The sequence below is a fragment of the Petromyzon marinus genome, chromosome 17 (genome assembly GCF_048934315.1).
Source record: "Petromyzon marinus isolate PM22_M1 ecotype Great Lakes invasive population chromosome 17, UKy_Petmar_22M1.pri1.0, whole genome shotgun sequence".
Taxonomy (NCBI): Eukaryota; Metazoa; Chordata; class Hyperoartia; order Petromyzontiformes; family Petromyzontidae; genus Petromyzon; species Petromyzon marinus.
In genome coordinates, this window is record NC_133683.1 from 23,212,061 (window position 1) to 23,500,418 (window position 288,358).

The 288,358-nt window shown below is 44.4% G+C and overlaps 2 protein-coding genes and 1 long non-coding RNA gene across 4 annotated transcripts; all 3 read left to right on the plus strand.

Annotated features, from left to right (window-relative positions):
* Positions 1 to 14,621: 14,621 nt before the first annotated feature.
* Positions 14,622 to 141,290, plus strand: LOC116943137 (protein jagged-1b-like). 2 transcript variants are annotated; one of them, XM_032955716.1, is made up of 26 exons: positions 14,622 to 15,082; positions 16,060 to 16,374; positions 50,914 to 50,974; positions 67,385 to 67,681; positions 69,725 to 69,785; positions 82,125 to 82,255; positions 83,999 to 84,118; positions 85,113 to 85,211; positions 94,063 to 94,176; positions 95,293 to 95,406; positions 97,969 to 98,015; positions 99,161 to 99,334; positions 102,900 to 103,053; positions 109,954 to 110,118; positions 113,972 to 114,085; positions 116,436 to 116,552; positions 117,965 to 118,078; positions 119,187 to 119,303; positions 124,660 to 124,687; positions 127,158 to 127,243; positions 128,809 to 128,922; positions 130,092 to 130,207; positions 131,307 to 131,555; positions 132,394 to 132,525; positions 134,400 to 134,547; positions 136,660 to 141,290. In XM_032955716.1, exons 1-26 carry the CDS (start codon positions 15,005 to 15,007, stop codon positions 137,085 to 137,087), a joined length of 3,693 nt encoding a protein of 1,230 aa, XP_032811607.1. In that variant the 5' UTR covers positions 14,622 to 15,004; the 3' UTR covers positions 137,088 to 141,290. The 2 variants fall into 2 exon arrangements, with proteins under 2 accessions (XP_032811607.1, XP_032811608.1); XM_032955717.1 differs by having other exon boundaries at positions 136,663 to 141,290.
* An 8,519-nt stretch (positions 141,291 to 149,809) lies between these two features.
* LOC142924846 (uncharacterized) lies at positions 149,810 to 153,774 on the plus strand. The gene is made up of 2 exons (XM_076067738.1): positions 149,810 to 151,726; positions 151,940 to 153,774. Exon 1 carries the CDS (start codon positions 150,509 to 150,511, stop codon positions 151,565 to 151,567), a length of 1,059 nt encoding a protein of 352 aa, XP_075923853.1. The 5' UTR covers positions 149,810 to 150,508; the 3' UTR covers positions 151,568 to 151,726; positions 151,940 to 153,774.
* A 45,966-nt stretch (positions 153,775 to 199,740) lies between these two features.
* Positions 199,741 to 202,897, plus strand: LOC142924847 (uncharacterized). Its single transcript, XR_012941954.1, has 3 exons — positions 199,741 to 200,331; positions 201,327 to 201,396; positions 201,546 to 202,897. It is a non-coding gene; the product is annotated as an uncharacterized LOC142924847 (long non-coding RNA).
* Positions 202,898 to 288,358: the final 85,461 nt, after the last annotated feature.

Sequence of the window (288,358 nt, forward strand, 5' to 3'; positions counted from 1 at the left end):
ATAAGGGCTGATTTTAATTTGGCTTAGATATGCCTTTGCTCACAAGCATATATCAATATGATAGTGATTACGCTATTACAGGGACTGTATTCAATGGACATGTGAACTGTCATGTAATATGCTGTCAATGTTCGGTACTCTTCCTGGCCTATGTACACACTAGAGAGATCACCTTACATCGGTGCCCTTATTTGATAAACAGATTTTCATTACTCCGCATCCCTCGCGCAACAAAGGGCATCGACAGCACAGAAGCGTTTAGGTTCACGTTACTCGTAAGTAGGACAGAAAATTATTAATATTTAATGAAAAGGTCCGCTGAGCTTGTTGAAGTCACAATTGCCGAACAATAATGGCCATATACGCTTACGGCAACATCTGGCCCAGTTCGGGACCTGCAGGTCTGACCAGCTGGTGCATCGAGCGTTCGTAATGCAAAGCGAGGGGCACACCCCACACTCCGCTGGAATTTGGCTGAGCGGTTCTTTCACCTGTCGCCTTTGTGCTCGCACGGCGATCGGGATAGGGTGCCGCGGCGGCTTGACAGGTGGCAGGTGTGTGGGAAGGGAGAGGCAGCCGTGCTCTGTGGCTGCTGTGTGGGGGGGGGGGGTAGCGGCTGGTGGCTGGGAGGACTCGGGTGGAGTGATGTGGAGGCTTTCATCTGCCGGTGTAGCCCACTCACCATTCGTGTGAGTTCTCGAACTTTGGTTGCACTCACAGGACGTCTAGAGGGACAGGCTTGATGAGGTGCCACTGCTGCAAACCTCTAAGGGGGAAGTTTGCTCCCAAACACTCTCGTCTGCTGGATGTGTCTGTCTTCTTCAGCTATGTAGAAGGACTGGTTTCGACATTGAGATTTGGACATTCACTGTCTCATCAGCAGCAGAGCCAGGCTCTGCTTGAAACAATAATGGTGAACTGCTCAGATGTTTATTAAAGAAGGTAGAAAGGTCCAGGAGATGATCACGTCATCCACCATCTGCCAAACTTATTAAATTGATGATTTGGAGGCTGTTGGCAGCAGGAAAAAAGCATAACTGCTCATGCTGTATGCCAGTGTCAGAGAACAAGTTCTCCTTCCGACCTTCCGAATGTGTGCCCCCCCCCCTTTATTTTCTGTAACAAACTAAGCGTTGTTTATTTGAAAGGCTATAGCTATGCATTTTGAACCCAAACCATGATTTCGAATCGATGGCTTTCCAAATGTATTTGTGGTAAGCTAGTTTTCAATAGAGTATAGTTTAACTTCCCATCACCATCCATCAAAGAAGAATTCCCTCATAAAAACTCTAATCCATAGAGCTCGATGTATTTCCGACCATCATCACCTCGGCAGTGAACTGGAACACGTACACCAAACTCTCAAGATGAATGGATATTCAGACTACACAATCTGTAAAGCTATCACCCCAACCGTTCGGAAAGAACCATCTGAGGAACCAATCAAAACCATCACCATGCCATACATACAGTGAGGAAAAAAGTATTTGATCCCCTGCTGATTTTGTACGTTTGCCCACTGACAAAGAAATGATCAGTCTATAATTTTAATGGTAGGTTTATTTGAACAGTGAGAGACAGAATAACAACAAATAAATCCAGAAAAAACGCATGTCAAAAATGTTATAAATTAATTTGCATTTTAATGATGGAAATAAGTATTTGACCCCCTCTCAATCAGAAAGATTTCTGGCTCCCAAGTGTCTTTTATACAGGTAACAAGCTGAGATTAGGAGTACTCCCTTTAAGAGTGCACTCCCTTTAAGAGTGTGCTCCTAATCTCAGCACGTTACCTGTATAAAAGACACCTGTCCACAGAATCAATCAATCAATCAATCAGATTCCAAACTCTCCACCATGGCTAAGACCAAAGAGCTCTCCAAGGATGTCAGGGACAAGATTGTAGACCTACACAAGGCTGAAATGGGCTACAAGACCATTGCCAAGCAGCTTGGTGAGAAGGTGACAACAGTTGGTGCGATTATTCGCAAATGGAAGAAACACAAAAGAACTGTCAATATCCCTCGGCCTGGGGCTCCATGCAAGATCTCACCTCGTGGAGTTGCAATGATCATGAGAATGGTGAGGAATCAGCCCAGAACTACACGGGAGGATATTGTCAATGATCTCAAGGCAGCTGGGACCATAGTCACCAAGAAAACAAATGGTAACACACTATGCCGTGAAGGACTAAAATCCTGCAGCGCCCGCAAGATCCCCCTGCTCAATAAAGCACATATACATGTCTGTCTGAAGTTTGCCAATGAAAATCTGAATGATTCAGAGGACAACTGGGTGAAAGTGTTGTGGTCAGATGAGACCAAAATGGAGCTCTTTGGCATCAACTCAACTCGCCGTGTTTGGAGGAGGAGGAATGCTGCCTATGACCCCAGGAACACCATCCCCACCGTCAAACATGGAGGTGGAAACATTATGCTTTTGGGGTGTTTTTCTGCTAAGGGGACAGGACAACTTGACCGCATCAAAGGGACGATGGACGGGGCCATGTACCGTCAAATCTTTGGTGAGAACCTCCTTCCCTCAGCCAGGGCATTAAAAATGGGTCGTGGATGGGTATTCCAGCATGACAATGACCCAAAACACACAGCCAAGGCAATAAAGGAGTGGCTCAAGAAGAAGCACATGAAGGTCCTGGAGTGGCCTAGCCAGTCTCCAGACCTTAATCCCATAAAAAATCTGTGGAGGGAGCTGAAGGTTCGAGTTGCCAAACGTCAGCCTCGAAACCTAAATGACTTGGAGAAGATCTGCAAAGAGGAGTGGGACAAAATCCCTCCTGAGATGTGTGTAAACCTGGTGGCCAACTACAAGAAACGTCTGACCTCTGTGATTCCCAACAAGGGTTTTTCCACCAAGTACTGAGTCGTGTTTTGCAGAGGGGTCAAATACTTATTTCCCTCATTAAAATGCAAATCAATTTATTAAATTTTTGACATGCGTTTTACTGGATTTTGTTGTTGTTATTCTGTCTCTCACTGTTCAAATAAATCTACCATTAAAATTATAGACTGATCATTTCATTGTCAGTGGGCAAACGTACAAAATCAACAGGGGATCAAATACTTTTTTTCCCTCACTGTAGCAGGGGTCACCAAAAATAATTCCAAAATCATGAGCAAACACAAGATCCAGGTTCGATTTAACACAGTATGTAAAATTTGTGATCTGATCCCATCTGTGAAGGATGTGATCCCTGGCATACAGTAACCCGGCGTCTACAATGTAAGTTGTGTCTGCGGCAGTAGTTACATTGGGGAAACTAAGTGACATGTCTCGGATCGTGTTCGTGAACATAATGCAGATCTGAAACATGGTAGGACCAATACCTCGGCCCTGGCTGATCATTGTTTTAATGCGGTGGGTTCACGCAAAATGTATTTCTCTAAGACGAAGGTACTTTGCAAACCCACTGGCTATCAAGACGAATTCGTTCATGAAGCCATCCATATATACAGACACAATTTCAACCGAGAAGATGGGTAAAAACTGAGCAATCAGTGGAAGTACGTTATCAACCAGTTTAAGTCAAAATTGGCTGTGATCTTCCCATCCTACCACCTTCCGATGTTAGTTGTTATTTTCGGCTCTCCGATTTTACATTAACAGGTTAAATTTCTCACACTAACACAGCCACCTTCGTGCGCCGACCTAGAGGTTACGGCTCTGCGATCTTACATTAACATGCTAATCTCTCACATTAACATGCTAATCTCTCACATTAACATGCTAATCTCTCACATTAACATGCTAATCTCTCACATTAACATGCTAATCTCTCACATTAACATAGCCACCTCAGCGCGCTCGCCGTGGAGGCCGCTCACCGATTTTACATTAACATGCTATTTTTTACCTGGCTGCCCTTTAATTGGTGGAAAATCCACCACCGTCGCGGTCGCCGTCCACCACTCACATTAACATTAGCTGCCCCGCCCATGCTGCTGACAATTGGGCTAAGCCCATTTTAAACCTTTTTAACAGTTTGCCTTTAGAAGCTAACCCCCTTTTCCTGATAATGACTGCTTGTGTTTTTAACATTTTCTTTTAACCTATCTACGTGACTTTACCGAAAGACCCAAAGAATATAGTTTAACTTTTTAATACCATTTGTTCGATTCTGACTGTGCCCTACACCTTAACCCTCACTCGAAGAGTCCGCATAAATATGGGAAATAAATATCCACTTTTAATTCATATTTTAAGAGGAAAAATTACAGTATTTGGTGACAAATGTGTTGTTTTTTAAGGGAACAATATTTGTTTAAATTGTGCCCTTGTTTATACTTACCCAGGTGTGCGTGCATGTGTAAATAGTTGCTACAAACGCAATGCAATTTTGTACGATGTTTCCAACTTAGCACAACAATAAAAATTCATAAATCTGCAGCAGGTAGTGCATCACCCTGTGTGAGAAAATGACCCCAGTTTTTGAAACCAAAGTTGCAAATTGATATCCCGTTTAATGTGTCCCATTAGGTAATCTGGGATAAATGGAAATGAATTGCACTTTGTGGAAAGTCAGCAGTGGTTGTTCTTATGGAGAGGCTGTCCCTACCATATGAATGTGGAATTGTCACCGCTTTACTCAAACGTTGCCAAAGGCGATCAGGGCCACCGAAAAGACATTTCAGCACACAGACATTTTTATACTTGACATGTTTTTTTCAATACCATGGGGTTTATCGCTTAAACCAATTGAGTGTCTGGCAAAAGGGTTTGGTAACAATAAGGCATTAATAGTTATCAAAGGACTGCACATTATTACTTATTATTTTACTTGCATTAGTTCATGCATTCATAACTCTAGATACATCTTACAGCACTTTACTTGTAACACCAATGGAGTTACATAATGTTTAGTACATACTGATGTACCTCAAAAATAAGCCCAACATCGGGTAATTGTCGTTTTTCACTGTTTTACATTTTTGTCTACCATCACTCATAGCTCAGCAGCATCAATACTTTAGCTAACGGCCGTTCCTTATATCCACAACAGCAAGCCATCAGCCAAACGTACACTTTTGTTCACGTGCACTGACATGTACTTTGTTTTGTTTTTTGTTCGGTCATATATAATAATCATAACAATAATATTAACAACAAGATAACAATTGTCAGCCTTTGTCAATTCACTGCTGTATGGAAGGCCTCGCCAAACAATGTCAGTCATACGGCTTGTCTAACCATACTTAATCACTGGCCAGTGTGCATTGGTCAAAGGGCGGGAGATCCCAGGACTGATTCAAATATCGCTCACTGCTGATGTTAGCCATGGCTGGGAATCAAATTCGGGAAGCGATTGCTTCTGTCATTTTACATGTATGTGTATATACCGTATATACACACACATAGTCTAAATCAGTTGTCTTTTAATGGACTATAGAATCACTAGATGAAAACCCACAGAGATCCATTATCATATTTGCAGTGGGATCTAGGCAGAAATATATACTTGGTAATGCGTACAGGAATTGTTCTTATAATATTTACGTTGCAAATATTGAATGGGGTGGAGCAGTGGCTCATTATTGGCATTAATTCCCACGACTCAGAGAGCCAGGCAAAGGCTCGTCTTGGATTGTAAGGGTTCAATGGTAATACCCGACGTTCACACAGAGAACAGAGTAGCCGCGGGGATCAACCCAGCAGACACACAAGAGGGGTCCTGTGTTTCGAAATGTAATAGGCGGGGTCTAATTCCAGCTGTCGGTGTGCACTCCCACCCATTAACCGTATGTCCATGCCTTTGCTCGCTCGGTGTCTTTATATGCACAAGGAACGAGGGAACTCGGGGCAGCAGAGTGAGAGAGCGGGCGTGGGGTGGTGGGACAGCCTCCTCCAACTGTATGTAAATTAGGCTTTTGTGGATGGCGAATGGCAGCTGTATGTTGCCTTGCTAATGGAGCGCCTTACGTGGTAGGGTAGTGGGGAGATGGAGCCGTGAAATAAGCGAATGTGCAAGTGATGGGCGGATTGCTACATCGCAGCATCACCTGGGTAGGCCTTCAACCAGCAGTGGATTAACCATGGCTGATGATGATGTAATGATTCACATCTTCCAAAATTCCATCAATTTTCACCATTCTGTGGTTGAAATGTAACAGTTGATTATTTTTTGTCTAAATTGATCGTGTCGTTTGGATTTTTGTCAAATGTTCTTACATCTCAGTTCTGCTCACTCCAACAGCTTGATTGCAGCGTGAGCATCACACTTATTTTCAGCGCTTTGTAAATCCAATGATGAAAAAGGGTCTTCCCATGCTGTGACAGTCGTTTTTTACCTTCTTTCACCACGCTGGTCAGTAAGAATTAGTGAACATTATTACTCAGTACTGTTTCCGATATCACTCGCAACTGATATCTCTTGCCAGGAATCGAACTCAGGAAATGGAATTCATAACAATGTGTAAAAGACTATGTCACTGGTCCACCCCAAATGATCTTTTTCATTTCCATATGATTTACCTAAATAGTAAATGTTCAATCCTTACATGGACTGCATGTCCCGTGAGTGCAATAAGGGTTTCTAACAGGTGAATTGCTCCATGCCTTTTAGAGTGCACGCAGGAGAGTGAGTGGTGAGAGAGGTACAGTTCTCATTCCAGTGGACCTCTGATATTTGAAAGATTATGTTAATGAGGGTGAACTTTTACATTTATATCATGAAACGATTCATTCTAATCGGTCTTAAAACTGCAAGCTAATTATCTTCTGCATAAATACTTCATCGTTCTAAGTCGGAAAATGTCACAATGTGTACAATTGTGCACATGTGAAAATTATACATCTGCTATATAATAGGCGACTGCAAAAGGGCCTCTCTACACACACCTGCACAATGCAACGTGTTGGCCACGGTTTACTGCAATATGTCGATACTTATACGGCAATGGAAACATTGTAAATTCTTCCTACGTTGCTCATTATTCCGGTTTTGTGGCTTGTTAAATGGCACCGCCGTCCTGTCATCCCGCCTTGTTAGGGTCCCGTAATGGCTTTGCTCTTTCGCCCTGGGCTTCGCCATTGTAACTTAAGAGCCTTGGACAACAGTAGCCCATCTCAAAATGGTCAACACTGCGCTTGGTGCTCACACCACAGCGTCATGGGGGATCCTCTGCTATCGAGGGACATTTTCTCTACCAATTTACTGTGATTTTTTGCAGCGGTGGCATTCCCACACTTCACCACCCACTTACGAGTGATCTTTAATTTACTGCTTGGGTAGGCAGAGACAACATCAAATGGAGAAACCTCCTGAAGGCTCCGCTCGTCTCGTACGGGAGTTGCGCGTCTGTGCTGGACAGCTCAGCGGCGTGTTTTTGGGTTTGGACTGTGTGTGTTGTTTGGCACGGTGTCGGAAGTGGCGCGCAGCGTGCTGGGAGCTTCTTAAGTTGCTAAATAAGCCTCCTGAAATAGCTCCCAGCACGCGGAGCAAAACGGTGGACATCATGCCGAACAACACACACAGTACAACCCGAAAAGGCATCTATGAGCTCTGGTACAATATAGTTTGTGAGGCCAGCTTGCCAATCTCTAGGCCACGGCCGTGAAATCTGCCTGCATTACCTATTTGCTCAGATTTTTTAAAATAAAAAAATAGGTGATGTTGGTAGTGGGGCACACGCACAAATACATTTATATATGGAAAAAACAATCGCAACGTATTAGTCAATAACGCTTCCTTCAAAATCAAAGTGTGTAATAGGCGACATTTTGGCAATGATCCCTCTTCACAGCACGAGAGGGAGGTTGAGATTTTTTTTTAATTAGGTGAAGCACCCCAATAATTGAATGCTTCGAAGGCATAATTGGTGGATCATGGAGATATTATCATATGGCCAACCATATAAGTTGCTCAGTTGAGAGCAGTCGAGCAAATAGGTTGCAGAGTTGTGCGTGTGGATTTTTGAGTGTTATTTCCTTGTACTGGGAGTGGTGGGGCATTGGATTGCACACGGTGCTTTGAGCGTGGCGACATGAGTTAGATTTCCGGCCATGGCTAACAAAAGTGATGAGTGGTATCCGAACCGGTTCTAGATCCCAGCCTCCATCGACCCGTGCTGACGAGTGTGGAGAAGAATATTCAAACAACCCCCATGACCCACTTGACGTGAAGAGAGCCTTCATCCAGAAGTAGATTAACAGAGGACTGCAAATATTATTTTGTATTATCATTCCCTCATAGGCTTGGGTTTTGTTCACACATTTTGATTCTATCCCACAAGAAAAAAAAAACTACTTATCAAGGAGGAAGCCAAACATAACGAGGCAGGATCCTTCTTACAAAATATCTTAAGGTTGAGTGACACTTTCCTGGTTAAAGGATTGTTGAGTTTAAAATAATTAACAATTTACAGATTTACGTAATTCCACTGCTGGATGAAGACCTCCCAATACCATGTTGGTCATGGAGGTTATTTGACCAAACTTCACCACGCTGAACAGTGTGATCTGGTAAAGGGGGCAACCAGGTCCAGTTGTGATTTGTCACTGATGTTAGCCGTGGCTAGGAATCAAACTGAGGCCACCAGGTACAGTGTTGTGCACTATCCACTGCACAACCATTCTAAGGATGACTGTAATATCTCATTCCAATATTTTGTTTGAATGCATATTCCAATTACTTCTAAATAAATGATGTAATTCTCTCAAATATGACTCTCATCTTCGTATGAAGCCATTTAGGTCGCCATTGAAATCTGTGTTTGGAACTTTTAGCATTGAAAATTAAAGAATAAAACGGACAATGCTCATTGATTTATCATAGCAGGTCGCCTCACCATGTGGCTTTTGAAGTCTGAGGCTGTAAAGTATCTATTGTAAATCATGAAAGGCAACAAGCACAGTGCATGTGCTGTCCTGCACACGCCTGCCACACGCGATGTTTGCACGGCAGTAAAAGAAAAAAACACAAGAAAAATAACCTGGAAGGAGTGGCCGACAGTTGGCAAACAAAAAAGAGGGATCAGTTTTACTCCGGCGTGAAACTGAGTGTATTGTAAATGGCTAGAGCTGTCATGTGCTGAACTCAGAATTACGCAGACAGTAAAAAAACATCACTAGACTGACGATGTCAGTGTCAATGACATTTGTGAGGTAAAGAGTTATGATGATGATAATATTTCAGTACAAAGGGTAACTCAGTGATAATGCATAGAGATCGCTCTCAAAGTGCCCATGCATTGTTTCAGCAAATATTGCTTGTTTATGGTGAGTGGTTACCGGCCGTGACCCTGACATGGAGTGTACACAATATCGCTCGACTGTTACCGAAGCAGGCAGGACAGCAGTCCGAGACACCGGGTGTTTTTCAAACATAACAGCGCCCTTCGGTTTCGTTATTCTATTTGGCGGCCAGGTGGCTCAGCGGCAGGGCAATCGAAAAGTTTGAGAGTTCAACTCCTGGTTGGGGGTTGACTCGGCCCATCATTCCTTCGTGGTGGATACAATGAGTTCCACTTTGTGGGGGAAGTCAACAGTGGTTCTCCTATGGATAGACTCGCCCCCAGCATAGGAATGTGGACTTTCTACCACTGGTCTAGGGCTGTAAAGGGCAGATTAGCATCACCTCAATGCTCATTGGAGCAGGAAATCACTTTGACTTTTTGTTGTTGTACTATTCCCTATCACATATGAAAGCTGAGCCGATGCTAGGCAAAGTAGACATGAGTCAGCTGACTTTAGGTTGGCCATCTGTCCCCAGTTATAATTCAAAGAGCTTTAGTTGATACTGATCTGCCCAAATTCCGAGTCTGTTAAATCAAGCAGCTGTTAACTTAAAAAATATATGGTTATTCATAAAATAGCCAAGTCAAACCGTTTCTCTACTGATGAGTATGATGATGCTGTGCTCCTCACTGTTGGCGTTAATCTTTGGAGATGTGTACATTCCCCATTCCTATGACAGGCCAAATCTCAATAGGGGACAATCACCGTCAACGTTGTATAAAGTAGTACTCATTTCAGTGACCTGATTGGATAACGACCCATGTAAAGTGTGATGTAAATTTAATTGATGCTGTGCCCAAATAATGAGTGTGCAGAGTCAATCACTTGTTACCTGTAAAAATGGAATGATGATTGATAATAAACAAAATGCTGGAAATTTCTCCAACTTGGGTTAGTCGATTTTATTTCATTGAAAAAAGCACACCTCCGCACATGATGCACCATCACATGATGCTTTGTGCAAACACTGCCCACTTTCTTTGCTGTAAATATCAGCTGTTGTCTGCAGCAGCACACGTTCATGTTGCGGACAATAACCACGTTTCAAAAGAAAGCAAAAGTTATAATGCAATACTAACTCAATCAAATTAATGTTTAGTGCTCACGGAGACACTTATGAGACGCCTACCATTGCACAAAGACTCGCGCACATTGTCCAAAGCTGAAGTATATTTCACTTTTCGGGGTTTGGTGAAGTTACTGGCTGGGAGGTGCCGTGTGGAAGAACACCCACCCCTGAGTTTTAAGATTTAGAGTTGTAATCCTTGTGGGGTTCAACTCATCATCTCCACCAGGTCAATAAAATGAGCACCAGTTTTTAGGAAGTCGGCTTGTAATGACGTGTCGATTCATCAATTAAAATTGATCCTGACGCTCACGATACTTTCATCAAACGATGCATGCTTTAATGGAATGGAATTTAAACATATTAGTCACGTGACTCCAGTAGCCACTAGAGGCTATGCATTTAGGCATACAAAACTAATATACACTTGAATTGAATCGTGATCCTTAATTGTGAAAATTAATTGAATCGCGGGTAGGGAGTCAATCAATGGTCGTCCTATGAAGAAAGTGGATAAACTGGCTACTGACAAAAGAATGTGAAATTTCCACCCCAGCTCAGAGCCACTAAAGCAGGTGAGCTTTACCCATCACTTGTGGGGTAGCGTGCTTAGTATGGGCTCCTGGTGCAAGGAATGAAATCTCACATTTCTCCCACTCTTCGTAGCCCAGTGCCAGGGTCCCTATGCACAGCACAGCGGTGCTGCCTGCACATTCGAGGCGACGCCACTGCCCGTCGCTCGTCTGGACAGGGAAGACACTTGTCGCCAATTTTGACTTGCGGTGACACATCTGTGCACTCCCTCCTGTCGGAAGGGTGCAAAGGTCTCTCGCCGCACGTGCCGGTAAAAGCGTGAGGATTTGCGGCACTGGTCCAAAGAGACAGAACCAAAGGGGGAGGAGGAGCAGAAGGATGAGGAGGGGGTAGACTTGGGTGAGAGGGCGAGAGGGGTGATGTAAGAGGCTACGGTGCAGGTCAGGAGACTCGTCGTGAATTATTTACTGGGGCATTGTGGCAGCGTCTCCTTTCACTTGTTTGGAATTCGGGGGTGTCTCTCTAAGTAGATCAATGCATGGGGAGTTTGCTCAAAGGGACCCATGGTCGACTGCGACTTTTTGCACACAACCTGCACCTCGACACGCCTAAACTCTTTGAGAAATTTGCATTCCCGTATTCAAAGCCTTTATCTCGTCTGACACACACATGTCGACGCTTCACGTGAAAGCATAACGTGTGTGATGATGATGACGATAAAAGATAAAAGTATTACGTGTCCTGAAAGCTGTGCTTGACATCAACACGCATTTCACAAACGGGTTTTTCGTGTACACAGACTTGTTCCCCAACAGAATTATTGTTGCCGAACGTATTTGTTAAATCTTTTAAGAATCTTCTGTTGTGTTTTTGTAAAGCATGCATTCTTGTTTTATTTTCGTTTGGTTGCTGTGTAAAACACTCATCAATGCTGTGCACAAAATACACCAGTGCGTGTTGATGTAATGTAATCAGTGTGCACTTACATAAGTTTGACGTTCGATTAGAAGTGATAATACGTATAGCTTTTTGTAAGTCCACTGCTGGATGGTCTCCCCCATGCCGTGCCAGTGTACGGGGATTGTTTAACCACATTCGTTGGTGGGGGTCGGTGAATGAGGCAGACCAGCATCGGCTCAAATATCACTTTCCACTCACGTTAGCCATGACCAGGAAGCAAGCTCAGGACACTGGGTTCTCATTGCATTGCGCTAACCACTACCGAATGAATGAATACGTGTATATCAATCATAACATGTCAAAAGCACTGGCATTCCACGTACTTTACTGTGTTGATAACTGCCTTGTTATGATTGTGATTAGACAAGTTGTCGCAATCCAATTCAAGAACCGATATTTTTTCTAGTGAATATTGTGGTGAATGCAGTTGCCACTAGTGGCTGCAAGGGGAGCAGGTGGGGGGGGGGTGAGAGGGGGGCAGTCACATGTACCCATTGAAATGATGAAATGCATTTTAGCACCCAACTCCTCTTAACCATTATTTTTAAAGCGGCACCGCAATGACTATGGGAGAAAATAAATCGTGAATAATTGGAAGAATAGGACTGCTGATAACGGGAGCTTTTTTCCTACCCAACAGCTCACGCAGATAATAAGAGTCGAAGATGATAGGCGAAGGGATGTACTGAGTCTTGTCATTTGCATATTCTCCGGCTCTTCTCAACACATGCAAAACACCATCTAAGTGTCGGTCCCCATACCTGTTTCGCATACACAAATTGCAACCAAAAAGTATCTCATACAGGCCCCGGTGCACGATTTGATGAATGTATCCCCGTGGAGCTGAAAGAGTAAACACTTAATGGAGGTAATCTTTTCTTTCGAAATTCACATTTTCACTGTTGGAGTAAGTGTTGTTAGCGAACACCCATGAAGGCCGACACGACACACGATGGGGTGGATGGCCAGCATCACGCCCGGCCGCCTTTGTCTCCCTATGGTGGCGAGATGTTAACTACCTCGCCTGGTATGAAGGAGGTCGTGGGTTCAATCCCGACCCTGACGCCTGCTGTATATTTGGAGTTTGCGTGTTCTGTCCGTGGTCGTGTAAATTATTCTCCGAGCCCTCCGGTGTTTCCCTCCGAATTTAGAATCAACATCACGCGTTTAGAGTATTTGACTGCTCTAAATGTCCACACGATAAGCCGCTTAGTTGACCTATCATTTGTGACCAGATCGCTTCTTGAAAAAAGAGGTACATAGCTCAGTGGGCCTTACCTGGTAAAATATATTTTTGTTAAAGTTCATAGTTGAGTTTGTGTGACGATGCACTGCGGCTCATATCACCAGTAGGGGGAAGACGTGCACCACAACCCTGAGCCGCGTTCCCTGCAATCACCAGCCAGGGACAAACATTACCCCCTCTTCTTTGTCCACGCTGGACACAATCCCTGCTCTAGTTACACCACCCGCCCGCCTGCCGCTTGTTTGGTACGTTGGGGTACGTCATTTATTCCCACACCACCGTTTTGTTAATTCACTGCTGGATGAGAGCCCACTCACGCCGCCGCGTCAGTCACGAGGCCTGTTTGACCATACTTTTTTCGCGATTGTCAGTGCGGATTTAGCGAAAGGGAGGGATCAAGACTCGGTTGCAGATAGCAACTCGACACTGGTTGTATTCATCCGTGGCCGGGAATTGAACTCGGTTCAACGGGTTCACGACGCCGTCGCGCTCATCACTGCACCCTGGCACTCTCTCCGTATTAGACGTGGATATTCGTTGATTGCAAAAAAAATGATGCCTCTATTATTCGTGCGAAAGGCAACCTGATTCGGCAAAAAATGTGATTCCACCTTTAAACCCCAGAAATCGACCACGAACGGCGATATTCTATCTGTATACAAAATAGCAGCGCGCTCTTGGAAAAAAAAAGCAGGTGACTTGCATCGATACAGCATTTAAACTCCACGTGGACAAATGTTGTAAAGTGGGATGTTGCAATACTTAGTTAATGTCATGCAATACTGTACCGAGCACCCGTCAAAATAACGACAATTGGCCAAGCGATTAAGTATTCTGACATCTGGCACCAACTACATCATTGCGGGTCACCGTCACTTCAGTGATTTAAAATAAATAAATAAAACACCCAAACCCATACAATCCACAAACTGCGTGTGAGGAGCGGTGGCACAGTGGTTAGCGCACCGGTGGGTCCTGTGCGATTCTACAGAGCCTTGAATGAGCAGGCCACTTGGTGGTGGTGGTGGGTGTAAACATCGCCATTTGAGGAGACAAAGGCGGCCGGGCGGTGTTCTGGCCACCCCACCCCCTCTCGTGTGTCACCCAGCCGGCCTTTGATAGGTGCTCGCTAACGGCGCTTGTGCCCCAACAGTCTGTTCAGGCTACACAGGGGGGGGGGGGTCTTTTTATGTCTTAAATACGCACGCGTACAACAATTACAGTAATAAATCACAGCCCTTTGTCACTCCACTGCTGGACGAAGGAAGCCCTTCCCACAACGCGCCAGCTGTGGGGGAATGGTGATGTTATTTGACCATACTTCACCGCGCTGGTTAGTGAGTGGCGTGGCGCCGATTGAAACGAACGTGGTGGGCACTTTACACAGCAACGTTACAATTACATTACAACGTAGAGGTCGTGCAGCAGGAAGTGTGTGTGTGTGTGTTTGTGATGGCAAGGAGGGGAGGAGGAAGGGAGGGAGGCGATGAGTGGGTTGGAGGATCGTGAAGCGAGGGGGAGGGGAGAAGAGGGAGGTAGAGAGGAGAGAGAGCGAGGGGGGTCGGTGGTGGTGGGAGGGAGATTGGCGGGCGGCAGGGGAGGTGTGCGCGTGTGGTGACAGCGAGCCCTGACAGCTCGCTCACACTGCGCGAGTCGCCACCATTCAATGAGGTCGCTTCGGAATACCGCCCGATGATGATGATGGTGGTTCCCTTCTTCTATTCACTCGGTCCAGCCAGGCTGCGCTGACGACGTCTAGCAGCTGCGAGGGAGCCGCCTCCATCCCCGACTGCGTTAATTTCCGTCCGCTTCTCTGCGTGTGTGTGTTTTGGACGAGAACATTAAAAAAATAAAGATAGATTATATTAAAAGGAGACAAACCCCTGCGTACCAACAAGAACGGAAGAAATCGAGAAGCGATACCAACATCCCCGCAGCGTGCCGCGACAATGGATTACGGACAACACCGCCACCGCCGCTCTTCCACTGTGATCCTCACCGCCTTCCTCGTTATGTCTTTAGCAAAGGTAAGGCAATGGGTGTTGATTGCCAGATATTGTTGAATGTTTTTGTGTATCACTGCTTGTCTGCTCTTGTTGCTCGCTTGACGGTGGGTTTGCGTTTAACGCTACACAGGGCTGAAGCATTCATAGCTACCTCGCTGATTTATAATTGGCGCTCCTTGACTTCTCAACAGTTAATTGCACTGCAGTTATTATTGAGCGCATAAAGGTTTCCCAATATCTTACGGCGTCTACCGATATGCATAACACGCGTGTTAAATTGATGTTGGTGGGAAGATGTTGGAGAGGCTTTGAAGATACATGTTTTCCTTCTCTGTGTCAATTCTAGTGGAGGGGGGGGGGGGTAGCAAATGAGTAATCACCGAGCTCGCTTGCACATCACACGGCTGTGTCAGTTCGCGGAACGAGAGGCACACGACGAAAAATGCCCGGACGGGCTTATTGCGCATCACACCGTCAAATGAGATGGATGAGTCAAGCGTGCACGCTCCCCACGATCGCTGATGGCAAAAGTATAATCGGAGCTTCATTTAAACGCGCGATATTTACCCACCCCACCATCTCCCCTCCACCGGAATGCTCTTAAGAGGGTTGGCATGGAGTAGGGGAGATCGATTGGCGTAAGGCACTACCACTAGAGTACAATAGCGATCGTGCGTTATTGCACCCTTTCGTCATAGAATCCTGGTAACCTGTTAAATGACGACAGGCGAGATAAATGACCACGATTCCGGCATTCCCGATTGTTCCGATTTCAAGTAAGCACCTGGTCGTATAAACATGACGTGGTCAGCGTTACCTACGCTGCTAGTTATAAATGATGTATTTATATATATAACAGTGCTGTGGCATTCTCGATTCGATATCAACAGCGTGTGTGAACAACCTGGGGGATGTCTTTACAAGACAATCCATTCGTTCACGCGTCCGCCTTTGTCTCTCCCCTCTCTCTCTCCATCCTCTCATTGTGCCCGCTTCAGGTGGCGCTGTGCACGGGATACGTCGAGTTCCAACTCGTGTCGCTCGTCAACGCGCACGGGGAACTCCAAAGCGGGGAATGTTGCGACGGCGAGAGGCCCCGAGCCGGCGCGGCTTGCCCGCAGCAGTGCCGCACGTTCGTGGCGCTGTGCCTGCGCCAGTACCAGCAGGCGTCCAGCCTGCTCAGCAAGAGCAGCCCCTGCGTGCTGGGCAATGGCTCGACCCCCGTTATCGGAGGGAATAACTTCACCCTGCGCAGCAACGTCAGGGGCGAGAGCGCAGGGCGAATCTCCATCCCCTTCAAGTTTGCGTGGCCGGTGAGTTCGTGCGTGTGATTGTGTGCGTGTGTTAGGCACGCGTTTAGACTGAGCCACAAGTGAGTTATTTGTGTGATGTATATACATCTTCGAAGGAGGTTGGTCATAGTTTCGGCCTTCATAGGTGCACGCGAACAGTATTTATTTACCCCGACAGTCTGTGTAGACTTCCCCCCGAGATTGACTCAGCCTTAAACGAGTACACGGTGGTCCAGCGTAGTTAATGGCCTTAATAGGTACTCGCTAACAGCACTGGCCCCAAACAGCCTATGTAAGCTGCACGGGGATAAGATGTCCGTGTGTGTTAACTGAGCCATACGTAAGCACTGTACCTGGTCTGACGTGTAAACATCATCACCGGGGAGACAAAGGCGCTCGGGCATTGTTCCAACCTTCATCGGTGATCAAGAACAAACATTTACCCCGGCAGTCTGTGTCGGCTACACGGATGAGGCTGGTATGTTAACAACAGTGGCGTATCTCTGAATCGGTTCGGACCACCCTTAGGTCGACTCAGCCTTAAATTAGAATATCACCGACATATCGTGTGCGTTGCACTCGCGTTAGGGCAGCAACGCACTCACTGTTTTACAATCCACAGCCCGTGTGTTCGTGTGTGTGGGGCTTGGGAGGAGTGGTGGCGCAGTGGTGAGCACACTGAGCTGCGAACCCCTGACACCTGACGACAATTCTCAGTCACGGCCAATCAGAGTCGGTCCAGGACCTCGCCTGGGTCTACTCGGCCATACATGAGTGCGTGGCGCGGTGTGTAAAAATCGTCATCGGCAGTGGGGAGACAAAGGCGTCCGGGGGTGGTTCCCGCTGGCTTACACCATGCCCAAGCTGTATGATGCACGCCACGCTTCAGGGGTATTTTTTTGTTTCTAAGAGTTACGAGATCTGTGAGTCTTTGGGCACTATATCATGACCCCCCCCTCCGCCACCGCGATAGGAAGGACGGTGTAATGCATTGCTTCGACTCTGTTGTAACTTGTTGGCCTCCTCCCCATCTCCCCACTCCACCACCCCATACTGGAACATCTGCGAGATAAAAAAGAGCTTCGCAGCTCATACGTTCCCCCCCCCCCCCAGTCGAAATAAGGATCGGGACTCGCGGATGAGTCGCACGAACGAGCGAACAGGTTTTGTCCACCTCCTTCCACCACCCCACCGCCACCACCACCAGCACCCCCCTCTCCATCAGAATAAATAATAAACCCACGACTCCCATCCATCCTCTTTGCGAGCACACTCGACTCACAGGCGCGCACCTGTCCGCACAGTAACACTACCCCGATGGAACCGCTTTGGGCTATTGCATTTGAGAGCCTAATTATGGCAGCGGTGGCGAGTGTTGCCAGCCTATAGAGCCCCCATTCTTTTTTTAGCCGCGGTTCCTTTTGCGACCGAAAAAACGAGAATCAACCTCTTGGCAGGACAGTGTTGTCCTGTGCAGTCTCTCCGTACGCCTTCTGCAGAGCGAGGCCGATCGCGACACGCGGCTGTGCGGCGACGCTCGTGATGATGCTTTGCCGAGCGTGATACACCACGAGTCTGCGTGCCGTGGTGTGCGTTCTGTCTTCACGTTGTTAGCGCGACGCTGCGCTACGAAGCCGGCGTGCCGAGTTCGATTCCCGCCCGCGGTGAACACCGGTGACGGTTGTGTGAACCGGTCCCGGGGCCTCCCCTAGGTCGACTCAGCCTCAAATGCGCACCTGGCGCGGTGTGCAAACATTGTCACCGGGGAGACAAAGGCGGCCGGGCGTGGTGCTGGCCACCCAGCACCCGCGTGTGCCATTCCGGCCTTCAAAGGTGTGACTCGTGAACAGCGCCTGCCCCAAAAGTCTGTTGAAGGCTATACGGGTGGCTGGTGGGGATATTTGTGTTTGCTCACCGAGAGAAGCGAAGTGTACCGCAGCGGACGTCTCTCTCGAGCGTGCGTCACGGGGTGTTTGCGTGCTCCACGGCCTCACAAGACAGTGCACCGTATCATCATCATCGCGATCATCGTGATCATCGGCAGCCGTGCACGATCCCCAGCTGGATGAAAAGCCTCGCCGAGCCATTCCCGTCTTTCGCGATTCCGTGATGTAATAACCCACCTGAGAAAGGAAGGGGGTCGCTCATCCATTCATTCCCTTCTACCTTTTGGAAATCGGCACCGGTGCGTTGCGCCTCTGCGCAACAAGAGTTTCCACGGTATCACCACTCCTTGTTGCCAGGGCACTGATGCCGAATCTACCACGATATCCACTGCAGCTGTGTGTGCCTGTGTGTGTCTGTGTGTGTCTACGCTGCGGGGCGGTGGCGCAGTGGTCGGCCCGCTGCGCTTACGAACAATAGCCGACTGCCTAAGTTCGATTTCCAACTGACCCATCAGTAGTGGGCGCGGGTGATATCTGAACCGGTACTACGGTTTTGTTTTTGTTTTACCCCCGGTTGACTCGGCCTTAAACGAGCACAGAACCTGGTGCGGTGTATGTAAATCATGGTAGTCATTGACTGGGGAGACAAAGGCGGTCAGGGCTTGTTTCTGTGTGTATTGCAGAGGGGCGGTGGCGCAACGGTTAGTGCGTTGCGCTATGAATCCGGCGAACCGAGTTCGACTCCTGCTCACGATCATTAACAGTGGCGAATATTTGAGCTGGTTCTGGGCCTCCCCCAGGTCGACTCAGCCTCAAAAGAGTACCTGGTGCGGTGTGCTAACATCGCTACGAGGGAGACAAAGGCGGCCGGGCGTGGTGCTGGTCACCCACCCCCGCGTGTGCCGTGCCGGCCTTAATAGGTGCTCGCTAACTGCACTTACCCCAACAGTCTCTTGAGGCTATACGGGGAGGGATCGTTGTCTGTGTGTATTGCAGTAGCTTCCCACATACCCGCCCATCTTTCTGCCCATTCTTTATGCTACACTGAGCGCTTTGAGGACAGGCAAGAGCGGGGAGGGCATCATGAGTGGGATGCGAGGAAGTGTGTCTGCCCCGTGCGCGCTCAATGCGTCCACCCACCAATAATCAGCCTCGCGAAATTAAAGGGGACACGGCTATTGCATGATCTGGGAGGATCCCACTCCCGATCCTGTTAGGACTTTTAGGAATTTTCGAGTGTGTTGTTGGGTTGTTGGTGGCTGGTTGTTACCGTGGCTTCTTCCTGTTTTTTTTACTGCATTGGCTCAGGGACAGTCTAATTCTCGTAATTTGGGTCAACCAATGCGAATATTTTTCGAAAATGTGCCAGAATTTTCGACATTTTCGCCCAAAGCAGTGCCGCGTATTGGCCAGGGCAAATGCGTCTTGAGTCTGTGTTTCATTGAGGGAGCCTATAAACAATTGTTTGGTGTTGTGTTTGTCCCAGATGCGGCAAACGTGTATGAAGTAGTCTGCTCACGATAAACTCACGTGCATGGATGTGTGTCATTGTGTGTGTCAATGTGCGTGTTATTATGTTGCAGTGTGTCTGCCAGCGTGTCGCTGTGTTCTTTATTTAGTGCGGTACTTAATGTAATTGTGTACATCATTGTGTGACAGTGTGCACGTCACCGTGTCAGTGTTCGTGTCACTATTATCAGTCGTGTCCATGTCACTGTCTCAATGTGCCTGTCATTGTATCTTTCAGCGTGCGTGTCGGTGTGTCAGTGTGCGTGTCACTGCATCACTGTGTCTCAGTGTGCGTGTTATTGTATCTATCTGCGTGCGTGTCAATGTGTCAGTGTGCGTGTCACTGCATCACTGTGTCTCAGTGTGTGTGTTATTGTATCTATCTGCGTGCGTGTCAATGTGTCAGTGCGCGTGTCGCTGCGTCGGTGCCAATTGCGTATCTCGACCGGTGTGCGGAGCAAGCGAAGCAAAGTGCAACCAACACTCGATCATGTGAAAGCAGTGGTAGCAGTGGTAGCAGTGGCGGTAACAACAGGTGGGTGGCTTCGCGCTCAATAAACAGAAAGTCAGGGAATGGATCCGGGGGGGGGGGGGGGGGTCTCCGCGCATCAGCTGCGCTCGCTTTTTGCTCGCAGAGGAATTGTCTGCGAATGCTTTGCAAATCGTGGGGGGGGGGGGGGGGGGGTAGCGGACTTGGCAGCTGCCAACGTTGTAGGCACCTCCGAATATCACGGTTGGCGATACGTACGGTGCGAAAGGAGTTCTAAAGAGTACGTAAGTGGTCGCTTCTCTCGCGCTGCTGGTGCTTAATAGGGCACCAGATATGACCGATACGGATGCGAATTGTTACTGTTGTTATTATTTTCTGTCCATATGCGGAACGAGGTATCGGACCATCATCAAATCCGTGGTCGATAAAAGTAATACGTGCGACAGCGGTTGTCCTATCGATAGGACAACCGCTGTCGCACGTTCTAAGGGTATCCCCCTCCCCCCCCAGCTCCTCGCCTCATCCATCGGAGATTGTCATCTGGTGGACGTATTAATTAACGACTGGCTACTGTGGATGATGCTCGTGCCTGCTCAAACGCTACGAACCTGGCGACCCCAGTTCGATTCCTGCTCACGGCCAACACCAACCAGTGACGATTGTCTGAACTGGGCCTCCGCTAGGTCTACTCAGCCTCAACGGAGTACCTTGTGCGGTGTGTAAACATCGCCACTGGGGAGCCAAAGGCGGTCGGGCGTGGGGCTGGCCACCCAACCCTCTTCGTGTGCCGTGCCGGCCTTCATGGGTGCTCACAAACAGCACTTGCCCCAACAGTCTGTTCACTCCGTGTGGGTGATCTTTGCCTTTGTTTCTCTGGGAGGGAAGGGATTTTGCCCTGGCATCAGCCACATGCCTGTGTAGTGTTGTTGAGGTAGCTCTGAGACTTTCCTTCAAGCGCATGTGTGTGGGTGGGAAGGCAGGCCTACGGTTTGCCATTGAAATATTATCCAAGGTGGGGGTCTCTCGACAAAGACCAGGGGCCATCCCTCCGAAACGTTTCTGCGACTCGCCCAGTGGTGGTCGCGCCCCATAACCATGATGCGTGACAGGTCTTCTTATAGGTCGCAGGGCTACGCTGCGGTGTGAGTGGCGCAAAAACAAACAAACCTGGTGTTGTAATGTACCAACGACGCTTCCGTGACTTGCATTCATCAACCAGCAGCGCGGTGAAGTGGACTCACATAGCCACCCCACCCCCCGCTACGACCCGCATGACGTGAGGAGGCCCTCATCCAGCAGTAGATTTTGACAAAAGGTCTGCACATCATGTACTACACGTGCCACAACATCGAGTTCTATCGTGCTCACAACGCCTCCACCCCCCTCCCCCCACCAGAAACAGTCAACGTTCCACCTTGTTACGCCCGCTATACTGCTATGCCAATACAGTACATACTTTTGAATAAGAAATGAGTGGGAAGCTTGTTTGTATGTATGTATGCCATGTGCACTATGCATAGCAGTAATTAGTGTACAGAAACAGTCCGAAGAAGAGGCTTTATACCTCGCAAAATCGAACCTGGAATTGAATAACCCTTTGCATGGAACGCACCAGCAGACAAATAATATTGGAGAATAAAACATCAGCCTTTCTTTGGCGTAATTAACTTCCCAGACACCAATCGCCCTTGTTTGCCTTCACAGCCTCTGACATATATCGGTACATAACTTCCATTCACGCAGTTCTACCTTGAGGATGGATCACCATTGCAAGCTTTCAGATAAACTCGCTTAATTGTATTTTGCCAGCCACGGCGAGGTATGAAAGAAGAGGCATTGAGTGGCAATTCACTGTTGAGGGTTGCTGCTGTGGTTGTAAATGGTTATACATTGCCAAGGTCGCCGGTAAAATTCTCCTCCTGGCGCCGCAGTTGAAATAACGGGAAGATGCCTGAAATGCCACCACCTCTGTTTACGCAGAAGTGTGAATGTGCACACCGCAGACGATCGGCAGGCCGCGTGTGGTGGGGTAATGTGTGGGTGCTCTCTTCCAAGATATCTGTCCCCCTGTGAACATATTGGCAAATACCCTATTGAGTGGCCCTGTAGACTCTAAGAGGGTAATTGTAAGGCCCTTCCACCAGCAGTAACTGTTGTGTGAGCAAGTAATATCAGGACAGCGCCTTTATCTTTGTGTTGAACCTTTGTCAGCATGATTCTGTTGAGTTGATGTCTGCGTGATCCACGGTTGTCGCAATCGAAGCTGTTTCTCGAAAGTTTTGGCGTGGGTGTGTGACTGTGAATCCATGGTGTAATAGGGCGGTGTGATGAATTTCCAACTTCCTCCTGAGATAGTCTTTGAATAAAGAGGCCAGGAGTGGTCGCGAAACAGGAGGCACCAATACTCCTGTCGTTATATAAATGAAATAGCGTACAGTCATAGCAACCGGGGGTGTGGAAGAAATCGCTCAAACCATGCACACGTGAGCACGTGTTCGTGAGCGCGTGATGAGCCGGCGTTTATTTATTTAGTTACCACTCATTATTTGCCCAGCATTTCTAACGCGAATGTGGAAGCCGTTCGGAACGGGGGGAGTGGGGGAGGAGGGGATTGTAATTGGACTTGCTTTAAAATAATACATACCACATGTTTGAATGTGGCCGGAATTATTGGTCCTGTTAATTACTATAAGCATCAGAGAAAAGTGGCGTTTTAAAGGATAGTCAAAGAGTGGTGTGCCTAAGCACGGATGTTTTTGTATGGTTAAAAAGTTAAATTCAGTGCCATGCCGAGAGTAAGCAATTTTGTGCTGTATCAGGGCCAAATCTGGATGATAATTGTTTTATATCCCAGGTGTTGTCTTATTGTTAAAGCGTTGAAAAGTGCAGTTTGGCATGACTTGTCCTCTCCTTGAACTTCGTTTTGGTCTTAAAGCATCCATTGACAGTGACACAGTATGAAGATAATCTATGTAATGTATAACTTATAACTGCATACGCAACTATATTGGATTTGAGAACTGGTCAGCACCCTTACAAAACTCGCCACTGAATCACCTGTTATTTTGTCTGGCGCCGTTCGTAACTATAATTTTTACAAGGAATTGCCGAAGCGTGCCGAAGCGGGTTGTAAAGTGTGCGCCAATAAAGATCAGGTGAGATCATTCAGAAGGGCACGTTATGGGCGGGGTGGGGATATTGGGGGATGGGCGCTTTATTTCAAATCCAAATGGTAATTCCAGGATCGGTATGAAGATGTACAGGGCGGTCCAAATGTCGTGTGACCCCCAAAACTATTTCATTTGCGTATTCATTTATGTTTTTACACCCACTGGTATCCAAACATAAGTTTTTGAGACTTCAATGGGGGTCACAAGACATCTGGACCACCTTGTACATTTAACCTCATCGACGGTTAATCCAAGAATCTTGATCAAAGACAACACGTCTCTCACATGTCGTCTGACATACAGCACATGTGCTGTATAAGTGTGTATGCTTAATGCGGCGTATTCCACACTATGTATTTATAAGGGAGTTTGCACGTGCACTAAACACTTCTACACTATGTACTGCACGTACTATGCAGTGCAGTAATTTACATTATTGTGGCTCTTACAATATGTTGCGTGTATGTCACACGTACTATGCAGTGTAGTATTTTAACTGTTTTCATTAATTATTATGTCATATACCTATGCTATGTCACGCCTGTAGTAGGTTCACAGTTCAATGTGTTTCCTGAAAGCAAAAATATACTCTTACTAATGATAGTAAATTCGTTTTTCTATAGCGCTATAAATGTCCACATGAAAAGACACTTTGTTGAGCTATAATTTGTGGCCAGGTCGCTTCTGAAAAAGATGGTAATAGCTGAATGGGCTTTACCTGGTAAAATAAATAATAAAATAATTGTTTCGTTTATGGTTTAGTATAGGGCATGTGTTATGAGACCCAAGGCAGTGCAGCCCCATTCTTTAAAGGTCAAACAGTTCAAATGTCATTGTCTATCAATCAGTGCTATATTATGGGCAATACTCTATGCAAAACACACTCAATATATGTGGAAATTGGAATGTGCTGACCACAGAGCTTGATAAATGACTATAATGGTGATTTGGACATGATTGGTGATATGTTCAGTTCAATTACGTCATCATACTTAAGCACAAATGACAATTATCCATATCTCGCCACACGTTATAGTGTACAGTATTCTACAGCTGTGCTACACTGTATTTTAACCCCTTGTTTGCACATTGCCAATGCTTTGCATGCCCCCCCCAGAGAGAGTACAGGCTCAGTTCTATAGTTCCATAGGTAGACGAGGAAGATATCATATATCATAGGTGGATGAGGAAGAGATTATATATTATAGTTGGCAAAAATATTATATATTATAGGTGGCAAATCCGTATGTGAGCAATCAATGAAATGAACATAAAAAATGGGAGGAGTGGGGTGTCGATATTTAGACAAAACGATGGTGACACAGTAATACTTAATACAGTAATAATTAAGTGGAGTTTGGCCTGTAAATACAGAGTGCAGAGAAGGTGCAATGCCTAGCCAGCCTCACTCCACGCCTTATCACCATCGCCTCCCCCGTGGATCTTGCTCCCGTGCGGTCCCTTGAGCGCGGCGCCCTGGAGACGAGGGGTCCGCGCTCGTCTCCGTGGCGACAGCAGCAGCTCAGAGAGCTCGTGGCTCTGCAATTAGCGGCAAGGGCGCGTGGCTCCTTGAGCGTTCGCAAGGGCGCGTGGCGCAGTCGTAGCAGTGGAGACGGCGGTGGTCGTGCTGCTGCTGCTGCAGGCATTATCAGGCGGTGGTTGTGCTGCTGCAGGCATTATCAGGCGGTGGTCGTGCTGCTACTGCTGCAGGCATTTTCAGGCGGTGGTTGTGCTGCTACTGCTGCAGGCATTATCAGGCGGTGGTCGTGCTGCTACTGCTGCAGGCATTATCAGGCGGTGGTCGTGCTGCTGCTGCTGCAGGCATTATCAGGCGGTGGTCGTGCTGCTGCTGCTGCTGCTGCAGGCATTATCAGGCGGTGGTCGTGCTGCTGCTGCTGCAGGCATTATCAGGCGGTGGTCGTGCTGCTGCTGCTGCAGGCATTATCAGGCGGTGGTTGTGCTGCTGCAGGCATTATCAGGCGGTTTGGGTTGTCGAAGGCACACGTTTGTCGTTCGTTTATTTTGTTCGCGAAGATGATTGACGGTGATTGTGACGCACAGGTGATGTGACGGTGATTATTAATTCATCTAGGCACTGTTTAAAGAGAAGGGTTATATTTGCCATGAATGAAAGATGATTAATTTAGCTCAGTGGTGCTGCTTAAACAATTATGATTGGAAGGTCACAATTTATCTCAAAGATGCTCGTTTACAAATTAGTTAATGACGACGATGATGATAATAACAGTCACTGCCATCATTTAGTCATACATTAAACAACGCAAGCATGCTGAAAACTTATCTTAAAATTTTGACAGAGTGGTGGGGGAAATGCAAGTTGCAAATCACATTTCTTTTCAGAATCAGAATATTTATTCACATGGAGGGAGTCCGATGAGCTATAAAACTCTTTTTCACAGTTGTAATGGTTAACCAGAACCACTCAACATCAGGACCCCACCTACACACCATTGTGTGTACATATATATGTAACTTATCACGTTTAAATGTAGTTTGTCAAACTATGATATTTAGCACCACAACAGAAAAATGTTTTTTTTCTCAGAATAGTGCCCTGGTTCATGAAAGATGCAAATTGAACAAGAAAAACCACTGCTTCCAATCCGTCTCTTGTATTGTCCTCCGATTGTAAGGCCCAACTAAAGTGAGCCTCACGACTGAATGCAGAGTAATAAACAATGATAATTTGGAGCAGATGCAAGAACAAACCGTATTAATTGACAAAACAAAAATGCAATTGCAACGAATGATGGTAGGGGTGCTCTTTATTCCTGAGAAAGAACAAGACAAAGATTATATGTATAGTCTTAACAGACTCATCTTCTTTGGTTCTTTCGGTAAAGTCACGTAGAATGAGAATAAAATAATAAATTGATAAAATAAAATAACACAATAATATATTATTGTGTTATGTTATTTTATTTTATCAATAATATATTATTGTGTTATGTTATTTTATTTTATCAATTTATTATTTTATTCTCATTCTACGTGACTTTACCGAAAGAACCAAAGAAGATGAATCATTGCAGTCACGAAAGCTTTAAATCGAAATCTTAACAGACTGTAGGAGTAAGTGCTGTTGGTGAGCAATTATGAAGGCCGGCACGGCATACAACGGGGTGGGTTGGCTAGCACCATGCCTGACCGCCTTTGTCTCCCTAGTAGTGATGTTTACACACCGCACCATTTGAGACTGAGTCAACCTAGGGCAGGCCCAGGACCATTTGAGATAATCGTCACTCGTGTTGACAGTGAGCGGTAATCGAAGCCGGATCGCCGGGTTCGTAGCGCAGCACGCTAATCGCTGCATTACCGCTCCCACGTGCCTGAGATAGACCCATCAATGACAGACAGCTCCCTGCTGAATTTTAACAAAACACACGTTCAAATTATGAACGTATGTTTTTTTCTATTACGTTGTAACCACTGAGATGTTCTGTTTGCCTGGCAAGACATAACGATACTGAATATGGAATTGGTCAAACATTCCAGGCAAGACCCTCCTAAAATACTTCTCAACAAGGCTCTTTCTGGACCAATACAAGTTAATGTTTTGTTGTAAGTGACAATGTGATAATATAGTATGATCATTGGTGAGTATATCTGAACCAGTCCTGCCATCTTTCTTCACTAACCTGGACTGACCAGCGTGGTGAAGTATAAACAACCCCTACCACAGAAAAGACCTGGGGAGGCCTTCATGCAGCAGTTGATTGACTAAGGGCTGTTGCTGCTGCTGCCGCCGATGATGATGATAATGTTAATACTTTATGTTAGGCCTCGGTTGCGAGCATAAAGTCCCTGTACAAATTGCCTAATTTGTTAACTTATTTATTCAATTGTGTAAATAATCTTTCAGGTTACCATTGTAAATGTTTAGAAATGTTGGCTCATGACACTAAGATGGTGTGCCAAAACGTCCATTTCCTTTGGGTTGGCATGATGGGTGATGAGGGAGGACTTTAAATGGGAGAGAGGGAGGAGGTAGGAATGAAGGTGTGGGTGGCTGGATTCAAAGAATAAAGGGTTTGACAAATGCGGATGCTTTCAAGGAAAAAAAAGAGGCATTTCTTTTTTTCACGAAGGGACTATGGGCTAGAGTTTTGATTGACATACAAAAAAACGTTGCTTCTTCGGTGCCATTGTGCTATTGTTTTGTCTTTATGCTGTAAATAGGGTAACTATTTTCTTGTATTCTTTAGTTTGGGTGTGGAAGATAAAGTCCTGTCTTAAGTCTTCCGGACATCCGTCAAAAAAAATCTCATCAAAGAAGTGTTTTTCAAAATGACATTTCCACTGTACTGCAAGTAAAGTGTGCTATCCTTTTATGAGACCGATTATGCTAGCCGTCGCTAGGAATCAAACGCCGATAGACAATAAGTAACCAGGTAGGCAGCACACTAAGACAACTTTCTGCCACCTCCAGGATGACAGGAATCTGGTGTTTAATGCAGGAGATGAAACAGGCACTTCCCCCCTCCATCCCCCCCAAAGCATGCATGCATGCCAAGCCCAGGTGTATACAGTGAACACATCCCAGGACATCCAATTCAAATTTACGCAACGCTTCTGCTTTCTCGCAAAGAGCAGTGCTCCAGAACTACAACGGCCGCCACTCCTCCGCCGCACTCAGGGCCCTCGCGAGCGCGAGTCTTACGTCCGGCCCTGAAATACGACGGGTGGTGGTCGGTCCCGCATGCTGCTCATAATTGCATGGGTGTCCTGCGCAGGCTTGATTTTTTTCTGCCGCGGAAATAACCACCCACCCGAACCGCTGTGGATTGTATTCACTCAGAGAGACGCGGGGATGTTCTCAGCACGCAGAGATGAAGAAAAAGTTAGTCATACTGCGATACGACGAATTTTGAGATTAACATCAATCACACCTGTCTTTTTTGGCGTCGGACGCATTGGGACTCGCTCATTATCGAACCCCTGCTTGGATATCAACTATGTATAACTTTACGGGGGTTATTCTTCTTTGAAAACCATAGGCCAGGATTTTCACATTGTCCAAATTCTAATGCATTTGGTGACAAGTCTGCAGGCTATTGTACAAACTGCGCTTCAAAAACAGCGACGTGTAGCCAGCCCCTACTGGATCCACTGCACGTGCAGCACAAAAGGTAATAATGTCGGGAGAGAAAAAAAACATCTAAAAATTTCCCGCCAGCAAATTGCAGTTAATGCTTTCAGGTTTCGGCGTGAGTCTCCTGGCAATTCTCAGATTCTAGAGTTACACCTCATAAACACTCTCTCCTTTTTCAGCAGCAACCGCGGGAGTCAGGAACGGACCATGGGGACATAATTGCCGTCTACTGATTGTGCATTATGCAGGTGCAAGTGCCGATTTGAGTTTTTTTTTGCGGAGATGGGACAGCTGGCGGTAATTAGGTGACCGACCGCGCGGTGGGCACTGTTGGCTTTGTGGGTGGCACATCTCAAGGCACACACGTGTTTGCAGCATGCTCTACTCACAAACTGCTACTTTTTCGCCAGTATTGGTCTCTGGCGAATACGAATAAGGAAACGCAGCACTGCATTTGTGTCTGTGTGGTGTGGTGTGTATGTAGTGTCTTTGTTTTGTATTTGTGTGTGTGGGGAGCGGTAGTGTCGTGGTTAACGCTCTGCGCTACGGACCCGGCGACCTCAGTTTGATTCCTGCTCGCGGCCAACACCAGTGACAATAATCTGAACCCGTCCTGGGCCTGCCCTAGGTAAACTCAGGCTCAAATGAGTACCTGGTGCGGTGTGTAAACATCACTGGGGAGACAAAGGCGGCCAAGCGTAGTACTGGCCACACCACCCCCTTGTGCGTTGTGCTGGCCTTAATAGGTGCTCGCTAACATCACTTGCCCAATAACCTCTGTATGCTATATAGGGAATCTTTGTCTCTTTTTTTTCTCTCGTAACTTTTGTTATTTCGACGGACTTGATGTGCGATCGGAGGAGCAGTGGCAAAATGATTAGCATACTGCGTTATGAACCCAACGGGTTCGATTCCCGGCCACGGCTAACATGAGTAGCGAGTAATATCCTGGGCACTCCCTTTCGCAAACCTACACTGACTAGTGTGGGGAAGTATGGTCAAACAACCCGCAGTGACTGACAGTGGTGTGAGGCCTTCATCAGTCATTTAACAATGGCTCAATCATCATTGTTATTCATACGTGATTCCCGCAATTTAAATCACACCAAATTATATAAAGCTTTCTGCTGCATGTCCACAGGAAGTCTGAGATGAACTTATCAGAGCTGTTGCCGTAATAATCCTCTAGTCACGGACGTTTAAGTCTAATACCCACTTTCCTTGAATGTTTAAGTTGCAAGTAAATAGTTAATTTGAGTTTACACACATTAGCATTTGTACATGTAATTTACATATCATTTTCAAAACATTTACACTGAAATATCACCCGCATGATTTGACGCATCTGTCACGAGTGTAACAATCGATGGGTTGTTGCCTGCATACAGTCAAAATCCTGGCCAAATCACTCCCAAGCTTTCATAAAAGGTGGTAAAGGTGTAGCCATGCAATTGCTACCTTGTGCCACTGCTGGCAGAAGTGTTTCCACTGAAGGCAGCTCAAGAGAGTCACTCTGAGGGTGTTTTGGTCTACTCTTGCACGCTGGCGGGATATCCTGGAAGAGGTGGGGGTACCCACACTTTACCCTGACAACTGTGGTGTCATCATTGCTACTGCAGAATGGACAGAGGTGGAAGCGTGGAGGGATAAAAATTTTAACTTGCACCATCGTTTCAAATGCCACAACGGGAGATCCCAAGCTTCAGGGAATAGGTTTTACCCTTTTAACTGGCACGAAAACTGACACCTTTATTCAAGGTATCATGTTTGCAATAACCACAACACAAGCAGTCAAAATGCAAACAAAAAAGACAACTCTGATAATAATATGCACTGTCCTTGAATTTGATTGGTCCACACCCGAGACGGCTTTTCTTAGAGCCTAGTCTCCATTGGTGTTGGACCAGAAGATGCCAAAAGGCGTACAACTCAAAAACAGCGCACTATCAGAGTATTGAGGGCTCGGGGTGAGCATTTACATTATGAGACCTCCTTTGCCAGTAACAAGATATAGGAATAGGTTTTACCCTTTTAAAAAGTTACACCCGGCATTGGGTGCCGCTCACAGTCCAAACATAGCACGTGGCTCGATGTTAACTACCCCAGTCGTGGGTTCGATCCCGACCCTGACGTCTGTTGTATATTTCGAGTTTGCATGCTCTCCCCGTGGTTGCATGGATTTTTATCCGTGTCCTCCGGTTTTTCCCTCTACATTTAGAAACGTGTGCTTAGAGTATTTGGCTGCTATAAATTTTGCACGTGGTAAGCCACTTCGTTGAGCTATCATTTGTGGCCAGGTCACTACTGAAAAAGAGCTATACAGCTCATTGAGGGTTAGTTTATTGTTTAGTATAGGGCATTTGTTATGAAACCTTCAAGGCTGTGCATCATCATTCTTTAAAGATAAAACAACAGCTAACATTTAATTGAGTACCAATCAGTACCAATACACGTTGTGAAACGTGTATTGGCACAGATCACAGGGCTGGTGGGTCTATGCTTTGAGGTCTGGAGTTGTACAATTCTGCATAATAGAGCATCAAATTCCAGATCATTAATCGTTTGTTCCCTGCTGATGCATGCTTATCTGCATAACAAGCAGCTAATCTTATTGTCTATGCTGTATGTTTGTTCAGGGATCTCAAACCGATTTTAATGAATGAGAAGTCATTTGAAAGCTCATGAGATGAAGGTTACATATTTTGCTTATCGCCCCTGACAGTGCTTATCCATTCTATGATTTATAATAAACCGGCATACGATTGAAGCCCCGTTTAAAAACTGTACAACGAATAAGAAATGTGTATTGGGGTCAGGGGGTTCTTACAGGGTTCGGGTACGTGGAGGGTGAGGTTCCGAGATAAACTTTTAATTCATATATTTAAAACACCGAGATCATGGTTGGAATTCCCTATTTTTTTAATCATAACCGTTGAATCTCAGCGGGCTTACTTTAAAACAACGTCGTATAATAACGTATTTAATTTCCACATGCACACAGTTATTGATGATGGACCAAGATAGTCTATACCTGACGGTCACATCAGACAAGGAACTCACCCTCTACTGTCACCACCCACATTCATACTTCATTTCTGCATCTACATCACACCTGTCACGGACTCGAATGTAAACCGATACGTATTTTGGTAAGTTGAAATTCGACGTTTTCCTTTTCTCTCTTTTAAAATGTTATGAAAGGGCAAATACCATTTCACACAATGCATACACATCATATTTGTTTTCTAAGAAATACATTCTTCGTGACATATTCAGTCGATTATTTTGTTGTGCTTGCATAACAATTATAAATATTTTTTTATTTAAAGCTTTCGTGACTGCAGGGATTCATATTCTTGGTTCTTTCGGTAAAGTCACGTAGAAGGGAAACAATAACATAATAAAAATACAAAACAATAAAATTCTCACGACGTTTCGACTGCAACACAAGCAATCATCATCAGGTGTGAAAACCACGGCAATAAAATTTGAAAAAAGTGGCTCTTAAGGCTAATGGTTACTCCGACTACACAATCCGCAAAGCTATCACTCCAACCATGAAAAAAGACCCTCTTGAGGAGACTTTCAAAACCATCACTTTACCCTACATTGCGGGGATCACAAAAAAGATCTCCAAAATCTTGAATAAACACAAGATCCAGGTCCGATTCAACACATTACATAAAATCCGTGATCTGGTTCCGTCTGTAAAAGATGTGATTCCGGACATACAGTACCCTGGCGTCTACAAAATAAGTTGCCTCTGTGGTAGTAGTTACATTGGAGAAATCAAACGACATGTCTCGGACCGCATTCGTAAACACAAAGCAGACCTAAAACACGGTAGGACCAACACCTCGGCCGTGGCACATCACTGTTATAATTCAGTAGGCTCACATGACATTGACTTCTCGAAGACAGAGGTTCTTTGCAAGCCATCTGGCTACCATGAGAGATTCGTTCATGAGGCCATCCACATATACAAACACAGAGACAATTTCAGCCGAGAAGATGGATTCTGACTTAGCAATCAATGGAAGGATTTGATAAACCATTTTGGGTCTTAATTGATTGTTCACGCTTACGGTGGCTTTCAGACCGCATTCATTATTTTCGTCTCCCCCCTCCTCTTATGAAAGATGCATCGATTATTCAATAAATATCTGTGCTCCTCATCCAGCAAGTTGAGTTGTATTATTGGCCACAGTTAACATGAGTGGTGAGTGACAGCTTAACCAGCTTCACACCTCCCCCTCTACCCCAACTCACCACCGAGCTGAATGATGGGAGGCCTTCATCCAGCAGTGGATTGCCAGAGTTCTGAAAAATAGAATTACTGAGTAACGTCAAAATGATGGCAATGGGCATTGGAATCACATCGTGCTCTTAATTATCACTGCGCTTGTCAGTAATTGGACTTTCAAAAACCAAGTGCTATAACGACTTTACGTAAAGCAACCGCCATATCACAATTTTTCGCCGTACAAACTATAGCTCCCCCTGCGTGCTGCAGGGTCTCTGTATGTGCAACATTGGAGATGAATAGCAATGATATCCAACCGAAAACAAGAATTACGCTCACACAGAACAATTCTGCGGGAACCAAAAATGGCCAATTACTTGCAGTGCTCTTAATTGTCGGAGGGATAATTCCAAGCAGGGCAAAAAAAAGGGGAGGAAGAAAAAAACATTTCCTGCGGGCAATTTGTAGCTGTGTTCTGCACGTGTACGAGCTGGAAAGCCGGCTGCTACCGCGATTGGCCCTTAATCGGAGAGAACAAAATGCTTGATCCACCACCAAAACACAGAGAGAGAGGAGGGCCTTTCTATTCAAGGACACGGCAGCGTAATGGCTGCCAATAGATTACCCCCAGAGTGCGAATTTCAGCTTTGTGGCAGGTGTTGCTTTGTTCAGCGAGGCATTTAATTGTATTATTTACCACCCACTGCATCTCCGCTCATGTGTGAGCACCGATGACCAGTTTTTCTTCTTGTTTTTTTGTTGTTGTCTTTGGGGTGGGGGCGGAGAGGAGTGGTTGATGTGAGGATTGTATTTAAATGTGTAACGCTTGCATCGGTTGTTCGGCGTTGCATTACTGGCTTTTTTAACATACATATACCTATTCGTACGGTGAAACAACAGTGTATCACAACTGACATTGTTTCACTTATGTAGTATTTATACGCATTTTTGTGGACATTAAAACCTTCTTATCTATACAAAAAGTTCAATGTTGACTGCAGTTATATGCTTTTAATTGATATCCCCGTAATGCTTTTAATTTGAAAAAAGACATTGAAATTCAAATTAGTAAGTAGGATTGGACAGGGAACGTCACTCATAGGGATGATGGCCGATGGTCAAGACAAATAACAGAGTGGCAATCAAGGAATGAATGCATGCATCTGAGAAGTCGTCCACTGAAGAGAATGATGAATCAGCTCGTGTGCAGACACTAGGTGGACTATTACTAAAAACGAAACTATCATTTTTTATCTTACCAGGTAAGGCCCACTGAGCTATATAGCTCTTTTTGAGAAGCGACCTGGCGACAAATGATAGCTCGACGAAGTTGCTTATCACGTGGACCTTTATAGCAGCCAGACACGACCATGGGGAGAACACGCAAACTCCAAATATACAGGCGTCAGGGTCGGGATTAAACCCACGACCTCCTGCACACCAGGCGAGGTAGTTAACATCTTGCCACCACAGGATCGTGGGACGTAGCGACGGCTTGGGGAGACCTTCATTTAGTTGTGTATTGATCATGGCCAGTGATGATCATGATGATGAGTATATATAGCCTCTTCAATCGATGAGAGAGACTATCAACACAAAATGTATGGTGCAAGAGAAACCGCAGGATATGAAGGGATGAGTGTGGATACAGAGGAATAGTTGTGACATTGACGCTCACAGAATACGCGGAGGTGCGCTCTTGGCAGTCGCCCAGGGGTTAATAAATGGCTCCGTTTGAGCATACGCCTGCTGCCAAACATCACGTGACGCTCAGCTTGTGACCATCAGTGGTGTGTTTACAAAATGTAAACATTTTGTTTACATTTTGTAAACACACTCTCAATGTATTCTAGATTTGAAGCTTTCGTGACTGCAAGGATTTATACTCTGTTTTTTTCGGTAAAGTCACGTAGGTAAAAAATGTTAGTTGTTTTCATTTATTTTTTTACCTACGTGACTTTACCGAAAAAAACAAAGAGTATACTGTCAATGTACTTGTTGATGTATGGTAGCATACATCAACAAGTACATTGATTCACTCCGCTCGCAATTCGATTAAGAGTCATGGCCCGGGGTCACGATTCGTTCCAGGAATTGATTTTTGATTCTCATTTGCAGTTTGATTCTACTGCCTCTAGTTGGCTGTAGGATTCACATAAAATCATGATTAATCCTTACACACACGATCGGGACATTTTGTATCATAGACATAAGAATCAGTTTTAAATCAATGCATTGTCACATACCTGGAGTCATTTGCATACAACTTCATTTCCTTAGCGCCTATTTATATCGATCTCAATTAAGGGACATTTTCACTTGAGGTGTTTGCATATGTATTTTATGAACACATAAATAATGCGTTTGTAAAAAAATATAAAACACTGGCAGGAAAACTATTTCTGGGAAGAAAATTCGGAGCTTATTTGCATTGCTAAAAAACATTGCAGTAGCATGTGCTGCTTTGGGAGAGATGGATTGTCCTTGTCTCATTCTCTATCGCGCGCTTTCCATATGTATATGTAAAACAGGATGGGCCATAGCGATATCTCTCTGTGGGCAGAAACTGGCATATCTTTGTGATATACAGTGTGCAAATGAAAGAATATTGTGTAAGCAAAACACCTTATCTAAGCAGTCAACGCAGGCAGGGCGCATTGAATTGGGGTGTGGGGAGGAACGTGCAGGGTATGCCGTGTGGAATGGGGGAAAGTGGGGGGGGGGACACCCCTATAAGAAGTGGTACATCCCACGGCTAATTGTCTGCATGGGTGGTCCCATAAAGTCAGATGCTTGACTTAACTATGGAACAGTCCTCATGTTTGCAGGTGTTCTTTGAAATCTGATTTATTGACATTAATTATGTTAATGTTTGTACGCCTATTATTTAAAATGATACATTTATTTATATTTTTGAAATCATATATCTTATATAGTTATTGCTATGCGTTTCTTGATGTTGAATGTGAAATATAAACAGCATTAAATGATCCTTATGGCGGTACCCCAAGGTAATAAATAATACAAAATGATCGAGGCAATTAAATATTTTATTTCTGCGACACTATTTTTTGCAGGGGTGTACTTCACTCCGTGACTGGGGTACCAATCAATCCGAAATCGGTGCTACTCCGCGATGTCGGAACGCCAAACAGCATAAAAAAATCCGCTATCGAAAATTTCAACTTTGAATAGTGCATCGTGTACAGCTCGTCGAGATGAGTCGATTGCTGCATCAACGACCATCAACAGACTAGAAATGAGTGTGGTACCCCACGGTGCCGCGGGGTACCACACTCAATGCTTATTTGAGCAAGAATTCACTTTGACTGCACTTTCATATTTAATTCTTATTTACACTTCAAGGTGGCATTGCTTTCGTTTGCCGATGTTTGTATATTCTGGAAAAAAATACTCCTTCATCAACATGCAATGCTATGCAGTCATTTCTCTGTTTACAAAACATTGAGTACCTGTGCCACCAAAATAAAATGTAAATACTGCCTTTGTGTCTCAGCCTTCACAATGCACGTCTTCTTTTTTTACCAAGATCTCAATGAGATATCCCCGGCGCCATATACGGTTTCCACCTCAGAATGTTTTATTTTATTTTTTATAACAATACCAGATCAGGCAGATGCGAATGGTAGCCCTAACAGCTAACCGTTTTATTATTATTATATTTAATTAGAGAAGAAAAGAATCGAATAAACATGCTTAAATCAAAGTGTCAAAATTAATACATTACTTGGTGATGCTTCATTGGCAGTGGTACAGATGACACAAGTCAAACTGTCTCCATATTCAAACGCGCATCATCAGGTGGTCTTCAACTCGATCGTATGTATGTATGTTGAACTTCTTTTTCACCGTACGTAGCCAACCATGCTAATTGGAGGTGTGGTGAAGGACAACAAACTAAATACAAAAGCAATTCTAAAAAAAAAAATGTTTTAAATCTCGATTTAAAAGTGCATAGCTTCAGTGGCTTCCTAATATCAGAAGGATAAGTATTCCGGACAGCCGCAGAAGCGCATCTAAAAGCGTGTGATTCAGCCAAAAGCTACTGCTAGGATGACCAGAGTTCGTGTGATGGTTTAAGCTCCTTGACGAGATCAGCAAGGTATTGCGGTTCATTTGTGGCAAGCACTTTGTGTGCAATGAGTGCGACCTTATAATGTATCAATTCGGCAACTGAAAGCTAATGCAGCTCGGCGAGCACTGGACGTACATGGTTGGACGTTGCATTGGGGCCCTAAACCACTGGTGGAAATCCCAGGCACTGGAAATCCCTACTCTTACCCACGCCCACGTCGCCGTCCACTGGCAGAAGTTATTCCTCACTCGCAAATTCCCTTCGGGGCACGGATCGTGGTGCAGAAAGATACTTTTGAGGTGGGCATATGCATCCTATTATCTGCACCTGTTGGTCAAAATAACTTCCCCAGCCACGGTTTTTAACATCAGTGGAACATGATATCAGAACTGATTCTGCCTTCCTAATCCCCTTCACCGAACCGCACTGACCAGTGTGGTGAATTATAGTAGAATAAAACCTCCATGACTGACACAATGTGGGGTGCCTTAATGCATTTGTGGATTGAGGATGGCTGGAAATATTCATTTTTAATATGTGCCATCATGGGCGAGTAATTGCATGGATGTTGCAGCTCTGGTAGACTGCTACTAGGTGACTTAGCCACGGATAAATGCATATAATAGAATGCATTTGCCTTCTTTCTTGGGTTACTCAAATTATCCGTAAAACAATGCAAATAGACCACTTCTGAATGACATATCCATGGATGAATGGGAATTTTAGAATGCAATTTCTGAAAATTTCTAGATCATGTCTCTTATCCATTAATTATGACTTGTCTGGGTGCTAAAGCTGTAGATAATGTAGATAATTCCCATGGTTGGAAGGCTGTCTATAGCATGACAACTGTTGAAAGGTTTCCCCACAATGTAATAATAATTTGATTAATCCTGGAGGGATGATGGGCCAATTCCTCCCAGGGTTGGATGACACGAATTGGGCAGCTGGAAATTGGCCTTTTAAGCCAGTCGTGGCAGAGTTGGGTCACCACACATATACACATTCGGTCTACCTATTCTCTATTTTCCTAAGTTCTTATAACCTTGTTCAATTTAAGAAACATATGGACTCTTATCTATTGTGGAGGCTTATCATTCCGGACCTGTAGGGCTGAAAATAGAAAAAGGAAAACATCCTTAGCAATACTTACCAACTTATTATAAAGATCATAAATTGCATACAACCCCTCCCCTCTCCCCCTCCTTCCACTGCCCCCCCCTCCCCCGATTTCCTACACCCAAACAGGCTTGTATGTATGTTGAACTTCTTTCACACCGTACGTAGCTAACTGCGCTAATCATTAGCGTGGGGGAAGGACAACAAGCTAAACACAACAAGGCAGTTCTGAAGAAATGAGTTTGAAATCTAGATTTGAACGTGCATAGCCCCACTAATATATGTATCCACCAGCCAACCAATTATTAAGCCTTCAACGGTGCTACTTGTCACTGGGCGCTTGTCGTTTTGGGCCTGCGCTCAGCAACTGTGATAATCGCAGCAAATAAAAATGAAATAAAAATATGCGAGTCAGGCGCTCGTGCCACAGCGCCACCCTGCCCTTTCCCACAACCCACACGAGTCAGGCTGTCAGGCAGCCGCGGTTGGCACGGGGACTGGCATTCGTCTGTTGCAGTGGTGTGGCAGTGGGAGCCCATGTTGCCGGCGCCCCAAGCCCAGGCTTGTTCCCTCTGGGGCACTCAAATGAGTTTCTCACAACACTCACAGTCGGCTTGCTCTCATTTGCCAGGAAGCTTTTCGTGAGATCCTGAGCTCGGCCATGCTCCAGCAAAAAAATTATAAATTCATTTCTCTGTTGATCTCTCACCAACTACGCCCTCATACCCCTGTGCTGCGCCTGTCAAAATATATATTTATATTTAAAGAAATAAAATCTGTGCAATCTTACACCGTGTTCTTTTTGATGCAGACGTTGGAGATTCTATCCCTGATATTCATTTGTTTTTCCTTCTTGCGTTGAGCTTCTGTTTTTATAAATTTAAAACGTTGGTACATCTTTGCCCTTTGGCAACAGAAAGCAGACCTCTTCGACCAGCTGGTGTTGTGTGATGTGCAGTCTGCTTGTGAGCAGCACCTAATCACCTCTTTAAATCTCGCTTTTCAAGTTTCATCCCAAAATATTCATGCGAATTAAAATAAAAATTCTTGACAATCCCTTGTTAAATTCACTGATATTCACTGCTGGACGTAGGCCATGTCATACATACTTCACCATGCTTGTCAGTGCGGGTTGGTGAAGGATGGTGGCCAGAACTAGTTCTGATATCACTCGCCACTGATTTAGCACTTGCCGGGAATCAAACTCAGGTTGCTGGGGTTCATAGGGTCGTGAGCTCGCCACTGCACAATCATTTCCCCATTTTATTCTCATGGGAACTGTAATAAACCACTAATAATTATCAAACTCTCTTGTAATTTCAAGTTTGGCTGCTATACCTGCTGGGCACTTTGCCCATCCTAATAAAAATTTTGAGCCATTATTCATTGCCACGATGACATGAAACCACAGCTGTGTGTCCTTGGAGGCATAATGACAAATGAAGCATTCCATTCTTTGCATCCATTACCAAGATATCATTAGTCTCCATTCGTATTACGAAATCGTATATTTTTTTACAAACATACTATATTCATAAATATGTGACCTGCTACAAGGCAAGGCTTAGGAGTTGAGGCTGAATTAGATTGAACTGATCCACGATTTTTATCCTGAAGTTTAAAGGCATGCATCGCTCATGGTTATATATGTACCATAAGTGATGTTGCAGTAACTAATAGAGGCTGATGGTAGAGCAATGTCACAGTAATTAACGTGTTGCACTATAAACCCAGAGTTGGATTCCCAGCCATGGCTGATATCAGTGGTGAATAATATCCGAACTGGTCTGACCAGCACTGACCAGTGTGGTGAAGTATGGTCAAACAACCCCCAGTGACCGACACGGCGTGGGGAGGCCTTCATCCCGTTGGTGGATTGAGAATGGTTGGAATCTATTTTAATATAGGTGGACGTTTAACTTTGCAATATATTGTTATGGACCAATCACTGGGTTAAAATTTATAAGCGGTAAAATTGGAGTGGCGGCAGACTGAGGGGCAGCCTGCCATTACAGTATTGTATTGCCATACTAAACAAAAAGGCCATTTAGAGCTGAAGGATAATGAATGATTTAATGACTATGCAGTCACAATCACAGTTTTACATGGATTTATGTGTTTGCACGTGAACAGTTGCTCTTTGGAGGTAGCGGAGATGGCAAGAGAGCGAGAGAGGAGGGAGGTCCCTCAGGGCACATACATATGCGTATCAATAGGAACGAGCGCTCTCGCGGGCCTTGCCACATTCCCCAGCGCTCATACGAGAATCATCACAAACTGCGACACGCGTTCGCGTGTGTACAGATCAGAGGCTGCACACGTCGACAGATGCTGTTGATGGCAGACGACTGAAACAGTTAGATTTGGCTCGTCAATCACACACGGTGCAGTTACAAATGAAAAGGAATGCGATGAAAATTAATTATTTTTGATGGGCAGTATTATAATGCGAGATAATAACAATTATTAAAATTGTTAATAATTGTTCCCACGATAGTTGAGCTGTCATTTGATGCGTGATCTAGCTCCTGCGGAGCATTCAACTTCATCGTTCGACTCCCGGTTTAGGTCATCTTAGCCCATCATCCCTCCAGAGTAAATAAAAGGAGTACCGCTTTGTTGGAAGTCACCAGTGGCTGTGCTTATAGATGGACTGGTCCCCACGATATGAATTCTGAATTTTAAGCCCCAGCATTTGCAGGGGATCAATTACCCAGTGGTGTGTGCACTGTGCTAAGATCCCAGTGATCTGAGTGATTTCCAGTGACCACGGCTAACATCTATTGCAAGTGGTATCTGAACCCCCAACCCCCTGCCATTCACCAATCCATGAACTGACCAGCTTGATAACGTGTGGTCCAACAATCCCTGTGAACAAACACGGCATGGGGGGGGGGGCTTCATCCAGCAATGTATTTACACAGGGCTCTATTATTATAGTTTAGGGTTGCTAGAGAATGTGATCAGAGATCAAGTCAGGCGATCCTTTAACCTCTGCGTATATATTTGCTGTTATTTTTGTTGAGATTACTGCCATGCTAACATACAAGGGAGTGCGCTGTGGGGAGATTTCGTTGCCGGTTTATCTGTGGACAATCGCCGCTCTCTCGGTCAGTCTTAGGCACTTTGTTGCCGCATGAGTCTGGCTGCCTGGGATCAGCACGAGGCAGGTTCTGGCTGGCGTGAGCTCATTCTTGCGTGGCTGGAGAGCTGATAGTGCCTTCGCTTGGCTTCGATTTGTGCTTACGTGCAGCCTCCTCGGAGCAGAACGAACGCTAGGCAATCAAAACCCAACCTGATGAAAGTTCCTTTAAAATATATATTTTTGAAAGTGAAATGCAAAGATAAATAATTTAGAAACAGTACGGGTATGCATGCAGGAGCCCAGGTGAATTGTTATGCCCCAGAACCATGAGGGATGGCCACAGGCATAGAGGAGCCTTCATCCAGCAGTGGATTTATATTTCGCTGATAATGACAATGATGATAGATAAATATATAAACAAAAGATACCCAACTTTAAACCCATTGAAATTTCGACAGCAAAATGTATCCCTGCTTTATTTCTTGAGTGATTGTTGTTTTAGTATTGTTGTTTTACCATTGTCATTTATTCTAAGAATTGTAAAATGTCAGACAATATTTGAACCTTATGGTGGGACCCCGGGGTCCCACCAAAATGAATTACGAAGTCAAAATCGTAATTAATTTATTTCTTTTTGGCGACTCCGTCCCACCGCGCACACAAACGCCACGACCCACCTGGCGCGGATCATTCTGTTGTCGTGTCGTCCAAGCGCAGCGAGGACGAATGCACAGAAGAAACAAAACTTTGATTAGCACATCGTGTAGAGCTCGTGGAGAGGAATAGATTGCCGTATCGTTCGCCTTCAACAGACAAAAAATGACGTCACAACGCAGTTTATGCGAGAGCCGGGGGCTTATGGGGCCCCAGGGCCCCGCCATAAGGTTCAGTTGTTTGTGCTTAAACCTGAATCCGGGAAAGCTGGCTATGCTTAATCCCAGGTCTCCCTTTAAAAAAAAAAAACACTCCCGAGATCTCAAAGGACTCTTTTCTGATTGTAAATAAATAAAGGTTGTACGTCTGATATCAATCTAAGCAGAGGTTGCCGATCAATTTATTTCACTTGCTCAGACCTGACTCCGTGGCTCTGAACTGCGGATAACTCCTTGTCTCTCTGCGTCATTGAGCGCTGTGTTCATGTGAAGGGGACCCACTCAATAACCCAGGGCACGCATGAGCTGTTTAAAATATTGGGGCTTGTGAAGTCTCCCGCTGTATGTTGGCACAGGTACGGCACTACTGGCGCAGACAGAAGAGAGAGTTTTTATTTCCGCCGTGTTGATCGCTTTGTCTCTTGGAGAAATCCGAAGCACTCCGAGTACTCTTCAAGTAAACCTCAGGAGAGGCCCGGTCCTCGATTGTACGCAGCACACTCTGCATGGCCGCACACTTTCTGAGCACATCCAACATTTTAAACTCGACTGGTCCCAAAGGTTGGGTGAGGGCCAGTTGATGATTTTCACTTTATTTAGAAAATTATGATAAACAAACGGTTTGTTCATAATGCTTGCTCTTTGTTACGAGCCCGCCCTTAATATAGCGCGATTGTGCTGCGTTGCTCAGAGCAATAGCACTCATCAATAATGGAGCAGCGATGTCCTCCTCTGCTCTGGCATTGTTAGAAATATTAAAAAAAACAATAATAATGAAACATACCGTATTCTTTGCATTTTAAGACGCTCCGGAAAGTAAAACACACCACAATCGTGTATTTGTGTATGTATGTTGAACTTCTTTCGCACCGTACACAGCCAACCATGCGAAAATTATTGACACCGTACCCAATGTCAATAACTTTATGACAATCTGGTCGCCACACACACATGCACACACTCATCGGATTAAATAAGCATCCCCCAACTGCTTTAAAATACACGGGGAGGGCATCACAACCCGAAGAATATAGTTCATGCATATAGCTAACATGTCTATAGCTAACCGGTCAGACGCATACACACACCCTAACACAAGACAAAGAACCCCCGTATATCCTTAACATACTGTTGGGGCAAGTGCTGTAAGCGAGCACCTGTGAAGGCTCGCATGACACACAAAGAGGTGGGTGGCCAGCACCACACTTGACTGCCTTTGTCTTCCCAGCGGCGATGACTTTTACACACCGGACCAAGTATTAGGAGAGGCCCAGGACCGATTCCGATAATCGTCACTGTTGGCCATGAGCAGGAATCGAACTGAGACCGCCGGGGTTCGTTGCGTAGCGTGCTAACCGCTACACCACCGCTCTCCATACCCGAGCACACATACACGCACACACCCCCATGTGCGTGCACATGTACAACATATACATGCACGGACACCCACATGCAAACAAAGAGGGACTGTGGTTGGTCCCAACCAGCTTGCATAACCGGACGGCTCTGGTTGGACCAGTCACCCTTGGCTTGGGCCAACCCAGCCATGCCGTTGAGCTACCAGCAGCCTTCTCCCACAGCGGATTGTTTCGTCTCGTCGTGATGGAGAATATTAAGGGGGAGGGGGGGAAAAGTAAAAACGGAGCCTCCTGACATTCGCGGAATTGATAACTTTCAGACGGGGGAGCAAAACATAAATAAGACATCTGCGCATCATCAGCCCGAGCTTATCTACCCACAGCATTCCTCAGTGACATCCCGCTTCTGAAAGCTTCAGCTGCTCACGCCCCATGTAAGATTCATCCTTGTCACGTATTCATCGGATTCTCTTGTGCGTGTCAGCTCGCTTCATTGCCATCGTATAAAATAATTAAATAAGCCCATTACCGAAAGTTTTAAAGGGACGCTGCCTCGGTGTGTCATGGTTGGCACGCTGCACCTGCAATCTCCCTGCGTGGTAATTAAAACTCAAAGCAATCGGTGTCTTAAATCTGCCTGCCTGCTGTTCATACAGCAGTGTATATATATTTGTTATGTATATATCGTTAGTCGATCAGCAGGTGATGTATGGTGGGGTGAAGTGCGGGTAATCTCCCCTCTACCAAGATGTTTGGCTAGCATGGAAGAGCAGGCCAGAAATAGCCTCCATATGTGCATTACCGGAGGCCTTTTCGCCAGCAGTGGCACGAGTAAGCAGTTGCAGGACTGCGCCTTTCCATCTTGCCTACGAATGGTTAACATCTTTGCTGGCTGGTGATTCAAACGTCGGGTGTCAGGGAGATGGGCAGCGTTTGGCTTCATAACATGGTTACAGAGACTTTCTTTCCCCCTCGTCTCGGTCTCTTAAGCAAGCATTTCATATCGGAAACATTTCAGACATTCTGCGAATGAATGCTTTACGTGGCACTGAATAGAGCGTTTGGCCCACGAAATTTAACCCATAAAAGTGCCGTCGAAGTACATACGTTGTGCCACCTCCTTAAATTTCCTGTCACCTTGTGCTCCGAGTAAACCGAAGTTTGCGTCTTTAAAAAATGCGTCAGAATGCGCTGTGGTTTTAAGGGGCACCACCACATTAAAAGGGTGTGCAGTTTGTGTGTTGTTTTTAATGCAACTGGATTTACGCGCAGGAATTTCTGCAACTCGCTTTTGGTTGTCATCTCAAGTAACCTTTAGAAGTGAAGAAACCGGTTGTATTATGATCGCTAACCACAGTTTACATCCGGTCTGATTTAACAAACCAGAAGATAAAATTAGCAGTTTAAATAGTCACAGTGACGCATCTTCCGAAAATGTTACGCAAATACATTTTCTTAACAGCAGTTGAGTCGCTTATTGGTGATACTGCATTTCCATGATTTCGCACGCACATTACGAAAGTTGTAGTCATTAGTATTAGCATGGCATGACATAATTACCCTCAAAACGGCACCTCATGTGTATTACTAGGATGATTTGGAAAGTTTTGGAAATGCTCAATAACATTGCTAAGTGATATATGGTTACTGTACTTATCGTATATTCAGAAATGTATTTTATGAAGATGAAAAGTGTTGCTAACCAATGTTTGTGAAAGTAATGATTCGCGGAAATGAACCATGTGGAAGTATTGCCACGGTATTACTAAAAGCCTCACAGAACAGTGCAAAGAGAAATATAAATCATGCAAAGCAGGTTGTTAAAATATCACCATGTTCTCTGGCTTATAAGACCCTCTGGAATATAAGACATACCCCAAACTTGTGCTCGGTGTCAATAAAGTTATTAAAGATGTGGTCTCACAAAGACAGATATACACAAAGCTACTGGATTATAAGATGCACCCCCCATTTTTTCGTTAAAATACGTCTTATCGTTCAGAGAATTACATTAACAATACAGGTATGTATGTGTGTTAAACTTCTTTCGTATCGTATGTAGCCAACCATGCTAATCGGAAGTGCGGGGAAGGACAACAAAAGTAATACAAAAAGCATATTTAAATAAATTAGTTTTCAATTGCGAGGTGATGAGTTCTTTATTTATCCAGGAAAGTCTTGACAAATAAAGTCTCAAGGACTCTTTCTTTCATAAGGGGCTTACTCGGGGGGTAATTGGCCAATTCCGTATTGAGTATTTTTGGGCACGGGGAGGAAATTGAGTCAGAAAAAAATATTGGAGGTCCTGCCCTAGTTGCCAACTAATGTAATATTAACACTTGGCCTTGTGGCATTAGCGCTGAGTGGTTGACCCTCTGCCGCTGTGGAGCGAGCTCGTTATAATAATATTACTGCACTTTCTACTCCCACTGGACAGGAGATGATGGGCTTTTGCCACGCGCGGTGAATTAGTAAATTTATTACACGAACCAGTGGCACCAGGTGACCGCGTCGGCTGAAAACCTGGGGCACGAAATCCACCCCGCAGCTTTTGAAGGTTACCGCGGCCGCTGTGCGCCATGCCAGGGTGGCATTGCAATTCATACTTTGGGTGACCCTACGTCCCCGACGGTTTCGCGGAACTACTTAGCAACGCGAATGCCTCTTCGAGTTTCCAGATGTCAAGTTGAGTTTCATTGCCCCGAATAAAAAAGGGGCACGGTCTAAATGTTTATACCTGGCGCAGCACTTGCACTGTACGAGCGCATTCTCATTGACGTTCGTTTTAAAATATATTTTCATGCTTTTCAGTCGGTGAACTTCACATCTATACTTCAGCATTGGCTTTCTTTCACTTGTTGCTATGCAGAATTCCCGTTTGTAATTATGTTGTGATTATTGTTATTTACAGCCCGTGGTCAAATCCACTGCTGGATGAAGTGCTGTCCCCCCACGCCGTGTCAGTCACAGAGGTTGTTTGACCATACTTCACCACGTTGGTCGGTGCTTGTTTGTGAGGGGGTAGGTTCCAGGACTGCAGGGTTCAGATTAATTACTCGCCGTGGACGTTAACCGTGGTCGGGAATCCAACTCGGGTCGCCGGGTTCAAGCTACGCTCGTCAGCTGCAGTCTTTAGTCTTCTTCACATAAAGACATCGTTCTTGGAAGATGTCAGAGGAGCAGCGTATTACTCCGAGCAGTTTCCAATTAAGTGTCACCCACCCAGTCCCAGAGTGTGGTGTAACTATGCCTATTAATGACGCATCTAATACTTCTGCTTATGTTTGATCTAATGAACTATATATAATGATACAATTCTCTTGACTGGAATCCCTTCGGGGCAGGTTAGAACATGCCTGGTTTTGTTGCCATACCAGAGGAATGTTTCCTGTATGTTATGGGAGAGAGCTCGTACGAGAATTGGCCCTTTGGCTGTGTAGAAATAAAGCTTGATAATGATTAACGTGAGCTGTGCCCCCCTCCCCATACCTCTGATAGTTTTACCAAACGCCAACACTCATTTAACTTGTTTCTGTTGGCAACTGGAATAAAAAATGTTGAAAGGCATTTATACAACGACTAATTGCATAACTGCTTGGCTTTTATCGAACTCATATTTGTACGCACGTTTATTTTACCGTGCTTCTGACGCCTCCTGATGTTTTATATCATTTCCGTCGCTATATATGCAAAAATTATGTTTACAGCAGTTTATCATTATTCTTGACAGACAGTGCTGTCCTATGAATAAGCCGATGCCGTCAGTGTTGTCCTATTTAATAATTGCCTCTTAATGCCATCATAACCAAATCACCATCATCATCATCGTCATCGCTTTTGACCATCGTCATCTCATGTCTTATTTCCACGCTCACACTGCCACCAGCATTATTATTATTGTGTGGGGTGAGCCCCAAGGTGCAGCATGTGCGTGTGTGTGGGGAGCGGTTCTTGCAGCAGTGAGCGCACTGCTCGACGAACCCGGCGACACAACTCATTTGTCCGCACGGAGCCTCCCTTAGGTCGTTTCAGCCTCCAGTTAGTCCTTGGTGCGGTGTGTAAACATCACCACTTAGGGAGACAAAGGCGGGCCGGGCGTGGTGCTGGCCACCCACCCCCTCGTGTGCTGTGTTGGCCCTCATAGGCACTCGCGAAGAGCTCATACCCCAAAAGTCTATGAAGGCTCTATGGGAGATTTTTGTCCTTGTGATGCGATTGTTGGCAAGCGCATGTCGTATGTGTACGAGCAGACACTAATGACGTTTGTTTTCTGCAAATGACCACAATGGTTATAAATAATTGTACCAGCAAGCTATGGCTGTGAATAATGAGGTGTGTCACTGGCTGAGGAGGAAACAGATTAAAGAAAAACCCACCCGACAAGAATGTACTGCACGCATGAGATGCTGAAGACCAAGTAAAAATCCCTCCATACCGTAGCTGTCGTAAGATAAACACCGGCAAAGTATAACCCACAGGCCAAGCAAGCTCGACCTGACTACAGCTTGGCGTCTCCATGAAACTTTTTCTTTCCCGAAAGCAGCTTTTGTGTAACCTATCTGCCCTTGAGTCATGCGAACATTAGAGTGGTTTTGAAATGAGTTACTCATTTTCTGTTTGCGTGTTTGCATTAATTTGATGTAATTATTGCTGCTCCCCGTACAGAATAAGTAATGTTTTAATCATACATTAAGAATGCTCGACATTCATTAAGGTCTAAGAGGCATGCAGCACAAAATATGGGGCGAATTGGAGTGTTGCAGCAGAATTTTGTAAAAAAAAATTGAATTTGACACCACGAACAAAAATAACGAGGAAAAGAAAATCGACCCTTCGACCTGCAACCAAGAATATTCTGAGGCAGAGGATGTTGAAATTTCACACAGCTCGCAGTAACAGACGATACGCACAGTTAGACAACCATCATTTTCACTTACGCATACCATACAGTAATTTATTTACTTTATTTTTTTATTCAAGAACCCAAAACACAGACATCAAAGAGGGAAATCCAGTGTCACGAGCGCGTCACAAACCCGGAGTGAGATACCCTCCAATGTGGGACCAATTGGAGGCGCTTGTAATTACAATATTTTATTAATGTGAAGGTGACGGGATACAATTGTGGGCTGTGAAGACAGTAGTATATAAGCAGCAATGTAATGTGTATCTGGTCCAGTGTTTGAGAGGAAATATTTATACTTGGACACTCAAAATGAGCATCACGTCTGGTCGAAGGTATTTCATAAATCCATTCACGTTTTGTCAGTGACCCGTGAAAATACTGCAATTTGGCTGATGCACATGAATATTCATAATTTAAACTGGCATATTTGATGGAGTTTTTGCGCGGCGGTTAGCTTTCTCTGGACGATGAACGCAGCAGCTGCATTCGATTCCCAGCCATGGCTAACATCAATGGCGTGTGATATCTGAACCAGTCCTGGGCCTGACTGCTACCCCCACCGTTAATACAAAGACAGAGATCCCCAATAGAGCCGTTTTAGACTGTTGGGGCAAGTGTTATTTGCAAACATCTATGAAGACCGGCACAGCACATGATGGTGGCTGTCCACCAACACCGTTCCCGGCTGCCTTTGTCTCCCTAATAGGGTGTTTACAAATCACACCAAGTACTCATTTGAGGCTGAGTTGACCATATCCGAAACAGTCTTGGTCCAACCCACTCCCCTCTTATCAGCAATCCACAGTGATCACGTTGGTAAAGTGTGGCCACACATCCCCCATGACTGTCACGACACCGCCGGGCTAGGCCTCTATCCAGCGGTGGATTGAGAAAAGGACTGTAAATATTAATTCTCACAAAGTGGAGAGCAGGCTTTTGGATGGGAGGATTATTTTTCAAGAGCGCTCGGCACACACTGTCCTCTGCGAGCACACAGGAGAGAGGCTGTGAGTGTTGTTTGTATTTTACGCAACGCTGGCGTTATGGCGTATTGGGAAGGACCGGTTTGGCCATATCACTCCACGTGATGAAGCTCGCACTGCAGGATTCCGTGCTTACATTGCATGCACACGCGGACTCGGTCTGATGCTCCGATAGCATCGCTGCTTGCTTGTGCTTTTTTTACTTTTCATAAAGTAAACCAAAATATTTTTCCCGCAAAATGTTGTATTGTTTTTAACAAAGGCATTTATATGTCGAAGCGAATGTTTGCGCGAATATTATTTTTTTACATGTGCCCCTTACACGCTGAAAGATGAAATATATGAAAGTAGCTTTTAGAGGTGTATCTTTTGCATCTCAATGTCTCTCGTAAACACTGTCATATATAATGGATCTAAACACGACGAACTTGTATTTGCATCCACCAAACCATGATGTCCCCAAATCCAAAAAATCCACTTCGAATGTGCAGATGTGGGGAAAGAAAAAAACGTTCCACTCTGCGTTTTTTTTCTGGGTAAGGCAAAGTTATGGTCATCACGGGTTAAGTTGTCATTCATGGTCCCCTTTGCATTTGCATCATTTTTGGTTCAATTCCATCTCTCTGTATGGCACTTGAAACAATGGGACAATTTATATTCTTGGTTATTTCGGTAAAGTCACGTAGAAGGGAAACAATAAAATAAAAAATAAAATATGAAACAATAAAAATTCTTCATAATAAAGGTTTTTGGGTTAGATCGCGTCATTTATAAATGTGTCGTAACCCTCCACCACCCGACACGGCCAATCAGCAAAAAAGTGTCACGTTGACAAAAGACAAATAAGTCACTACTTTAGCCCACCGGTGTGTTGAAGAGTGAATCCACAACATTTACAGTTTGAGTACGACGTTTCGCTGGTAATTACATCCAGCGAATTGCCCGATGATGCTGGATGTATTTACCAGCGAAACGTCGTACTCAAACTGTAAATGTTGTGGATTCACTCTTCAACACACCGGTGGGCTAAAGTAGTGAATTATTTGTCTTTTGTCAACGTGACAATTTTTTGCTGATTGGCCGTGTCGGGTGGTGGAGGGTTACGACACATTTATAAATAACGCGATCTAACCCAAAAATCTTTATTATGAAGAATATTGGTCGCGGAAGCCTAAGTGTTAAACCAAATAAAAATTCTCACGACGTTTCGACCACAGCAAGAACATTTTCTTGCCACAGCAAGAACATTTTCTTGCTGTGGTTTTCACACCTGATGATGATTGCTTGTGTTGCAGTCGAAAGGTCGTGAGAATTTTATTGTTTTATATTTTATTTTTATTTTTTATTTTATTGTTTCCCTTCTATGTGACTTTACCAAAAGAACCAAGAATAGGAATCCCTGCAGTCAAAGCTTTAAATCAGAATGGGACAATTTGTGAATTTCCCCTGCTTGCTTCTGCTCACCCAGCAGTATAAATGGCCACTCTGCAGTGAATCAATGGGCAAGCCGCATGGCAGTTGGACAAAGCGTGCCTCTAATACCATCTCTACCCAGGACGTCCATCCCGCATGGAAGAGTAAGACCCCGGCTCCGTCCAAAGCGGTCCGTCGGCACCACAGAGGCCCTCCCCGCCAGCTCCGTTTTAAACCGTGCCTTGACGTCGCAATGCCGGGTCGGGGGGTCCTCGCTCGAGCGCGTGTAAGTTTTTTTCTTTGCTCTCGTCTCGCAGAGGGCGTACACGCTGATCCTGGAGGCGTTCGACAAGGACACCCAAGCTGCCGCGGCGGCAGGTGAATGCATGGCGCCAACATCCACCGGCGCGCGCGGTGTCGCTCGCTCTGCATTACCTTGAAATCGCCGCGAAGGAGCGTGCACGCGTTCGGGTCAACATGCCCGCCACGTGGACATTAGCATTCAAATTGCGTTTTTGAATGGACGCGACATCTATTAGAGTAATTTTACATTAACTTGTTGCTAAAACTGGCACCTTGGGCTAAATGGCACTCGGGGGGCCAATGGAGCCTTGAGAAAGCGTGGCAGAGTGTCACCGCACTCTTTGAGCGCTCGATTCACCCGCCAATGGCATGATGTCGTGTGACCGAAACGCTGGGTAGTGCGTCATTAAATATGTAAATAATCAAGCGTGGACAACCGCGTGTAGTCAAAGATCCCCCTCCGTTTAGCAGTAAATTGGCTGTTAGGGCAAGTGCTGTTAGCGAGCACCTATTGAGGCGGGCCCTGCACATGAGCGAGAAACGATAGTGTGGTCAGCACTACAAACTGTTCCCTTTGTCTTCTTTGGTTCTTTCGGTAAAGTCACGTAGAATGATAATAAAATAATAAAATGATAAAATAAAATAACACAATAATATTCTCACGACGTTTCGGCCACAACACAAGCGGCCTTCATCAGGTGAAGGGGGCGAGACTGTCTGTCCTACCAATTTATTATTTTATTATCATTCTACGTGACTTTACCGAAAGAACCAAAGAAGATGAATCATTGCAGTCACGAAAGCTTTAAATCGAAATGTTCCCTTTGTCTCCCGAGTGCCAATGTTCACACACACTCGACCAGATACTCAATTTAAGGCCGAGTCGACTTAGAGGTGATCCAAGCCACATTAAGTTCGGTTGCCATGGGTGTTCTGCATGACAGGGAAGGGTAGCAAGCGTAGCACAGTATTGTAAACCACTATACTGCTGCTGCTCAAACAACATAGCATCGTTTACAATTCGACAAACAACTTTTATTCGGCTATATTTCGAGAAAAACAAAAACAATAATTTGAAGTTGTCTGACGTTCGCAGAGTTAACCGAGGTTTGAGGTGTAAACACATCCGAGTATACAATTGTGGCAAAAACCTACATTCACCAAGTTGTTCCCCACCCCTTGTCGCGACGATGCATTGCCACACACGGGTCTGGCGTGGGCGCTGCACCAGGCGAGGGGTGTTCACTGTTTACTTTCGAGAGTTTCCTTGAGCTGTGGGGGCGGGCGAGCGGGGGGGAGGGTCAAGTGGGGGGGGGGGGGACTCCACTGTCGGTTACGAAACTGCCCTCGGCAGCTCACGACTCCACTGCACCATTGGGGTAACCGACGCCTGATGGTCCCCCTTTGCCCGCAAGCTCTCCAGCTCATGCCCCGCTGCCCCTTAACCCGCTGCAACCTCGCCAGCCTGTCCACTCAACAACTCAACAATGTTTTGTTATTTCCCAGGTACGGCCCACTGAGCTACGTAGCTCTTTTTCAGAAGCGACCTGGCTTCTGAAAAATGGTTGCTCAGCCATGTGGCTTATCATCATCATCATCATGTGGACATTTACAGCGACCAAATACTCTAAATGCCTGATTCTAAATGTGGATGGAAAAACCGGAGGATCTAGAGAACATGCAAACTCCAAATATACAGGTGTCAGGGTCGGGATCGAACCCACGACCTCCTCCATACCAGGCAAGCGAGATAACATCTCGCCACCACGGCGCCTTCACTCTCCGTCCCAACCTCTTTGCTCAATTCCCCTGCCACGAGTGAGCTCTAAAACTCACTCGTGCTGCCCCTTCTCCCACCCCTGACTGCAGCCCAGCCTTGCCAAAGCTGATCTCTCAAGGTGCCACTTTGCCATCAGTCATCAGGCCCTGAGCAAACAACATGTGGCCAAGTCACTCTGTGGCCCCCAAAAAGGGGGGGGGGGTCTTAGATACGCCTGCAGTTTGGCAGCACACTTGAAACAGTGGAGGCCTCGTGGTGAGCTCGTGTGTGGCTACCTATCTACCTACCTCCACGTGCATGTGTGTGCATGCAGTAAGGGCCGGATTAAATGCACCACCAGGAGCATAGTTACGAGAGCAGAGCTGTACAACAATGGATTTTGGTGCACTGGCTTCTGCATCCCATCATGTAGCCCAGCAGCGCATACAACCCTGCTGTGCATGGCAGGTCGACCCCGATTAGATTTTATAATTTTTGTAAATGCATTTAATTATCTTAACTGTTTCACTACGAATCAACGCGCGATGCCGAACACTCCATTGTTTTTTACCTTGGCCATTTGAGTTCTCGTATTTATGGTGCGATACATGAATCGTAAAGCCAATGAAAATATAAAACATAGACAGCTGTTTTAATTTCAGGACACATAACTAACAGTAATACACGCATTAATGCCAGGTGCTGTAATTACCAAATTACCTATAGGATTTATCCCAGTGCAACAGGATTGCGTTTCAACCATTATAAATCTGTACGTATATTTTTGGGGGGACCCCTGAAAATCCAAGATCCCGGACTGCAGCCCCTAAAGCCCCCTGCCTTAATCCAAGTACTGCGTGCAGTGCTGCTTTGCCAAACCGTCGATCTGCACATAGACATAATTAGCTCACAAGTGTATTGGAAGAAGTGAACGCACACAATGTGAACTGTATACAATCAGCAGCAATTCCAAGTGGCTGCACGCTCGGAAGAGCAAGGGGTACTGGTGCTTATCTATATTGTCTGGTGGAAATTCCACATTCCTATGGCAGAGCCCCCCGTTTATCCATGGGAAAAAATAACTGTACATAGCCTCTGCTGTATATTGAGTATATACGTGTAAAATATGCATATAAATAACAGACCTCGCACACTTAACTTAATGAAAAAAAGGATTAAATTTGCAAACGTCTCATTATAGGACGGTTTGTTTTGACATGCGAATATATACAAACTAAAATGTACCGAACCGAGTCAACCGCTTAATCGATGGCGACAAACCGGCGCGCTTACAAAGAGGTGAGCTCGACGCCAGACTCACAAAACACACACACGCGCACACGCACGCGCACACGCGCGCACACACGCGCGCACACACACACGCACACGTGCACACGCGCATGCCCGCTTGGCAGTTGTCGCTAAGGAAGAAAGCGTCTTGATCCCACTCGCCGGGGCCCCGTCGCCGAACAACGTGCACCGGGGTTGGGGGGGGTGCGTTGCGTGCAGCGCTGGAAACAAGGCCCAGGAATCTTCGGAGAGGCAGAGGGGGCAGGGGCACCGGGCACACACTCCTCTTGAGTTTTCCCCACGGTCGGAAGCTTTAGCTATTTATACGAGGCTCGTGCGGCCCCCCCCAACCCCGATTCTGCGCAGGCAGCAGTAATCGTTGACGTTCGAGGCCAGGGATGTGTTCGCTCTCAAAGCCAGGGCAACACCTGCCGCTGGGGCCTCGCTGGGGGTCTGGGGGCACACCGCTGGTTTTCGCTATGCCCCGTTTAGAGGCAAGGCAGCAGAGTTAGGCGCTAGAAGTGGCCACTTTAGTTGGGACAAAATGTGTTGTCTGCGCATTGATACATCTGAGCCATTTGTTCCCCCCTGATCAACGGTGAAACTGATATTTTGTCTCCACTTGCCGTCTTACGTTTTGTACCTTTTGCCCTGTCTACAAATGTGTAACCACTAACGTACACAACACCTGTAGGTGTAAACACTCTTCTGTTGCTACCACCATGGTTACTGTTCTCATGAACTTCACTCTTCACTCATTGATTCATCCTCCAACCGTGTTGAGAACTCGGTCTACCAGACACCACGCCCGGCTCTTTCATTTGAGGCTGAGATGACCTAGGGGAGACCCAGGACCAGTTCAGATAATCGTCACTGGTGTTGGTGACCGTGATCGAGAATCGAACTCGGGTCGCCGGGGACATAGCGCAGCAGGCGAGCCACTCCACTACTGCTCCCTGTAGCATACAGCAACAACACTCAACCCACTCGCCTACCCAGCCACTCACTCGCACTCTCACCCGCCACACTGCAGGTCACAGCACTTCTCTTTTTGTTTCTTTTGTCGCACTGCTCGACATTGGAATTCCCTCCCATGGTCTCTTTTATCAAAGTTCTCACAACCTTGCTCAATTCAAGAAACTTATATTACATTTTCAACGATTGCACCTTCAAAAGTGCTGTTTGTTGCTGGCCATTTGGCATTTTAGATCCCTGTGGGCCTATTGCTCTTTGGAAAAAAAAATATTGTACTTCATAATGATAGAATAACATTTCAAAATACCTGAATATATAATAATATAGTATATGATCTCAAAATGTTAGTCAACATAAATTTACCTTATGGCAGGATCCTGGGGTCCCATAAGCCCCCGGCTCTCGCATAAACTGCGTTGCGACGTCATTTTATGTCTGTTGAAGGCAAACGACACGACAATCTATTCCTCTCGGCGAGCTCTACACGATGCGCTAATCAAAGTTTCAAAATTTGGTGAATGTTCCATGCAAGGTGTGTCGCGGCGTTTGTGTATGCGGTGGCACGGAGTCGCCAAAATAATTAATTACTATTTTGACTTCCGTTTATTCAGGACCCTGGGGTCCCGCCATGAGGTTCATATCTCCACCCCCCCCTCCATCAATCTCCCAATAGTGCTGCACCGATGGTGGAAATTCCACATTTCTATGGTTGGGACAAGTTTATTCATAGATGAATAGATTGTGCCACGGATGAATAGAATGTGCCACCTTAACCTCGATCGCAGCCATCTTGCATTCTCCCTGGTTTAGCAGGGCAAGTCCCGAGCCCCGTGTAGCGACACAGAAGTGAACCTGCGCGCACTGAATTAGAATCACCAATGGCAGGTGTGGCCACAATGTGCAATATTTTAAAACGTTTCCGAAATGACTTACTGAAAATGTCGGCTTGTACTGCACTGTAGCGTTTTGCTCGTTACATCACGGCTTAAGTTTGAACGTAAAAGGTGTTCAGCCTGCACGAGGATGTGTTGTCAGTTGAGTGCAAAGTAGGTCTTCTTCCCTCGTGTCTCAGAATCAAAATATTTATTTATACTGGACGAATCCGATGAGCTATAAAGCTCTTTTTTCACATATGTCGAGTAGGGGAGCCAGGTCAGAAATTTACAACAAACCATACAAAAACACGGTAGGAGTGCAAAGTATAGGAAAGGTAAACAAATCCCTGAAAAATATACAAATAAACTGAGCGACCTCGCGCATGTATCTTACCAGGTAAAGCCAACTGAGGTGCTAACTATTGGTCTCTTGGTTAGCACATGGGAGTTACCATCCAGAGGTCGCAGGTTTCATTTCATCTCCCGGCACGGCATTTGAAATAATGGTGACGTTTTTTTCAGTCCCCCTCCCCCCCACCGCCTCTGTCCACCCAGCCATTGTTAATGGGTTGAGGGCAGTTAGTTGATCAGCAGCAGGTCGCCGTCCGGTGGTGTCTGACAGCGTGGAAGAGTCGGTCAAATACTCCCGAGAGAGGCTTTCTCAAACACCCAATTGTAGAGCTGCACCCTTAACCTTTTACCTCTGGATTTTTCAAACAATTATAATGCTTGCCAATATCTGCACGTCGGGCGAGCAATGCAGATGTTGGAAATCGAAATAAATCACCCGCCCGGTTTTAACCGTTGCCGTGGCTGTTTGATCGCATTTTTGTTCGCCCGCTTCTTTAAAAAAAACCCAGCTGTTTTAGCCTGGGAAATAAACATCGACAATGTAAAATCTCTCCCCAGCACAGATAAAGCAGAGGGGGGGGGGGAAATGAAGAATAAGTAAAAAAATAGAACTGGTTGCTTGCATCTAAGGTTTAAAGGTCTCTGGGCTGAGTCAACTGACTGGCTGGAGCACATATTTATCCAACCTCAAATGAAGTCATAAGCCCCGGCGAGATGCCACAGTAAAGGGTGGCGCACCTGAGCGACCTCGCGCATGCACAAGCAGCGCGATTGATGTTTCGCTTACATCACCGCATGCCGGCGTGACGCCACGAGCACCTGCCTCTAGGGTAGTAGAGGGAGCAGGGGAGGGGGGACGACTCTGTATCTGGGACAGAAGCAGAAGGCAGTGAAGGTGCTTAACATCTAGTTTTTTCGCAGGCCAATATTATGATTGGTAAATTGGCGTGAATCAAAATATTAATGATAAAGCGATGCGGCCGTGGTGGTTATGTGGGATAAGTGAGCGAGCAGAGGGAGGTAGGTGAGGGTGTATGGACGATAGCTACGTGGAGAGGAGGCGGAAGAGAAGCGTCTGCGCGGAGCACTGAATGCAGACTCAGCCCGGTGCTCAGTTGATTTGGCCCGCGGCGAAAATCTCCGGTGGTCATGTCATTGTGATGCGTTTGTGCCAACATCGCCGAGACTCAAAGCGGTTCCGACATTCTTCCATCGGGCGGACTGCATTGCTCCGACGCTAATGTTCTTTTGGGGGTGAACACCCGTCACCTGCCACCACCACCGCCAGCCTCTCCCACCGCCACCACCACACCACCACCACCGAGTTTACGTGCTCTTTTCCAAATCGGTGCTGCCATGTAGTTGCTAATTAATATGAATTATATCACTATTGATATAATGCGTGAAGTGCAGCTTTCTTTATAACGAACACCTGCCTCCCTCCAGGGAGGGGAGGGGGGGACTGTATCTGGGACAGAAGCAGCAGGCAGTGAAGGCGCTTTGGTTTATAAATGTGATGTCCACCTTGAGCCTCTAGAGAGGATGTCTTACATACCACTTTTGTTCTATATTTTGCTTATTTATATATTCGTGCGTTATATAACTCAGGAAAAGTTGTTATTCGTTCAACAAATCGACGTGTTTATAATCTTTATATATTTTTGTATCAATGTGCTAAAAAAAACTGGTCAAAATATTTGCGTTACAATGTCCAAACCACTTTGGTAAAATGTATGAATATATTTTATTTCCCAGGTTCATGTTATTTCCCTCGTGTTTGTGCTTGTATCACAAATGTGAAAACACAACAGTAAGTACATGTGGGGGGGGGGGCGGAGGGGAGTGGTGGCACAGTGGTTAGCACACTGGGCGACAATCCCGCTGACCTGAGCTTGATTACGGGACACGGTTAACATCCGTGGCGAGTTATATCTGAAACGGTACTGCCGCTTTCACTAATCCGCACTGGCCAGTGTGGTGAAATATGATCAAAACAATGATTGCATTTTGTTTGTATAAATATAATTACAATACAACATATAGTAACATTTATACACGTGTGTGTATACGGTAAATAAGTATGTTTTTAAGCTGGCAAATTATATACATATGGGTTCCAACAAATGAAGCATGCATTTGTCCTTCAGAATTGATCATTTTTACTAAATTTGAACATACCAATCATGTAGCTATAATACCTTGGGAATCCTAATGACATTTAGGAACAGTAGAAGAATTTATGTACGTATTTTTTATGATATATTGTTTTATTATATTTTTCTAACTTTGCTCAAATCATCAATGCCATATCGAGTTGGCGACATAAGCAGCATTGTGAATACTCAGATCCTGTACGATGACTTCGAACTAATCAAGGTATAATATTCTGCACCTATCCTTCGTATGCGTCACAGCAAATCGTAAATAAAACAATGCTGTCCGTAGTCTGGTTTACAACAGCAGACCAGTCACGATGTGCCACTGCCATGGTGACGTTTGAATTATTAAACCGCAGTTACTCAATTGCCTCGTTACAAGCGCATGTTAAGACGCGATGTCCTTACACTGCTGAGCCGAAGGGAATCGGGAACTATTACACTGGAGTATTTATTTATTTATGTTCCTGGGTCGTAAGTGTTATTTCCTAATTGCTTATGCCTCAAAGTACAGAAAATGGCTATTATTCCCCACAAACTTTGCTTTTGTCACCAGGATATTGATATTTAGAAATTTACCTATTTTCAATGAGAAAACAGGCGAATTTGTGTCTTTTCATTCACGTAAAGTCAGAAAACAACATATAAATCAAAATTAACAAGTATTTATACTAAAGTAATACAAAAATTACTACAAAAGATTGAGACACCAAGGCGCACTACCACAGGCGGGACTGGCCACAGCGGACCGAGTTCTCTGTGGGGAGGAACAACGTCAAGTGGGAGCCACTGGTGGACCCCCGCAAGGTGCTAATGCCACCATTGCACATCAAATTGGGCCTCATGAAACAATTTGTCAGAGCTGTAGATAAGGTATCGGCAGCCTTCAAGTACCTTCAAGGCTTCTTCCCTAAGCTGTCTGAGTCAAAGGTCAAAGCCGGTGTCTTCGTTGGACCACAAATAAAGAAGATCCTAAAAGGGTAAAAAAAACAATTATCATATTTTGTTACTGGCAAATGAGGTTTCCAATGGTGTAAATGCTTACCCCGAGCTCTCATACTCTGATGCTGCATTGTCTTTGAGTTGTGCGCCTTTTGGCATCTTTTGGTCCAACACCATGTGAGACGAGGCTCTAAAGAAAGCTGTCTCGGGTGTGGACCAATCAATTTCAAGAACAGTGCATACATTATCAGAGTTGTTGTTTTTTGTTTGCGTTCCGACTGCAGGTATTGTGGTCAATGTAAACATGACTCCTTGTAAAAAAAGGTGTCAGTTTTGTTGCCAGATAAAAGGGTAAAAAAACAATTATCAAGATCCTGGAGTGCAATGAATTCCCCAAGAAGCTCACTAGTAAGGAGAAAGCGGCTTGGAACAGCTTTGTCGCAGTGGTTCGTGGCTTCCTGGGCAATCACAAGGCCGAAAACGATGTGGAGCTGGTTGAGACTGGTGAAGAACTACAACACAATGGGCTGTAGGATGTCCCTCAAAGTCCATATCCTTGATGCTCATCTTTATAAATTCAAGGAGAAAATGGGAGTGTACTCGGAGGAGCAAGGTGAGCACTTCCACCAGGATATACTGGACTTTGAACGCCGCTACCAAGAACAGTATAACGAGAACATGATGGGAGACTACATTTGGGGGCTGATTCGTGAAAGTGATTTACCGTATAATCGTAAATCTCTAAAAACTACTCACTTCGAAATCTTTTGTAGTATTTTTTGTATTACTTTGATATAAATACATGTTCATTTTGATTCATGTATTTTTTTTCTGACTTTATGTGAACCAAAAGACAGAAAGTCGTCCCTTTTATCATTGATAATAGGTACATTTCAAAATATCACTATCTTGGTCACAATAGGAAAGTTTGTGGGGAATAATAGCCATTTTCTATACTTTTTAGGCATCAGCAATTACGAAATAACACTTACTACCCAGGAACAAAAATTGTGTTACATAGTATTATCCGCTACAGGAACGGAAATATCGACGCATTTTCACTGGATCACTTTCATCTGGTTCATGTTTCAGTCATTCATTTATATGTTTAATAGATTATCTTGACACGTAGGCTTTCACGACCAATATAATTCATAAGAGGTTTTTTTTTCTGGCTGTCGCTTAATGAAGCTAGTTGTAATTACTGGCGAAACGTCGAACTCAGATTGTAAATGTTGCGGCTTGGCTTTACAACACACCGGTCTGCTGTACCAGTGACGAATTGGCACGTTCTGTTTACGTGACAACCGTTACTAGTTGGCTGTGTCGGGTGGTGCCGGGTTTTAAAGACACATTTATATATTTACGCAATCTAACCCAAAGAAAACCTCTATTATTAGTGTATCTTGAATTGGCATTCTGCCCTGGCTGAATGGTTATGATGCGGGAATTGTTCGATATGATCTCCGGGTAGTGGCATTTGAAACAACGGTGCACGTTTCTTAAATCGCACCCCCCGCCGCTTGCCCACCCAGCGGTATGAATGGGGTACTCCACAAAGTAGTCAATTGGAAAGTCGCGTCTGGTGGGCTAAAGTGTGCCAACTCCCACCCCTTCCAAGACATAATGGAAGAGTAGGTCAAAACACCATTGACAAAGGGCCCTCTAGAGCTCCCGCGAGTGGAGGCCTTTTCGCCAGAAGTGGTGTGAGCAAAGAATTGCAGGGCTCCACCTTTACCTTTTTTTACAAAGAGCGTTTCGAATTGAGGGAATTCATTGGAATTGACAGTCTTAAACTGAGTGAATACCAAAGCTCAGCCAAATTAAACTCACTGACATAACAGTGGCTATATTTTCTACCTAGGCTATGGGCATCATTTATTAGAATTTTTTTCAAAGTTTTTATTTAAAACAGGTGACAATGTGAATGCCCATACATGTCTAGGAACCAGTCAGTGCCAGCATGAATGAATAATCACGTCAGTTATTTTACACAGGGAATGCCTCGCTGAGTTTCGTGAATCTTTTTTCCGGAGAGTGCGACGTGATATTTGACCATATTCATTAAAGAGTGTTTGACGAATGGGTAAGAAACTGGAGTACCCAGAGAATACCTGCACACTTAAGGGGACAGCATTCAGCGCTGCCATCTTTTGGCCACCTCGCAGCCCCGCGGCTAAAACACATGCCAAGCCTTCGGTGGTCACCCAATGCGACTGCCAACCAGGCTCGACGCCTGCTTAGATCTCACGAGATTCCTGTGCACTCAGGGTGGCTTTGGTCATCGGCAAATTGAGTAAAGGCAACAAGCATTGGTCCTGGCTTTTGCTTTGTTGTCGCCAAAACAAGGTGAGCAATCTGCAAGGGCAGGGCATGCCCTAGCACCCAGAACAGTGACTTTGGCATGAGCCTGCTAAGCTGATCAGCCACCTCTCTACCAGTGGCACTCTCATTATAACCGCCCTGGTGCTGCTTGCTATTAAATCTCCGCACTTAGCTCATTGGAGTTTTCTCCCCAAAGTGCTGATCGTGTCACTCCGTGTTTGTGAACTTTTCGGAGGCGTGTCTCTGTGTAGAGATTAAGGTGGGATTCACCTGCCAGCGACCTGACATAGGACACAAGTGCTTAACTGGCAGTATCCTGACGTTCTCCTTGTCAGTCTGCCACGCGATGCATACATTTTAACCTTAGGGTGCATTGTCAAAAGGTGCAGCTGCAGGCCCGCAATTGCTTGAGGGAGCTCTCGAGAGGCTCCTCTCGAGGGTATTCGGTCTACTCTTCCATGCTGGCTGGCCAGATGTCTCGCAAGAGGTGTGAGTACCCATACTTTACCCTCCTCAATAAGAGTCATGCGACTCATTGAGGCTTTCCCTGTGTAAATAATTGACGTGAGCATTATTTCGTGCTGGCTCTCGGGTTGCTTCCTAGACATGCATGGGCATTGACATAGCCACCTGTTTTGAATCAAAATATTGGTAATTAAAAAAAGGCCAATAGCCAGAGTAGAACATATAGCCACTGTTGGTGAGTTCACCTGGCTGAGCTTTGGTATTTATTCGGTTTAAGACTGTCATTTCCAATGAATTCCCTCAATTCAAGATGCTTTATATATTAAAAAAATATATTGGTTTTTTCGGTAATTTAAATTAAAAATAAATTAAAAATAAAAGCAAAAAACCTACGACGTTTTGATCGCAACACACGCGGTCTTCTCTCCACCTGATGAAGACCGCTTGTGTTGTGATGAAAAATTCGTGTTTTTTGCTTTATTTTTTCATTTATTTTTTCTTTATTTTATTTTCTATCTACGTGACATTGCCGAAAGAACCAAGAATATGAATTCCTGCAGTCACGAAAGTTTTAAATAAAAAAAATATGTAAAGGTGCAGTCCTGTAATTTCTTGCTCACTCCACTGTTGGCAGAAAGGCCTCCACTCGATGGAGCCCTAGAGAGGTCCTCTGTTGAGGGTTTTTCGCCATTCTTCCAGGTTGGCCAAATGTCTTGAAAGAGGGGGGAGCGGGAACATTTACCCCACCAGGCACGGCCTGCCAATTGACCAGCTGTCTTTTTTACCACTTGGTGGACATAGCCTGGGGGCAGCGAGGTGGTTTTTTTTTTTTACCAGGTAAGCCCCACTGAGCTATGTATCTCTTTTTCAGATTGCAACCTGACCACAAATGATAGCTCAACGAAGTGGCTTATCACGTGTAAATGTATAGCAGTCCAATACTCTAAACGCACGTTCTTAAACTTGGAGGGAAAAACCGGTGGACCCGGAATAAAATCCACGTGACCATTGGGACAGAGAACATGCAGGATCAGGATCGAACCTACAAACCTCTTGCATACCCGGCGAGGTAGTTAACCACTGTTTCAACTGCCGTGCCGAGAGGTTGAATCGAACCGGCGACCTCTGGCTCGCAAGTCGTCTGCTTTGCACCCATCACACCATGGCAGCGTCCCTGTATTGTGGTGGCAAATAAAATAAAATAAAAAAAAAACTCATCAAGCACTTGCGGGAGAGTTATTATTATGTATTCATTGTTCTTCATTTATAATCAAATTGCCCAAATATGAGATGATGTCATTGTTGGCATTTATCTTTCTATGTTCTCTACTCATACGATAAGTGAGTGCTAACATTCTTAATCATAAATGTGTGTGTGTGGTGTGTACGTGTGATTCAAAGAACTTCACCGCGTAGGTAATATATATTATTTTTTGTTTCTTGTCACGAATGGAATGTTTAGTTCCGCTGGTGCGCATACTTTATAAGATGAAATAAAATAAATTTTGTTTCGGCTTGTCGTTTGAACGCAGTGCTAGAAGGGATTTTGGGTAGCATTTCCTCGGTAAAGGTCACGTTCTAACGCACGTTGTCGTAACAACGTTGGCTAAAGTGCCTTGTGGCATTTTGCGGAATAACTTTTTGAAGACTAGGTGAATATACCAAATATTAACATAAATGAAAGCAATTATACTAACGTTAGCGTTTGTGCAATAAATTATGAATATTCATTAAATATCATCCAACACTATTTTAAAAAAATGCTTCTATATACATAGGTCAGGTAGCATCTGAAAGCATTTCTTCGAAAGTATTAATTTTCTATGTAAGTGTGAGTGCCCACGTCAGTCCTATCAAGTATCCTCTGCGTGTATTTCCCATGGTAACGACTGAGAAGAGTCCACCAAAGGGGACAGGTCTCCCGTGGACTTGGCTGGAATGTGCCAGTGTAAAGTGGCAGTGGTTACCCAGAAGTCTCATTCACCTCTCCGCACCAGCCGTGCAGCAGCAGAAGAGCGCTGAATCCCTTAGTTTAGTGAGTTTTTCTAGTTATTTTTGGGCACTGGAAGTTGTCACGTGCATTGCTAATTACTCACTGCGATTAACGACCAGCAACGGACATTGAAACTTCAGTAACGGAAGAACACGATGCCTTGTGTAAATGACGTGTAGCTCAAGCAATAGTTCTACACTGGTGCATTTTTAGAATAAAGTAGCACTAAATATATATTTACTTGTGAAATAGTGATACATTATGGAGTTTTTTGGTTTCCACGTGAATATAAGTTATATCTTTTTTTAATGCACAGTTGACCGTCCCTTGTGTCTTTCGAGAAGTGTTCCTTAAAATAAATAAGGACTTGATTTGTTAAAGGCCATTACAGGCTATATTTGCAATACCCTGTTAGGAAGTATAGCTGAAGGTTGCTAAATACTCTAGGGTTTGAGCAATAATGCACGTTTTTACGACTTCCTCTTTAGTCCACAGTTTACGATATCGTCAATGTGATTTTCAAGTGATGTTCAAACACTTGCTTTCACAAGTCTAAAACTGAAAGCAAAAATAATGAAATACAGTTTTAAATGGGCAGAATAACCGATGAACATCAGCTAAAGTGCATTTTAGATTATTGTTTTTTTTATTAATGAACACGTTTACTGCCTTTTTGTTGCATAGTTTTGTACATAGTTTATAAATTAGCTTCAAAACTGCAAAAGCATGCCAAGTGAATTAAATTGTTTATAAGTACTGCGAAACCAAGGAGGGCTGGTGGATCAGGGATCAAAGCACGAAGCTGGCAATGTTGAAATTCAGAATTCAGGGCTCAGCCACCGATGATTAAACCAACTTCTCAATATTAGTGAGTTGATGGAAAAAAACGAAAGTATAACATTTAATTTGTCCCTTACTTTGGCAAAAAGTACACTAACCTATTGTTCATTGACCTAACAGTTTATGAGTGGACTCGTGGGTGTTAGCAGCAATGTCCTCAATAAGAAGATCGCCACGAGTATGCTGCAATTTTTAGTGACCCTCAGGGAATCTGATGGGGGGGGGGGTTCCTTTTACATCATCCAGCAGTCCCATGCACTGCTAGATGTAAGTGGCAGCAGTGTTCTGTAGTATGTTAACGGCGCTGTCAGAGCACACAGCACTGCAGTGTTCTTTAATTAATCGGGGCCGATCCCTGGCTCTCAAACATTTCGCTCAAGATTTTCCGTAACAGCTGCACAGGCCTCTTCAAGGCTGCTTGCCTCTGCGCTCTGCATCTCCCATCCATCCTGTCTCCACCCTGTTATCTCCTGCCAGTGGCTCCAGCTAATTCCTCCTCTCGCAGGGATTCCTTGCTCACGTCTCCCGGTGTCATGCGCAACGGGTGTGAGTTTAACGGACACTGGTTAGACTTGCTTGCCAAGCTCGGGACTGTGCCCGCGTTTTGTGCCTGCCCCCATCAGCCTTCTCGAAAATCTACTCGCTCTTGGGCAGTTCCACAAACTAGGCAATTTCACGGCGAAAATGTCGAAAAATGTTCTAATGGCACACATTTAAGGTGATTATAGTTTCAGAATAGATAGCTTATTTATGGAATCTGCGTACGGCATGTTAATGTGATGTGCAGGTTTGAAATTAATGGTTTGATACACACACACGAAATGGAATGCGCCATCACCATCTCAGTTTGGATTTTTTTTTTAAGTCAGTTCGTCTGAGTATGTCCGACACCACGGTATTTCTCCCTCATGAAAAAAAAAGTGGCCAACCATTTTTTTGTTCATCCCAATTACAGTCCTAATTGGTTGAAATATTATGCCCAAGTAACAGACAGAAAACCTTCATGATCATACGAACGATTACCCACGCATTTAAGGTGTAGGATAAATGTACGTCCAAAATCGTGCAGCTGTCCTGTCGCCAGCAGTTTGAAACCGGTTTATGTGTGGAGGTGCCTCTTGCTTGCGCATGTTACAGACGCTGGAATGCACTTTGTTGGGAGTGCAATTGTGGGTCTGTTAATGAGAAAATGGAACGGGTCCTTTTTGCGACAGTGCAGGTAATTTACTACTACCCTGGAAGTCATGTGATGGGCAGACTTCACGCCTCTCGAGTCACTGATTTACACCCTGTAAAACATTTCGTTTATGTGCTTTTGGCAAGCGCACATTTTTTTCTTGAAGCAGGTGCGGGTAGGCAAATACCTTATTATTTTACTTTGTTCCAAAATTCCACTGCACAAATTATTGTGCGCACTAGAACAATAAAGTCAGGTTGTTTTCTGAAAAAAAACTGTATACGCATGAAAATACAAATAAAACTTTATCAGGTATGTTGTTTTAATGTTTCTCATATCACGCATTATTGAATTTGGTGTCAATATTTTATTGACTAGCACTTGAAACGTGGCATATTTTTGGTGTTTGTGGACTTTAGTGCAGGTTTTATTCACATATTAATCGATTGGAGTAATTTAATAATTATCCAGGCAGCTACCTTTGAAACATCCATATCTATCAAGGGTTTTGTAGATGTATCAAGACTCATGGGCCCACATGATCTAAATATGAATTTGAGTGGGTTTCAGGTCCCCTTGGTCATCACCTAAAGTCTGTTTTATAGGTGGAGCAGTGCAGCGCCAGGCACATGCATGGTGTGGGTTTTTGTCATCTCTCAGCAGAATATTTCATGAGAAAAAAGTCACTCCGTAATGAAATAAGTGATCTGAGGCCACATTATCAGAACTCATGTGCAAATCCGACCACAGAATTAAATTGCATGCGTGGGTACACATAGCCATTTAACTCACACGCTCTTTTGAGCCCTGAGACTCTTCTAGCCAGGTAGGTAATCTTTATTTATAACCAGGTGAGAACCAGGTTAGCTTGGGCAAAAGCCATTGCTTGAAGGGGTTGATCGCCGATGGTATAGAATAATGACGGAGTGGCCCTTAAGCGATGGAACCCATCCAAAAGGACATCGACTGTACAGACGGACTGATGAAATCAGCTCTTGTGCAGGTGTTAAGCGGATTATTTACATCACAGGTTCATGAAAAGTGGCAGCAATTTTGGGAGGCTATGATGCAGCAGTGGATTGACTATGGCTGTTGATGATAAAAGGCCATTGAGACTTTTTGTGACCCAGGACTCGGTGATCATAATTTTCCAGCCCGTTCATAATCCACTGCTCGCTTAGGGCCTCCCCACATGCCATTTCGCATCATGGGGCCTTATTGACCGTACTTGACCAAGCCACTTCAGTTCGGTGTGGCCCAGCGCACCGCTCGCCTTCCCCGACCGCCGAATTAAACCCGTTGTCGTCGTCGCTGTTCTGTCCGTTTTCCTCCGGAAGCTGGTGGCGCCAGCGGCAGCAGCGGCGGCAACACGGGGTCCGGCACGCAGCTGATCACGCGGGTCACCTACTCGGGCATGATCAACCCAGGCGACCAGTGGCACAACCACTCAGCGGTGGGCGCGCGCGCCGTCACAGTGGACTACCGTCTGCGGGTGATGTGCGACGAGCACTACTTCAGCACCAACTGCACCAAGCTGTGCAAGCCGCGCGACGACTACTTCGGCCACTACGCGTGTGACTCCAACGGCAACAAGGTCTGCCTCGACGGCTGGACCGGCGGCGACTGCAAGAAAGGTTGGTCCTGTTCGTCGTTGCCGTGCTATTATCGTCGTCGGTTATCGTCTCTCCTCCTTTGTTAAAGAACAGAAGCCCGATTATTGCATGCGGTCGGTCGGCTACTCAATGTTGTTTCTACTATGTATGTGTGCTTCTATTCCGTGCCTCTTCTGTAGTCACGCCCGCTGTCCTTGCATAGGGACCCACAGACTTATGTAGAGACCTACAGACTTACAGAGAGACCCATAGACTTGCATGGAGTTGGTTGCTCACATTTTATTTCTCCACATGCTTCTATTCCGCGCATCTTCTCCAGTTACACCCACTATCCTTGAATCTGGTTCCACCACACCCCTCCCATCTCACCCTCGTTATTCCGTCTACCCCTAATCCCTGCTCCAGTGGCATCTCCGTCGCCCTTCTTGTTGCCTCTTCAGCGGCGTTCTTGGTTTTAGAGTAACGCATCAAGTGAGCAGTGTCCTGGAAGAGACCCGAGCCTCCTCCCAATGTGAGACAAACCTCCTTCACGGTCTCCAATGAGGGTGTGCCCGCGTGTCACTCATTCGGCATATTTATAGACGTTTATCATGCGAGTCGGGCTAGGCCAGGTTTATTGAAATATTTATTTACGTGATGGGTTTCGATTTTTCTTGTTGTCTGTCATTGGTGACTAAGTGCCGAGGCATGACAAATACACGTCCGCTTAATCACACACAGGTGTATCTGCCTATAGTAGCTAATGCCAATATTGACCAACTAGCCCTTTGCCCGTCTTTGGACGGGCAACCTGAAACTTGCAAGTGAAAAGCACATCGCGACGTGATATTCATTGCATTAATGCGTGTGCAATTTGTAAGGGCGCGGTGACACAGACCTATTTCATTTTAAGATTTTAATCCCTTGTTCATCATGATGTCCTTTTTACTTTGATGTCTCAACAGCATCACGGAGATGGCATGATGTGAGGGTTCTACCTTTGTAGTGAGGGTTGTAAGTTGACGCCGAGGAGGGGGAAGGAGGCGCCTCGCCCCCCATGTGGAGTGACGTCAGCCGCTAATTATTATGAATGGGGGGGTGTCCATTTGGAGGACGTCACCTTATGATTATTAATGAGGGGGGCTGGTTAACGTGGGGTGACGTCACGAGCGTTGCACACAGACATTCTTGGCTCATTATAGTAGGTAATAATGGGGGGGGGGTCCATTTGGAGGATGGCACCTGCTCATGAATATATATGAGGGGGGCTAGTCGATGTGGAGTGACGTCACAAGCGTTAAGGACAGACATTCCTGGGTGATTATAGTCAGTATGAGGTATTCGCCTATCATGCCCACAGTCTATTGTGGAAGGTTAATTTGAGGGCATGCAGTTTGAATGCCACACTGGGATTTTTTTTTACATCTGCAAGGGAGCGTTCACAAGGCACGTCTGCTTATAATGTGCTTGGAAACACCTGGATTCGCTCTGACTTGTACAGCCTCTGGTGGGGCTCTTGATAATGAAAGCCGATGGTATTGTGAAGACATCTTAGTGCTTCACTCGATATAGTTTCACATTTACTGTATACGAATAATGAACGAAAGGGTTAGATGTGCCTGCTGTTGCATTAGCGTTTTAATAGATAAAAAATAAATCGGCCCATAATTAAACTCAAGTTTGCTGGGATCATAGTGGCAATGCGCTCATCCCTGCTGCAACTGATCTCCAACAGTAGACTGTTCTCTACCCAATTAAAACGCCCACAATATGTGTTGTTCACAATAGCCATGCTTATGAACGTGTAAATTAAGAAATGAGCCTGCCATTGATACAAAGAAACCCATAAAAAAAACTTTGTATCAAAACAATCTACACACGTTCGCGCATGTGCACACACGCACGTGCGCACGGTGTTTAGTTTACACATTCATCTCCCGCTCTGACTAGCATATGAGAGTAAAAGCCTCCCAACTCAGTGCACTGTTTGCCCTGTCCAGTGACATTGTTAATGTCTGCTTAGTTTAGTCTTGTGTGTGTGAACACAGTCGAACCTCTGCCTTTGTGTCCGTTTTCTTTTTTCAGCCATTTGCAGACAAGGATGCAGCACCGAGCACGGGCAGTGTGACAATCCAGGGGAATGCAAGTGAGTCGAGCGTCTTGTAACTTTTCCGAGATGGATAAATAAATTAAATTATTAAATTATGAAGTACGTTCTCGAGTAAATGCCATTGCTTTAGACAAAAGTGAGCGACTTCCTGCACCTTTTTTCGCGGTTGAGCCACCGTGGCGCCCTCCGATGCATTTCCGGGTTGTCCCGCATGTTGTTCATATGTACGTACGTATGTATGTTGAATTTCTTTCGCCCCGTACATAGCCAACCATACGAAGCCAACTGTACGTAGCTAACTGTGCTAATTAGAGGTGCTGCGTTCGGCACGGCGTCTAACGTTTCGCGCCACGTTGCTTGCCCAGAAAAAAACTCCGTCATGTGTGGATGCGACACGCTGGGCGTCATGCAGAACAGCGCGCGGCGCCACTCGGAAACGCGTCAGAGGGCGTCCTGCGCTTACCAACAGAAAACCCTGATGCCAGTTTCAAAGCAGATACTGGAATATTATTTGCAAGTGAGATGCAAAGATCACCGTGTATACTGAGAATCCATGCCATTACCCTTATGCCCAAGTGGGAAGAGTATTAGCGACTTGGCTTCCCACTCCAAGGGCTATCAAGCTTGGTGTGTTCTTTCCATCAAACTTGATTTGAAGCTTTCATGATTGCAGGGATTACTCTTTGGTTCTTTCGGTAAAGTCACATAGAAATAAAATAAATTAAATAATAGAATTCGCCGTTTCGATTGCAACACAAGCAGTCGTCATCAGGTGGAACTAAATTTGAGAGAGAGACAAAACACAGACACAGAGACACACAAACAGACACACAAGCAGAGAGAGACAACACAGAGACACAGAGAGACACAACAGACACACAGAGACCCAATGCCTCTGTGTCGAGGCCTTAAATAGAGAGGTCCATTCGCTCTTTCTCTCCCCCGACCGCTTCGGGGTGGATTTCCACACATCTCTCCGTCTCTGTCAAATTTCACACTTAACTTCTAATTTTAGCAATTTTTGGAGATCGTAATCAACCAGGCTATGCATTAACTGTGTGTTAGCACACTCTCTGTGTTGCATTGCATTACATTTCCAAAAAAAATGCTGAATTTTGTTTTCTCAAACTGCCGATTTCTCTCTCTAAAATTTACCAGGCTCTCATAGGTCCATTCGCTCTTTCTCTCCCTTGGTCGCCTCGGGTTGGATTTCCACACAACTCTCTCTAAAATGTACCACTCTTGTTGGGTCTTTCAGTGACATGCTAATTTCTCTGCTGCAGCAGACCCACCTCTCTCTCTGTCCCCCTCCCTCTCTCTCTATTTAAGGCCTCGACACAGAGGCATGGGGTCTCTGTGTGTCTATGTGGTGTGTCTCTCTCTGTGTCTCTGTGTTGTCTCTCTCTGCTTGTGTGTCTGTTTGTGTGTCTCCGTGTCTCTGTGTTTTGTCTCTCAAATTTAGCTCTACCTGATGGCGACTGCTTGTGTTGAAATCGAAACGTCAAATTCTATTATTTAATTTATTTTCTTTTTATGTGACTTTACCGAAAGAACCAAAGAGTCATTCTTTCCATCAGTTTCACTGCGATCATAATAACCAATATAATGAATTAATACGATGACCATCGCCGTAATTTATTGTAAGTGAGCACAGCTATTGGAGCATGCAAAACAATAATAATTTACAGCTCTTTTGCCATGGGGATTGTTTGACCATGCTTCACCACTTTGGTCAGTGTGGGTTCAGATATCACTTGCCACTGATGTCAGCTGTCTGGGAATTGAACTCAGGTCGCCTGGATCATAGCGCACTGCGCTCAGCACTGTGTCATCACACAGCCCATCGGAATATGCACAAAGTGCAAAAAGTCAGCCAAAGCTTCAAGATGAGAAGCAATATTTTACCTTCATGAGGGCTCCACGGCATTCACCAGCATACTATGTCTTTAGTTTAAAATGGTGTCAACATAACAATTTAAGAGAGCTAAATCAACATAAAAAAATTATAGAATGAATATGTACAAATGCAACATTTATTTCACAACTCTGTGTCTGTTTTGCACAAATAATGACAATATTGTAACGCACGCACGGACAGAACAAATATCGTAAACTATTACACCCGTGCTGCCTTGAAATAATTATACACGCCCCGTGTAAAAGTATGAAAATTAATGCACCGTAATGTATGCTTCGCTCGGTGCAGTAACAGGCATAAATATTTAAGAGCCAATGAAGCTAAGTGAAACCGACTTGCGAGTAGGTAGGTACAGAACCCCAGTAATCCGATCGACTGTGGCCAAGACGCTAATGGCCTTGTGAGAGGAGGGTTCGGTCAAATGAGATGGTATTGTTTCTTAGCCCGACTCGCTTCTTTCACTTTGCCGACTCTCCCCCCACCGGCTCCCCGCCCCGCTCCCTCCCCCGCCGCCCCCCCCACTCCCCCCCGCCCCCCCCGCCCCCCCCGCCTTCCCCCCCGCCTTCCCCCCCGCCCCCCCCGCCCCCCCCCGCCCCCCCCGCCCCCCCCCCCGCCCCCCCCCGCCCCCCCCCCGCCTTCCCCCCGCTCCCCCCCGCCTTCTCCCCCCCACCTTCCCCCCCCCGCTCCCCCCCGCCTTCCCCCCGCCCCCCCCGCCTTCCCCCCGCCCCCCCCGCCTTCCCCCCGCCCCCCCCGCCTTCCCCCCCGCTTCGTGTGCTCTGTTGCGTGCTACTCGCACAGCGTGTTTGTAACCGGGCACCCGTTGACAACATACGGTTGGTGGGGGGAGGGTTTTCAACGAGACTCAGATTTTGCTACTGTGGATTATTGGTGAGGAGGTACATTTAATGGTAATACAAATGCATCCAACACCTTGTGTTCGGACATAATTATCCAATGAGTTTCAACATTTAGGGGGGGTTTTAAATTCGGCAACAAAAAAATGTCGGCGTAAATATCGCGTGCTTTCATCAGCATCATCATTATCAACCATTGTCAATTCACTGCTGGATGAGGGCCTTCAAAGTCCGCCGCCGCCATCTCTCGTGATCCTGCGATATAATAGTTCACTTCGCAGCTGTGCATTAACTAATTAAAAAACATTTCACAAAAGGACACAGCCACACTGAAGACTAAATGAAGAAAAGACTGAACCAACATACATTGAAAAGCAAAGTCAGCCAAGGTGACATGCTTTCTCCAAAGTTATTCTTTGCGACTTGATTTGATATTTTCCACAAATTGGTTTGGAGAAGCATGGACAAACTTATATAATGGAGAAAGCATTATCTGTTTCGTCAAATAATATATATATACACACACACGCACATATGAACCTTATGGCGGCACCCCGGGGTTCCGAATAAACGGAAGTCAAAATCGTAATTAATTAATGTATTTTTGGCGACTCCGTCCCACAGTGCACACAAACGCCACGACCCACCTGGCGCGGATCATTCTGTTGTCGTGTCGTCCAAGCGCAGCGAGGACGAATGCGCAGAAGAAACAAAACTTTGAAACTTTGATTAGCGCATCGTGTAAAGCTCGTCGAGAGGAATAGATCGCCTTGTCGTTCACCTTTAACAGGCAAAAAATGACGTCGCAACGCAGTTTATGCGAGAGCCGGGGGCTTATGGGACCCCGGGGTCCCGCCATAAGGTTCATATATCGCCTGATTAAATATCACCAGTCTGTTAAACGTTCAGTGACCTCAGGCTACCTTCAACTGATTCGACCAATCTCATGGGAAATCCCGTGTTGAATAGATAGTATCAGCACAAATATTCTCATTTCTCTGTGACTGCAAACAGGCGACTGTTTATAGTTCACACAAATTTGGACACTCCAGCGATTTCGCACGTGCGATTGTTCGGCCTGTCAATTTGGCAACCTGGCCAATCCTAAACGTGACGTTGCGTTTGAACTTTTATTGAGCACGCCCTTTGACATTGGTATTTTTATAACAATGCCAAGTGTGAGCGTTTAGGAGGCCTGGGGTTTAATGGATTACACGGAGATCATATGCACAGGAAGGATCACCTGTGGTGAGGGTGGAGACGAGGGGAGCAGTTCAGAAAATAGGTTTCCGGCCCACCTGTGTAGCAGTTTCAGTGTTATTCTCTCCTGTGTGTGGGGGTCGGGGGGGTCACTGTACAATTCTATAACCTCCTACATGTAAAATTATCTTGGGGAAAATTGGCCCAAACATCCTTTGGCAGGACCCAACTGAAAGGAGTCGTGAGACTTCTTCTTTGGTTCTTTCGGTAAAGTTACGTGACTTTACCGAAAGGACCAAAGAAGATGAATCCTTGCAGTCACGAAAGCTTTAAATCGAGAGTCGTGAGACTCAGTAGAACATTTTAAATTATATGAGTGCATTGCATTTTTACGTAATATCGTGAAAATATGTACGGGTCATGCTTGCAAGGTGGTTGCTAGCATACACAACAATAGTTGTCTAGTGAATAATTCCCCAGAAATTTAATGAATTGTCACAATTTGGGGTCATGATTTTAACTTCGAAAATGAATAATTCTTTGTCCAGTTTGACCTTTGTATAGTTCCTCTTTTGTTCTTGTTTTCACATTTTTGGTACTTCCATTAACTTAAATGTAACTTGAATACACAACTTGTATGTGCTGTATGACAAGTTACCAGTTCTTTAACGCACAATTCGATGCACGCATTGCGATTGTAAGAATCAATTTAAATTGATAACTTATCGCATCGTTTAGAACCCTAGATGAACGAGCTCAGCATAAAAAATATATACGTTCACTTTGAGCTATGACTTATCCGCTGCTGGATAAAGGCCTTCCACAAATCAGTCATCGCCATCTCTCACAGGCGTCACGACACAGTGGCGAGATGTTAACTACCTCGCCTGGAATAGAGTAGATTGTGGGCTCATTCCCGACCCTGATGCCTGTTGTATATTTGGAGTTTGCGTGTTCTCCCCGTGGCCGCGTGGATTTTTCTGCAAGTCCTCCGGTTTTTCCCTCCACATTTAAAATCAACATGCATTGAAAGTAATTGGCTGCGATAAATTTCTACGTGATAAGCCACTTAGTTGAGCAATAATTTGTGGCCAGGTCGCTTCTGAAAAAGAGCTGTTTAGCTGTGGGCCTTACCTGGTAAAATAAAATAAAACAAATAGTTTGGCAGCCCATCAAAGCTGAAAAGCATTATTTTAACAACGCCCCCAAAAATTGCCACGGCATGCAATTTTAATGAAATCGATGAATTTTAAAAGCGCCTGCTCGTTTTACAGGTTTTTAGGTTGAGTTAGTCGCCGCGTTGTTAGCGCCCGCCCTGGTTGAAGAGTTGACCGCAAGCCTGGGCACGATGCTCTGCGAGTGGCCCTATTTACTCAAGATGCGGCTTTTCCCACAGTTATTATGCATAGCTCCATCATTACGGAGCGTAGCAGCTGTTGCACTTGGGGTGGGAGGGGCCCGAGGGGGGGGGGGGGCACCTGTCGGCCCCGGCAGAGCTTTCTGCGGCGCCGCCCGCCGACTCCGTGAGAGGCCCCCATTCATTCAAATCCCCTGCGCGGGTTCGATGGCGTCCGCTTAATTGCCCCCCCCCCCCCCTGGTTGAGGCCGAACGAAACTTTCACACGAATTCCGGTCATCCTCGCAGCAGCGGCTTTTGGCTGACCGTCGAACAAAGACAGGTCACCATAATCGCATGCTTTCAGACACGCTTCTGCGGCCGTCTGGATCGCTCTTCCTTCCGATATTAGCAAGCCACTGCAGCCATGCACTTTTAAATCTCGATTGAAAACTCATTTCTTTAGAACTGCTTTTTGTGTTTAGTTTGGTTGTCCCTGCGACTATTAGCAAGGTCGGCTACCTACCTTGCGAAAGAAGTCCAACATACATGTTAAAGTCTCCTTTGCCATTCTATTGTCACAGTGTAAAATTTAGGATTTTCCTACAACCCCTATGTATACACAATCGTTTTGCTTGATCATATGCTAATTCTTGCCCTGAAGCAATTTTTGAACAAATGGGGAACCTTGCCTGGCCTGCCTACTTTGTGGGGAGGGTGGGGGGCATTTGACTCTTTACCCTGATAAGTATGTTATGAGAGAACCATCATGGTATATAATAGGTGACGAGGTTAATTATAAGATATGATATACATATATACATGATGGAAACCTAATTATAACCAGCCCTTTACCAATACAGTGTTGGATAAAGGCGTTCCCATGTCATGTCAGCTATGCAGGGTGTTTGACCATACTTCACCGTACCAGTCATTGCGGGTTGGTCGAAGAGAGGGTGCTCAGCATCTGTTCAGAGTTGACTCAATATTATCCCATCTCAGGACACAAAAGATTATTATATTTATTGATTTATCACATAGGGTTATTTAATATTTTTTTACAAATGTTCAAACCGAATGCATGCATGAATTCATTTTTTAATTAATTTAGGACTTTTTTGTAAGATGGCCAGTGTAATCTTGCGACATCCATCGATTGTGTTTCATCTCAGTTCCCTCAAAACTCTTTGTTGAGTTTTGTAACTGATGAATTCGAGGTGACCTCCCACAGGAAGAATAAGAATAGATATTCATGATTATAATGGATAAAATATTAACTTAAATAATAAACAATTAAAATAGTTTAAAGGCAGCGTTGAAATAAATTAAATAACCTAACGTGTCCTGACTTTTGTGCCACCTACTTTTGTACATATATACAGCTACACAACATGTGTCCGCACATTTGTGGTACATATTAGTTATGAACATGTGGAATGTTGTTTTGAATACCATGGAATGACTGTGGTTTGATACCCCTTCACTCACAGCATCAGTTTGCAATTGGTATCTGAACCTGGACCAGGCAGTGCCTAGGTCAACTTAAAATAAGACGAGTGCTGGGCCCAGTGTGTCGGCATTAGACGTGAAGAGACACAAAGGTGGTCAGACTGGGTGGTGCTCGCCATGCTCCCCCCTCGTGTGCCTTGTTGGCTTTAATTACCATTCATTAACAGGATTTGCCCCTTTCAGTGTATAAGGCTAAAGAGGGGATATTTGCATTTCTTACGATTGTTTTAGCCAATACACTTTTCTCATGGCAAGTGTGAGAACATTACATTGTATTCATCAATGGCTATGCAACTGTGTTAATTTGTCACACACACACATTGTCCTCACAGTTGGATGCCAACTGCTCCAGTCAACCTCTTCATTATACCCCTCCAGTTTATCCTTTCCACTCTACCCTACAGACTAAGTTTTTAATACCCCATTTTCGTTGGCATTCGGGAATTTATAGATTAGTTACTTCCCCATTAGGCGCGATTCCTGCCCTTGTCATCATCTCTGCAATGCTGCTAAAGCGTCGTACATAAAATCACGTTATACATTTTATCTTGCATTTTTAGGTGTGATAGCCATCGTTGTCACACCAGAAAAGATGGTTGAGGATAAAACTTTGAGCTTATCATTCCTCGATGGTTTTAATAGTGGAGCCTCTTATAATGTGTTCCTTTAAAATTTGATATTCCTCAAAGTAACACTCAATGGCATATTCCTTGTATAAGCTTACATGTCAGTTGGCTGTTATTTACGACACAGTATTTGAGCAATTTTAATTAATCCATGCTTGATATATATATTTTTATACCGAATCAATACCAAGTTGGGTGTATTGTATTGCAAGCCGAGTTGTTGGACAAACATGTAACGGAATTCGCCCCCCCCCACCCATCATAACCTGACACCGCGCAATGCCGCTCGTTGTGCCGCGCGGCCAACAGCGGATTAATTTACGATAACGGCAGCGATCGGGGTGAAATGCCAACAGGCACGTCGAGAAAGCTATCGGTTGGGGCCGCAATAACAAAAAAACACATGTGCGGTGGGCGGGCTTGGACGGAGTTGCAGTTGGTGGTCAGAGCTGAGGGCTGTCTGTCGAGAGCAACTCTATTTCCTGATGCGTCTCTGCACCGAAAATAAAACAGCTGCTTTTCGGTGGCTTTATGGGCCCTCCTGAACGCGTGGCAGCGGTGGTGTTTGGGGGGGGGGGGTAGTGACGCAGCTCACGTGCCCTCTTTCATCAGCAGATGCGCAGCTGCTGCGAATAATGGGGGCCCTGCCACCGCCACTTGTAGCCTGATGTCACTTTTGTCCCCGCCGTCTGCCGGCCGCCTGCCTGCTTGCGCCAAGGCTTTCCCTCCGCTCGTCACTGACATCGGCTTAATTAGCAAACGAGCTTCATTTCATTCCGTCTCCACCTCCAGCATATTTCGCGTCACGTGGATGCCCTCATATAAAATTGTCACGTGCGTGCGAGGCCCACGTAACTGGCGTGTTCTAAAAACGAGTCGGGAGTGCGGTCAACAAATAATGAAATCCCTTGTGTGACCGTGTGGCCATTACCGCCGCGATGATGTGGATGGTGCAGAAAGCACGCACACTGTGCAGCAGTCACCAGACAGAGCTGTCTCCCACCTGCTGCCTTCACTCACGCGAGCACGCTCGCTGCCCACATACCTACCTTTGCCTAGCCATTATGCTGCTATTTCTAACTTTGGAAGACGTCCCAGGTCATTGTTTTCCAAGGCGCGGGGCTATATTCCGTTGGGCACGCGTTACAGCAGTTTTAGAAGTGTACAGGCGGCTATAACGAAGCTGTAAAACTATACGACGATGAAGGTGTACACTTTATAATTGTAAATATTAATAATTAAGCTTAATTTTACAACACCTAACTGTGAGGCACTGTGGCAGAGAGCTCAGCTCATGGTTATAACATTGCGAGTTCAAATATTTTTTGCCTATTGACTCAGCCAATCATTTATAAGAGGTGTAATAGAGGAGTACCACTTTGTGTAGAGTCCAAGAGCAGTTGTGCCTGCTGTAGAAATTTGGAATTTCCACCACTAGCTCAATGCTGTCAATGGAAATGAGCACCAACTCAAACTGTTTTAAAGAAAATAGATACATATTTTATATACATATATAACTTATTGGTTTACATATCTTTTCAAATAAAATTTCATTTTAAAGACGTTGAAGAAAAAACAACTCCGGTTGCCTGTGAGAGGGGAAAGAAATGCCAGAATATTTTTTTTTAAAATTAATCTATGCCAGGGTGCGAAGGAAATTGATCCTGTTGAAATGGCAAAATCTCTTTTTACACCGCTGGTCTGCCATCGTACCCGGGCGCCTTCCCTGGTGCACGGACCACCTATCACGAGAGCACGCAGCTGATGGGGTGAAGACAGATTTCTTGACGTTGGGGCCATTTTATTATTTTTAGTTGAGCTCTTGCGATTTGCTGACCTTTGACAGCCGCCTCTCGCTGCCTCCTCTCGTCATCGCGGTGCTCGCGGAGGGCACGCTGAATTCTACCCCACAGCCACGCAGCGTCGGGCTTAGCGCTGGGAATTCGAGGGCTAAGGTTAAACAGATTATTTTGGCTGGGCATTGTGGTTGCTTGCGCTCACACGATTAGGGGACCCTGGTGCCAAGGCAGCACCTGCTCTGGCTGCTGTCTGTCGCATGCCTTTGTTTTAGCGAGAGTAAAGAAATCCCACACGACCTAAAAGTTTACCTTACGTAACGACGTGATTGGCAATTACCTGCCGTGCTTTCCCTTCGAGATGCGGGGGTTAGGTTGAATTGGCGGCAGAAGGCCGATTAGATTGTGCGCCGTGAAAGCTATCGTTGAAGTGGTCAATTCATAGGGGATGTAACAACGCGCCGATTAATATCGATTGTTAAGCTCGCATTGCATGCATCGAATTCCATGTGTAAGAATCAACTGTTTTAGATTAATGTACGTTCTATGTAATCGCTCAATGTGACCCTCCTCAATCCACTCGAGGCTGCCACATTTGATCAGATATTAAATAAAATTGTGACCCCAAATCTTGTATGTTGCGAAGAGTATTACATTGCTACACCCATCGTGATTTCCAACAGTTTTGATATTTAAATGCTCGAGTAAAGTGGTAATTGATTTATGTTTTAACAAATATTGTTTAAGAGATAATCATTCTTGATTTGAAGCTTTCGTGACTGCAGGAATCCATTCTCTTTGGTTCTTTCGGTAAAGTCACATAGGTATAAAATAAAATAAATCACGACGTTTCGGGCGCAGCACAAGCGTCCGTCATTAGGTGGGAAAGCATGGCCTGCTGCTGAGGCAGACTGTTTTAAAAGGTTTGAAATGGGTGTAGCCCAAGGGTCATCAAGACGTGGGCGGGGCTAGTGATGTTAATGTGAGAAATTAGCATGCAAATGTAAGATAGAAGGAGAGTGGCCTCCTAGACGAGGGCACGGAAGTGGCTATGTTACTGTGAGAGATTAGCATGTTAATGTGAAATCGAAGAGTGGTACAATCCAAAGGCATGAGAGTGCAACCCAAAGGGTGCAATCCATTGTTACTTTGTTTATAAATGTGTGAGAGCCCATTAGTCTATTTTGTAAGGATGGCCTGAATATGATGACCGTATGTATAAGAAGGCAATATGCGAGGGCGCAAGACATTCTCAATGTGTCTGCAAGGAAAGCGTAATGAAACAAAGTTTATGGTGTGAGAACAGACTTAACTAAAACATTATTGCTTCAAATAATTCCCCTATTTTGTTGTAGTTTCTCTTCTGGATCCATCGCTGAGAAGCCATGTTTTTTGTTCATCGAGAGTCGAGCAGAGAAAATATTTTTTACAAATTAGCCGTTGAAGCGTTTGTAGATTTCTTTATGATTATATAATTTACAAAAGAATGTACGCCCCTTAAAATATTAAAAGGCTGTGTAAAATACTCCCCTCCATTGTCATTGAATTAACCCCCCAATGTATGTACGTTGAACTTCCTTCGCTCCGTACGTAGCCAACCCTGCTAATCGGAGGTGCGGGACCTTGATTACAAGCACAACAAGCACAACTTGTAATCAAGTTGTGCTTTTTTTGGTCCCTGTTGTCAGTATTATTGTTCACTGCACACAAGGTGGCAGAAGGCCCCCCTGGAGTGAAATGGTCTAAATGACTGCTTTGCGTTTCTCCTCCCCGCTCCACCCGGCGGAGTCTCTCTGTGCTCACGCGCGCATCCGTAAGCGTGCATTGGTGTCCGCGCAAGCACGCGTTCGTGGGCGACCACGCATCGGACCAACACGTGCGAGAGATTCGCTTTCCCTCTCTGTTGTCCACAAGAATCGCCCGTCTCGATTATAACAAATGAACAACATTCGGCAAGCTTAGAACGCTCTACACGTGCGTCTCCTTGCGGCGTTCGCAGCAATTGTTTTTGTTCATCAATAAAGTTGCCAAAGCAATAAAATAAAAACATATTGAGTAAAATAAACAAAAAATTGCGATTTTACAGCAAAAATGATATTGTACAGCCACCGGGGAGAAAGGGTAGGGGAGTGGGGAACGCTGTTTGTTTGGTGTGTGTTTGTAGTTGTACGTGTGTATGTACATGTGCCTTTCCGATAACAAAATGAATGTGATGCCAGGCCTTACTCAATACCACTGAGAATTGGGATCTGAACTTGACCTGAAACTCACCAAGGTCAACAGAGCTTTAAATTATCACTGCTACAGTGTTGGTTACGAAAGTACTGGAAGGGCAAAACCAAAGTGGGTGTGTCCCATGCCAGCCTTAACAGTATTAAAATTGGTAATTAGGCTCATGGTAGCTGCATCAAATCATCCGTGTAAGATTCAATGTTTTGGCAATTTAAACATGTTGTTTATAATTGGTTCATGTGTTATCTGCAGATACTTGAGGTCACTATATTGACCATCATTTGTTGGCAAATCATCCAAAGATAGGACCACAGAGCTTGGGAAATTTCTGACGCCGGTTCTGTCTGCCGTCATTCCCGTTTGTGGTTTCCCGCTCCTCGGTGCAACAGCTGTGCGGCGTTACGAGTTCTACGGTGGTTTGAAGTTGAATGGTGATGCTGTATAACATACATTAGTAATTAACATTTATATTGTTAATTCAAAAACATAAATCATGAATTCTTTCATAAAATAGCGTCCTTAAATTTCAATTTTCCCTGTGGTTGTTTGACACTAGATGCGGTGTGATCTGTGCTTTTGTGAGTGTTTGTGTGTGCGTGTATGTGGAGAGCGGTAGTGTAGCGGTTAGTGCGTTCAATTCCCACTCATGGCCAACACCAGTGATGATTATTTGATCCGGTCCTGGACCTCCCCTAGATCGACTCAGCCTCAAATTAGTGCCTGGTGCAATGTGTAAACAGCGCCAGACGGGAGAAAAATGTGGCCGGGCATGGTATTGGCCACCCACCCCCCTCGTGTGCTGTGCCGGCCTTCATTGGTGGTACTCGCTTAAAGTGCTTGCCCCAACAATCTTTTAAGGCTAAACGGGCGGTCTTTGTCTTTTTGTGTGTGTGTGTGCCTGTAGGTGCCAGTATGGCTGGCAGGGCCATTTCTGTGACCAGTGCATCCCATATCCTGGCTGTGTACACGGCGGCTGCAGCAAGCCCTGGGAGTGTCGATGCGACACCAACTGGGGTGGCCTGCTCTGCGACAAAGGTTAGTAGCACGCCCCCCCCCCCTCCCCTTCGTGTTCATCAATTTTGCTGAACGAACAATTCACAAAGGTGCGTTGAAATTTTACGGGTTGAAATTTTATTCCAGCCGTCTCCCAGAACCTAGGAGCACTGAGTTCGGACTTCGATCTGCAGAATTTCCGTAACCCCCCCCCCTCCCTTATTACGGTTGGTATCTTTTACCAGGCTCTTGTAAAAAAAAAAAATACAGCCATTCTCAAGCCACCAAAGGGTGAAGGCCCCCACCGTGCCAGTTATGGGGGCTCTTTTTTTTACCATACTTCACAACACTGGTCAGTGCTGATTGTTGGTGAGAGGAGGGGATCCGCTTCGTATATTAATGACCGTCAAAATTGTATATCAATCGATGTCATGAGCATTGCCGTCACGTTATCGGAAGTGAGCACAGCTGTTGGAACATGCAAAATAATAATAATTTACAGCCCTTTTGTCACGGGGAGTTGTGTCACCATACTTCACCACGCCCGGTCACTGTGGATTGGCGAGGAGGGAAGGACCAGTTCTGTATATCAGTCACCAGAGATGTTAACCATGGCTGGGAATCGAAGCAGGGTTGCTGGTTTCCTATCTTGTTTTATTCGAATATTGCATCCAGAAAAAACACTCGAGAACATCTCTTTTGTAACATGGCTCGAGATAGAACATCTCTTTTGTAACATCTCTCGAGATAGAACATCTCTTTTGTAACATGGCTCGAGATAGAACATCTCTTTTGTAACATCTCTCGAGATAGAACATCTCTTTTGTAACATCTCTCGAGATAGAACATCTCTTTTGTAACATCTCTCGAGATAGAACATCTCTTTTGTAACATCTCTCGAGATAGAACATATCCTTTGTTAAGGTGGTTATGATTCAGTGCACAGGGTGCCAACCGCTGCAACGCCGATCAGGAGCCATTCGATAATTATCCAGGAAGGTCTCTACTATTCCTTGTGGCTGTTGTATTAGGGAGAGGAAATGGAAGAACCTGCAGAAAATACGTACACTCACGGTTGGATAAAACACTCAGCACTCTGTACAGATATGTAAGCAACTGACCTACTTGCTTTGTTGCCTTCTAATAGCTGCCGTAGTTGGGACTTTCATGCACTCCATGAATTCTGCATGATTCACCAACCATGGCTCCCAAAGTGCGGGATTACTTGTGTGCGACGAATGTAGATGTTTGGGATTGAATTTCTTGCTTCTGCTCGTGCCATTGTGAATAAATGAATAACCTTAATGTCTGCTGCATATTTCAAAAGCTGGCTAAACTTTCCACAAATACAGCTTCCTCGTCTTTCTCGCTGTTCACTTAATTTCTGTGTCTAACACAGTCTGTGTGTGTGTCTATATATACACACACACAGATCCCTTCAATAGCCTTAACAGACTTTTGGGGAAAGTGCTGTTAGTGAGCACCTATTAATGCCAGCACCACACCCGGCCACCTTTGTCTCCCTAGTGGCAATATTTATACACCGCACCAGGTACTCATTTGATGAACAGTGACCTACACACAAAAAGCAGTGGCTAGGATTGCTGATAATGATACTTGCTCAACAAACCGTGACTTAGAATTCATTACAAACCGGTCTCCCAAATCCGTTAGCATCGCTGCTCTTTGCAATCACTGGCAGTGCATTTTCATTTCATTGCACACCCGCGGGTAATTAAGCGTGGACAACTGGTCTCATCGTGCGCAAATCTCCCTGCCTCCCAGACCTCAACTACTGTGGCAACCACCAGCCGTGCCGCAATGGCGGCAGCTGCTCCAACGCGCAGCCGGACAGCTACAAGTGCGACTGCCAGAAGGGCTACCACGGCGTGAACTGCGAGATCGGTGAGTTTTGGTGGAAACCGTCGGGCGGAACTCTGCGCGCTCTCGCGGCGTGCGGCGTGTGCTCACGCCAGCCTGGCAGCGCTCCCCCCGTGTCGCCCCTCAAAAAACAACCCTGGCACCCGGAGCGGACCGCGGCTGACCGTTTTGATAGCCGCGTGCGCGTGGTGGGTTTTTATCAATGCGCACCTGTTGGCACGCTGGCGAATTGTGCTTCAGTTCGGATCCCCCCACACCCAACCCCCCACTGTGCAATCTCGGGCCAATCCGGTCAGCCAGTCAGTGGTCGTGTGACTGGTGCACGGTGGCGGCTGTTTTTTTGTTTTATTGTTGGCCACGTGACCAGCAACTGTCAATGTGAAATTTGTCATTGCGGAACACCGGCCATCACCTCCACCTTTCTGTGACCACTCTCCCACCTCCGATTAGCACGGTTGGCTACGTACGGTGCAAAAGAAGTTCAACGTACATACATACAGATAAAGGCCCTACATTGTCACCAACCGACCAGTTATCATCATTCATTTCTGAAATTTACTATAAGGCAAAGTAATGGTGGGATTGATACCTGTGATATATAATGTCTGAACCAGTCCTGGAATACCTACCGTCACCAACCTCGTGAAAGTATGCTCACTTACACCAACATGTAATGGTGACGAACTTCATCCAGCAGTGAATTGACAGAGGGGTTGTGAAATGGCGTGATAATCTTGCAACAGGGATGCGATACAGTTCCTGCTCCTTTGGAGTATCGTCAGACCTGTTGCTTACACACTATGTGCAGCACATCACACGTACAGTTGTGCCCCGTCTATGGATAATAAATATGTTTTGAGCACTGCTGCTTGCGCTGGAGAGGCCTCATTAATTTCCAGGTGCCTTGAAATCGTATCCGGGAATTTATGCGTGAATTAAAATTTGCTTCGAGCGGGATGCCCACCGGCGTTGTGTTTGTTCGCCGAGCCGTGACATCCTCCTCGTCTGTTCTTTCCAGTTAACAACACGTGCGCCAACGGCGGCTCCAGTGTGGGGTCACCGTCGGGCTACAAGTGCCTCTGTGCCCCAGGATGGACCGGAGCCAACTGCACTGAAGGTAGGCACAGAGTGCATGCACGTATGTATATTGTATGTATGTTGAACCTCTTTCGCGCACCGTACGTAGCCAACCGTGGTAATCGCAGGTGTGGGGGAAGGACGACAAACTATGGGTCTCAGTATGAGTCTATGGTCTCTGAGTCAGTCTATGGGTCTCTGTGTGAGTCTATAGGTCTCTGTGTGAATCTATGTATGTTTAACTTTTTTCGCACCGTATGTAGACAACTGTGCTAATCGGAGGTGCGGGGCAAGGACAACAAACTGAACACTAAAAACAGTTCTAAAGAAATGAGTTTAATAAAAGTTCATAGCTCCAGTAGCTTCCTAATATCGGAAGGAAGACCGTTCCAGACAATCGCAGAAGCGCATCTGAAAGGACGTGATGCAGTGATCGTCTTTGTTCGATGGTTAGCCAATAGCTACTGCTGCGAGGATGATCAGACTTTGCGTAAAAGCATCACTCGGCCTCGATCCGGGGCCGCAATGACCGCCCAGCCCTTAGCGAGGTTGCCGCTCTTTGCAGTGGTACGTGGGTTGACCCTGGTGGGCAGCTCTGGTTTAACGCTGCGGGATTTAACAACCGTAAAATACCACGCGCCGTCTGCTTCACAGTTGACGTTAAAGATTCCGTGACGTCAGTCGGACAGGGCATGCCACATTTTGTGCCACCGTCATAGTCCACATTTTCTAAATTACCTGGAAATTGATGAATTGGGATTACGACAAAGCAACATTGCCCCTCCTCCCCCACTGAATGGTATAAATACCAAATGTACCAATTTTTGTAATAAACGTGTGATAGTTGAGATGCCACCGCGCATTACTGTTGAGCTACATTCTCGGAGCACAGTTTTAAAGCAAAAAAATGACTCAAAACAATTTCCTTCCATTATTATCACTCCACCATATCAATCACGAGGTTTTTTTTACCATATTTTGCCGTGCCAGTCTATGTGGGTTGGTGAGAGGGATGGGGGCCCAGGACTGATTCTGCTATTACTTGCCACTGATGTTAACTGTGTTATTGATAGGCGAACTCGCGTCAGCGGCTTCACAGCATAGCATGTAAAGTTATACTATGTTAATATATTATTTTTTTTATTTTTGTTGCTTCTGTCAAAGGTGGAGTGGAGGTGCAGTGGTTAACGTGCTGTGCTAAGTTTGATTCCCCAACGTAAATGGCGAGTGATATCTGAATCGGTTCTGGCCACCACCCTTTACCAATGCACACTGAGAAGTGTAGTGAAGTATGGTCAAAACTCCCCCATGACCGACATGATGTTGGGGGAGCAGGGTGGGGCAGCCTTCATACAGCAGTATAGATATACTTTGAAAAAAAGTATTTGTCAGCATGATTGAAATACTGCATCACAACACAACTGCTCATTGTTATAGGTATACTTGTAAAACAAGCAGGAAATAACCAATGACAGTATATGCACAAACATAGCAGCACATTAAAAAGGTTATTTTAACAGCCCTTTGTCAATATACTGCAAGATGAACACCTCCCCACATCCCAGTTGGGTGTCGGGATTATTTGACCGTATTTCGCGAGGCTAATGGGTTGGCATGTGGGACGGCGGTGGGGGGCCGAACCCATTCAGTCACCACTCACTCGCCATGGGCAAGGATCGAATTCGGATAACAGTGCGCGATGGGCCGCGCCACTGTAAAAGTTATACAACGTCTTAATTGTAAGTCATAATGCCCTATTAAATGATGTCATCACCGTTTTGTGAGCACATTTTTCATGGGATTTTTTTTCCATCAATCAAATGCACTCGAACAGATCCCTTTTTGCTTTCATCTCTGGAGTGACTGATTAGATGCTCTCATCCGATTGGTTTCACACTTCCTCCAATAGAGCCGCACAGTTTATTTTAAGCGACATACGCTTTCGTAGCTTAGGCTTTGTGTCGCTGCATTGCTCTAATGCTTTAATTGTGCATTTCTGAAATCTAGGTCAGAATTATGATATTGTGCAAACGTTAAGAGCAGATTTGGTGACACAATGTTACTCACTAATTCTCTGCGGATGTAGTGTCCCCACTGAGTCATTTGCATGCCACACGAGCTGTTTTTCCCGACTGCTTGAAAATGTTTGTGACATGAGATACGAGAAGAGAACACAGACGCACTCGTCGGTGCCATTTGCGTAACTTTATAATCCAAACCATTTTTCTACGTGGGGAGCTAAAAAAAACACGTCCATGCTCCGCCGTATGAAATCCTGCTTCACTGATGGATTTGGTTTTAAATTTTATGGACTCAAAAGTGGTGTCGTGTGTCTGCTGTGAATTAGGGGTAACGCAACACAGAGCCATTCCTGTTTGTTATCTGCATTGATCATAAGGCTCAGATGTGCAGGTAATGCTACTTGGAGCCATGGTTTACGGCTCTCACAAACTGCCACGTAACACTAACAATGCTGTCAAACAAGCTGTGATGCCCTCCGCCTTGTGTCGCCTTGTCGTGTAAACCCCCACGTATTTATACAGCGAGGAGCTACAGATGCTGGCTTTTCTTCTTCTTTAGCGTGTGGAATGAAAATCTTGTGCATATGCGGAGGAGCAGGACAAGGTGGGGGTAGATGTAGTCTTGGAAGGGGAGGCTGAAAAATCGTGATTGGACGCCAGGTGATTTAGCGACAGTGTTGGGCGTGTTGAAGAACTCGGGGTTAGGTCCGTTGAAAGAAAGGAAGGGGTGCCGAACATCCCCGCACAGGAGTGCCCGGCTCTGGGGCTTGGTGGGGTGGGGGAGGAATGTCATCTGTTTACGGAGACAGGCGAAGACACCTCTGATACTGGAATTCTGGGAAGCCACACTTGATAGCCATTGGGCACGCGTGTACGTGCGTTGGCACGACGGGACAAGCAGGTATGCACAGGTGTAAATAATATATGTCAGTAACTCAAAACAAGGATGTGTAGGTCATTATCATCATCAACCATGGTCAATCCATTGCTAGATGAAGGACTACCTAAGCTGCCACCATTGTTCCTGCGATGTAATAATCTACCCAGCACTGGCACTCGAGCTGATTACATCGCTCCATCTCCTTTTCCATCCCTTCGCTGTGGATTGGTGTGGATTATCACGCTCAAGATACATGCATCGAATTGCCTGTTTAGGAATCCATCATCTTCCATTTGTATAAGTTGTATGCAATGGGCTACGTGAAACCCTGCAGCCATTAGAGGCACTACATTTAACAGAATGTTAAAAAAGAAAGTTGTTTCTTGAGTCACATGTGTGGCGAATTGTTGCAAGCTCACTGAATATCCTCCGATTTCGCTTGGCCACCCACATCCCTCGACTCTAGCTTTGTTTAGTCTTTGATTCTGCATTGCCAAGGGGAGCACTGGTACAGCGGTTAGTGGACTGCATTCTGAACACACACAGCGGAGTTTGATTCCTGGCCAGGGCTAACATCAGTGGCGAGCCACATCTGAACCTGTCCTGCCTTCCCCTTTTCCCAAATTTTTATTCCCAAACTCCACTGACCAACGTGGCTAACAGGAATGGCCCGAGGATTGCACTGGCGCACGCACACGCAGTGCCCTGATTGCCTCTAATGGACTAATCCCACGCGATGAAAATTCTAGGCACGTGTTTTGACCAGACACGGCACCCGATTATCTGTTTGGCTCACGTTTAATGACAATTGTGAAACCGCGCACGCACATACGAACAAGCGTGCGTTTGAGCCAATCTCGCAACGTGACCAATTTTGAGTTTGGGAAGAAAATTAAAAAAACACAACGAACATTGCGATACGTGAACGGGCTAGAGCACGCCGAGAGTTTGTCGGCAAGCGGTAGGATAAGCTTTGCAACTGCAGGCTGTTTGGACACTCTCCCACGGTGGAGCGACGCTGGATGATGTGGTCAGGCCACACACGCAATGTTTATTTCATCACTGGGGCCAATTTTAATTGGTTTCATTCATTTTACTGCCTGTTCAGACAGAGCTAATGGTGAATGAGGAACCTAAACCAAACTTTCAACCAGTTGTCAAAAGCACTTGAGCCCACTGCCGCATGTCCAGATGGTGCAAGATTTCGTCGATTGATAGATTAATGTGATTCTTAAGCTCTCTGTGTGTGCCTTAAGTGACGTGTGTATTTATCTCATATTTATTGTTGATGCAACTGACAAGTCAATGAAGCTAATGGTATGTGGAGGCTAATAGGACGAACAAGATGAGACATTTAAAAACAATGACTCATCTTGTGTAAAAAAAACATTGAATTGATATTCAGAATCGTGACAATTAATCAAATCTTTGTGGGGTTCAGTACGTGGGGGAGGGATAGGGCTTAATGTTTACATACCACCCCGAGACATACCGATACATTTCATGATATGGGCATGTGTGTTATTCTACATGATGTGTTCATGTGACCCATCCAACCACTAGACAGCCGCTACATTCACCATAATGTATTTTGATTCAAACAAATCACAACTCTGAAGAGCGACAAATAATTCAGTGGTGATGGGGCGAATAATTACAACTCTGATTGGTTACAATTGACATGATATCAGGTTCTTTTCGTAAAAAGTAAAAATGGGTTATGGTGCAGCCCTGCAATTGCCTATTCACACCACTGCTTTGTGGAAGGTCCTCCCACTCAGGGGAGCTCCGTTGAGTCCCTGTAGAGGGCCATTGGCTGCTTTCTTCAACAATAGCCAGACGTCTTGCAATAGATGGGGCGTACCTACAACTCCGCTCCACAGCACACGACCTGCCGAGTGGTTAACCACAGCATGTGCCAAACTAATGCGTCGCTTCAACTGCCGCGGCAGAACACCGAACGAGCGACCTCTGGATCGCAAGTCTGGTGTGCTCACCAATACACCATGCGTGCGAGCTTCGTTGTTCTATAAGTATGCGCGCAAATTCACGTACCTGTTGTGTTCCTGTCCAGTAGTATAATTCGATGAGTTTATGTCAGTCGAGTGTTTAGCATGGCGATACAAATCACCCTCATGGACAAAAGCGCGTGCGCACGAAGGGCTGTTCTTCGCTTCTCAGTCCCTTAAGCACGAAAGAAAGCACAACAATACGTGGCGTGGGCAGTGTTAATCTCCAAACGTATCTTTCGCCCACTGTAGTGTTAGAAGAGTTCAGTTCTTTTAACATGGCAGTGTAGCCCTTTTAGTGGTAACCTTCAATGCATGGTAGAATTTTGTTTGGTGGCTGCGAGGGGGGGGGGGGTTGCAGAAGAATGATTTGCGTTTTACAGAACAGTATCTTTTTGTTTCAGAAAGGATCCCCCGTATTCAATGCATTGAAAGCCAGAAATTGTATAGTTTCTTACCATCAATGTTCATGATGGCCCAAACCATTCCCTTTCCTGCTCGCAGATATTCATTTTGAGGCCCAGTCAACCTGAGGGAGCAGTGTAAATGGGTATGCAGGTCGCGTGTGGTGCGGTGAAGTGTGGGTACTTCCACCTCTTTCAAGATGTCTGGCTCAATAGGAGGCCCTTCTGCCTGCAGTTGCGTGAGTAAGACATTGCAGAGCTGCACTTCTACCTAACCTTAGAGAAGCGCATGCCTGGCAAAACATGCTGAGGTGGCGCGATGGCAGAAGGGGCACCGCGGTGGTGAGATGTTAACTCCTTCGCCTGGTATTCAGGAGGTGGTGAGTTCGATCCCGACCCTGACGCATATTGCATATTTGGAATATGCATGTCTCTCTCCCCGTGGCCGTGTGGATTTTTCTCCAGGTCCTCCAGTTTTTGCATGTTGATTTAGAATCAAAATGCGTTTAGAGTATTTGGCTGCCATACATTTCCACACGATAAGCCACTTCGTTGTGCTATTATTTGTGGCCAAGTTGCTTCTGGAAAAGAGCTATATAGGTCAGTGGACCTTATATGGTAAAATATTTTTTTTGTAAATGTTCGCTCATCGTGCTACACACATTTGATAACCTAGATCTCATTGGCAGCAGCGATGAGGACCCAGAAGTTTGAAACCAGTCCAAAGCTTGTTCGCTTAAACACATTAATCTGGACAATATTGGGGTGGAAAGTCAGTCGGCAGATTGACTAAAACATATTTGTATTCCCGTTTGGAGATGGAGAATGGAGTTCTGCTTATATTGCCCTTACCCATAATTCCCAACAACGACGCATACACTATAGAGGGGTAGCTCACAGGTGTATTCCACTCACTTTGGAGGCCCTCCCGCAATTTACACGTGTGCAAGTGTGTTTATCTGTGCCACAAGGGCATGAGGGGATCAGGTGCTGAACCAATGTTGACAAAAAAGGTTTATTGGGTTACGGGCACACTTACAGCAAATACTTGCACTAAGTTGCCCCAGGCATGCCTTTGCTACAGCGTGGCAGTAAAGCGATAAAAACATTTAAACCAATGCTCAGTAATGGAGGTTAAAGTCCATCATCAGCTTTGTAGTTTTCCTACGGTAAAGATTGCTTGAAAGGAAGAAGTAGAACAAAATGTAACTCGTGAATTATTTTATTTGTTTGTTTAGTTATTTATTAAAATGTTTTACCAAGAAACAAGCTGGGCAATACAGGCCACATGAGAACCTTTGCTCTGCGAACTTCGCCAAACCGGATGTAAATGACATGTGGCACGTCTTCCGGCGTCTTGTACGATAATTTATGTCTATAATTTTTTTTTAGGATGTTGTTACCAAATTCCTCATGCAAATTGAAATATGTTCTGTTAATGACTTTGAGTGATACGACAAGCAGATTATTATGTTCTTTTCCTTTCAAGTCCCAAATGACATGTCCTGCATTGACACACCTTGAGAAGAAAAAGTTGCTGAAAGACATCTCTTTAAATATTTTTTTTACGTTTCAATTATTTTGAAGTGCTTTTGTGAAAACTTCCTTTTGTTTCTTAATGTCATCGTAACAATACTGTGGGTTTCTCACATGGGTGAGAATTTTTTTTTTAAACCCAAACCTTTTGGCAGATAATGGAGTTTGTTGAATTCCCACAACGCCTCGCAGCGAGGGCGCTCGCTGTTTTCAATATGGCCCGGTGTGTGTCACGCGCGGATTCTAAGAAAAAAATCGAGAAAACAAATTGTATTCAACACAGGCCTGATTTGAATTGTGACGAACACGTATTTTGTCTTAACCTAGCTGTCAATATGCTCGCACTTACATTATTGTCATGAAACGTGCATTTTAAACGTGTTCCTTTGAAGGCAAGGGAATGAAATAGTGTATCGTTTTCAAATTTTTATTTTAGATACCTATTACATTACGCAGATCAGTTTACAGATGCTCAAGACACATTGACCAGTCTTGTGTTATACGGTTTATTAACCTTATTTAAACGGTGCATACTACCTCCTCAAACATATGGTTCATAAACATGGTCATTGATTTTTCGATTTAAAGCTTTCGTGACTGCAATGATTCATCTTCTTTGGTTCTTTCGGTAAAGTCACGTAGAATGAGAATAAAATAATAAATTGATAAAATAAAATAACACAATAATATTCTCACGACGTTTCGGCCACAACACAAGCGGCCTTCATCAGGTGAAGGGACGAGACTGTCTGGTAGGACAGCGCTGGAGTGAAAGAGCCACGTTCAGATCACGGCCTTTAAGCCTCAACTATCTATCACGTGGTGCTAAAATTGAGGCTTAAAGGCCGTGATCTGAACGTGGCTCTTTCACTCCAGCGCTGTCCTACCAGACAGTCTCGTCCCTTCACCTGATGAAGGCTGCTTGTGTTGTGGCCGAAACGTCGTGAGAATATTATTGTGTTATTTTATTTTATCAATTTATTATTTTATTCTCATTCTACGTGACTTTACCGAAAGAACCAAAGAAGATGGTCATTGATGGCAAATATGGATGGAAAATCGCTGAAAAGGTTGCTGATAACAGATGTGTGCTCGAATTATATTATTTGTGAAAGAGAGATGAAAGCATCCATTAGAGTACATACACAGGTGATAAGACAACATTCAAACTGTTAATAAAAATAATTTGGCTTGGGCATTGAGATTAAATCATTATTAACTTTGAAAACCTACTGCAAAAAAAAAACACGTCTGTTATTTCCATTAATCCAGCCATGAAACCCACGTAATATTAAAGACGAAAAAAAATGAATTAAATGAAAAATATAATGAGGGGAGAAATCTTATTAAAGTCATTACACCGATCTAATCCTCAAGGTTATGCAAGCATTAGCGTCAATTTGTTTCCAATTCCCCGGGCCATTACCTTAGCGATCGTGCCACATTTTTCTAAAATGCCGGTTGGTTGTGCACCGTGCCAGGGCGATAATGCCGTGGGGTGTTTGTGATGGGGCCAGAGGCAAGGGGGGCGACTGTGGGGGGGTTCAGTGGCCAGCGGCACAGGCAAGGGGGGCGCAATGGTGAGAGTCTGGCTACATAGAGAGGGGGGCATGTAAACTAAAACTATAAACATTTTTTTTTTATTTTATCAGCTAAGACCCACTGAGCTAGATAGCTCTGTTTCAGAAGTGACCTGGGCCACAAACTATAGCTCAACGAAGTGGCTTATCAAATGGAAGTTGATAGTCGCCAAATACTCTAAATGCATGTTAATGAACAGAGAAGGAAAAACTGGAGGACCCGGAGCAACATCCACATGACCACAGGGAGAACAAAATGTAGACTCTAAATACACAGCAGGCATCAGGGTTGGGATCCAACCCATGAACCCCCTGCATACCAGGTGAAGCAATTAACATCTCGCCACCGTGGCACCTAGAACCGCACCTTAACCTTGTCATACTACCGATTTCATCATCGCAATCGAGGATGCAGTGCTTTGAATGGCCGTGAACAGCTGTCCTTTCTCTCTCACCCACAGACATTGACGAGTGCGCGTCGAGCCCTTGTGGTAACGGAGGGACCTGTCTCAACCTGGTGAACGGGTTCCGCTGCACTTGCCCTCCACAGTGGACAGGACACACCTGTCTAGTGGGTAGGTGACATCCAGTGCACGAGTTCTACACCAGTCTGAACTCACATCGTCCTCCACAGTGGACAGGGCACACCTGTCTAGTGGGCAGGTGACATCCAGTGCACGAGTTCTACACCTGCCCGAACTCACATCGTCGGCACTTTTAGGATTCTGAAGGCTCAGCGTCAATAAATTTGGTTCAAGGAGGCTGACCAAGGCGCTGTTTGTATTCTTCAGGTTCGGTGCCAATGCCCAAGGCTCATGGAGCCATCTAGAATATAATACTCAAAGCTCCAAGTGTCTCATTGGTAACAATGTCATTGTATGTATGTTGACCTTCTTTCGCACCATATGTAGTCAACCTTGCTAATCGGAGGTGCAGGGGAAGGACAAGAAACTAGACAAATTGGGGTGGTGCTTATCACCACTGGTTCCGAGCCTGCGGGATAAATTCCACATTCATATGGTGGAGACCAGTCACTCCATAAAACAGCCGCTGCTGATTAACCAAAGAAGTTACCTGTTTTGTCGACCCACTGTGGGTGATTATGGGCTGACCCGACCCCTTTGCAGATATTTTCGACTCGCAACTTTGCGGCTGCGAGTACGACCCTCTGCCAGCCAGCTTGAAGCTTGAACAATGCAAAAGTTACAATTGCGTCATGTGCCCGGATGAGGGGGGGGGGGGAGCCCGCAACATGTTTGCTGCAGCAAAGTTAATTCCACAGTGGCAAGATGTTAACTACCTCGCCTGGTATACAGGAGGTTGTGGGTTCGATCCCGACCCTGACGTCTCTATATTTGGAGTTTGGATGTTCACCCCATGGTCGCGTGAACCCCTCCACATTTAAAATCAATGTGCGTTTAGAGTATCTGGCTGCTATAAATGTTCACACGATAGCCACTTTGTTGAGCTATCATTTGTGGCCAGGCCGCTTCTGAAAAAGAGCTACGTAGCTCAGTGGGCCTTACCTGGTAAAAAAAAAATAAGTTTATAAATTAGTTCATAATCCTGCCGACCGAAGCTCGTCCCGCCTACGTATCTCAGGGAGGTGTGAAGGAATTCTTCCTTTCCAGTCAGTGCCTTACATGCTTGAAGGTGACGTTGGCGGTGGCTGCGCGTCGGCCTTTTTACAGATACGGACGAGTGCGATGACAACCCTTGCGTTCACGCGCGCTCCTGCAAGAACCTTTTCGGAGGCTACTACTGCGGTTGCCTGCCCGGGTGGACTGGACAGAATTGTGACATTGGTAAGTTCACCTCTGTCCTACACGCCCACGTGCATCATCGGTGTCAAACAAAAACACAGACGTGTATTTCGATAGACGCTGAAATCAATGCTATTCTTTCGCCCAATTACCCAGTATAATGTGCAACCTCAGGCCAACGTTTGGCACGTGGTTTGAGCAATTGAATCAACATTGACAAAATTTTCCACATTTATTGCCTATTTACCTATAAACAAGGCATGTAACAATCCATCTATAAACAAGGCATGTAACAATCACTCGATAAAAATGCATATTTTATGTTTTATTTGTGTATGATTTCATGCATTGATTATCCTATGGCCACGTGAGGTATTCTATGGCTGCTCGAAATCTACAGCTGCAATTCATGGTGCAAAGGGTACCATGTATAGGAGTGAGCAGCAGGATTCTAAGATGCAGCAAAGCCCATTCTTTCGAGCAGTCATTGCAATGCACCACAATAGGGGGATGGGGGTTAATCATGAACAGGTTTGGACAACGGCACTTTGCTGACTGGCCGCTTGTTTCTGTCGCGGGAGTTAAAAGGGCAAAATAAATTTCATGTCGTGTAACTTCAAACGCGTTGTAAAATAACCACCAACCATTTCCAAATATGAAATACCTTGAAATGTATGAGTGGGAATTTTCATCACCATTATTGTTATATATCAAAGGGGTGGTACAGTGGCTAGCGCGCGCTATGGACCCGGTGACCCAAGTTTGATTCCCGACGCACGGCTAACATCAGTGGCGAGTGATCTATCAGAATTGGTGCTGCCCTCCCACGCCTACACAGAGACAAATATCCTCCGTATAGCCTTAACAGACTGTTGGGGCAAGTGCAGTTAACCGACACGGCCCACGAGGCGGTGGGGTGGGGCTTGAATTCTTTACCACATTTATGTTTCAAAGATAACTGGACAGCAGTGATATTTAGCTTATATTTCCCTAATTAAGATGTAAAAATTCCTTTGTGTCACCTGACGACGTGACTAATTTTGGTGGTGGCTCTCGAGTGCAGTGGTGCTGCGGTTGACCGCAAGGGGGGAGGAAAAAAACCCATCATCACCACGTCTTCTTCATGAGTTTGCACTTTTTCCGCGCGCACTTGAGGCGCGCACGCGCAGGGCTCAACAGCCCTCTCGTTTGCGCACCACTCGCCTCTTTTTTTCGTCGCAAAATGGTTCTCGAACGCTTAAACCCAGCTCGTGACCCACTAAGCCCTCACTGTGGTGGCCCACCTGCAAAAATACGTTGTAGGAATGCTCGTTCATCCTCCTGTTAGATATATCTGCCCAGTTGGGTTTTTTAAATTTGCTTTTTAAACAGAGCCGTTATCTTATTTTAGATGCTATAAGCCCATCAAAAGTTCGCTCCAGTCTCGATATGTCCGGGCCAAACTGATTGTATTCCTGGGTTTCTTGTCTGTCAGGTGCGGTGGCACACGCATGTAATTCAACATTTTTGATATATGCCTCGCAGCATGCCTACAAGGTTGACTGTGCAAGGCAGAACAGAAAGTAGGTCCTTGACCTAACTGTGGGGATTATTTTCCTTTACACGCTTCGGATACTCCAATTTCCTCCCACATACAAAATACTCTGAAAGAAATCGACCAATTCCCAGGAAAACAATCAAAAGTTCCATGGCAGAATCAGCCTGCACTGTCACCCTCCCACACAAAGCAGTAGTGTACTCATTTTTATCAGCCCCGGAATTATGACAGAGAAACTTGATCCTTTGGGGGATTTAAAGCATGCAACTTTCCAATTCATCATTTGGTCACTGTGTCAAGAAGCCACCTGGCTGGATTGCAGAATTAGCCTGGGTGTGTTCCCTGTGTCGGAACACTGCACACCAAGTGTCCCACCAATGAATGCCCACGCTCCGGCGCGCACCGGCATGTTGTGTTGTTAATGCGGTTGCTCCGCCAGCGAGAGGTGGCTTTCCTTTGGAGTGCTCCGTAAACAACGCCATGGCGACACCGGGCCGTTCGAGCCAGGCCTCATTAGAGGCCTGCACTCTACAAACACTCGCCTCTGGATTCTGTCCCAAATGACGCGATGACCTTGAAAGTGTTTGTTATTTAACAGCCCCTCCCACCAACAAATTTGACTCTACCTCTCTTTCCTGTGGCCATAACCTCATCGCAACGTCTCCAAGCCACAAACACATGCCTTGACAAAGAGGGGGGGGGGATATTGAACGATGGTGAACCCGGTTTGAGACTTGATGTAGTCGATTGATTTATTTTTTCATGCTGCCCAATAGATGTTTTATTGTACTGTGGTCACCCCACATCCATAATGAACGTTTGGAGAATATTCATAATTTAAGAATGATGTGTTCTCAAGTAATTCATGACTGGTAATTGATTGGTTAAGCAATGCACATGCACATTCAACAAATCACAGATACATCGATATGTAGAGGTCTCCAATCTTTAGTGCATTGCAAATGTGCAACACACCTAATGCACGTGTGCCCTCTATTGCCTGTCTAGAGACAGATTTTTAGGAATCGTAGTAACGATCTTCTATCTGTTCTCTTTAATTTCACCAGATGTCAATGACTGTGAGGGGAAGTGCTTAAATGGAGGAACATGCAAGGTAAATGCCGACCCACAAACACACTTCCTCTGAAGACATTTCATTGCATTGTCTCATCGTCATGTGCATTCACTTACAATTAATCGTCTTCTGGGCGCCAATGGCTTAGGATATGAGACTTTATGTGTAAGTCATATACATGTTGGGGGAGCATATAATACCAAAAGCCTCATACTGCCTCCTTACTGCTGTGGATTATTGCCTCTGCAGCTTGACCCAAGTAATTGTACATGCGCTTGTTATTACGGGCGCTGGTAATGGTTAAGAGTAAAGACTTCTATTGCAGCTTAATGCTCACAGCATGTAAATTCCCCGTGAACTTAGTTTCCTTATTAATGAGTACGTGCCACCCCAGACACTCATTGTATATATATAAAAAAAATAACATGAAAACATTTTAATATTTAAGTTGTCTAGAGTTATAAGAATAGGTTTTTACCCTTTTTTCTGGCAACAAAACAGGTGTTAAGTTGTTAAAACACCAAACTGAAACCTTTTTACAAGGAATCATGTCTGCATTAACCATAATACTTGTGGTCAGAATGCGAACAAAAAACATACTCTGATAGTATGATGCATTGTCCTTGAAACTGATTGGTCTTAGACCAGAGGATGCCTCTGGTCTAACACCGTTTGAGACGAGGCTCAAAAGAAAGCTGTCTCTGGTATGGACCAATCAGTTTCAAGGACAAAGCATCATATATTATCAGAGTATGTTTTTTTATTGCATTGTGACCACAAGTTTGTGGTTAATGCAGACATGATTCTTTGTAAAGAGGTTTCAATTTGTTGTTTTAAAAACTTAACACCTGTTTTGTTGCCAGAAAAAAGTGGAAAAACCTATTCTTATATTTTGGTACTGGCAAAGGAGGTCCCATGATGTTGTCTAGAGTTGCGTTGGCTTGTGCCACAGTTTAAGAACAAAAATGTGTTGTATTGATTTCTCTTGTTGAGAAAGTGCATTCACGGAGATACGCAGAATTCATTTTTCTTTTTAAATACTGTAACACTTTGCCATGAAATGTTTCCATTTGTGATGGGGAACAATCACAAAACACTGCTGCAACGAAGTAAATGCAAAGTAGACAACACCGCAAACGGTGATATTTCACGCATCGACATACGACGCCGTTCCACTCTCGCAGGACCTGGTGAACGATTACAGCTGCGAGTGCAAGCCGGGCTACACGGGCAGACGTTGTGAGACGGAGGTGAACGAGTGTGCTTCGCACCCGTGCCTCAACGGCGGCCAGTGCAGAGACGCCATCGATTCCTACTACTGCGTTTGCATGGACGGCTTTGCCGGCGACAGCTGTGAGGTAAGTGTTTCTTTTGTTTTCGAAGCGAGGTGCGTGATCCCCGTCCGCGCTTCTGAGGCTGCGTCGCTTTTGATTGAGACCGGTGGGCACGTATATGGAATCCCAACGATGCCGTGGATTTTCATCCGCCAGGCTCTGTCATTGATGACGAACCCTGAGAACAGCTGTCCAACGTGTGTTCAGGCTGTACCATGTGTTTGTTCGGCGTGATGTCTGACGTTTCGCTGCACATTCTGGAAACTTTTTCTTGAACTGCACGTGTAGCGAAACGCGGAATATTGTGCCCAACAACACAACTCACAACAAAAAATTACGCTATAGAGATCCACAGCAGCGCAAACTGTGCAGTCTTTACACGCAAAGTGCTTGCCACAAATGAACCACAATACCTTGCTGATCTTGTAAAGGAGCATAAACCATCATGCGAACTCCAGTTATCTTCACAGTGGCTTTTGGATAACCATCGAATAAAGACGTTCACTGCATTACGTGCTTTTAGATGCGCTTCTGCGGCCATCTGGAACGCTCTTCCTTCAGAGATTAGAAAGCCACTCGAACTATGCTCCGCACCTCTGATTAGCGCGGTTGACTACTTAGGGGCCATCCATTTAAGACGTATGAAAAAATCTATCAAAAACTTGACCCCTCCCCCCCCCTCCCTGTACGCACACGTACTTTTACACCCCTCCCCCCACCTGCGTACGTACGCTTGATGCACCCCCCCTCCCCCCGAATCCAATAGAACGGCCGATATTTAATCCACGCAGAAACGATCAAGGATTAATAATATTAACGTGTTTAAGCAAACAGATAGTCCACCGCCGGACTATCTAACTCATTTGAAGGCCAATGTAGACAAATTATTATCGAGGCTTCACCCCCCCCCCCCCCATTTGCTATGCGTACGTACATTGTCAGTAGACTCCCCATACGCAAGCGAACGCATTTGGGTTTATCCCCCCCTCCCCCCTCTATGCGTACGGACTAAATGGATGGCCCCTTACGGTGCAAAAAAAGTTCAACATACAGTAGTAGAACCCTATGAATCTCATGGAATGCCAATCAAGCACTCTGTGGGCATTAACAATGAACCTAAAGAATTAGAAACATGAATTATTAAGAGTAGGGTAGTACATTTTCAAGAATATAAGAAGTGTAATTTAAGACAGATAACTTCTATTTCCTCAAGTAGTTCATACTTTTTAAATGTATTTATAGTCGTTAATGACAGGTCTTAATTCCGCATCTAGCAGGGGGAAAGTAGTGATGTTGAGGTGTGACGGTTGGTATCCTTGATGACCTCTTGACCTCCAACCTTGAGAGCACGGTTGATCTCCTTGAGGTTTAATTCGTGTTTCAAGTTATGTAGATTTTTTAAATTTGTAACTTTTGGCCAAATTCTTGGACCCCAGTGGGCTGCCACATACGCTGTGCTAGCTGTGTGTACCCATGTCAGCACTCACGTGTGTACATACATATCAACAATTCACAGCCACATTGTGTGCCTTTTTCAAAAGAGGCTTTCAAAAATGCTTTAATGCTCATCCAGTGGTTGTCTACTTTCATTGAAATCAGCTGCTGCCATTCAATTTATATGGAAAATGTGCTGCTCTGTTTTATATATATAAAGTGCCCTATCCCCAACTCTCTAGGTTATGTCATCTTCTGAACACCGTTGCAAGTATGCACGAATAATTATCCTGTTAAATAATTTATCCCGTCCATATTAATTGTTTACCCGTAATGTTGTTTCCGCTTTTTTTTTCACGCTGTCTGCGAAAATGCGATGGATCAGGCACAAAGCTGGGTTACCGGCTGGGTGACTCAGCGGTAGGAGCGAGCGGCTCGCAGATTGGAAAGGTTGCGAGTTCAAATCCCGGATGGGAGTTTGACTCAGCCCGTCATCCCCTCTTGGGTCGATAAAATCAGTGCACCACTTTGCAGGGACGTCAACAGTGGTTTTTTTTATATATATAAAAACTCACCTGCCCCCACCCTGGGCAGAGGAATGCGAAATTTTCACCACTTGCTCAGAGCTGTATATTTGCGCACTGCCTCGATTGAGCAAGAACTTAGTTTTACTCAACTTTTGCAGAGGATTTAGCAATATAACACATTTTTATACATTTCAATAAATATTTGAAGTAATGTGCGAATAGCTGAAGGAAGTTAGCTGCTTGTATAAGTATCCAGTGTGTTACCCTAAAATGCCGCATTTTGTCATTCCTCAAGAACCTTCTGTAAAATTGACAGCGCGCTTGCTGGAATGTCATTGTCCCTCATATCAAGAGTTGATTAATTGAGGAAGACAGTGTATAAAAGACAACAGGTCCATTAAGATGCCATCTCCTGAAGGGATTGTGTACATTTACTGCTTAAAAAGTAATGTCCTGGCCAGAAAAGCTGCTCCCATTTTATAATCAGGCAGCCAAGAACCACACAGATGAATTTGTCATCTCGAAGATAAAAATATAACATTTGGTTTGCTTAACCTGCTTGTTTTGGCTGCATTCACCCACTCTTGGCATTTGCGGTAAGCAGCTGAAGTAATTTCCTATGAACCTCGACTGTGTAATGCTACCCCTGGCAATATTTTATTAGACTTGTCAGCGTTTTAAGATTACCAGACAGACGACATAGGTGACCAATTGAACTCTGTAAGAGCCTCATAGAAATGGCAGCATGACCATCACATAATGAACAAAAGTTTCAGTGACTTGTTATTTATTTGAGCAACAAACACGCTAGGAGCCTCTTTAGGAACTTAATTTAATTGCTGAAGAAGCTGCCAGGACTTAGCACGAAACGTCGGACATCATGCCAGACATTACATGGCGCATCCCGAACACATGTCAGAGAGCTAGATGGCACAACCGCGAAAACCCTACGCAGTAGTACAACACTCACCACCACAGTTGGCACCAAGCCATTAGTGAAAATTTTACATTTCTAAGACGTTGGGCAGCCGTTGTGTTACGTCCCACTGTGGGTTTAGTTCCCGAAGAAGCTCCCAGGATGTGGAGCGACAACGTCGGACATCATGCAGGACAGGAGGCGGTACTAAGTTCGTCATTCTAAGAAGAGCAACGAACAAGAGGGGCGCTCTGGCAGCTGGAAGGAAGTAACACAAGGAAGCGTTGCATGGCAGCTGAACTTCCCCTAGGCCGCCCCCTGTTCTGTTTAAACAGTTGACGTCTCGTGCACGTCAACACCGTGGCTGCTTGCTTACGCGTGTGTGTCTTCCGCAGCTGGGGAGCGGTAGTGTAGCGGTTAGCGCGCTGCGCTACGAACCTATCAACCCGAGTTCGATTCCCGCTAATGGCCAACATCAGTAATAATTATCTGAACTCGGTCCTGGGCCTCCCTTAGGTTGACTCAGCCTCAAATGAGTACCTGTGCAGTGTGTAAAAACATCACCATTAGGGAGACAAAGGCGGCTGGGCGTGGTGGTGGCCACCCACCACTTCGTGTGCCGTTGTGGCCTTCATAGGTGATCGCTAACAGCACTTGGTCCAACAGTCTGTTAAGAATATACGGGGGATCTTTGTCTTTGTTTTGTCCTCAGCTGGACGTGGACCTCTGCGTCCCGAACCCATGCCAGAACGGGGCCCGGTGTGTGAACCTCCCCAACGGCGACTACTTCTGCCACTGCTCGGAGAACTTTGAAGGAACAAATTGCACCCTGCTGAAGGACCATTGCCTCACCTCGCCCTGCCAGGGTAAGTCGTTTCCCCAGCCGCAATCGTCGCCTCGATACCCGAGTTTTTGCTTAATTTTCTGAAGGGCTAAGAGCCCATTGATGTCATTTATTTCATTTTTCGAATCAATGCTCGTGAGCCTTGCGTGTTAACACAAGCGCGAATAGTTTGGTGCGCCGTGGTACGTGCTGAAGTGAAGACGAACGCGTTTGCTGTAGTGGCCGTCTTTCCGCCAACAGTGACGTAAGGAGGCCATTGCACGGCTGCACCTTTACCCATGTCTGCTGGCACGGAAAGGTAAAAAAAGTGAAGGCTTCCTCGCAGCCTCAAAGGAGCGTGTGGGCAGGTGATACTAGCCAGCTCTTGTGTTGAGGTATCATTAATGGTATTTCCACAGCAATCAATCAAGCCTTGGACACTTGCATTAGATTGAGACACCCTTAAACCTAGGACAGAGAACGTTTGATTAATAGCAGCAACTGAAGGCTGCAAATGCTGGAATGAGCAGTGGTGTATATTGACCGCTGTGCATCTGTTGTCAAAGTTGCTACTAAAAAAAGTTCATGATTCTGTATGACTAAGTGACTAAACGTGTGTGGCCTAGTAGTGTGCATGGGTGTGGAACAGTTGTGCATTGGTTAGCTTCCCTGCACTGCAATACCAGTGACCTGGGTTACATTTCCAGCCGTGGTTACTATAACCTGCAAGTCGAGTCTAAACCTCTCTTGGTTTTCTTCCCCCCACCACCCACCACCGCCCCCCCCCCCCCCCCTTAAAGGAGCGCTGAGTACATTGTGTAAAGATCGACCCTCTGGAGACAAATGTAGCCAGATCATGGTGCTGTCGCACACCACAGGCCTTAATAGATGCTCACTCACAGCACTTTGCCCAACAGTCTATGAAGCTTAATGGGGGATCTTTACCCGAGGCTATTATGCATGGGTATAGACCACATTGTATGTATCGTTTTTAGACTAAGGAGGATAACAGTTCTAATTAATTATGGTTCAGGTTGCCACCCACAGAAGCAACCCTGTTTGTTGTTTCTGGTGGCCTCAAACAGCATAGAGTATTTTTTGCTGCAATCTTGAATTTGAGGATAAACTGTAGTTATTCTAAGCGATATCGCAATGTGAAATCATTTAATACATAAACAACTGGTGGGTGGGTTTTTTTTCTTCCCCCAATGTGCAATGCATCATAGTTGTGCGGGGTTTTCACTCTGATATTGAAATCTTTATTTTATCAGCATTACTAAATTTTTAGGTGTTATTGTTATTTTTTATTGGACCGTTTAAATCAACGTGAACCTTTTTGGCAGGAGGCTCGCTGAGATGTTTTAATTTTTCACAGCGGAGGAAAAGGAAAAGGCCATAAATAACACTTTGTATAAAAATACGCCTCTGGTGTTCAAGAAGAATTTGGAAATCTGCTCCTCAAACACTGTACATGTTGGTCAGCTTGTTTGTTCAGCTTGCTCAACATCAACATGAGTTACAGTCCGAAGGTTTTTAACGAACAGGCAGCTTATGCACATGTAAGGCATAAGGATCGTCAGGTTTTATGTAAGGGGCACTGTATTTTGTACAAATATTTACAGCATTTTTTGGGCCTCTAAATTCACGTTTTAATTGCGTGGGGTGTGAGGGGGGTGGGTTTCATCGAGAAAGAGTCCCATAATCATTTCAGACGTGTTCTTTTCAGAAGTGTATATTTTTATTTCTACTTAGAAGACCTGAATTTACACAATTTGAGTTGTAAGAACCATAAAAGCCCAAAAAAAGGGTTCACTTCAAATCTTAAAATTTTATGCTGCAACTGTGACAAGGGAAGTTCACTGCGTTATTGTTTTTACAAAGCGTCGCTAGGAGGTTATAATACCATGATTAATTTTAACACACACACAAACGCACACTTGCTTATTCACTCTACCATTACTTGGCTTTCACGTTAAATGAGTCCATCGTGCACCACTAATTAATTTATTTACATTTTGATTTAAAGCTTTCGTGACTGCAGGGATTCATATTCTTGGTTCTTTAGGTAAAGTCACGTAGAAGGGAAACAATAAAATAATAAAAATATAAAACAATAAAAACGTCGTGAGAATTTTATTGTTTTATATTTTTATTATTTTATTGTTTCCCTTCTACGTGACTTTACCGAAAGAACCAAGAATATTTATTGAAAGTTTTACCTCTTTAATTATAATAGTATGGAGTTAGAGTAGCTTACTTGTAGCTCAATAAGTCGAAGCTGTTTTCAAACATTACACTCCTTTTTTAATTGTGTGAGGACTTACAGGCAACCTATCATGAGTTTTGTGAAACCCATTGGTTCCATGCATCCATTGGCTTACATTTCTGTTCAGCTGCCACAATCTTCCTACTTTCTGGGAGTGTGGACTTCTTTCTCTCCGAATGGCTGTGAGTAATGCAGGCGCCACTTTGTACGACGCTACAGCTGTGCCCCAGAATGTTTACAGACCACTGAGCTCGGCTATGAAGCGTTGCCCTTTATTTCAAAAACTATGCGAGTGTGAAAGAAGGCCAACCACAAGCAGATGCATGAGCAGTTGGTAACTTTTGTCCAAATGTGATGTTACCTCTCCCCATCCCACTTAGCACTCGAAGCAACAAGACATTAACCACATCCACGCAATGAATCACGCAACACCATATGGACCTTGTAATTGGGAAGCCCGGTCGGCATTCCTGCAAGCCCTGTTGTCCATAAAACAAGCGGCATGCTCATATTTGGAGATCTTGTGGAAATGGCGTTGACCTCAGGACTCCAACCTGTCCTGCATTTGCCGACTGAACAATTTGCACAAATTCCTCACGTGCATCGGGTGGGCAGTGAGAGTTTGGTTGCTCAGTGTTTAGTGCACGGTGCTCGGAGCCCCGTGACCGGAGTTCTAATCCCGGTGGTGGCTGCCATCAACGACGAGCGGTAACTCAACTGGCCTTGGGTCTCCTTCACCAACTGACGATGCTGACCAGTGTCGTGGTGAAGTACGGTCAAACAACCACCCATGACCAACAGACTGTGGGGAGAGCCCTTCATTCTGCACTGGATTTACATGGGTCCGTGTATAATGATTTCATTTTTTGAAATCTTATTAAAATTATATTTGAACTGTTAATTTGCATTTTTTTCTCTAAATTTGTGTACAACTCTTTTGCTTAAAAATGCAAGTTTAAAAGTAACTGTCTCTTATATAAATGTTAGAGTGATAGATGTCTTTTTTTTCAGGCTTGTGCAACTGGTTTGTATTCATAGTCAGCAGTTGGCTGTGGGATATATTTCACTGGAAAATGAGGGAAGCTAAAACTTTTGCCAAGATTTGTTTTCCCTAAAGAGATGCATTGTTCACATAGGTCACCTTCTTTCTACTTCTACAAGTTGTACAATTGCTGCATAAACAAGACAAGTGGAACAGACCAGTCCAATCAGCGAGCCTTCATTGCTTACGCCCGCAAATGCTCTCTCACGCGCGGGTACACACGAGCAAAAATCGCATTGCACGCAAGTGCACACCAAACAATTCAACTGTAGTCCTCCCCTTTTCAGTATCGCCTGATCTGTCGTGCCGCAAGGTGACAATTGCATTAAATCTAAGGGAATCGTGGTTTCAAGGGTTAGCACCAGCATGGCACCAGTGACTTTGTGCTGCACCAAAGGACATTATTGAAGCGGAGGTTGAGAAGGAGACCTTCAAGGTGTATTCAACCAATGGCGCAGCTGTGTTGGTGAGCACGCCGAGTTTCACAACCAATGAAATGCAGGTTACAGATGCAATATTTTTTGTTGTTGCAATAAATGTCTTTGTTCTCGAGACAAAGTGAACGTGAAGGCCTTTGGGGAGGCTCATGTTGCCACGGACATTTGTGTTTGGCTGTGCTTTCTTAGTTCGTCTTCAAAATATAGATTAGTATTGCTTCTGCAGCGTAAAATCGTAGAATTGCCGTTTGCGGTATTTTGCGTTGAGAATATCGCAGGCATTGCTCTAGAAATAGTCAATCTGTGATTTATTTATATATCATAACGTGTGTGTTTGGGTGTTACAGAAACAGAACATGCCGGCCTCTGGCTTGCTTATCCTGCTTGCTTTTAGCATTGGGTCGTTACACATCGCCACCATCCTCAAGGGGCCATTGATATTTTATTTAAAATGTCTCAGTTGCAGAAGTGTTTTTTGCTGCATATTTGTTCTTAAAAGAACAGCCCAAAGGAAATGCCTTAAAAAAAGAGTGCAAGCTGTCATAGTTTATGAATTCTGTTCACATTCTCGGTTGCAGAACTGAACTATGTCATGTGCCATTACTAAACGTTGAATTAAACATTGCTCAAGAAGAGCATGACAGCATGCGCACAGCAGGATTAGACACGAAAGCCTGCCGTGCAGCCTGCCGTTTATCTTACTTTAAATAACACTTAGCGTTGTAACTACGTGTGAGAAAAAGTGAGAAAAAAATCGTGTCTGGCGATACAAGAATTGACCAACTGCTGACAACTTTCCTTGAATATCATCTGGTGCTTTTAATCTAAAATAACTTTTTAAATACATATGTTTTAATTGTTCAGCAAAACAACCTATGAGAGTAGCAGTGCAAAGTACCTTTTCATGCCATTTTAATTAACACTAATGTAAATTGTCAAGTCTATTTTCTATTATCTTACAATCTTCTACAGCAATTACTTGTACATAAATAATCCATTAACAAAAAATCAGCTCCATATTAGAGTCATAATTATATGATTATGTACAGCCCTTTGTCAGTCCACTGCTCAATGGCGGCCTTCCCTCGTGCCAGTCATATGTGTGTACGTTGAATTTCTTTCGCACCGTACGTAGCCAACTGTGCCAATCGGAGGTGCAGTGGAAGGACAAACAACAAACTAAACACATTTGAAGCTTTCGTGGCTACAAGGATTCATCTTCTTTGGTTCTTTAGGTAAAGTCACGTAGAATGAGAATAAAATAATAAAATAACACAATAAAATTCTCACGACGTTTTGGCCACAACGCAAGCGGCCGTCTTCAGGTGAAAGGTACAGAACTGTCGGGACGACAGAGCTTCATTGTCCCGACAGTTCTGTACCTTTCACCTGAAGACGTCCGCTTGCGTTGTGGCCGAAACGTCGTGAGAATTTTATTGTGTTATTTTATTATTTTATTCTCATTCTACGTGACTTTACCGAAAGAACCAAAGAAGAAAACTAAACACAGTTGCGAGTAGGTGAAAGGGAGAAGGATGCCCAGGGCCGGTTCAGATGCACGAGTCAATAACATGGAAGGCAACACCCAATTTATCTGTAAAGCATACACTGCAGCATTAGCTGCTTGGTTTATTATGGCCACGTTGATCAAATCGGATTCGATGGCCTGCTGTGCAGTCGGATGTGTGGCCTCAAGTGAAAGCCAGTGTCCCCCATATGTCAGTGGCAGCTGGTGATTATATCCTTGTGTGCGGCCCATCGCTAATAAGTTGCCACAATAGACAAGATTAGATGAACCTAGATTAGATGTGATACGATTATACGCTGGAGGTATCTGCCAAAGTTCTGCCCTCTAGGATTTGGCTGTTCCAACTGATACAGGCTAAACTAATTTTTTTTTCTGTTAACCTATATCTGGCAAGGATTTTCACCACGTAGTTTTCTACGTAGTGACCAACGCTCGCGGATCAGTGTGGTGAAGTATGATGAGAACAGCCCCCGTAGCCAACACCTCACGCGGCAGGCAATAGACTGACAAAGGGCTTGACAATATATGGCTATTAATTTACACTTGTGCATGTTCACGTGTCCATGTGCGCATTAGTCGCATGCGCTTATGAATCGCTTCAAATCCGTAAGTGGCAGCATTAAAATTGCATTTGCTTATAAATATAACCTGCGGCGGTAAAATTGTGCACAGCTATAATCGGTGAAATAACATCACAGGCATTGCAAATCAATGCTCACATTTAGAAATACAATCCAGACAGTAATTGTATCTAGCTTATTTTATTCATTTTAATTCAATTACAGGAGCTTGTTTTGATAGCCTTCAAGGGCGCAAGCCAGTCTGGAAGGGCACAGAACAAGCAGATGGGAAAGGCACCCAGCTAATCTGGGCTTTAACCGACCCATTCTATTGCATGTTTCTCAGCACAAATACGAAACACAATTCAACTCTATCGCTATTAAATGTAACAGTTTTCATATGCATACGGTCTGGAAAATTAGAGGTTATTAACGTGGAATTAAAGTATATGGGTAATAAGCAGCTCTGTAGCATATTATTGCATTTAAAGTATTCTTATGATGTCCTGCTCATGCCTTGAAAGCATTGAAGCCTACTGATATGTTATGCAGAAGTTTAACCTTTTTTTGTCTAAAATCCTTTCTCTTTGACGACTGGACTGATTTTGATGTGAAGAAGCAAATCCAGTCCTGGGCTTTCCCAAGGTCGACTCAGCCTCAAATGAGTACCTGGTGCAATGTGTAAACATCGCCACTAGGGAGACAAAGGCGGTCAGGCATTATGCTGGCCACCCACCTCCTAGTGTGCCGTGCCAACATTCATAAGGTGCCCGCTGACAGCACATGCTCCAACAGTCTGTTAAGGCTATACGGGGGGATCTTTGTCTTTTTTTTGAGTGGCCAGATGAGTGGGTGAGTGCGCGTATTGTTGTGACCTGTGGTGTCGTGGGTGAGAGTGTGAGTGAGTGAGTAGTTGGGTATGTGAGTGGGTGAGTTTATACGTTCCTGTGACCTGTGGTTTCACGCGGTATGGACAAGATGAAACAGTGAGTGGCCGATTCCTCAACATGATAGGTGGAGGAATCAATGAGTGAAGTTCACCGGAGCAGTAACAATGGTGGTAGAGTGATAGGGAGTGATGGAGCCGTTCGTTGTCGTCCCCCGGCACAGTTATCGACAGCTGCACGGTGGCCGTGCCCTCCAACACGTCGGAGAGCGGAGTGGCGCACGTCACCTCCACCGTGTGTGGCCCTAACGGACGCTGCCTCAGCCAGGCCGGTGGCAACTTTACCTGCATGTGCAACTCCGGTTTCCGTGGATCCTTCTGCCATGAAAGTAAGTGTGTTCATTTTACACTACACACATATACACACACGCTTTAAAAACCCGCCATGGTGATGTTGCCGAGTGGTAGTTTATTGCAGAGGTTTGCGGCGAGCCTAGTTGCTGCACCGGTCAATGCTGCGGGGTTTATTAATCGTAGAATGTGCTATAGAGTCGACCTTAAAGATCCCACGATGTCGCTTGCCTATTTGTGCCAGCGCCACGCTTTCAAAATTGGCAAACATTTTAAAAAACAACTTGCAGTTTACTTATATGGGTAAAAGCACATGGAAAAAAATGTCCCCTCCTTGGCAGACTACACTGTTCTTTAAAACATAGTGCCTTCGTGGTTACCTCGCATTATAGCAATGGCGTGAATACCAAATGCGCTATATTATGTTTGGTATTAAATCACGCATTCCAGGAAATTCCAAGAGCATCAAGACAATGTTCTAGAGCCTTCACCTTCATATGTTAAACCAAAGGTCAACAAACATCAGCAACCAAGGCAAAGATGTAAAAAGCCAGCCATGAGGAGTCTACAAGGATGGTCCTTGGTGGTCAGGTGATGACTGCAGCAGTTATAAAATCTCGTGGAATGGAAGTAACCGGCACTTTGCATTGGCAATAATGCCATCGGTCATTGGTTACTTCGTGACCTTGAACAGAGCAAATTGGACATTGTGAAGTTGATATGAAAGACCCACCGATATACTTTGCAAGTAGCAGTTCTGTACATCCATCATGGCTCTTATATGTATACATTTGAACCTTATAGCGGTACCCCGGCTCGCGCATAATGTCCGTGATGCAGTAATTTTTAGTCTGTTGATGGTCGGCGACGCGGCAATCGACTCATCTCGACGAGCTGTACTCACGATGCACCACTACAGTGCGTACGAGCGTTCAGGGTTTCAGCTCAATCGTCCTCGCTGCGTTTCAACATCACGGACTAGCACCGATGGCGGATTGATTGGTACCCCAGTCGTGGAGTGAAGTACACCCCTGGACAAAAATAGTGTCCCAGAAATACAGTATTTAATTGCCTCGGCCATTTTGTATTCTTTGGTACCCCGGGGTACTGCCATAAGGATAATTTGTGTGCGGAAACAGTAAATTAAAAACAAGCATTGAATAAGCCTAGTTTAACACGTAGGCTGGTACGTTGAACTTTGAAGGCTTCACCTTTATGACACTCAAACTCAGCAATTCATATAATTAGCAAGGTGGGGAATAATTAGTGAGTCTATAGAAGAAGGATATGTACTCTTCAGAGCCATTAATTTCAATTGTATTTGTAAACAACACCAAATATGCATTTTAAAAGGATTTCAACATTAAAACATGCAGCAATATCTACCCATTACTCTGTAATGCTACCAGTGATACTTAAGGCAAACGCTGTTGGTTGGCAATGCGGTAGTTCCGTGGTGAGCATCCGTCTTCTTCTACACCCATTTGAGTCTGTGTGCTTGCATATAATGCTTCATTGTTGAATCTCTTTACCTATCACCGTGGTGAAAGAGACCTTTTAGTGTTGATGTGTTTATGGGAAACCGTGAAGTTGTCTTTCAACGAAATATCAACTCGGCATTTTTTTGTGTTTAGTTTGTTGCCCTCCCTCCGTACCTCTGATTACCACGGTTGGCTGCGCACGGTGCGAAATAAGTTCAACATTCATGCATCCGTGTGATTTAATTGAGGTTCAACACACATTCATCCATACGTGTGATTTAATTGCAGCTGACAATGCACTGTTGGATGTTTTTATCAAGACTGACCCTGCCAATTCTCAATGTTTCTGATATCTGATCATAAATAGATCAATATATATTACAAATCTTCCCAAGCAAAGCCTACAACTGCAAACCCAATGAGTCGGTGGCAAATAATTACACAACGCCTGCGAGAGTGAGCGGTGACCTCTTTAGCCTCCCCGTCATTATTTCTGGGGGTGAACATCTCATCCAGGAGAAGTGGCACACATTTCGAATGCATGCCGCCACCCTGGCTGGCCCAGGCAAACAAAGAATATAGAAAGATTAGGCATTGTGCAACACCTGGCTAAGACTATCATCAAGTTACGTTACCCGGCTCAATAATTCGAGTGGCCTAAGCGGCTTCCTTACGACATGACTTAAATTGGGCAAGGGTCGCATGATGTGGTTTTAAAGGCCTGATCATTTATTTTTTTAAGCTGTGTGCTAATCACAGCTCCTGTGGTTAACTTTCAAAATCCTTCTCTTTTGACACCTTTGTTGTCCGCACTAGAAAGGCTTCCTAACCGCGCACAGATTAGTCTATTTACAATACCGTGTATATATGTAGCAGTAATTCTGTGCGTTGCAAATTATTTTCCTTTTCGAGTAAAGTAATTGCATTTTCCTTTATGTGAAATCCATACAAATCCTGTTTTGAAACATTACGTCCTTTGCAATGTAGACTTGGGTCATCAAATAAATAAAGAACAATAATATATAATATTTTGTTTATGATTTAGTCATTTGTGATTAATTATCACATTTGCAAGTCGGGTCACAGCCACCGGCGATTAGGTGGGTCATCGTAGCGCACAATGGTCTGATAATTTTCAATGATGTCAAAGGGGATGCATTTGCTCAGCCAGTTGGCTTTGCTTGTCTTCTGGTTATCAATGTGTGAAGCTAACAATAAAACTTCTCGTTCTTGTTTCATGTGACATTGAGTTGATCGGCAACATCTACACGTCCATGGGGTTGGCAAGTGAACCAGTGGGCAGCTTCAGGAGTAGCCGCATGGTTGAATATTTGAAATGCTGCCAGCGAATTATCGAAGAGGGCAGCGGTGTTACAATGCAGTCCACGGTTTTGGATCGGTTACGGCAGTCACATTGTGGGCTATTATTAATTTTCCACCATCGGTGTTGGACATGCCCGCATCTATGGCGACACTGCTGTAGTGGGTAGACAGAGGCTTCTCGCCGAGTCAGCTGTTGCAGGAATGCCGCCGCAAGCGCTACCATCTGATGGTCGCCGCCGACGCGAGCTTACAGGTCCCCAGACTCCGTTGCTCAATTGTTTCAGTTGTAAATGATGGTTTGGACGGTCGGTGGGTGATGTCATGTGACCTTGTAGCTTTGCGTTCCTGGGTTTTCCCGTTGCACCTATTGCGAATGCCATAACTGTAAACTATTTTGAGCGAGGTGTACAGTGTTCAGATTGCTTTAGGGGTTTTCAAGAGCAAACAAAAGGACAACTTAATATTTTTTGGCTCTGATGTGCAGTTATAAACAATGTTTACTATAGGAATAATAATATTTCTTATATTTATTTTTAGTATACCAGCATGATTCTCACTGCATGGCATGGGTGTATTATATTTGCTTATTTTGCATACACCGTATAAACAAATAAACAAAACATAAAGACTTTAATACGCATGCACACATTACATTAATAAACTGTAAAATCTCCCCTGATTTGAAGCTTTCGTGACTGCAGGAATCCATACTCTTTGGTTGTTTCGGTAAAGTCACTTAGGTAGAAATAAAATCAAACAAATCACGACGTTTCGATCGCAACACAAGTGGTCGTCATTAGGAAAAAAAAAGAAATGACAACCGCTTGTGTTGCGACCGAAACATCGTGATTTATTTTATTTTATTGCTAACTATGTGACTTTACCAAAAGAACCAGAGTATGTTAAATCTCCATGCTATTTTGTTTTTATAATCTGCCAAATTCAATATGTTCAACATTTTAATGCAAATGCATCTCAAAGAAATATCCTGACGGCATGCATTTCTCAGTTTTTTTAAGCTTACCATGCTCCACGTCAAACTGTCGTTGCGCGTGTGTATGCATGCGTGTGTCTCGCTGTGCCCTAGATGTGAACGATTGCGCGGAGGGCGCGTGTCACAATGGAGGAACGTGTTTGGATGGCATCAACTCCTTCCAGTGCATGTGCCCCGATGGCTGGGATGGCGAGTTCTGTGAGAACGGTGAGTTTCCCATCATCCACTCCGTGCACCGCGATGCCATTCATCCATCGGGGGGTTGGGGTGTTTAGCTTCGATGCTCTGTTGTTCTCACGGTCCTTAGAAATCAGACCTCGGTCTTGTTCGGCCGTTCCAGAAACGCTTCCCTTCGTGGTTCATTTCTCGATGGGCATGCCACCTCCTACTCCACAACCTCTCCCCCCCACCCCACCGTTAGCTGTTGCCATCCTAAACTGAAGTCTATTATTTGTACAATTTTCTGCCGTTAAAAGCATAGCCCACTGAGCTCTTTTCTGTGGTGACCCCATGACATCATCACGACTGCTTATCAGGGTGGCTTGTCTGGAAGTACGTAGTTCACCTAGCAGTATGAGCCACGCGGCCCAGTGTAGGGGGACTACGTGGGCCCCATTGGTGTGCTGGCTTGGACCGATAAAACCTGCCATGGGAATCTGCGGGTCAGGCCCACTTACCCAGTTCGCATTCTGGGCTAGCCCACTTTTCAGTGATCATGGGAATGCGGCATGAGTCAGACATGCCTAGAGTACCTACTTGCTATGGTTTTAAAGATTTGGCTGTGCATGGGGGCCCACAGCAGCACAGCTGGTTGCTCAGAGTGGGACAGACTATTAATGCCTCCTTTTAACTCTACAAGTGAGCTACGCTGGGGCCGCGCAAAGGCAGCCCAGCATTGGTCAGGATGCGGCAGTTGGTTTTTCCACTGCAAAATCCGTGCTGTGCCGCTGACGTCACATGCAATGAATACGTAATTAGCCCTGCCCTTTGCTCTGCTTAGCCCCGAGCCAGATTCAGGTACCTTGTGTGGCAAGAATATCAAAGTTTGGTTCTGGCTTGGCTCGGCAAATTGCCAGTGGAAAACAACCCATAACATTAAGGCTGCATGCTGGCTCGACTCGGATGTGTGCCAGTGTAAAAGGTACCCATCATTGATGGAAGCGGGGGGGGCATCTGTGATCTGTAGAAGGGAGGAGGGTAGTAGCAGGCTCGGAGGCATTGGATGGAGGAGGCTCAAAATATGATCCTGGCTTATGGCCCAGGATGACCCTAATCCATGCCTGGCGCCACCCAGCATGTGGTGGTACACTACACATTAGATAACCAATTGCAGAAATGTGGGGTATGCAATTTGGAGTATTTCAGGCAGGAGTTGTGAAGGGATTTTTGCACGTTGTAATTTTTTTAGGAGGATTTGTGAGTGCACGTATAATGCATAGCCCATTGTCAGTTGACCGGCTGCATGATGGCCTCACCATGCCGCATCGTTCGTGGGAGTTGTTTAACCATACTTCACCATGCTGGTCAGTGCGGGTGTTTCTGAAGAATGGAGGCTCAGGACCAGTTCAGATATCATTCACTACTGACGGCAGCCATGGCAGGAAATCAAACTCATTGCTGGTTTAATTGCGCCAACCACTGTTATCGTGCAATTGAGGTGAGCGTGCGCTGTGATGTAACATTTCCAGTTGTTCCATTCGCTGTCCTCTTTAACTTCAGCTGTCAGTTTTAACGCAATGCTACCAAATGCCGAGTTGGCTGGTAAATTATTACATAAGGTTGCCATAGAGTACTGAGCTCTACTGTGCGAGATGAGTCTCATACACAACGCGGTAATAGGTCACGGGGTTTAGTTAACACAAGTCACTGGAGGGGGAGTGGGGATGGGGTGGGGGCTGTGCGCATGTCTCAGCAGACTATTGGTATTGGCCACTGGCATCTGTACCAAATGTCAGCCGCGTTCATGTTATACTGCCCTTTTAACCGTATGAATTAGGTGGGTAACAATTCTGTCACCCAGCGATCCGATGAACTGTCACAATTTGGGTGTCACGCTTCGGTGTTAAGCTATGATTCCTATTTTTTATCTTGGTTGTTTGTCTGTCTAAGTTTTTATGTTTTATCCGCTGGAATGCTCATACGTAAAACTTGCAAAAGTACAGCAGTAAGAATCTATCTTAATCAACGAATCAAAATGTGATGTGGTTAAAGTGCATCGGCAGGCTGCGTGTGGTGCAGTAAAGGTGGGGGTGCTACCCCCCTCTTCCAAGAAATGTGGCCAGAGTGGAAGAGTAGGCCAAATAGCCTCTAGCGTGGCACTCTAAAGCTACCTCTCGTGGAGACTCTTCTGCCAGCAGTGGCATAAGCAAGTGATTGCAGGACTGTACCTTTACCACTTTACCAAAAATGCATGTGCAGGCTTATTTCTTGTTCATTTGAGCAACCAATTCAATGCATGTGTAGTGAGCATAAGAATCAATTTTAATCGATTCATCCTTGTGTCGTAAAAATTACACACACAGCAACGCTTGAATGTTGCGCTCGTGTCTCCATGCAGATGTTGATGACTGCAGCAATCACAACCCTTGCCTGAACGGAGGAACCTGTCACGACCTGGTCAATGACTTCTCCTGCGAGTGCAAGAACGGCTGGAAAGGCAAGACCTGCCACTCAAGTGAGTGCCACAAATTGTTTGGAGAGTCTCAACGCTCCAATATTTGCACCGTCAATTGTGGGTATGATGTCAATTCGAGCTATACACCCTCCAGCATGCGACAAAGCCAGAGAAATAACCTTGTCACGTGGGCAATTGTGTGATTTAATTTTGCTTTTCAGAAAACCGACATGATGCAGGTTGTAATCTCCAGCGAAATCTCATACAAGTCACAAACCTGCTCTGAAATCTGTGAGATATATATTTATAAACCCCTAGGTATATAGTTTTGGTGTATTTATAAGGGGTGGAATGATTCAATCCTAAAATCCCACCACCCCAATGTTATACAACAATTGAGTATTATTATTTGCGATGTAATCCCACTTCCTGCAATGTATACAAACTGGGAAAAAAAACCTCCAGTTACTTGCACACACAATGCGATAGTGTATCTCAAACTGAGGATTTGATGTTAATAATTAATGATGCACCGTTGCACCCTTTACGTATGTACAACGTATTGGTGATGGTTAATTGAACCTCTTGTGTGCGACCACGACTATGACCTCTAAACCGCGGACCGTATAAATTAGCACTGCCACAAACAAGACGCATGAAGGCAGGTGGCTGGGTGCAGGGGATGTATCTGTGATTCACCAACTCCTGGACAAAGCAATGTAATGGCTAAATCACAACCGAATCATCGGACAGTTGGTCTTCATAGGCCATAGGAAAGCAAAAGAAGAATTTAAAATATAATACCGTGTATGCAATTTTATATTCAAATAAACATATTAAGGCACGAGACTTTCCTTTTCCCACCCCCACCCCCCCTGCCTATGACAGACTTTTGCACTTTCTGGAATATGTAAATGAACAAACAAATGTTGAGCGTCTTTTCTGTGCAATGCCAGTGCGCCTGAGGTGCAATGACAGTGTGCCTGAGGTGCAGCTGCTAATATATCCAAACTGTACCATACTGTTTTTTCTTTTTTTATCAACAAAAACGAATTAAAGGAAAATTAAAATAAAACGTCAAGAAGAGAAATAATACAAGGGGGAGAATGCACACAGTTGAGCCTGGATATAAGCACACCCATTGAGAGCGAGGACAGGCGTGTTTATATCCACAGTAAAGTGTGCTTGTATCAGAAGTTGCCCCTCGCCTGCCCCCCCGGTGGAATGTAAGAACTTGTTGCTTGTATGAGAACTTTGCTTATACAAGGTGCGCTTGTAACCAGCATCTGCTGAATAAGCTCATAGATTAAGAATATAGTCAATAGCGCGACGTGTCCAGCCCTCGGGCCTTAACCGTGTGGCCTGCCCTGTGTTACACGTTAGCGCAATGTAAGACGGGCAGCTGGTAATGCGTTTGCATGCGTTTGCTTGTGTGTGTGTGGTGTTATTTAAATGTGGCACCTTGTGAACAGAAATCAGCCACTGTGACGAAGCGACGTGCAACAATGGCGGGGAGTGCTTTGATGTGGGAGACACGTTCAGATGTTCCTGCCCTACAGGCTGGGAGGGCCCCACGTGCAACATCGGTAATAGCCACCACCGCTCTGTCGCGTCACCCACCGCACCCCACCGCACCACGCAAGTTATTTTTGGTACCCCCCACGAAACTGCATCACGCCTCGCGCCGCTTTTCTGACGCATTTTAGCATCGTGGGGTATCGAGATGTGATTCATGCGAAAAACATTGCCTCATTTGTGCTGCTCGTTTTATTTTATTTTCCCATACGATGCTAAATCGGTGACTTGTGGTGCGTTCGTCTTTACATAACGCGTATAAAAGATGTGGAGTGTAAAAAAAAATTGCTTCCTGTCCAGGTGAGCATAGAGCCCTTTAACAGGTGGTGCAAATTCCATATTTCTGTGATGGGGATGAGTATGAAGTGGACATCCTGGACGAAGTGTATCACTGTGCATTAAATATGCACTTTATCGAATGAAAGCAGTGCTTCTGACATATATTATATTTGTCTCATTAATGACATGTATTGTTTAATGTCGCTAATTATAGCAATTGATAATGATGATACTTTTTTTAAGATGTGTGGAAGTGGTGGTGTTGTGGATAGCCCATGGTGCCATGAACCCAGCATACCTGAGTTTGATTCCCTGCCACAACTTAACATCATTGGCGAGTGGTCTATGAGCCGGTCGTCACCACCACTTTCCCTCCACGTCATCAACCTGCACTCACAAGTGTGGTGAATTATGGTTAAATATCCTCCACGACCGAAACGTTGTGGGAAGGCCTTCATCCAGCAGTGGATTGACAAAGGGTTGTAAATTTAATTGAAGATAGCAGTGGTGGTTCGATGATGAGGAGAAGAAGAATAGTAATAACATTTGTTGGACAATATCTGTCATGTTGCTGATAGATAACTGCTCGTTAAACAAACATGATGATGATGATATTGGTTTCACACTGACGATGGTGTTCGCACCATCGCTATCGCCACCGGTTAACAGCGACTGTTTAACGACGGTCATGACTCAAACGGTCGTCAATTAAACTGTTGACGATCCCAAGGCGATCACGAGGACAGCACGCGTTGGTGGTGCCGATGGCCACAGTGGCAAACTTGTGATGGGAAACCACACTCCCCCCGCCCCCTCCCGGTCTCCTCTACACTCGTTCAGCCCAGAGCATCGCGTGCATGCCGAATCCGTGCCAGAACGGAGCCACCTGCGTCATCAGCGGAGACTCCTACAAGTGCATCTGTCAGAGCGGATGGGAGGGCGCCAACTGTACCCAGGGTGAGTCACGTTGGCGTTGACATCATCACCAGCTCCAAGGAGGGTAGAGAGGGAGACACTCGCAAGCGCAGAACTAATGCGACCAACTGGCGGCACCCTTTTGTCGGCAGTTGCGCGTGACCATCGTGCGGGCACACACGCGCTGCGCCGCTGGGTGATGACGTCCGTTGCTGTCCAGGTTGTCACAATGCTGTTTGGAAGATTCGTTTCCCCATTCTTGTCCCCCCCCCCCCCATACGTTCGGCCGATCGCTCAACATCGAGCCACGTCGCACGTTCTCTTAACGTGCTGCTCATCGCTCTCCGTGATACGATTTGGATGTTTTGCAGCGTCTAAACGCAACCGAAAGTCGAGACACTTAATGCAACAAGCGGGACACAATTCGCCCCCAAATTATAAAAAAAGGAAAGATAAAAAAACTACGTTAACGATGAACGAAAATGCAAATTGTGCCTTGTCTTGTACCAACAAGAGAGCGTGCATATGCACAGACCTTTAGCGGTGAGAAGCAAACCCATAGCTTTTTTAATTCTTCATGTCTGCTACAGACATATGTATGATGGTCACAGTGTCCCAGTACTCAAAATTGAGCACTGGCCAGTACCAATCTCTCTTGGCAGTTTTGAGCTAGTGGTGAAGATTTCGCATTTGCTCCTCGGCAACGAGTTGCTCCACAGGGCAATCAATGTTGACTTAACGTTGAGTAGTATTCAACTGACCGATCGACTTCAGGTGGGGGAGCGGGGGGTGCGGAATGAAGGATCGAAGTCAACCCTTGGTAGCTGACTTCGTGTAGACTGCAGTCTTGCTTTTGAAGAGCTTTTGGAGCATCCTACGTCTCCGTAAGGCATCTAGAACATTTTTAGAGCCTTCTGCACCATTAATGTTCGGCACCTGTGCTGTCTTTTATAGACATTATTTGAAGCGTGAGTGGTGAAAACAAAACGAGTGTTTAATGGTTAATTATCGATGTGTTTAATACATCGTGCCACTCCCTTGGCTGAATTTTACATCAGCAGGCATCTGCAATATTTTTTAAATATTCAAAGAGAGGGCGTATTCCATGCTAAAAATGTTGGGAAAAGCCTGAGCCAAAACAATGCGACACTTTCTTTTCTTGTCCCCCTCCCAATCACTGAGCATTTGTGCCAAAAATTGTTTTGCCTTTCCTCGAGAGGCACTTGGCTGCCTGGTGTTTTGGAGCCAGAAGGGGAGACATTTAGTCTAATGATCGCTCTTATTCTGTTTGCACAGTGATCTCTGGCACCCTCCGCCGCCATGCATCTCTGCATATTCTCCTATGCCATGGATGATATCGACGTTAAGTAAAAAAATGAACCAGGCCCGCACATGCACGCACTGAAATGTGCAAGTGTGTGCTAAATGTTATTGCTCAGTTTATGCAGTTGATGCAATTGCATTTTTCCCTACCTCGGCGCTACCTTCTGGGTTGAAATTGTTCTTTCGTGTTGTAATTCACACTCTCCCTGTAAGCAAAAATCCAAGCTGGACAGCACTGTGGCAAAGACAAAAGTGCAGCCCCTACAATTGCTTGCTCACGCCACTTGGCAGAAGGGCTTCCACCAGAGGGAGCTCTCAGAGATCCCCTGTGGCAGAGCGATGCCGCTCACAACTGGAAGGCTTGCAAGTTAATATTTCGCTGATTAAGGATCAGCTCTGTCCATCATCAACCCTTTGATGTATTTAATAAAAAAAATATGTGCCCGCTTGCTTTTGGTCATCGTATTAAAAGACTGCAGCCCCCGACCATTACATTGCAGAATTTTGATCACTGGTGCAGGGCTACGAATGGACGTGGGTGCCTCCCAATGCTCATTTCCACATTGAGATACTGGGGGATCCTCTGACCATACAAGTATTCCTGTTGACATCAAGTCCCGTGACATTCCAGGAAGCCAGCGGCCACACACGTTATAGCTTCTCCGGTGTGTATTTGTTTTTGGGTTCTTCTGAACTGAACTCGCGGAAAATTACGCGGCCGTAGCATCGCTCACATTGACGTTACGTCACGCGCAACTGGATCGGTGATCGTACACGGAATCCAACAACGGCAGGCAAGATATTGTCTGAATCTGGGGTGAGGTAGCACCGGTTGTTTCGGAGAAGTGATCCTTTCCTTCCCTGTACGATGGACATTGCCACGGGCCTTTTAAAAGCAAAACCGCCCAGGGCTATCCATCCACGTGTCCACCGAGATAGATTGCCCTGAGGGTTCCGTGTTTTTGAGTGTGATATGTACAGAAAAGAGAGCTGTTTTTACAACCGAGTGGAACTGTTTAGTCTGGCTAACGTCGGAATACAGGAAAAAGGTCAGTGCAGTGCGAAGTCAAGTCTACCGTCGTTGTGTATTTTGCGAACTCAACAGGAAAGAGTGAGTGAAAAGAATGAAGAAAATAAAATAAGGAAGGGACAAAGCTGTTGATATTTCTGGCTTGACCTGAGCAATATTTCTCCACATGACTGGGAAAGGGAAGGTGTGTCTGCTGATAAAGTGGAGTGCAGGCTGCTCAGATAATTCATCAGCAAAACATGAGTCAAAAGAAAAACATTCTACTGCATAGACTCACATCACATATTTTTCCCTTTGCGTTTACTCAGCGCAACCTTTTTAAACAATTGCAGTGAACAACAGTAATCTCAGTAGGCCTGTAAGATACATTGAGTAAGCCTGTGTGTGAAATACACTTTAAATATATGTAGATAATGACTGAAAAATCATTAAAATCTGCCACCTTAAGAAATTACAAGGGAAAATAAATATAAATTCGTCATATAGAAACGTATTAATGTTTAAATGCTCAAACAAGAATTTGACACGTTTATCTTTGGCAAGCCCAAAGCCAGTCGCTATGGTAGAGACCAGTGTATTCATTTAAAAAAGAATCCTGCTTAATGGTACACATCACCAAATAACTATGGTACTCAATGATATTTATTACCAAATAACCATATGACCATAGCAATGTATACTTGCTCCATTGCAATAGCGATGATGTAAATGTTACATTGAACCTGTGATAAATGATCAATAGTTGCACTGCCAATGGCAGTCATCATTGTCACCTTCAGACATGATTAATCCACTGCTGGATGAAGGCCTCCCCAATCTGCCGCAGCCGCCTCTTGCGGCTCTGTGCTGTAGCAGCCATCCAGCACCTGGGCATGAACTGATATTATCCCCCCATCGCCTCAGTGGATATGATCTAGGGATGTTTTGCATTCCTTGGCTGCCACTCCGATATTATTCTTGACCATCTCCCGTCATCCCTTCTAAGTGACGTGTCCTGTCAAAGCACGCTCACTTTTCTTTATAAGTTGGATTATATAATTAACCTGCATATGCTCTCTAATCCGCGTATTCCTCTTTCTGTTTCTCAATGTAATTCGAAGTGTGCATCTCTTGTTGATTTATTGCACACTTAAAAAATGTTGTACTATATTTTTCATGGTGTTTCTGAACCATATGTGATAGCCGGCACTAATGCGCACCAATTGAAAACTTTCCTCTGTAGCCCACAGTGGTACGTTACTTCTCGTTATCAACATTCCAAGAGCACTTCTTCCTTACCTTCTCTCAGTAGGAGGATCAATGTCATATATACACAAAATATATATAGTTGTCACACAAAAAAGAATCGTGCAGAGCTCTTAGAGCTGCTGCATGCGTGTTGCAAGCAGGTCACTGCCAGGGCAGCGTTGTTTGTTAAACGACAGCGGCAGTGGTATGTGGAATTGTACGTGCGGCCTACAAGGACGTACTTTCAGGAGCAATGAGTCGTGACGTGTCCTGGTATTCCTGAGCACGTTAGGCAGCACAAACTGTTAAATTATCACTCCATATAGGACAAGCCTTTAGTTGCAATGCAACGTGTGAGAAAGAGCGAGAGAGAGAGTGGAAGAAAAACAATATTGTTGTATAACTCTCTTCACGGTGATTTCTCGGCAGCGGTAAATGTGAATACATTAATAATCCGACTATGAACACCGAACCAGTGAACTCAAACATGTACACCAAGCTCTCAAGGCGAATGGATATTCTGACTACACAATCCGCAAAGCCATCACCCTAACCGTGAGGAAGGAGCCATCTGAGGATTCAATCAAAACCAATACCTTGCCATACATAGCAGGGGTAACCAAAAAGCTTTCCAAAATAATGAACAAACACAAGATCCAGGTCCGATTTAACATAGTACATAAAATTCGTGATCTGATCCCATCTGTGATGGACAAGATTCCTGACATGCAATATCCCGGCATCTACAAACTAAGCTGTATCTGCGGCAGCAGTTACATTGGGGAAACTAAACAACATGTCTCGGACCGTGTTCGTGAGCATAAGGCAGATTTGAAACACGGTAGGACCAATACCTCTGCCATGGCTGATCATTATTTTAATGCGGCTGGCTCACACGAAATGTATTTCTCTAAGACGATGGTACTTTGCAAGCCTACTGGCTATCAACAAAGATTTGTTCATGAAGCCATCCATATATACAGATACAGACACAATGTCAACCGAGAGGATGGTTATAAACTCAACAATCATTGGAGAGATGTCATCAACCACTTTGGGTCATGACTTGATTTGTGTTTTCTTGTCAACCTCCACCATCAGCAGTGTGGGTGTGTGGAGTGAGGTGCAATGATTGTCTGGCGGCCCTTTGGTGTAGTTGCTTGTTTTCTACCTACATTAACATTCGCTGCCCCGCCCATGCTGCTGACACACTTGGGCTATGCCCATTTCTAAACCTTTATAAACAGTTTACCTTTAGAGGCTTACCCCCCTTTTCCTGATGACGACCGCTTGTGTTGCGATCGAAACGTCGTGGTTTTTGTTTTTTATTTTATTTTTATTACTGAAAGAACCAATAATAAGTCTACATTATAGACTGCCAGTATGCTCACTTAGGTTAAGAACCAGGCTACAGTCTACATTATAGACTGCCAGTACGCTCACCAAATTTAATAACCATTGTTACAGTCTACATTACAGACTGCCAATATGCACACCGCTTAAAAAACAAGCTACAGTCTACATTATAGACTGCCAGTACACTTATGGAGGTTAAGAACCAGGCTACAGTCAACATTATAGACTGCCAGTACACTCACTCCGATTAAGAACCAGGCTACAGTCTACATTATAGATTGCCAGTACACTCACTCCGATTAAGAATCAGGCTACAGTCTACATTAGTGTTTTTGTTTCTTATTTTTTTTCACTTTATTTTGTATTATTATATCTACGTGACTTCACCGAAAAAAACAAAGAATAGAAATGTACCTGCATGAAACCTAATCGTGTGTTGCCTTTTGTTTGTTTTATTTTCAGATATCAACGATTGCAGTTCTCACCCCTGGTACGTGATTTGTTTAGTGCGTCAATTTGTCATGCAATCCGGGGTTAAACGTTTTAAAAACAAAGAAAATGAGCGCCTAAACGACGCTCCGCTGTTTATTGTTTGTGACATATACAGTGAGGGAAAATAGTATTTGATCCCCTGCTGATTTTATACGTTTGCCCACTGACAAAGAAATGATCAGTCTATAATTTTAATGGTAGGTTTATTTGAACAGTGAGAGGCAGAATAACAGCAAGAAAATCCAGAAAAACGCATGTAAAAAATGTTATAAATTGATTTGCATTTTAATGAGGGAAATAAGTATTTGACCCCCTCTCAATCAGAAAGATTTCTGGTTCCCAGGTGTCTTTTATACAGGTAACGAGCTGAGATTAAGAGCACACTCTTAAAGGGAGTGCTCCTAATCTCAGCTTGTTACCTGAATAAAAGACACCTGTCCACAGAAGCAATCAATCAATCATTCAGATTCCAAACTTTCCACCATGGCCAAGACCAAAGAGCTCTCCAAGGATGTCAGGGACAAGATTGTAGACCTACACAAGGCTGTAATGGGCTACAAGACCATTGCCAAGCAGCTTGGTGAGAAGGTGACAACAGTTGGTGCGATTATTCGCAAATGGAAGAAACACAAAAGAACTGTCAATATCCCTCGGCCTAGGGCTCCATGCAAGATCTCACCTCGTGGAGTTGCAATGATCATGAGAATGGTGAGGAATCAGCCCAGAACTACACGGGAGGATCTTGACAATGATCTCAAGGCAGCTGGGACCATAGTCACCAAGAAAACAATTGGTAACACACTACACAGTGAAGGACTGAAATCCTGCAGCGCCCACAAGGTCCCCCTGCTCAAGAAAGCACACATACATGCCCGTCTGAAGTTTGCCAATGAACATCTGAATGATTCAGAGGACAACTGGGTGAAAGTGTTGTGGTCAGATGAGACCAAAATGGAGCTCTTTGGCATCAACTCAACTCGCCGTGTTTGGAGGAGGAGAAATGCTGCCTATGACCCCAAGAACACCATCCCCACCGTCAAACATGGAGGTGGAAACATTATGCTTTGGGGGTGTTTTTCTGCTGAGGGGACAGGACAACTTCACCACATCAAAGGGACGATGGACGGAGCCATGTACCGTCAAATCTTGGGTGAGAACCTCCTTCCCTCAGCCAGGGCATTGGAAATGGGTCGTGGATGGGTATTCCAGCATGACAATTACCCAAAACACACGGCCAAGGCAACAAAGGAGTGGCTCAAGAAGAAGCACATTAAGGTCCTGGAGTGGCCTAGCCAGTCTCCAGACCTTAATCCCATAGAAAATCTGTGGAGGGAGCTGAAGGTTCGAGTTGCCAAACGTCAGCCTCGAAACCTTAATGACTTGGAGAAGATCTGCAAAGAGGAGTGGGACAAAATCCCTCCTGAGATGTGTGCAAACCTGGTGGCCAACTACAAGAAACGTCTGACCTCTGTGATTGCCAACAAGGGTTTTGCCACCAAGTACTAAGTCATGTTTGCAGAGGGGTCAAATACTTATTTCCCTCATTAAAATGCAAATCAATTTATAACATTTTTGACATGCGTTTTTCTGGATTTTTGTTGTTGTTATTCTGTCTCTCACTGTTCAAATATACCTACCATTAAAATTATAGACTGATCATTTCTTTGTCAGTGGGCAAACGTACAAAATCAGCAGGGGATCAAATACTTTTTTCCCTCACTGTAAGAGGAATGTGTGGTGGGATTGCTTCCACAATTCATACATTCTAAAACATAATTATCTGTTTAAAACTAATACGATACTTTGTTTCGTATGTATTTTTAAAAGTACGACTGCATTGTGGAACATAACAGCGTACTCTATGTGTAAATAAGCAACCGTTTTTGAAAGCGATTTCTTAGTTCTTAGTTCCATTTATTTGGTATAGCCCTATGAGCCATTCGGCTCTTGAATTGGGTGCAACAGCAACAAACAAAAACATGAACAAGAAAACATCTTAAAGTGATTATGTGACTGTGCAAACAGAAAATCCAGGAAAAAACATCAAAATATTTAAAATCTACTCAGACAAAGGGTTCTTTGACGAGAGGCAACTGAAGTAAAGTTTAATTCCTAGCCGAATACACCATGGGCAATTAACGTCTGAACTTGGCCTGATCCTCCCCGAGGTCACCTCAACCAAAAATGTATACCTGGTAATGAAGAAATGTGTCAACGTCAGTAATGAGGAGACAGAGCGAGCAGAGTGTGGTGCTGGCCACACCACACCCCCGTGTGCACCATGCCAGCCTTAAGAGGTGCTCGCTAACAACACTTACCCTCATAGTTTCGTCAAGCTTAAAGGGGGATGGATCTTTGTTTGTTTTGTTCGTACGGACCGCATGTATACTTTAGGGCATCTTGTGTTATTTTTTTTTAGTGCGTCTTGTATACGTTAACACAACTTGTGCGCTTGTTGTTTTTATCAGCTACAATGGCGGGACGTGCGTCGATGGGACAAACTGGTACCGCTGTGAGTGCGCAGCTGGATTCGCTGGACCTGACTGCAGAATAAGTGAGTTGCACTGCTTGAACGCAAACCCCCCTGTCAATACGGTACACTTCCTCTTTTCTTTATTTAAGAGCCTGCTTGGGCAGGGCCCATTGATCGTGGGGATGGTGACCGATAGCCAAGAAACCTTCGAAACTGGCCAGTGGTCGAGAGGCCATCCATTCGTGAGAGACAGCGACAAGCTTTTGGAGGCCTTAATCCAGCAGTGGATAGATAATTTCTGACAGAAAGGCAGCCAAGGGAAGAAGCCATCTGAGAGCATGGCCATCACGGAGATGGAGCAATAACATCAGCTCATCTTCAGGATCGAGACAGAATGTGGCATCGCTGGACCGTGAATTTGTAGCTACGTCGTGGGAAGACCTTCACCCAGCAGTGGACTGATAAAAAGGCTATAGATGGTTATATTTTGTTATTCTGTTTGTGATGTGATGAAAGTCAGAATGGATGGCAATTGTGCTTGATCGTGTGAACACGATACCTGGCAATGTGTTGATCAACACTGCCGCCTTGCAAAAAAGTATCGGCGGCGCATCCGTGTAACATGCACAACAATTGTCTCAAGTGCGTTACTTTGGGCTGTGCTCTGGTTATAAATACGCATGCAATTATGCCCGATCATGAATACGACATTGGCCACAGTGCATTGATCAACACGGTCAGTCACGCTGTTGGCACTCCTGGCGAGCGAGGGAGCCAGGTGCCCGCGATTGTGTTGCACCCTGGGAGCGTTCAAGACGAGAGACGTCGCGTCAATCATTAATCCTGAAGAAGTAAACCTGAGCAAAGAATGAGATTAATTATTGCAGCGTTTAAAAGTCAAAATACTGCAAACTGCAGGGTTTTTTCACTTTTTTACCACTGTACATTTTCAATTCTTAACGTGGTTTTCATCAAAAATATTTTCTTTGGGTTCTTTATCCTCTTCAGAATGGTTTAAATTCCAATAACTTTACCAAGAACCCAGGTAGTATTTTGTCCAAGACGTTGACCTCCCCTATCCCCAGCCAATGCTTCTGCTGATGGTTATTTAAACTGCCAGTGTTGTGACCACTGGCGGGAGGTGATGGCTGAGTAGCGCATTTCCAGTCGGTACGCAGAGCCTGATGCAACCAGTTTCTAAGTACTCCAGTGGCAGACTGGTATATCAGGTTTCTTGCAACTGGCTCGCGACTCTTTTTGGTGGTGGACGTTAAATAAAACAAGAACTGTACGTGCAAGTATAACACCTGCATGACTCTTGTGTCTGCTGCAGTAGAGTACAAGATTTTAATCATCTCAATACATTTTTAAACGGATGACATCCATTGCACTGCGGTGTACAGATGTTTCAACAGACACGGCGTGAGCTGGGGATGATGGCGGTGGTCGAGACTCATGATGTATTACTAGCCAAGGGAGGGAACACACCTGAAAAGGCATCCATCGTGCAGGAGCTTGATGGATTGAGACTGTGGGAAATTGCGATACTTTGAGGAGGCCTTCACCCAGCCGTGGATAGATCATGGCTCATGATGATGACGATGACAATTTCCTAATGCATACGCCTGTGCCGTTGTTTTCCACAGACATCAATGAGTGCCAGTCCATGCCGTGTGCAAAGGACGCCACGTGCATCGATGAGATTAACGGCTACCGGTGCATGTGTCCCCTCGGCCGTGCGGGACGACACTGCCATGACGGTGAGGAGGACCTCGCTTGGATTCACAACCATGGTCTTCGTTTTCTAGCCAGGAAAGCCTCCCTGATTTTCAGAAAGCAACATCAACGACAGTGCAACTTGCTTGCCGTTTGATACATCCGCCATGGTGGCATTACAAGAGAGCGCATTGCCAGAAGTGAATTTAATGTATTTTTCTTCTCGTTAACAAAACTTGGAAACTCCTGGCTGTCCTCATGACTAGGGTTGCCACCTACTGTGGTACAAAATAACCCAGGTATACAACACAGGACATATCATGGGAACACGAGTATGTCACAATGCTGGAAGAGGAGAGAACTGTATTTAAATGCATCGTCTTAGGTGGTGCGTTATTTACCAGGATAGCTGCCTCAAATAATGAGGACGTCCTGAGAAAACCGGAACAGGGTGGCGACCCCACTCGTGACCACCATTATGCAGATTTCAGTAATTACACCAATCATCAGGTGCATGCGGTGTGCAGTTATTTAATCAGCATACACATATGTTGGTAATCACAAAAAGACTGACCGTGGTGGGCTCACGCGGACTGCTGTAACAAAAAATGGCCTAGGCGCATAGGTCTGCGAATAAGAGACATTCTATTTTGTTGGTTTAGGATCATCTCCCTGTGCACCGAGAGCCTGGGGTGGTGACATGGCCCAGCGGCAGGACGTTTTCCGCTTGTTGCAGCGATTCGCGGTTGTAATCCAGCAGGGTCACCCTGGTTATTACTACGGTGTGTCCTAACGGCAGAATACATGCCGTATGATTCGAAGTGGATGGTTAAAGATCCCGGTGACATCAATCACAAAGTAGGCCATTGCCTACCGCCCTCATCCAAATTTGGCAAATTTGAAAAATTCCACCGCAAATTACGCAGTTGCGATTGCACATAACAAGATCTCACGCCTACTGTGACACTGCTGCACATTATGTCCGTGAAAATAGCACCTTTGTGATAGCCTTTGCATGATAAGAATAGCTTGAATACCAAAAGAACAAAACTATTCTTGTTATTATTAATCTAGATTTGAAGTTTTCGTGACTGCAGGGACCCATATTCTTTGGTTCTTTCGGTAAAGTCACGTAGGTATGAAATAAAATAAATTAAAAATTATTATTAAGTGTGTTAATCGCTGTGTCGCCCTGCGTGTGTTGCCATTACAGTTGTACAGCCAACGCAACCATGTGTGGCCAGCGGCAGGAATCACTCCCATGGGTCCAGCTGGAAGGAGGAATGCAACATGTGCCACTGCTCCAATGGGAACATCAATTGCACAAAGGTGCGTATTAGTCCAGGCCTTCTTCTCTGAGAGCACTCACGTCACCTCTGTATTGCAGTGTCTCTGGTTAGTTGATGGGCCAGAGGAGAAACCGGTACCACCTAAAGTAAATCTAGATTGAAAACAAATTTCTTTAGAACTGCATTTTGTGTTCAGTTTGTTGTCCTTCCCCGCAACTCCAATTAGCATGGTTGGCTATGTACGTTGCGAAAGAAGTTCAACATATATAAAGTATATAAATCTAGAATATATAAAGTGGCAGAGTTATAATCATCCTGATGTATTTGATAACTACACTCATTTCAAATGGTCATCGCATTATTCACTGTCAGTGGCCATGCAGAAAAATGGGAAATACTAAAGTGGTACTGACAAATATTATTGTTTTTTTCGGTAAAGTCACGTAGAAAAAAAATATTTAAAAAAAATGAAAATAACAAAAGCAAAAAACCACAATAAAAAATATAGTCAAATAAAACAAAAAACCCACAACGTTTCGATCGCAACACAAGCAGTCTTCATCAGGCGGAGAGATAAGTGAAATATCTGGTCTGCGCTCATAGACTAAGTGTGGATCACCTGGGCATCGTCCCTTCCGGCAGTGTATATACATTTTTCATCCTTTACAAAAACGTGTGTTTATTTATCAAAGTGACTATGTCGGTTATTGTCATGGTGATGATAGCCAACGTTAATAATTGTGCATGTAATCACTTATTTCATTTCGTATACACTGGCATATGTCTAGCGCAGTGGTCGGCAACCTGCGGCTCCGGAGCCGCATGCGGCTCTTTTAGGGCTACTTCGTCACGTTTATTTATCAAGGTCCACCGTCTCGTATTCACGTGCATTGTGGCTCTTGAAATATTGAGTATTTTTTTACTGAATTTGCAAAAAATGCCTCCTCTGACCTCGTCGGTTGGGAACCCTGGAAACTTCACATTCACACTTGGAACAATTGGCAGCCAGGCTCACCAGCCGGCTTCGTGGTTCCACTTTGAGCGACGACGGGAGCTTCATGGCACCCGCACTAATGCGCTGATGATGTCCGTCCATTGGGTAATAATTACATTGATGCTCCCTGCGCGGTAACCTGCAGGTGTGGTGCGGAAACAAGCTCTGCCTGCTGAGCCCTGCTGCGGCGTCCGCGGAGAGGGACGGGTGCCCCGCAGGGCTGTCGTGCCACGCGATGCGTCACGAGTCCTGCCTCGCGGGATCCTGCTTCCGCCAAGGGGAATGCCTGCCCCAGACTTCCCCTCCGGCCTCCCTGTGCCAGCAGCAAGAGGATGGAGCAAGCGGGGGCTGTGCTCACTTGAGACTCACCTTCGACAGGAGCCTCTTGGCCCCTGTGAGTATTCTGTCAGATAATTGCAGGCTTTTATTATTCATATTGCATAATCTTGGCCATTGAGAGCAAATATGGCTCTTGTAGCTGACCAGCCTAAACATTTGCCTTTTATCCTCTCCATGCTGCTTGTTGCTGCTCTGATGTGTTTTTCGCTTTTACCACGTGGAGGGAAATATCAGGCATCACGCCAAACAATTTGCAGCACAACTCAAAAACACATCAGAGAGCTGTCCAGCACAACGAGGACAGCCTACGCCATGTTAGTCGTGCTCTGTGTGTTCCCTATGCTCTGTGTTTATAAATATATATGCGTATGTTCTACTGTATGCTGTGCTGTCACGTAAAGCTGGTTTGGCAGCCCTGGAAAAGTGCCCAATTTCCATGCAGCAGAAGGCCATAAGTTCAAACCTCGGAAGAGGGTCGACTCAGTCTATCATAACTCCAGGCTTGATAAATCGAGTACCACCTTTGGGTAGACAGTAGTTGTTGCCTTATGAAGAGAATGCAAAAATCAATAGAGCTATTCAATCAATAGAGCTATTCAACCATGAACCTCTACAACAAGCGGCAAGCACGCGACCGCTGGGCCGCGTCACCGCCCCCATGTGGATATGTAGGAACTCTGCACCGATTGGGCTGCGAGGTGGTGAGTCCACTGCAGAACAAGGAAAATTGGGTCGTGTACATATTTGGGAAAAATTAGAAGAGCTATGGAAACGCCATAGCCTTTCGAGAGAAGAGCCAGAGGAGACAGCATGCACACAGCCGATCCCATGCATAAAATGGGACTTGGATTAAAAAGGAAGTATCACAAATCTTGTCCATTGTCTGCTTCCAGAGCACCACGGTGGAACACATTTGCAGAGAACTGCGCTACTTGGAAGCCATCCACAACCTGTCCAGCAGCTTCCCCATCTACATCTTGTGTGAGATGATCGACAAGGAGCCGGACAAGATCAGAGTTGCCATCGTAAGTCAAATCCACGTTGTAGAACCGCGATACAATACCGGGCATGACCCCATCCACCGCTGGCAGACAGCCTCCCCCAAATAAAGCTTGATTTGCTAAAGTGTAAGCTATGTAGGAAGGATAGACTATTGCACAATTGTATTAATGGTTAATAGGGTTGGCTATATTAAGTATTTAGTAAACTCTGTCTGTATTATCTACCCTTGATAATTGAAGATCCATAACGCTTATTTTATATATATATATACATTATAATTACAGAAGCAAATTCATTTGTTTTCATTGTAAAAGTTAGCTAATGGAGAAAATTACAATATAGTAATAAAGGAGCAGTTGGGCTTGAGCAGGACACATTTCTAGAAGGGACCATGGCTGAAGGTATACAATACCTGCTAAAATAAAAATAGCTTTTTTAGTCTATGTTGATGGAACTGCAGCCAAGGAATGGAACACACCAGAGAGGACGTGCGATGAGGAGATGGAGCGATTAACTTAGCTCATGTGCAGGTTTATAGGCGGATTGTTCCATCGTTGGTCATTGGAGATGGAAGTAGCTTGCCAAGGCCTTGATCCAGCAGTGGATTGACCACGGCTAACAATGATATAGATGTATACTCTTTGGTTCTTTCGGTAAAGTCACGTAGGTTGAAAAAGAAAAAAATATAAAAAATTATATAAGATAAAAATAAAAGTGATATATTAGTTTTTATTTTATTTTATTTTTCTACCTACGTGACTTTACCGAAAGAACCGAAGAGTATCGATTCCTGCAGTCACGAAAGCTTCAAATCAAGATTGATATAGATGTATTTTATATTCCGATGGAATGTTTACATTAACAATTAATAGTAGCATTATGAAAGAATATTTGGCAGCCGTTGGAAAAAAATAGCTAATTTACTTTCATGAAGGCAATTGCTTAATGTCTACTGACCATACATGTACTTTTCATTCCGTAAAACCCTGAAATATTTAAAATAATGTCTTAATGTCTTAAATTGTTATCGCCAAGTCTCTAAAACTTTACATTTTTAAGGCATTTCAAAACGAGCCTCACCTTCTGGGTCTGCACCACTTGATGATGCCAAGCCAACAGTGGTGTTTTTTTATGGATAGACTGGCCCCCGCCATAGGAATTTGGAATTTACAGCACTCGCTCAGGACCACCACCCGAGTTGAGCACTGCCAATATTTTGAGTCCAAATTGAAAACCAAAATAAAACTGCTCTAAGTTTTGTTTTAAATCAATGAACCGTTTGTGTTACGTGAAACAATTAATGAGCCTTCCATTCGCATTAAAGGGGAACTATTTTAGTCCATAGCCCAATAGGCCTTCCAAACTTGTGGCATTTTCACAAGAAAAATATTGCATTACTTTCTACATTATGAGTCCGGCTCGTTAAAAAAAAAGCTGTCGTGTTGCCAGATGTTATTTGCAAGAGAACTCCACGCTAGCCATGGGATCTTGTTCATCACAACAAGCAGCAATGTAATAAAAAAAGGATTGCACGCTGTGGTGAAGCATGATGGGGGGGGGGGTTAATGAAATAACTAGAGACTAATTTTTCTGTCCGCATAAAAATGTAACATTTGAATTAGGCCATCTGTACGTGGGTCATTACAAGTGTAATGTTACACAACTTTCCAAATGGATTTTCTTCACGTTCTGGGGAGTTTTTACAGAACTGAACCAAATAATCTCTCAGCCATGTGGAGTGAAACGTCGGGCATCATTCTGAACAAGACGTAGTGCAGCCCATGAAACCCATTGGAGAGCTTTATAAAATAACCGTGAAAAAAACCTACACAGCTGTAGGTGATATAGATTTTAAAAATTCAAACATCTTCTCCGTGCGATCGTTGTTTTTTTCTAGTCTTCCGACCGACAGTCGGGGCCACAGGGAGCACAGCTGGTGCAAGAGGTGGCGGCGCGGATTGCAGACGCCATCAAGCAGCGCAGATCCGGAAGCAGCCGCCACTTGGCAGCTGTCACCAATGCGGACTTCACGCATTCCACTGCAGGTTCGTCAATCCCCTCTCTTCAGTTTGCCCATCTTCCCCTTATCCTCACGAACTGGGCGCTGGACTCATGAGGACTCTGATAAACTCCCCAGGAGGTGTCATAACTAAACTTTTTTTTATTTAGTAGCTAATGCCCACTGAGCTATATAGCTCTTTTTCAGAAGCGACCTGGCCACAAATGATTGCGCAACGAAGTGGCTTATCACGTGGAAATTTATATCAACCAAATACTCGAAACGCATGTTTCTAAATGTGGAGGGAAAATACCGGAGGACCTGGAGAAAAATCCACACCACCACCGAGGGAGAGACGAGTAAACTCCAAGTATACAAGCGTCACTCAAAATAAACACTGGTGAATCCGAGGCCACTGGATGCCTCAAGGAAATATTTCTGTGTTTTAGTATTTTGGACCAAAACTTGTTTGTGGTGTCCCTATGCAATCACTACATATATGCATTAGAATCCCAAAACTTAATTCCCTCACTCACGACCTGTCCACCTTTCCTTATTGGGCAACTATCTTCCATTCGAACACATGACGTTCTTACGCATATTTTACCCACCTGATGATTGCTGAATGCGTCCCAATAGGGCAGAGCTGTCCCAATAGGGCAGAGCGTGCTAATTCAAATTAAGATACAGATCTTGTTTGTGTGTGTGCATGTTTGTCCCGCGTCGTGGAGAGACGGCTCTAAATTTGAATCGGCACTCTCCCTCGTTTCCTCGTTCGCTTTTGTGCAGCACCATCCCTCGGGTGTGTGCAGCATGTATGTATGTTGAACTTCTTTTGCAACATGCAATGACTTAATGTGAAGGAGAAGATTATTCAGTGTAAAAAGATGGACCAGAATTTGGGACACTCCATCATGCCCTGCACAGCGGAAGGGTGCAGTAGCGCCTTTAAATATATAAATTACAACTCTCCACTTATTACAGGTTACGTTATCTGATGTCACCAAAAAGCACTTCATGATTTTCAAGCTGCATTGCAATAGCATGTTTCTTTGACCATGGGCACAGTCTGGACCGTTTTTATGCACTCGTGCAAAATAATAGTAAAAAATAAATTGGCCACAGATTTCAACACAAGACCCTCCTGGAAAAAAGGTCTCATGACTCATTGAACCATCGCTGTATGATATATAAAGGTGTGATATTAATTACACACGTTAGTCATCGCCGCCTATACTTGACTAACAAAATATTTGGATCCGAGTCGTGATGCATTGTAATCCGGTTATTAAGCTTGTGTCACGTTTCATGTCGATAGCACATGAGTGATAACATTGTGAAATTTACTAGTAAGTGTACATGACAATGATGACCACAATGATGATGATGATGAAATGCCTGTTCTCTTGTTAGCCGGCAGCAATAAGAGTTGTGTTCCTCTTGTAAACAAAGATTGCAGTTTTACTCATCAGAGCGGGCGTGCCGTGTTTCTCAACTCGCTGCGTAATGTTCACCTCGATATTAATATGCTATCAGGCATTTACACGGCGCTGTTACTGTTGATGAAACTAGCGATAAAAATATTTGTCAACGGAGAGATTTTTATACTTAATAGTCAACAATGAATGTCAGTGGACGAAAGTCATCGAGCGTGACCGTAACTCTGACTGCTGCGTACCAAACGCCAAATTGTGACCGACTATGAAGAGATGAAAATCCACTGGTCTGAATTAAGATGTCAACTAAGATCGGTCATCATGTCGTTAGAGACAGCAGTGCTCTTGAGGAAGACCAAAATTTGCCATTGGCTATAAATGTATATTGGCTCACCCGATAACAATTATAATTGGCTGACCTGATTATATTTGGGGCAATTTGGTGCCACTTGCACTGACATTTAATAAACAAGAGTGTATAATCTTAGCTCTTTCGGTAAAGTCACGTTACTTTACCGAAAGAGCTAAGAATATGAATTACTGCAGTCACGAAAGCTTTAAATAAATAAAAACAAGAGTGTATTACTCAAATGTCTGACTGATTGAGTCGACTAAGAAAATAACCAGATAAAATCCACAGACTTGACTCAAGTTTCACAGCTAGTCGGCATCGCAAATGCTTACCAAACAAACAATGGCTCTCCCGCCCGCCCCTCTGCCAGCAGATAATATGGTGTTAATCGTGAGCAGCGCGCTGGGCTTCCTGCTGCTGCTGGCCACGCTGCTCCTCTGCCTGTGCTGCATGCGGAGAAGACGAAACCGCCGGTCACCTCACCTCGATAAGGTGGACGACAAGGACAAGGTCACGGAGCCGCTCAACAAGGTCATTATCCACAACCCAATCAGTGGCGGTGGTGGCGGCGGCGGCAGTCAGAACAACAAGCAGCTCGAGCAAAATTTGTGCCGTGTGGGCAAAATGCGGACACACAACATCGAGCTGGAGGAAATCGACAAGCTGGGATTTAGCAGCAATAAAGCGACGCTGGGCTATGGCGCCGGATCGTTGGCCACACCCGAGGAGCAACCGCTGAGGTCCAAGTTGAATGTGAACAGACCTGCGTACACATGGACGACACAGGTGGAAGTATAGTCCTATACTGCACTGGCGAAACAGACTTTGGTGTCGTGAGCAGCAGCAGCAACAGCAGCAGCAGTTACACGGACATTGATAACTGGACAAAAATGCGTGCTGTGCCTTTTTTTTTACGGAATTACGGACAGTCAAGGGCTGTCGCTTCTGCTCTTTATTCACTTTTTATGTGAACTTTGCAGGTTATTCATTGTCAATGTCAACGTAGTTGTTGTACCATGCACGTGCCCCATCGAGCATGTGCCCTGCAACGTCTACAGAAAAACTCAAGCAAGTGAACAACTGTCGTGAGCGTAGTGGAGTGGATTTAGACCGTGGAAGAGAAATAAAAAAAAAATAAGAGGAAAGGTTGTGCTTGATGTTGCGCAGTCGATGTTACCATTTTTGTGCTCCTTGGCAGCTTCTGAGAATGCCTTTTTTGAAAGAAGTACACACACACACACCACGCACGCGTGCTGCTTGCTATGCAATCAAGTGGGAGATAAAAAAAATATTGGAGAGAAAAAATCACAAAAAAATATACAAAATGTTAAAGTGAAAAAAAAGAGGACAGAATGCCCAGAAAACACTGAAGTCTTGCAGAAGACAAGAAGGATGCTTACTCCATGTTTACATGATGGGCAGGATGTATTTTTTCAATCTAGCAAAGCTGAATATATACACCATAGCTAGGCTACTGAACTAAGATATAATACAGAGACTATCCGTCTCACACTGCACTGGTTATTATTATATTGTTACGTTAGGATGTTTGAACTGTTAACCTTGGTAACTTATTTTTTGTGCTTTTTTAAATAAATATATAATGAATAAAATTACACACATGTCTATATATATCTCTCAATGTACGCATATGCATATGGGTTATGAATGATATGACTCGACTTGCGGCATAGGCTTAGAGTGAGTCACAGTCCGTTTGCCAATTGAGGCCCCTTTATCATCATTTTTTTCTGCTCAGCATTTTTCTTCATGGGACATTGACATCGAAGTTACATTTTGTAGGAAGCCTCAAAGCTCCGACTGGGTAGTCAGGAAGTGCCTTTTAGGTGACCTTTTTGCTGTGTCTGTTGTGGGTTGTATGCGTTGATTGACGATAGACTGGAAAACCCTACCTGGAAAAGGTGTGCGCAAAGCGCAGACAGGCGTTGGTGTTGTTGTATCATAACATAATCAAAATCACGATGGCTCGATGTAAATACTCGATGTATATTTTAGATCGCTGTATATTGATAACTAAATGTTAATCTTGAAACCTGCATTCCTTTTATTTATTTATATGTCACATAATTGGATGTATTGGGAAATCTTTACTATATTGTTGTGTATTATTGGAATAATATTTTTTTTTTGGGGGGGGGGAGGTGGAGACAAGGGTTGGGGGGCTTTTAATTGGCTGTTGTGTTTAATGTAGAGCATGGAATGTTATTAATAACTGTAGTCTGAAAACAAGGGTCTTCATGCTGTCTTCTCTGTGCCTTCATGCCCTGTGCCTCGCATGACCTAGCACATCTTCTCGCTTTTCGCTTGCAAAGTAACTATCACTTACGAGACTCGATGGCATTCGGGGAAAAACATCCGCACCGACTCTTCAGCTGACTATTACAGTATAAGAATTGAGTGGCATCGAAAGTCGTCGTATTTTTTATCTTGGAATTAATCAGAGTTTGTCAAGAGTTATTGGGCAGGATTAGGGCAGAATGTATTTTTTGATATCTTGAGAGCAAAGTGATATCAAATTCTCTCATATCATGAATTCGGTCCGTGTAATTGATGCAACAACAACAAAGAGTGTAGATTGTGTCCGCAAGTTATAGCATTAAGAATTTGCAGCATTTGAGCAAACTGTCTTGGTGTTCCGATTCATGATATTAACAAGCTATGTCAAATACACTTAACAAACTAGTATATGGTAAATGCTGTATTAGCCCGCCATCCACACTTTAGACCGCTCTGCTTCTTAGCAAACTACTGCACTTAACTTCCTTTGCATTGTATACAGTAACTTCATGCAATGTAATGCTACTATAAATAAATTAATCGACAAAGGATGGTGAATTTTAAATTATTCTGGCATTTAAAAAAAATATTAATATTAAAGGTGTTTAGTGTTTTTTATATTACCGTATTATTATTGAATCGAAAATGCGTGTGGAAAATGGCGACGTTATGTCATTGTTGATACATCGGCTGGGATTAATTAACCCTTTTTGTAAAATGTTATTTACTATTATTATTACTATCCATAGGGTTTCTGTTCAATAAAATAAGAGGCTATAAACATTGGCCAAAATCACCAATATACAGTTAACAGAGACATCGGCATAGATTCATTCTTGTGCCTCATATATATTGATTCTAGGTCTGGTGATGTGTATTGCTATTGCATCTTGTATTCAAAAGCAAGTCCTGTTGCAGAGATGTAATAATAATTATAATACCAGGTAGAGCCTCACTGAGTCTCAAGACTCACCTTCAGGAGGGTCTTCCATTGGGTAGTTTGACCAGTTCCATTAATTATTGTTTCGCATTTAAGAGGACACCAGGCTATAACCAGAGTAAACCCATGCATACGAGTGAATAGCATTCAAAGCTCCACACAGATTCATTCGACAGACAAACCCAACTCATTGAATCTCCATTCCTGCCCATACCGATATCACTTTGTGTGATATCATGATGGTGACCCATTCAAGAAATAGCCAGGCTTGGTCCTTCCATAAATATAAGGCTGCAAAATGTCCATATTCTTTCAATTTCTGTCACCTGCTATCATCACGAAGGAATGCTCACCATTCTCCACTGAATGCCTGAATTGGATGCAGACGTCAACTCGCAGAAACACTCACCTAGCATTATTCTGGTTCATATCGTTTTCCAATTAACGTGACATGTAGACATGTGTACCAAATATGTTTGTTAATCGCCTTTTTATACGTAATCACTACATGCTTTCATCCACTTATGAGATCCCACGTGCATGACGTTGAGCAGATAGTGGTGTGTTTTGTCCATATTTATTTTTTTCCTGCATGGAATTCAATGGATTGAAAATTAAGGAGAAGAGCAAGACCTGTGATGCATTGTTTTAAAGTGGCTGTATCGTTTGAAGCAGGGCCCCAACAGCATTCGGGAAAACACAGTGCCCAATGATCTCTATGCAAAAAAGCACGGCAAACCGTTCAATTAGCCCACAGAGAAACGTCCAATGTGAGTTCCAAGTTTTGTTTCATTTTAATGGAACTGGTGCAGAAATGCCAATGATCATTGCGATTAACCACTAACAACGATGATGTATCGCTCCCTATCGGCTACACCTGTAAAGTGGTATTTTAAAAGTTCGGAAATCGGATCGATATTTATGGATCTGGAATGTTGCAAAATGTCATGTTTAAATGGGTGCAGGAGATGTGAAATTCTGTTGAGCTTCTCCATGTAACATAGGAGTGGCTACTTGGCATATTTTTTTAGCTTCCAATAATGATTGAGTTTCATCGTGGAAACTATAAATAACAAAATGATTAAGCAGATTTTGCTCCTCATATCTGTCTCCTGACGTATTTTTGTTTTACATGACATCAGCCACATGGCTGATTTGGGAGTGCATAATTAAATTAGTATTGGATTAATACAAGCAAAACTCTGGACCAGTTATGACGTTTCACTGTCTCCTCAGCAGTCAGACTTGCTTCGACCAATGCTGAATAACCTGAACTGCGCATTTTTATAAGACAATGACCGTTTTTGCTAAAAATGGGTCCCGGTTTGATGCAGAATTCTTATAATACACAGCACAAAATAATCATTGAGGTTATTGATCATTTGGCGTTGTGACGTGCTCATAGCATCGTGTGCATCTGGAGGAAAAGCACTGATGTATAAAACTTAGCCAATTTTTTTTAAAGGTGAAAACACGAGGGTTGAACTGCATTAGTGGGACCGTCTGGTTCATCTCATGAACTCCGCGGAAAACGTATTCTCGTAAAGCTGTTGTCAGTCCACGGACTTCTGCTAGATAAGGTAGATGGAGCATAGATTATTCTCGATCACTTGTGTTGTTGACATGCAGAGATTTCCCCCCCCCCACCCCCTCCGCGTGTATATTGAGACTGATGTGTTATTTTTTTATGGTATATCGCATCTTACGTCACTTAGGAATGATTCCAACATTGAGCATCATTAAAGTATTTTGTATCCAACGAACTGAGAATTCTCTTGTTTTGCTTTGAGCTTTTTGTTGACAATTGTCGATTAAGTTTTCTGTGTGTTGGAATAATGATAATACGTATAATTTACAGACATGTGAAGGTCCACTGTTGGATTAAGGACTCCCAATGCTATGCACTAAACTAAAACTTTTTATTTTACCAGGTAAAAAAGAGCTATGTAGCTCACTGAGCTACATAACTCTTCTTTGGACGTGACCTGGCCACAAATGATAGCTCAACAAAGTGGCTTAACACGTGGAAATTTATCACAGCCAAATAGTCTAAACGTATGTTTCTAAATGTGGAAGGAAAAAACCTGACCTGGATAAAAATCCAAGCGAACACATGTAAGCTCCAAATGTACAGGCGTCAGGGTTGGAATCAAGCCCACGACCTCCTGCATACCAGACGAGGGAATTAACATCTCGCCTCTGCGAGGTCACATGGGTCATAGTGCAGTGTGCTAACCACTGCCCCCACCACTCCCCCCTTTCCATGTAATATCAATAATTGTAAGAAATGCATAAGAGGTTCATGAAAATAACTGTGGGTGTTTTACATTACTCAGAGGAAAGATATACACATTGCAATGGATGGGCCTTTGTTTTCAATGATATTGCAGTTTCGGCATCTTCCAGCATTTGCTTGACCAAGATATGTAAATTATGAATTGAAGTTTATCGCGAGGTCATTCAAGAATGTCGACTGGAAGACATGGGAGGGATCGGGTTCACGGGAGAGGGTGGTGGGTGTTGCCACATTGGAGATTTCAGCCGAGCACAGGCAGTCTGCAACCTCCGGCTTCGGAGCTGCATGCGGCTCTTTAAGGACTGCTTCGTGGCGTAATGTACTTACGGTATTTCAAATCAAGTTTACTTACGGTATGTATTCACATTGCATTGCGGCTCTTGAAATATTGAGTTTTGTACCGAATTTCGAAGAAAATGGCCCTTGTGATGTTGCTTGCCGACCCCTGTGGGCGAATTGTCACACGAATTGGAAAGACATTCAAGGAAGTGGTCAGATATGGTCAGATATCACTCGCCGCTGATGTTAGTCGTCGCACAGCGCTCTCACTATTGCACCACATTTCATAATAAAAGTTTTTTGGGTAGATCGCGTTATTTATAAATGTGTCATAACCCTCCACCACCCGACACGGCCACACTTCTTGGCCCCGTGCCTTAATGTGCCCTGAACACAATTCAAAAGTTAATCAATTTGAATAAATAATTGCTTTTGTGTTTACGTTAATTTATTGTACGAACGGGCGATTTTGAACAATGCATGTGTAGTGATGTTAACTGGATCACGACGGCGCGTAGCGCCATGTGCCGTAGAAATGGGTGCTGAGGCGGCCACACCATGCAGTACCATTCAGTGGACCACTAGGGGCATGGTACTGGGTGTTAGCAGAAGAGAGCCAGATGAGTCCTACTGACAGAGTAGGGGATATCAGCCTCCGCCAGCGCCGCAGGTAATTGCCACAGGGTCGGTCACTAGGGGAGTGCGGTGAAGGCGGCTGGCAGTAGGGGGGCATGTGAGGACGAGTCACCCCGGCACCGGGTTCAGCACGTGATGGGCCGGGGTGAGGAATGTGGGCCAAAGGTGAACGAGGGGACACGGGAAGAGTAGCTGAGTAACGTCTGGAGAATTCCCGAGGGGGGCGTGGTTAAGGGCGGAGCCAGAGAGGGAACAGGTGTAAGGTGGCCTAGAACCTTCAAGAATATTCCAGAGGTAGGCGTGGCCGGGGGTGGAGCCAGGCCGCGCTGAGAGGGATAAAAGGGAAGCTCCGATCGAATGTCGGGGCTGTCTGCAGGTGAAATGGAACCCAATTGCTACGTCTACATCTCCGTCTTCGACATCGTGGGTCAGACAACACGTTGGCTGCTCTGATCCGATTATAGTTATCCCGTATGCAAGAGAGATAAGTGTATTGTAATCCTGTGTGTGACGAGAGTGAGAGATAGGTGTATTACTCCCATGTGTAAGGGTGTTGCATAATCTTTGGGTCTTTTGGTAAATCCACGTAGATGGAAAAAATAATCAAAATAACAATATCACAAGGTTTCGAACGCAACACAAGCAATCGTCTTCAGGTGCATAAGTGTAGAACAGGGGTGGAAAATCTTTTTTTTCTGCCAAGGGCCATTTGGATATGTGTAACATCATTCGTGGGCCATACAAAATTATCAACAAAAATTTCCCTGTTAAGTTTGGTCAAACATTTAATTAACTCGCCCCTAATGTGATGGCTGGAACTGCTTCTCTTTGGTGAGGCGTGCGATGTTTGCTAGTATTGATGTTGCTACTCGCAACTGCTTTTCCAGGTTTGCTCCTAGATTTATTTAATTTCGAGTCCCGCCTGCGGTTGCCTTGGCAGGTCCAGACCAAATGATTTCGCAGGCCTTGTACGGCCCGCGGGCCGGACGTTCCCCTCCCCTGGTGGAGAATAAACGTTGTTGCCTCCTAAATAGTGTCTCTGAAATGACTCACTACACACGCATTCAGATGCAATGATGCACTGGTACTCATTCGGCCCTCCACTGATAACCAGAGAAACTGGTCACGCAGCTCAACCCTGATGGGGCAGCCTTGGTGTGCTGCACACACGCACCACACACACGAACGGGCGAACAATAGGATGAGATTCTTATGATACACACGAGGCTTGCCATCAGCTTGTAGTGTGTTTTTCAATGGAGCCTTGTCTTCAGAATCACTATCTAACCTTCACACAGTAAGTGGCCTTGTTTCATTAGCCAGAATAAAGTTGTAGCCAATATAAGATAAGCCAGTGTATGCTTTCAATGCTGAAGTATCAATTCGCATTGCAGCATTTGAATTCAATACCGTCAGCCACGGCGCACCCTTGATTTCTTAGCACACTCTATGGCACTCCATGCCACATTCAATGCTGCATTTATTGTCCAGCATTGTACTGTAGAATTACGTTAACTACACTTCATTTATAGGTGTCGTTGGTCGGGGGTAAATCGTCACCACGATTTACTATCGGTTTCAGTGCGTCCATTCAGATGTACATTGAAGAAATTCAACAGAAACTTGCTGAATCGCACAACCAGTGTTACTATCACAAGGCACACCCGCGTACGTGTAAAATTGTCCTCCGATTGTGCTGCTTTGCAAACAGCTGGTCAAGTGGAACAGCCCACTGTTATTCAATAAGGCACACGAGCTACGGGGCGGGGATTGCACACTGCTCCGTTGACTGGCCTCAAATCTCGAAGCTTGATATCAGAATCAAGAGTATTTATGCGATATACAGATCTTTATCACAGATGTCCAGTCGGGGCGGGTCATAACGTTACAACAACAAACAATACAAACACACGATAGGAGTGCAAAGTATAGTAAAGGTAAATATCACTAAAACAAAATACAAATAAAACGAAACTTTAATTTTAATAGGTAAGGCCCACTGAGTTATACGCCTTTTTTTTCAAAACCGTTATGACCACAAATGATCGCTCAACGAAGTGGCTTGTTATGTGGAAATGTATAGAAGCCTAATAAATTAAATATTCTAAACACGTGATGTTGATTCGAAATGTGGAGGGAAACACCGGAGGACCCAGAGAGAAAAAAAATCCACGACTTTGATATTTTGCCCAGGAAAAAGCCCTCAAGGTAAGCTAACTTGACACAAATGTCCATGCAAAAAATGTCTACTTTTGCCAGTGATGCATCAAGTGCTTAATATTAGTCGGAGCAGTCCGGCTGAAATTAAGTAATAATATACGATTAACGTATTTTGGATAAACGTGCCTTGTACTCTCGTGGTAGTGCCTCATGCCGCTAATCCTTATTCCAATACAGCCTAACAGCGTTCCGCAGAGATTAACTTCACGTCACGTTGTGCAACCAAAGGCCATAGAGTTCATGCTTTGTGATCCTTTTCGGTGGTTGTTTTGTCAGTTTACCTTTGTCACGAATGAGACGTGTTGATGTACAGTTAGTCGGGTACAAACTGTATAGTTTGGGGAGAAAATATGGGGTGATGATGCTGCAGACACAAGGCAAATGCAATGACACATGAACATTTAAATACTGACGCATTGCTGTATTAGCTGCCAAAAGGGACATAATCATCTCGATAAATGTGTATTGCATTATGAGTGTGAATGAATACTAATTAAATTTACCAGAGTAAAATATGCTTCAAATGAATATGCCTTTTTAATACCAACTAAATTAATGTACAGTAATGGTACAGCTCTATTGACAATCCACTGCTGGATGTAGGCCTCCCCACGGTGTGTAGGTTATGTGGGTTATTTGATCATACTTCACCACACTGGTCAGCGAGGGTTGGTGAAGACGGGAAGCAAACTAAATCTGGCAGCATAGCAGTACAGTACAATGGATTTGCTACAGAACGTAGCCCCACACTCCTTGACAACCTGTTTGTGCATGGTAGTCACCCATAGAAATAGTATCCAGGCTCAAACCTGCTTAGCGTCTATCATATCCGATGGGATTCGGTGCGTTTGGTCAAAGGTTAATGCATATAATACACTTCTTGAATTGAGGAAGCTTATTTACTTACAGATAATATGCTAATATGTTATTACATATACAACATGCTGCCATATATTTGTACAAATTATACATTTAAAGTCCAAGCTCTTGTCAACGCTCGATGGGACCTTACCCACTGAAAGAGGGTGGTGCTGGTTGGTTTAAACTGTGTCACCGAGGGCTGTGGTACAATGTGGACAGAATGTGAAACTTGTTTCGAAGCAAGTCGCAGCATGTTACACTGGCCAATCCAGACGAGCCACAATAGAAGGGCAGCCGAGGTTCAGTGCTAAATTAACAACTCGGTCTGTGAACACTCGGCCCACCCACTCGTATACGCAGCATGCATTGCACCACTCTCAAGTCAAAACATAAGTCTGTGCGATGTGTAACAGGGTGGCACATTACAGTCCTGGGTATTGCACAGCACACTCAGGAAGCGTGGAACCATAGGTCAATTAACATTACATCCCAAGCTCATTGCACATGCATCAGATTGCATGTGTAGTGACATCGTTGCATGTCACTATGTGAAGCCAGCCCGGGATGGGGCACGGTGCGCGATCTATTGACATCACTGACACCACCGAAGGCGGATGCAGTACCGACCTTAGCCGAGCTCGAAGGGCACGGACTGCCAGCAACCAGTGGCACCCTGCGCTGGGTGCAGTGCCAGCCCTACAGGAAAGGGTGCGGGGGGTGCCGGCTTCGGGGAATGGGGTTCCACGGTGCCATGGCACTCTGATTGACCCCAGAGGACACGTGACCGGAGGCGTCTAACCGGGGACCCCCAGAAGGGGGGCTGGGGGGACCACGTGTCAAGGAGAGATCCTGCTCGAGAGTTCGAGAAGGGGGCCGTGGCTAGGGGCAGAGCGAGCCCCGCCACAGAGGATAAAAGCCGGTGGTCTCCCAGTGGGACCGGCTGCTGTGTTGATCTTCAAGAATCTACGTTCTACACCTACGTCCGAAGATAAAACCAACACGGGACTGGACCCACGCTGGGATCCCGTCCGTCGTAGTTACTCCCAATGTAGTTAGTGTAATCTAGATTCTAGTTAGTAATCTAGAATCTAGTTAGTATAGTTAGCCTGGTGGACCACTACCATAGGTTATTATCTGGTAAAGGGGCAGTTACCCATTTGTGTTAGGTGTTGGTATTAATAAATTTGCTGCCTCCAAACAGTACGTCTGAGTCTCCGTTTGAGCCCACTACACATGTTTAAAACAATCTATTGTATTTTTTTGTAATGGTATACATTTCAAGTAATGAGTTTATGTTGCTCCCAGCAGCCACTGCGAGGTGCTGCCATTCAGAAAACAAATTTAGAAGGTGGCCACGTGGCTCAGAAGTCAGACTGCTGAGCTCGGCACCACTGAGTCTCTGGATTTGAATCCGGACCAGTGTGGCGAGTTGATGGTCTCCGTCCAAATCACGAATGCACCAAATAAACATTACATCGGGTTGTTTGGCTGAATTCCAGTTATTGGAATAAACATCAGTTTGTGATGCAATGGACATTACTCACTTTGGGGTAGAGCTGGGTCGGAAACTGATGCCTGTTAGTTTGGATAAGGGGTCACTTGGGTTTTCAGACGTAGCTCCGTGATGTCGCCTTCCGTGGGCCATTCTCTAACACGGATTAATGCACTGCTCTGTGACAGCTCCAAATGAGTTATTCGTCCCATAGGATGACTCTGATAGCACAAATCGGAATAAAATCAGAGAAGGCAAAAACATTCTAAATTATTAAACCAATCCACAACAATTCAGACAAGTCAATTAATCAATCTACCTATAGTAAGCCTACTTTGTTGAATTCAGATCCTAAAGAAACTCCCGGGTCGTGACACGAAACGTCGGACATCGTGCTGAACAACACACGCCATAACCATAAAAACACGCGGGAGAGCCATGCAGCGCTACTGCGAAAAACATACGCGGGAATATTTTATTGCATCGAGCTCGCCAATTGATTGCATTTAACTGGTTCGGAAGTCCCATGTGAGTTTGGAACGTTTCACGCAAATGGATGCAGGTGCCTCCGTGCTCTGCTATGATTTGTAAGTCGAATGGGCTCGATGGCTGGGTTTAATACACGTGTTCCATGTGTGCACCCATTGACATTGTTTTATAACTTACAGGCCTCGTGGATACTGGATGCTTATGTGGAGGTCTCTGGTTGAATCACACACTTGGGCTATTAAAGTCTAGTTTATCACTGACTGAATCTGCTTCAGTCAGCAATGTTGATCCGTGCAATATGTCCTTACTCGGTGCAGTGTGATACATTCATTTAGCCAAATTTGATGTGAAAATATTACTACTGTGTCAGCAATGTGTAATAAAAACCGTTAAGTCCAAATGCAGTGACAGGATGGAATACAGCAGACTGAGGGCAGTCTGTTTTTTTGTTATCCATCCTTCATTCCTCCTGAGTGTTTGCTAATCGTACAAGATAAAGGTGCAGCCCTGCAATTTCTTGCTTACGTCACTGCTGGCAGAAGGGCCTCCAATAGCTGGAGAGTCCCTCTCTACAAGAGGGCATTTTGGTCTACTCCTCTACCCTTGGCCAGATGTCAAGTAAAAGGTGGGAGTACCGACACTTCATGCCACCACATGTGATCTGCCAGCTGACTAACTGTGGTGGTACTCATTTATACTGTTGGGTGGAGAGAGGTGGGAGGGTATTGAAGAAACGTGCCTCATGGTTTAAATCGGCGTGCCGGGAGATCGAACTGGCGACATCTGGATTGGGCGTTCGGCACAACTAACCTTTCACCACAGCAATAACCTTTTGTAAATGCAGTTGGTTTTGACAATGCAGAGCGCGAAAAAAGTGTATGCTTGTTTCGCCTAAAAAAATAAAACGAAAGTGCAGTTCTCGTCCACAAATAACACAATCACATGAGGTAAATTGCCATATATATGTATTTTTTACTTATTTCGTATCGTATGTAGCCAATCGGAGGTGAGAGGGAAGGAACCACAGCCATTCCCACCTGTGTCAGGCACAGATGGGGCCTTAAACCTGAGACATCCTGATTAAAAACGATAACAATAGTTGAACTCAGGCCACACTACTATGGCCGGTTTGCATGTGTTTTGATGCTCCAATATGGCACAGGTGCCGCAATGCAGTGAAAGCAACAGAAGGCAATTCCTGGTAATTCAATGCGTGACAATAGCACGCTAGGCGGATGAATACATCGAAGGGTTGTGAGAGATAGCGATGGCCCGGGGAGGCCTTCATCCAGCAGTGGATGGATCATTACTGCTGCTGATGATGATGAAGAAGAAGAACTTGTAAATTATGCAATGGGCATTATGGCTCATCACAAAAATGCACGCAAATTGGCTTGCACATTTTCCGCTACTGTACGAAGATGGCAATGGTACTGTATTTTTAAAGTGTAACAATTTATCACAAATACCCTACGTTTCCCTTTAATATTTTTTGGAACGTTGAATGTATCCTGCTGCGGCAGGGTGATTTAGTTCCCTATGCATATACGTCTGTGTGTTTGTTCTGCTTCCAACTGTGTACCAACGGTAGGGCTGTGGTTCTGGATAAATTCATAGAACTCAGCCTGAAGTGAAACGCAGTCGCTGCCAACAATCGCCAAGTGAGCTCGCTTAACACCTATAGAACGACTGAAAACGTCAACCACCTATCATTGTCATCATATACCCTCCAAAGTATTTCATCCTTCAGTGCCTTCAGAAGGTGCTAATTTAACCCATTCCCCCAATATGATGTGTATATTGAAACAAGATGTGTTTGAAAGTCTCCCTTCACGGGTCTTTTCTTTTGCCATTTGCAGGTGTGTTTGATGAAGTATCCTATATTTTGATGTGTAGTGGCGTAATGTCTGCAGGGTTGCAAACAGCGGATGCATTCACGCGGAGGGTTGCAAACAGCAAATGCATTCACGCGCAAGGTTTGCAAACAACGTGTTCATTTTAGGGCGAGCAGGTGCAAGCGTTAGGACATGGAACAGCCGCCAGAGAGGCGCCAGCAATTAAGGGGAGAAGCGGTAATTAGGTGGGTGCATTTGGGGACAGGCAGGTGCAAGCGTGCAAACACGGAGTAGGCACTGGAGAGACGGGAGATGGAGACGATAAGGGAGAGAAAGCACGTGCAGGTGCCGCCAAGGTGCCGGCTTAATAGGGGCAACTTAGGACCCTTAATGAGGAGGGGGATATAAAGGGGTGTGTGAATAACACTGGGTTGAGTTGGTTGGAGCTGAAGGAACGAAGAGGACAAGAGCCGGAGACAAGAAGCCTAGCACCTCACCCTCCACACCTCATCCTCCCCAGCGGTGTTGGCTGATCCCCCGCTGGGGACATGGACGAGGTTGGAGGTGTGAGAGAAGGCTGACGGGTTAGTGGAGTGTTCAGTAACAGGCTAGTGGAGTATTCAGTAACAGGTTAGCGGAGTATTCAGTAACAGGCTAGCAGAGTATTAAGTGACAGGCTAGCGGAGTATTAAGTGACAGGCTAGTGGAGTAAGAGGGAGAGACAGTTCGAAGCAAGAGTGCGTTGTGTAAAGAGTGAGGAGCATCCGTGCGGGATGCGAAGTAATAAAGTGAGACAGGAGACAAGCTGACAGTGTTCGTGTGAATACAGCACGACATTTGGTGTCGAAGTGGTCAAGAACCTACGTCGCCGTCATGTCAAAGAAAGCAGCTAAGAAAAGGAACTTACCTGTCGAATTCTCCGATGACGAAAACGACGGAGACATCGTTCCCGCCACGGCCCCCAATGCTGCGGATCAGCTGGAGGGTCCGGAGGACCTGCTGCCGCTGGCGCAAAAGGGAGAGCGTGGGGCGAGCCTGGTCCGCATGCCGACGAAGGGTTGGCGGTACGTCGCTTCCCATCTGGAGAAGATGCTGTCGGCGGTTACTTACCTGTTCAACATACTGCCGACGGCAAACCAGGCAACGACTTCGGCGGTGGCGCTGATGGATACACCGACTTTTCCCGTCACTTCAATGATGGCGATTGTCCAAAACGCCGCCGACATTCCGCGAGCGGACGCGGCTCCCGCCATTTCAGCGACTGCGCCAGATTCGACAGCTACTTCGCCTGCTGTGCGGCCATCTCCGATGCGCTGGTTGCCCCCGGTCTGTGCTTTCTCTGCGGCTGGTGGCGATTGGACAGCATTCTGCCGTCACTTCGAGGCGGTGTATCGTTCGGTGGACTGGTCTATGGACGAGGCGTTACGGGCCTTGCCGACGGCCCTGGATGATGATTCGTTGACTGCCTTCTACTCCATCCCCGAAGCTGATCGGTCTTCGCTCGCCGATGCCTACTCCACGATGGCAGCGATCTTCGACCCACCATCAAACAGCTGCAGGAGATTCCTGCTCAGAAAATGGAGGGACACTGAGATGGCACTGGCATTCCTCAGTGTTCTCTTGGCCCTCAGACAAGCGGCTTACCCTTCCATGGATCGAGCAGCCCTCGACTCACTCGCCCTGGTGCGGCTCTTGGCGTTGGCAAGGGAGCTGGGCATCGTCCTCTCCATCGCCGATGACAACGACCTCATGTCCCTCCAAGTCGCTCGAAACATACAAGCGCACCTGATCCACAGAGGATGGCCTGCAGCGATGGCATGCACTGAGGAAAAAGGGAACTCAGAGTCCAGTGACGGCAGTTCGGCGTTTGCATCCTGGTCCCAAGATCGACGGCATGAAGAAGTGCGAGGAGGCCGGCCGCCGGTCGAGTGAACACCAAGAAGCGGACCGCCGACTGGGCTCTCGTTGCGGGCATGTTTTAACTGCGGTCAGACAGGACACATCGCCAGGAATTGCCATCTGCGCTTTGGTGATTCGCCAAGGCCCTCTTCGATCTCCAGCGCCAGCACCTCCTCGTCCCAAGGACCACAGGCGAGTCGCAAAGCACCATACACACGGCCGTTTCCCTCCCATCACCCATCCACAGCGCACCTCGCTTTCGTTGACGCCTCAAAAGATTTGTTCCGCCGTGTCTCGATGCGTCATCTCCCATCCTGAAATGGCCTGTGTTGGATGCATCCGTCGAGCTGGTCACACCGCCCCAAGCGGATGTGCATTAGGAGTATTGTCCTCTTCCGCCCACAGGATTGTGACGACTGACGCCCCAGGACAAGCCGACTGGGTCACCGCCTGAGTCCGGACCGGGGGACCTGCCGCAAGCACGTCGCTCATCATTGAAGGGACATGTGCACAGGGATGGTCTGGCCGTGGGAACCCGCTCCCAGAGGGTTACGTTCAACCCAAAAGTTACTACAGTTATGTTACCATGTTCCTGCCGTCGGTACAACGTTCGCCATGGAAGAGACATCGCTCCTCATCCAATTCTGGCCCTTCTCTTCCTCCGGCCATGTCGGATCCAGTTTGTGGGGACGGGCCGGTTGTAGGAACCCGCTGCCAGAGAATTCCATTCCGTTGAGGAATGTGGGATCGATGGCGCCATGGACCACTGTGCCGTTCTATCCTCAGCGGAACAGACTGCACTTTGCACTCCCACATATTGTTATTATTGTTCTGTTCTTTCTCTTCTATGATTGTTACCTGTGTCAAGGATTGTATATAAGGTCAGCCGGGATGGCTGGGTTTTTCATCATGGGGGGAGGTGATGTAGTGGCATATCATGTGCAGGGTTGCAAACAGCGAATGCATTCACGCGCAGGGTTTGCAAACAGCCGTGTGCATTTCAGGACAAGCAGGTGCAAGCGTTAGGACATGGAACAGCCGCCAGAGAGGCGCCAGCAATTGAGGAGAGAAGCGGTAATTAGGTGGGTGCATTCGGGGACAGGCAGGTGCAAGCGTGCAAATACAGAGTAGGTGCTGGAAAGACGGGAGATGTAGACGATAATGGAGAGAAAGCACGTGCAGGAGGCGTCGCCAAGGCGCCAGCTTAATAGGGGGCAACTGAGAACCCTTAATGAGGAGAGGGATATAAATGGGTGTACGGAGCACACGGGGTTGAGTTGGTTGGAGCTGAAGAACGAAGAGGACAAGAGCCGGAGACAAGAAGCCTGGGACCTCGCCCTCCTCACCTCATCCTCCCCAGCAGTGTTGGCTGATCCCCCGCTGGGGGCATGGACGAGGATGGAGGTGTGAGAGAAGGCTGACGGGCTAGTGGAGTGTTCAGTAACAGGCTAGTGGAGTATTCAGTAACAAGCTAGCGAAGTATTCAGTAACAGGCTAGCAGAGTTTTAAGTGACAGGCTAGTGGAGTATTAAGTGACAGGCTAGCGGAATAAGAGGGAGAGAGAGTTCCAAGCAAGAGTGCGTTGTGTAAAGAGTGAGGAGCATTCGTGCAAGATACAAAGTAATAAAGTGACATAGGAGAAAAGCTGACTGTCCGTGTGAATACAGCACTAAAGATATATTAAAGGGCTTGGCTGCAATTGCAGGTGGTTCCTGTATGATTGTCCTGGCTAGCTAACTGGTTTCGTAAATATTATTTTGCCTTGTTCTTTTGTAATCAAATCATGGCAAACATTGTGATTGAACCCTGTCAGCCATGGTCAAGTCCCTGCTGGGCGAGGGCCACTGCAATCCGCCACCATCTCTCACTATCTTCCGTAGTATCATTATCCACCTATCACCTACACACGAGCTGGTTTTACCGCTCCGTCTCCGAGTTTGACGTACTCTCGGACGGATGCCTTGACTGCCACTTTGTTATTAGTATTCATCATACGTTTCCTGCCCATGCCCCACTTACTTTTCTTAACAGTTTGAACAATGCCATGAACCTGCCTATTTGCTCTCATTCGTGTGTTCCTCTTTCTGTGTCTCAGTCTAATTCCAAACATGCATCTCTCAAAGCTCATTCACACACTCATCAGTGTTTGTTCCATTGTTTTTTTTTGTAATGACAGTGTTTCTGAACAATGCCACAGCAGCTTGCTACCCACTGATAACAATAAATGTATCCTTTAGAAACATTGGTATGTTCCTTTTCATTAGCAAGTTCAGCTTTCCACAATCCCATACTTGTCAACCCCTTATTACATACCAATTCAGATCATATTGGTCACCCCGTGTCCTTATAAATCTCAACATTCATCCTACAAAGTCCATCAAAAGAAAGAAACACAAATAAATAGACAAAAATAGTTTTACCCGTATTGAAACGTCTGTACGCCATATGGACCTGAACACTCAATTTCGCTGTACAAAAATACGGGTAAAGCGTATGGGTTGACACAGTATGCAATCCGTTTTATTGTTCTCTTACAATGTTACAAATACAATTTTAATTTCCAACGAGGCGCTGTCTCACCCTCTGGTGGGGAGTTTTGAACAACACAGGTGACTAATTTTGTACGTAGGCTTTCACGACCAATAATATTGCGATTGGTGAATTTATTATTTTGGGTTGGATCGTCGTGCAAGTATAATGTTTAAAAAATGTATCCTAACCCTTCACCAACCAACAGAGGCATGAAATCAGGTTGTCACTTGGAAAAATATGGCAATTGCTTTATATTTTTTTACAAACCAGATGAGTGTTGAATAATACTGTAATTACAAAATCTCATAACGCAGGTGACGCAGATGACATCACAAAGCCCTACACCGTCACCTCCCGGCCAGTGGCACACGTGGGGAAGAGAGGTGAGACTTCTTCAATGTATTTTTATGTTACCAGATTATTCCATGAGAGCAGTCAGAAATCACAGCTCTTAGATAATGCTTTATCGAAACATTCACCTCACTTTCAAAATGAGAACTGTTGTCCACTTGACAGATTACTGAACTGCAGTACTTTTCACGAACTTGTTATGGATAATTAAGGTAAGGATGATTAGATTTGGAATGAATTACTATTTGATAATATAGTGTCATTTGTTTAATCAATTATGAAATGTGATCATTCAATTAAGATCTAACAAGCCAAGCAGGGTCTTCATGCCTGTTTAGTACTTGGATTATTGACCATCAGGGCTTGCTCAGTGTTTTAGACATGGAGCAGCAAGGTGCTGAGGTGATAATGGATCCCTCGTATTCATGGATTTTCTCCAGGTTCTCTGCTTTCCCCCCACATGCAACCACTCATTCATGGCGTCAAACAATTGATGAATTAATTGTATCATGTGAAAAACCCAAACGCATAAGATCCATGGGTTTGATTTTCCACGAAGCTCATGGTCGACCCTAAATCGCATCCGCACAAACCATGGCAGATGTGGACACCTGATGCACAAATGTAAAATTAAAACTCTCCAGTGTGCAACTGTGGACATCCAGAACAGCCAGTACAACATATAACGACGCAATGCCCGATACGCAAATACGAGGCATAATGACAGCGATACCCTCTGCTGCGCCTAATGCGGTTGTCTGGCTTGACCACCTCGATGTGAAGTTGTAGTCGTTGCTCTGCATCTACATCAGCTGTATGAAAGAAGAAGATAGAAATAGGTCACTGGCTTCGAGACCAGTCATACAGTACATCCAACTCACTAAATGTTTAGGCTTCAACAGATTCATTTAATTCTAGATTTGAAGCTTTCGTGACTGCAAGGATCCATACTCTTTGGTTCTATTCGGTAAAGTCACGTAGGCAAAAAATAAAACAACAAAAATCACGACTTTTCGGCCACAACACAAGTGGCCTTCATCAGGTGAAGGGACCGTGCTGTCACGAAGACAACGTTGGAATTAAGAAAGTCAAGCCAGGTCGCGTCCTTTAAGCTGTGTGGGAGGAAACCAAACGCTTTGACAAAGGAATTAGCATAAAATGCTGATAGAGCACCTAACACGGGGGGGGAGTTTACAAACGTTGTTTTGAAGGGAAATAAGCTGCTGTGAAAGTTTGGTATATCACTACTTGGATAAATATACTGTACCATTGAAAATTATTTAATGTTTGGTATGATTTAGAACATCTTTCCATTGGGAACATGTAGACAATATGACTGCCTCTTCAGCTGCTACTATGTCGACCAAATGTAAGAACAACCTGATTTCCAAATTTAACCTCCTCTCCAACAAATGACCAGACCCACACACCAAAAAGCTAGACGTTAACAAAGTCATAATTAATCGCAGTTACAGTTCTATTTCCGATGGTCTGAAATCCGTTTTAGCTAAAGGTCTAAACTTTTCAGTCACAACTAAACAAATACCAGTTAATGATATCATTGCCTAAGTAGACGTTGCTCTCAAGGGCCTGGGTCACATCGCTGCAGACGTAGCAAGATCTGAAATCGCTGCAACCCTCAAAAACGCTAAGATACCAGCTAGCAACCTCAGCAAAGATGAGCGTTTTGAATTATATAAATTAAAAACGAGGGATGACATTGTAATCCTCTCAGCTGACAAGGGCAATGCTACTGTCATCATAGATAAAATAGAATATAATAACAAAATTAAAGAATTACTCGACGATGGCAGCTATACAAAAATATAAAGAGATCCCACCAGCAGCCTCGTCACACAAACCAACAAAATAATTTCTGATTCAACCGCATTAATTGATTAATCTAAACAGTTTTTGTTGAAACCTTCTGCTGCCAGACCACCAAGATCATACGGCTTACCAAAAATACATAAAGTAGATACACCCCTTCGTCCCATCGTCCCTACTATCAACTCCCCCACCTACAAACTGGCTCGTTTGTTGTCTGAAATCCTGCGTCCTTTCACTGGAAAAACCACCTCTGCAGTACAAAATTCTACTCACCTGGGCATTTCCCTGTCCCCAGACGACCTGCTTGTCAGTTTTTATGTAGTTTCCTTATTTACCAAAGTTCCTGTACCTGACACCATCGCAATCATTGAAGACTTGGTTCATCAAGGACTAAACACTTAGGTACCCCCCCCCCCTGGTGAGACACTGCTTAATCAATACATACTTCACTTGGAATGGAACTTTCTACAAACAAACTGTGGGCACCCCAATGGGCTCCCCCCTATCTCCGGTTAAAGCTAACATTTTCATGGAGAAATATGAGGCTGACGCCATCCAGACTGCCACTCTGCGCCCAACCTTATGGAAGAGGTACGTGGATGACACTTTTGACATCTGGCCACATGGCCGGCCTGCTCTAGACCAATTCTTCGACCACATCAATTCCATACACCCAGTCATCAGATTTACCATGTCCTAATAAAAAAAGAGTCCTGATGGTTCAATGAGCCACTCTGTCTACAGGAAAGCTACCCATACGGATGCTTCTCTGAAACCGGATTCCCACCACCATCCATCACGGAAGAATTATCTCATCAAGACTCTGCACCATAGAGCCCAATGCATATCCGACCAGGAACACATAGGCAGTGAACTCAAGCACGTACACCAAGCTCTTAAGGCTAATGGTTACTCCGACTATTCAATCCACAAAGCTATCACTCAAACCATGAAGAAGGACCCTCTTGAGGAGCCTTTCAAAACCATCACTTTACCCTACATTGCGGGGATCACAAGAAATATCTCCAAAATCTTAAATAAACACAAGATCCAGGTCTTTTTCAACACATTACATAAAATCCGTGATCTGGTTCCGTCTGTAAAAGATGTGATTCCGGACATACAGTACCCTGGTGTCTACAAACTAAGTTGCCTTTGTGGTAGTAGTTATATTGGAGAAACCAAACGACATGTCCCGGACCGCATTTGTGAACACAAAGCAGACCTTAAACACGGTAAGACCAACACCTCGGCCGTGGCAGATCACTGTTATAATTCAGTAGGCTCACATGACATTGACTTCTCCAAGACAGAGGTTCTTTGCAAGCCATCGGGCTACCATGAGAGATTCGTTCATGAGGCTATCCACATATAGGCAGTGTCTAACCAGCTTCTTCTGCCTCACCAATACATACTTTACTTGGAATGGCACCTTCTACAAACAAAATGAGGGTACCCCCTTGGGGTCTCCCTTATCACCAGTGATAGCCAATGTTTTCACGGAGAAATTTGAATCAGACGCCATCCAGACTTCCACCCTCAGACCTTCCCTGTGGAAGAGATATGTGGATGACACTTTCGTCATTTGGCCACATGGCCTCCCAGCTTTGAACCTTTTCCTACACCACATCAATTCCAGACACCCCGCCATCAAATTCACCATGGAAGTGGAGAAAGATGGCAAGCTACCATTCTTGGATGTTCTGTTTGAAAGGAGACCTGATGGCTCATTGGGGAATTTTGTCTACAAGAAACCCACCCACACAGATTCCTACTTGAAGCCTGATTCCCACCACCACCCAGCTCATAAGAATTATCTCATCAAATCGTTATACCACAGGGCTCATTGCATTTCGGACCAACACCACCTGACCAGTGAATTAAAACATGTACACCTGGCCCTCAAGAGAAACGGATACTCTGACCGTACCATCCGCCAAGCTGTTTCTCCCTCCATACAGAAACAACCACTTGATACTCCGGTCAAAACCATCACACTACCATATATATCAGGCGTTACTAAAAAGATCTCAAAAATTCTAATCAAACACAAGATCCTGGTCCGGTTCAATACAGTACGCAAAACCTGTGACCTGATCCCATCCGTGAAGGATGTCATTCCTGAATTACAGTACCCCGGGGTTTACAAATTGAGCTGCACTTGTGGTGATTGCTATATCGGGGAGACGAAGCGACATGTCTCTGACCGAATTCGCGAGCACAAATCAGAACAAATTCTTCTGCCGTGGCTGACCACTGTTACAACGCTGTGGGTGATCACGATATAGTGTTCTCCGATACCAAGGTCCTTTGCAAACCTATAGGTTATCATCGGAGATTTGTCCACGAGGCAATTCAGATTTACAAACACAAACACAATTTCAACCGAGAAGATGGTTTAAAATTAAGCAATCATTGGAAAGATGTTCTAAATCATACAAAACATTAAACTAATTTTCAATGGTACAGTATATTTATCCAAGTAGTGATATACCAAACTTTCACAGCAGCTTATTTCTCTTCAAAACAACGTTTGTAAACTCCCCTCCCCCTCCGTGTTAGGTGCTCTATCAGCACTTTATGCTAATTCATTTGTCAAAGCGTTTGGTTTCCTCCCACACAGCTTAAAGGACGCGACCTGGCTTGACTTTTTTTAATTCCAACGCTTTCTTCGTGACAGCACGGTCTCCTTCACCTGATGAAGGCCACTTGTGTTGTGGCCGAAACGTCGTGATTTTTGTTGTTTTATTTTTTACCTACGTGACTTTACCGAATAGAGCCAAAGAGTATAGAATAATTTAATTTTCGATTTAAAGCTTTCGTGACTGCAAGGATTCATCTTCTTTGGTTCTTTCGGTAAAGTCACGTAGAATGAGAATAAAATAATAAATTGATAAAATAAATTATTGTGTTATTTTATTATTGTGTAATTTTATTTCATCAATTTATTATTTTATTCTCATTCTACGTGACTTTACCGAAAGAACCAAAGAAGAATAATTTAAAAAAAAAATCGTTCTACGTGACTTTATTGAGAGAAGAAAAAAGTAATTCCTGCAGTGACGAAAGCTTCAAATCAACTAAGAATAATAACGCTAGGTTCACCTCCAGTATAATCTCTGCACAAATACTAACGAGTGAAATATACCCGGCGTGGGCAACAACGCGTACACAGCAGAGCAGCTGCAGTTAAAAGAACACGTACAGGGTTAAATAAGGCTAGCAATGACAGGAGGACAATTCTTGCCGAGTGGCAGTGGGGGTTATGGGAGTAATGGAGATAATCAGGCATCAGAGAGAGAGAGACGGACAGCTCCACAAACGGACGCAACAGGAGAAGTAGGAGGATTATCTGGGCATGTGGTTGTGGCGATATGGATAAGTAATTGCAAGTGAGTCACTCAGGAGGAGTGGAGCAGACGTTTTTGGTGAGAGGGGATCAATATTATGGGCAGCGAGCATACATCGTGCGGCAGCCACGACGATTTTATCTGCAATTGTCGATGTGAGAAAAAGATAGTCATCGAGAGAGCTATTGCAAAATGTACCATGGTTGTAGCTAGCCTTGCCACCTCTGAGGTGCAAAAAATATGGGCATATCCTTAGGAATACGAATAGGAATTATGGCACAACTACACGCAATGCATAACCTTGAGTGGTGTGTTGTTACGTAACTAAGAAAAAAAACGTGACTTTTAAGTTTTAACGTCCTGGGCAGACTTACAGATTTTCTAGGACACCAGCTACAAAAATGAGGATGCCCCTCTAAGTTGGAGCGGATATTGTTTAATTTCCTGAGTGCGACTATATTGATAGTTGAAACCCCGATTGCCGAATTTTTGCAGATAAAATGGGACCTTTTTGCCAGTATCAAAGTATGAAAAAATAAGAATAGGTTTTACCCTTTCTGGCAATAAAACAGTAGGTGTTAAGATGGTCAAACACCAAATAAAAACCTTTTTCAAGGAATCAATTCTGCATTAACCACACATACTTGTGGTGAACATGCAAACACACATGCTCTGACAATATATGGCATTCTCTTTGAAACGGATTGGCCTACACCAGAGACAGCAGCCTTCTGTATGGCCCAGTCTCATCAGTGTCAGAGCAGAGAACAACGCCAACAGGCGAACAGTTTTTTTCATACTTTGATACTGGCAAAAAGGTTCCATGATATAGCTGCTCACCCCAAGCTGTAAATGCTCTAATACGTGCATTGTTTATGTACTGTTCGCCTTTTGGTTCATATTTGGTGTTTGAACATCTTAACACCTATACTCTTTGGTTCTATCGGTAAAGTCACGTAGATAGAAAATTAATAGATCACGACGTTTCGATCGCAACACAAGCGACCGTCTTCAGGTGAGAGAGAGAAAGCTACTGAAACAAGGTCCTTATATAGGCCTGAGATGGGTGCAGCCTCAGGGTAAAAGGGCGGGGCTAGAGATGGTCTCCCTGAGGCTGTGGAAGTGGCTATTGTATTGTGAGAGATTAGCATGTCAATGCACGAGCTTGGTATGTCGTAGCATCGGTGACTTGCTAAGTATGTTTCAGTATCGGTGACTGAGCGAAAAGGACATCCAGCCCGTCAATACAAAGACATCCAATCTAATAATGCAACTCAGAGAGTCAGCTAAAAATCTCAGGAAGAATGGAAACATCACAGCAGGTTAAGATTTTACCTGGTTAATCACGTCCTGCACCCATCCCAGGCCTATATAAGACCTTGTTTCAGTAGCTTTCTCTCTCACCTGAAGACGGTCGCTTGTGTTGCGATCGAAACGTCGCGATCTATTCATTTTCCATCTACGTTACTTTACCGAAAGAACCAAAGAGTATCGATTCCTGCAGTCACGCAAGCTTAAAATCAAGATCTTGACACCTGTTTTATTGCCAGAAAGGGTACATTTATTCCTGTATTTTTTCATATTTTGCAGATAAGTTAGTCAGAAATGTAAGCCCAAACACGCAACATATGCTGCATCGTGCAAAATAAACATGTGCTCAGATGGTTTCCCACATCAGTTTTTTTCAGGCGAAAATGGATACGTTTGTAGTGACATTGCGGGATGTCACTGTGCTGTGCCGGCACTAGAGGGGCACGGCGTGCGGTGTAACGACATCGCGGACACCACCGGGATGTGGGTGGAGTACCGGCCCTAGAGGGGCTCGGTAAGCGCTGATTCATAGCGCTGGGTGGCACCACGCTCGGCGTGCAGTGCCAGCCCCTACAGGACAGGGTGTGTGAGTGCCGGCCGTAGGAATGAGGTTACTAAAGGCTATGGCACTCTGGTTGATCCGAGAGGACACGTGACCGGTTAAGTCTACAAAGGGCCCCAAGCGGGGGCTAGGGGTGGTCACGTGGTCAGGGTCCAGAGGATTCTGGAAGGTGGTCGTGGCCAAGGGCGGAGCCAGCCACGCCACAGAGGATATCAGCCGGGTCCCCAGAGGGACCGGGGTTGTTGTTCATCCTGAAGAAACCTTCAGGATGAACGAGTCTCCAACACATGGACCTGGACCCGAGCTGTGGTCCCGGTCCATAGTAGCTAGCTACGTTGTAATAAGTGTAGTTAGCCTGGTGGTCACCACCATACGCTATTCTGTAAGGGAAAGTTACCCCTTTTGTGTTGGAGTTAAATAAATGTGTTGCCTTCAAGTATACGTCTGCGACTCAGTTGAACTCAATACACGTTTATTAATGTGTATGACATGTCATAATAAATTACAGTCCTTTGTCAATCATCTGCTGGATGTAGGCTGCCTTACAATTTCTGTTTCAGTCACAGGGCTTGTTTGACCCATTGTGATCCTTTTGGATCGGTGAAGGGAGGGTTCAGGACTGCTTAGGATATCACTCGCCACTGATGATAGATGGGAATAGAGAGTTTTACAGCGTACAATAATGTATACAATTTTTATCTTTACATTGGTAGGAGTGCAGAACCACTAAGCCAGTATTGTGGGCATTGCCCATTCACAGCAGAGGCATTGCTGAAACATTGCCTTTATAATTATTATCAGCCATGGAAAATCCAGTGCTGGATGAAGGCTAGGCACCCCAAGCCACTGCCACCTCTCATGGTCCTGAGATCTCATAAGCAAACTTATAACCTCACACGAACTGATTTCATTATTTCCCAGGTGTACGTCCTCTTCGATGCATTCCATTCCTCGGCTGCCACTCGTTCATTCTTCTTCACCATCGGCCATCATCCCTTCCAGCGACGAGCCCTGCCAAAGCTCACTTACTTTTCTGAACAGTTTGAATTACGTCATTAACCTAAACTTAACTAAAACTAAAACATTGTTTTTTACTAAACTATTTTTTATTTTCACAGGTAAGGCCCACTGACCTATACAGCTCTTTTTCAAAAGCGTATAGCAGCCAAATACTCGAAACACATGTTCCTAAATGTGGAGGGAAAAACCAGAGTAAAAGCCACACAACCACGGGGAGAACATGCAAACTCCGAATATACAGGCATTAGGGTCGGGATCGAACCCATGGCCTCTTGTATATCAGGCGAGGTAGTTAACATCTTGCCACCATGGCGCGCCCCATATGTTCTGCAATCCATATGTTCCTCGATCCGTATCAGCTTAATTGCTTTATATGTTATATACATAATAACCCTTTATTGTATATTCACACATTTTTCAATTATAACTCGGGGTTCGTTAATGATGGTGGCAAAGTATGTCTAGCCTGCATACACGTGGTGTTTGGCATGTATGGAAATTTAGCATTGCATAAATTATTGCAGTATGAAATAGCTTGACTCGGAGGTGCTGGCACCTCTCTTGACAGTCCAAGGTTTCTAATTACAGAGAATCTCATGCTATCAGCTGTGCAAGCAAACAAAGCCCATTGCAGAGATAGAGGCTTTCAGCCCTGGCGAGGTTTTAAACGAGTGTGCAGCGGACAGAGGCAGCTGACACCATTTGACATCACATGGGGGTCAATCGGATTATGAAAAGACAGCAAAAAATCTGGCGGTAGAAATAGCGCGGAGGAGCGCACTCGCACGCTGCACGGGTTGGCACCGCACAGAGAGCCACAGTTTGGTGCATTAATACCCATCAGACACGTTAATGTTAAAGGCGTGCACCTGCAATTGCTTGTATGTGTGTATTTAGAACTTATTTCGCACCGTACGGAGCCAGCCGTGCTAATCAGAGGCAGAGGCGGAGCCAGGATTTTGACTTTGGGGGGGCTGACTTCAATATTCTGAGATATCCAGTTTGTTTTCCAATGGTCGCCACAAATGTATAAAACAAATTGTATTGTATTTGAGCGCGGAGTTTATTAATAGGTCGGAGCCGCTGACGTGGCTAATAAGTTTGTTTAGATCAAAAGCCTGTCGCTCAAGCAGCCTGCAGGGCAGCACAAGGTGGCAGCATTTTTCAGCAGCCGGATATCCGGTTATCCCGATTACCGACTTTCCAAAAATTCCAGGGGAGGGCTAAGCCCCCCCCAGCCCCCCCTGTGGCTCCGCCCCTGATCAGAGGTGATTGCTCGCGCCACTTCCTACGGTAGGGCATTCAATCATGTGAGCTGTAAAGAACCCCCTCGAGAAGTAATTTTGGCCTACTCTTCCACACTGGCCAGACGTCCTGGAAAAAGTGAGAATTACCCACGCTTTACCCCACCACGAGCAACTTGGCCAATAGACTGACTGTAGTCTCCCCATTTCTAAAGTGGCGAGATGTCAACTACTTCGCCTGGTATACAGGAGGTAGTGGGTTCGATCCGGACCCTGACGCCTGTATATTTGGAGTTTGCATGTCTCTCTCCCTGTGGTCGCATGGAATTTTCTCCGATTTTTACCCTTCCACATTTAGACACATGCAATTAGAATGTTTAGCTACAATATATTCCCACATGATGAGCCACCTTGTTGAGCTATCATTTGTGGCCAGGTCGTTCCTGACAAGGAGCTATGCAACTCAGTGGGCCTTACCTGGTAAAATAAAAAAAAATAGTTGATAGTTTTATTTTGCTTGTTAGACTGAGGCAGGAGATTTTTTTTAGAAAACTTGCACCGCTGTTGTAACTGCCGTGCCGGGAGATCAAATTGAACTGGCAACCTCCAAATTGCAATTGCAGTGGTCTAAACATTGCACCACGCAGCATCCTAAAAAAAAGGACGAAGTGGTCTTAACATTCTTCTGGTCAGATGTGTGTGGTCTTTAGATATTGGCAGCCTTTTGTAATGGCTACTCCTGGCTCTCTTCCCCTTACCCCTTCTTTGTGGGGTGATTCCAGTGTTTCATCTCAACCCTGCGGGCAGCACTAACTTAAGATCATCTAAGCGGTTTTAACTTTCATTTTCCTCCTTCGGTCTGGGTTCTAAAAAGTGGAGGAGGATTACCGCGTTTCCTTTGAACTTGAATTTTTGGCCGGGTGATTACTTAGCCGATTATAAGGGAGGTGCCGAACCGTTATTAAACTAACCCCAGACCAAACAATCATGGATTGACAACTCTTGAGCTGGAGAAGTGGGATTAGCAATTGCTTGTCAGATTTCCAAATAAAGAAAAACCATGCCAGGCAAGCTTCTTGGCATCCCCCATCGAATGCATTAACTCCCATTTTAGTGCATCTCGCGTGAAGCTTTCACTGAGATGGTGGAGGCTTATCATTCGAGGCCAGTGGGACTGGGCCCAATAGCGCAAAAAAAGGGAAAAAACCCTTAACAATACTTTCCTGCTCATTATAAAGAATATAAACTGCATAGAGACCCCTCCCTCTCCAACCCTAGCTTCCCCTCCCTGGTCGCCCCCTCCTCCTCCACCTTCAATTCCCCTGTCTACCCACCACCCCCACTGACGTTCATGCCCTACCTGCTCACCGGCGCTACAGCACGGAGCAGTATCTCTGTGTTTGTGCTCCCTGTGGTGGTCACCTCAAATCCGTCGCTTATGAAACTCGACCAAAGACCCCGGAATTAATTTGAGACGAAACATCATTTGTGAATGTTCAAGAATATTACATCCGTAATCTAAAAATAAATAAATCCAAAGTTCATTTCAAAAGATAATTCACGTACACGTTAATGTAAGTCAGTTTTAAAATGTATTCAAATAAAATAAATGACCCTATGTAATTTGTAAAAATAAATATAAATACCCTATGTTATTACAGTATATAATCATACATAATAATGTAATAACCCCGTACTTCATATTAACAGAGTTGGTAAACTATGTACGGTACAAAATATGTTAAACATACATACTATGTGTCCTGACTTTAGGCCACCCGGTACAGTGAGGGAAAAAAGTATTTGATCCCCTGTTGATTTTGTACGTTTGCCCACTGACAAAGAAATGATCAGACTATAATTTTAATGGTAGGTTTATTTGAACAGTGAGAGACAGAATAACAACAATATCCAGAAAAAACGCATGTCAAAATTTTTATAAATTAATATGCATTTTAATGAGGGAAATAAGTATTTGACCCCCTCTCAATCAAAAAGATTGCTGGCTCCCAGGTGTCTTTTATAAAGGTAACGAGCTGAGATTAGGAGTATACTCTTAAAGGGAGTGCTCCTAATCTCAGCTTGTTACCTTTATAAAAGACACCTGTCCACAGAAGCAATCAATCAATCAGATTCCAAACTCTCCACCATGGCCAAGACCAAAGAGCTCTCCAAGGGTGTCAGGGACAAGATTGTAGACCTACACAAGACTGGAATGGTGCGATTATTCGCAAATGGAAGAAACACAAAAGAACTGTCAATCTCCCTCGGCCTGGGGCTCCATGCAAGATCTCACCTCGTGGAGTTGCAATGATCATGAGAACGGTGAGGAATCAGCCCGGAACTACACGGGAGGATGTTGTCAATGATCTCAAGGCAGCTGGGACCATAGTCACCAAGAAAATAATTGGTAACACACTACGCCGTGAAGGACTGAAATCCTGCAGCGCCCGCAAGGTCCCCCTGCTCAAGAAAGCACATATACATGCCCGTCTGAAGTTTGCCAATGCACATCTGAATGATTCAGAGGACCATTGGGTGAAAGTGTTGTGGCCAGATGAGACCAAAATGGAGCTCTTTGGCATCAACTCAACTCGCCGTTTTTTGAGGAGGTGGAATGCTGCCTATGACCCCAAGAACACCTTCCCCACCGTCAAACATGCAGGTGGAAACATTATGCTTTGGGGGTGTTTTTCTGCTAAGGGGACAGGACAACTTCACCACATTAAAGGGACGATGGACGGGGCCATGTACCGTCAAATCTTGGGTGAGAACCTCCTTCCCTCAGCCAGGGCATTGAAAATGGGTCGTGGATGGGTATTCCAGCATGACAATGACCCAAAAGACACGGCCAAGGCAACAAAGGAGTGGCTCAAAAAGAAGTACATTAAGGTCCTGGAGTGGCCTAGCCAGTCTCCAGACCTTAATCCCATAGAAAATTTGTGGAGGGAGAAGAAGGTTCGAGTTGCCAAACGTCAGCCTCGAAACCTTAATGACTTGGAGAAGATCTGCAAAGAGGAGTAGGACAAAATCCCTCCTGAGATGTGTGCAAACCTGGTGGCCAACTACAAGAAACGTCTGACCTCTGTGATTTCCAACAAAGGTTTTGCCACCAAGTGCTCAGTCATGTTTTGCAGAGGGGTCAAATACTTATTTCCCTCATTAAAATACAAATCAATTTATAATAATTTTGACATGCGTTTTTCTGGATTTTGTTGTTGTTATTCTGTCTCTCACTGTTCAAATAAACCTACCATTAAAATTATAGACTGATCATTTATTTGTCAGTGGGCAAACGTACAAAATCAGCAGGGGATCAAATACTTGTTTCCCTCACTGTACATCTACATACACACACAAAGCAATGACTTATGGATCGGAAACATAGACATATAGTTCGTATGGATGATGTAGAGCAACAACTATCGTTTTACACTGAGATGGTTGAGCCAGACAATAGCGTCAGGAGTAGTGGGCGGGCAGGTGATACATATATCGCTGTGATTATGCCTCGTTCGTATTTGTGAAGCGGACATGGAGTCGTTATATGTTCCATGGGTTCTGTTTTTTTAGGTGACCGCAGTCGCACACAAGGAAGTAAAAAAAAACATTTGGAAAATGACGACAGAAGATGAAAAGCACGCAAATAAGCATGGATGAATACATGCTCGAAATTACAGAGAGAGAAGGAGGAACACGTGCAAATGAAAATCAGAGATATCGCAATGAATGCTCAGAAAATTAAGTGAGTTTGGGGAGTGCACGAGGCCAGAGGGGGGATGTTGGACAATGATTGAGACTGGTTGATGAAGTGACAGCCAGGAGAGTGATCGCACCCCAGAGAGGATGTGGGTTGCGAGTTAGATGGTTGCATCACTGGACCGCGTAGAGTGGCAAAGATTCGATGAGGCCTTCACTTAACAGTAGGTTAGAGCATAGTTGATGATCGTGACTTTTTGAGGTGTGCATTAACATGCACACGACACCACAGGTCCACAAGAAACTAGTTCCAGTCGTTCAATAATAGCTTGCAATAATAGTCTCGGCAACGTATATGATCTTCAGAGGCAGACTACAGCGGTGGGTATCGGTAAACTACAGGCAGCTGAGGGACTCCTGATTAAGAAAACCAGTCCACGGTTGTCCATCACCGACGACGACTCGGACAAGAGGACCATAACAATGCACGTCTTCGGGAAATGTTGATTGGTTTTTGCATAATTGCACAAAGGCTGTGTGATTTGAAATTTTCTCCCTTTTAAACACATTTTTTTCGTGCATTGGTTGAAAACTTGTGCTCTGTTAGATGAGAACATTTCCATTTGCAATTCTCACAGGTGGTCGTGCATCTCCCCGTGTCGGATAACTCTTCCTGAACACCTGACGGGGACCCCTTTGATAGCAAGCCCTTCCGAGAGCATTTCTTATCCTAAAATAGTTTTATATAGCGCCTCATTCAAGGTGCTTTACATGGAATTAATGAACAATGGTACACGTTTTAAAGCTTTCGTGACTGCAGGGATTCATCTTCTTGGTTCTTTCGGTAAAGTCACGTAGAAGGGAAATAATAAAATATTTTACTTTAGATTTTTTATTGTTATTTTATGATTCCCTTCTACATGACTTTACCGAAAGAACCAACAAAATGGTACACGTGTGGATATAGTGGTGGAGATTATGTGAACGAAATAGATGAGAGGAAGCAATGGGGGCAAAATCTGTGATGCGTGAATGCGGTGAAAGCGAAATTGATGACAGTAAATGATGACGAATGGATTGAATGAATGGGGAATGAGTGAACGCCACATCATGAGAATATGAAGAGGGAAAAGTAACGGTGGCGGTTATGAGGGAGAGATTAAGGGGTCGTGGGGTGAGCTAGGCAAAATAATATTTGAGTGTGGAATGGAAACGAGTGAGCGAAGGTGACTGTTTAATGTGGGGGGAGGGGAGTTTTCTCCAGTGAAGGGGGTGTAAGGAGAAAAAGAGTGAAAGCGTGGATTGAGCACAAGGAGAAGGAGGAAGAGAGAGACGCAGCGAAGATTGAGAACGTCGAGTGCGAGCAGGCGACACGTAGAAATATACAAGCGTGGCAAGATTGGGGGGGGGGCAATACCATGAAGAGATTTGCAGACCAGGGTGGGGAATTTGAACAGGCAACGGTAGTAGGTGAAGATGTACACAATTTCTCAAATCGGTGCTCTTCTCATTTTTAATATGTAAAGGGTGGTTGAAAAGTCAGGACACACAGGGTTATTATGTTTGAGTATTGTTTGTTATGTTTTGTATTTTTTGTTGCTGTGAAAAACAACTTTTTCGCTCATCGGATTCCTCCATTACAAATAAATATTCTGATTCTTCTCATAATTCTGATTATATCTATTTTAACAAATCACATAGGTTTATTCAATTTATTTAACAAATGTTCAAACTGGCTTCCATAAATATTCAAACACGCATGAACTGTCTTGTGGAAATAAATGTAGGAGTTTTTTTTAAGATTACAGCTGCCTTTAGGATACATATAAACTAATTAACGAATTGAACTCGTTCGTCTTTCGTCACATTTATTTACATGTTTAAAATTTGTATCTGAAAAGGAAGACGAAAAATGTATATTAATCATAAAAGACTTAAAGAATAAACAATTTCAATGTTTTAATATCAGTGTTAAAAAAAAATAACCCTACGTGTCCTGACTTTCAGACCACCCTGTAAATATAGAGCTGTTATTTTCTTTAGAACTACTTTTTGTGTTTAGTTTGTTGCCGTTGTTGCATACAATGACCAAGTAAACGTATTATGTAGCACACACAATCTATGGGGAGAAGCAACCCAAGTTAAATTCCTTGCCACAGATAGCATCAGTAATAAATAATGTCCAGGCCTCTCGCTTCACGAACCCACACTGACCATTGGGAGTTGGCGAATCTCGGTCAAACAATCGCCCCCCCCCCGCCCCACGAGTGACATGGAAATGTGAAGGCCTTTCACCCAGCAGCGGATTGACGAGGAGTGCTGCACAGCTGTGTATCTGGAGCACCAGCTCATTTCTTTTCCCAGAAACATTCCGCCTTGCATTCGGCAGCACGCTCAGCCCCCCGCTCCCTCTTGTTAATATTGGGAACGCGTGGGCCGCTGCCATGCACTCGTACATTGTGCGTCCTCTCGTCGTCTTGCGACTGCGCTACTCCAAACATAGATGGATTTCTGTTGCAATTATCCATCGGTCGTGCCCCTTTACGGTCAATTTGCCCACGACAACACCGGTGCACGGTTTGCCAACTCCTCGCTTGAGCGGCTCGGTGTCTCCAACATCCATAAATAGATGGATAGCCAGCATACCAGACCGTCTAAATATGGAATGCAGCTTAATTGTGTGCCAGTCACATGGCAGATGGCGAGGAATGGGTTCAGAAAGTGATGAACATTGCTCAAGTTAGCATGCTGTCTTATTAGCCCGACACAACTTCGCTCGACCAATGTGAAATTAAACGCTCGAATAGACCTCACATGGCAATTGAATGGTCTGAACACTTCGTGGTCACAGGTCTTTGCGCAAATACGGAATTTGCGAAGCTGCCTTCTGACAGTTGTTATAAAATGTGCAGCACGTGTTGGCATCGTGTCTTGTGCCGGTTGCAATTTGCGCTCCGTCTCCGTGTATTGCCCGTGCAATTTATTTAATCTCCCTTCTTTGGTGTTGTTCGAGTTGATGTGCCTCCCGTGACGAATGCCATTGTGCACCAGCTTTGCGCCACTGACTGTTTATTCTTCTTATTCTGGCGTACGGCAAGTACTGTGTGCGTAAATCACAGTGTAACTTTTTTTGTTCCTGGTAGTCAGTGTTATTTCCTAATTGCGTATGCCTCAAAAGTAGAGAAAATGGCTTTTATTCCCCACAAACTTTGCTTTTGTGACCAGGACAGTGATATTTTGAAATTTACCTATTTTCCAGAACATTCCAGATAGATTCATAATAAAGGTTTTTGGGTTAGATCGCGTTTATTTATAAATGTGTCGTAACCCTCCACCACCCGACACGGCCAATCAGCAAAGAAAAGTGTCACGTTGACAAAAGACAAATAATTCACTACTTCAGCCCACCGGTGTGTTGAAGAGTTAATCCACATTTACAGTTTGAGTACGACGTTTCGCTGGTAAATACTTCCAGCATCATCGGGCAATTCGCCAGAATGGTAAAGCCCTCGCTTGCTCCCGGTTTTATATAGAGCAGAAGAGTGACGTCATCACTTAACTCATCAGGTGCAGTGATTAGAGGCGGAGGGGGGGGTAATGTAATTATATAATCGATTAGTAATCAGTCATTGGTTATGATTAGTAATGAGTTGTAGATTAGTAATTCTTTAAATCAAAATGTAATGTGTATTATTTAATAATACGCTTCCAGGCCGCACTAAGCCGGTAGCTGTCAGAGCGATTAAAGTTATTCTTGTTCCTCTCAATTTCAATGGATTCTCTAATTAGTCTTTGCCAGTAATAATTAGTTTTACACACCACTGCAACATTGTCAAAATCAATTGAGTGTCCTTGTTGACAAGCATGTTCTGCCACTGCCGACAGTTGTGTTTGAGATAATTTAATATTTCTCTGATGTTCTTTTAGTCTTACGCTGATGTTACGTCCCGTCTGCCCAATGTAGCAGCTGCCACATGAACAATTAATCCGATATACACCTTCTGTTGATAGTTTAGGTAATGCGTCTTTAGTGCAAGATACTAGTTTTTGAATTTTGTGTACTGTACCAAATCTTACTGTAATGTTTTGCTTTTGCAAAACGCGGGCTAATTTGTCAGTTGCTGAGTAAACTTGGAGTAACTTCTAGAACATTTTAGAACTTTACAGTAATATAAATAGCATAAATACAGGGGCCTTAAGCCCACCAGTTCAGTTTAGTTCCAGCTGCCTAAGTGGATACATATCTGAATTTTTCTGAGATGGCATCAAGAGGCTGCAAGCATCTGGCAGATGCATTTTATCAAGACAAGAGCGAAAAAGCACTCAGCCATCTTTATAAAAGAGCAGCAAGTCAGAGAGCGAGAAAACGTTGCAGATCCAGATGACAATTTCAGAGGTGGAATTGAGGAGAGAAACCCATATTATCCCAACCAAAAGACCTCAACGACTTGATCAGAGATCTTGGTCTCACCAAGTCCAATGCCGAGCTTTTGACATCGGCTCAAGCAGTGGAACTTGTTGGATGAAAGTGTGCAAGTCGCAGATCAGAGGAAGCGTCACCAACCTTTTTGCAGCTTCTTCACCCGTCAAGATCAGCTCTGCTTCTGCCACAATGTGACTAGTTTGTTCGAGGCAATCGGAATCGCCTGTAACCAGAATGAGTGGCGCCTCTTCATTGACAGCTCATCCAGGAGCCTCAAAGCCTTGCTGCTCCATAATGGTAACAAGTTTTCCCCTGGCTCACTCGGTGCACCGCAAAGAAGAATACAAAAGCATGAAGACCTTGCTGGATGCCTTTAAGTATGATGAGTACGGCTGGGAGGTCATCGGAGACTTCAAAATGGTGCCATTCCTGATGGGTCTCCAAGGCGGTTTTACTAAGTTTCTCTGCTATCTTTGCCTTTGGGACAGCAAGGACACCAAGGCGCACTACCACAGGTGGGACTGGCCACAGCGGATAGAGTTCTCTGTGGGGAGGAACAACGTCAAGTGGGAGGCACTGGTGGACCCCCGGAAGGTGCTGATGCCACCATTGCACATTAAATTTGGCCTTATGTAACAAATTGTCAGAGCTGTAGATAAGGAGTCGGTAGCCTTCAAGTACCTTCAAGACTTCTTCCCTAAGTTGTATGAGGCAAAGGTAAAAGTCGGTGTCTTCATCGGACCACAGATAAAGAAGATCCTGGAGTGCAAATAATTCCGCAAGAAGCTCACGAGTAAGGAGAAAGCGGATTGGAACAGCTTTGCCACAGTGGTTCGTGGCTTCCTATGTGCAGCTGGTTGAGACTCTGGTGAAGAACTACGGCACAATGGGCTGTAGGATGTCCCTCAAAGTCGATATACTTGATGCTCATCTTTATAAATTCGAGGAGAACATGACAGCATACTCGGAGGAGCAAGGTGAGCGCTTCCACCAGGATATACTGGACTTTGAACGCTGCTACCAATGACAGTATAACGAGAACATGATGGGAAACTACATTTGGGGGCTGATTCGTGAAAGTGATTTACAGTATAATCGTAAATATCGAAAAACTACGCACTTCTAAATCTTTTGTAGTAATTTTTGTATTACTTTGGTATAAATACATGTAAATTTTTATGCGAACGAAAATACACAAATTTGCCTGTTTTATCATTGAAAGTAGGTAAATTTCTAAATATCGCTGTCTTGGTTACAAAAGCACATTTTTTGGGGAATAATAGACATTTTCTATACTTTATAGGCATAATTATGAAATAACACTTACTACCCAGGAACAAAAATTGTGTTACATCGTGTTATATATCCAGGTTTGTGAGCAATATGATCGCTTTTTGGAGTCACGTGGCTAATACCATTAACAGCTGTTCCACACCTCTGATTTGCATGGTTGGCTGCGTACGGTGCGAAAGACGTTCAACGTACGTGTGTGTGTCTACTGTTACGTTGATGCGTTACTTAATAGTGAGCATGTCATCTCGCAAATTTAATGTGTCCTTGAAAGCCAAACGTTAATCTGCTAAGGTATTTTGAGTGTAATACGCTGGAACGGTATATCTTCTGCATAACACCATTAAAATCATTTTCAGAATTTGTCTCATTGGCAGGGACGGTAAACTATTATCAGCCTAAGGGATATAACACCAGTTTGGCGTGTATGTGTATATACATGCGCATGTTCAATGCAGGAATTCCTCTATGACTGATATAACCCCCCCACACACACACACACATTTTGAGCCGAATAAACTTTGTTTTTATCGTCTGGAAGCCATCCTCCTCGTCTGGAAAATGCAATTCTTATGGTACCAATAATACGAGCAGGCATTGGCAAGATGTTGAGCTGAATGTTAAAGATATGACAAGCACATCGGTTATTTGCATCATGTTGTGTTACGAGGACCTGTGTTATTTCACTTCAATGTGAAACAGCTGCTCATGTGCTTTTGTTGTTCCCATAGTGTGTGTTTTTTAACATGTATAACAGAATGATTTTAAGCTCGTCGTTTCTGTGCAGAACGTTGTGAATCCAACAGTAACCCTTTGAGAAACGGTTATATACTATAGTGGTCTGTTGAGCATGGTTTGCTTTTACATCAGGGTATTTCTGCTGATGGTAAAAATAATACATTTATTTTTATCCAATTGATATGTAAAGGAAGACAGCACCGCAGGATTATTTGTTTTACCAATCTTAGAAAAAACAAAAAACTGTAAATGGACTCAATATCAAAGCCAACGGCAATCTAACAATTTTACCAGCAGCATATGTTTTGTTATTTGTTCTTGACTTATAATCAGGCTTTATTTCAGCTGGTTAAGGCCCCATTGAGCTAAGCAGCTCTGTTACAAGGACGGTCACAGCCCAAGAGCGTCGGCAGTGGCGGTAGTTACAGGGCATCAGAGTTACACATAGTTACACAGAGATCCAAAGAGTTACACAGAGTTACACAGAGATCCAAAGAGTTACACAGAGTTACACAGAGATTCAAAGAGTTACACAGAGTTACACAGAGATCCAAAGAGTTACACAGAGTTACACAGAGATCCAAAGAGTTACACAGAGTTACATAGAGATCCAAAGAGTTACACAGAGTTACACAGAGATTCAAAGAGTTACACAGAGTTACACAGAGATTCAAAGAGTTACACATAGTTACACAGAGATCCAAAGAGTTACACATAGTTACACAGAGATCCAAAGAGTTACACAGAGTTACACAGAGATCCAAAGAGTTACACAGAGTTACACAGAGATCCAGAATTACTCAGAGATGCATAGAGTTACACAGATATCCATAGAGTTACACAGAGATCCATAGATTTACACAGATGCATACAATTACACAGACATACATATAGTTACAGAGATCCACAGAGTTGCATATAAATTCATATAGTTACATAGAGACCCATAAAGTTACACAGACAGGCATAGAGTTATACAGAGATCCATAGAGTTGCATAGAGATCCATATAGTTACATAGAGACCCATAGAGTTACATATAGACTGATAGACCACAGCCCAAGACCGTCGGCAGAAGGCAGCAATTACAGGGCGTTGCATGCTGGGAACGTGCAAACGAACAAGTGCAAAACAAATGTATGTACACGAAACCCACACAAGAATTTGCTGCAAACAGGATAAACAATCAATAGTGCTTAAACGCAAACCAACAAGATCGTCAAGAATCCTGTTACTGTATGCAGCACACAAAAAAATACCCACTCGGCTATTACTGAGGAAGAAAGTCATGAATCACACGAGCAGGTCTAAGCATACTTAATTTTTATATGCAATGGTTTACTGGAAAAAGGGTTAAGTTAGTACGTCGTCTTTCACACCGTGCGTAGCCGACCGTGCTTGAGAAGAGTAAATCCGATCGGGTTTGCTTCGTCTCGTGCGCATCCAACCATTCATTACGTCGCCCTTGCGTTTGGTGAAATATGGCTAGAAGTGTTAAGACTGTAAATGTTGAGTTCTTTAAGCATTCATTTCGCCTGCACCTCCAACGCGTTCTGTTCCATTGCCGTCGCCTGTTCCTCCGTACGGATCACTCTCATGTGTTGTTGTTGTTGCTCCCGTTCTGTGCTGATGCCACCACGAATCTCCCTTGCAAACTATCTTGGTAACTGTTCTAAATGATGGGACTTTCCGTGTCACGAATAAAACAGCGACGAGATTGATTGGTCCATCGACACGTGCGCCGCACGTGACTTTGCCGGGCCATCGTGGTTGAGTTTTCGCGCGTGCGAGTCGTTGGGCATCCTCCAGCAACAGAACGAGTCGTAATTTAGAATTGTGGCCTGCGGGGCACGTATTTCTTTGGTACGCATCACAGGTTCCACAGGGGAACAGCAGAGCAAACTCAGAGGCAGTGTGCCAGCCTTTTTTTAAACAATTGTCCGGTTTTAAATTAATTCAAGCTCACGGGCTAATACAAAGACAAAGATCCCCCATATAGCCTTAACATACTGTAGGGGCAAGTGTTGTTAGCGAGCACCTATGAAGGTCGAAACGGTACACGAGGGGGTGGGTGGCCAGCACCACGCCCGACCATCTTTGTCTCCCCAGTGGCGATGTTTACACATCGCACCAGGTACTCATTTGAGGCTGAGTCGACCTAGGGGAGGCCCAGGACCGGTTCATATAATCGTCACTGATGTTGGCCGTGAGCGGGAATAATAGCGCAGCATGCTAACCGCGACACTATCGCTCCCCACAAACGGCTAATAAACACACAGATAGACATTGACCATCGTCATACTCTTAGCTCTTTCGGTAAAGCTAAGAATATGAATTACTGCAGTCACGAAAGCTTTAAATCAAAATTCATCGTCATACTCTTTGGTCACATCTGATTGTCGGTGATAAAAAATGTTCATACACGCAGGCCATTCCTTTCAATTATCCGCATTGACCTAGCTGATTGTATTGCAAAAACACATATATACAGGGTGACCATAAAAGTATTGTCCATTCTTAAATAATAATGAGACAACGGTTTGAACTGCACGGTTGAAACATTGGTAACATAAAGTATTAAAGCTTTCGCGACTGCATAAAATTACTCATTGGTTTTTTCGGTAAAGTCACGTATGTAGAAATACAATAAAATTATATTAAAACAAAAAACAATCACGACGTTTCGATCACAACGCAAGCGATCTTCATCAGGTGTCAAGAACAAATCACGGAGATAAATACAACAAAAAGATGAGAGACGAGAATTCAACAAACCTGAAAAAACATTATGTGAAGCACATCCAGTCAGGCCAACAACACAGTTAGACACTTCCTGGCGGACCACGAATTTCAGCAGAGTGTTAAATTTCGTGTTCAACCTTTGGATTGCACATACCAGCATAGATAGAATGAAAAATACGAGGTACACGGTCAGTAGAAATACATATATAAGTCCACCAAGAGGTAAGGAGGGAGGAAAGACGGACAGGGAGGCAGAGAGAGAGGGGGGGGATGAACAGAAGCTTAAATAGGAAATATGGTTGGAGGGGGGGAAGGGCCAGAGCGAGAGCGGCAGCTCAAACACGCACATCTTACACATACAAAACGGCAGCTCAAAAAATGACCACCTCTTGTAAATACAAAACGGCAGCTCAAAAAAGGGCACATCTTACACATAATTACAACGGTAACTTCCCCGTAGAAGTGTTATAATAAAGTATTAAAGCTTTCGTGACTGCGTAAAATTACTCATTGGTTTTTTCGGTAAAGTCACGTATGTAGAAATACAATAAAATTATATTAAAACAAAAAACAATCACGACGTTTCGATCACAACGCAAGCGATCTTCATCAGGTGTGCCGTTTTGTATGTGTAAGATGTGCGTGTTTGAGCTGCCGCTGTCGCTCTGGCCCCTCCCCCCCTCCAACCGTATTTTCTATTTAAGCTTCTGTTCATCCCCCCCCCCCCCTCTCTCTGCCTCCCTGTCCGTCTTTCCTCCCTCCTTACCTCTTGGTGGACTTGTATATGTATTTCTACTGACCGTGTACCCGTATTTTTCATTCTATCTATGCTGGTATGTGCAATCCAAAGGTTGAACACGAAATAAAACACTCTTCTGAAATTCGTGGTCCGCCAGGAAGTGTCTAACTGTGTTGTTGGCCTGACTGGATGTGCTTCACAATGTTTTTTTCAGGTTTGTTGAATTCTCGTCTCTCATCTTTTTGTTGTATTTACCTTCGTGATTTGTTCTTGACACCTGATGAAGATCGAAACGTCGTGATTGTTTTTTGTTTTAATATAATTGTATTGTATTTCTACATACGTGACTTTACCGAAAAAACCAATGAGTACATTGGTAATATACTTTAATCCTTTATATACTTACTCACGGGGGTAATTTGACCATACTTCACCGTGCTGGTCGGTGCAGGTTCATGAAGGGGAGTGGCTCGGGACCAGTTTAGATATCGCTCGCCGCCGATCACATGCCCTTGGCCGGGAATCAAGCTCAGGTGGTAGTTTCACAGCGCAGTGTATGAGCTACCTCACCACTACTCATCTCTCTTATTAAACCCCATGATTAATTAGAAAGCATTTGTATTCTCAAAATTGGACGTACGACAATTCACCTCTTCTCCACCCTGGCCCCATTTCCAATTATTTGATGAAATGTCAGAAATTGGGGACACGATTTCGACTCTTTCCTGAATGTCTGCATGTTGAACTACTTTTGCACCGTATGTAGTCAACCGTGCTAATAGGAGGAGGTGTAGGGGAAGGACAACATACTAAAAACAAAAAGCAGTTCTTAAGAAATGAGCTTTCAATCTATATTTCATAGTACATATCTCCCAGTAGTTTCCTAATATCGGAAGGAAGAGCGTTTCAGACGGCTGCAGAAGGGCATATCATGCAGTGACCGTCTTTGTTCGATGGCTAGCCAAAAGCTGCTGCTTTTTATATGCTCCTTGACGAGATCAGAAAGGTATTATGGTGCATTTCCTCGCCCTGCGTTCAACATCTCATTTGTTTTGCCTGCTTTATTTAGTTAAATGTAGCATTCAATACAATTAGCATTATACATTGGAAGCTGAATGTAAGTATGCCTTACGTGAGCACACTTTTAATGTAAGCAACGCATCTTTACATTACACACCTGGGGAGGGGGGGAAGGGGAAACTTCCCCATATAAGCACACTTGGGATATAAGCACAGCTGACCTTCATCCAAAGGGGGAGGCGGGGGGTTGCCTTTACCAGCCTCTTGTGTATTATTCATGAATTTAAAACATCCATTTTCACATGCACATGATGATGCCTGCATAGTGAGAAATTCCCAGCTCCCCCTTGCACAAGAGGCGCTGCATGCTTCATATGTCTTAATGCAGTGATTTAATCTCCGGGTTAAATAAACCATAAAAAAACAAACGAAGTAAAAGAATATATTTTGATGGTATTGTCCAATTGAGTGTTTATATTTGGGAGGAAACCAGTGCACTTCAAGAAACCCCATGCGTATGAGGGGGCCAACACGCTATTTCGTACAGACGGAACAGGTGGCGTCCACGTTTGTTACATAGTGCCTTCGCTGTTGACGAGCCAGGGTATGGTGGCACTTCCTCGACACCCACGGGAAGATGGATCACAAAAATGTCGTGAAATCCGCCAACCTTCACCTCCACAGTGTCACGTGATCGGCATGTGCTTCCCGCACCAGATTTGTGTCTAACGTGTCATGTTCTTGTTGAAAACATGAGTGGTACAGTCATAGGTTTTTACCCTTTTATCTGGCACCAAAACTGACACCTTTATACATGGGATCATGTTTGCAATAACCACAACACAAGCAGTCAAAATGCAAAAAGAAAAGACAACTCTGATAATGATATGCACTGTCCTTGAAATTGATTGGTCCACACCCGAGACGGCTTTTCTTAGAGCCTAGTCTCCACTCGTGTTGGACCAGATGACGCCAAAAGGCGTACCTTTTGGCGTACCTTTTGGCGTCATCTGGTCCAACACCAGTGAAGACTAGGCTCTAAGAAAAGCCGTCTCGGGTGTGGACCAATCAATTTCAGGGACAGTGCATATCATTATCAGAGTTGTCTTTTTGTTTGCATTTTAACTGCTTGTGTTGTGGTTATTGCAAACATGATCCCTTGTATAAAGGTGTCAGTTTTGGTGCCAGATAAAAGAGTAAAAACCTATTACTATATCTTGCTACTGGCAAAGGAGGTCTCATAATGGGTGGTACAGTTTAGGAGTGACAGTGCATTGGGTTTGGGGCAATTTGACACGTTATAGCACACTGCCTTAAATGTAAAATCATGAATAAACACAAACAGCCGTGCAACTTATTTGTCGAAAGTGTGTCACATTTGAGACAATAGAGTGAATACAATAAAAAACACAGTGTTTCACTTGCTCATATGCGCATTGGTTGGGGTGCCCGTGTCTATTGGCAGCCCTGATGCAGTGGTGCGGAATTTCGTATTTCTGCGACAAGTGCCAGATTTTTTTTATAGGACATCCATGGTTAAGTTTCAGCAAATTGATTTTTTTTTTCGAATTTTGAGTCAAGCATTCGAAACACTGCGCCAACCAGCCGAAACAGGAGGAGTAATTATCCACAACTCTGGCTGTCACCTGATGATGCAAGTTGTAATTACTGGCAAAACGTTGTACTCAAATTGTAAATGTTGTGGGTTTACTTTCCACCACACCGGTGTGCTGACTTAGTAACGAATTGACACATTTTGTTTACGTGACAAACATTACTAATTGGCTGTGTCGAATGGTTATGGGTTTAAGGATGCATTTATATTTACGCAATATAACCCAAAAAAAACTCTCATGGATAATCTTGGTTGTGAAAGCCTACGTGTTAAACAGAGAATAGCCACACCGAGTCTGAAGACCTTTTTTGTGAGGGTCCTCCATTGGGATATTTGGTCAATGCCAATTTACATATCGTCCCTTAACCATTTCCTGTTCAGAGTACATTCACTGCCGAATTTCGGAAGGCGCAAGTGGTAAGCGTTAATTTTATTTAGAGAGGCATAGCGCCGTTTTTTTATAAAGAGATTGTACTCACCACAGAGAAATGTAGCTACACCACCACACTATGATAGCTGGCACCAAACTGTGCTACACGACCTGCCACATGGCCTTGTTGGAGCCTCGGTACGTCTTCCAACATGAAGACGTATCGTTAAAGTTATTTTATTTTTATTAGTTATAAAACCGATAACGGACACGTACGTCATCGGAATGGGAAAGGGTTAAGAGCGTTGCCGATCTCAACAGCTTGTCTAAAAAAAAATTCCTGAAATTCCCCAATGCATTTGTGTTTTATATACATACAGGCGCTCCTCACGTTACACGCCTCGCCATAGTGCTAATTCGCAGTTAGGCAATTCTTCCTTTCGGGACATACATGACACTTACACTATGAGTTTCACAGTTGCGCGCTCAATAAAAAATAATTCAGCAGTGGAACTGCTGAACCAGGAAGAACACAGCAAGAGAGCTGTTACAACAAGAGGTTATATATGTGGCTAAGGGCAAGCAGGCGGGGTCTGAGCTGGAAAGGAATTCCATCCCCGCACGCAAGCATGTCAGTTGTGTTAATGAGGGAGATTAGGGAGAGAGAGATTAGGGAGAGAGATTATCATGAAATGAGCTTCCGCCACCGCATAAGAGTATCGCCCCTGCATATGTGCACAACAGCAGTGTTAATGGGAGATTAGCACTATGTTGATGGGAGAGATTAGGCAGGGAGATTAGGGGAATTAAGTTAAAGGCATGTCTATGTGTAGCACAAGCTGAGGTGCTGCCAACTCGCTGTGAGGCAAGCACGTCCACGCAAGAGAACCACCGCAACGGTGGTCGCGCCAGTGAGACACAAAGTCCATCACACAGCCAGAACCATCAATACATCGAGGCTAAGGGAGCAGAGGTGGCCATGTTAGTGAGACACCAGCCCGTTAATGCAGAGGCACATAACAGGGCAATGCAACTCAGAGAGTCGGAGATAACAGCCAAACAACAGGGAAGAATGGAAGCACCACAGCAAGTTACGACTTTGCTTGGTTAATAACGTCCTTCCAATGATCGCTCAGCTTATACATATCTTCTTGGTTGAAATTGTCTCTGTGTTTATATATCTGGATGGCTTCATGGACAAATATTTGATGGTAGCCCAAAGATTTGCAGAGTACCTTTGTCTCGGAAGAAACAATATCGTGCGGGCCCACTGCATTATAACAATGATCAGCCATGGCAGAGATATTGGTTCTGCTTGTTTCAAATCTGCCTTGTGTTCGCGAACACGGTCCGAGACATGTCGTTTCGTTTCCCCAATGTAACTGCTGCCGCAGACACAACTTAGTTTATAGACACCAGGGTATTGCATGTCAGGAATGACATCCTTCACAGATGGGATAAAATCACGGATTTTGTGTACTGTATTGAATCAGACCTGGATCTTGCGTTTGTTTAAGATTTTGAAAATATTTTTGGTAACACCTGCATTGTATGGCAAGGTAATGGTTTTGATTGGGTCCTCAGATGGTTATCTCCCCATGGTTGGGGATACAGCTTTGCGGATTGTGCGGTCTGAGTATCCATTCATCTTGAGGGCTTGGTGTACATGCTCCAGTTCACTGGCTAGGTGATGGGAGTGAGGCTTTAGATAGGAATCTGTGTGGGTGGCTTTCCTGTAGACGGAATGTCCAAACAAGCCATCAAGCCTCTTCTCGATCAAACCATCCAGGAATGGTAGCTTTCCATCATTTTCTACTTCCATGGTGAATTTTATGGATGGGTGTGTAGTGGCCTTATTAACGACGGAGACTGTTCTTTGGAGGCAACACGTATTTACTACAGACACTTCACTCTACAGTGGCTAATTTGATACTTGAAGAGGTAACGGCCTCTGGTTCCCTCTATCCTAGTCCTCTCTCAGGAGGCTATCTGATCTGGTCCAGCTTCGGCGCAGGTCCCGATCATCAGCCACACGAGTCCGGCCCTCAAAAGGACATCGGGCCTCATGGCTCTGGTGTCGCACCCTGGCTTGCTTTGCCTGGCCCTCAAAAGGACAGCGGGCCAAAGTAGTTCCAGGGTCTAGCTAGTTGATCTTCTTTCTTCACTGGCTCTTCATCTTGCTTGAGTTAAACTGCCCCTCAGCTCTCCGGGCCCCCCCTTTTATACAGATCCTCACTGAGGGGTGGGGCTGGGAGGGATCACAGCGTCCCCCACAGCCCCCCAGGGTGGAGGCCGTAGGGGACGTGTTTGCGGCCACCGCCCCACAACCGCGTGTCCCCCTCCCGTAACACCTTTACATCACCCTCCCCACCCCCCCCCCCTGTACAGCCCGCAGATGTCCCAGCTGCAACAACACTCATCAAAAAAAATAAAAAAAGTTTAACAAGAACCCGAATTTCATGTGCCTCAACAACAAGAACAGAACAACAACAACAACGAATTACCCCAACCCACCTGTACAAATAGACACTATACACAATATATACAAAAATATATATATATATCCCCCCCGGCACCGGAACCTGCGAAGCAACACGACAGACCCGATGCGTAGTTCGTGAGGAGAAGAACGCCTGGACAGTGAGCAACCATCCCTCACAAAAACCGGCGTGATTTAGCCCGAGTCCGACTGGCTGGCCCATCGTACGGGGCAGGGAATGGTGGTCTGGGGGTTGAGGCAGGCAGCCCCTGCGGGCACGGTGTGGGCTGCCTGGTTCCATGTTCATTGTCCAGCTCCGGTGGCCGATATGTTTTGGCAGCCATCAATTCCGGTGTGCCTGGAAGTGGAACAGGCAGTGGCATGTGAGGATCAGGCGACGGTACCACATTCCCCGAGTCGACGGACACGTCACATGCTCGGCCCCCAGGACATCCATGGTAGGTATGCGGTGAAATGAACGGTTTCAGTCGTGAGGGGTGAACATACCATAGCCGTTTCCCCCACTTAATCCAAACACATTGGGGCTGTGCGACCTGCACAACCTCAACCGGCCCTCTCCATGGCTTCAGCAGTTTAGGGGATGTTGCCAACGGTACCTGCGGACAGTGTAGCCAGGCCTTATTGCCAGATTTCCACTCGTGGGTGTGTGTGCAGTGTGCATGCAACTGCTCGTTCGCCACTTGGTGAGAGCTTGAATGCTGTGCCGCAGCCTCCCGTACCTCGGCCAATTTCAAAAGGTTGAATTTGACATGATCGGCCAACTTGGGTTTAGGGTGGGGCACCGAAATCCCCAACTGGGCATCCACGGGCGGATCAGCATCCCTGCCGTACATCAGGAAGAAGGGGGAATACCCAGTTGCTGCGTGGGGAGCCATCCTATAGGCGGCAAGAACACCCGGGATTTGGAGGTCCCAATCCACCTGAGACTCGCACACCTGATGGCACAGCATGGACGTGAGCATCCTGTGGAGCCGCTCCACCATTCCCTGCTGATGGGCAGTCGCGACAGGGCATCAGCGTTTGTATGGCGAACACCCTTCCGGTAAGTGGTCGTGAATTGGTAGTCTTGCAGGACTTCCAACCATCGAGACAGTTGTCCCGATGGCTGGTCAACACGGAGTGCGTATTGTAATGCCGCGTGGTCCGTACGGACAGTGAGGTGCCGCCCGTAGAGATACGGCCGATACTGTTGAATAAAAAAAAAACGATAGCCAATAGTTCGTGACGGGTAACGCGTTTGACTCCTCCAACGACCTGCGAGAGCTCTCCGCCAATGCCGGTGTTACTGGCATCCGTGTCGAGCAGAAAGGGAGCAGTGAAATCAGGGTAACACAGGGGCGGAGCACTCACGAGGGCGTCCCTGAGGGAGGGAAGGCGGCCTCTGCCTCAGGACCCCAGCAAAATTTTATGCCCTTTGCCGTCAGAGCATGGAGGGGCTTGGCTATGGTGGCAAATTGTGCGACGAACCACCGATAGTATGAGGCAAACCCTATGAAGCTACGGACGTCACTGACCAAAGTGGGCATAGGCCAGGAGCTGACGCACTGAGTTTTAGTGGGATCAGTGGATATACCTGAACGACTCACTATGTGCACCAAATACTGCACAGATTCCCGGAGGAGGTGGCACTTCTTTGGCTTAAACTTTAATTTAGCGGACCGCATTTTTAGGAATACTGCCCGTAGACGTTCGAGGTGTTCCTCGAACGTCCGGCTGAACACAATGACATCATCCAGGTAAATTAAACAGGTATCCCATTGGAGACCGGCCAAAACCAATTCCATCAAGCGCTGGAATGTCGCGGGAGCTGAGTGGAGTCCCATGGACAACCGATATAACTGGAATAGGCCCACGGGTTTTCTAAAAGCGGTCTTGGGTTTTGACTCCTCGCCCAGGGGAATTTGCCAAAATCCCGATAGCAGGTCTAACGTGGAGAAAAATATTGTGCCCCCGCCAAGGCGTCCAATGATTTGTCCATTCTGGGGAGTGGATATGCGTTGGCCACAGAGATCTTATTCAGGCGACGAAAATCTACGCAAAACCTCAGAGACCCATCGTGCTTTTTGACGAGCATGATGGGGGCCCCCCATGGACTGGTGGAAGGGGAAATGATGTCTGCTGACAGCATGTCATTAACAGACGATTTGACATGCTCCTTCTCGGCGGGGCTTAGCCGAAAAGGATTTTGCCGGATGGGGGCGGCGTCACCCATGTCAATATGATGACGTAGCAAGTCGGTGCAACCGATATCATATTTGCGGTCGCTAAAAACGTCGGAAAATTCAAGCAACAGGGTGCGTAGTGCAGCAAGTTGTGAACCGGACAGGTCACTGGGTTCAGAACAAAAGTGAATCCAACCACCCCTGATCCCGGCTTAGTTCTGGAAGTGGAGCGGGACTGGTATGCACATGCCCAATCACCGGCTCTCCCATTGGTGCTGCCGTTGCGTGAACGAGCACGGTCCCCTGTGGGACCACGGCCGTCCGAGAACCCGCAATTAGAACCATGATGAAGGGATCCCCGTCTGCTCGCACTATCGTCTGAGCCACCAACAACTCCAGCCCCTTCACTGCTCCGTTCGATGGACCCAAGAGGACCCCATGCGGTGCTACCCCTATGCCGAGAGGTTTTCGCAGCCGCAGGGGAAGCAACATTTGCGACCCAGGCGGTACATGTATCGTCTGAGTGGCCATTGCTTGTACAGTCGCAGCGGTTGTGCGTATACCGCTGGGGGAAACCAAAAACGCAATGTGGCGGCCCAAATGAAGTTCAATACAGCCCTGATCAATGAGGATCTTAATCGGCATTTTAGCCAAAAAATCCGTTCCAAACAAATATGGGACTGCGAGAGAGGATGAAACCAAGACTGGTCCTGATAGTTAAATATCGCCAATACAAATTCTTGCCCGGATTTGACCGATGATGCCCAAGGATCTTCCGTTTGCCGCATAGCACGGAACGTCAACAGGCAGTCATGGTCGACGGCGTGTCCCCCTCCCGTAACACCTCTACAGGTATATAGAACTGATGTGGTTGAAAAATTGGTTCAGTGCTGGCTGGCCATGTTGCCAGATGACGAAAGTGTCATCTATGTATCTCTTCCACAGGGAAGGATGTAGAGTGAATGTCAGGATGGCATCTGTTTCAAATTTCTCCATGAAAACATTTGCTACCACTGGTGATAAGGGAGAACCCATCGGCATACCTTCATTTTGTTTGTAGAATTTACCATTCCAGATTAAGTAAGTGTTGGTAAAGCAGTGCCTCACCAAAGTTGGTACATCAGGATTAAGTCCCTGTTGGACTAAGCCTTCAATGATTGCTATGGTGTCAGGTACAGGTACCTTGGTGAACAGAGAGACTACATCGAAGCTGACAAGCAAATAATCTGGAACTTTCTACAAACAAACTGAGGGCACCCCAATGGGCTCCCCCCTTTCTCCAGTTATAGCTAACATTTTCATGGAGAAATTTGAGACTGACGCCATCCAGACTGCCACTCTGCGCCCAACCTTATGGAAGAGGTACGTGGATGACACTTTTGTCATATGGCCACATGGCCGGCCTGCTCTAGACCAATTCTTCGACCACATCAATTCCATACACCCAGCCATCAGATTTACCATGGAAGTCGAAATAGATGGCAAGATACCTTTTTTGGATGTCCTAATTAAAAAGAGACCTGATGGTTCAATGAGCCACTCTGTCTACAGGAAAGCTACCCATACGGATGCTTATCTGAAACCGGATTCCCACCACCATCCATCACAGAAGAATTCTCTCATCAAGACTCTGTATCATAGAGCCCAATGCATATCCGACCAGGAACACATAAGCAGTGAACTCAAGCACGTACACCAAGCTCTTAGGGCTAATGGTTACTCCGACTATACAATCCGCAAAGCTATCACTCAAACCATGAAGAAGAACCCTCTTGAGGAGCCTTTCAAAACTATCACTTTACCCTACATTGCTGGGATCACAAAAAAGATCTCCAAAATCTTGAATAAACACAAGATCCAGGTCCGTTTCAACACATTACATAAAATCCGTGATCTGGTTCCGTCTGTAAAGGATGTGATTCCGGACATACAATACCCTGGTGTCTACAGACTAAGTTGCCTCTGTGGTAGTAGTTACATTGGAGAAACCAAACGCCATGTCTCGGACCGCATTCGTGAACATAAAGCAGACCTTAAACACGGTAGGACCAACACCTAGGCCGTAGCAGATCATTGTTCTAATTCAGTAGGCTCACATGCCATTGACTTTTCAAGACGGAGGTTCTTTGTAAGCCATCTGGCTTCCATGAGAGATTCGTTCATGAGGCTATCCACATATACAAGCACAGAGACAATTTCAACCGAGAAGATGGATTCTATCTTAGCAATCAGTGGAAAGATTTGATAAATCATTTCAGTTCTTGATTGATTGTTCACGCTTACAGTGGCTTTCAGACAGCATACATTATAAAAAATTTCGTCTCCCCCCTCCTCTTTTCAAAAAAAATAGATGGACTAGTCCTGGGCAAACTGCCAATCGCTGCGCGTGACACCAACGTTTTTTATAAATAAATAAATGTGCCGTTTTAAAAATAAATTTATGCAAACCGACACACCTGATGATGACCGTTTGAGTTATGGTCGAAACGTCGTGAGAATTTTTGATTGTTTTATATATATATTTTGTTATTTTGTTGTTTCTCTTCAACGTGACTTTACCGAAAAAACTAAGAATATAAAAAGTCAGCTGAGTTAAGTACTGCTGAGGTGGTCTTTCCCGTGAATGGAAGCAGGGTCTCAGACAGAAATCGGACCAGTTTGTAGGTAGGTGAGTTGATGGTAGAAACGATAGGACGGAGTGGAGAACCTTCTTCATAGATTTTTTGGAAGGCCATAAAATCTGTGTGGTCTAGCAGCCGAAGGTTTTAGAGAGAGCTGCTTGGTCAGTTCGATTAGAGAAGTCGAATTAGTGATGGTATTGTTGGTTTTTGTAGCCAGGCAATTGGTAGGATCTTTATTGATTTGGTATAACTGCCATCATTAAGAAGGTCCTGGATTTTGTTGTTGTATGTGGTTTTATCCATGATGACCATGGCATTGCCCTTGTCGGCTGAAAGGATGACAATGTCATCTCTCTTTTTCAATTGAGCAAGTTCAGAGTGCTCGTCCCTGCTGATGTTACTAATGGGTTTCTTAGCGTTTTTTTTTCTTGCCACTTCTGCTGGCATATGACTCAAATCGTTGAGGGCGACGTCAACCTGGGAAATTATATCATCCACTGGGAAGTGTTTGGGGGTGACTGCAAAATTCAACCCTCAAACTAGTTATTCATTAACGCACCAGCCTCCTTATAACACGTATGTCTATGGAAAAACAGGCTTCATACTGCGCGATTCGACTCACGCGATGTTTTTCTGGAACGCATGTTACGCGTTATGCGAGCGAGGGACGCCTGTACAAACATACCTTTTTTTTTCATCCTATCACGCAAAAAGTATAACAGTGAACGCGTGACCATCCGCAAGTGGACCATCCAGAAAATATGGCGGGAAAAATTAAAAATCCATCTGGCCAGCCAGTGCCTCCTTAATAAGCATTTGGGCTGCGAGTTTTCGAACCGCGCAACCCATCATGCGTCCATGTTCACCCCCGAGCGAGTATTTTGACAGCTTAATAAGTCCAGCACTTAAATGTCCCGCTATATTGCTTCTGCAAAAAAAAAAAGCTAAGCGAAACGGCTCGGCCACCACCCCTCCTCCCCCTTTGGAATGTCACGAAGCGGTTACGGCAGCTTGCAAAGCCGTGTGCGTGTGCGTAACGGGACGGGCGGCGCACACCTCTAGATGCTTTTGTGGGGTGGGGCCCGCGGTGCCGGGTGACGGCCGTGAGATGCGATTTGTGTGGCGTGGGTGGAAGGTTGGGGGGTGGGAGGGGGCTGCTAGGGCAACGACGAGGGTGGGTGGCGGTTGGGGGTTCCGCAGGAGGTGAAAGTGCTCTCGTCGTGGCCATAGAGAGTAACAAGGCGAGATGCTCCAAGCCAAGTGGGGGGATTAAAACGAGAAGGTGAGGAGGAAAAAAAAATCACCCCCCCCGCCCACGCCCAATCCATTTTTTAACCCCTTCTCTCTTCTGCCCCCGCCGGCAAAGTTCCATCCTGTCGCTGCATTCCTCCTTGTCATTGTACATAATGCAGCAGGCATGGTTTTATTTGAAGCCCCATTGGCAAAGTCGTGTGTGGACATGTGCTGCGTGTTTGCGAGTTTATATTGATCATTTTAGCGTTGGAATGTGTTTCCTCCTCCTTCTGATGCGCCTGCTGTGGTGCGTACGCACGTTAGGTTCGTGTAATTCGTTCTAGCTTGCACACAAAAAATGTTTTTCTTGTGGTTGGATGTAAAATATCCGCGACTCGCCGTGCACTGAGATATTGGTGGACATATGAATTGGGCGGATATATATACACACGCTGCTATCCCTGAAAATGTGAACATGTGTAGATTGCACTGTATAGTTGTTCAACTTGAATTTGCACTCGTGAATTTATAGTGTGTTTTACATGAATAACAAAATGTTAAGTTTCTCACAAAATTACATAAATTAACACTTCAGTGGCAGTGTCTAAGGTGTGTTTCGTAACTCCGTATATAAACCAAACAAAGCGATTAATGAATAATTTAATTGCAGATTAGTGTAGAGGTTCTCACAGCCGTGGGTCGTGCCCCCATATGGAGTCATGAAAGTATTTTAATTGGGGGTGGGGTTCAGGCCACGGCCTGCATACCGTGCAGGAGAAACTACTCACTACCATTCAACACGCTATCAAGATTGATCCTCGCGGAGTTTATCGGAGGGATATCATAACACGTGTCGTTCTGTGTGCAGCCAGTGAAGCTATTGAATGTCAATATTTCACCCCCCCAATGAGTGGGGCTGGTTGGGTGGTGGGGTGAGGGGAGGAGGCATGGAGACCAGTGATCTCGATTGGGAGGCCGCCGTACCAAAACGGTTGAGAACCCCCGGCTGAGGTGGAATCGCAAGTCAAGAGTCGCATAAAAGTCACTTTCAGGAAAATGTTTCAAAGCCGTACACAGAATGTTCGCCACCGTGTACCTCGGCTTGACCTCTGACACGCCATTTGCATGCAGTTGTCTCGCCTGGAGTGACGGATTCACTGAAACTATTTGCGAGCAGGTGGTGAGCGGGAAGACCCGAGGTCTTGGGGCAGGGAGTGGGGAGCACGGGCTAATGTGTACCGAGATAAAGTAAAGATAATATATATACATAATAATTACCGCGGGCATTCCTTGATGAGTACGGCAGGTGGAGGTGTACTTTGTGTAAACACTGGCCAGTAGAAGGCTATGATAGAAAACATTCATATGGGGTTGAAGATTTTAGGTATTGATTTTGTTGTTTTGTACATGTATATATTATTAGGAAGTCACTGGAGCTATGCACTTTTAAATATAGTTTAAAAACTTGTTTATTTAGGACTGCTTTTTGTGTTTAGTTTGTTGTCCTTACCCGCACCTCTGATTAGCATGGTTGGCTACATACGGTGTGACATAAGTTCAATATACTTACATATATATCTGGGCGTTATGTTTTTTTTTACAACAGCAGGATTTGAGGTGAACAAAAACATATCATTGAATATTTGTCATCTTTCGTTTAAACTCTAATAAAAAGTTAATCATCATCAGTCACGGTCTATAACCATATGAAAGTAAAGGCATGCGCAAGCTGAGGTGAACGCTCGCTGTTTCACAAAGCCACGATTTCCCCCCATGCGACTGAGCTGGTCTCGTCACTCCGTCTCGACGGCGATCGTCCACTCAGGAATTGTGTGCACTCTCCCTTTTTGGCTACTGCTCCGTTGTTAGTCTCGACCACGAAAAAGCATGTCCTCCGTCCATGTTTCTGATCCATATGTTTATCATGGCAGGTTATGTGTACTGATTACAAACTTTCCTCTTCACGCACATTGGAATATCATCTTTTAAGTTACATTTCCCCCCAAAAACAACACCCTCACCTGCTCTCATTTGCATCTTAACTTCGTAATTATGATCCTGGTTTGACTTCAATAATTGCCCTAGTTATCCATAAAACGTAACACATTCATCAACAGCACTGCTTTCAAAGTAAATCATATATAATAGCTGACGTTTCAGGCAATGGTCCTCCAGAGCACGTACATGATTTTGTTTTGTTATGTGTACATGTGTACCACTGCCAACACAGCAACGCCAACACTTTGTCCGGATAGCATAGCCTGCTGCGTTTTCCAATTGTGCCCTTTAAACAATGTAAATCGTTTAGTCAACGTGTACATTGCATTCGTATTCCCTCTTTGTCAAGCTCTACTTTACAACGTTGTGTATGCCGAGTTATTCTACCGCTTCCCGGAGTTCATTCCTGTTGGATGTAATAATTTTCTCAGATGCGATTTTCGGAAAACACATTTCATTCTCACCTGTGAAAAAAATGTTGGCGACAGCGTGGCTCTCCGTGTCATGCCTCCACTTCCTCTATCGATTTCATTACTACTGTATCTCCATTGCATTTCAATGCAGCTGTTCCATCTTTGTAAAACACTTGGTTATTATTAGTATTATTAGCATCATATGCAGTACGCACATTTATATATATAATTGACTCTTGGTTTGTGAGAATTCGGATAGCTGCATCAACTCGCACTGGGTCATAGTTTAGATCATATTTCCAGCAGTGAAATTGCAGTATCCAGTGGTGAAGTCTCTGTAGAGTAATCGGCCTTGAATTCTCCCCTTTTGCAGCTGAAAGCTGTGCGAATAAAATTGGGCAGAGCTTCCAAAGTATTTGAGTGCACGCACTGACACTTGCGGAGAGTATTGAACAAGTACGTGTACTCATGGTGTGACGTTTCTAGGAATATCCAAGATTGCATCATTCGAGCAAGGTGAAGGTCAAAATAACGTTTTCGTCTTGTATTTATTTGTTGTTTTTCCTCCATAGAATGATAGAGATCTTTAAGACAACAGACTCCCTGTTCTACATCAAATATTGGGGGGGGGGGGGGGGGGGCGTTACAAACACGTCGAAGGTTGCCAAGTGGTCATCGTCGTCTCAAACTTTGATCTTTATCTGTGAGATGTGAAGTTGGATTGACCTAAGATTTGGGTTGGTTATCTTGCCTCCACAGCAAAGTAACGCCAAAAGTATCGGCAAGGTCGATGAAGGTCATTGTAATCGATTTGTCGTGGATTGACTCTCAGCATAACCACTCTCGATAGATGAAGATAAATTAACGTGGACAACCATGCTCTCTCGGATCGGTTAATCATAGTGTGGAAGTAGTTTAACAACCGGCTGTCTACCAGGTGACATGTCCTAGCCTTGACCCCTCCTCCCAACCCCACATACTTTTTCCAACTATGCTAGGGGCAAGTTTTGTAAATGTTACCTTTTGTAAACTTTGTAAAAAGAAACACGATCAACATGAAAACACCGGGACCGAGACCACGAGGCAGGGCCTAAGGAAAGCAGTGGTTAACAGTGGAGAAGCAAGGAGGTGAAGGACTGGCGGAGCAGATGTGAAGATGATGGGGCGAGGACAGGAATGGGGCAGAGAAAGAACCAGGAGGGCATTGCCCCCACGTGAGGTGGGGCACTGCCAGGAATAAGTAGAATAGCGTTGATGAGCGAGAGACAAAGGTGGCAAAATGCAAAAAATGTGAGTTATGAATTGGCAGTGGTGCACAAGCACACACAATCAAATATTTAACACACTGGTCATGAACACAACGGCCCTTCTGCATAGCAGAGTTGAAGAAGAGCTATTGCTGAAAACGTCACCCATCCATTATTAATATTTATATCCCCCCCCCCGCAATTTAGGACATTGTAATTACCGATTGCATAAATAATGCAATTGAGTTAAAGTACATTATAATCTAAGCAATTAAGTGGGTCAGGGATGTCACAAATTTCATCCACGAATAAGATCACGATTATACTTTTAGCACATCACTACGCTCACCCAGGTGTCACAAATGTAATTCTCCAAAACTTATCTGTGCTCATTACCTGTATTTCAGCTGTAGTCCCAGAATCTTTAATCCTTTTGTGGCTGCTGCTTTATAGAAGTTTTTGCATCTATTTGCATATCATATTCGTGGTGTGTATAAGGATTCTGACGGCATTAATGTGTGTTGGCCAAGAATGCACATTGCGAATGCAGTGAATTTAACTTGATCTTAAGTGCTCGTGTAATGGACGGAAGCCACTGCCAAAAAGCGCATCATTATTTGGTGGCGCCTGTGCATGCATATGTTGTCGAACAGTGGTACAGTGGTTTGCGCATATGGAAGCATGGAAGCAGGTTGTCGAAGTTCAATTCCTGACCAAGGTTAGAATTCGTGGCGAATAATACAGGAGATGGTCCCCTGGCCCTTCACCCACCACACACTGACCAGCGTGGTAAAGTATGTAAAAAAATCCCCAAAACCCCTTACGGCTTGGGAGTTTTTCATCCAACAGTGGATGTACAAAAGACTGTAAATTGTACTTTTACTTGAATGTATATAATATTTATTCATACACAGCTACTGCAAACATTATATGTATTTTTGTGGCATGCATATTAGGTGTTATTGGTAGTGGGGCAATTTTGCAGGTAGCAGAGGACAATGTTTTGTTGTACTGAACGTATACATTGAGGGAAAAAAGTATTTGATCCCCTGCTGAATTTGTACGTTTGCCCACTGACAAAGAAATTATCAGTCTATAATTTTAATGGTAGGTTTATTTGAACAGTGAGAGACAGAATAACAACAACAAAATCCTGAAAAACGCATGTCAAAAATGTTATAAATTGATTTGCATTTTAATGAGAGAAATAAGTATTTGGCCCCCTCTCAATCAGAAAGATTTCTGGCTCCCAGGTGTCTTTTATACAGGTGTAGTGCCGTGAATTTACTCGGACGACAACCACCTTTCTTCCACCGTCACTTTTATTTCCATCGTTCCGCACACACTATAATTTCTCCTCTTCGCGCTCCGCCAACTCGGACACCCCGATTCACCTCAGCACCGTCCGCTCATACTCCTTCCACACACAGTGGTTCTCTCTCTATCTCCTCACACACAGTGTCTCCTCTATCTCTTCACACGCAGTGACTTTCTCTATCTCCGCACACACAGCGACTTGTCTGTCTATTCACACACAGTGACTCTATCTATCTCCGCACACACAGCGACTTGTCTGTCTATTCACACACAGTGACTCTATCTATCTCCGCACATACAGTGCCTCTATCTGTAACTCTCCCTGTACCTATCTCCCCCGTAACTACCTCTCTGCTAACGCTAACTCTCCCTATCGCTATTTACCGTCCTTTGGGTTCGGTTCCCAGTCTATTCTTCCCTAACATTTGCCGGCTCTCCTCTTCGCATCTCTCCACCTCTCGGCAACAACTGCCCAACAACAACTCAACTCTCCATTCAAATCACCTAGCGTTTTATCCCCTTTCCAATCAGCCTTAATTAATTGCCACGTGGCTCGCTGGCATTTTCCCGCCAGCTCGCACCTCTCCAACGGCCCAGACTTCGCTACGCCGCCACTAACGCTAACAGCCTCTCGACCAATCACAGCCCTCGTGCCATGACTGCTTTAATTACTTCGGTTTGTTTACGCCACCCGTGACTCCACCACTTGCTCGACCTTATGTGACCCACTCTGCTTGTATGTCTGTATGTACTGTATGTGGCCAATTTACCTATGCGTATCCTTTACTCCACTACACAGATAACGAGCTGAGTGCTCCTAATCTCAGCTTGTTACCTATATAAAAGAGACCTGTCCACAGAAGCAATCAATCAGATTCCAAACTCTCCACCATGGCCAAGACCAAAGAGCTCTGCAAGGATGTCAGGGACAAGACTGTAGAGCTACACAAGGCTGGAATGGGCTACAAGACCATTGCCAAGCAGCTTGGTGAGAAGGTGACAACAGGTAGTGCGATTTACCTATGCGTATTCTTTACTCCACTACACAGATAACGAGCTGCGTGCTCCTAATCTCAGCTTGTTACCTGTATAAAAGACACCTGTCCACAGAAGCAATCAATCAGATTCCAAACTCTTCACCATGGCCAAGATCAAAGAGCTCTCCAAGGATGTCAGGGACAAGACTGTAGACCTACGCAAGGCTGGAATGGGCTACAAGACCATTGTCAAGCAGCTTGGTGAGAAGGTGACAACAGGTGGTGCGATTATTCGCAAATGGAAGAAACACAAAAGAAATGTCAATCTCCCTCGACCTGGGGCTCCATGCAAGATCTCACCTCGTGGAGTTGCAATGATCATGAGAACCGTGAGGAATCAGCACAGAATTACAAGGGAGGATCTTGTCAATGATCTCAAGGCAGCTGGGACCATAGTCACCAAGAAAACAATTGGTAACACACTACGCCGTGAAGGACTGAAATCCTGCAGTGCCCGCAATGTCCCCCTGCTCAAGAAAGCACATATACATGCCCGTCTGAAGTTTACCAATGAACATCTGAATGATTCAGAGGACAACTGGGTGAAAGTGTTGGGGTCAGATGAGACCATCCCCACCGTCAAACATGGAGGTGGAAACATTATGCTTTGGGGGTGTTTTTCTGCTACGGGGACAGGACAACTTTACCACATCAAAGGGACAATGGACGGGGACATGTACTGTCAAATCTATCTTAGGTGAGAACATCCTTCCCTCAGCCAGGGCATTGAAAATGGGTCGTGGATGGGTATTCCAGCATGACAATGACCCAAAACACATGGCCAAGGCAACAAAGGAGTGGCTCAGGAAGAAGCACATTAAGGACCTGGAGTGGCCTAGCCAGTCTCGAGACCTTAATCCCATAGATAAATCTGTGGAGGGAGCTGAAGGTTCGAGTTGCCAAACGTCAGTCTCGAAACCTTAATGACTTGGAGAAGATCTGCAAAGAGGAGTGAGACAAAATCCCTCCTCAGATGTGTGTAAACCTGGTGGCCAACTACAAGAAACATCTTACTTTTGTGATTGCCAACAAGGGTTTTGCCACCAAGTACTAAGTCATGTTTTGCAGAGGGGTCAAATACTTATTTCCCTCATTAAAATGCAAATAAATTTATAACATTTTTGACATGCGTTTTTCTGGATTTTCTTGTTGTTATTCTGTCTCTCACTGTTCAAATAAACCTACCATTAAAATTATAGACTGAGAATTTTTTTGTCAGTGGGCAAACATACAAAATCAGCAGGGGATCAAATACTTTTTTCCCTCACTGTATGCTCCCGTTATTATGCTCTCTACTCTACACCCCCCCCCCTCCCCACGAACACACTGACTAGTGTGGTGAAGTATGTTCAAATGACCCTCACAACCTATATGGTGTGCGAAGGCTGTCATCTAACAGTGGATTCTACAAGCGGAAGTACGTGTACACAATCTGTTTTGTTAATTGTCTTACTATTCTATGTACCACTTCCAGGTTCATGGACATCTTTGTGCTTCGCTGGAATACCTAGAGGTGGGCTCTAAATATTCTCCCGAGAGGCGGGGGAGAGTGCAAGTCTTTTAATTGAGCTTTTTATATAGGACCCGAACAGTTATAGAAAACAATATTCAACCTGTTATCTCCGGTAATAATCGATTAAATGTCACATTCTGGGATTTGGGGGTCTGCCGCTTGGGTAGACGTGAATTTTTTTCTTCCAAAAGTAGTTCTTCCTATTTTATTTACTATTTTTTTTGTTGCCTCCAACATTACAGGTGTTTGATGTTCGTGGACTGCATAAGAAAAGACTGAAGAGACTTGAAAGCACATGGCTGCTAAGTCGGTGCCAAGTCAGTATAATTTAAGCAACATTGTAGCTGGGTTGGTGCCCACAACATGGTGTTTACAAGTCTTCAGTGGCATTTACAGAGATAACCTTGCAGACCTCCCAATTAAGGCTGTAAACACAAAAACAGGAAAGCAACAACAGAATGCAATTTGGATGCCTTGTATATGGGTACAAATTACACCGCATATTCAAGACGTTCTATGTAAGCAGTTGGGAGTGTTTGTTTTGGTTTAACACGCAGGCTTTCGCGACCAATATTATTCATAATAAAGGTTTTTGGGTTAGATCGCGTTATTTATAAATGTGTCGTAACCCTCCACCACCCGACACGGCCAATCAGCAAAAAAAGTGTCACGTTGACAAAAGACAAATAATTCACTACTTTAGCCCACCGGTGTGTTGAAGAGTGAATCCACGTTTACAGTTTGAGTACGACGTTTCGCTGGTAAATACATCCAGCATCATCGGGCAATTCACCAGAATGGTAAAGCCCTCGCTTGCTCCCGGTTTTATATAGAGCAGCAGGTTGACGTCATCACTTAACTCATATCAGGTGCAGTGATTAGAGGCGGAGGGGGGTGGTATTGTAATTATATAATCGATTAGTAATCTTGCTGATTGGCCGTGTCGGGTGGTGGAGGGTTACGACACATTTATAAATAAACGCGATCTAACCCAAAAACCTTTATTATGAAGTGTTTGTTTTGTATAGAGAGGCTTAGCCAAAAATGAAGGATTTTGGCCTGGACATGAACAAGGCCAGGGAGTGGACGGCACGGATGGCAGGGGCAAGGGAGTTTCAGACTTCGGGGACAGCATTGCGTTTACGTACACAATCAAGACGATGATTCGCTCAATCTGAACATCAATTGGATCGTGGAAACACCCAGCTATTCTCTACCTTAGCTCCGATTAGCACGGTTGGGCGAGTGTACTGTGCGAAAGAAGTTCAACATACTGACATATATACTTTGGAATGTGCATTGTGACTGATTTTAATAAGATGATAATATAATTCAAACAATCTGATTAGACGGAGTTTTAGTACAGTGAGGGGAAAAAGTATTTGATCCCCTGCTGATTTTGTACGTTTGCCCACTGACAAATAAATGATCAGTCTAAATTTTAATGGTAGGTTTATTTGAGCAGTGAGAGACAGAATAACAACAACAAAATCCAGAAAAATGCATGTCAAATTTTTATAAATTGATTTGCATTTTAATGAGGGAAATAAGTATTTGACCCCTCTGCAAAACATGACTTAGAACTTGGTGGCAGAACCCTTGTTGGCAATCACAGAGGTCAGACGTTTCTTGTAGTTGGCCACCAGGTTTGCACACATCTCAGGAGGGATTTTGTCCCACTCCTCTTTGCAGATCTTCTCCAAGTCATTAAGGTTTCGAGGCTGACGTTTGGCAACTCGAACCTTCTTCTCCCTCCACAGATTTTCTATGGGATTAAGGTCTGGAGACTGGCTAGGCCACTCCAGGACCTTAATGTCCCCCTGCTCAAGAAAGCACATATACATGCTCGTCTGAAGTTTGCCAATGAACATCTGAATGATTCAGAGGACAACTGGGTGAAAGTGTTGTGGTCAGATGAGACCAAAATGGTGCTCTTTGGCATCAACTCAACTCGCCGTATTTGGAGGAGGAGGAATGCTGCCTATGTCCCCAAGAACAGCATCCCCACCGTCAAACATGGAGGTGGAAGCATTATGCTTTGGGGGTGTTTTTCTGCTAAGGGGACAGGACAACTTCACCGCATCAAAGGGACGATGGACGGGACCATGAACCGTCAAATCTTGGGTGAGGACCTCCTTCCCTCAGCCAGGGCATTGAAAATGGGTCGTGGATGGGTATTCCAGCATGACAATGACCCAAAACACACGGCCACGGCAACAAAGGAGTGGCTCAACAAGAAGCACATTAAGGTCCTGAAATAGCCTAACCAGTCTCCAGACCTTAATCCCATAGAAAATCTGTGGAGGGAGCTGAAGGTTCGAGTTGCTAAACGTCAGCCTCGAAACCTTAATGACTTGGAGAAGATCTGCAAAGAGGAGTGGGACAAAATCCCTCCTGAGATGTGTGCAAACCTGGTGGCCAACTACATGAAACGTCTGACCTCTGTGATTGCCAACAAGGGTTTTGCCACCAAGTACTAAGTCATATTTTGCAGAGGGGTCAAATACTTATTTCCCTCATTAAATGCAAATCAACTTATAAACAATTTGACATGCGTTTTTCCGGATTTTTTTGTTGTTATTCTGTCTCTCACTGTTCAATAAACCTACCATTAAAATTATAGACTGATCGTTTATTTGGTCAGTGGGCAAACATACAAAATCAGCAGGGGATCAAATACGTTGTCCCCTCACTATATGTACAGTATTTAAACAGCATATACTCCTGTAATTTAATGGAAATATTTTGTAAATATGAGATTTGCTATGAGACAATTTGCGTGTTGTGAGTTAACACATCTACACCGTATGGTACGTTGACATTTCACGTGAGAGGTGGTGTATTTCTTGCATATTCATGGCTTTATGGATGACAGCTTTGTGATTATACGAAACTTTGATCATTCCACTGTGACAGTAGCGATCAGATATGACAAAGTTGCAAGATATCAAAAGACATTTTCAAACTAAAAAATCTCAGTTTAATCCAATGGCATTTCATTTCATAGTCTTTGGTTCTTTCCTTTTTATCTCTATATTGTCTAGTTATTCTGGAAGCAACGCGCATGCTGCGTGTTATTATTCCACTGCCGTTCAAACACACGTGGTTATTGTTGTCTTTCTTTTCTTCGAATATGTAACGTTTCAAAAAGCATCTATTCAATATTCGCCAGATAATAAGAGTCTCCACGAAGTAGAAATCACCCCAAATTTGTGCCCGATAGCAATAAAGTTGTGCAAATCTGGTCAGACGCACACCGACCAGATTATTAGATGCACCCACAGTTGTTTTCTTTAAAATATGAAGAGTAGTGGGGGGGGGGGGGCATCTTGTAGACAATATGGTATATAATAATCTCCTTGCATTTGATATTCGCTGGCTACCATCACAGTGAGGTTAGTTATCGTGGCATCACTGTATTTTCCCCCAATAAAAATTCAACTACTTCAAATGTTTTATATTTTTATAATTGTATTTTCCCTTCTATGTGACTTTACCGAAAGAACCAAGAATATAACTTCAAATGTGTTCCAGTCACATTGAAGGCCCGTGTTGAGTAACGCATCGGAGAAGTTGCTGCAAAGGTATGGACCGGAGACGTCAAAGTGGCATGGTCTATCAAAGCCCTGAGGGTAGCCCATTTATAATGGTCTTCGTGGCAGTTATCGTAGCATCAGTTAAGTTGTCATGAAATTAAGTAAAAATGTATGAGGCATCTGGGCAATGGTTAAAATTGTTTACTGCCTTAGATTAAATGCTACTTACAATGGGGCAAAGTGTAGATTCTTGCACTTTTAAATGTTAGAGGTTGCCCACCAGTGTCTTGCTCTTGCGCATGTTACTGCTAGGTGGAGCTCTAGAGAACCCCTGTAGATGGCGTTTTGGCCTACTCTTCCACGCTGACTGGACGTCTTGAAAGAGGTTAGAGTTACACATCACCCCCACCAGACACGAACTACCGATTTCGACTAACCGTGGCGTACCCCTTTTCTACTGCTCGGCGTTCGCCGCTTGTTGCAGAGGCCCACGGTTCGAATCCATCAGCCGCCCTGGTAAACTACTGCGGGTTTAATATCCATAGCAATATGACTAGGCGCCATCTGCTTTCACAGTGGACATTAAACATCCCCCGACGTTAATTCGCAACAGTAGGCCACTGTGTGCCGGCTTCAGGGTCCATATTTGAGAAAATTCGAAACATTGGCAACGTATTATTCAACTGGAAGTATACATAGCCATCATCACTCTCTATGGCAGATTAATGCCCCAGGTCACTCTTGCAAATGAGACTCAGAAGTAGAATCTTTATTTAGACTGGAGGAATCAGATGAGCTATGAAGCTCTTTTTTTAAACATGTTCAGTAGGGGCAGGTCAGCAAGTTAGGGGAGCTCCAGCACCACGACCAGCAACCACTACTGCCACAGAGCCATTGTCTGTAAATACATTTTCTCTCTCTCTCTGTTTTTTTATATTTTGGTGTTCCGTTTTGTGATAGGTGCCAGACATCCATAAAGTCTAACCCCTCCAAAGAGACTTCAACGGCTTGGGTTTATACACCAAATACGAGAGGGGGGGAGGGGGGGGCAATTCCAAAATTGATACTTTATGGATATCTCGCGGATTAACACATTTTTTTTTATCTTATCCAATTCAAAAAGTTGGATATTTTGGGATCCCCCCTCCACCTCTGCTACCGCTTGGGAATTTTCTAAATCCTCCTGTGCCATTTCAACATAACGCAGATGCTGATGACCCAATGGCAAGTCACAATGGCAAGAAGATAGGCTACTAATGAGCGTACTTAATTTCGGACTGTTGTGACCGTTGTGGTTTGTACTTTGACATACAAATGTGGACGCGTTTGTTTTGAATCCACACGTCAAAGATTTTGCTCTCGTGTTTATTTCCTCGCCAGGCACCCCCTCTCTTGGCCTTTGATGTCCAAACTTGGGAGGCATGCGGCAGATACAGACTTGTGTTTCAAGGTAAACAGTTTTGAAAAAAAAAAACACGGAGAAGAATAGAATAAAGGGGGGAAAAGGTTTGGCTCGTTTCACTACGCAAAGAAGAAAGGCACTGTTGAAATTACACACTTAAAGGCTGTGCAGTAAGAATGGGTCTTCTCTGATTACAGGGCTTGGATCCGGACTGAAGGACAGATGTTGAAACGTGGAAATTCTATACCGAAACGTAAGGCCGCATGAATCTTTCAGTACCCCATCATTCGGCTCGTCTCAGCACTGGACGACTATGCGTATATACACACACACACGAGGCTCCTTCACATGCACGCTGTCCAATTCCGCATCAATTTATACTTTTACTGTTTTCTAGCAGAGCTCATTTGCTACAACAAGATCCCGGCCCAGCGTGAAACCAATATTTGGATGATAATATCAAACTGAATGTGACTGCCTGCTCTTTCCTGGAGTAATTTCTATTTTCCAAACATATTTTTTATACATCAGGATGAGCATTAAACACGTTTTTTATGTTGTTGAATTTAGCATTTTTACATTTGTTATGGAATGTAATGCGTCCGAGAGGACGTCCACAGAGGATATGGAGCGATAAAATTAGTTTGTGTGCAGGTGCTGGGTGGATTACTACTTTACAGGATCGTGAGAGATGGCGACAGCTTGAGGATGACTTCATCCTATAAAACTATACACATTTCTTTTTGTATTTTACTTGGTGAGGCCCACTGAGTTATATATCTATTTTCCTGGCCACAAATGACAGCTCAACAAACTGACTTATCACATGCAAATTTATAACAGCCAAATACTCTAAACGCATGTTGATTCTAAAAGTGGAGGGAAAAACCGGAAGACCCAGAGAAAATTCCACGCGACCACGAGAACATGCAAATTCCAAGTATACAGGCGTCAGGGTCGGCATCAAACCCTCGACCTCCTGCATACCAGGCGAGGTAGTTAACATCTCGTCAGTCCAACAGTGGATTGACCATAAATGATGATCGCATTTGTTCATATATTGGGCAGTGACTTTTATTTCCTTGGCCGGTCTCGTGTGGTAGGGCAAGGTGTGGGGAACTCTCACCTCTTCCAAAGATGTCTCGTCAGCATTGAAAAGTGGCCAAAACCCCTCCGGGAGCTCTCTGCGATGGATGTTGTCATTGTATTCTTTCTCACACCAAACGGAACCTGCGTGCAATGGGATATGCTATAGACGGAAGCCCACAAGGATAACTTGAGAACATCTGTGGGTATTCCAGTGATTACAATGGACCACGCTTAAGAATTCCAATTGTATAACACAGCTGTTGCGTTAATGTTTCTGCGTCAATAGCATATAAGGGTTTTCACCATATTGTACGATATAATGCCCTCAATGTTTTGTGCGTTTCGCTAAATATTATTTTTGATTAATTTTGCAAGCACAATTATTGTGGGTCATTTATTTTCCCAAAAAATCTTCCTTTAAAAATATTTCTGATGTAATAAATTCAATCATTACATTGTATGTAAATGGCTGTTGTCTATTGATTTCGTGCTGTACTTTATAATGAATGGCATGGCCGTTGTTAAACATCCTCATTTTTATGGTCCTCCATAATTATTTAATTATATCATGGGTAACTGACAGAATGTGCTTCATACGCATTGTAGATGTTCATGATTAGATGGATTATGGCAGGCTTATGTAGAGTAAACTGTATTTTAAGGACGTTTACGCAAAAAACACAATGCAATAATATGGTAAATACAATTACATAATTATACAATAATAATGCGACGATTTGATGTGAATTTCGTGTTATTGTTTAGTGTTGGTTCCAGTGAAGAATAAAACCGTCTCATAATATGTTCATGCTGCCTTATATGTAATTCTTAAAATATGTAATTCTTAAAATATGTAAGTCTTAAAATATGTAATTCTTTTGGGGAGCTGTAGCAGAGTGGTTAGTGAGCCCAGGATTCTGAGTTAAATCACCAGCCACGTTTGACACCAGTTTGAAGTGAAATCTCAGAATTAGAATGTGTAAATTTCGATTTAAAGCTTTCGTGACTGCAAGGATTCATCTTCTTTGGTTCTTTCGGTAAAGTCACGTAGAATGAGAATAAAATAATAAATTGATAAAATAAAATAAAACAATAATATTCTCAGGACGTTTCGTACCTTCATCAGGTGAAGGTACGAGACTGTCTGGAGGACAGCGCTGGAGTGTATGTATTTATAAAGGAGGAATCCGAATGAGCTATATAGCTCTTTTTCACAGATGTCCAGTCGGGGCACGGGGTAAGGACGTCACAACAACAAACAACAGTAAACAACAACACGTGATAGTAGTGCGAAGTACAAGAAAGGTAAAACAAATCACCCAAACACATACAAATACAACACGAAACCAATCACCCAAACACATACAAATACAACACGAAACCAATCACCCAAACACATGCAAATACAACACGAAACCAATCACCCAAACACATACAAATACAACACGAAACCAATCACCCAAACACATACAAATACAACACGAAACCAATCACCCAAACACATGCAAATACAACACGAAACCAATCACCCAAACACATGCAAATACAACACGAAACCAATCACCCAAACACATACACATACAACACGAAACCAATCACCCAAACACATACAAATACAACACGAAACCAATCACCCAAACACATACAAATACAACACGAAACCAATCACCCAAACACATACAAATACAACACGAAACCAATCACCCAAACACATGCAAATACAACACGAAACCAATCACCCAAACACATGCAAATACAACACGAAACCAATCACCCAAACACATACAAATACAACACGAAACCAATCACCCAAACACATGCAAATACAACACGAAACCAATCACCCAAACACATGCAAATACAACACGAAACCAATCACCCAAACACATACAAATACAACACGAAACCAATCACCCAAACACATACAAATACAATACTAAACCAATCACCCAAACACATACAAATACAACACGAAACCAATCACCCAAACACATACAAATACAATACTAAACCAATCCTACCAGGCAAAGCCCACTGCGATATTCACTTATTTTTCAGAAGCGACCTGGCCCCAAATGATACCTCAACAAAGTGGCTCATAATTCGGACATTCACAGCACCAACATCGTCTAAATAATCTCAACGAATGTTTCTAAATGTGGAGAGAAAAACTGGAGGACCCGGTAAAATCTGAAGCAGTCCTGGGCCTCCCTGGTTCAACAACACACACTGACCAGCATGGTGAAGCATGGTCAAACAACCCTCGTGACCGACACGGTGTGGGGGATGCCTTGATCCAGTTGTGGATTGGCAAAATGCCTGTAACTTATAACTTTTTTTATATGTTGTGGGTAACAAGTAGAGTACGTCACATGTCTGACTCGCTGGAGACTGAGGTATAGTTGAGTTGTACCTGCGGTGATTGCTATATCGAGGAGACGAAACGACATATCTCTGACCGAATTCGCGAGCACAAATCAGATCTGAAACACGGCAGAACGAATTCATCTGCTGTGGCTGATCATTGTTACAACGCTATGGGTGATCATGAGATTGTCTTCTCCGATACCAAGGTTGTAAACCTACAGGTTATCACCAGAGATTTGTCCACGAAGCCATTCAGATATACAAACACAGACATAACTTCAACCGAGAGGATGGTTTCAAATTAAGCAACCATTGGAAAGACTTTACATTTTGATTTAAAGCTTTAGTGACTGCAGTAATTCATATTCTTAGCTCTTTCGGTAAAGTCACGTTGAAGGGAAACAATAAAATAATAAAATATACACCTGATGACGACCGTTTGTGTTATGGTCGAAACGTCGTGAGAATTTTTATTGTTTTATATATATTATTTTATTGTTTCCCTTCAACGTGACTTTACCGAAAGAGCTAAGAACATTGGAAAGACGTTTTAAATCATACCAAACGTCAACTAATTTCTAACAGCAATTTCAAGTAATGGTATACCAAGCATATTCCTTCCGAACTTTCTATTAAACCCTTTTTTCTATTCTCCCCTGACAGCACATTCTTGCCGATCTTTATTTTTTTCCGTTTCTATTGCACACACACAGTGACCCATCCTCCGCACCCTCTACACAAAAACATGCTAATCCCCCAGCTAATTTTCTGACTTTAACACCCTGCTGCTTCAACACTTTAACACAGCTATTTTTGATATGTAAACTCCTTTGTCAAGGCGCCCTGCTCCTCCCACCGAGCTTAAAAGACGCTGCGAATCTTAGCAGCGGTCATAGAAGTGCTGTCGTCCCGACAGTTCTGTTCCTTCACCTGAAGAAGGCCACTTGTATTGTGGCCGAAACGTTGTGATTTTTGTTTTATTTTTTACCTAAGTGACTTTACCGAATAGAACCAAAGAGTATAGTTGGAGATGTAACATTTTCGGATATGTGAACATATTTAGATAATTACAGATACACGCAGTGCACAACCAGGTTACCGGAGACAATAACCCGTACGCTGCTTTAAATATGGGGACAGGCTTCTTTGTGCTTTAGTTAGCGAAATTCACGCGAGAGTAAGAATAACATCACCGCGTATGAAACGGTCAGATTTGTGAACATCTGCGGAAAATGACAGATACGCCATATGCACCAATACCGCACCAGTTGTGGGCAGGTATTTGGTCAGGGCTGGTAATGTGATGGCCGGATATGCCACATTGCGCCGCATATATGGATATCGTTAGATAATAACGATCGCCTTGCGGCTTGACTTAAAGCTTTCGTGACTGCACAAGCGGTGTTGCGATCGAAACGTCGTAGTTTTTTGTTATTTTCTTTGAACCTATCTACGTGACTTTACCCAAAGACCCAAAGAATATGATCACCTTGTGCTTATATCTAAAAACACGTTCGATGTGTTTTTATTTGCGCTCAAGTCTCGCACTAAAACTATTTCCGCTCGTCTTTCAGAAAATGTCACCGGGACTGCGCTGCCTAGCAACCGGCAGTTGGGGTGAAGGACTGCGTCCGTCCGAGGTGCAGGCATCACCTTGCGTGCTGATAAATGGAGGAATGTGACACCTTTCTCGGAGTTTGTTGTTGGGGATCGCGTTACAGGAGTAAAGCCAGGCAGCTGGAGGTGCTGCCCTTCCCAGAGTTTCCACGAGCCGGCTACGGGAGGCTTGGCCGCCTTGGTGAGCTCCGAACTCTAAAACAACGCAGTTCAAGTGGCTGGTTGCAGGGCACAGCCACTGAAGATGCCATGGGTGTCCAATCAACTGCCCCAACGTGTTTGGCCACGGCTAAACAGTTTAAGACAAAAATAACGGTACATTTTAGTCCGTAGTTTTCTCCCTTCACAAGGCGATGAGATAAATTACGATGTTGCTCATGACGGAATCCTAAAAAAAACGTAGCAGGCAAACACTCAGACTCAGTGCTGAGTCAGTCTCGAGTAGTTGCGTGGATTTAATCAAATTAAAGTCTGTGCATAATTTCGGCCGGAGCACGCTAAAAACAATGTTCCAGGAATTGTTTTGGCACGTCACATACATCTCGCCTTACTTTGACCTCGATGTTTATAAACCTGTTCATAGGTTTATAGGACTATAGGGTGCATTGATATAGGATTATTATAGATAGCCGTACCATTGTACTCCAGTGGTCGTGCCTTACATCAATAATCCATACTCTCCACCAGCGTAGCAGCATTCCGAAAAATATAAATTTAGAGATTGAGCCCCGATTATCGTACAGTTGTTGAACTTAGTTTAAACACATGCTAAATGGGGGTTGTCAGTGCCAGATATAGTGCGGCAAATAATAATTATTAATAATAGCATTGACAAATATGAGGCCACTGGGCATCTGTAAATCTAACTAATAACTACCAGGTAACTATTCGCTAGAAGAACATCCCCCAAACTTCCACCGTGTATAGGGTTGGGTGCATCTCTGGCTGATTGTGCTGCACAATTTGATGATAAATTATCTGGTTACCATGGCAGTGTTTACAGGTTTTTTTTCTTTCCAGCAAAGAAGACTTAGCAATTGAACACCTGCGAAAAGAAGTTGACTCCATCCCACTCCACCAGTCTCAATAAACAACTTAAGGTTTGTTTATGAAGGGATCCCTTTTCGAAGTTGTCTGTTTTTTTGTCCAAGCTGTGCAGGGATTATTTTCTCCCCCAATTGAATTTTATAAGTATTCAGTTTCTGGTGGATTTTCTGAATTTTCCTATGTGTATAATCATCAACAGAATAAGTACGGATGCTGTCGTGGTGCAATGGTCAGCGCACTGGGCTTGCAATCCATACCTCGATCTCCCAGCAGGGCAGTTGGACAAATGAGAGCCAATTTCTTAAATCCTCACCGCTTGTGTCCACCCAGTTGGATAAATGGGTACTATCGCAGTTAGTCGATCATCAGGGTAAAGTGGAGGTACTACCACCTCTTCCAAGACAATTGCAGCTTTGCAAGCAATTGCAGGGCTGCACATTTACCTTTGTTTTTTTCGGTGACTTTACTGAAAAAAACAAAGATTAATTCCTGCAGTCACGAAAGCACCAAATCGAGTTTGCACATTTACCTTTTAGAATACATTAATTGCAGGAGGTACGTCTGTATGTGGATATCAAGATTAATGTTTCATACTGCATTTAGAAAATGTTTGATTCATTGTCGTTCGCCCACAAAAAAAATAACAGTTGAGGACATTTATATAACAGAGCCGGCACCTCGGTGCTGTACATACAGGCGTCTCATGCACAGGATGTATTTGTCTCTGTAATCTACCAACCCCATCTCCATGTCATAGGGTTAACAAGCATTATACACATTGCTAATTGATAATTGGCAGACGTGAATGCCTGGGCAGTAGATTACTTATAAGCTAACAGTTTCAATGGCAAATTTGAAGCATTGATGGTGAAATGTGCCACAAACCAGGGGGAGAACGCTACAGTCTGCTGTTTAAGATAGGCTTACATTTTTTCTAAGAGCCGAAATGTAAAAAAAGTAATAGCTTCCAAACTTGTATATTTTTAAGCTATCAGTTTTTTTTGTTTCCAGCATAATTACATCCACGTGTCGAGATAATTGTGAGTAACGGTGATGGATGGCGAAGGAAAAAAAAGAGAACATTTAAAAATGTTAAGTGTACAAAAAAATTGTAAAAAAAATCCAAAAGATTTAAGCGGGACATCTTCCAGTCACCGCTGCAGCGGCAGCAGCTGAAGAATTCCTGCGGTGGTTGTTGGAGGCAGCACCTGGCTCAGATGTTCTCCCCGGAGGGGGGGGGGGGGCACGAGGTCTCCCGACGCAGGCCCTCACGCTCCCCGGCTCCCCAGGGCATGCGCAGAGGCACGCGCACAGCCGCCCACTCGGGCAAACAGCCAGCCCGAACAACAGCCCAGTGTCACCGCCTTGCCCGCCCGTGTCTGACTCCCTCTGCCTGGCCTTCCTTCCCCGGGGCTCCGTTAAGAGTGGGTGGTTTGCAACGAACAAGAGCCGAACAACTGCATGTAGGCTCCTGCACAAAATGACCTGCATTCCATTCCTAGCAAAGTTGTGGATTTGGCTGCATATATATCTGCGCGCGTGTGTGTGTATGTAAAGTTTAAAGTGTATTTAGTTTAACCAGGTGAAAACGAAGAAGACAAGAATAGTCTCATTTGCAACCGTGACCTGGGTTATCAAAGTGGCAAAAGGAATAAAAAGTAGAAGAAAAAAAACGAAAGCACAAGGAATCCAATAGAACCCAGATGCAATCAGATATATGTGTGCAAATAACATGGCCAAAGTCTCATTCTCAGTTCATACATTTACTTATTTATATACACTTTTTATGATGGATATAACTGTTATATACATGTTGGTATTGTTGTGTGCGTGTGTGTATTGTCTCTGTGTTACATAAACATGTGATATTAATCCCAAGTTGAACTGCCAAAAAAGTACATTTGGAAAAATAGTGCCAGCATTTCGTCATTTTTCAACGGTTTTATTCAACGGTTTCATTGAACTTCGCTTGTGTTTGTCGTGGTCAAATCTTGTAATCAAAAGTTAGTCTACTTTCTGTTGTCCAATCAATTTCAAATTGTACACACGTACTCAGATCCGGAGACAATGCATGCCTGTATCAAAATCGGCATCAAATCATCAATTAATTGCCTCCTTTCAAGCAGTTACAATATTTTGTATGGACGGCTTATTATATACTAGCTGTACTACCCGGCTTCACCCGGGACTTGGATTCACCACACCCGGCCGCCTTTGTCTCCCCAGTGGCGATGTTCACACCACAACAGTTACTCGTTTGAGGCTGAGTCGACCTAGGGGAGGCCCAGAACCGGTTAAAATAATTGTCACCGATGGTGGGCGTGAGCGGGAATCAAACTCGGGTCGCCGGGTTCGTAGCGCAGCGCGCTAACCGCTACACTACTTGCCGTGCAAAATATAAATGCATTCTTGAGCTTCCCCCCCCCCCCCCCAAAAAAAGTGTATTTTTTTATAATTTTTGCATGGTGTACAGTCTGGGAAGTACCCACATGGCAAATTTCAAGTTTGTTGCATGTCGGGAAGTACGCTAAACATATTGAACAGACACACATATTAACAACTTTGCCTTTGATATATATGGACATTTTTGTGTAGCTCAAAAACGCCGCGGCCCCTAAACTGTGGAATCGCCTCGCAGAAGAAGCAGGCGCCGCATGTCTGAGGCACGCTTGCTCCGTGTGAACGAGTAGTACATTGAAGATTCATCTAACCTATAAAAGGCATTTTTTGTCTGTCTGTCCGTCTGTCTGTCCGTCTGTGTACACTCGTTTGCGAGGGATTTGGCTCTCGGACCGCGGGGTTCGTGTAGAAAAAAAATTGCCGAGCGGCACCCAAGTCCCAAGCCCCCTGCTTGGCATAGGCTATTCCGTTTTCCCATCCGTCACCTTTAAAGTAGTTAAGTTAACGATTTAGTGCGATTTATCTTTCTTCTTGGTTCTTTCGGTAAAGTCACGTAGAATGGAAATAAAATAATAAACATAATAAAATAAAATTCTCACGACGTTTCGGCCACAACACAAGTAGCCTTCTTCAGGTGAAGGAACAGAACTGTCGGGACGACAGCGCTTCAATGAACACTGCTAAGCTTTGCAGCGTCTTTTAAGCTGGGTGGGAGGAGCAGAGTGCCTTGACAAAGGAGTTTACATATCAACAGAAGAATTTAGCATCGAAGTAGCTGTGTTAATGTGTTGGATTAGCAGGGTGTTAAAGTCAGAAATTAGCATGTAACTGAGAGATTAGCATGATGTTAGTGTGAGGGATTAGCATGTAACTGGTCACCGAAGTAGCTATGTTAAAGTCAGAGTTTACATATCAACAGAGGCATTTAGTATATTGACGCTAAAGAACTGCAACTACCCAACTATCATACAATAAGCCGATGTGAAAGAGCTAAGTATAAACTACATCAATATAATAAATGTACTCAATATATTCTTCAATAATTTGAGCTAGTAACATAAAGTAACTGGGTATACACTACACTATATAATGAATGCCATATAGTAAACTGATAAAAAAAATATAAACTACATCAATGTTATATCCTTGGTTCTTTTGGTAAAGTCACGTTGAAGGGAAACAATAAAATAATAAAATATATAATATATAAACAAAATTCTCACGACGTTTCGACTGTAACACAAGCAGTCATCATCAGGTGTGAAAACCAATGGCAAGAAAGATTTGAAAGAAGTGTCGGTTTGTATTTATTTATTTTTAAACGTTAGCACCACGGATAGCGATTTGAGTTTGTTAGATGGACGAGTCCATCTATGTTCGAAAAAGAGGAGGGGGAGAGGAAAAATTAATGTATGCTGTCTGAAAGCCACCGTAAGCGTGAACAATCAATTAAGACCCGAAATGGTTTATCAAATCCTTCCAATGATTGCTAAGCCAGAATCCATCTTTTCGGTTGAAATTGTCTCTGTGTTTGTATATGTGGATAGCCTCATGAACGAATCTCTCACGGTAGCCCGATGGCTTGCAAAGAACCTCTGTCTTGGAGAAGTCAATGTCATGTGAGCCTACTGAATTATAACAGTGATCTCCCACGGCCGAGGTGTTGGTCCTACCGTGTTTAAGGTCTGCTTTGTGTTCACGAATGCGGTCCGAGACATGGCGTTTGGTTTCTCCAATGTAACTACTACCACAGAGGCAACTTAGTTTGTAGACACCAGGGTACTGTATGTCCGGAATCACATCTTTTACAGATGGAACCAGATCACGGATTTTATGTAATGTGTTGAAACGGACCTGAATCTTGTGTTTATTTAAGATTTTGGAGATCTTTTTTGTGATCCCCGCAATGTAGGGTAAAGTGATGGTTTTGAAAGGCTCCTCAAGAGGGTCCTTCTTCATGGTTTGAGTGATAGCTTTGCAGATTGTATAGTCGGAGTAACCATTAGCCTTAAGAGCTTGGTGTACGTGCTTGAGTTCACTGCCTATGTGTTCCTGGTCGGATATGCATTGGGCTCTATGGTACATAGTCTTTATGAGATAATTCGTCTGTGATGGATGGTGGTGGGAATCCGGTTTCAGATAAGCATCCGTATGGGTAGCTTTCCTGTAGACAGAGTGGCTCATTGAACCATCAGGTCTCTTTTTAATTAGGACATCCAAAAAAGGTAGCTTGCCATCTTTTTCGACTTCCATGGTAAATCTGATGGCTGGGTGTATGGAATTGATGTGGTCGAAGAATTGGTCTAGAGCAGGCCGGCCATGTGGCCAGATGACAAAAGTGTCATCCACGTACCTCTTCCATAAGGTTGGGCGCAGAGTGGCAGTCTGGATGGCGTCAGTCTCAAATTTATCTATGAAAATGTTAGCTATTACCGGAGATAGGGGGGAGCCCATTGGGGTGCCCTCAGTTTGTTTGTAGAAAGTTCCATTCCAAGTGAAGTATGTATTGGTTAAACAGTGTCTCACCAGGGGGGGTACCTCAGTGTTTAGTCCAAACATGTACGCCCCCCGATGCTGCCCTGAGGCAGAGCCGTGCTCGGGCCACTGCTGCCCCGAGGGAGAGGGGTGAGGAGACGGGTGAGTGAGGAGACGGGTGAGTGAGAGTGAGGAGAAGGGTGAGTGACCGTGAGGAGACGGATAAGTGAGAGTGAGGCAAAGCCGTGCTCTGTCCACTGCTGCCCTGAGGGAGAGCTGTGCTCTGCCCATTGCATTAGTACTCGAGTTTTTTTGGTGCTTAAATCCACTGCTTGATGAAGGCCCACCGCACGCTGTGGGGGCCGCCGCAGGCTGTGGTTGTTGGGGGTGTCGCAGGCTGTGGTTGTTGGGGGTGTCGCAGGCTGTGGTTGTTGGGGGTGTCGCAGGCTGTGGTTGTTGGGGGGTGTCGCAGGCTGTGGTTGTTGGGGGGTGTCGCAGGCTGTGGTTGTTGGGGGGTGTCGCAGGCTGTGGTTGTTGGGGGGTGTCGCAGGCTGTGGTTGTTGGGGGGTGTCGCAGGCTGTGGTTGTTGGGGGGTGTCGCAGGCTGTGGTTGTTGGGGGGTGTCGCAGGCTGTGGTTGTTGGGGGTGTCGCAGGCTGTGGTTGTTGGGGGGTGTCGCAGGCTGTGGTTGTGTGGGGGCGCCGCGGGCGCCATAGGCGCCCCCCAACAACCTAGTTTATAAAATAACCAATTATTTCAAGTAAGCGTTGATGTGGGAGCAGGCGCCGCATCATTGACGTACTTCTCGAGGGTGAGTTAAACGAAGTTGTGAATAAAACCGTTGTTTAAAAAAAAACTTTTTTAAAGGAGTTTATTAGATGCGCAATAACTGCAGCGTCAGAGAAGACATGTTCTAAATGGATGCGCACGCACATATTACACCAAAGAAAAGTGAAACAAGATATGTATATATTAAAAAATATATATTTTTATTTCATTAACTGCCAGGCCATCTGTCATACTGTTGGAAGATTCATTCGCGTGTGCTCCGTTTGTCACTGGTGTGTGCGGGGCAGCGGGGGGGGGGGCAGGCGGGGGGGCCACAGAGAAAGATTTCCCGCTGCGCTGGGGCGTGCACCGCTCTCCCCTCTCATCCCGGGGATTGATGGCGCAAAGAAAAGGGGGGGGGGCGGGGTCAGGGTGGGGGGGGGCTTTTTTTAATTGGTTTTCATGGGAGTTGACCCCCCATACCCCTTGCTGTGTCCAGCCTTTGTTTTTTATCCCGTGTAAATGGGGCGGCCCTGAGAGATACGACCTCCTAAGCAGCGTGGGAGTGCGTCTGTCCTCACTCCCAACCCCCAGTCTAACCCAGCAGCAGCAGCGCCTGCCTCTCCATCACAGCCTCCCTCCTCCTCTGTCCCCCCCCCCCCAACAACTTCACCTCTTTGTTGCTGCTGCTATCCCACCTCTCTCCTAACACCCCACCCACACCCCCAGCCCCCCCCCCCAACAATCCGAGGTTTTCTCTCCGAGTAGATGTGAGCCGGGCTATTGGAAATTCACCTGCTTCAAAAGGCTATTAAGGCTGTCTTTATATATTTCAAATAGGTATGCTGATTGGGATGAATTCTTATTGTTGAATTATGCATAACCGTGTAACGTTAGCCTCATCAAAGTCTGTTTAGGGATTACTACCGTGGTCCTTATTGTAAATAATATCTAAAAATATGTAAATTCACTATTTCAGTCCACTATACTAGATAAAGGCCGCCACACTTCGATGAGGGTTGTTAGATCATACTTGACCACAATGGTCAGTGCAGGTTGGTGAAGGGGATGCCCAGAACCGGTTCATGTCACTCGACACTTGGTATCCATCTATGTGTAGGTATACGACAGTTAATGTCATGGAATGCCCCCCCCCCCTCCAATGATTCCATTAAGGAATCAGCATTTTTAAAATCTCAATTTTAATGTCTCATTTGGATTATTTCTTCTTCTGTCATTCATACAAATTAGGTTGCTGCATCGGCCTAAATGTGGGAAATCAATAATACATTATGGAAATATCACTGTATTATTACGTGCCTATGCTGGTTACTGAATATTTTGTAATTCAGTCACCAGCACATACAATAGGTAGCCTTAACATGTTAAAGTTATGGGAGGGACACACGTGGTTAAACACAACAGAATACGTATACAGAGAGCCGTTATTTGAAGGCAGATCGGAAATCAAAATAATGAAGGAAGTGAAGAGCAGGATGGGAAGTGCTTTTCTGCAAAAATGAATTTGATAACTAAAGGACAACGTATGTACCAGCGCGCTGGAAAGCAACGTGTTTCAACGGGTGCATGTTGCACACACGAAGACCGAGATCACGGACGCAGGCGTAAAATGGAACGCAAGCCAAAGAGTGCGCATATACGCACGTAGAGTTAATTAAACGGACAGGAAGATGAGTGCAAGGGACGAGGTGACGTGGCAAATCAGAGATGCCGTATTTACTCTTAAATGTTCTTTGGTTCTTTCGGTAAAGTCACGTAGAATGATAATAAAATTGTGTTATTTTATTTTATCAATTTATTATTTTATTATCATTCTACGTGACTTTACCGAAAGAACCAAAGAAGATGAATCATTGCAGTCACGAAAGCTTTAAATCGAAATTTACTCTTAAATGTTTGGTTAAGTGGGCTTGGGTAGGGTGCATTGCTCATAGGGATGATGGCCGATGGATGAGGCTGATGGAGCAATGACGAGTGAGATGGATGAGAAATGGCAATTCCATTGGAAGGCCTTCGTCTGGCAGTGGCTCGAAATTGGCCAACGATGATGATAAACCAGACTCTTGACCACTGCATCAGCTTTAGTGGTGTCATGCTCAATGGGAGATGTATTACTTGATCCACTGATGATGGGTGTATTTGCACGCATTTTAGTGTGATGCATCACCAGCACTCGTAATCTTGCACTCGACGGCAGATCACTGCGGCCGTCGGGCGTCGATCACTGAGCTCGCCGATGCATAGTTGCGATCGACAACGTGCACGATCTCTGGAACCCTTTAATCGACTCCACCTTACCTTTGGCTGCCACTTTTGGCAACGTTGCCCCCATCCACGCGTCCATCGGGAGGCTGTGACTCGCAAGCTACTTGAGAAGGTTCATACCAGCCAGACGTTGATCTCTTTAGCCCACCCGCTTGTCCATCTGTCGTCACGGCGTCCGCTGTCGACCAAAGCGTGCCACATCAGGTCGTGTCAACGAGAGTCAATGTGGCACGAGGAGCCGCTTTCATCATCGGCAAAGAAGTAACTCTGAGCAGGAGACCCTGCGATCCACCCGAGATAGGACCTTGCTCAACAGGTGCCTAACTGGTCATGGCCTGTGTTGCAGCAAGCCTGCAACGATTGGAGTGACTTATGTGATAACTTCTTCCGTAACTGTGGTACAAGACACGATTACGCACACCGATTGAAGACTATCCACGAACCGGGATCAGTGGCGGTTCTGATGACGACACCTCTTCAGTTAGCTGCTGCCTAGCTCGGCACAACCGCACACGTGAATAATTAAATAAAATGAGATGTAAAGCAATTTAGATCCTGTCTGATGAGTAAAGACAATTAACCTCCAGGATGTAATATTACTTGCTTCTTCTTTCGATGTTTCTAGTTATAAGCATAAACTGAAATATACCTGTGCCAAATTTCAGTTTTATATCCCTTCGAGAACGTCATTCGAATATACACAAATCAGTCATGATCACCTATATTTACCAGGTGTGTAAATGGTATACGCGAAGATTACAGGGACCAAGGTTCACTCTTGGATCTGCACACCACCAAGGGAACTAATATCTACACACGGCCTGTCCCTCCGTTAGGTCAACTCAGCCTTAAACCACGTGCCTCGTACAGTGTCAACACCACAAATGGGGAGCCAAATGCGGCTAAAAGCGGTGTGGATTCCACCAACCTCTGTTTGTCATTCCTACCTTAATAGCTGCCCTCTAATTGCTCTTACCCTTGAAAAGTCCATAGGACTAAAGTTGGAATCTGTCTTTAAATTTCACACATTCATCCATCTTTCCCAAAGCATATTTTTAACAGGCAATTTAAGTTTAGCCTCATAGCCTGGAATGTGTTTGCTTGCATGGGATTTCGGTTTCTTTGTGTTTGTGCGTTTGAGGAACGGCGGTATAGCGGTTAGCGCTCTGCGTTACGAACCCGGCGATCTGAGTTCACAGCTAACACCAGTGTAAACATCACCACTGGGGAGATAAAGGTGTCCGGGCGTGGTGTAGGCCACCCACCCCCTCGTGTGCCGTGCCGGACTTCAGAGGTGCTACTCGCTCAAAGCACTTGCTCCAACAGTCTCTCCAGGCTATATGGGGGTCTTTGTCTGTGTCTGTTGTGTGCGTGCTGGAACACAGACAGCAAATGTGAATTCTTGTAAGTGCAGTGGGGAAATAGCTGTAGAGAGGAAAGTGAAAATTATAAATGACTCATGCCCAAGGTGGGAGTTGTTTAATGTGAAATGTTTACTTTGGCGATATAGGTTCCTTTTGAATCAAACTGATAATTGAATTTAATGTCCTGAAATTAAACAGAGCATTGTACAACAATTGCTCTTAAAATGTATTACATAGCTTTTAACACAAATTTTATCTCTGCAGAGAAGTGTGGGTAGAGTTGCCTGGGAACTGAAAGGACTGAGGCAGTTACTTTTGTTTTGTTGAGTCACTGATGCAGACGGTCAAGTCTTGCCGTATCAGCGTTCGACACAGCACGACTGTCAATAATCTGAACGGTAGTGCACGACTCCCAAGATGAAGTATGGTTCAGCAAGTGGATTCCATGGTCACGATTGCTTCTTTGCCTACTTGGTAAAAAAATATATTCAATTGTTAAATGGTCATACTCATCATCGTTCACGTGTGAATCCACTGCTGGATTGGGCACCACGGTGGCAAGATGTTAACTACCTCGCCTGATATACAGGAGGTCGTGGGTTCGATCCCGACCCTGACGCCTGTATATTTGGAGTTTCCGTGATCTCCCCGTGGTCGCGTGGATTTTTCACCAGGTCTTTAAATTTTTCCCCTCCACGTTTAGAAACATGCGTTTGAGTACTTGGCTGCTATCAATTTCCACATGTTATGCTAATTCGTTGAGCTATTATTTGTGGTCAGGTCGATTATGAAAAATATCTATGGAGCTCAGTTGGCCTCACCTGGTAAAATAAAAATAGTTAATAATATGAAGGCTTCTCCAAATCACCGCCACCCCTAACGATCCCACGATATCGCAATCCACACAGCACCTGCATACGAACTGATTTAATCGCTTTTCATACCTTGGCAGCCACTCTGTTATCATTCATGACCATCATAAATTCCAGCGACGAATCATGTCCTGGCCAACTTACTTTGCTAAATATTTTTGTTATGCTAAAAATGGCGTTTCAATTTCTAATCTATATATAAAAGGGAAATTTGTGAATATGTGTGTCTGTTTGAAATGTTTAGCATACTTCCCAACATGCAACAAGTTTGGCATGTGGGTAGATTCCGGACTGTACACAATGCAAAAAGTATAAAAATATAGTTTCGTATATTGGGGGGGGGGGGGGGGGCGCAATAATGGATATATTTTGCACGGCAAGTGAGCGGTGACGTCACATCTGTGATGTCACCGTCACGCAGTATGCCTGCCGACGTCATACATTCCACCCTCCGCGTAGGCCGTGTATTAATCCAAGACAAGAAACCAAGTCTCGGGTGGAGCCGGGTAGTAAAGCTAGTGATATAATAATTTCAACTTAGAACACGCCATAGAGCATTCGCTCACTCTCGTATAGAGAGAACGATTCAGAGACGCGAGGAGGAACCACAGGCAAGCGGGAAGGCAGCAGTCACGCAATGAGCCAACAATTGCCCAAGCTCTACAGTCCTCTACATATTGAGGTGTTAATGGCCAATTAATTAATTGGAGCACATGGTTAACTGCTGCCCATCAAGAGCGTGAAAGGATGGCAACAAATCCACCTGCTCACAACCAACGCCTTTGAATGGATAAGGAACCGAGACAAACATACATTAACAAAAAAATACTGGTCCAAAAATGTGTTAATTTCTGCAACTCTCCAAATAGAAACAACATGAATTAATTTAAAACACGTAGGCTTTCGCGACCAATATCATCCATAAAAGAGGTTTTTGGGTTAGATCGCGTAAATATCTAAATGTGTCGTTCAAACCTGCCACCACCCGACACAGCCAACTAGTAATGGGTTGTCACGTCAACAGAACGTGCCAATTCGTCACTAGTACAGCACACCGGTGTGTTGGAGAGCCAAGCCACAACATTTACAATTTGAGTATAACGTTTCGCCAGTAATTACAACTAGCTTCATCAGGCGACAGCCAGATTTGTGGAGAAGTCCACCTGTTTCGTTCCTTATATAGAGGCGTAGATGTGGTGACAACGCTTCTGTGCTCTTGCAAATAATGGGGGGGGGGGGGGGGGGATTACTGAGGCAACGTACATTATGCGAGTCCTTTGAACTTGTCCTTCCTGTCTATTGTGTTTATTAAAATAGCCCTACTAACGATAATCCCTATTGAAGTACGCTGCTCTTTGTAGGCATGTATTTAACTAATGTATTATTTGATTCTCTTCCACAAAGCACTAAAGTGGTAGCTATCTGAACAGTTAAAGTTATTTTAATTTATTTCAATTTCGATTCTCTAATTATTCTTGGCCAGTAGTAGCTAGTTTTGCAAAAAACTTGTATATTATCAAAATCAATTGAGTGTCCTTGCTGGCACACGTGTTCTGCTACTGCTGACAGTTGTATTTGGGATAATTAAATATTTCTCTGATGTTATTTTAGTCTCGTGCTGATCATTCATCCTGTTTGTCCAACATAACACGTGTGGGAAATGTTTAACGAATAAACTATACCGTGCTTATTCATTTTAATGGATTTAACTGTTACCCCTTGGTAAAAGTTAAACACAAATATACAAATAGCATAACAGAATAATGTGTATTGTAAAAAAATACATCAATTTATTATCAAACATTTTACCATAATGGGAATGAGTGAAGTTAGTGATGTGAGTGCAATGGTGTAATAACTATATTGTGGAGAGTGGGAGTGTAGTGGTTACCATACTGCACTATAAACTCAGCCATTCTATCTTGATTTGAACTTTTAACAGACTGCGAGACAAGAAGGCTCACCTGATCGAGACGCTAACCTTTCTCAAGAGATGCCGCGATAACAAGGTAATACCGATCACATTTACACTCACATCTGTTACCCTTGGGCTACACCCATTTCAAACCTTTTAAAAGTCTGCCTCAGCAGCAGATCATGCTTTCACACCTGATGACGGACGCTTGTGTTGCGCCTGAAACGTCGTGATTTATTTTATTTTATACCTACGTGACTTTACTGAAAGAACCAAAGAGTATGTCAGCCATTCGAGTTCGATTCCCATTCACGGCCAACACCAGTGACGATTATATGAACCGGTTATGGACCTCCCCTAGGTCGACTCAGCCTCAAATCAGTACCTGGTGCAGTGTGTAAACATTTCCACTGGGGAGACAAAGGCGACCGGGCATAATTCTAGCCACCCACCCCTTGTTTTCTGTGCCAGCCTTCATAGGTTCTCGCTAATTCACTTGCCCCAAAAGTCTGTTTAGGCTATAAGGGAGATCTTTGTTTTTGTATTTACCATATTAATTTAAAAAAGCATTGAGCTTCAGGACCATATACCATATATGCAGTTCATGACCAACAGTGGCTGCACTCGGAATCAGAATTTGATTCATCTTGGACAAATTCTACGTGCTATAAAGTTAAATTTTGACTTAAAACTTTCGCGACTGCAGTAATTCATATTCTTGGTACTTACGGTAAAGTCACGTAGATAGAAAATCAAAATTAAAAGCAAAAAACCCACGACGTTTCGATCGCAACACAAGCGGTCTTATTCAGGTGAAGTCCGCTTGTATCGCAACACAAGCGGTCTTCATCAGGTGAAGACTGCTTGTATTGCAACGTCATGGGTTTTTTGCTTTTAATTTTTGTTTTATGTCTACGTGACTTTACCGAAAGAACCAAGAATATGCTATAAAGTTATTTTTCACAGATGTCCAGTCGGTTCACAGATGTCCAGTCCACTCACAAAGAAGGGACTCTGAGTTCATGGACTGTCGGTTAAATACTCATTGTAAAGTTAAGTTAATTTCAATAGAGCTGTTTATGAAATGAGTTTTCCCATAGCCATTATTAATGTCAATATTACAACATGCCATAGAGATGTGTTAAATATATATTTAGCAGGAATGTCTTCTCGAGTTTCAGATTAATACGAAAATTCTGAAATTCAGGTCTAAATATAAAATGTCGGATTATCTTGAAGATTTTTGCTTTTAAAATCAGTCCAATATCGTGACATCTCAGGGAATGATATTACATACTACATAATTTCCGTGCTTTTCCCATCGAAAGTGCTGTCATGTGGTATTGGGTGAAGTCACTCTCCTTCATGTGAAGACGCATTCAATTATCAAGTAACATATATGTGATCCGAAAATCCGAAGGGGAAAAAATGATAAAATTTCCCTTGCAACTATAAAATGTTTAGATGCAAAACACATCTCTAATAAACTAGTATTAGCTTTTCTTTAGATACACATTTGAATTAAGATATTTTCATGGGGGGAGTTGTTATACTCTTATATCTACCCATGTATAAAATAGCATGTTGTGAGACAAAGTATAGTTTGCAGTGTCATTGTGTGCGTGTTTATTCTGCAATTGGACGTTTGTTTGGAAAGTGTTTTGGTTTCAAGTAAAAATAAACTCCATCGGTTGGTCACAGTATTCTGCTTTCTATAAAAAAAACTGGCCACAGTGGATATTAGCATCCTTTAAAACAAAACAAAAGCATATTGTTTCATTCAAATGGCCTTTGATCCAGATAGGTTGCCGGAAACTCAAATTTTCAGAGTCTAGGCTCAGCTCTGCCAAATAATTATATTATCCTATAGGGATATATGTAAGGAACGTTTTTGAAAACTTCCATGTGTTTAAAATGTAATTCAATAAGCAAATGAACAATGTAACGCGTATGTTGGTGAAACTTGTAGATATCCTTCTCTTTGCCCTCTCCTGTGGAAAACATTCCTTGTTTTTTTACTTATGCATCGAGAGGGAATTTGGTACAGTCCACCGACTTTGTTTATGTGTGGCGGGATTTGAGCCAGAACAACAGGGTTCTTATCACCCACCCCCTTTGATTTTTTTTTTTTATCAAGAGTGGCAAGCAGCAATCTTCGGTGTCGCCAAAGGAAGACGGGACCTTGGGTTTTTAGCATCACAGGGATGAAGGACGAAGGACGGGAACTCCTATGGCTTGCCACTGTCCCCGCCCCCCTGATCTCTGTGCTGAGGCACTGGTGCATAAATAGGCAAGTAAATAAGTATATAAGTCGATAGATAAATAACACGCCATGTTACCATTGCTTCAGAGTCTAGAAATAAGGCAATACAGAATGCAGTGTTCCAGGTTCAAATCCTTAAGCTTGCATATTCACGCTGGAATTTGCCGGTGTATGAATACACCCTTCGGGAGTGCGTGTCTGTTCTTCTTGCACGCGATCTCTGAACTGCCTTTTTGTGTTTAGTTTGTTGTCCTTACCCCCGCACCTCCGATTAGCACAGCTGTATTATTATGTACGGTACGAGAGAAATTCAACATACATGCATACATACATCTCGAATGCTGCCGTGATGTAATGGTCAGCAACACTGAAATTGCAATCCAGAGATTACTGGTACGATCTCTAAGCACGCCAGTTTGGGGAGGGTTTTTTAAATCCCCCCTTCCCCGCCTCTGTTCACCCAGAAGTATGCATGTATGTTGCACTTCTTTCACACCGTACGTAGCCAACCATGCTAATCGGAGGAATAAATGGGTACAGCACGGTTAGTCGATCGTTCAAGTGTGACGGTGGGGCAAAGTGTGGGTACTAACAACTCCCCCCAAAACGTCTGGACAGCATGGAAGAGTAGGCCAAAATACCCTCTAGATGGGCTCTCCAGAGATCCCTATCGTGGAGGCTCTTCCACCGAGCAGTGGCATGAGCAAGCACTGGCGGTGCTGCATCTTTACCTTGACACCTAAAGATTGAGTAGTGACTGACTCAGAGACACTAAGAGTAGGAGGCACTCTGTTTATTAACATGGCCTGACAGTAACACTTAGTAACTATAGTTCCCAGTCAGGACAGCTGGTAGACTGCCTGACTGGCGACGTCAAGATGGTGAAGACGGAGATGACGGTGAAGACTCCAGCAGCACGATGGGGATCCCACTCCACACGACAGCCCCGAGGTCCCCTCTTGGGGCCCCTCTTATACCGTCAGCGTGGCCTGGCTCCGCCCCTGGCTACGCCCCCTTCTGGAACCAACGAGCGGGTTCTTGACGTGCCCCTTCTGTGACCTTTCCCCTAGATCCCTCTGGTCTATCATGTGGCCTGATGTCAGTCACGGCTGCTGTAAGCTGCAGATCCCCTTCCCTGCCAGCATCCAGTGCTATGCTGCTACATGACCAATTCGATGTCACTACAACTGTATACGTTTTAAAATAATTCACAAATAAATTATATCATGAAGCGTACCTGTGTAACAAACTAAAAAAATAATTCCTAATTTTTTGCTATGTTGAAAGGCAATAGCTTCCAAAAGAGATAAGCATTAATGAGTTGACAAATTCTGTTCCAACTGATCGCAAATATCCAGACACCTGTCAGCTTTGCGCAAACCCCTCTTGGGGAATGTGAGGGGCATTGGGATCATGGCAGAATGGGGACATGGGTCCTCAAACCTTGGACTTGTCTTGTGGTGATGTAGGGTCACAGCTGGGAGAAGGTCATAATTGACTCCTATCATCGCCACTGCCTTCACTCCCCGCCCAATAACCTCGGTCTATCACTCGAGCCACAAACAAAACCTCCCTGTACGTACGTTTGTGCGTGTGTGTGTGGATGTGGGGTAGGGGGTGGATGGGCAGCAGGAGTGTAGCGGCTAGGCTACCGCACTATGAGTCTTGTGACCCAAGTTCGATTCCTGGCCATGACTTACATCAGTGGTTCTCAAAGCGTGATTCCAGGACCATCGGTGGTCTGTGACAGCCCTTCAGGTGTTCCGTGGGGCTGTGATGCGAATGCAGGATGATCCTGAAATATTGACAATGTTTCTACTTTTTTTTCGGATGTAAATTTATATTTTTCTTATGATAATAAAAAAAAAATTAGGTAAACTACCCTGATTAAAATGCCCTAACACTAAATATCTATTTGCCACCCCTAATTAAAAATAACCATACAGCTGCGTAAAAAAAAAAGTTTTTATGTTCCGGTAATGAATAATTTGGTATGACTGGTACTTTGAGGGAAGTGAATGCATCTTGTCACCAGGCGTTGGGTGGCTGAACGGTCCGCATATATGTTTGTGTCAGCTGAGTGGTCCACGGGGCAAACAAGTTGGAGAAACACCGCTTTACACCAGTGATCCTGGACCAATCCTGGGCCTCTCCGAGGTCGATTCAGCCAGTATTTGCTGTATTTCATCAAAATCAGCACTGGGGAGACAAAGGTGACCTGGTGTGATTCTGGTCACACCATGGCATTGTCTGCCATGCCGGCTGTCTCGGCCTCGCTGTGCGTTATGTTGCACCACTCTCCGAGTAGATAACCTCGCATTCAATAAACCTTCAGAGCCAGGGTGAACATCCGACTCCAAACGTATATAATTAATTGAACGAGGTAAAACTGATGGAAAAACACAGCACAAAATACAGCATCTGTTAATACTTGGAAATATCAATACAATGAATGAACACTACAGCATCATAACATTGTCTTAGATAACATGAAACTCAACAATAGATCCTGGATGGACCAGGCACCTACATTAGTACTGAATATCTATACAAGAGAATAAGCTACTGTGTTAAATAAGGACACATCGTGTAATCACCATACTGCAGCCTAAATGTACAGCACTGCACATAACACTGAACTGTGGATGAGATATTTCGTCATCCTTGCTCTCAATATCGCAATAAGGTTACCTGGGTACAAGTCTGACTCGACTTATTCGATTACAAGTAACATTCACAATAATGCAAGTGGCAGGCTTCGTTGTTAACTAGGCCTCATATTTATAACAATGACAGCATTATAAAGGCATTTACAGCATTATAACGGCCATCCTAACATTATAACAGCATTCCCAGTATTATAAGAACATAAACGAACTTACAGACAATGCTTCTTAAAGTCCCACAATGAACAGATGCACCTGTCTTCACAGAGACACTATTTGTTCCTCCATTTTGTACTCTGTGTAATGGCTGATACCCTGCCGCATGGCTTAGAGAATGTAAAATCGTACTCCTGGTCACGTGACCAAATTGAACATCATACCTGCCGTGAGGCAGAACACCGGCCTTCATAGATACTCGCTAACAGCACTTACCCCAACAGCCTGTGTAGGCTATATGGAGAAGCTTTTGTCTTTGTATGTGCGTGAATGTAGTGAGGCGTGGTGGTGCAGTCAAAATAATTGTGCATTGTCTTTGTACTAAACCTTGACTTAAAGCTTACGTGACTGCAGGAATTCATATTCTTGGGTCTTTCTGTAAAGTCACGGAGATAGGTTCAAAGAAAATAACAAAGATAACAAAAAACTATGACGTTTCGATCGCAACACAAGCAATCGTCATCAGGAGAAAAAAGAGCTCTTGTGATCGAAACGTCGTTGTTTTTTTTATTTTTGTTATTTTCTTTGAACCAATTATGTGACTTTACTGAAAGATCCAAGAATATGTCTTCGTCTTTTGTCGTTCTCTGGTCTGACACTGGTGAGACGAGGCCCTCAAGAAGGCTGTCTCTGGTGAAGGCCAATCCGTTTCAAAGACAATGCATATATTATATCAGAGCATGTTTGTTTGCATGTTCACCACAAGCATGTGTAGTTAATGCAGACTTGATTCCTTGCAAAAGGTTTCTATTTGGTGTTTGAAAATCTTAACACCTGTTTTATTGCCCGAAAGGGTAAAACCTATTCTTATAATTTAATACTAGTGGTGCAGTTATTCGCACAACTGTATTTTTAAGAGGCTAGCAACAAATGTATTCTTCATCTCGTAACACGACACCCATATCACAATCAGGATGAAGCATGGTTTAGACAAATATGTCCACTTTAATGTCCAGATTATCAAGGTTTGGTTTACCGCCGTGTCCAAAAATTTAAAATGGTTACAGGAGAAATGTTTAATGGAATTTGGAGGAGATTTAAAAAAATGGGATTTGAGAAAATGTGTTTTTGTGATACTGCATTCACTTAAATTCGTGATTATGATGGCAATATGTTTAGGAGCTAAATGCCAATTTCGAGATCTGTTAGCCACGAGATGGCTTCAGGAGAAAGTTGGTGTAGTTTCGTTATTCCTCCATTGAAGGAACGACTACAGTGGTTTACCACATGGTCCGCCGTTTTGGTTTTTATGGCCACAGTCGCACTGTGGCTTGCGCTGCATTGACTGTGGTGGATAAGCTCAACTCATTCATTAATAACATTGCCCTCCAAAAGGACACATTTAATTGGTGACGTTTTAAGCAATGGCCATTCTGCACAGCGTAGATCGGGGAGATTGCCCAAATGTGACTCGGTTAAAGATATATATTGTTGATAATAAAGCGTTTTTTGGGGGTTAAATTGCTTAAATATAAATGTATCGTTAAAATCGCCACCACACGACAGCAAATTCCTGAGGTTTGTTATGTAAACAAAATATGACAATTAGTTACTAGTTCAGCACACCGATGTGTTGGAGAGTAAACCCACGCGACATTTACAATTCGAGTACTGTGACGTTTCGCCGGTAATTACAACCAGCCTTAACAGGCGACAGTCAAAATTGTGGAGAACTACTCCTGTTTCGGTCTTTTAAATCCAGGGGGTAACTGTGATGTTGTCACTTGTGAGCCAATATTGTCTCCTATTTTTGGCAGTGTCATTGATGAGTGTGCGTATTTTTTATAGTCACCCTATTTTATACACATATATAGTGGGGTTTATTTATTTTTTGAGGTATGAACGCTACAATGCGCCAGGGATTTCTGGGGAGGGGGACAAAAAACCATGATGGGAGGGAAGGGGGGTTCACCCCATTACCACAAAGTCTGGTAATGGGGTGAACAACATTTCTTGGTGCCCCCCAACTAGATGGGGTCCTCTGGGGTCCTCTGACAGGGAACAGTAACCAACATTCTCGGGGCAGATCGGCTATAGGGAGGCGGTGACAAAGGGACGCACACCTACAAATCTCGTAACATACATTCGGCTTATACGAGATGGGGTTACGACCTCGAGGTGTAATTTTGTTCTGTGTATGTGTGTGTATGTAAATGAGTGTAAGGAGGAGAATAAATACTGGGGTCAAGTTAAATGCAGGAGGAAAAGCGGCCCTTGCTAAAAACAGTTCAGTGGCATTGTCATCAACGAGATTACCAAGGAAAGCTGTGATGGGAAAATAAGAGATTAGAGTGGAGAGGGAGCCCTGAGAATGAATGGTTTGAGTGGTTAATATGACCTAGCGATTAGACGTTTTTTATCTCAAGGATGCTCTAAATTCGTTTTTTTCCCAAACGCCTTCGCTTAGAGGTTGCTTGTGAGGGATTGGCGTGTGTGGTATCTGCTCAACTACCAAGCTCATTCCATCGACCGAGTGAGGGATGGGGTGGATGGGTGCAGCCGCACTTTTGGAAGTTGGGGGTGATCCACCACATGCGAATGGATCCAGGTGGTTACCGGTGAGGTTCCAGACAGGACCCACGAAGTTCACCCCCCACCCAATTATATTTTTGCACCAGTATTTTTTAAAATATCCAAATATAAATGTTTGTATTTTGATTTAAAGCGTTCGTGACTGCAGGGATTCATATTATTGGTTCTTTCGGTAAAGTCACGTAGAAGGGAAATATAAAAAAAATTAAACAATACAATTTTCTTGGTGTGGTTTTCACACCTGATGATGATTGCTTGTGTTGTAATCGAAACGTCGTGAGAATTGTATTGTTTTATTTTTTATTATTTCCCTTCTACGTGACTTTAACGAAAGAACCAAGAATATAAATGTTTGTCTCGGTACTTAATCCATTCAAGGGCGTTGGTTGTGAGCAGGTAGATTTGGTGCCATCCTTTTACACTCTTGATGGGCAGCAGTTAACCACGTGCTCCGTTGCCTGTTCTGCTCCCGTGCACGTGTGTGAGTTTTCTCCTCGTGTGCTGGTTTCCTCTCACCTCTGAAAACCAATGAATTGGCCTTTAACACCTCAATATGTAGAGGACCATAGAGCTTGGGCAATTGTTGGCACCGGCTAATTGCGTGGCTGCTGCCTGTGGATACTCCTCTTGCCTCTAAATCGTTCTGTCTACGAGAGTGAGCGAATACTGAGTGGCGTGTTACAATAAAAAAATATTATATTCTTCGAAATGTAAACACCATTTTTATTACCTGCAACTCCTCTTATTCACAGCAGTTGCAGGGTCCACGCAAAACGCCTATAGTCCTTGGTCTTATTCCTTTATATTATCCGTGAGTTATCCATAAATCTTTTCCCCGCGAATAAGAAGAGGAGAGTAAAATCATGGATAACCTCACGGATAATAGGATCCATGATGCCGGGTCCCCCAACCTCATCGCAGATAAGAGGCAGTTCTCCTGTATGTTAAATCTACGCGACTTCTGCTACCGCACCGAACCTCCTGCTCATGTGCTGATGCGCACGTAAAGGTTTCGTCATCAGCATAATCAGCATTCATGTCGCCAAGACAAAATAACGTAGCCATATCTAGAAATGTTGGGGGTGTCTGGACACCTATGGTATTCACGGTATATGCCCCCCCCCCCACGCTTTCTGTTTGAGACATCTGGCTCTCTGGTTCTCTGTTTGGCTTGAGCTGTCATGGGAACTGGTCCCTGGGGGTTTTTGCACAGTGACGAACTGATACAGAATGCTCCATAAATTATGCTTCGCTCGTTGCATTTATAGAGGTGATTTGATAGCACGCAAGTGGCAACACGTTTAAAACATGCTCGTTGATGACACGTGTGGTCTTACCTTTGGAATGAGTGTACAACGCGAGTAACAATCCATCAATTAACCAAATAAAATGAATTCTAACACTGAATAGATTTGGTTAATTATGATTTATTTACCTTTTTCCAATGTTAACTTTGGACAAATGAAGCGAATGACACAGAACAAGCAAGACAAAACGTGCCTGACAGGGGGAATAATGTATTCCTGTCAACCTATACGGTTTACCCATATTCTTGTCCAGGGAAATTGAGTTTTCAGGTCCATACGGTGTAGTCTTTTAAATATGGGTAAAAAAAAAAACAATGTTTGTCTATTTTGTCTATTTGTTTGTGTTTCTCCATTGTGATGGGAATTTGTAGGATGAACGTTGAGCGTTATAAGGGCACGAGGCAACGAATAAGGTCTGAATTGGTCTAGTAAGGTAAGCACTGCTAAGGAGTTGACAGATATGATAAGATAGTGCACATGACAACAATAACAGATTATTTCATTGAACGTGACACCAAATCGTAACATTTCATTGAATAAAGGAGGAGGAAGTGCCAAGCATATAACGTCAATAATTATATAGAGCCCTCTGTTAACCCACTTCTGGATGATGACCTCCCCATGCGGCGATCTAACATATAATATATATGACCACGGAGGTTTTATGTGGGCTGCGCATGAGTTGACATTAGTGTGCTTGGTGATGAGGTGGTGGTGTTGTGTTTGGGGGAAGAGGCGGTCTTGTGGGTACCTGGGTTCATTGGCAAGTGGTACATGAACCTGTCTTGGACGACCCAGCCTTAAATAAGGCCCCCGCTATTATCTGGGTGAACATCGGCATTCTAGAGATGAAGGTGGCCGAGAGTAGGCCTGGGTACACTGGCCGCCTCTCTCCTCTGGTACGCCTCGCTTAATAGGTGCTCACTTGAAACACCTCTCCTCCAGTCTGTGAAGCTAACCGTGGTACCGTTCTTACTGTTTGTTCTTCTGTAATTATGCAAATGTATCCAGAGAAGGGTCATAATTAAATTTAAAGACTTTTTCAAGAGGGTCGTGTGTATGTACGTTTAACTTTTTTCGCACCGTATGTAGCCAACCATGCTAATCGGAGATGCGGGGAAAGGACAACAAACTCAACACGAAAAGCAGTTCTAAAGAAATTAGTTTCAAATTTAGATTTTAACATGCATCGCTCCAGTGGCTTCCGAATATCAGAGGAAACAGCATTCCAAGCGGCCACAGAAGCCCATCTGAAAGCGTGCGATGCGGTGACCGTCTTTGTTCGATGTCTAGCCAAAAGCCCACTGCTGTGAGGATGACCGGAGTGTTACCAATCCCCATTGTCAGACCAAGACGATCCTCGTCGCACTCATTCAGGTGCGGAGAAGAGGTCTCCGGTGAAGGCTGGTACGCACAGATCTACTTCAGATGCGCTTCTGCGGCCATCTGGAACGCTCTTCCTTCCAATATTAGGAAGCCACTGGAGTTATGCATTTTTAAATAATATAGATTTAAAACTCATTTCTTGAGAACTGCTTTTCGTGTTCAGTTTATCCTTCCCCCGCACCTCAGATGAGCACAGTTGGCTACGTACGGTGCGAAATAAGTTCAACATACATGTATACAATAAACTAAACACAAAAAGCAGCTCTAAAGAAATTAGATTTCAATCTAGTCGTGTAAATGGTACGTTTCACCAATTATTTTAACAGAAGATTTACATGTGAGGGGAATTCCGCTAATATTGGAGGTGATACACTCCCGTATTCTATTTTCTTGCCAATGGCAATGACATCCATGTCGCCTCAACGACGTTATTGGTTGCGTTCAAGGCAACATGGAAACATGTAACGGGTGGGCCACCGCGAGAAGAGATGACAATTCCCCACCCAGGGGATACACTGAAACATACAACAAAGACAAAGATCCTCTATATAGCCTTAACAGACTGTTGGGGCAAGTGCTGTTAGCGAGCACCTTTTAAGGCCGGCACGGCACACGAGGGGGTGGGTGGCCAGCACCACACCCGACCATGTTTTGTCTCCCTTGTAGCGATATTTACACACCGTACCAGGTACTCATTTGAGGCTGAGTCGACCCTGAGGGGAGGCTCACGACCGGATCAGATCATTGTCACCGGTGTTGGCCATGAGCGGGAATCGAACCTGGGAACGTCGGGTTTGTAGCGCAGTGCGCTGACAGCTACACCACCGCTCCCCATAGAGGCATGCACCACCACCACACCCACCAGCACGCACGTTCACGTGCGTAAGATCGCCTCGCTGTCTTCGGGATCCTCCGTGGACTTACCCTGGCCCTCGTCAACCCTTCCCATCATCCACGTCCCTTCACGTGTCCATTTCCCCAGCAAGCAAGGTATTTTGTAAAAACTGCCCATAAACCTTTAATCATCGGAAGGACACATTTTTTTTTTCCTGCTGCTGCTCGCATAGTCGATAAATTCCACTCCTATGGCTGTTCACCCATGTTTACGTCCAGGCACGAGACTTTTCCCATCTGCGTACGACTTTCTCTGTCTACGAAGTGTCTTCATTCACACTTCTTAATATAGCATCATCCCAATTCCCTCTCTGGCCTGTTAGCATATTCTTATTCCTCCTTCCCTGCTTCTAAAATAAAATCCACCCCCCTCCCCCCCCACCAAGAAATCCCTCTTCTTTTGACTCTGTAGATATGCTGCACATCCCACCGTCCCCCCCTGTCCCCTCTTCCCGAAGTTGCAAAGGCATCTAGAGATGCGATCGAACATCAGAAGATCTGCACCGGTTTCGTACACGCGCATGCGCGTGTGTGCGTGTGTTCGTGTCGGCGGTGGCCCCCGTGCGCATGCATGCACGTGACGCGCGTTCGCCGGGCGATGGCCGCAGTGCAGCCGGCCACTCGTCGTCAGGTGGCTTATCCCGGCGAGCGTCAGATGGGGGGGATCGGCAACAGGAAACGGGGTAGCAGGGCCTGACCAAGGTTAAGCTATCATCAAACCCACAGCCACAGAGAGCACTGCCCTGGGCTTAGAGGTCCCCATTGTTCAAAGCCAGTCGGGCACATCCACATCGCTCCCTGCTTGGTCAGCAGGTGCTCTTATTGGTGTCCAAACACAGTGTCTCGTTACACTGGGTCTGGCTCAATTCATTTATTTATTCGCCCCCCCCACCCCCCTGTCCGCCTCTATAAACTACTGAGCGGGAGCACTCGACCGTCGGTGGTGCAATGTGGAGCTCATTTTGAAAAGTGCATTTTTTTCACGGCGACTCGGATTTTCTAATGTGTTTTTGTTAAAATTAGAATATATAATTGCGGTCATTCTCTAGCCACCAATGGATGAAGTCCTCCCCACTCTCGTGTTTGTTTCATGGGAGTTTCTTGACCATACGGGTTGATAAAGGGGGAGGATATTGCTCGCCGCTGATGTTAGCCATCAAACTCTGGTCACGGGTTCGTTGTGCAGTGTGCTAACCGCTGTGCCACTGCTCGTTGTTGTTAAGCTATAGTTAGTCATGGTTGCTGTGCTTGTCTCAGTGAACAGTGGTAATTTTTTTATTGTTAATTACTTTAATGTGCTGCTATGAAATGTCACTTGTATATGTTCCTTTTAAGCCCACAGTGTTACACTCTAGTAATGTTTGAGCCATCATCAGAATTAATCACTGGCACCATTTTATGTTTCTTGTTCAACGCACCTTCAGCACTCTATGCCATTGCCGTACCAAATTGCCATCGATGCTCGCATTAACTGCGTTGCTGGTGATGATTTCTGACAAGCAGTTGCCTTAAAATTGCCAATGACCGTATCATCGTGGCCGTTATCAGAGTAGTGTACATAATATAACACTACACATAACCTTATTTTTCTAAAAAGCAGAATTTCTTAAAGCATCTTGCGATGCAGTCACATATAAACGCTGCATGAATCCACCATTGCGTCGTCATGTAAAGACAATCTTGCCTAACATTTGTGTTTGTTGATTCGGCTCTTGTCAGTTAGCAATGCTGGAGTGGCAGTCCCCAACAGAGCCCTTTGCAATGCTTTTCCATAGCAGAGGAAGTCTCGGCTTCATATAAGCAAACTTTAGAAAACTTTAAAAGAAGTGATCGCTCTCGAGACCTTTACTCCACACCTCAATGAGTGCGATGAGGATCGTTTTGGTCTGACAATTGGGATTGGTAACACTCTGGTCATCCTCACAGCAGCGGGCTTTTCGCGAGTCATCGAACAAAGACGGTCACCGCATCGCACACTTTCAGATGCGCTTCTGTGGCCACTTGGGACGCTCTTTCCTCTGATATTCGAAAGCCACTGGAGCTATGCACTTTTCTTATAAATTTAAAACTCATTTATTTAGAACTGATTTTTGTGTTTAGTTTGTTTTCCTTCCCCCGCACCTCCGATTAGCACGGTTGGCTACGTACGGTGTGAAATAAGTTCAACGTACATACATACATGCATACATAGTGTGTCGTGGCAGACGATTGACTGTCACATGTATCTCTGTTTAAATACTGAGAGCTAAGAAGAGCCACAATTAACAGGACAAGGAGCCATGTGAGTAAATGTAATTTAGTAAATGTCAACGTTAACCACCCACAAGAAGGTATGTGCATTAATATACAACTTCCAGCACGCAAGCGTGTGCACACATGTGGGCTGACGGATCCCCTTAAATATTGTCCGGCAATTTTTAAAACAAAGGCCAGAGGGTGGGGATGCCATAAACGTTCTACCAACACCTACACGGTGAGTCACAAGTTGGGCAATTGGTTGTTTTTTTGTCCAGATGTTTGGTGAAAAACCTTCCGATGTCTACATGACCAACGACAAGGCAGATTGGGTAATGTGTTTCAACTGTCATCAAAATGTGTTTCAACTGTCATCAAGATGTGAATCTAGAATATCGTTCTTTTTTTATTTGTTCTACGTTTACAGAGGGGGAAATCTGATATATTGGACGATTTAAGACCGAAACAGGGGAAAACAGGAAGATTTCTCCACAAATCTGTCTGTCGCATGATGATGCTGGTTCAATCACTGGTAAAACGTCGCATTCAAATTGTTAATGTTGTGGGTTTACTCTCCAACACACGGTTTGGTGTACTAGTAACGAATTGGCATGATTTGTTTACGTGACAAACCTTACTAATTGGCTGTGTTGGGTGGTGGCAGGTTTAAATTTGTCTGAATCTGAATCATTACCCAGTCCAGATGGCACTGTGACACAACACTCAGCTCACAGTTGTTAGGTCACAGTTCATATCCGGGCCGGGCATAGGCATAATCTATCATCCTTCTGGGTCTGCTTTAAAAAATATATATATCAATACAACTTTGTTTTGAGATCATGTAAAAGACTGCTCCTCTTGCCATAAGAATGTAGAATTTCAACTTCTGCCTCAGTCACCAGTGGAAATTATTTCAGTCTAATATACGTTTGAGCAAGGAGACCCTGTGTTTGATCTTCCACGAAGCTCATGGTCCGCCTTAAACCGCATCCACTGCACAAACTATGGCAGATGTGGATACCTGACCCACACATCGAATACAGTATTCAAAACTCTCCAGTGTGTGACTGTGGTCATCCAGAACAGACCGGACAACGTAGAGCGACGCAATGCTCAATCCACAAATACGAAGGAGACACCACAGCGATACACTCCGCTTCCTCCTGATGCGGCTGGCTGGCTTGACCACCTGAATGTGAAATTGTAGCTGTTGCTCTGCATCTACATCAGCCATATGGAGGAGGAGGAATAATAATAAGAAGAAGCAAGGAGACACTTTTATATTCGACTTCCTGGCAGATGCAGTCACACTGGAAGAGGGGTACCCTACAAGTCAACGGTTCCCATTGGTTCCTGATTAGATTACAGATAGGCTCCGTGGAGTCAACCCCACAAGCATCGTCACATATAAGAGGAATTGTATAGGACTATGATATTAAATATAAGCAACTACTGGCTACCGACTGCAAACTACACTTATTGTTCACAATAAGCTGTTATGGCACCTTGTTGAAAGGAGCAAAACGTGAGAATAAAACATACCGTGATTTTTGTTCTGTTCGAAATATTGTCGCTTGGCCATACCTTAATATGTTGGGCATGTCCAGACGTCCACGACACCCACAGCAGCGGTTCTCAACCCCTATGTAGGCCAGGGCTATGATCAATCCTTTCAGGGGTAAGGCATGCAGGCGGCATGGATACCATGCAGGAGAAAAACAAATGTTGAATGAACACTGGGAAGATAAACCCTACGTTTCAGTTAGAAGATACAACAATACACAGCAGGAGACGAACGCCTTGCGGACACCGTGGAAGGCATGTGATCTCTTAGTGTAGAGCATTGTGGCCCGAGTAACCTTGGCGGGAAGAGAGATGAGTGTGGAGGGATGTTACCAGGCCCAGTGAGGGGTAGCGCGGAGATCGGTGGTCTTGATTAGGGGCTGCCATATCAAAAATAGGTTGAGCTGTACCGATATGGTTGCGCATCTTGGGTTATGATATGCATGCTGGCCTGGAGGAGTCGCGTGAAGCCGACATGACATACAGATGGTGCCTTTCTGTTTGTCGTCCAACAACGCGGTCCCGGTGGGAGAAGAGCCAGAAATTGCTTTGTAGAAGTTCTCCAGCCGATGGATTACGGCGATTATTTGATATCGGTGGGATCCTGCCGCTTGCTGGCGCACAGGACACGCGGTACCCAGTGGGTTTCCTTTCTCCTGCTGCTAAGAGACATATTTGATGTGTCTCATCCAGGTCTGCTGGCCACGCAAAATAAAAACCTCCAATAGTCACTATGAACCACAGTGATCATCATCATCGTCGTCGCCCATGATATTTCCACTGCTGGATGACGATCTCAAGCTGGCGCCATCTCTCATGGTTCTGCGAAGTAACAATCCACCAAGATTCATCTCCTCGGTTTTATGTGCCATCGGACCATAGAATTCACTTAAAATGGTAGTGTGCCTGAAGCACACATTTGCCCGTGATTATAGTGTTGGTGTGAATGTTCTGTTTAATGGTACTAATTGATAAATCATTGAGTTTTAATTATTAATGTTCGAGAATAGAGTTAGAAACTATATAATCGATTATACATTTAATAAAACTTGATAATAATTTACAGCTCTTTTGTCGATCCACCGCTAAATGAAGGCCTCTCCGTTCCAGGTTGTATTGACCATTCCGCACCTCCAGTTAGCACGGTTGACTATGTACGGTGCAAAAGAAGTTCAACATACATACCATACTCTACCATACTGGCCAGTGCGGTTTGGTAAAGAGGAGGCCCTGGACTGGTTCAGAAATCACTCGCTACTGATTTTAACCATGGCCTGGAATTAAACTCAGGCCACTAGGTTCATAGCACAGAATGCTATCCAGTGCACTGATTAAGCATAATCAGTGTTCCTCTTAGAAAATGCATCATGAACAAGTATGACTCTTTCCATAATCTTAAGTTCCGCCTATGGAAATCAATTTCCAAAAGTGAAACTTAAGTTATTTGGTTCATGAAAAATATCTCTGCCCAGTTGCCCACAACCAGGATGTGATATTGGTTATTAGTCTCACTGGAATGAAGATTATATCTTCGCGCACATTATCCTGATGAAGTATTGTATTATTTATCATACTCTTTGGTTCTTTCGGTAAAGTCACGTAGGTATAAAATAAAATAAATCACTACGTTTCGGGCGCAATACAAGCGTCCATCATCAGGTGGGAAAGATAATGGACGCTTGTGTTGCGCCCAAAACGTCGTGATTTATTTTATTTTATACCTACGTGACTTTACCGAAAGAACCAAAGAGTATGGATTCCTGCAGTCACGAAAGCTTCAAATCAAGATTATTTATCATGCCTGGGAATTGATTGATCTGTGGCCCAGAAGACAAACCCCCCTTTACTGAATCACCACTGCCACCTTCTGAAGCAAAGAGATCATTCCTCGATGGATTGAAATCCTATTAACTAAAACAATAGAAGATATTGCACAGCTAAAAAAAAATACTGTTCACTTCAATACCATTGTTTTTATAACTCTTTGGTAGCCGTATACATTTAAAAATTAGCATATATTTTAAGATCTATTTTGATAGCATTTGCTTCCAAATTATAAAATGCATTGTATAATTTTCAGAGCCTTTCGTGTATAATTTGTCAAAGTGTTCACACTGGTGAACGTTAAAAAATACATTCAAGCTTCGTCAACACGTTTCGCCGGAGTAAGTAACAATTGAGCGAAATGGCGATACTCTGATTTCCTTGATCAAAATAAAATACCGGTTGTGTAGCAATACCAGGGGGACACTATGCTGTATGGCCCACTTAGTCACACTTAATAACGGCCCGCTCGTTGCCAGTGGCCCATTAGTCGCCACGCTCAATGGGCATGCGTTCGACAGCGGCGGACAACGGGACACCCCGAAATGCCCTGCAATAAACGTGACAGGCTCGCTATACATTTGTTTGCGCCACCGGGACGCGAGCAAGCATGAGCGGCACACCGTTCAGTTGCGAGGGGGGCAACAGCCGTGTCTTTAGAAATCGATGGCCCCTCTGTGTTTTGGCTTATCCAGTTTCAGTGCCGTCACGCGGATTGGCCCCCGTGTGTGTGTGGGGGTGTGCGTGGTGGGTGCTCTTTTGTGCCCTCACTCAATGCTCCGCGGGACCGACAGTCGATCCCCAGGGCACACAGCCCGCAGCGACGTCTCCCTCCCTGGGTGCTCAATAATGTATTTACTTATTCGTTTTACTTTTTTTATATTCTATGAGTGGGGGGGGGGACACTGATTAGGCTTAATCTCTGTGATCCCAGCCATTTTTAGCGGTGGCTGGGGTTATTTTTTCTTGTGCCCCCCTTGTCTCTCTGCCTCTTTCTCTCTCTCACTGTCTATTAATTCAGTTTTATTTCACTTAGCGCTAACCAGATATGGCAGCTGTAAAACTGCTCTATACCCCAGGAGTTTGTTTTGCCATGGGGCAGACATGAATTCCGATTACGCCGAAGTGCCACAGCTTGTGCTTGTCCTATCGATGGAATTGTGTACATCATGACGGCAAACCGCAAAAATGTCTGTCTTATGTTGTCCACAATCAAGTTTTAAGTTTATTTGGATTCACCAGGTGAGAGCTCAAGAGACCAGGATGAGTCTATTTTACGAGTGACCTGGTTTACCAAAATGCATACCTGTCAATCCATACGTTTTTACCCGTATTCTTATACAGGAAAATTGAGTTTTCAGGTCCATACAGCGTATAGCCGTTGCAATGCGGGCACCAACAACAAAAAATGTCTATTTGTTTGTTTCTCCCTTGTGATGGGACTATGTAGGATATTACGTTGAGATTTATAAGGGCACGGTGTGACCAATAAGGTCTGAATTTGTCTGTAATAAGGTAGGGCACTGATAAGGAGTTTACAGGTACGAAAATGGCAAAAGCAAGGAAATCAGATCAAAAAAACAACTTGGATTGTAAACGTAAATTAATGTTGGGTCATACATTCGCTGTGGCGTAAGTCACCTCAGACAGATTTTGTTCACGCTGTTTTTTTTTCACAATTACAAAACTATGTCACAGAAACGTGACTATTGTACTTGTATGTAAACTGACAAGAACGTATGTCAAATGCAATTGCAAGTGAAGTCCACGATGTTCAGTTCCTATGTCAGTGCACTTTTAAATGAAGGTCTATCCTACTGCATGTCAGTTATGGGGATGGATTGACCATGCTTCACCATGCTGCTCCGTGCGAGTTTGGTAAGCGTATCTCTATATATGTGTGTTTATATTCTTAGGAACGGTAGTTTAGAGGTTAGCGTGATAACCTCTAAACTTAGACCCTGACTGACGCCTGTATATTTGGAGTGTGTTCTCTCTCCCCGTGGCCGTGTAGATTTTTCTCTGGGCCCTCCGGTTTTTCCCTCCACATTCAGAATCAACATGCATTTAGAGTATTTGGCTGCATTAATTGCCCCGTGATAAGCCACTTCGTTGAGCTATCATTTGTGGCCAGGTCGCTTCTGAAAAAGAGATACAGTATGCAACATTTCTCAGTGCTGTTCACATTGGGATCATGATTGAATGCATTTGTTTTGGCGGGAGGCATGAGCCTTTCTGAGAAGCACCTCCGATTAGCACGCGGTTGGCTACAGTCTGAAAACGTAATGATGACTCTTTCCTGGATACATTTGCATCATTAGAGAAGAACACAGTAAAAACGATGCCACGGATAGCTTCCCAGACTGGACGAGAGGCGTTTCGAGTGAGCACCTATTGAGGGAGCCGTACCAGCAAATGGATGGAAACAAGGCATCTTGTCAGCTCTCTGTGAGGGTGCGACGATTTGCGGCCTTTTTTCTGGAGTGGTTCGCGACCTCCGACCAGTGATCCGAGATTGATTTCCTAGACATAGCTAGCATCAGCGGTGTGTGATGTTTGAACAAGTCCTGGTCTCCTCTAACCTTTCACCAAACCCACACTGACCAGGAGGGTCGAACATCCCCCGTGACTGACATTGAGTGGGGATGCCTTGCGCAGCAGCGCATTTACAAAGGGGCTGTAAATTGTGATTCTTTATTGTGTGTATGAATGTTGAACTTATTTCGCACAGCACATATCCAACCGTGCTAATCAGAAGTGCACGGGAAGAACAACAATCTAAATATAAAACGCAGTTCTAAAGAAATTAGTTTTCAATTTAGATTAAAAACTGCATAGCGCTAGTGCCTTCCTAATAGCATTAAGTTAAATTAAATGTGTAGCTGATTTCACAGTGGTTAATTCCAATTCTACCATAAAAGAATCGTACCATAATTTGAAAACATCACTATCAATTTCGTGACTCAATGCAATTAAATCAATTCACACCTCCGCTGATCAAACTGCACCAGTTCTGGGCGCTTCTCCTTTCACCAACCCGCAATGCCCAGCATGGCAAAGTATGATCAAATACAAAAACAAAGATCCCCCGTATAGCCTTAACAGACTGTTGGGGCAAGTGCTGTTTTGCGAGCACCTATGAAGGTTGGCAATATGATCAAACAACCTCCATCAACAACACGGCATTTAGGGAGGTCTACATTCAGCAGTGGCTTGCCAGAAGACTGCACACGACTTGCATCACAACATTTGGCCTCGTTATCGTCGAGCGCACACTCTCACGGAGAGAACGTTTGACTAAATCCGCGGAATGAAAACCCTCGCGGAGCGGACCAAAAGGAGAGCTAAATAAATAAATAAGCAACCTAATTACGACCGATAATTATTGAGCAGGGCCCCCCTCGGTGGTGCAAGTGGGGCCGGAGGAAGGGGCCGGGGGGAAGAGGTTGGGGGGGGGGGGCGTGTTTATGGCTGGGACGGATGCTGAGCTGTGAAGACGAAGGGAGCGTAAAGGGTTTTAATGAGGTCTGACAGGCCAGATTAGTGTAAGCGTGCCTCAGCTTGGCCTGTGCACCACCCCACTCGTCCAGAACGTCCCCCCCCCATCAGCCCCAACCCCACAGGAGGCACCATCGTCAACAGGGTCAGCACCATCTGTGGCCTCATATCTGCCCGCCCGCTCGCTCACCCACCCACTCAATCGTTAGTTCATTCGTTAATGCATTCGATTGCTAACTCAAGCAGAACGCTCGATTGGGCGTGCAGAACGATGCCTTGAATGCAGACACAATGCAGTGGCGGATGTATTATTGAGGACGGTTCAGTGTGTAAAACTCCTTTTTTAGCAAATGTGGCTATAGCCTACAGATTTTTACCAAATTGTGCAACTGCAGTTACCAATCTCGCACCATGGACTACATAGTAACGCCGCTGCCTACTTCCATAAATTAAATCCATGGGTCTCCATGTGAGTCTGTATCTCACACGATGGACTACATAGTAACGCCACGGTCTACTTCCATAATTTAAATCCATGAGTCTCCATGTGTCTATATCTCACACCATGGACTACATAGTTATGCCACTCTCTACTTCCATAATTTTAATCCATGAGCCTCCATGTGAGTCTGTATCTCACACCATGGACCACATAGTAACACCACTTCCCGCTTTTAGAACTCACCAGCAGCACCAGGCTACTCCTGAAGCCGTCCGCAGGCTCACTCCCCAACCTTGACATGAATGCCTACAGTGAGGGAAAAAAGTATTTGATCCCCTGCTGATTTTGTACGTTTGCCCACTGACAAAGAAATGATCAGTCTATAATTTTAATGGTAGGTTTATTTGAACAGTGAGAGACAGAATAACAACAACAAAAATCCAGAAAAACGCATGTCAAAAAATTTATGAATTGATTTGCATTTTAATGAGGGAAATAAGTATTTGACCCCTCTGCAAAACATGACTTAGTACTTGGTGGCAACCCCCTTGTTTGCAATCACAGAGGTCAGATGTTTCTTGTAGGTGGCCACCAGGTTTGCACACATCTCAGGAGAGATTTTGTCCCACTCCTCTTTGCAGATCTTCTCCAAGTCATTAAGGTTTCGAGGCTGACGTTTGGCAACTCGAACCTTCAGCTCCCTCCACAGGTTGTCTATGAGATTAAGGTCTGGAGACTGGCTAGGCCACTCCAGGACCTTAATGTGCTTCTTCTTGAGCCACTCCTTTGTTGACTTGGCCGTGTGTTTTGGGTCATTGTCACGCTGGAATACCCATCCACGACCCATATTCAATGCCCTGGCTGAGGGAAGGAGGTTCTCACCCAAGATTTGACGGTACATGGCCCTGTCCATCGTCCCTTTGATGCTGTGAAGTTGTCCTGTCCCCTTAGCAGAAAAACACCCCCAAAGCATAATGTTTCCACCTCCATGTTTGATGGTGGGGATGGTGTTCTTGGGATCATAGGCAGCATTCCTCCTCCTCCAAACACGGCGAGTTGAGTTGATGCCAAAGAGCTCCATTTTGGTCTCAACTGACCACAACACTTTCACCCAGTTGTCCTCTGAATCATTCAGATGTTCATTGGCAAACTTCAGACGGGCATGTATATGTGCTTTCTTAAGTAGGGGGACCTTGTGGGCACTGCAGGATTTCAGTCCTTCACGGCATAGTGTGTTACCAATTGTTTTCTTGGTGACTATGGTTCCAGCTGCCTGGAGATCATTGGCAAGATCCTCCCGTGTAGTTCTGGGCTGATTTCTCACCGTTCTCATGATCATTGCAACTCCACGAGGTGAGATCTTGCATGGAGCCCCAGGCCGAGGGAGATTGACAGTTCTTTTGTGTTTCTTCCATTTGCGAATAATCGCACCAACTGTTGTCACCTTCTCACCAAGCTGCTTGGCAATGGTCTTGTTGCCCATTCCAGCCTTGTGTAGGTCTACAATCTTGTCCCTGACATCCTTGGAGAGCTCTTTGGTCTTGGCCATGGTGGAGAGTTTGGAATCTGATTGATTGATTGCTTCTGTGGACAGGTGAATTTTATACAGGTAACAAGTGTGCTCTTAATCTCAGCTGGTTACCTGTATAAAAGACACCTGGGAGCCAGAAATCTTTCTGATTGAGAGGGGGTCAAATACTTATTTCCCTCATTAAAATGCAAATCAATTTATAACATTTTTTACATGTGTTTTTCTGGATTTTCTTGTTGTTATTCTGTCTCTCACTGTTCAAATAAACCTACCATTAAAATTATAGACTGATAATTTATTTGTCAGTGGGCAAACGTACAAAACCAGCAGGGGATCAAATACTTTTTTCCCTCACTGTATAAACCTTGCTGATCAACTTCCCCTCATACGAAAGGAGAAGTGCCGGTAACATAAATCGCCAGAGCAAGTGAAATGGTACGGCAGTGTTTGTATGTTGAACTTCTTTCGTACCACCGTAAGTAGCAAACCATGGTGCTAATAGGAGGTGCAAGGCAATGCCTCGTACAGTCTGACATGAGGGGAAGTGGCTTGTGGCCAAGGTAAAGAAGGCTCCTGTCTCAGAGATGGTATTATTACTTTCGCAATACATCTATGCAGCCGCCTGTGATTAAAACAGTTTATCAGGTGGGTCGAGATAGATTATATAGGGCCAGTCATCGTTTTTTTTCACGCCAAAAAAAATTCCATCACATAAAATTTAAGTATCTAATTAGATGCTTACATTTTAAGTGTGTATAATTGAGTTAAAGTGAATTAAGTAGTGGGGAAGTCGTGGCATACTGCTTAGTGCAACTGTGCTTAGAACCGGGCAACTTGAGTTTGATTCCCTGCTATGGCTAATATCGTCTGAAAGTGATATCTGACCCGGTCCTATCTATTCTTAATAAATAAACTATACGTTCAGCAACACGTAACACTCTTCTTCATTATTCATATTGCGCTGCATTCCTAGTTGTAACCTCTCACCCCCCCCCCCCCCTGTCCCAACCCAACATAGTTAAGTATGATCGAATAACCCCTATTACCAACACAACATGAAGATGTCTTTATTCACCACTATAACAACAAAGGCCAAAGTAGTTTTTTTTTCTAAGTTCCAATAAATTGAGTTAAAGTCAAGTAAAGCAAAGTGCTCGAGATTGTGCAATGTTGATATGATTTCGGGAGCAGTCCAGGGTGATAAATGAAATGTCTTTTCAAGCAAAAAATATATTATCAAACCTAATTATTTATTTAGCCACCCAGAATTAGCTAGGGTTGTACATTTTAAACATTATATAAGATCGGACACGTATGTACGGTTTTTTATTCCCTAATTCATCATGTGTCCATGCAACTCTTGGAGAGCGTTACAATCATCTTTATGTCTTTGCGGTAGATGCTGCCGATTTGAAAGCGACTTTCCATTGGCAAACTCAATGCTGGCCCCTGCTGCCTTATGCCCAGTAAAACAGCTTCTGCGCGTTCTGTGTGATGCTCATAAGACACCACCCACAAATATATACGATGATAACAATACAACTAGCATTTTTTTTATTTTACCAGGTAAGGCCCACTGAGCTATGTAGCTATTTTAAAGAAGCGACCTGGCCACAAATAACAACTCAACGAAGTGGCTTAACATGTGGAAATTTATAGCAGCCAAATACGCTAAACACATGCTTCTAAATGGGGAAGGAAACCCCGGAGGACCTGGTGAAAAATGCACGCGACCACGCGGAGAACATACAAACTCCAAATATGCAAGCGTCAGGGTCGGGATAGAACCCACGATCTCCTGTATACCAAGCGAGGTAGTGAACATCCCGCTACTGTGTTATACATATTGCTGTGTAAGCGTGAAGTGGTGGTTCAGTGGCTGAGTTGGGCTTAAAACATACAGTATCAGAGCACCGAGGCAGTATCGCTGAGATCCCAGGTTCTAAACCAGGCACAGCTCGTGATTAAACTGGGTTCTCAATTGTATTAAGTTGATGGTGTCAACCCTAATAATAGGGTTTTTCCCCTTTTTTCTGGCAACAAAACTGAAACCTTTTTACAAGGATTCATGTCTGCATTAACCACAATACCTGCAGTCAAAATGCAAACAAAAAACATACTATGATAATATATGCATTGTCCTTGAAACTGATTGGTCCACACCAAGGGACGGCTTTCTTTTGAGCCTCGACCCAATTGGTGCTCGACCAGATGACTCCAATTGGGTCGAGGCTCAAAAGAAAGCCGTCCCTTGGTGTGGACCAATCAGTTTCAAGGACAATGCATATATTATCATAGTATGTTTTTTGTTTGTATTTTGACTGCAGGTATTGTGGTTAATGCAGATATGAATCCTCATAAAAGGTTTCAGCTTTGTTGCCAGAAAAAAGGGGGAAAACCCTAGTATTACATTTTTGTACTGGCAAAGGAGGTCTAATGATGTAGATGCTCACCCCGAGCCCTTTGATAGTGCATTGTCTTTGAGCGGTACGCCTTTTGGCGTCATCTGGTCGAGCACCAATTGGGTCGAGGCTTAAAATAAAGCCGTCCCTTGGTGTGGACCAATCAGTTTCAAGGACAATGCATATATTATCATAGTATGTTTTTTGTTTGCATTTTGACTGCAGGTATTGTGGTTAATGTAGACATGAATCCTTATAAAAAGGTTTCAGTTTTGTTGCCAGAAAAAAGGGGAAAAACCCTATTATTATATTTTGGTGCTGGCAAAGGAGGTCTAATGATGGTGTCAACCCTGTTACGAATGACTGCTCGAAAACCCCATTAGTTTATAAAAACCAAAACTCCACTTATGCTCCACCCGTATGGACGAAGAAACAGTGGGAATACGGATCGCCATTTATTGTGGTTATTGAGATCATAGAAGGGCATTGCGGTAGCGAGACGTTAACTACCTTGCTTGTATACAGAGGTTGTGGGTTCGATCTCGATTTGGATGCCTGTATATTTTGGAGTTTGCATGTTCTCCCCGTGGTCGTGTGAATTTTTGCTCCAGGTCCTTTGGTTTTTCTCTCCACATTTAGAAAAATGAATTTGAAGTATTTAGTTGCTATACATTTCCACGTGATAAGCTACTTCGTTGAGCTATCATTTGTGGCCAGGTCGCTTGTGAAAAACAGCTAAATAGCCCAGTGGGCCTTACCTTTTAAAATAAAAAAAATGTTATTTGTGTGGCAATCGTAGTTTTCGTCTAGAAGTAGTTATATAGTGTCATATTCGACATAAATATCCACACACTCATAAACAACACGAAAATAATATACAGCACATTTTGCGAAGAAGAGCCATTGCCCAAAACATCACAGATTATGTTTTTTTCTTTTAAGGTAATATTTTTCAGGAGTGTGAGATTGTTGTTCATTGTGCTTTGTGCACAACTGCCAGCGCAGCATCGCCAACTAATTTGCCATCTTTGAGGCCATTCTCTAATATGGTGTGGTGTTGCATTGGTGAGAGATCCGAATAGGAAACCCCTTTGTCTTATGATAACACGACACCGACAGCACAATTGGAAGATAGCTTTGGACAAAAAAACAGTGTACAGGGACTTACGAACTAGTTACTTACAAACGAGTTAGGTTCCAGAGGTCTGTTCGTAAGTCAATTTGTTCGTAAGTCCAACTTTACTCCTGTCAATTTGAAACAAGTTGTACGGCATGTACACTAAACACGGGGAATGGCTTTAAAAGTTGTATAATCTTCTGTATATGTCGATGCCACTGGTTCTTCATTTTCTTCAGATGTAGATGCCGCGTGGCGGCTGTACTTACGAATCTCGATCCGTACAGGCAACTGGTTTTAAGATGTTCAAACATCAAATACTTGTGTGGTTAATGCAGACTTGATGCATTTCATAAGGTATATATTTGCTGTTTAAACGCCTGTTTTATTGCCAGAAAGGGTAAAACCTATTCTTATTTTTCTTTACACTTCTTCTAATTACTTGGCATTGTGCCTCATACAAGTATAATAGCCACACACAAACCCTCGAGCGCTCGCGGAATTAAGAAGCACAATTGAAGAGAGCGCTTGCACGTGGATAGCAGCAGAAGCACATTGAACTTAGCGTTACACAAAAAAAGTGCCCAAGGCAACCAATCAACCTTGTATCGATTGAGGTGCGTGATAAACTAGCACAAAGACAAACTCAGGTGTAGTATGACATCACTTACTCGAGTCTGTCGTTTGGATGTTGGTGTTCAAGGGCAACACCTCCGATTAGCACGGTTGGCTATGTACGGTGTGAAATAAGTTTAACATACATACTATTCAAAACTAAACAAACTATTTTTTAAACCATTAAAATACGTGCATTCGACACTTGAATTGTACCTGTGACCAAATGGCAAACTACATTCCTGTGCTCCTGACTTTGTACATTTCAAATTGTGAATATGTTATATATTATATTGGTCTATGCCCAAGGACTATATATATTATATTTTAAATATTTTAGTTGTTGGTACTAACTGAGATGCGAAAACTTGGGTTGGACCAATATATAGTCAATTTTATTAACCACAGACACAAACTCGTATACCTATATTCTCGCTACCGCTAATGGTTACAACATTTGTATTAACAAATAAAATCACCATTAAAAGACCTTGTAACTTCCCAAAGAAATGTTTAAAGTCGTATTTTTCAAACAAAGAACTAAACCACAGTTCCTTGCCCTTCTTTGACCCGGTCAACTTTCGTCGACATTTTTACCACAAATAACTTTGACAGGGGAACACCCACATTGAGAGCGGCTCAGTTTAGAGAGTTTCTAACTCTTTTCAACCTCAATTGCAGCCTTGATCCTCTCAAGAGCAGAATTATTGAGAAGTTAAAAGCCAGCTCATTCGAGGAAACTTAAGCCGTGGTTTAAAAAAACAATAATTAATAATTTTGAGGTACACAGAGTGCCACTGTACACGGCTATTAAATTAATGGCTTATTTAATATTTGCCACATTCTTCGAATTACTTCATAGTCTAAGCACTGACGTTCACTGTCAACACTTACATTGATTTTATTAAGTTGTCTTTTGTTCGGCTTAATAAGCCATCGTTGAGCTCGTTACAAAAAAAATGTAATTGCACTCATTGATTAATCATCACCGCTGCGCTGTGAAACGAATTCTGTGGGGTTTTTTTTTAAGCAAGCGAGCGAACGCCCCTCAGGATGATGACGACGACGGAGGCAGCCACCACCACCACCAGCGACGATTGTTTTGTAAACGCTCGACGGCACGCGTGTCGCGCAGGACCACACCTTTAATGTTTGCGCCAGTTTTTGTTCCAGCCCAAGGTTCCCCCCCCCCCCCTTTGTGACCGGACGCCCCTTTCGGAAACCCTTCCCCCCGCAATAACTTTGAGAGAAAAATGTCTGTGTGTGTGTGTGGTGCATGTGTGTATCCTGCCGTCCGCTGGAGTAATGGTATTTTTGCTTTGTACAGGAAAAAATAGAATCCCACACCCATATTAAATTAGCTGTGCGCGAGAAAGGTCCTTTGGGGGGGTTTCGGGGGGGGGGGTGGGGTTATGGGTAAAATTGTGGCAATGGTGGTAGTGGTGATACTTTAGAGCAAGTCATTTATTAAAATTGGAGGTAGTTTATTTAAACGATGAAATAATTATTTGGGTAGCGATTATAAATCGCTAACATTCAAGCTGGGATCCTGCCATGACGTCCAAAATACTTGGAGGATGTTGTTTTAAAATATCAATTAAAATTCCAGCCGCCAATAAATCTTTAGCGAATAAAACGTTGATCAGAATTTACATTTTACACTGCCATATGTGCAGTATACCACTATTTCTAAAAGGATAGCCTATGCTCGAGTAAACATTTTTTGTACTTTCAAATTTCAAAATTTCATAGTGCCGGAAAATATGATGAAGCAACATGAAGCTAGGGCATGACAACGGCATTATTACATAAATTATATATTTGTTAAAGTTTCTAAAAGCGATGATAACATAGAGAGCAATGAGTCATTCTCTTCGGGGTTGTGATTCGATTGAATGGTCAACAAAGTGCCTTACCATGTGGAAATTTATAGCAGCCAAATACTCTAAACGCATGTTTTTCAAAGTGGAGGGAAAACCCGGAAGACCAGGATAATTTTTCACACGACCACGGGAATAACATATAAACTCCTATATATAGAGGTGTCAGGGTTGGAATCGAAGCCACAACCTCCTGTATACCAGGCGAGGTATTTAACGTCTCGTCAACGTGGCGCCCATTCTTTGCGATCAGTCAATGGCCGGGTATCGACTGGCTGCAGGGGTCACATACAGTGAGGAAAAAAGTATTTGATCCCCTGCTGATTTTGTACGTTTGCCCACTGACAAAGAAATTATCATTCTATAATTTTAATGGTAGGTTTATTTGAACAGTGAGAGAGAATAACAACAACAAAATCCAGAAAAACGCATGTCAAAAATGTTATAAATTGATTTGCATTTTAATGAGGGAAATAAGTATTTGACCCCCTCTCAATCAGAAAGATTTCTGGCTCCCAGGTGTCTTTTATACAGGTAACAAGCTGAGATTAGGAGTACTCCCTTTAGGAGTGTGCTCCTAATCTCAGCTCGTTACCTGTATAAAAGACACCTGTCCACAGAAGCAATCAATCAGATTCCAAACTCTCCACCATGGCCAAGACCAAAGAGCTCTCCAAGGATGTCAGGGACAAGATTGTAGACCTACACAAGGCTGGAATGGGCTACAAGACCATTGCCAAGCAGCTTGGTGAGAAGGTGACAACAGTTGGTGCGATTATTCGCAAATAGAAACACAAAAGAACTGTCAATCTCCCTCGGTCTGGGACTCCATGCAAGATCTCACCTCATGGAGTTGCAATGATCATGAGAACGGTGAGAAATCAGCCCAGAACTACACGGGAGGATCTTGTCAATGACCTCAAGGTAGCTGGGACCATAGTCACCAAGAAAACAATTGGTAACACACTACGCCGTGAAGGATTGAAATCCTGCAGCGCCCGTAAGGTCCCCCTGCTCAAGAAAGCACATATGCATGCCCGTCTGAAGTTTGCTAATGAACATCTGAATGATTCAGAGGACAACTAGGTGAAAGTGTTGTAGTCAGATGAGACCAAAATGGAGCACTTTGGCATCAACTCAACTCGCCGTGTTTGGAGGAGGAGGAATGCTGCCTATGACCCTAAGAGCACCATCCCCACCGTCAAACATGGAGGTTTAAACATTTTGCTTTGGGGGTGTTTTTCTGCTAAGGGGACAGGACAACTTCACCGCATCAAAGGGACGATGGACAGGGCCATGTACCGTCAAATCTTGGGTGAGAACCTCCTTCCCTCAGCCAGGGCATTGAAAATGGGTTGTGGATGGGTATTCCAGCATGACAATGACCCAAAACACACGGCCAAGTCAACAAAGGAGTGGCTCAAAAAGAAGCACGTTAAGGTCCTGGAGTGGCCTCGCCAGTCTCCAGACAGACCTTAATCCCATAGAAAATCTGTGGAGGGAGCTGAAGGTTCGAGTTGCCAAACGTCAGCCTCGAAACCTTAATGACTTGGAGAAGATCTGCAAAGAGGAGTGGGACAAAATTCCTCCTGAGATGTGTGCAAACCTGGTGACCACCTACAAGAAACATCTGACCTCTTGTGATTGCCAACAAATGTTTTGCCACCAAGTGCTAAGTCATGTTTTGCAGAGGGGTCAAATACTTATTTCCCTCCTTAAAATGCAAATCAATTTATAAAAATTTTGACATGCGTTTTTCTGGATGGTTTTTTGTTATTCCGTCTCTCACTGTTCAAATAAACCTACCATTAAAATTATAGACTGTTCATTTCTTTGTCAGTGGGAAAACGTACAAAATCAGGAGGGGATCAAATACTTGTTTCCCTCACTGTATATCTCACACATACAAAATAAACAAACACATTTTTTCTTACACATGCCATTTGATGTAATGTTAGCTTAAGTCTATATTAATTCATGCATCATTCCACCCCTACTAAATATTGTTGCAAATAGCGTATTGTAATGTAGCCCAATTAATTGTGTAGATAACCCTTTTGGAAAGATACGATTGTATTAGCATAATGAACGATGGATGAAGCCACGGTATCGTGGATAGCACACTGCACTGTAAACCCAGTCGCCTACATTTGATTCCTGGCCACAGCCAATATCAGTGGTGAAATATGAACCTGCCGTTGCCACCACACCCCCTCTATCGACCCACACTGACCAGTGCGGTGAATATATGGTCTCACCACTCCCATAAACGAACACGGCATGGTGACGACTGCAAGGATGTAATCATTTTAGAGCTATTAATTACTGATGCCCAGATGAGTCCGCATGCAGACGTTTAAAAATAGATGGACGCAGCGAGACTTCTTTCCCCTCTTAACACAACGAACACGACATTCCTCAACATATGTTCGCTTTTTTATCTCGCAGTTTTGTTCGTCCTCCGGGCATCCAGTGGATTTCCCTTTGACGTCTCGGTGTTCAATTAATGCTCAGATTTAAGACTGCAGGACACCCCCTCTTTTGTTTTAATCCATCTCAACCTGCGACCCACGGGCTCATTGTGACCTGTGATCCATTTGTTGTATCTCTCAGTAGGTGGGTGCAGGGACATCCCAACGCACGCCTGGTGTGTTCGTAAGCCCTCGGGCTTTAAGGGGCACCTTAATTACAATAAATTGGCAGGGGGCCGATTCACTAATCCCGCGCTCTTTACAACACACCTGGCCTGGGAACCACACTCGCAATTATACACCACCTGACCTTCGTGGAAAATGTCTCAAACGATTGAAGATGAACGGTACATTCAGGGAGTGCGTGTGTGTGGATATATATGCTGGTGTCACGAACACCAAGTTCTCAAAAAAACATTTGGGGATATTAATTGACACGTTCAGGTTGAGGAGGCCAGGTGGCTCACAGCGTTTATAGTATTTTTCGAGCACGGCAGCCGGTACAACTGAGAACCCTCGGTTCAAAAGTGGGCAGCCTCCGGTGATTAAGCAGGGTTCTGAAAGGTAGCGAGTTGATGGTCTCAGCCCGGTCACCAATGACTGAACAAAACATATATTGTATCAAATGTAGTTTGTGCTTAAGTTGGCTTATTAAAACTCTGTCAATTTTTAATATCAGATTTATTCACTTTTAAACACGATTTTGTAGAGCATACAAGAAGTATGCCACCGGTGTGGCTAAGAGAACATTCTAAAGTAATTGTGTGACGCCATCCTCTGGGGCGTTTCTCTGACACAGGGTGATGCACTGCTAGAGTAGCCAGTTACATTTGAAAAAAAATACCTGCAAGTGATTTAATTTGTTGATCAAAACCACATATCAACATCACCAACCTGCTGGTAGATTATATTCGCCGGTGAAACGTGGTGTGTTGGTTTTAGCCTTGCGCTATGATACGATTGGTGTGAATACCAATGCTGATAAACTTGCTCCGATTATTAATACGTGACGCCGATAGTGCATTTTACATAAATTCGTGAGCACTTGGGTGATGTCATATTTCTTGCTGACGTTCTTACACAAGGCAAAAGTTCCGAATGGAAAATTCTTAATCTCCGGACAAATCCGGAGGGCACGATTGCAATATAATTATAGGTTGGAGGAGAAGAAGAAAAGAGAGTTTAGAAGAAAGAAATGTGCACATTTAATTTTGACATCTAATTGCACCATGGTACAGACTTAATTACCAAGCACGGTTGCCGCAAAGATGAAGTTGCAGATCCGCTCGTTTTTTTTTCATTTAAAAATTATTATTTTTTAACTTTAAAGATATAATTTGTGGAAATATAATTGTCACAGCCGTGTGTCCATGGAAGTGCCCTGTGAGAGTGTGAGAAAGTGGGATTGGGTGTTTAATTTCACACCGTGCTGACCTAAGCGGCATTGACCTGGCTGCAAACTTCTTTAAGGGGACTCGGGAGGAAAAGGGAGTGTTTTTTTTTTACTTTGCTTTGCATGAAATGCCACCTCCAATGAGAGCCCCTTGTTGGTAAGATGTGCACCTACCAATTGTGCATTGCATTTATTGCAGGTTTCGAAATATGCTGTCCTTGGTTGCCCTTGGTGTAAACGGTTAGCGCACCGGACTGACAACCCCAATGGTTTGGCCGGTTCGATCCGATTTTCCAGCAAGGCAGTTGAAAGAACGGCGCACGTTTCGGAAATCCCCCAGTCCCTTCACCCTGCCTCTGTCCACCCAGCAGTATAATTGGGTATAGACCATGCTTAGTCAATCGGTAGATCGCGTATGGCGGGGGTAGTGTGGGCATATCCCACCTCTTCAAAGACATCTGCCCAGCGTGGAAGAGAAGGCCAAATACCCTCTAGAGCAGGGGTGGGGGGCTCTCTAGAGCTCCCTCTCGTCAAGGCCCCTTCCACCACCAGCAGTGCTGTGAGCAAGCAATTGCGAGACTGCACCTTTACCTTTTTCCCCAAAATATATACGCGAGACATGTAAGCAGGTGCTCAACAAAGACGTTAGCGTGGAGGTTATTATGTAATACGGAAGATCTTGCCATTCCTGATGTTAAGCGTAGCCTGGCTTGCGTTTTGATGGGTGACCTTTGTGCGTACCAGGTGTTATAGGTTGTGGTGCTATATATAGTGAGCAGCAGAGGGCAGTACAGAAAATCCATGGTTGTACTGTACTCATATGCTGCACACCGATGCTCCTCCTCTTCAGCCCCTTCGCTGATCAGTGTGGTGAAGTATGGCCCATCTATAATCAAATCTACTTAATTTACAGACCCCAGATGGATTATGGTCTGAGTTGAGATGTGACCGGGATTTGTTTACAGTATATCCGTACTACAATGAGCCTTAAACGTGATCGTATTGTATTACAACAATGCAACTTTGCACATTCAAATGTATATCCATTGTATTTCAACTAGGGCTTGTAAACTCCATGAATCCTGAACTGTGGCCACTGTGGTCACCGCCTCGGTAATTTTCAAGAGGTCTCAACCTACCTTTTATTACTCGTCCGGCGACCAAGAGGAATATCGAAGAACGGTTAGTGGGAGACTGATTGGGCAAATCTTGGAGATCGCTGCTTGCCTACTCAGCAGCAGCTGCGGGACCTGACGGTTGGGTGTAAAAAGTTGGGGAGCATCGACGGCTTTGTACAGTATGTCTGTATGTTGAACCTTTTTCGCACCGTATGTAGCCAACCGTGCTAATTTGAGGTGCGGGGGAAGGACCACAAACTAAACACAAAAAGCAGTTATAAACAAATCAGTTTTCAATATAGATTTAAAAGTGCATAGCTCCAGTGGCTTCCTAATATCGGAAGGAAGAGTGTTCCAGACGGTCGCAGAAGCGCATCTGAAAGTGCGTGATGCAGTGACCGTCCTTGTTCCATGGCTAGCCAAAAGCCGCTGCTGCGAGGATGACCGGAGTTGACGTGGCCATGATGACTTCCCGATCTTTATCTCAGTTATTCTCACGCCCATTATTATAGAGTTATAATTTGACACCGGTTTAAACTGCATGGTTGAATGTTGTGGTTACGTGCAGTATAAAGTGTATGAGTTTGAGTTGTCTTCAACAGGACGATCTCTTTGACATATCTCAGCAACTGTCTTCGCTGTGTTTGTCCCCACCTGATGACGGACGCTTGTGTTGTGCCCAAAACGTCGTGATTAATTAAAGTTGTTTTCATTTTTATTTTATTTTTTACCGAATAAAACCAAAGAGTATGGATTCTTACAGTCACGAAAACTTCAAATCTATAATTCTCAACATTTTTTGGCGACTGCACCCCTTGTTGAATTTTGTTTCAATTGAGTACCCCTTGCCTGACCCAACATGGTTCTGAGAAATAAATGTATGAATGATAAACATCAATATTTGAACCAATTGTCCATTTTGTGAGGTATCCTAGCTATCTAGTCACTGCAAAGGAATAAAACGAAATTCAACGGACGTTGGAAACCACATCGTTTACAATCAATGGGTTTGGAAAGATTTTTTATACCGTTACCATATTGATATAAATGTTATCGTAGTTATTTTATATTGATAGATTCATACGTGATTATTCACCAATGACTCTTAAGTATGATATCATTTCATACATTTTTAAATGACCTCACGTACCCCCTGGGACATTGCCACGTACCCCCAGGGGTTGACGTACCCCCTCCCGGTTGAGAACCACTGGTGTAGAGGGATGATACTCATACAGTAACTTTGATGCCACGAAGTGTGCGTTGCGATTGAAACGTCGTAGTTTATTGTTATTTTTAATTATTTTCTTTGAACCTATCTACGTGACTTTACCGAAAGAAACAAAGACTATGAATTCCTGCAGTCACGAAAGCTTTAAGTCAAGTGTCCAGTTCTATTGGGCTAGCTCCACCTGCTGTCTAAGGGTAATTGATGATGGCGACATGGTGGCGCAATGGTTACCGTTCCGCATTGTGGATCAGGCAACCTGAGTTCAATTCCTGGCCACGGCTCCCATCAATGGCGAGGAATGTATCTGAACAAGTCTCCAGGTCCACCTTTCACCAACCAACAGTGGCATTTTCGGTAATTGGGGCATGGTCGTTTTCCTCACCGATATCTCCTTCCAGCGCTCTCACCCACTTTGTCTGTCGCTGCATCTTTCCTCTGCGATGGCTTCAGCATTTGATTTTTGACACCGAGTCAAGTCGACATCTTCCTCTTCCCCGATCACCTTCGAATGTTCTCCTCCTTCACCGTTGTCTGAGATGGTAATCTTTAAACCTGGTTATACATCTGAAATATCGCAGCTTCTTGTACTTGACCTGACTTAGTGGCCTCAAATCTTCATCTTCTGTCTGTTCTTTTTTCCAGGATTTAGTTGTTCCATTTCATGCTCTTCAAAAGAAAATGGAATAATTCCAAGATTTCACGTAGAAGACAGCGATTTGCCTTTCTTCGTCTTTCTCGAGAGTCAATTGTGACACCCACACATCACTCTTGACTTGCAACTCATGGTCGAAAATCCACCCATGATCAAATACCCCTTCATCCAGCAGTGGTCTGACGAAATACAATGTCAAAAGATGATACCTTCACGGATTCCCGGGAATATAACCGCATATGCACATACGAAAAAAGACAAATAACCCCCGCACGCTTACAAAGACAAAGATTCCCCGTATATCCTGAATAGACTATTGGGGCAAGTGCTGTTAGCGAGCACCTGTGAAGACCGGCACAGCACACGAGGGGGGTTGGGTGGCCAGCACCACGCTGGACCGCCTTTGTCTCCCTTGTGGCGATGTTTTTACGCACCGCACCGGGAACTAATTTGAGGCTTAGTCACCCTAGGTTGAGGCCCGGAACCGGTTCAGATAATCGTCACTGGTGTCGGCCGTGAGCGGGAATTGAACCCGGGGTCGCCTGATTAGTTGCGCAGCACGCTAACCACTACACTACCGCTCCCCAGGCACACACGCACACATATGCACGTGACTTCAATGGTGTAAGTGGGAACAGGAAGCGTCAGCAGTTCTCAGCTTGATAACATTAACGCTGCACAAGGAGTCGTGACAGCCAGCGAGCCGAAACAAAGCTCGCGTCGCTGGCCTAATGACTCCGGTTGCTGCCTTGCATCTGAAATCATTTCCCTCGGACTTTGGTCGGGTGTGGCGGGCAGGGGGGTGGGTTGGTCTCCCATTTAGGTAGCGCGAGGAACAATATGAAAATTTAGAGACAGGGTGTGGTAATGAATGCCCCCCCCCTGCCCTTTGGAGGAAGGAAAAATGAATAAAAAATTGGAGGAAAAGAGGGTAGTAACGGTTGCACGCCGTTCACGTACAATGGACAGACGGGCTGGGTTGAATGCGTTTGCGAGCACCAACCACGCTTCTCATGCTTATCAGCGTTTTTGCATCTTGTGCAAGATTGTCCTTGAACCTTTTCTATGGTCGGTCGGAAAGAAGTCGACGGTGTAGAAGTTGCGCTGTTACGATAAAAAAACCCCTTGACTTGGGTGTTTTTCCCCCACCGATGTTTTCATTAGAACCGAACAATGATTCGCCGGAGACCCTCAAGCACGTCCGCATATGCACAGCATTGCCCACACGTGTTGATATTAAAGGGTTCGGGGAAGTTTCGAAGGGATTGTGGTGGGTAAAGGTTTTTAAAGTCCTGTGCTATCGTAAGCATGCCCAAACACAGTCGTTAAAAAGCGTTTTATCGTCTGTATGTTAAGCCGTGTGCCACGTTGAGCGAAAATATTCTTCGCTTCATCAATGGGGTATTTTTTTCAGTACAAGTGAATGGGTGCCGCGGTGGAAATATGTTAATGACCTTGCCTGGTATACCGGGAGATCGTGGGTTCGATCCCGATCCTGACGCCTGTATATTTGGAGTTTTCACGTTCTTCCCGTGGTCGTGTGGATTTTTCCCCAGGCCCTCCAGTGTTTCCTTCAATATTTAGAAACATATGAAAAAAAAAAAGAATAGGTTTTAACCTTTCTGGCAATAAAACAGGAAGTGGTGTTAAGATGTTCAAACACCAAATAGAAACCTTTTGCAAGGAATCAAGTCTGCATTAACCACACACAGTACTTGTGGTGAACATGCAAACAAACATGCTCTGATAATATATGCATTAAACTAGATTTGATGCTTTCGTGACTGCAGGAATTAATCTTTGTTTTTTTCGGTAAAGTCACGTATTTTTCTTATTTCTACGTGACTTTACCGAAAAAAAACTATATAAGCATTGTCTTTTAGTTTAACACGTGTCTTTTAAACTGATTGGCCTACACTAGAGACTGTTCGCCTTGTGGCGTTCTCTGGTCTGACACTGGTGAGACTAGGCCCTAAAGAAGGCTGTCTCTAGTGTAGGCCAATCCGTTTCAAAGACAATGCATATATTATCAGAGCATGTGTGTTTGCATGTTTCTACACAAGTACTGTGTGTGGTTAATGCAGACTTGATTCCTTGCAAAAGGTTTCTATTTGGTGTTTTAACATCTTAACACCGACATCCTGGGATTTCCTTTGCCAGTACCAAAATATGATCATAGGTTTTTCCATTTTTTCTGGCAACGAAACAGGTGTTAAGATATTCTTGGTTCTTTCGGTAAAGTCACGTAGAAGGGAAACAATAAAATAATAAAAATATAAAACAATAAAATGTTCGATTTAAAGCTTTCGTGACTGCAAGGATTCATCTTCTTTGGTTCTTTCGGTAAAGTCACGTAGAATGAGAATAAAATAATAAATTGATAAAATAAAATAACACAGTAAAATTCTCACGACGTTTCGACCACAACACAAGCGGCCTTCATCAGTTGAAGGGACGAGACTGTCTGGAGGACAGCGCTGGAGCGAACAAAGCTCCAGCGCTGTCCTCCAGACAGTCCTCCAGACAGTCTCGTCCCTTCACCTGATGAAGGCCGCTTGTGTTGTGGTCGAAACGTCGTGAGAATTTTATTGTGTTATTTTATTTTATTACTTTATTATTTTATTCTCATTCTACGTGACTTTACCGAAAGAACCAAAGAAAAGAAAATTTTCACGACGTTTAGACTGCTTGTGTTGCAGTCGAAACGTCGTGAGAATGTTATTGTTTTATATTTTATTATTTTATTGTTTCCCTTCTATGTGACTTTACCGAAAGAACCAATAATATGAATCCCTGCAGTCACGAAAGCTTTAAATCAAAATTTAGGTGTTAAGATGTTAAAACACCAAAGTGAGACCTTTTACAAGGAATCATTTCTGCATTAACCACAATGCTTGTGGTCAGAATGCCAACAAAAAACATACTCGGATAATATATGCATTGTCCTTGAAACTGATGGTCCACACCAGACGGCTTTCTTTTGTTGCCATAAAAAAGGTAAAAACCTATTATCATCTTAACACCTGTTTTATTGCCATAAAGGGTAAAATATATTCTTACTTTTTCATACTTTGATACTGGCAAAATAAATCCTATTTAGAAACATGCGTATAGAATATTTGGCTGCTATACATTTCCACATAACAAGCCACTTGTTAAGTTATCATTTGTGACAAGATCGCTTCTTAAAAAGAGCTACATAGCTCAGTGAGCCTTACCTGGTAAAATAAAAACGTACAAGAAAGAAAATAGGCAATTGTTATTTTTTCTTCAGTTTATTCAGAAGAGATGCTGCCACAGTGGACTTGCAATCCAGAGGTTGCCAGTTTGATGCTATCTCTGATTCGAGCAGCAGTAAAAACAATGGTGCAAGTTTCTTATATCCCACCATCCCTCACTTCTGTCCACCCACAGTCAATCGACAGAGCGAAGAAGAGTAGGCCAAAATATACTATTTTTAATGCTCACTCTAGCGAAAGCCCTTCTGCCAGCAATGGCATGAGCAAGCAATTGCAGGACCCTATATTTACGTTTTAGTTCATAACATGTTGGCTACATATGTTATAAAACTACTGGTTGAAGAACCACAAATCAAAAAATTCAAATTTCCTTTCTGCTCAAATGAGCATTACTCATCTCTGTTGGTGGCCCTACGCCAGTGGTGGAAACTCCACATTCTTATGGTGAGTTAGTCCAAACGACAACTGCTGTTAAATTCCCATAAAAGTGGCACCGCCGGATAAATGATGGGCAAAGATGACCTCTCGCTAAGGATTCTAACCTTCCTATAGCTAATCTTGATTTGAAGCTTTCGTGACTGCAGGAATCCATACTCTCTGGTTCTTTCGGTAAAGTCAGGTAGATAGCCAGTTTAAGAAATCTAGCCCAGCACGACTCACAGCTTTAATGAAATTGCAAACCAGACAAAAGCAAGGGGGCACAAAGTCTGCCTCGTTATTTTAGAGTTCCTGTGTCTTAAAAGAGACTTCCTTGCCACAAACAAACAAACAAAAATCTCACCAGCAAAAAAAAAGATTCTCTTAGAAGTTTTACAGGATATTTTAGAGGAGCATGCAAGTGAAGTAACACGCACACACACACACACAAACCACGGAGGTCAAATCGGGAAACGGTAGTCACGATCCTTGACCCCACTTGAACGCGAGTGTTCCTCAGCTTTAATTAGGTGTTTTTTATTTTGCATTTCCTGACAAACTTTGCAAAAATGTGGGTAAAATATAAGAGCATCTTGCTTGCTGTGTTGACCAAAAAAACATGGGCAAGGCAAAGCGGCTGGGCTTCGTGACTGTGATTATTTTTAGCTGTTAGAAGTGTAACGACGATCATTTGTAAAACTTGATATTGGTCGTGGAAAAAAATAAATGAGGGTCAATGTTATTTAAACACCCCTGATTGGGTCCCCAATGCCAGCAAGTGGCTTTGTTAAGTAACAATATCGAGCATGGCTGCATGGGCCATACCTACTTGTTTGGAAATTAGGGCTACAGTATTTAAAACAGAGTGCAGGAAGTGTCAGTGACAGTGCCATTGTATTTAATGGGGTTTGTTTCTGCGATGTTATTGTGCAGGCGCTTTCAATGAAGGGAAATTACGGCAAATAAACCACAAGAAATGTGCTTCCTTAGGATTATATTAATGCGATAATGCCGTCGCAATAATGAATGCACGTGTTATTACAACACAAGGATTAAAAGGGCATCCATTGTGATTTACAATAGCATTACGAATACATGCATACATAATGGTTTAAATGCATTGGCATACATTGTTTTAATTATCTACATATTTGCGATGATTGATTTTAAATTTCACATGGATAATTATATTGCCACCTATTACTAATATTTGTGCTTACCCAATTGTATTTTGCTTTTTAAGTTTAAATAGCTGTCCCATTTGTATGAAATGGGAAAGCCATTTTGCATCACGTGCTTTCACATAAGCTTCTGCGGCCGTCTGTAATGCTCTTCCTTCCGATATTCGGAAGCCACTGGAGGGATGCACTTTTAAATCTCGATTGAAAACTCATTTCTTTAGAGCTGCTTTTTGTCCCCCCCCCCCACACACACTTACGATTATCACGGTCGGCTATTTACGGTGTGAAAAAACTTCAACATACATACATATAGAATAGGTTTGCTTATATCCAGGAGTTGATTCAGCCATACACTCCAACTGAGACCTCTTAAGATCCACTGATCGTGGCCCTATTCAGCGTGCTGCAGGCCCCGAACCTTAGGTGACTACCAGGCTCTGGAATTCCCTACCCTTGGAGTTCGCTCTGGAGAGTTCTTAACCCCGTTTGAAGATCCCCACCACCCATTTAAAATGGCCGCCTCTCTCTCAGATATCTTTCTCTCTGGTCTATGTACTTTTACATCTCGATTGAAAACCTAATTTCTTTACAACTGCTTTTTGCGCTTAATTTGTCGAACTTCCCTTGTACCTCCGATTAGCACGGTTGGCTACGTACGGTGCGAAAAATAAGTTCCACATACACACATTTCAGCTCATATTTAATGCACACTCTTTGTTCATAAATCCGGGACCCCTTGAGCTGCTTGTGACACGAAGCTATTGCTCACCTTCTTTACGTCGAGTGCCGCCACTGCATCTCGCATTTGTACCCCTCCCCCCCGCAGCCTAAAATATGTGAGGGGGGTTATCATCTCTCTACATCTATATTCCCACATCCATGATAGAGGCATACATACAAAAAAGTATTTGTTTAAATTGCTGTTTATTTATTGAGGACTTTACATAAAATAGCAGAGACTATAAGTTGGCAGAAATGCAAAGAAAATCTGTACCAACCATCATTATTAGCAAGCATTACTTTGAAAAGATGGAAAAAAAACATGCGTAATGCATTTTTTGCACATAGCTCCCTCCAACTCTGAAGATGGGCTCGCCGCAACGGCCCCGCTTGATAGTTTGTGTAAATACGATGATTAGACGCCAAGTTCAAAGCCGTGGTATCTCCGCTACATCTACCATCCTCCCATGCAGCGCTGGGTTCCCACATTAAGATGTGCCCTGCGCAGGATAGGTGGGGCAGACAGTAGAGTGCTCAACACGGACACGGGACCCATTTACACCACGCCCTGCTTTGCAGCAAGTTCAACGCTTGTTATCTTCTGTGCATTAAAAAAAGCCTTTCAGTGTTCCAAAAGAAAAATACTTCACTAAAAGTTATTTTGTTGGTTGGGGCCAGAGGGAAGAGTAGGAGCGGCATGGATTTTAACAGTGGCTTGGGTGAAAAAAAAGTCTGTGTCTGGGTGGGAAGCAGGCAGACGGAGCTGCAGATTAGGAGGGGGCAGTGTTTGTGATTGGGCTTCCGAGTGCGGCTGTAGTCTGTGAGCTGCATCCCGCATGGACGAGCAGTGGCGGGGGCTGCTGCATCACTTGCCGTGGCGTCCTTCCGTGCGTGGGGAAGACACACCGAGGCCCTTCGGCGCGAAACCGAAGTTCAAGGTCGCGGGAGTTCCGATGTTCTCACAACGCATCGTCACTCTGATCGCGGATGAAGTCAAATATCCACCAGGCATTCAGAGCGCTGAAGCTGCCCCCATTGAACGCCTGGGTTCAAATCGGGTCCTCGAGTGAAGTGAGTTGATCGTCTCGGCCCATTAACTCGTGGCTGCGCAAAAAATATATGTAACAGCTGTTCTACTGCTGTTCAGCAGTTCTACTGCTGTATCTTTCCACCTGATGACGATTGTTCGTGTTGCGATCGAAACGTCGTGATTTATTATTGATTTTTCTACCTACGTGACTTTACCAAAATAACCAGAGTATGGATTCCTGCAGTCACGAAAACTTCAAATCAAGATTTAGTTATGCACTTAATGCGGCAAAATTTCTGCTCTGAGAATGAAGACAGGTTTAACTGTCATGCCGACGAAGCTTGCTCGCATAGGCAGTGTGTGGAAAGTGCTGCCTTTTACCGTGCGACTACCATAGGTCACTTTAAGGCAGAGGTCCCCAACCCCCGGGCTGCGGACCGGTACCGGTCCGTGACTGTTAAGAACCGGGCCGCACAGTAGGAGGTGAGCGGTGAGTCCGCGCGTGGCCCGCCCATTATTTTATTTAACACTTCCGTCCGCGCCTCTTTCCCGCACTGCGCACTTGTCTGAGTCACAGTTTTGGTAAGCCCACAAGCTAACCCTAGCCAAGATGAGTAAAAAACAAACGTCGCTGGAGAGCTTCTTTGAGAGGGGGGAAAGACCCCATGATGACCCCCCCCCCCCAGTCCATGAAAAAAATGTTTTCCACGAATCCGGTCCCTGATGCCAAAAAGGTTGGGGACTGCTGCTTTAAGGAACCTCACAGTTAGCTCTGTGTAATCTGCTTCCGTGGACTATCCTCTAACACGAAATGTGGCGCTCCCTCTGTAAGAGTTCCGAATTGCTGCTGTCTCATCACACGACACGAATGGCACGCCCTGCAAAGAGTGTTTCGTGTCAATAAAACCAATAATTTTCCTTCTTACGGCTGGAATAGGCCAAAATAAAGTAACAACCCAAATTTTACGTGATGTCTTTTTTATTTGTTTGTTCGTGCATTAATCGATTAACCAGGCTGAGACCGTCAACTCACTAACACTTGCGAACCTGGCTTCGAAATAGGTGGCAGCTTGCATTGGAACCTAGGATCTCAGTGATGCCAGCTCAGTACTTTCACACAGCATTATCCCCCTTAGCTACCCAGCTGTGCTTTACAATAGCAACAACTACAAAACACAACCCAAATTGATATTACAAAGTAGAATTTTCACATCCGACGGTAGCCTCCCACAGCCCTTCATAAAAAATCTCCCACTTCATTGCTAATCTGCGGGCAGCTACAAAAACCTTGCCAGGTGCTGTTTGTCGGTTCCTTTGGAGTTGCTGAGCCCTGCAAGGTTGGAGTGATGTGAAAATAGCTCTACAAAAAGCAGCGCATGGCATGCGTGTCTTCTACCACGTGTAAATAAGTAACAAACGCCGGCTGCGGGGGGGGGGTATGGAGGGAGACACGCGTTTGTTTTGAGAAAAAGCGCCAGATCATCACAGAAGGCGCTGCAGCAGCGGTCACCCGCACCCGCCCTCTTTACCGCGCATCTAACAACAGCATGAGCTCATTTTTGTGTTTTACTACAAACAAAAAAAGCTCGCTTTTCAGCATTTCACTTGACGATGCCTGTCATCTTCAAGTATATATTTGATTGTGATATCAACATCATGTCATGTGATGCGCAATCCGTTTGGAATGCTAAGAGCCCCAATGCATTTTCCACGTTTAGTGGAGACTCACTCCCTACCTTTTTGTGTACTTGCACTATAAGCGCATTTTAAAGCTGCTTTGACACATTGCAGTTTTTGCAAGACTCGCAAGTGTATTTTAAAATGTTGCCCTTTTCCCCCAATTGTGATACGAAAACAATCCCAAATGTTAATCCGGCAGTATGGCCCAGTGGTAACACTTGCTCCTCACAACAATAAGTAACTGGGTTCGATTCCCCACTCGGGTGCCTTTCTGTGTGGAGATTGAAACGTGCTCCCCCTCTTCTGCATGACATTTCTCCAGGTTCTCCGCATTCCCTGGTTTCCTCCTATAGATTAAAAAACCCCATACAATATAACTAGTGTTGGCCAAACATCCAATGTTGAAAAATTGCCCACACGTTACAATACTTTGAGATCACAAGTAGGAACATCACCTGCTAGGGCAAATACTTGAAAGGGTTTTTTTTGGGGGGAGGGGGGGTTAACAAGCATAACAATACATTAAATAATAAAATAATGTGAAGAATGTAATAAATAATATTCCAATTGTGCCGTCAGCACTTTATGTCTGAAAAGACGAATCTATTCGCAAATTTCAAGCAGCAATGAATAATGCGTGTTTTTGGACGGCCCACAGTAGCAGATATCTCACAACTGCTTCTGAAATATCTTCCAGTGACCACTTTCCAACCTGCCTTGCTACAGAGAGAAATGTTCACGACATGACCGTGAAACTAATAAAAATATATATTTTCAGAGATGGAAATGAGCAAAATTAAGCGCAAAACGCAACTTAACATGAGGGGTGGGGGGAAGGTGGTTGTGAAGTCTGTTGTGACCAGACTGAGAAAATATATTGACTCACTACATTTAATTTTCTGATTTATAATGGGCAACCACCCGGATTTATATCAAGGATCTCAGCGGTGCCAGCCCAGCGATCTGACCTGTCAGCCACCTGGCCTTCTCATATAACACACCTTTTATAGATGGTTTTATATATATATATTTTTTGTAAGTTGCACCCGCTTCCTTGTGTTGTGTTGATAAAGGTGCAAACACTTTTGCACTGATGTAATGCGTGAGCTCACCGAGACGGATGAAGTGGTGCGTATTTATACACGCGGGCCTGTGCCCCTCACAGAGGGAGGGCTTACAACCGTGGGAATTTTGGTTTCTGTCACTGTCCGGCGCTCCGACCTAGCGTCGACTTTAACAAGCGAGTACACCGTTCACGTTTCATAAACGTAACCAAGAGGAGTGTGAACCTATTGCCCAATATGTGACAGTGCTAAAGAGACTGAATGCAAATTGTGAGTTTAATGCAACATTGAATGACACTATCCGTGATCGGCACGTGTGTGGCCTAAGAAGTGCAATACAGAAGCGCCTACACTCTGAAGATAAACTCACCCTACAGAAAGCAATGGAGGTGGCAGTATCCATGCAGCTCGCTGAAAAAGAAGCACAGCACCTGGGGGCTGCATCAAGAGTGTACAGTGTAGCAGCAGTACAGGATAAACAAAAGAGGTGCACAGAGGAGTGTTTACCAATGTGGAAAACAAGGTCATTCCTCATCTGAATGTTGGCCAAAGGAGCTGACATGTCGCCATTGTAAAAAAAGAGGACACATTGAGCGAGCTTGTTAAGCCAAGAGAGAGAGACCAGTGAAGGAAACCTATAAGGAAAGGTCGGGAAAAGGGAAAACACCCAGCTGGCGTCCCAAGAAGAAACACCTGCATGCTGTACAGCAGGAATAGTCAAGTAATAGTGACAGACTCTGAAGATGAGATATTAATCAAGGTATTAACAGTAAAAGGAGGCTTTGTGGCCTATGGGGACACCATTGTTGGAAGAACAGGTGATCGAGATGGAAATCGATACAAGAGCTGCGGTCTTGCTGATGACAGAAAATTATTTAAGAAAAAACTAAACCATCTTTCACTGACATGTGCAAAACTCATGTTGAAGACACATACAGAAGAAACCGTTTCCATCGCTGTAAAAACATAGGTCTTGGTGGAATTAAACGGACAAAAAGCTAGACTTCCCATCTACGTGGTCAAAGGAGACTATCCATCGCTGATGGGCCAGCCCTGGTTGGAAAATATTCGTCTGGATTGGATGAAGGTGAACATATTGGCACAAGAAGGAACAGGGTTGCCAGCTTTGTTGCATAGACATGCCGCTATCTTTAAAGATGAACTGGGAAGTATGAAGGGGATTACGGTGAAACTACTACAGCTCAAGCCAGATTCTCACCCCAAGTGCATGAGGGATGGACACATTCCCTATGCCCTCAAACCAAAGGTGGATGCCGACTTAAAATGGCTGGTCAAGATCGGAGTCCTGGATCTGGTTCCACATAGCGAGTGGAAAACACCTGTAGTTCCAGTGATAAAGCCTGATGGCTCCGTTCGCCTGTGTGGAGATTTGAAGGTGACCGTTAATCCGGTGGTATAGGTCGCACAATATCCACTTCCCATCATCGAGCAACTGTTCGCTGGGTTGGCTGGGAGGGAAGAAATTCAGCAAGATTGATATAAACCAAGCCTACCTGCAGATGCATATAGATGAGGAGTCACAAAAGTACCTCATGATCATTACCCACAGAGGACTCTTCAGATACCGCAGCTTGCCTTTTGGTATTACTTTGGCACCCGCCCTCTTCCAGAGGGCCATGGATCAGGTTTTGAGTGGTCTTCCTGGGGTACAATGTTACCTTGATGACATCCTTATCACAGGAAAATATGATGAGGAACATCTGCAGAACTTAGAAAAGACTAAAAAGACTTGAAGTGTACGGTCTGCATATTCGCAAAGAGAAATGTGACTTTTTCAAGCCTGCTGTGGAGTACTTAGGCCATGTGATCAATGCTGAAAGTCTCCACACAGCCCCATCGAAGGTGACAGCCATTGCAGAGGTTCCTGTTCCCCAGGATGTCAGCCAGCTCCGGTCTTTCCTGGGTCTCCTGAACTATTATGGCAAATTTATTCCACAGCTGGTGACACAACTGAAGCCTTTGCATATGCTACTTAAAGAGGACAAACCATGGTCATGGACCAAGGAGTGTGACATTGCTTTCAAGAAGGCAAAGGCAGTGTTGATCGATGAGAAAGTGCTAACTCACTTCGACCCATCCTTGCCAATTCAACTGGCGTGCGATGCCTCTCCATCTGGAGTTGGGGCTGTTTTGTCGCACATCACACCTGCTGGAAAAGAAAGGCCCAGAGCGTTCGCGTCAAGGACGCTGAGCAAAGCGGAGGTGAAATACCCGCAAATGGAAAAAGAAGCGTTGGGAATTATCTTCGTAATCAAAAAGTTGTATTCCTACCTGTTCGGATGGAGATTCACCTTTCTGACGGACAATCATCCTCTGACTGCCATCTTTGGTCCGCACTCTGGAATACCAACTCTAGCAGCGAGCAGACCTGCATCATTGGGCACTCCTCCTTAGTGCTCACAACTATGACATCAAGTTTCGAAGGTCTGAAGAACACACAAACGCTGGCTTGTCACGACTTCCTCTGCCTGACTGCCCTAAAAGTAGTGAATGGAAGGTGTTTTACTTCGATATGGTAGAGAACACACCTGTGACCGCTCAACAAATCAAAAAGAAAACAAAAGGAGATCCAACACTGTCCAGAGTGTTCGACCGAGTGATGAGAAGTGACCTGCCATGTGTCTATGACACGCCGCCTGATCTACGACCTTACCTTTCGCAGCGAAAAGAGTTGACGGTGACTGTGGGATGCCTACTGTGGGGTATGCGTGTAATCATACCGCCAAAGCTGAGGAAACCTGTCCTGGATTAGCTGCTCTCTGGACGTTGTGGCATCGTCCAGATGAAAGAGTTAGTGTGTAGCTATTTCTGGTGGCCGGGGCTACACCAGGATATTGAAGCCACAGGCAGATCATGCACTTCATGTCAAATCAACAGAAACACCAAGCTTGGCTACACTGCATCCTTGGGATTGGCCAGCGAGCCCGTGGCAGCGTGTTCACCTAGCTTTTGCAGGACCAGTGGAAGGAACGATGTTGCTGGTTGCCGTTTACGCCCATTCAAAGTGGCGAGAGGTCTCACTGATGTCCACCATAACATTGGAGAAGACCATCGAGATTCTGAGGGAGATGTTTGGACGTCTAAGACTGCCTGAGCAGATATTCACGGACAATGGGCCATTTTTGCATCTAAAGAAATGCAGAAATTCCTACAGAACAATGGAATCAAGCACTTCCTCTACTAATGGACTTGTAGAGAGAATGTTTCAGACAATCAAACATGCTTTAAAAGCATCCAGAAGGGAGGCACCACTGAAGCAGCGACTTGACACTTTCCTGCTCAAGTATCGCAACACTCCGCATGCGATAACTGGAACATCCTCTGCTAACCTACTCATGAAAAGACAGCTCCGGACTTGCCTTGATCTATTGAGACCAACACCCACCAAAGCGTTGGTCCAAGACAAGCAGCAAGATCAAGTCAATGTACGAGCAAGGCGGTCTAAGGATAGACAGTTCTCTGTCGGAGATCCTATGTACGGAACTATACCACTAAAGAAAGGTGGGTTCCTGCAACTGTTCTTCAAAAGACTGGACCTGTCTCATACAGAGTCAGCAGCCAAGACAACCAGACCTTGAGGAGACATGTCGACCAGTTACTTCCTCGTGAACCTACGGCTACAACCTCTAAAGTAAATACGCCAGCGTTTACCTTCATAAGTGAGCTGACACCCTATTGGAACATGTCAGCACCTACGCCAGAATCTTCTAGACCACTGCCAACAGAGACCACTCCTCCAAGTACACTTGAGGCTCAGCCTGAGCCTACATCTACTCCTGAGCCTGTTCCGGTGTTGCGGTGCAATCCACCCAGAGAAAGAAAACCTCCAGTACGTTATAGTTAGTGCTAACCCTGGAAGTGAGGGGCAGAATAATCCCCTTTGGGTTTAGCGGAATGTTGAGGCTGTCTACTTTCTCTTCCAAGTTATAGAAAGTAATTGTTTGTGTTAATGTGGACATTACCATTTAAGGGGGAAGATATGTTATGTTTCGTTGTTTGGGTGTAATTATCCGCGGTCCCTAACGGTACATCAAGCTTCACGAGGAGCTATAAAGGACCGCGGTCCCTGGAGTTTGGGGCCACTTCCTGGAGTCGTTCAGTAAACCACTCGTTCATGTTGAAGCTTCTCTGCCTCTGGTCCGATTAAGGAGTGAGTCCGGGGTTGCTCTGGAGGACGAAGACACAACACATATTGATCCAATGCCCGATTAGCAAATCCGAAAAGAAGCATCATCATAGCGATACACCACGCCTACTACTCTTGATGCAACCATCTGGCTCAACCACCTCAATATCAAATTTTAGTTGTTGCTCTACATCCACATAAACCATACAAAGAAGAAGGCCTCTGCAGCCACGACTATTCATAATGTTAAAACCAGAATCTATACTTGAATCATGAAATAGCTGACCCTGCGTCTTCATCGAATGGCAACCATTGATCGTCATCAAGTTGTCGAGCAGTTGGAGGTGAGTAGCTCCACCTATAATAGTTTAGAACAGTTTATTGGGGTTTGACAGCACGATGATGGAGGGGGTGTTATCGCATGTTGTGCATTGTCGGGGGCTGCACTAAAGGCCACCAGGGACCGAACAGTGGCTTACGGGCCTTGCAATGAAGAACACTAGCTTACATCCTCGTGTAATCGTTGGCTCTCTTTTATGATCCCAAATAAAGCCACAAGAAGATTAAAACGATTCGCAGGCAAAGACATCATGCAAACTTATCGGGCTTTGGCGTCACACATATTTTGACCTGCGCATAATGCGCAAGTGCATTCTTGAGGTTTCAAGCTGCTCAGCTGTTGGTGGGACCAAACATTCTTGTCTTGTGACTTAATTATATGACCGAAATGTAAGGCATGTAATGAGGTTGGATGATGATATGGTGGTGCAGATGGTATGAAAAGGATGTTTATGGTCACCAGTGTAGATGACAACTGGGTGTCGGGGAATGATGTGCAGATGTCATAATGTCTTAATGCGGTGTTTGGTGTGTTATGTGGGCACGGCGTCAGAGAGACCCAGTTTTCAATGGAGCAACGGTACAAGCTCACTGCGGGATTGCTGCAGAACGCCTTTAAATCCTAAAGAGAACCGATTTTGTTCAAGACCTAGATTCCAACTGTCGCCCATTTGGCAGAGAGTGAGATACCAGTGAACCAATGGGTGAAGAGTCAATGATTAGCACCTCCGATTATCATGATTGTTTATATAAGGTGCGAAAGAAGTTCAACATACAGTACTACATAAGACAAGCGGCGCGAACCAAAAGAGGCCATCTGCCTGATATGTAAAATTGCGGATTTTGAGCGATTTCTTTGTCGTTTCGGGGCTATACAAGGCGACAGCTGTTGTCAACACTGCTCAAAGGGGATTTGCGAACGTTATGAGACTGAAATTCAGACTGCGTCATTTCCAGGAGCGGTCCCATTGTCTCTCAGCCTTACCTTCTCTGCCTATTTAAGGCGACTTCACTGTGTGCGTGTCTCTGCTGGTTCGCTCTACTTGGATTTCTATGTGTGTGTGCGTGGTCTTTATTTTAAATTTCATACTTAACTTGCAATTTAGCAATCTTTGAAATAGCGTAATCAACCAGACTATGCGTTAATTGTGTTTTGACTGACCGTCTGTGTTGCTTTATATGGTTTCCAAATTTTGCTAAACCCTGTTGGTTTGGTATGCTTCTCTCTCTGTGTCCCCTGTTGTATCTGTGTTAGTTCCCCCCTACTTGGGTGTCTGTATATACATCTGGGGTTATGTGTTTCCTCTCTCTCGTAAATTTAGCTCTTCTGTACCTGATGATGGCTGCTTGTGTTGCAACCGAAACGTCGTACGCTATTATGTTATTTTATTATTTCTTATTTATACGTGACTTTACCGAAAAACAAAGAGTAATTCCTGCAGTCACGAAAGCTTCGAATCAAGTCTACCCAAAGAATACCCAGAAAGGAGTTTTTATTATTTCAGTTTCATTAATTTGTATAACTAAATATACATGGCTGCAATAAAGATTGATATTATTGAAGAATACATTTTAATAATTGCTTAATCTGCAGTTGTACATGGTGTACCAAGTGTTTAAATGTACGCAAAGCAAAACATCCCAAAGAACTGTATCCAGATTTGTTAAAAGTGGTAAGCATCTTAAAACATCATTAATTATGCATTTTTTCTGAGCATGTAATTCGTTACTCTTTGGTTCTATTGGGTAAAGTCACGTAGGTGAAAATAAAATAACAAAAAATCACGACGTTTCGGCCACAACACAAGCGGCCTTCATCAGGTGAAGGGACGAGACTGTCTGGAGGACAGCGCTGGAGTGGAAGAAGCCACGCTTAGATCACGACCTTTAAGCTGTGTGAGAAGAAAAAGACCACGCTCCTTGACAAAAGAATTAGCATATAATTTAGCATTGAAATGGCTCATTGAAATAGCTAAGTTAAAGTATACACATCTGCAGAGGTACGCCTTGACAAAGGAATTAGCATCGAATTTAGCATTGAAATAGCTGAGTGATTAGCTTGTAACTGGTCACAGAAATAGCTATGTTAAAATTAGAGCATATACATTCACCGAGGCACCTAGTACTCATCAAACAGGAGAATTTAGCGAAACACAACCACGCTCAGACATCGGACCTGTGTGCGAGCAAACAAGGTGTTCTGACAAAGAAATTAGCATAAAAATTAGCATTTGATTGGCGGATTTTAGGAAAGAGGTGGTGTACGTGCCGGTGGACTCGCAGTTTGGTGCGGGGGGGGGGAAGGGGGGAGGGGGGAGTTTACCTATTTCTAAATTCAACCACCTATCAAAGAAGAACCCAGTTCCACATATGACAAAACTAGATGTTAACAAAATCGTCAATAATCAGAGTAGCACCCAGATTTCGGACAATCTGAAAACAGTACTGGCTAGGGGACTAAATTTTGCTTTCACCCCAAAACACATACCAATAGATGATATCATCTCTCAGGTCGATGTAGCCCTCAAAGGCGTAGGACACATCCAAGCAGACGTTGCGAGAGCTGAAATAGCCACTATTCTTAAGAATGCTAAGAAACCCATTAGTAACATCAGCAAAAATGAACGCTCTGAACTCGCGAATATAAAAAAACAGAAGTTATATAGTCATCCTCTCAGCCGATAAAGGCAACGCTACTGTTATTATGGATAAAGATTCATACAACAACAAAATCCAGAATCTGCTCAACGATGGAAGTTACACAAAAATAAAAAAATGACCCTAGTAATAGCCTAGCGATAAAAACCAACAAGATCATCACAAGTTCGACCTCCCTAATCGACCCAACTAAACGTCCCTCCATAAAACCTTCTGCTGCAAGACCCCCTAGATTCTATGGTCTTCCCAAGATTCATAAAGAAGGCACCCCACTTCGACCCATCGTATCCACGATCAACTCCCCTACCTATAGACTAGCCCGTTTTCTGTCAGATACCTTGCTACCTTTCACTGGCAAAACCGCCTCAGCAGTACTCAACTCAGCCCAATTGGTCTCTATGGTCAAAGACGTTGTACTGTCCCCTGACGATATCCTTGTCAGATTCGATGTGGTCTCTTTGTTCACCAAGGTCCCAGTACCTGATACCATTGAAATAATTGAAAAGTTGGTCCAACATGGACTAGACCCCGACACACCTGCACTGGTTAGGCACTGCCTCAACAATACCTACTTTACTTGGAATGGCTCCTTCTACAAACAAAATTAGGGTACCCCCATGGGATCCCCCTTATCACCAGTGATAGCCAATATTTTCATGGAGAAATTTGAATCAGACACCATCCAGACTTCCACCCTCAGACCTTCCATGTGGAAGAGATATGTGGATGACACTTTCGTCATTTGGCCACATGGCCTCCCAGCTCTGAACCTTTTCCTACACCACATCAATTCCAGACATCCCTCCATCAAATTCACCATGGAAGTGGAGAAAGATGGCAAGCTACCATTCTTAGATGTTCTGTTTGAGAGGAGACCTGATGGCTCATTGGGGCATTCTGTCTACAGGAAACCCACCCACACAGATTTCTACTTGAAACCTGATTCCCACCACCACCAAGCCCAAAATAATTATCTCATCAAAAATGTATACCATAGGGCTCATTGCATTTCGGACCAACACCACCTGACCAGTGAATTAACACATGTACACCTGGCCCTCAAAAGGAATGGTTACTCTGACCGTACCATCCGCCAAGCTGTCTCTCCCTCCATACAGAAACAACCACTTGATACTCCGGTCAAAACCATCACACTTCCATATATAGCAGGCGTCACTAAAAAGATTTCCAAAATTCTAAACAAACACAAGATCCAGGTCCGGTTCAATACAGTACACAAAATTCGTGATCTGATCCCATCCGTGAAGGATATCATTCCTGATTTACAGTACCCCGGGGTTTACAAATTGAGTTGTACCTGCGCTGATTGCTACATCGGTGAGACAAAGCGACATGTCTCTGACCGAATTCGCGAGCACAAATCAGATTTGAAACACGGCAAAACGAATTCTTCTGCCGTGGCTGATCACTGTTACAATGCTGTGGGGGATCACGATATAATTTTCTCCGATACCAAGATTCTTTGCAAACCCACGGGCTTTTATCAGAGATTTGTTCATGAAGCAATTCAGATCTACAAACACAGACACAATTTCAACCGAGAGGATGGTTTCAAATTAAGCAACCATTGGAAAGATGTTCTAAATCGAACTAAACATTAAACTAATTTCAATGGTACAGTATATTTTTTGAAGTAGTGGTACCCCAAACTTTCGCAGCTCTTATAAATTCCCCCTTTTCACACCATCAATAGGTAAACTCCCCCCTCCCCCCTTTCCCCCCCCCCCACCCGCGCCAAACTGCGAGTTCACCGGCACGTACACCACCTCTTTCCTAAAATCCGCCAATCAAATGCTAATTTTATGCTAATTTCTTTGTCAGAACACCTTGTTTGCTCGCACACAGGTCCGATGTCTGAGCATGGTTGTGTTTCGCTAAATTCTCCTGTTTGATGAGTACTAGGTGCCTCGGTGAATGTATATGCTCTAACTTTAACATAGCTATTTCTGTGACCAGTTACAAGCTAATCACTCAGCTATTTAAATGCTAAATTCGATGCTAATTCCTTTGTCAAGGGGTACCTCTGCGGATGTGTATACTTTAACTTAGCTATTTCAATGAGCCATTTCAATGCTAAATTATATGCTAATTCCTTTGTCAAGGCACGTGGTCTTTTTCTTCTCACACACCTTAAAGGTCGTGATCTAAGCGTGGCTTCTTCGACTCCAGCGCTGTCCTCCAGACAGTCTCGTCCCTTCACCTGATGAAGGCCGCTTGTGTTGTGGCCGAAACGTCGTGATTTTTTGTTATTTTATTTTCACCTACGTGACTTTACCCAATAGAACCAAAGAGTATGGATCCTAGCAGTCACAAAAGCTTTAAATCTAGAATGTAATTCGTTAGTATATTTTGTTTAACCAGGTGAGAACTCAAGGGACCGACAGTCTCATTTTCAAGAGTGACCTGGGGCATTAGTCTGCCAGTAGGCAGCAATGATTGCAATGTAGGGTTTATTCCCAATTGAGTAATTTTCGAATGAGGCAAATTTGGGCACCTGTACGCTGGCACATCATGGCCTACTCGAGTGAAGGACGTCAGGAAATCTTTCATGTCTTCTAAATTTCCACAAATTAAGGGGCATCATACGCTGCGAGGCTTGTTGCTCTATTCAGACATGATCCTATGCATGACTATACACATATAACTATTTTTCAATGGAGATATGACAATACTGGGTCACAAGGGTGCCACGGTGGTGAGATGTTAACTAACTCGCCTGGTATACAGGAGGTCGTGGGTTCAATCCCGTCCCTGATGCCTGCATATTTGGAGTTTTCATGTTCTCCTCGTGGTCGCATGGATTTGTCTCTGGGTCCTCTGGGTTTTCCCTCCACATTTAGAAACATGCATTGAGTATTTGGCAGCTATACATTTCCAAATGATGAGCCACTTCATTGAGCCATCATTTGTGATCAGGTCGCTTCTGAAATAAAATAGTATTATTATGGTTATGACGCCCACAGTAAAACTAATAATAAGTTGAACCGTGAACTTCTTTAAGAAGTTGCAAATACGATACTACTTACTGGGCCATGATTTGTAGTGTTCACATCAAGTGGACCATTACCAGCATCTACCAAATTCCAAACTGAAATTAAGATTGGAGAGTGGTATTAAAGGCATAACCTTATCCTGCGAATCGACATTGTAATTATTGCACACATACGAAATAAAACAGTGTATCACGAACAATAATCCTTTATTATTCCATGATTCGGCCAAGTGTTGTGCAGGGTTTTAAGTGTCTGTCTGTCATTTGGAAGGTTGCGAGTTCAAATCACAGTTGCGCATCGACAGCATTTCAACCTCTCTATGGTCAACAAAATGGGTACCACTTGGTGATGGAGTCAACAGTTGTTGTCCTATGTATAGCCTTATCTTTGCTGTGAGAATGTGGAATTTCCACCCCTGGCTCAGGCCTGCGAATGGGAGATGAGCACCATGCAAAGTAAAAATGAGCAGGAAGATTTTATGGCTCCAGACATTTCCAGTAGGGCCCTCCCAGGGATGACTGATATTATTGGGAAAACACCAGAGTTCCCAAAGAAACTCCCATTATGCAAAAAAGAGAATGCCCAAACAATGGTTGCTCTTTGGCCCAAACTCCATTCATCCTGTCCGATCTTGAGCTGTATTCACTGCAATACCTCCCTCTCTTCAAGTCGCCAAACCACATTTTTCACCTCCCAACAAGCAAACGTTTTATTCTGCAGGATAAGTTGATATTTTCCGTGCGTTATGGCTCCATCTTCACATGATCTACCAACCCTCCCTCCATGGGTCTAGATTACGGGCACACGCCCATTTGGAACGGAAATGATGAAAGCGTAATCTGGAACTAAGACCTAACGCGCGTGCGTCAGGGCCAGATTATGGCGGGCAGGGCAGGTGGGCTTGAGGGAGCTGGCGACGGGGGGCAGTTGTGGGGAAGCGGTTGGGATAAGCAAGAAGGGCAACGGAGCAGCTGGGCCAGACTAATCGTGCTGGAGACAGATCAGAAATACACGTGGACCCTACCTTCCCCTTGCCCTCCCCTCCCCCAATCGTGACTTGCAGCTGCTCTGTGTTTTGAATTCCAGGGTTCCGAGTCCAGGAAAGGAAGGTACTTCCCGCTTCTAATTAAATGGATGGAAAACAGCATTGAATAAGAAACGAGATATTGTTATGAATTATTTTTAATTTATAATTAGGCAGCACGGCAAGTAGGTTCTGGGATAATAGGTTGTTGACCAATTATTGTCTTCGGTGTTGCATTTGAGTGTTTTTACTATTTTTATGCTTGGAGTTTTCTCTAGACATTAGTTTTTCCTTGATTCATTTCCTTTGTTTGAGGCCAGGTAAGAGCCAAGTTGAGACCAGAAGACTCTTCAAATACATACAATAAGTACGATAAATATATCTTAACAGTAACGGATCACGTGCAAGACATTAAAACACAGCATTAAACATCATAACAGTCAACATATTCTTGTGGAACAAATTAAAACAGAGATGAATGTCATGAAATCCAATTTCCTAAGAGCAAACGGTTATAAACTGCAATCAATTAAATAGCTGCTTTAAAACATCGTGGCAGTAAACGTCATAACAGTAAAAATGTTCTAGACTGCTAAAAACATTGTATACAAAACCAAACTGAAAGAAACAACACGTATTTAGCTCGAATATAAATGTGTGAATGAGTGGCTCAATGAGTAGCTGAATGAATGAGAACGAACGAGCGTCCCACAATATATCTGCAGCGTGGCTGCGGTCACATTTTCTCGATTTCCATCTGAACGCGGAGCGGTTGCACTGAACCGAGCCGTGATGTCTGGGTCAGTGGAGCTATTTTCAGCCGAGTTAGTTCTCACTGTCCTCGTGCACTGAATTGCACACCAGCTTGAGCACACCTGAGCTACAGGGCCAAACAAGCGTATCAGCACAACGTATCTGAACACCTTATCAGCAGTACACTTGCCCCCACGCGCCCCATGGGCATGATTCACATGCTTTTGCTTGGTGGGGGGGGGGGGGGCATTTATTGTCATATATCACGTGACCTATGGTGGCTGATGTCCATGTTTGCCAGGAGTTCACACCAAAAAAATTTGCATCCACATTTACATCTGGCCTAAGACTTATCAGCTGCATCTGTTACCGGCTCAGCTGATCTCTGAAGTAGGAATGGCAAAGAGGTGGCCGGGTAGCTGAGGTGGCTGGGTAGCTCATCCCACTGTTCGAATTCAGGATCCCGTCAGGTGATTAAACTGGGTTCTCAAGTTTGGTGAATTGATGGTGTCGGCCCAGTCGTCAACGACTGCATAAAAAAACACATCGTATAAATCAGTCGGTAATAATATATGTATTCGCCTTTCTCATAAGCAAGGGTTACTATCAGCACAATATAGACATATGGAAACATAACAATTATTTTCAATAGACTGGCTATGTAAAATATGCAGAGAGGTAAATGATTGTAATTGATAAGTGTTATGTATACCCGAATAATGCCCTTTAAATGAAGAATTTTATCGAGTGTACATAGCATATGGTTTGAGCAATAATGCCTGATGCTCATTTTACGTTACATTTGGTTTTATAGTCAATTTGGCTGTAAGTATGTATGTTGAACTTTTTCGCACCATACGTAGCCAACCATGCTAATCGCTACATTCCCTCTATGCGATTAAAAAATAACCGTTTGATTGTCATTTGCCAAACATTTATCTCTGCAGCAGGCTGGGTGGAAAGTCCTGTCCCATAGTGTTGATTAGAAGTCACCTGAAGAAATTTCAGAAGCAGTTTTATAACGTCTCTTTCCACGGGCCGCCCCCAGACACACAACGTGACGCTCTGCGAGAGTTCTGAATGGATTCTTTACCACATTTGGTAAAGCATAGGTGAAAAGCACGTGCAAAAAATACGTTCAGAAATTAAGTGATTGTGGCTCGGCCGCTAGGGAGTTTACACGCCTGACAGATTCTCATCGCTGCCGGCGATATGCTTGTACCAGGGACTCGTGTGGAATGTAGAAGGATGGTGCACACACGCACTCGGGTACCGGGAGCACTGTGGGCAATACGGGACCTGTGGACATAGGCACCCTCTGAGACATTCACCTATCTCCCACCTGCCCTGGTTCCATACCCCGCCCCACCCTCCCCCGGGCCACTCCACAAAGTTGTATTGCCACCAGTGGCGAAACTGCCTTGGGACTCGGGCCTTAATTTCAGCCGGAGCTGCTCTGGAAAATATTTCCACCCCCCGATGAGGGGGGAAGTAGAGAGGTCCAGCAGTTTGGGGATCCCCATAACATATTGCTTGGGAAATCCAGCACCGTTGGGACTCAATGGTGAATGGTCCCTGGCTTCTCGTGGATACCGTGGGACTTATTTGGTGAAGGCTCTCTGCCCCCCCCCCCCCACCTTTCCCAAAAAGTCCCCGGGGCTCGTTAGTGCTGCACTGGCTGCCCCGGCTGCTGCTGCTGTTGTTGGTGCTGTGCCCCAGCTTCTGTCCCAGGTTGTGCCGTGGTGTTGCTTTCCCTCCTCTCTCCTGTACTTTCCTGCCCATGATCCCCCCCCCCCCCCCCCCGCTGACAACTTGCTATTTGATTGAATTCAGATGCTGCACATACTTACATTTTGGCCATTATTGCTGCTTCTGCGATGATCAAGGATGTGAATTGTTTCCCTGCTTCGGTCGGTAGCCACTGATGAGACGTCTAATGTTTGAATAGGTTTTTCCAGCAGAGATGGGCATCGAGTCCTGTAAGTCTGAATCATGTATCTTATCAAGTGGAAAGATCTGAAGGGGTTTTTTTTTTCCAAATATCCCAGTCTGCTTTGTGTTAATAAGGTCCACAGAGACAGCTGGGAAGTCCCAGCAATCTGGCCGGGTTGCTCCGATGGCAGAGCGCTTGACTCACCGTTGGGGGAGAGTTATGAGTTTGTCTCTCGACCTGGGAGTGACTCACTCCATCATTTGTTTAATGTCAATAAAATCAGTATCACTTTTAGGGAAGTCAACAGCGATCATCAGATGGCAATATGTATCCCCGCCATAAGAACGTGAACTTTTCATCACTGGCTCAAGGCCACCAGTGCAGAAGAGTACTCCACAACACTCATTTGAGCATGGATACACTTGAAGGTTTGTTTTCATTAACATGTATACATTGTATTTTCTCCCCATTTCCATGCTGATTTAAGACATCAGCAGCATCGTGTCATGAAACTAATAATTTATTTGGAATCCTGGCAGTGCTGTGCTACGTTGGGTGTTAACGCATGGCATGTGGAAGCAGATCTCGTGGAACTACGTCCAAGATCCCTACAAATGCCTTTTTGAATCCACCCACGTGGTGGCACACTTACTCACACATTCTGCTCCACGACCGTAAAACTGATTAATTTATTTTCATTCTCAGTGATGAAATGGAAGCAAGGTAGATTCAAAACTAAAGTTTGATGTGATGGTTTTTATGTGCACATATTGGTGACCGGGCTTAGAACATCAACTCACTATACTTGAAAACCCTATTTAATGCCAGGTGGCTAATACCTGAAATACGATATAGGATTTTAGTGCTGCTGGTTCAGTATACTCATGCCTGAGCTACTTAGCCCTGATTGCTTGCTCACGCCACTGCTGGCAGAAGGACTTTAACGAGAGGAAGTTCTAGAGAGCCTCTGTTGAAGGTATGTTTGGCTTACATTTTTTCACACTGGCCTGATGTCTTGGAAGAGGTAGAAAGCATCTACACAAGAACTGCTGACTGACCAACTGTGGTCTACCCCATCTATACAGATGGCTGCATATGGGTGGTGCGATTTATGAAACGTGCACAATTGTTTCAACTGCGGTGCTGGGAGATCGAACCGGCGGCCTCCGGATTTCAGCGGTATCGCTCTGCCATAACAAGTGGCTTGGGGAAAAAATGTGCTTGCAAGATTTTCGCAATGCCCTCATGTGACTGGTTACCTGGTGTCTCAGGCTCCACCACACTCCTTAGCAAGCGAAAGTTTTAGCTCCCATCACACTAAGGAAAGTTTCCACTTTAACTTCATTTTTAATGTCATTGGCTATCACAAAACAATCAAACAGTTCTGTATAAGCACTCCATTGCGCCCCTGTTTCATCAAAATAAGAAGAGGCATTTTCACTCTTCCCTCTTAATTTTCAAGTTTACTAGTAAATTCATTTTTCCTACTCTTTGATTCTTTCGGTAAAGTCATGTAGGTAGAAAAATAGTAGATCATGACGTTTTGATTGCAACACAAGCAATCGTCATCAGGTGGGAAAACCACAGCAATAAAAAACTGCTGAAGTAGACCAGAGATCTGTCATGGTACGAGGTTATATAGGCCTCAGCAGTAGGGGGAGAGAGAGAAGGGGGGGGGGGCAGAAAGTGGACCCCGCAGCAGCACCCGGGTCACTGGAATAAAGTGAACCACCTTGTTAATAACGTCCCTCCAATGATTATTTAGTTTGTACACATCTTCTCGGTTGAAGTAATGTCTGTGTTTATATATCTGGATGGCTTCATGAACAAATCTCTGATAATATCCGGTGGGTTTGCAGAGTACCTTCGTCTTGGAAAAGTCAATTTCATGTGAGCCCACTGCGTTAAACAATGATCAGCAATGGCAGAGGTATTGGTCCTACCGTGTTTCAGATCTGCCTTGTGTTCGCGAATGCGGTCCGAGACATGTCGTTTCGTTTCTCCAATGTAACTGCTGCCGCAGCCACAACTCAGTTTGTAGACACCCGGGTATTGCATATCAGGAATCACATCCTTTACAGATGGGATCAAATCACGAATTTTGTGCACTGTATTGAAACGAACCTGGATCTTATGTTTGTTTAAGATTTTGAAAATCTTTTTGGTAACCCCTGCTATGTATGGCAAAGTGATGGTATTGGTTGGATCCTCAGATGGTTGTCTCCCATGGCTGGGGAGGCAGCTTTGCGGATTGTATGGTCAGAATATCCGTTCATCCTGAGGGCTTGGTGTATGTGCTCCAGCTCACTGGCTAGGTGATGTTGGTCGGAGATGCAATGGACCTTCTGGTATAGTGTTTTGATGAGGGAATTCTTCTGGGCTGGATGGTGGTGGGAGTCAGGCTTTAGATAGGCATCCGTGTGGCTGGCTTTCCTGTAGACAGAGTGTCCCAACGAGACATCAGGTCTATTCTCGATCAAAACATCCAGAAATGGTAGCTTGCCATCCTTTTCCACTTCCATGGTGAATTTTAAAGATGGGTGTATGGAATTGATGTGGTTGAGAAATTGGTTCAGTGTTGGCAGGCCATGTGGCCAGATGACGGACGTGTCATCTACGTATCTTTTCCACAAGAAAGGACGTAGGGTGGATGTCTGTATGGCATCCATGAAAATATTCGCTACCACTAGCGATAAGGAAGAACCCATTGGGGTACCCTCATTTTGTTTGTAGAATACACCATTACAGGTGAAGTAAGTGTTGGTAAGGCAGTGCCTTACCAAAGGTGGTACATCTGGATTCAGTCCCTGTTGGACCAAGTCTTCAGTGATTGCTATGGTGTCAGGTACAGGTACCTTGGTGAACAGGGAGACTACATCGAAACTGACAAGCAAATCATTTGGAGACAGTGAGATGTCCTTTATGAGAGAAACCAAGTGAGCTGAGTTAAGTACAGCTGAGGTGGTCTTGCCTGTGAAAGGAAGCAGGGTCTCAGACAGAAATTGGGCCAGTTTGTAGGTGAGTTAATGGTGGAGACGATAGGACGGAGTGGGTCACCTTCTTTGTGGATCTTTGGAAGGCCATAAAATCTGGGTGGTCTAGCAGCCGAAGGTTTTAGAGAGCGCTGCTTGGTCAAATCGATAAGAGAAGTCGAATTAGTGATGATATTGTTGTTTTTTGTAGCTAGGCGATTGGTGGGATTTCTTTTGATTTTGGTATAGCTGCCATCAATAAGGTCCTGAATTTTGATGTTGTAAGTGGTTTTATCCATGATGACAGTGACATTGCCCTTGTCGGCTGAGAGGATGACTATGTCATCTCTGTTTTTTAATTGAGAGAGTTCAAAACGCTCGTCCTTGCTGATGTTGCTAATGGGTTTCTTAGCGTTTTTGAGGATAGCAGCGATTTCAGATCTAGCAACGCCTGCTGGGATGTGTCCCAAGCCTTTGAGGGCTACGTCGACCTGGGCAATGATATCATCCACGGGGATATGTTTAGGGGTGACTGCGAAATTCTACTCTTTAGCTAGTACCGATTTTAGGCTGTCGGAAATTGGGATGTTACTATGATTGATGACAATCTTAACATCTAACTTTTTAGCGTGTGGCGCTGGCTTATTTTTTGACAGGAGGTTGAATTTAGCAATCAAGTTAACTTTACATTTGGTTGACATTGAAGTAGCTGAAGAAACTGTCATGTTATCTACATGGTCCCAATCAGATGTGGACATTTTATGTTAATTCTAAGTGTGATTGTAAGAGAATTTTGTTTAAATTATCAAGTTCAAATCGGAGCAATCTTATTCTCTCTGAGATTAGAGCTAGGCTGGCCCTAAACAAGATCCGTTTAGAGTTAGGAGAAGTGACAGCAGCAGATGTGAGTGTAAAGGCGATTGGTATTACCTTGTTGTCGCGGCATCTCTTCAGAAAGGTGAGAGACTCGATCAGGTGAGCCTTCTTGTCTCGCAGTATGTTGAAAGATCTAATAGTTGTGTGGAAACCCTCCCCGTAGAGGTGGTTCAATCTTGATTTGAAGCTTTCGTGACTTTTTCCTAGTTTAAAGCTTGTTCATTTATAATTCCGCACAAGTCCGTTAAACCTTCGTCGTCACTTTATTTGTTGCGTCTTGTCCCTCCAGAGCAACCCCGGACTCACTGCTTAATCAGACCAGAATCAGAGAAGCTTGAACATGAGCGAGTGCTTTACTGAACGACTCCAGGAAGTGCCCCCTTTATAGCTCCTAGCGAAGCTTGACATAGAATTAGGTACTGCGGACAATTAAATCCAAACAACAAAACATAACGATCTGTTCTGGGTAACCAGTCGCACACAGGAGTGTTTGTTATTATCCACGTGTGCATCACGTATCTGCACTTGCTGCTACGGTTTGTGTGGATGCGGTTTAGGGTTGTGGCCCTTAAGCGGAAGATTGAAGCCATGGATCATCTGTACGAGGCCTCTCACGAGGTGCTTGTTGGTAAGCGTGGCTTCTGCTGGTCCATACTTGTGCACGTAAATAGTCGAGGGCCATCACTGATATCCAAAGCAATGATTGCTCCCCAGCTTGTGCTTGGCCAGTTTTTGGACCAGGCTGACCCTTGTCTTCATCTCAGCGGCCGCCTTTTTTAGGTGATCGTGGAAAGTTAGCATGTGGTCCAGCTTCTCTCCGAGATAGGTCAAGAGTGGGAAAATGTCAGCAGTGTTGCCGCAAAAGGACACTCTGAGGGTGCGCTTAGCATTCCTGCTATCGAGCTGCGGGGACGTCGTGAACCCATTACATGCAACATACTGTATATACGAATGGAAAAAAATCAGTTCTTATCCGCATTATTAGATGCATTTATGGCGGATTTAAGAATCAATCTTTATGCAAGTGGGGAAGAGGGTGAAAGCAAACACGTTTTTTTTATTACTAAAATGATAATTAAAAAAGTTTTTTTTCTGAGAATCAATATTTTTAAGGAACGCCTTCTCATCAAGAACGTGGTTTGGGAGACAGCATCCTTTGTACACACTTGAAAATAATGTCACGGATTCTTTAAAAAAAAACACCTTACAGTTTGCGAACCTGACCCGTAACTTGTTTAAAAAAAAATTGTCATCTTCTGGAAGTCCCCAAAAATGGCTACAAAAATGTCTTGACAATATATAGAGTTTATATTTCATGAAATGCCACAACAGTCACCACATACGCAACAACTCAATTGCAAGAGGTCAGCAATAACGTGCACCGACGTAAATGTATTCATTTGTTATTAGTCCTGCGTGTCTTTCTCCAAGTCCTGTATACCCAGCGAGGTAGTTAACATCTCGCCACTGTGGCGCCCAGCTAGATGTACAATATCACTGTTAATATAAATTAAAGTTCTAGGGGTTTATTTTTGTATATAAATGTCATAAATTGTGTCACGGTGTAGATATGAGACCCCCCCCCCCGCCCCTCATGGTTTGGAATTAAAATAGCACGCAAACATCGCCCTAGGCGCACCTTATGAACGTGATGGAGAAGGATTATAAGGTGGGTGACCTTATATTCACGCTATGTCATCGCAGCGTTTTGGAATTTTTCCACCTGACTGTACATTGAGAATGTGGTTTTTATATAGGGTGATGTGCTCCGTCCGTGTGGTAATGCTGATGCGGCACAACGCTCAAACTTAGCACCGCTCTCCTCCATCAACAATCCCGTCCAAGTCACCGCTCGCGTCTCCTCCGCTGTCGTTATTATTATAGTGTTGTGCTGAGGCTGTTGTGCAAAACGAATTACAGCTGTAAGCTCGTTTCTAAGAGCACCTCTAAAAGATAGATCCTTGTGATCACCACTTGTGCGTACGTGTGTTTATATGTGCGTGTGCGCGCAAACCATGGAAACTAAAGAAAAGCTAAATAAAACAAGGTGGATATGAAAACAGATATGTAATGAAGGCTTGGGTTCAACAGTGCCGATTCAGCGATCACTGTGAAGTTTACACACACGCACAAATTATGACGTGTTGTTTTACATTTGTTTCATGTCCATCATCACGGGCCATGATCAATCCACTGCTGGATGAAGGCTGCCATTGGCCATCACCAACCCCTCGTGATCCCGCAATCCCACAATACACCCCAGTTGCCTGCAACCACGAGCTGATCTAATCGCTCCACCTCCGTGGTAGACGTCCTCCTCTCTCGTATTTGTGTTCACGATAAAATTTAATTTGGGTTGCATAAACATGACACTTTGTGTAACAGAAGGGCACAGTATTAAAATATATTTGTTTATTTTCTACAAGTACACGTTCCAAGTTAGTATAACATTTTATACTTTTCAGCTAATTCTGTTTTCTTTTTCAATGGAGGGGAAGCGACGGGATGGTTGGTTGTATAACATACAGTAATAGGTTGGGTAACACGGTTCTTTATCAACCGTGACCGTGTTAATATGCCCCAAACCCTGAGAATTTGAACGAAAATGCGCCCAAAAAGAACCTGGATATGGGGACGAGGACAAAATGTTCACCAATTAAATTAGCTTTTTTACGGAGGGCAATGAAACCATAGCAAACGCGTATGAATACATCTTGACTTAAAGCTTTCATGACTGCAGGAATTAATATTCTTTGGTTCAAAGAAACCATAGACGTGACTTTACCGAAAGACCCAAAGAAAACGCGTATAAATAATTATTGTGCTGAAAATTCATGCGGGATGTTAAAGCGCTCGCAGAAAATCCGCACCACTGTGTCATGCTCTCGCGTTTTATCAGGTTCTCGAGATGAGAAACTGCCCACGGAAATTTCCCATCGAACTTAAGCTCTCATTGTTGACTGCACGGCCCAAAGAACAAAACACAGCACTAGTCAGTTATCTGCATGCTCGGGATCAGCTCCCATCTGATGATTTATAATGCCTCGATTCACTTTGGATTGCGCTCATACGTCCTGATGAAAGCAAAGTTGGTAAACATTTGCCTTGTCTGTTAAGTAAATCATTTCTCATAAAAAATTTACATCCATTGTCAATCCACTGCTATCCACTGCTGGATGAAAGCCTCACCGTGCCGTGTCAGTCATGGGGGTGGTTGTTTGACCGCCAATTCACCACGATGCTCAGCGCAGGTTGTAGAACTGGGTGCACAGGACATGTTCTGATGTCGCTCGCCACTGATGTGAGCCGTGGTCTGGAGTCAAACACACAGCAACAGGTTCATAGCTGCGCAGTGCGCCAACTGCTGTGTCACTCCTCTGCCCTTCTGTAAGCTTAATACATATATACATTTGTGAGAGTATTAAACTTATAATAATTAAATTATTATATAGTGATAAGAATTAAGTTCCTGTTTGCATCCAAAGTACTATTTCAAATATGACTTAATTTTTATTTTACCAGGTAAGGCCCAATGAGCTATATAACTGTTTTTTAGAAATGACCTGCCCACAAATGATGGCTTAACTTAGTAGCTTATCATGTGGAAATGTATTGCAGCCAAATACTCTAATTATATGTTTCTCATGTGGAGGCAAAAACCAAACCTGAAGAAAAATCCACACAACCATGGGGAGAAAATGCAAACTCCAAATAAACAGCAGGTGTCAGGGTCGGGAAAGAACCCACGAACTTCTGTATACCACGCTAGGTATTTAACGTCCTGCCACCGTGGCACCCCATGTACTCAAAACAGGGCTGTAAATTGTGAATCTTTATTGTACGTATGTATGTTTAACTTCTTTTCGCACCGTACGTAGCAAACTATGTGAATCGGGGGTGCAAGGAAGGCCAACAAAATAAACACAAAAGAATCCCAGTTTATTAAAAGTTGGACACACCACATTCATCTCTTTTTTTGTATCGCAGAGCAAACTTTCCTTGAGCCTGGGATAATCTCAGAGAGGATAAGGCTACTCTGTTTTGAACTCGATACTTTAGACAGGACTCTCCTACAAGCTCTTTTAACGTTAACACAAAAAATGTCACCTTCTGATTGGAACCACGTAGACAATATGACAGCTTCTTCTGCCGATTCACTATCAGTCAAATGCAAAGCTAACCTGATTTCTAAATTCAACCACCTATCGGAGAAGAACCCAGTCCCACATATAACAAAACTAGACGTTAACAAAATCGTCATTAATCAGAGTAACACCCCGATTTCGGACAATCTGAAAACAGTACTGGCTAGAGGGATAAATTTTGCTGTCACCCCGAAACATTCCTGTAGATGATATCATCTCTCAGATCGATGTAGCCCTCAAAGGCATAGGACACATCCAAGCAGACGTTGCGAGAGCTGAAATAGCCACTATTCTTAAGAATGCTAAGGAACCCATTAGCAACATCAGCGAAAATTAATGCTCTGAACTCGCGAATTTAAAAAAAAACAGAAATGATATAGTCGTCCTCTCAGCCGACAAAGGCAACGCTACTGTAATTATGGATAAAGATTCGTACAACAACAAAATCCATAACCTACTCAACGATGGAAGTTACTCAAAAATTAGAAATGACCCTACTAATAGCCTAACTATAAAAACCAACAAGATCATCACAAGTTCAACCTCCCTAATTGAACCAACTAAACGTCCCTCCCTAAAACCTTCTGCTGCAAGACCCCCTAGATTCTATGGTCTCCCCAAGATTCATAAAGAAGGCACCCCACTACGACCCATTGTATCCACGATCAACTCCTGTACCTATAAGCTAGCACGTTTTCTGTCAGATAACTTGCTACCTTTCACTGGCAAGACCTCCTCAGCAGTACTTAACTCAGCCCAATTGATCTCTATGGTCAAATACGTTGTACTGTCCCCTGACGATATCCTTGTCAGCTTCGATGTGGTCTCCCTGTTCACCAAGGTCCCGGTACCTGATACCATTGAAATAATTGAAAATTTGGTACAACATGGACTAGACCCCGATACACCTGCGCTGGTTAGGCACTGCCTCACCAATACCTACTTTACTTGGAATGGCACCTTCTACAAACAAAATGAGGGTACCCCCATCGGTTCTCCCTTATCACCAGTGATAGCAAATGTTTTCATGGAGAAATTTGAATCAGATGCCATCCAGACTTCCACCCTCAGACCTTCCCTGTGGAAGAGATATGTAGACGACATTTTCGTCATTTGGCCACATGGCCTCCCAGCTTTGAACCTTTTCCTACACCACATCAATTCTAGACATCCCGCCATCAAATTCACCATGGAAGTGGAGAAAGATGGCAAGCTGCCATTCTTAGATGTTCTGTTTGAGAGGAGACCTGATGGCTCATTGGGACATTCTGTCTACAGGAAACCCACCCACACAGATTCCTACTTGAAACCTGATTCCCACCACCACCCAGCTCAAAAGAATCTCTCATCAAAACGTTATACCACAAGGCTCATTGCATTTCGGACCAAGACCACCTGACCAGTGAATTAAACATGTACACCTGGCCCTCAAGAGAAACGGATACTCTGACCGTACCATCCACCAAGCTGTTTCTCCCTCCATACAGAAACAACCAATTGATACTCCGGTCAAATCCATCACACTACCATATTTAGCAGGCATTACTAAAAAGATTTCCAAAATTCTAAACAAACACAAGATCCTGGTCCGGTTCAATACAGTACACAAAATCCGTGACCTGATCCCATCCATGAAGGATGTCATTCCTGACTTACAGTACCCCGGGGTTTACAAATTGAGCTGCACTTGTGGTGATTGCTATATCGGGGAGACGAAACGACATGTCTCTGACCGAATTCGCGAGCACATATGAGATTTGAAACACGGCAGAACGAATTCTTCTGCCGTAGCTGACCACTGTTACAACGCTGTGGGTGATCACGATATAGTTTTCTCCGATACCAAGGTCCTTTGCAAACCCACAGGTTATCATCAGAGATTTATCCACGAGGCAATTCAGATTTACAAACACAGACACAATTTCAACCGAGAAGATGGTTTCAAATTAAGCAATCATTGGAAAGATGTTCTAAATCATACCAAACATTAAACTAATTTTCAATGGTACACTATATTTATCCAAGTAGTGCTGGTACTCTGAGCATTTTAGGCTAATTCCTTTGTCAAAGCGTTTCCCTTCACGCCAACATTTGTACATTTGTAAACTCCCCTCCCCCGTGTTGTTACTCTATGAGCATTTCATGCTAATCCCTTTGTCAAAGCGTTTTGTTTCCTCCCACACAGCTTAAAGGACGCGACCTGGGCTTGACTTTCTTCATTCCAACGCTGTCCTCATGACAGTACGGTCCCTTCACCTGATGAAGACCACTTGTGTTGTAGCCGAAATGGCGTGATTTTTGTTTTATTTTTTACCTACGTGACTTTACCGAATAGAATCAGAATCAGAAAGGGTTTTATTCGCCATGAAAGTTCACACCGACAC

What these genes read in the sequence shown, in the direction of transcription:
- LOC142924846 (XM_076067738.1), top strand. Translation starts at nt 150,509, where the DNA reads ATGTCAAAGAAAGCAGCTAAGAAAAGGAACTTACCTGTCGAATTCTCC.
- LOC116943137 (XM_032955716.1), top strand. Translation starts at nt 15,005, where the DNA reads ATGGATTACGGACAACACCGCCACCGCCGCTCTTCCACTGTGATCCTC. An exon ending in TCGTTATGTCTTTAGCAAAG is followed by an intron (nt 15,083 to 16,059) that starts GTAAGGCAATGG and finishes TGCCCGCTTCAG; the next exon opens with GTGGCGCTGTGCACGGGATA. An exon ending in GGGCCCCACGTGCAACATCG is followed by an intron (nt 118,079 to 119,186) that starts GTAATAGCCACC and finishes ACACTCGTTCAG; the next exon opens with CCCAGAGCATCGCGTGCATG.